Source organism: Pimephales promelas, chromosome 5, assembly GCF_988280905.1.
Source record: "Pimephales promelas chromosome 5, fPimPro1.hap1.1, whole genome shotgun sequence".
NCBI classification, from domain to species: domain Eukaryota; kingdom Metazoa; phylum Chordata; class Actinopteri; order Cypriniformes; family Leuciscidae; genus Pimephales; species Pimephales promelas.
Window position 1 is genome coordinate 16,867,786 of NC_142773.1, and position 243,793 is coordinate 17,111,578.

At 37.0% G+C, this 243,793-nt stretch overlaps 10 protein-coding genes and 2 long non-coding RNA genes across 18 annotated transcripts; 6 read left to right on the forward strand and 6 right to left on the reverse strand.

Moving 5' to 3' along the window:
* Nucleotides 1-17,203: 17,203 nt before the first annotated feature.
* On the reverse strand, nt 17,204-25,594 carry LOC120471456 (phospholipid scramblase 1). 4 transcript variants are annotated; one of them, XM_089131039.1, is made up of 11 exons: nt 25,380-25,594; nt 23,475-23,515; nt 23,259-23,297; nt 23,078-23,155; nt 22,912-22,982; nt 21,942-21,984; nt 20,621-20,841; nt 18,311-18,472; nt 18,050-18,211; nt 17,880-17,931; nt 17,204-17,788 (listed from the first exon to the last, which is right to left on the reverse strand). In XM_089131039.1, exons 3-10 carry the CDS (start codon nt 23,272-23,274, stop codon nt 17,902-17,904), a joined length of 783 nt encoding a protein of 260 aa, XP_088987165.1. In that variant the 5' UTR covers nt 23,275-23,297; nt 23,475-23,515; nt 25,380-25,594; the 3' UTR covers nt 17,204-17,788; nt 17,880-17,901. The 4 variants fall into 4 exon arrangements, with proteins under 4 accessions (XP_088987165.1, XP_088987164.1, XP_039517218.2 ...); XM_089131038.1 differs by having other exon boundaries at nt 23,072-23,155; XM_039661284.2 differs by lacking the exon at nt 23,475-23,515.
* Nucleotides 25,595-30,127: 4,533 nt separating this feature from the next.
* LOC120471396 (phospholipid scramblase 1) lies at nt 30,128-43,806 on the reverse strand. Of its 2 annotated transcripts, XM_039661208.2 has the most exons (10): nt 43,598-43,806; nt 41,665-41,697; nt 41,290-41,340; nt 37,482-37,538; nt 37,327-37,412; nt 32,142-32,184; nt 31,851-32,071; nt 31,515-31,676; nt 30,947-31,108; nt 30,128-30,656 (listed from the first exon to the last, which is right to left on the reverse strand). In XM_039661208.2, exons 2-10 carry the CDS (start codon nt 41,675-41,677, stop codon nt 30,618-30,620), a joined length of 834 nt encoding a protein of 277 aa, XP_039517142.2. In that variant the 5' UTR covers nt 41,678-41,697; nt 43,598-43,806; the 3' UTR covers nt 30,128-30,617. The 2 variants fall into 2 exon arrangements, with proteins under 2 accessions (XP_039517142.2, XP_088987166.1); XM_089131040.1 differs by lacking the exons at nt 41,290-41,340; nt 41,665-41,697; nt 43,598-43,806 and adding an exon at nt 39,577-39,716 and having other exon boundaries at nt 30,129-30,656.
* Nucleotides 43,807-49,558: 5,752 nt separating this feature from the next.
* scp2a (sterol carrier protein 2a) lies at nt 49,559-65,828 on the forward strand. Its single transcript, XM_039661237.2, has 16 exons — nt 49,559-49,706; nt 50,615-50,669; nt 50,745-50,816; nt 51,668-51,799; nt 52,235-52,299; nt 52,374-52,500; nt 52,598-52,661; nt 52,764-52,850; nt 54,102-54,252; nt 54,865-55,012; nt 55,101-55,208; nt 60,196-60,349; nt 61,732-61,828; nt 62,143-62,272; nt 62,502-62,581; nt 65,150-65,828. Exons 1-16 carry the CDS (start codon nt 49,656-49,658, stop codon nt 65,243-65,245), a joined length of 1,617 nt encoding a protein of 538 aa, XP_039517171.2. The 5' UTR covers nt 49,559-49,655; the 3' UTR covers nt 65,246-65,828.
* Nucleotides 65,829-67,985: 2,157 nt separating this feature from the next.
* Nucleotides 67,986-89,187, reverse strand: slc1a7a (solute carrier family 1 member 7a). Its single transcript, XM_089131041.1, has 11 exons — nt 89,005-89,187; nt 86,524-86,603; nt 79,342-79,557; nt 76,252-76,294; nt 75,462-75,693; nt 75,281-75,380; nt 73,717-73,950; nt 73,260-73,454; nt 71,789-71,923; nt 71,593-71,697; nt 67,986-68,531 (listed from the first exon to the last, which is right to left on the reverse strand). The coding sequence occupies exons 1-11, from the start codon at nt 89,137-89,139 to the stop codon at nt 68,261-68,263; spliced, it is 1,746 nt and encodes a 581-aa protein (XP_088987167.1). The 5' UTR covers nt 89,140-89,187; the 3' UTR covers nt 67,986-68,260.
* LOC120471389 (uncharacterized) lies at nt 70,233-79,437 on the forward strand. Its single transcript, XR_005620793.2, has 3 exons — nt 70,233-70,533; nt 71,791-71,928; nt 79,307-79,437. It is a non-coding gene; the product is annotated as an uncharacterized LOC120471389 (long non-coding RNA).
* Nucleotides 89,188-92,158: 2,971 nt separating the features above from the next.
* Nucleotides 92,159-94,082, forward strand: LOC120479263 (uncharacterized). Of its 2 annotated transcripts, none has more exons than XR_016168504.1 (3): nt 92,159-92,743; nt 92,808-92,891; nt 93,735-94,082. It is a non-coding gene; the product is annotated as an uncharacterized LOC120479263 (long non-coding RNA). The 2 variants fall into 2 exon arrangements; XR_005622889.2 differs by having other exon boundaries at nt 92,163-92,743; nt 92,823-92,891.
* A 7,086-nt stretch (nt 94,083-101,168) lies between these two features.
* LOC148981404 (uncharacterized) lies at nt 101,169-103,416 on the forward strand. Its single transcript, XM_089131042.1, has 3 exons — nt 101,169-101,274; nt 101,611-101,779; nt 102,894-103,416. Exons 2-3 carry the CDS (start codon nt 101,617-101,619, stop codon nt 103,277-103,279), a joined length of 549 nt encoding a protein of 182 aa, XP_088987168.1. The 5' UTR covers nt 101,169-101,274; nt 101,611-101,616; the 3' UTR covers nt 103,280-103,416.
* Nucleotides 103,417-108,098: 4,682 nt separating this feature from the next.
* On the reverse strand, nt 108,099-110,888 carry tmem125b (transmembrane protein 125b). The gene is made up of 2 exons (XM_039661301.2): nt 110,797-110,888; nt 108,099-108,890 (listed from the first exon to the last, which is right to left on the reverse strand). The coding sequence occupies exon 2, from the start codon at nt 108,865-108,867 to the stop codon at nt 108,214-108,216; it is 654 nt and encodes a 217-aa protein (XP_039517235.1). The 5' UTR covers nt 108,868-108,890; nt 110,797-110,888; the 3' UTR covers nt 108,099-108,213.
* Nucleotides 110,889-113,563: 2,675 nt separating this feature from the next.
* Nucleotides 113,564-134,618, reverse strand: cfap57 (cilia and flagella associated protein 57). Its single transcript, XM_039661177.2, has 22 exons — nt 134,370-134,618; nt 133,367-133,677; nt 131,785-132,035; nt 129,938-130,103; nt 129,690-129,842; nt 129,075-129,214; nt 128,394-128,559; nt 128,142-128,255; nt 125,816-126,028; nt 123,367-123,540; nt 123,107-123,268; nt 122,615-122,770; nt 122,143-122,236; nt 120,243-120,433; nt 118,855-119,028; nt 118,602-118,760; nt 117,791-117,934; nt 117,426-117,542; nt 115,230-115,364; nt 115,000-115,143; nt 113,939-114,062; nt 113,564-113,774 (listed from the first exon to the last, which is right to left on the reverse strand). Exons 1-22 carry the CDS (start codon nt 134,524-134,526, stop codon nt 113,614-113,616), a joined length of 3,606 nt encoding a protein of 1,201 aa, XP_039517111.2. The 5' UTR covers nt 134,527-134,618; the 3' UTR covers nt 113,564-113,613.
* Nucleotides 134,619-135,699: 1,081 nt separating this feature from the next.
* On the forward strand, nt 135,700-143,516 carry ebna1bp2 (EBNA1 binding protein 2). Its single transcript, XM_039661222.2, has 9 exons — nt 135,700-135,916; nt 136,061-136,144; nt 136,866-137,038; nt 137,438-137,561; nt 138,359-138,448; nt 138,540-138,615; nt 139,654-139,741; nt 140,327-140,492; nt 143,164-143,516. Exons 1-9 carry the CDS (start codon nt 135,842-135,844, stop codon nt 143,209-143,211), a joined length of 924 nt encoding a protein of 307 aa, XP_039517156.1. The 5' UTR covers nt 135,700-135,841; the 3' UTR covers nt 143,212-143,516.
* A 462-nt stretch (nt 143,517-143,978) lies between these two features.
* Nucleotides 143,979-149,354, reverse strand: LOC148981405 (uncharacterized). The gene is made up of 4 exons (XM_089131043.1): nt 148,785-149,354; nt 147,603-147,841; nt 145,432-145,549; nt 143,979-144,343 (listed from the first exon to the last, which is right to left on the reverse strand). The coding sequence occupies exons 1-4, from the start codon at nt 149,245-149,247 to the stop codon at nt 144,279-144,281; spliced, it is 885 nt and encodes a 294-aa protein (XP_088987169.1). The 5' UTR covers nt 149,248-149,354; the 3' UTR covers nt 143,979-144,278.
* A 2,974-nt stretch (nt 149,355-152,328) lies between these two features.
* LOC120471406 (low-density lipoprotein receptor-related protein 8) lies at nt 152,329-241,354 on the forward strand. Of its 2 annotated transcripts, none has more exons than XM_039661219.2 (18): nt 152,329-152,478; nt 152,985-153,116; nt 178,975-179,097; nt 193,551-193,673; nt 211,724-212,116; nt 216,587-216,709; nt 217,144-217,266; nt 222,288-222,407; nt 222,960-223,085; nt 225,257-225,428; nt 229,761-229,988; nt 231,318-231,436; nt 231,575-231,714; nt 234,937-235,078; nt 235,399-235,551; nt 236,254-236,502; nt 237,866-237,934; nt 238,981-241,354. In XM_039661219.2, the coding sequence occupies exons 1-18, from the start codon at nt 152,412-152,414 to the stop codon at nt 239,310-239,312; spliced, it is 2,934 nt and encodes a 977-aa protein (XP_039517153.1). In that variant the 5' UTR covers nt 152,329-152,411; the 3' UTR covers nt 239,313-241,354. The 2 variants fall into 2 exon arrangements, with proteins under 2 accessions (XP_039517153.1, XP_039517154.1); XM_039661220.2 differs by having other exon boundaries at nt 238,999-241,354.
* Nucleotides 241,355-243,793: the final 2,439 nt, after the last annotated feature.

Below are 243,793 nucleotides of genomic sequence, written 5' to 3' on the forward strand. Positions count from 1 at the left end.
GTAAACCCACAGAAATTAACATCTGTAACACATAAAGCAGAAGTTTATTCAAAATTTAGAGTTCAAAATTAACACATTTATTTACGGAGGAATTGATAAGCATTTCGATGTCACGCTCATTTTGTGCACGTCTTTTAGAAGAGCACGGAATTAAACCCTTTTTGGAAGTTCAGGTAGAGCTTTCACTGAATCTGCAATGGCATTAAACGCAAATCATTAATGATATTTACACTTTGATATTTCAAACATAGCATCTGCGGTTCTGTGCCTTTCATATTCTCCCTCTTGGATTCTCACACTCACTGGGATCAAACAGGCTGAAATATCTAGTGCGGAAGAGAACATCTGGTGAGCGCAGAGTCAGAAGAGTTTCCAGGAAAGTCTGGCCTTTTTTCCAAACGTGCTCGAAGGACACGAGCCCTTCTGATAATCGAGTTATTTTAGGTTAACGAGATACCATGTGCAACACCACAAAAGTAAAAGAAAAAAGTATCAACAGGCCTACGAAAGATGACATTGATAAATGGAGTTAGTCGGACTGCAGGGACCCTCATGGGGCATTGGATTGTTTATTCATGTTAAAACATGACTGTTTATGAAGCAGAAATATAAAAGATTTTATTAGCATCAACTGCACCAACTATAAACTGAAATAAGCTTTTAAGGCAATCAAGACTTTATTTCACCCTTACATCCCATCAGCAGAGGTAAGAAAATGACATGTACTAATGAAAAACTCACCTTATCTACGATATGAGTCATATGAATTCCTGTATAAATATACCATCTTAACTATACATTAGTACGTGCTTAATTAATGTATTAATTAACACTTTGGGGTAAACTAAATCAATAATGCTCTAAATCAGAAGAAAGATGTATTAAAAGGGCATAATGTAAAATTATTCATACATTTCTGTTCATAAAAACTGTCACAGACATCATTGAATGACACACTAGATGTCTTATTTAATATTTACATTTAACCTTACTCGTTGAACACATAATTATGCATTTATCATTAAAAACTATTTAATCTCATTCTGTCTGATTCCACTGCTGCCATCAAGAGTGAAATACCTACCATATCCATTAAACAGATGCAATTTTCAAAATTAAAATCAATGTTAGCACAGATGATGGTTATTTCTTTGGTTGTTTTGTGGATTGGTTTACTGTCTTTTTATCATAATGCATTCGGATGTTAGTATTGTTTTCTTGCTCTTCTTTGGGGCCATTATTGCCCCTTCAAAATGTGTCTACTTTCCTCCTACCGTTCAGTTCCTTCTCCATCCAAATTCGGGCACAACAGCTCTGCTCTACCACTTTACAAACCACCTGTTTAGAAGAGCTGAATATCTATAGAACATGTGTAATTGATAACTTTTTAAAGATGTACTCTTGGAGGGCCAAGACAAGAAATTACATAATGTTACGTTAATAAGTCATGAATTCTTGTTACTTTATAAGTAATTAATGATGAGTTAGTAATAATGTGCCCCCTCAAGTAAAGTCATGACACAGTCATGCATTAACAAGCTGTTACTTAATGTTAGTGTATGGTTAGTTAATCATGAGTTAGTAATGATGTTCCCCTAGTCTGGGTTTCCCCATACTGTCTTTGCGCAGCGTGATTTTATCTAGGCATTATGATTTGCTAGGCAGTCTGGATACCATGGGCCAGACTTCCACCTCAGCGAGGGAACCAATCACAGAACAGGGAGGAAGCAGCAAGACGATGACGACGTCTATGCAACACACCGAAGCAGTTGGCTTATACCTATGGATCAAACAGGCAGCAGACGCAAAGTGACCTTTCGATGCAGACTTATATACACCATCGTGTACACATAAATCTCTGACCCATCGTCTAATTTCTGTCGCTCTACATACTGTACTTCATCTGGTCAAATTGAAAGGATTAGCTATGAGCTACGTACAGGCACATTTGATAGACATTCGTAGCACCCAATAAACGGCTCTGGGCATTCATAAACCATGCCTCAAATACGAGAAAATGAACATGTGGTTCCCAGACCACGTCTCAATCTTAATGAGACATGGTCTGATGTTAGCCAGGCTAGATGTGTCCCCTCAAGTAGTTCTCTTATATTGTATTTATACAATTGTACATATATGGACTTAAAAGAAAGTCCAAACATACCCATTAAGACACGTTTACATGTAAAATAGGGAATAAGCTATAAGCTAATGCTAATTGACGCATTTATATTTAAACAACAAAAATACAGTTAATTATTGTACATAACCTCCTGAAACCCCCAAATACAACATACATGCAAACATGTCTTTAATTATTAATTCTGTTTAACAAAATAGTCAACTATTCTGACATTAAAAAGCCAGCATTACCATAGGAACACAACCAACGTGCCAGGCGAAAAATTATATGCTTAATTCAGATTTAGATTACTTATTTATTCTTATGGAGTCTGCTTCTTTTACAAAGTAGTTTACCCCTTAACGTTAATTAATGCATTAACTATCAAACGTGTACTAACATGTTTAAGGCTACTGTTATTCATGCATAAATCAGAAGGACTCTTCATTGGTTCATGATTAGTTCATATATTCACTAATCATGAGTTAATGTTAAAGTAACTATTAATTCAGGCAATAGTACATGATTATTCATGCCCTGTCATTGTAAAGTGTTGCCGCTATAGATACCATCTGGCCAATACGGCATGCATTGACTGACACGTCACGGAGCAATGTGGGTTTTCCAACGGGTTGGTCAAATGTGGTTAGAATTTCTACACACCTCTACTATAAAATGCAACGTATCATCAGAGCTCGGATTCACTTCCATGGTGCTGTCAAGTACAACTTGCAGTCTGTGAGTTAAACTAAATGTTATTGGCTATCTGAAAAAAGGAGGAGCCATTCAATAGCAAGGAAATTAGTCAACGCATCATAGAAAGCTACGCGTTCCAAGGCACTTCAGTGGGCCTTTAATTAATGTTACAGTGACTGGTAGGTTTAGGGATCAGTGTTTGGTTTAGATAATCAGAACTGTGATTAAAATGACCAATAAAATCTTAAGAATTGGCTGCAGGGTGAAGTTCCCGCTAAACTGGTTTGGATAAAAAAAATCATGCTCATGAGAATGTGATGTATTTGGACATGGGCGTGTCTTCTGATGTCCCACTTGGATGTGGGCTGTGTTGGATGTCCACTGCAGGCTGCAGTGAGAAGTTTCTGGAGCAAGGTAGCAGTGAAGTGTAAGTTAATATGGTGATGAACAAGGCTAAAATCTGAATCACTTTCATGGTGCCAATACCCAAAGTTGGTGCAAACTAAACTGAAACACCTGGCTACCTAAACCTGCCCCAGATGAGAAAAAGTAAGGCACAAGTTTGTAAAAAGGAAAAAAAAAAAAAAAAAAAAAAAAGGAAAATTGTAAAATTATCTCATGAGATTAGGTTGATTACATAAGAAATATTATTTAAAGGGCTGGGTGATTTTTTTATTTTTTTTTTACATTTCCCCTCTCATCACATTCATTTCATTTTCAATCTATTATATCTGTCTGTTTCTGTACTATAAATACTTTATAGGTTGTGGCAATACTGTAAATATCAAAAATCATGCCAAGTTCTCAGTTGGATTCAAAAATATCTTGTACTCATGCACAGTGTGTGATGCATTGTAGCCTATGATTTGTAAACATAATGTGTTACAGTAATGAGCTTTGTTGAAAATGCATTCACAGTGGTCAACATTTCCCGCAGATGTTATAAGCTTTTCAAGGTATAATGGAGCTGAATAATATTCATACATGAACACGCAAATCCATGAATGCATAAATAAAAGCAACGGCAAACAAGCTGTTTTAATTGGCTCTTCTCAGTTTACATAAGCTGAAGCTGTGACCCTGTCCATATGCCCCCTAGCATTTCTTCAAGCTCAGAGGAAACTGAGAGCCGTGGGTAACGTCCTCTTATTTACCTCTCCATTAGATAGGCTTCTAAATAAATTCACACATCCGTTCTTATTGGTCATCCCTCGCTCTGCATATTGATGTGGATTATGAGTCTACTGACCCGCTCGGCTGTTTTGACGGACAGCTGCGTGTGGGTGGTTGGTTTGTGGAAATAGACCCAGAGCTTGCTGGTAGACTGGCACTTTGACTGCTTATACATATTTTATATTTCTCAGATCCAACCATTGGCATGTCTACAGTGGACAGTGAACGGATGTCTGGCTGCTTTGTATTTGCACAATGTGATTAATAAATAAACGTAAAGCAACTTTCCCCTCTCTCGCACTTCACATTCCTCTTTACTCCGTGGTTACGTGAACAGCATAGGATGAGAGTCGTTGAGCACTGAGAGTAAAAGAAACAAAAGATATCTTGACTGATTGGAGCTTACAGCTAGAGCTAGAGAGAAAAACTTTAGGAATTTTAGCACAGGCTGAAGAAAAAAGAAGATATTTATCCTAGGTGTATTAATATAGTCTTTTCTATGATTTTTTCGAATCAGATCTTGGCACCAGAAAATTCTAGAGACTTGAGGGTGGGCTCTTTTTAATAGGGCCTGTAAGAAACCATCCAAAAGCACTGTAAACCTAAGTTGATTGACCATTGGTGGCAAATGGTAATGATCAACCAACACATCACACATACTGGAAACAAAGAGTGTCAGAGTGTCTTTCTTTTTTACATTACAAATATCAAAACATTCTTAAATAAAGATGCATTTACTTGAGAAGCAAAATGACCATGACGTAACCATGGCGACACACGTTGACAACTCCGTAGTGTGTAATGTTTAGCGGCATGCAGTTCTTGTTTCTTTCAAACATAGACCATGGCCAGCAGACTTTGGGACAAACAAGGAGAACTAAAATGAAGATCAATATCAGCGTGGCGTCTTTGAGATGCCGAGAGCTCCACGTCCGCGACTAACTTGGACTTGACAGAGCTTCACGAGTCACGACTTGACAGATTTATTAGACAGGTGAGCAAATGTGCACAAAACAAATCAATGTTACATAACGTTAGTTCAACATGATGAAATGTTCGAATATGGTCAGTATGTTTTTCTAATAGAGGGTTTTCACGACGCGTCATCAATCCGGAAGTCGGCCATTTTGGAGGCACTGAACAAAAACAATGCCACTGAACTGAACGGACTCGCAAATTTGACTGATTATTTCTGCTGAAAAATGGTTGAGTTTTGGTCTGTACTAATCGGTCGCATCAGGAAAAAAAACATTTTGAGTTCTATAGACTGCCAAAAGTTAAAGAGAAGAGTGCAAAAAAATTATGAAAAAGTGTTTGTGGTTGTAAATTAAGCGTTGACTATGGCTAAAATGTTGACATACTTAACTATGGCTAAAATCGAAATCCGATTATCTTTGTATCCAATTGGAATCTGATCTAAAATGATGTCCACACTGTGTATCGCAACTGTTCAGAATCAGATCCGAATTGTGAGTCCAAGCAGCTCTTAGGCAATAGCGCACAGGCATTGACGTTGATGGAGGGGTTTGCATTTGCAATAGGGATGATGTCTTATTTAAATTATCTTATCTGCCGTGCAGGATTACTGCGTCTTGAGCTGCAGAACTGTAGAAGGCTGTTATGTACAGCTTTTTCCGCACTCTGGTCTGCGCCGGTTTCAAAATATGTTTCAGAAATAATAATTGTCTGCTCGTCCGGCACTTTACAACAAAACAGCATTGTTTCGACAGCGACTTGCAGCACGTTTCCTCTAACAACCACTGAAGTTTACCTGGCGTGAGAGTCACATAACACCAGAAATACGATCGTTCAGACTGAAGCCGATGTCCTAATATGTGAATAGGATTTCAAACCACATATGAATGTAGCTTGAAACGGATTTCATGTGTTTTTTTTTTTTGTGTTTTTTTTCACTGACAATCTGAACCTATGTCGGGATAAGAAATAGAAGGAATAATTGCAATACAGGCTTGAGAAGCTAGCTCGTTCGGACTTTTACCAGATATTAACTTTAGTTTGTCAAAATGTTGCGCTCTCTCCTGCTTACTAAGTCCTTCTCTATATGATTTTGCACCTACCACGTGTTTTTTCTGTTTCTTTTTTATTGTAACAATAAAAAAGAAACTGGGTTACTGCCAAGAACGTGACGTCGGTGAAAACCCAGATGTTGATCTAGCATAGTGCTAGTTTTGTATAGCAAACAAACTAATATGTAGTATAACATTATAACTTTCAACACATATTTAAATGCCGTTTAGTGTGATAGTGTAACCTTAGACCAAGTGAAGCAGCGCTGTGTTACCTCACAAGTTTAATTCGTCTAATAAACTGACCTGTGTGAGTAATCCAGCACTTGCGGATAGTTCGGTAGAATTAAATGTCCTTATTCCTTTAGCCGTGGGACTCGCGTGTGATATCTGTCTCTTTAGCAATCGCGACCTGCCTCATACAACTGTAATGTTAAAAAAACATGAATGTTTGCACTTATGCATAAACATTATTAGATCAATCAACTTGACAGCAAGCCCCATAATTCAGCCCATCACTGCGTCATCAACCTACGACTTTATTGTTGGAAACTGTGCCCTATTGTGGCGAAAAAAATCGTACATATTGCTTCTTTAAAACAAGAATAAAATATCTGCAAATGGCGTCAGAAAGAAATCTTCATTGGAAGATATTCTTTTCTTTGTTTTGTATGCATTAACTATTTTGACACAAATCAAGACTTAATAAATTGTTATTTTGTTTCTCAAGTAAATGTGCCTGTATTTAAAAATGTTTTGTGCTGGAAAACAAGACAAAAATACTAAATATTGAAATCCTTTTATTTATTTACTTTTGCAGGCAAACCACCCAGAACACCTTTGTAGACCTCTGGTACAGAATACATATGTTTATTTACATGTGTTTATTATTCTTTAATTCAAAGATATGGCAATTCCTGTTGTGTTATTTTTTGCCATGGTGTAATCCTTTTAAATATTAATGTTTCCTCAGCCAGACCTTGCTGAAAATAGTTCTACTGCTCTCATGGCTCTTCAGTCCCTTTGCTTTGGCAATGAATGGCTATTAAAGCACCCCTATTATGCCATTTTAAAAGTTCCTGTTTTGTTTTGGGGGTCTCCTATGTTTACATGCATCCAAGGTAAAAAAAAAAAACACTTACATTTTTACACACACATATTTCTTAGAGAGTCTAAAAATGGTTTGTTCGAAGATTAAGTCTCTCAACCCATCCTGCTCTGATTGGTCAGACGGCCAAGTCTGTTGTTGTTGGTCTAACGCTTACACGTGTCGGAAACAAAAAAGTCTATTACAATATCTGAATTTCTACTCTGACTCGGTCAGCACTTGATACACAGACCTTTTACATTTACAAACAGCTATATTACTCATGAAATGTACTTTTCGAAAAAGCATAATAGAAGCTAATTTATCCTTGTGTACTGAAACTGTATTCAAGTTCAAATTTTTGCAAAGTCTGAAATCCTTTCCCCTCCTTTTCAGAGGTGGAATGGTGGAGGCTCTGGGCCTGCCAGAAAGCCATGATGGGGGGGCAGGACCATGAAGGGGATCAGGAACAGGGCGACGACTTAAGCATAATAAGTCCATCGAGTAACCAAGGCGAAGCAGACAACCCATTGGGCGGCCAGGGTGGAGAACTTCCCTCAGGCGGCCAGGGTGGATCCGGCTGTGCAGGCGGCCAGGACGGGGCAGGGCTTTTGGGCGGCCATGGCGTAGACCACCAGGGTGAAGACGACCACTTGGGCGGCCACGGCGGAGACGACCACGGTGGAGACCTTCCCTCAGGCGGCCAGGGTGGATCCAGCTGTGCAGGTGGCCGGGGCAGGGCAGGTCCTTCGGGAGGCTGTGGCGGAAACGACCAGGGCGAAGACGACCACTCGGGTGGCCACAGCGGAGAGGGCCACTCGGGCAGCCATTTTATTTGTCGATTCTCATTTTTACATTTTTATCTCAAGAATCGATTAGTCATCCTATTTCGATTTGATGAATGAATGGAACATTGTAGCGCGCATCCCATCCAATAAATCTCAATAATCTTTGTGCTCTGTTACTATACTAAATAAAGTCTCAAATTTCAAATTACATCCATTTTCTAACAAAAGTCAAAAACAAAATTTACCCCATTTTAAAAGGAGACCCCCAGCACTCGACCTAAACTGGCCTGGGTCTGTATGACCATATCTCACCCAAAATCAGACCAGCCCTTTTGATCCGTAATGTGGCCTAGCCAAATCTGGTAACCATTACTGGGCCCGAACTGACTCAATTTTGGCACTTTCCTGCTAGGACATGATCGAGTGAGCCGACACACAGCTGCAATTGACCCGATTGCATTTGTCTAGTATGTCGACACCAGCATTAATGTTTCAGAGCAAAATTTCAAGACACTGAAAAAAAAACCTTTAAAAAAGAAACTAATCAAGCATCATTCAACACTGGTTCCTGAATCTTTCCTGCAGAACCTAAAAGGGTCTTGGGTACAACGACCAGCTTAAACGGAATTCTGGACGCCCTGAGTGCAGTTATCCTGACATAGTGTGCTCAAACACACTTCCACTCTCAAATATTTATGCTCAAACCATATGAATTTTAAATAAAATGTCACTCATCGTGCATTAATCAAACACTCTTTAGCAAAAACCCCAAATGCTAACCCAGTGCTGAGAAGAGCATTTAAAGTGAATCTTTTGGAATCCTCTTTAGTGGATAGTTGAAGAAAGTTTTTATGTAGGCTAAGTATTAATTTGACATGTTTCCAACCCTATATAATGAGAGATTTTACCGGATAGCGATTTCCTATGAAATTGTACAATTTGATTTCTATGATAGCTAGTTCGTGGCTACACGACTCTGGGTTAGTTGTAACAACAATGAAACGTTACAACCTAACCCTAACACCTTACAAACACCACACACGTTCAATTTAAATTTGATTATAACTGAGAGTAACAAATGTGCTTACACCAACACAAGTGTTCGATTTCAATTTATTATGGCCAATACTATGACTGACAGTAACAAACAAGCTTACACACAAACAATGTTTTGTGCGCAAGTTAAATTTATAGTGGTCAATTACTATAACTAAGAGTGACACGCACACAGACACACACATCAGTTATATTGAAAAGTCAGGGTTGAATAAAAAAGCTTTCAAAATCCTTTTTGTTGTTGTTTTTTGTCAAAATGCCTTATTTCATTATGTTACATACCACATATCGGTGGATCTCAAAATGTTACATCTCACTAACCCAGACTAGTTGTAACATAGCCTACCCTGTTTGGAACTAAACCACCTATTTTCTCTTTGTGTTGCAAAGATAAAAGTTTTGTCATTTAATAGCAGATACGTGTAACTAGTTTGAATCACATTTTGAACACACTGGCTTTAAAGTACTCCAAGATATAAAAAGAGGTCAAAAATGTTACAATCATCCACGGTCTCCCCTTCTTTGGGATTTAAGTGGCTTTTAAAAAAAAAATCAAATTATTTCATCTGCAGTATACTGCAGATAGGCTATAGTTTGTTATAAATGATCATTTTAATATTTGAAGTACACCACAAGTGCACATTTAATACAATTAAGAGCACTTTTTTTCACAAGGACAATTTGGCCGAATGCATGTCAAATCAGCTGACTGAAACGTGAAATGCTGGAGTTAACCAGAACTGATGAAAAACATGTACAGATGTTGCTATAATTCAATAACTTGCATGGTAAGTCAAAAATTGGTATGGGTTTCCATAGGCTTCAGTTTTCACTCATTGGCCAAAGGCAGTATATTATATGCAATTGTTTGGCTAGCAGCCATGAGCCTGCAGCTCTCTTCTGTGTTTACCCAAGCTTAGCAGAGCTGAAGATATCCAGTACTTGGTTATTGGGGACACTATAAGGTTGCACTCTGGTCATTAAACGAGTAGGCAGTGTTGTAGTACTCGAGACTCGGACTCGGTCTCGAGACCATATTTTAATGGTCTTGGTCTTGTCATGGACTCGTGTCCATTTGGACTCGGAATTGACTCGTACTCGAACATTTTTTTTTTAGGACTCGGAATTATTCTCGAGTCCACTCGAGTTCAATTCAAAATATTTTTCATGATTATTAATGTATGTTAATAAAATATTTCTTTAAATTGATTGACACGCCCAGTGTTTGGTGATTTTCTAGTGTGCAACTGCGCATGACAAATTGTAATAAAATTACTTTTAACACCACCTACTATGTGGCCTTTTTACCCTAAACTGATCATATTTTTTAAACTCTAAGTAAATTCTGTAAAAAAAAAAAAAAGGATTTCTCTAAGTAAATAAAAGTAAATTAGGTAATCAACCCTCACTGGTCTCGGTCTCGACTCGGACTCGACCGTCTCTGGTCTTGGACTCGACTCTCTATGGACTCGGTCTTGACTCGGACTCGACTCTCTCTGGTCTCGGTGTCGACTCGGACTCGAGTGAGGTGGTCTCGACTACAACACTGCGAGTAGGCCTCTATCACTCATGGCCTCTCAACAAGCCGCGTTCTATGAACTGGCTGCATTGTTCTGTACCTCTCTACTGGCAGTTGTGTACTGCCATTGCATCATCCAGGTGGAAGCTGCACACCCACTCTCAATAAAATGTAGTAGTGTTAGGATGACAGGTAGGCTATGTCACTCCCCTGTGACTAATAATAGGACTGTGTCTGAGTATCACTTTTTATTTGACCATTTCAGACAGACTCCATATGTAGGGACTTTTCGGGGACTCTTTCTGGATGTTACATCATTTTGCCAGTAGGTGGTGATAAGTGGCATTGTACAAATTCATAAAAAAATTGAAATAGTTAGTAGAGATACACCGATACTGAATTTCTCAGCCGATTATCCACAGTGATATCGGCCAGTACCGATACTGATAGTTTGGTGACTCTGCCTTTTATGCCTTCTTTTATATAGTTTTATAGAATAGAATAGGGATTCATTCCACAATTCTGAAAGAAATTCAAATAAAAATGTTTTTCTCTCCATTTCAACAAGCTTCTAGCCTGGATGCCAGCCCGAACTCCGCCCACAACATTTTTTGGTCGGGAAGTTCGGTCTGGACTCGATCCATTGAGGAGTAATTATGATCTGGCAAAAAACGTTTGCGCCAATCAAATTGCCAGGGCGGGCTTTATACGATGATGGACAGGTGATCTGCAGGGACGTAATCATCACGTTATCAAAGAGCGCTTAACTGTCTTCCCTCAGAGATGACTGCAGCTGGAGAATTGAGATGTATAGATTCTGCTGTCGCATCTGTTGTAAAATAAATCGACAGCGCATTCATTGTATTAGACAAACAGAGAACTGCAATCAAGGCATTTGTCGATCGGAAAGATATTTTTGCCGTCCTTCCTACACGATTCGGCAAAAGTGTAACTTATCAGCTGGCTCTGATGGTCGCTAAGAAGATGGGACGTAATGAAAAGCCTGTGGTCGTTGTGGTTTCTCCTTTGGTCGCATTCATGGACGAGTAAGTAATAGCAGCAACACTCGCTATTTTACTTCTTAAATAAGTAAATTCTGTAGTTGACAACTGTATGCAAAGTAGTTCACTTATTGATTGGTTGTAGGTTTACCGACTATCCAATTGAGTGCAGAGTTGTTGTTTTTTTTCCTGGTTCGGTTAAAGGAACACTCCAACTTTTTGGGACTTTAGCCTATTCACCTTACCCCCCAGAGTTAGATAAGTCCATACATACCTTTCTCATCTCCGTGCGTGCTATAAGTCTGTTTGACGCATCCACCGCTAGCCTAGCTTAGCACAAAGACTGGATGTGAATGGTTGCAGCTTTCATACTAATCCAAATGAGTGACAAAATAACGCAAACGTTTTCCTATTTACATGTTGTGATTTGTATAGTCACAGAATGTACAAATAACAAAGTCAAATGAGACACAGACATCTTTTAACCGTATAAAACCTGGGAACTATTTTCTGAAGGCGAAGCACTGCTACTTTGACGGAGTGATTACCGGATCACCGGAGACACGCCGTGGTGAGGAGCGGAGAGTTCGCTCAGAGTTTGGGAGTCAGCAATTTATAAATAGTAAAAGCGTAGTTTACAGTCGTGTGTTTTTGCTCTATTGTAAATAGCTGCGACTGTAAACAGGGGAGGTAATACCATGTTTCACAGAATTCCAACTAAAAATGCTGACTGGATGAAGAAATGGCTATAACTTACTCTGGATATTTATCCAAACACACCTAAGATTATCAAGGGACATTATGTTTGCTCGGTACATTTCAATGAGGATGACTATTTTGAAAAAATGGAATTTGCCACACGGACCATAATGTGCTGAAGGATACGGCCATCCCATCGATAGCACAGACAGGACAAGTGGATCACCTGCGGCTGAGGTAAGTGTTCCGTTATGTTTTTAGATGACCTACTGTAACAGTGCCATTAGCCAGATCTAATGTAACGTTAGTGACACTATTATATGATTAGGGTATGAATATGTTTTTATCTTGATGCGGCGCGGACGCGCTTGGAAAAAAACGAGCGCTTTCACCGCGTTGAACTTGCACCCTGCGCGCGGCGCGCCTAGTAGCCTAAATTTGAAATAACCATGGAAATAACGAACTTGAGCGTACAAAAGGGTACGATAGGCTGTGAGTTCATTGTGCAAAAACAATTTGTGCTATTACTTTCCCCTTATTCTATCCTATAGTAATGCAATTATACTGTATATTATATACTGTTGAATACATTTGGTTCAGCTAATAAATTGCATTTAAAATATATTGATTCCTGTAATAATAATTATTTATTCATGTTCTGTGATATTTATAAATCTGGGTGCGTTTTTGGTTGAAAATCAATGAAACATGGTACTGTATTACCTGGTCTCCCCTGTTTATTGTCACAGCTCATACAATAAAGCAAACACCCATGATAAACTATGCTTTTCTATCTAACGTTAGTAATTGCTGACTCTTTACTCCAACACTGAGCGAACTCTCTGCTCCTCGTCACGGTGCGTCTCAGGTGATGGTTATCACTCTGCCCAAGTAGCAGTGCTTCGCCTTCAGAAAATATAGTAGCCTATTTATACGGTTAAAAGATGTCTGTGTCTCATATGGCCTTGATATTTGCACACTCTGTGACTATACAAATCACAACATGTAAATAGGAAAACGTTTGCGTTATTTTGTCACTCATTTGGATTAGTATGAAAGCTGCAACCATTCACATCCAATCAGTCACTATTCAATTCAGGGGACAAAAGCATAGTGTGGAGGTGGCTGAGTCAGCACCTTTGGCATCCACTGATTTTGGGAACCAATTGGCCGGGATTTCAAATTTTATTGGGACAGTTATGTGTGGGTGCTTCTGGGGTAAAATAAAAAGCGGGGGAAGAGGGTGGTCGCTCAGGTGCGAGAGGCTGTGCCGGGACCTTTGGAGCCAATTCCAGAGGAAAGAGGCACGATAGAGAGATGTGATCTTTCAGTACATGATGATTTCACTCTGGAGCATTTCCGAGATCAAACGCTTAAAAATGCCTTTAAACAAGTCCGGCCAACCCAAAAGCACCTTTGTGCTCTCTTCTTCTAGTGGTAGCCCCCTTGAAGAGAATTGGTATGGACCTCATTGGGCCATTAGAGCGATCAGCACAGGGGCATTGCTTTGCATTAGTCTTGGTGGATTATGCAACACGATACAAAGAAGCAGTGCCACTTCACATCATTTTCGAAAAGCGTGGCAATTATTTGAAATTTCAATCTCCCGGGTGGGTATCCCAAAGGAGATTCTCACCGACCAAGGCACAGCATTTATGTCACGTACGATTCGCAAGATTTATGAATTATTGGGCATTAAATCGACTCACACCAGCATCTATCACCCACAAACGGATGAGCTGGTGGAATGTTTTAATCGCACGTTGAAATCCATGATTCAGAAGTTCGTATACAAATTGAAGATCCTAATGATGAGACCCAGCATATTAAATGACTGCACCAACTCAGTGGTTTATTAATTAGCTTCAAGGGACTAAATGCTCTCAATGTACAGAGGTTGAGTAGGTGTTTAACACCACTGAACAACAGTGTGGCTGTACTGTATGTGAACAGTGGTGAGTTGTGGGTGGAGCTGCATGAGGTGAGGCCTTTGGCTGTTGTCATAGACACATCAGAGGACAACATCAATCAAGCCCTTTCATTAGAGGCTCTAGGTCTCTCTGCGCTTCCATCAGCAGATGAGTCCTCCATTATTGATCAAACCAAATACATCCAGCAGCCCAGCTACCACTATTTCTCCCAGCTTGGAAGTTTACAAGCATTCTCCAGAGCAAGAGGTTATGTAGGGGTTGGAAATACCTTTGAATGTACTGTTGAAACTGACTTGCATTTCAAGTGCATTAGTGCAAATGAATATTTAATTTATTTTTACAAACCGAGGGATGTGTTAACTGATAGAATTCCAGAGACGTGAGAAATTATCATTCACAAAACAAGAAATAAAGTCACCCTGTAAGATTTTTGCTGGATATAGTCACATTGTGACATAAAATCACAACTACAGATATGCAGCTGCAGTCAGAATTATTGGGACCCATGGAAAATATGATCAAAGATGGCTGTCAAAACAAATCTGCATTGTTTATCCTTTTGAGCTTTCTTTAAAAAAAAAATCTAACGTTTCATTGAAGTGAAATTATTGAAATTGGGGGTAAATCACAGCATTTCTCTGAAATACTTTTATTGGCACATTAATTATTGGCAACAATATATAGGGAAGTATATCCGAAGTATATTCCAATTAATATTTATATTTTTAGCACCATTTCCACCATCAGGACAATAATTCACAAGTTCCAATCAACTAAAGATGTTTTACGAATCTGCCTGGAGGAAGATGCGAGTCTTTATTGTGTACAGCGAGGAGGAAAGTTTGAGTGGCCTAAGACTCTTCAAGGATCACAGATGGACAATTGCAGAGATTAGTTGAGTCTTGCGGTCTGAAAGCCTAAAAAATTAAATCAATCAACCAACCCCTACATGTTGTTTGGGAGGGTTTCAAGAAAAAATCCTCCTCGCTCACCCAAAAACACTCCAGCACATCCAGTTCAGTTCAGTCTTCAAAAGGGACTGGATTCTTTGGTCAGATGAAAAATACCTTATTATGGTAGATACCCCGTGCCCACTAAACACAGAGATAAAAAGTACCCCATGTCCACGGTTAAATATACTGCTGGATCTTTAATGTTGTGGGTCATTTTTTTTTTTTTTTTTTTTGCTGGAGGTCCTGAATATCTTGTTCAGACATGATATTGTGGATTCTATCAAATACCAACAGATAACAAAAAAAAACTGAAAAAAAACAGACCAACAGAAAAAAAAAAAAAAAACTGACAGCCTGTGCTGTGGTTGGATCTTCCATAAGGACAACAATCCAAAACAAACAAAATCAAAAATCGGCACAAAAATTAGTCACTGAGCACTAAATGAAGCTTTGCCAGCTGTCCCAGTTCCTCACCTAAACCCTACAGAAAATGAGTGTGGTGAACAGAAGATGAGAAGCACCAACATGGATCTGGGAATGGTCATGAAGTCATGGTCTCTGATCTCTTTCCAGGTGTTCTCAAACGCATTAGGCATTATTGGAGAAAACTCAGAGCTATTATCTTAGCAAAAGGAGGTTGCAAAAATGATTTAATAAAAGGATGCCGTTAACGTGTGGCCAAAATGTTTTGGAGAAAAGCATTTATTTCATAATGTGATTTCCCGCCACTTTCAATTCTTTTACTTCAAAGAATGGTTCGATTTTTGCTTCTTTATGAAAGATCAAAGGGATAAACCAACCCGATCTCACGACCAAGTCGTACGAATTCGACGAATGATTAAAAAGTGGCTAATTCGTAACAATTCATACGACCTCACACGTACGAATTAATACGATTTTGCTAAATCGTACATATTTTACGAATTGGCCAATTCGTATGAATTCGTACGAATGACCTACCCCTGACCCCGCCCCTAAACCTAACCATCACGTGGGTTTAGACAAATCGTAGGAATTAGTACGAGTGAGGTCGTACTAATTAGACACTTTTTAATCATGCGTCAAATTCGTACGAATTGGTCGTGAGATAGTGTTGGATAAACAGATATTTTTACAGCCATCTTACATCATATTTACCATAGTCGCAAATAGTCACATCAGATAGAAATAGTCACATCACAAGATACAGTCACATTTTTAGATATAGAATAACACATTGTGAGATATAAAGTTGCAAATACAAGAAATAGTCACTTCTTATCTTGGCTATTTACACGTCTTAAGAACTGAATAATATTTTACAGTTTACTGCATACAGCACAGTGTGCACTGTAACTGATGATATTTGCAATAGTGTAGAGGAGAAAGTTTAGGATGACATGCTCCGGTCTTCAAAAGGTTTAGAGTAATGCAGGCAGACAGGAATAATGCATTTAACTTAGGCATATTTTATTGTCAATGAATTTCAGTCCTCTTAGTGTGTCTGTTTTGGGTCTTACAATAATATGTGAAATACAGTATAACACATTATGCAATGAAATACATTGCACACAGCAAAATGCTATGCTGTGGTATCCAGTTATTATTTCAGAAATAAATATGAGTAAAAAACAGGATTCAGGTTCATTCGCCACACTGGAAATAGAAAGTCATGTGCATTGCATTATGGGATACGATTTCCCACACAGTGTACTCTGGTTGTGTACTCACATTTTGACACATTTGGGGTTTTCTATGCATGTAGAAATTTTGCAAACAGTGAACAGCATATGCACTGCACAAACAGTACAATTGAAATGTACCATACTATTATGAACATAGTATAGTCTTCTTAAACTAAAAAGGTAATTTCTGAGGGGGCATTCTCATTTTTTATTTCAAAAGCTGTCTTTAGTTGCAACTCTGAAAATAATTTATTTTAGTGAAAAGGGAACATCTATTTACCAGGATAAGACTAAGGACTTTTTTTAAGGATCATTTGATTCCTCATGGAGTGTAAATGAGGTGTTGTTGCTGAGCAACATTAAAACGTGAATAACAGAAAAGAAAAGGTAAAAAAAAAAAAAGTGAAAGTGGTATTCATTATCTAATGCCTCCTTAACTTCTAAAAAGGCATAATGAGGAATTGAAGAGCACTTTGGGGAAAAGGCAGTAGGTGCTAAAAGAAATTTAATTTTGAATAATTACACAGTTACAGTATATTTATTACATGCTTATTTCAACATCTTTTTACAATATAAAATGCACTACCAGTGATCAGGAATGCATAGACTGTAAAATGTAGTAGCCTGCAATTACCTTAAATAGCTATTTCTCTACCTGATTAAATGATGTCAACTATAATTTTTGACATGATTAGTTAATTTAGACATTTTCCACTGTAGAATAGATTACATTTTGTCTTTAAAAAAAAAAGCAATGTCCAAAAAACTGACTAAATTTTTTTTAAAAAGGAGCAAAGATTGTCATTCCTTTTTTCTTGCTACAAGTGTGTTTATATTGTGTAAAAAAGCCTTAGTTTTAAAGGAAGTTAATTGTTTAGCAAAAGCTTCCATGTAGCAGGTACTTGATGCTGAAAACGTTATAGAAAAGGGAATTGCTGTCACCTAGTGGTGACTCAAGAACATTAATACAACACTATATAATATAACGTGCATAGTAATATGTAAAATATAATTGTAAGCCAAGTGATCCACCTGTGCATCCATGTTCAGAACAAGGAGTTCAAATTTCAATCTGAAATATTAATTGAAGCACAATAGTTACAATCACGTGTTGACAAATCATGCTGTGGACATTTTCAAAATACTCCCTGCAATATACTTACATGACATCCAGACAACAATCATTTATTTACTGTGTTCAAAGAACATGAAGTCCTACGAGAGAAGAACAATATCAGATTATTCACTCTGCTGAAGCACACAGAGCTATAGTGGAAGTTTAAAAAACTGGTCTAACAAGAAACATGTGCAATAATGCCTTATGTTTGCTTACTATGAGAAAACATGCTCCAAAAAGAACAGCTTTAATCTTCACGTCTAGATCCATAGGAAAGGAGATTCCAAAATTTTCTGCGTCAGTGAAAGCTTCTTTCACCAAACCGCTCCACTGTTTAGAGATTCTGCCCACCTTTGTTGACTCATCCATGGACAAAACCTGTTTAGATGCAAATAAATAACTATTTATGATCATGCAAAATGGTGCAAGAACATGTTAACTCAAAATATCAAACTATCAGTCTAATATGGTTCATACATCAAAGTTGACATCAGAGCAGCATCTGCAGGCGCAGAACGGCCCCACGATCTTCAGAACTGCTTCTCTTTTCTCATTCTGAATGGTAAACTTGGGAATAAAAGGATGCCAATTCTGGATCACATATCCAATGGGGTTGCCTGGTGGAGACTGGATTTCAAGCTATGAGGCAGACAAAAGACACATCAGAAGCGATTGGAGCAGTTTAGGTATAACTACTTAAAATATAGTAGACCTTTCATATTATTCACAACTAACAGGTAGCGTTTAACCTGTTAATTTAATCACAGACATGACAATTGATGGTGGCATCGCTGTGTACCCATCATGCAACACATCAGTCCTGCAATAGTCAAGGTGATTTCAAAATGTAACATAACTTCCTTGGTAAATATTACCACATGCTCAACCTAAAACTAACCTTTCCTAGTCATAAAAAGATTGATGTATCTGATATTTTGCAACTCAATCTGAACTAACCCTGCCTTGTCATAAAAAGGTTGAATTATCTAATATTTTATAAGACTTATTGACCTTGACAGAGTCTTCTGTATTGTTTTTCCACTATGATTTCCCGATTTTCCTTGTTTTTGTTTTTGCCTGCACATTGGTCTCACCAAATAACTTTGAAATATTGAACACAGTGTCCACCAAATCTATAATTGAATTCTTTTGATGAGGCGTATTATACATGATGAATGTGAAAATAGATTTTAATTATGAAATACAATAGACATTATTAAAAAAACAACAAAAGAAATCACAATTTCCAAGTGCATTGGTTTTCTAGATTTAATATTAAGCTAATACAGCAACATTTTAGTTAAGGACAGTCTGAGACATGCTCATTTGCTCATTTGACACACAAGCTTCCCATGCCCGAATGATGCAGCTCTACTGAGTATGCTAAAGGTATGATAAAATAGTTTTAGGTACGATAATGTGTTAATAAGACTAAATAATGGGTCATAGTTAGTTGATTATTTCATTGTTTTACTGGGGTTTTTTTTAACACTTGCAGTTTAGGCTGATCTAACTGACCATAAAATTGTGCATCAGTGAAATGGATCACGATGTTGTCACACTTTCACACTGTCTAACATTTACTGAGCACCATCCATCACAATGGTATAAATGTCATACCAACTGAAAGATACAATATATATATATATATATATATATATATATATAATAGAAAGTTATTTTCAATTCTAATAATATTTGACAATATTGCTGGTAACACATTTTTTTTATATAAATATAGCCTTGGTGAGCATAAGAGACTTAACTTACAAAATCTTGCCGACCCAAACTTTTGAACTGTAGATTGTATAAGGGTTTTGTCTAAAACATTTTTTTTTTCTACAGAAAATAGCACAATGATACTAGTCCATGAATCACTGCTTCTGTGGCTTGAACCTACATTTTTTCACCAACCATCTTTAAAGGGTTAGTTCACCCAAAAATGAAAATTCTGTCAGTATTCACTCACCCTCATGTTGTTCCAACCCCGTAAGACCTTCGTTCATCTTCGGAACACAAATTAAGATATCTAAGATATTAAGATCGCTCCTGCATACTAGTCCATAGGCTTCTTGAGGGAATGACTTGCTGGCCTCGAAAAGTCATTAAAGACATCGTTAAAATAGTCCAAGTGACTACAGGGGCTCAATATTAAGTTTATCAAACGACGAGAACACTTTTTGTGCACAAAAACAACAAAAATAACGTCTTTATTTCAACTATTCGTTTATTTCTCCCTCTGTGCGACTCAGGTTACTAGTTTAATAGCGTAAGCTTCTGTTATTGTACGTCACACGCATCACACACATGACCAGCGTCGGCCAATAGTGAGCCTACGTGTGACGTAGCTCTACGCAATCACACTACGTTAACTGACTACAGGCCCATAGAGAAGGAAGTGAATAGTTGAAATAAAGTCGTTATTTTTGTTTGTTTTTGCGCACAAAAGTGTTCTCGTCGTTTGATAAAGTTAAAATTGAGCCACTGTAGTCACTTGGACTAATTTAACGATGTCTTTAATGACTTTTCGATGCCAGCAAGTGTCATGCCCTCAAGAAGCCTATGGACTAGTATGCAGGAGCGATCTTAATATCTTAAATATCTTAATTTGTGTTCCGAAGATGAACGAAAGTCTTACGGGGTTGGAACAACATGAGGGTGAGTAAATACTGACAGAATTTTCATTTTTTGGGTGAACTAACCCTTTAACCACTAAACCCAACATTCAAATCAAAGGCTTTGAAACGTGAATAAACTAGTTACTTAAAGAACATAAATGTGTTTTACCTCTTGCAGGCAACAGGGGCAGCAGCAGCTAGCACACTTCAAAGGGCGTGTGAGGGTCATCACTTCCTGTCCCAAGTTATCCTGAACATGGATGACGAATGAGCGCAATGGCCCACAGAACTGTCTGTTACAGCAGTCGTTTTCCTCAGCCACATAGAACACCTGTTGCCCCATGCTGTTCTTCACCATGTACTTGTTATTGGTCTCCCAACCCAATATAGCTGTGACATGAATCAACAACACAATAAAAACAAAATTATAGAATAAAGACCTGTGTATGTCAAGTTGAGTTCACTGCATTAACTGACACATCTGTAAGCCCCGCCTTAAAAAGGTTACTACCAATCCTACCTCATATTATTAGGCAAACATTTTCTGAATAGAATTGTATGGAAGTCCTGTGTGTTTGGATAGATTAATATTACAGAATACTGTTGTAATAATAATACAGATTCATATTACATAAGTTTTATAAGTAAAACTAATTTAAAACATTGTGACTGGGCCTTTTATCACTGTTTTTAAAATAAAATGAATAAATACATTTAAATTATAAATAAAAAAATAGACATGTACATTTTCTGCAGAAAATGTGAGTGGTGCTTGCCATGGCAATACTCGGCACTGAGGTTGCAAGGAAGTAGCTAGGGTGTTGCTAGGGGATTCTGGTTGGTTGCTATAGGCATTGCTATGTTCCTGATAGGCAATTGCTAGGGTGTTCCTAGGCAGCTGATAAGGTGTTCTAGGTGATTTATATGGCATTTTTAAGCATTGCTTTGGTGTTCTGGGTTGTTGTCAGGGTGTTGCTAGGTACAGTAGTTGCTATTGTGTTTTGATGTGGTTGCAAAGATATGGCCATACGGTTGCTAGAGTGCAGATACTTGTTGATAGGGTGTGACAGGGAAATTATTTGGCATTCTGAACTACATGCCAGTCTGATTCCAAACATACCACCCCCTTATTTATATGATGCTCTAATTCAAAGATATCCCTCTCATCTTTTTAAGTGGAAGTCTATGGGATGGTTGCTCGGGTGATGTAACTGGTTGCTAGGGCATGGCTATAAAGTTGTCATGTCACTACTTCTTGGTTACTTGACAGGCCAAGTCAATACTCTCTGAAAAAAAAAATAATTTTACTGAAAATGATATTGTTCATATAAGTTTCCAGTTTATTCCTATGGGATGTTGTGTAAAGCTTATATGATAAAGCAAAAGTAATCAAAGGGGTAGGACTTATAGAAAGGTAAAATGCACAGTTTCATTTGAAAATATTCAAAGTATTATCATTGGAAAAACTACAAGAAATATCACAATATTACCTTCAACTAGCTCAACTTTCTGCTTTACAAGAAGTTGATCAATCTGTGTTGTAAAAAGGGAATAAAGGTTGAAAACGATCTTTTACATTTACATTAACATGTCAAAGCCACAAAACTAACACAAGCTTAGTCCCCACTTCCTGAGAAGCAGTGGCGGCTGGTGGGTTTTGAAATGGTGGGGCACACAATTTTAGCGGTAGTATTTTTAACTTCTTTAAATGGCTTTTTTTTTTTTTTTGGTCACTTACTGTACTGTATATACCTGAATATTTATAGAAAACGACACAGACATCAAGACAATATAAATATAATTCACTCACTAGTCCTAGCCTATCACTTGAAGCAAAAATCCATTTAAATGTCTGTGTTAAAAAAGCACTGTGTTTAGTGAATCTGATTGCTGCAGCCTATATCCAACTTAGGCATGGGGTCTTCTTTTATTTTTAATTTAGCTGTTGTTTCAATGTTAGTTTATTAAATTTGTTTGCAATCAAATATTCAATATCTCTACTCTCCAAATTTATATCAGCGGTACCAGTTCAAACTAATATCCCGTAATTTACGTCTTGTCGATGATTGGTTGATAAACCAAGGGAGGCTAGCCTCCTCTGCCATGTTACTTTTCTCAACACTCCTAATCACTGAAAGTGAAATACTCCATGGTGATTGGCTGAATTTTTTTTTTATACCAACAGAGCCTCCTCGTCCCTTTCTCTATCCCCTCAAACTTGCGTTTCACAGATTCGGCACATTCTTGGAAGAAGCGCGGCGGTTACACTTACAGAGGTGAAGTTACAAACAGAAAAAAAGAAATACACATTCCGAGACACAAGATTTTGGGTAGGCTGTGCCTTCCTTGTTTCCCCTGACGAGCCGCCACTGCTGAGAAGAGATCTCATGCAAGAAAAATAAAAACATCAGTGTCTTCAGTGTCATACAGAGCGGTTTATACACAGCAGTGAAGCTCTACCTGGATCAGGTACTCCAGTCCTGGTGGACAGCCTTCGGGTCTCATTGGAACCGGCATCATTGGCACTTGACCTTACAAAACAAAGAAAATTCCGTCTTTAACATCAGGATCTGAAAAAGTGAGATACAAATTTGAAAAATTTTATTTTCCATAGATTTACCGTGACCTGGTATGGCTGGTGCCTGGCAATAAGGAGGGGCGGAATTAATTGCATTTTTCTGTGGTTGGAGGTCAATCGGGTAACCTATTTTAAAGAGTATCAAAGAGCAGGATGTTTCTGTATAGCAGAAATTTAACACAATGCTGTCAGGATCAGGTCACTGATGATAAGGTTTTGACACACTTACCATTATTTGTAGCCATGGCAGGACGCTGCAAATTACTCTCTGGAAACCAGAAAAGCAAGTTATGCAAATATTTTTTTCCATGCATTTTGCATTGTAAGGAATTAAATTTCAGCAGCCTAACATATTTTTTAATAGCCAATAATTTTGCAAAACAGGAGGGCATTAATATACACTGTTCAGGCTGAGAACACCAGGAATTACCGGGAAGTTACTCACTTAATTGAATTTATAAAGCACTTCACAACTGCACCTGCAGACTAAAGTTCAGTACAATCAGTAGCATAAAAACAAACACTTAAAAACAACATGCAACTTACTAATCCAAATACAAGCCCAACCTCTCAAAAGCTAAAGACAAGACGAGATCGAGCCCAAAAAAGTGCATCAATCCATCATACAAATAATCAACACAGCTATTTATTTAGGTTTTTAAGGGGTTTCAGTTTTTTTTTTCTTACACAAACGCATCATTTCTCTTCTGAACGCATTTATTAACCCTCAGAGCCACGTGGATTACTTTTATGATTTTAGTGGGCAGTGCTTGGAAATGGAGACAACACACCTGTGTGACGACCTTTAACCATTCAAATGAAGTACCCAGTGTCACCACTCTATTTTTTATTTTATTTTTTTTTTTTATTAATGCAATGTTAAACCTGAACCACTCTGAGCCTGTTGCTTACTATCTTTGCTTACCAGAGTCATTCATCTGATCTGATGTGATCATCTTTACTTTAAATGCTAAATACAAAGTACTTCCCCAGGCGCTGTGGCGTAGTGAAAGTGCGCTGAGTGCAAATGAACATTCATTCAGAAAACACACAAACAGTTAATGTGGCAAGCAGGGCGATTGCTAATGCACGCCTCACCGCACTAATGTCTCTAATGGAGGAGCCACAGAAGGATAATAGGAGGAATGACGACAGTGAAGGCCGAGAGATGACCACGCCTGGACTTCATGTTGTGTTATGTTTGTTTACGCCACATTTTGCATGTGGAAACATAGCGGCAAATTATCAATATGCCTACAGTGAGCGCGCTATTGACATTAACTCATCAGATGGCAGTCGAGATGTGTGAGTCAAGACTGCATTTTGAGCCAGCGGCTGGAATTGATATATGACCCTATGCCCACAGACAATTCACCCTCCTCCACTTCAGGTGAAGGTGGGGGAGAAAAGTCCTCGACTTCAAATGACCGCTCTGTTAGCTACTTGCATCACTCCAGTCGCTCTCCATTTTAGAGTCTGACAGCATCTGTCACTGTGGGTCTAAGGTGCATGCCTCGGCTCGTTCCCTCTATCTTCGCTGGGGTCTGCCCATTTTTTCAGCATTTTTCAAATATTGCCAGTGGGTGGAGTCAGGCTCTGACCAGGGGTTTAGTTACCCTTTAACATTTATGCACACAAATTATTACCAAATAATACATCAGTTATTTGCATAATTAATAGGCCTAACTATATTGCTAAATGAGCCACATCGTCGAATCATTTTGAATAGCTTAATTTATATTGTTTTTATCGGGCTCATTATGTGATTAATAGAAACGATACATTAGCTAAGAGTGAACAATAATAGACTACTTCATTTTCAGCATTTATTAACCATAGTTAATGTTAATCTCAACATGAACTTAATTTTAAAATCAAATTAGTATCTGTTAGCAAGTAGCCTATGTATTGCGAACCAACATGAGGTTAATAAATGTTGTTAAAAAAAAAATAATGTATATTGCTCTTTGTTAATTTTTGTTAATGAATTACCTAATATTTAAACGAGACCTTAAAGCGTTACCATTTTTGCTATCATTTCTAGTCAGTGCTCTTTAATACCACTCAGTATTTTGGCTGAATATAGTTGAAGTGAAGAAAAGGCATAATTAGCGTAACAATGACATGATGGAAACTGTTGTTCCCACTAGCGCTACTGCAGATGTTTGCGTGCAGTTGTTACTTTAAGGATCTATATCTACCCCGTTACATGTGCTACATTTGTGTAGCCTATAAGTCTACGATTGATTCAAATGTATTGGATTAACCAGAATATACGACAAAACGTTTTTTTTTTTTTTCTTACACAGTGTAGCCTATGCTGCATCATGAATTTCATATGCCAACTTACCTGTTTATCAAAAATAAGTAGGCTGTGGATGATGATTTGTTTTATTCCTCAACTTTTTTTCCCGAAAACCCACTCTAAGAGAGGTAGTACATTTAAATTAATAATGATAAAAATAATGTTTTATGAGAGATAATCCCACTGTTTTCTCTTCGCTCTTTATCTTCCTCACAACACCGCCCATGAGTTTCCTTTCCAGGAAACTGTCTGCTGCTTGTGGTCGGTCGCGAACACACCCCTTACAAACAAACGAAATTACTGGCAAAAAAAAAAGAAAGAAAGAAAAAAGAAAAAAAATCTCTTCATGACCATTTTACCGTAACAAATCTTGCCATTTCTCGGATCCTGTTAGATTACCTCGAATTATTCGTCTGCCTTTATGACGAAAGTGTCTCCATAGAGTTTTTTTCAAATGTTTTTTAAAAGCATCTGATTCTTTTTCTTTCAACTACCATGTCAAATCCTGTCATGACTTGCAATCTCAGTCCATCAATTAACAGCAAACCCCTTATCAAAACACACAATGCAATGCACACAGTGCACAATGCAATTAAAAGTTAAATGAAACGTTTTATATTGTAAGAAGATAGAACTTTTTTTTTTATTCATTATTATTATTTATTTATTGTGGCCATTTATTACCTTGTATTCACGTTAAAGGGCTAATTCACCCAAAAATTAAAATTATGTAATTAATGACTCACTCTCATGTTGTTCCAAGCTCGTAAGACATCCATTCATCTTCGGAACACAGTTTAAAATAATTTAGATTTAGTCTGAGAACTTTCTGTCCCTCCATTGAAAATGTATGTATGATATACTGTCCTTGTCCAGAAAGGAAATAAAGACATCATCAAAGTAGTCCATGTGACACCAGTGAGTTAGAATGTTTTGAAGCATCGGAAATACATTTTGATCCAAAAATAACAAAAACTACGACTTTATTCAGCAGGATTGTTGTCAATCCTCGTTCAGTGATGCTGATGACTTAAAGGAGAACTCCGGCACAAAATTAACCTTTGTTCTAATGGGCTATATGCACGCATAAGTTAAGCATTTGACGTAAGGATGCTCGTCCATTTCCGGTTGTGGAGATTAAAGCGGAGGAAAACCGAGGAAAACGGGATTATGGCAGAGTCTTCTAAATTTAATGTCCTCCCGTCTTTGAAACGAAACGTACATACGTTTAGATGTAATTTTATATATAGTTATGTTTATTTAATATAATTTTAAAAAGAAGCATAAAGATCAAGCGTAGATCGACTGGTAGAGACTATTTTTCAAAAATGGCTTCTTCCTGTATTCGCGAAGTTGACTGTGTGTATAAAATATCTTCTTATTAAACTGTATGGACGGATGCACCAAATAACACGACAGCAGCGTCACTGAACGTGGATTGACAACAGACCCGGAAGAAAATATGCTGACGTAGTTTTTGTAATTTTTGGACCAAAATATATTTTCGATGCTTCAAAACATTCTTGCAGACAGAAAACTAAATCTAAAATATCTTTAAAAAAAATTCTGAAGATGAACCGAGGTCTTACGGGCTTGGAATCATCAATGACATAATTTTCATTTTTGGGTGAACTAACCCTTTAAGGCTTTATATATATATATACTGTATGTATATATATTATACTGCAGTTTATGAAGGCTTTACTGATGTTTTTGCAGTCTCCGTGCACTTATACAGCAAACATGTATGAATGTAGCCTATATATAATATATATATATATATATATATATATGCGCCTATATATTATATATTTGCATACATTTTGTCAGTTTGTATAATGTATTTATGTTTGTTTCTTGTAGTGGGGATTTTCACTATGGGGAGGTAATGTGAAACTACAACTCCCACCATTGGACTACAACTGGTCCTATCTGGCTTTTGCACTGTTGATTGTCCTGATGTGCTTGAACACAGTTAAATGGATTGCTACATTTATTGTCTGTATGCCCTGAGAATTGTCTTTTGTATTCAAGTATAGAGACAGTTTGTTTATTTATTTATTTTATTTTTTTGAGATATCTAGTCTTGTCTGTCTGGCACCTTGTGATGAGTGTGGTGAAACTCCTTCAATACAGAGCCTATATTTACACCTCATCAACTTCCTCTCATGAGAATAGGTAGGCTATGTATCACTTTACAACCGGTTCTTATTACCATATTTTATAGAAACTATTGTTCCACATCATAGAACAGTATTAAAAAATATAAAAATATAAGTGATCTAAAAGACTTGCTTTTTGTTTCAAGCTACCCTCAAAACAAATGTTGATGAATGAAGCAAAATGCAATCACATTAATACATTGACAGACACAAACTGGCAATGTTACATCATATTTACTATTTGCACTCTAATTTAGTTTCGAAGTACAAGCACTATTAAAAACAATTCACATCTTTAAACATTTTCTGTGCATCATATTTTGGGATGAATCTGTTGCAAAGCTAACTTCCCTTTGTAAGTCCAAATGTACAGGATACACACAACGACCATGACTTGATTAAGTTCTCGTATGCATCTTCTTGCACTTGAAATCAACGATAAAGAAATCACGTGTACCAATTAGGGACATACCGAAATTTTGGCTGCCGAAATGGTTTTGGGGGCCGAAATCAGTGACTGAAACATGGAATTAGCTTCTCCGCTCCCACGTTTTGACTGTGTGCAGCATCTATTTCCTGCAAACAATGTGGATAAACTACAACAGTTAAACATGTCAGCTGTGTGGCCTATAGATCTGGATTGACAATATAGATTTTAATCTGTAATGATATGTATTTTAAATCTAAAATCTTTGTGTGTTTTTCTGTCGATTTTATTATGAAATTCAGATAAATGTCAATAAATGTTGATATAAAATCCAGACAAATTACAATAAATGTCGTTTCCAAGCGCTCGACTTTAATCAGAAGGTATGTTGAAGATACATTACATAAAACAGGGTTCATTTTGGTATGGGGGGGGGGGGGGGGTGCTAAATTATGTTTAGCAGAGGCTTTATTTTACTCGTATGTTGAAAAACCCTTTAAAAAATCCCTAAAGAACTAGTGGCGGATTAGTCTTTCGTGTTTTTTGACATATCACAACACGCCCAAAAAACACTCATAAGGCTTTTTCTCAATTCCAAGTACTTCTGGAGACTGGTCTTGCCAGGCTACCATGAAACAATAAACTTGGAAGGATGCAAGGACACAGAATGCATTGTTGTGAGAGACTTGCTGCAATCTTGTTACTCAACTGACCGCTCCAGCATATTTAAGTAGTGGCCAATGCACAATAAATACAACATAACATCACAAACAAATGTCATATTAAAACATTACTTTCATATTATAGACATTATTTTCATATATATTATATTGTTTTTACTGTGTGTTTGTGAAAATTAAGTTTACTGTTGCTTGTGCTTTGTCAATGTTAAAGGGGTGGTTTACTGCTTTTCTTTGCATGATTGTGTTTATGGGGTGCAATATAACATATATTTGTGTTTTTTTCTTTTTTTTAAGTCTTATTTTTCATAAATTTCACCTTTATCGTAAGCCGCTTTCTCCTCTGTCATTTGAACGACCGGTTTACATCCTGATTCTATGAAACCACATCAATGTGTACTTACAGTACATTTACGAGTCATTAAATCATGTTTAATTTGGACTTCTCTGTGCATGCTCTTTGAAGTGAAGGGTGATCCCCATAAACTGCCATTATATGACTGACAGATAAGAACGGTTTGGCCTAAAAACATCAAAATTGAAAATACTGTGGAAACAAAGAGTCAAGACATCTTGGATGCCCTTGAGATAAGCTAAACATATAAATTAATTTAAAAGTAAACTATACCTTTAAAGCCCTGTTTCAAGATCATTTCTGATGAAATAGACATTTCTAGGCAACCACAGAAACTGAAATTTCTCGGGACAGCAGCATGTGTCCAAATTTTAATCTTAACTGTTCTATTTCAGTGCTGACAATCTTGAAACAGGGCTTTAAGTGTAAAATACCAAACTTTAAATGCAATAGAAAGCCTATAGAGGGGCAGGCGCTTGCGCTGGAGCTCTGTCAATATAAACCAAGCGAACCATGAGGTGAATGCTGTTTGCATAAGCACATAAGAAACAGGCAGCAAAAAGAGCCTACTCAAATCTTGCATGAAACTCCTGTTTAGGCATTAACAAACAGGTCTCTCAGCCATCCAATGGCAGCTCATTAATCTCAGCTCAAGTGGATGGCTTCCACTACCTTTTTACTACTTAGCTACTTCACTACACTTTCTTAGCACCCCCAAAGCAGCCCCGATAAGCCAAAGGAGCAAGTTCTGTCTGCATAAGCACACAGCGCACAAACGGGGTACAGTGGGCGTTTAGTCGACCCTCTCTCCGTGGCTAGGTCAGGACAGGAGGTAAAATGCTTGAAGTGTTGTAATCTGTGCTCAATGGGGTTGAGAGCAATTTGGGTAAGCTTCATACAGCTGTCTGTCCCAAACTCCATATTAGCACTGTGAACAGAGAGCTTAAATGTTTTTACTTGACTGACATTGAAACTTGGAATCAAAAAGAATTGGAATCAATAAGCAATATCAGAAATCCAAATAATACCTAACCCAATGAACTAGTCATTTAAAAAAAAAAAAAAAAACGATTGAAGAATTACCTAAATGAGAATACAAGGTTTAAGTCAACATTTACTGTAGATTAGTTAGACATTGACAAGTTCTAAGGGCTGACATGTTATATTTACAGCAGTTTTATGGTGGCACACCTTTCTTTATTTGACGAAATAAATAAAGGTGGTGTGACGTCAAGAGAAGTGTCTGAAAAAAGGATGTTAAAGCTCACACTTTACTGTTAATATATAAATAACCATGAAAAACACTTTGGTGTTGTAATCCGGGGAAAATTATGACCCACATAATCTTTAGTTAAAAATTCAAAGAGAAAACTACCACACCTGAGATTCAAAAGAAATACACAATGTAAACAAATGGGGAACATGTCACAACTTTACTTGGAAGGAAGACGAATGATGCAGGATCCAAATAGCATTCAAGTTCACTGGTAAGTAACTCATACAGCGTGACCACCACATTCAATAACTGACAATGGATGAACAGAACGGGGAGTGTAAATACACTGAGTGAGGAGGGAGCTAAACAGGCACAGGTAGAGGAAGGTAAGCTAATCAGGGACTGACGAGAACAACATGACATCATGGGGACACAGGATGGTTTCATTCTTGGTTTTGAGTGTGCTCAAAATACATGAAATCCTGTATGTTAAAAATAAGAAAAAGACAAATTAATTTACTGTGATTTATGCATTTATGTGAACATATAATGTTTACTGTATATCCAATTACAGCCTACTGTTTTATGCAGAAGTATGTTTGATTGCACCGTGACTAACAAAAAAACAATAAAATAACAAAATATTCATACAATTTGATGGGAAAGCTAATAATCATAGTTTAAAAATCTGAAGAAGAAAACAAAAAGGCCTGTTATGGCTCTCAGATTTAAAAGGTGTAATGGTTTGTATTAATGCAGTGTACATACTTACAATAAGAAAGCAGGCTGCTAATAGAACTGCTTTTATTTTCACATCCAAATCCATTGGAAATTGTAGGCCAAAGTTGTCTGCATCAGTAAAAGCTTCTGCCTCGAATCCCGTCCACTGTTTGCTAATTCGACCAATCGCTGAGGACTCATCCAGTGACACCACCTGGGATCACATAAGCATGTGACTGTTAGTTTGATAAGCATCAGTGTTGGATTCACAAACATAAACACTCACTAGACATGTGTCATATTATTTTATACAATATACTGTGCAATGCCCAGAGTTTGGGATCTCTTACGCTCATCAAGACAAAAACAGTACTATTGTGGGAAACATTTACAATTATAACAGTATTAAAATTATTTTTTTCTATTTTAATTTATAAAAATGTCATTTGTTCCTGCTGCTTACTCCAGTCTTTAGTGCCACCCTTAGAAATCATTATAGTATGTTGATTTGTCAAGAAAAATATTATATTATATTATGTGCTGGGCAACGAATAATTGCATCCAAAACTAATAAATAAACTAAAATAAACATTGCATTTGTTGTAATTTATACACCATACCTCAAAAATAACATCAGAACAACATTTGCAGTCGCAGAACGGCCCCACAATCTTCAGAACGGGTTCTTTCCTTTCATTCTGAACAGTGAACTTTGGCAGGAAAGGATGCCAGCTTTGCATAACATAACCAATAGGGCTGCCTGGAGGGCTCTGAACCTCCATCTGAAATATATAGCAGCACTGACATTAAGATAGCAACATAGGTAGGTATTTTCCAACGTTTAAAAATCATTGGTCCATTTATTAGCATACCAGAATGCAAATCACAATGCAAAACAATGTGATAATACTCATGGGACAGTATATGTGAAGTGGTAATGTTGTGGTATACTATACCTCTTGCAGACAGCAAGGGAAGCAACAACTACTGCAATTAGGGGGACGGGATAAAGTCATCACCTCCTGTCCCATGCTATTCTGGATGTGGAGCTGGAAGGAGCGCACCGATCCACACATCATACGAGTACAGAAATTACTCTCCTCAGCAGCAAAAAACACCTGTTGCCCTAAGCTATTTTTCACCACATATTGATTTTTGGTCTCCCATCCCATGAGAACTGTGAGAGAAAGAGAATATTTAATGGGTTTCAAAAAGTGCTTCTAGTCCAATCAATGGCTAAACATTACCTTCCATTAGTTCCACTTTCTGATGAACTAGAAGCTGGTCAACCTGTGATAAGAAGCATTTTAAAACTGTCACAAAAATAGGCATTGAATGCATTTTCACATAGTATATTTTTAAAAAGATAAAAGATACAAAACAGGTTGTATCCAGAATTGCTATATCATTTCATTTAAGAAAAAGAAAATAAAAAACTGATTTATCCACCAGGGTCATGAGGATTACTGTCACAATTGCTGTATGAGGCGCCACATAGGATTTAAATTCAAATTTAATAATTATAATTTAATAATTATAATTTACTTGGTGCAGTGGACACGACACATGCCTTTAGTGTGAGAGACCCGGGTTCAAATCCACTGTGAGACACCAATGTGTCCCTGAGCAAGAGACTTAACCCCTAGTTGCTGTAGCAACGTGCGACGTTTGACATATGTATAACAATTGTACATCGCTTTGGTTAAAACCTCAGCTAAATGTAAAAATGTAAATGTAAAAGGAAGTCATTTCAGTGTAAAAGGAAGTAATTTGTGCGTACATGGAAGTAGCCTGCCTATTTACCGCACAGAATAATTTACGACTTTAAACAAATACACATTTAAATGTTTAGGTTGTTTGCGTTGTAATACTGTGTTCAGGGAGACTTTAGATTTCAAAATGGTGTCTTGTTATCCAATGTTTTCTCAGTCAAATCATGCAATTTCCTATTGATTCAATAGAACGCTTGAGCTCACAAGGGAATACTTGGTAACACTTTACAAAACGGGTGCACTAATAAGTATTAATTCATGCTTAACTAATGCACAGATAATACTGAAATAATGTGTATATCTAATGATTATTTAAGCTATTCATTAATGATTACCACATTAGGAACTAATTAAGAGTATGTAGGGTTTAAATAGGGTTTATTTATTCATTAAATATGTAAACATGGATTAATTCCATAATAACTCATTTTTTTTAACTAATAGTTTTAATTAATATGTTAATTACCAGAATGAGCCAAAGCCTTGTATTTCAACTTCCAGATAATATGACAAGTACACTAATATGCATTAATATATAATTAATTACCTCATTGTTAATGCAAATTCATGTGCAAATTACTACAATTACTAAATGACTAGTTAATAATGATGTGCCTCAACAAGTAAAGTCATAACATAATGATACCTTTGCAAAATTAATTAAAGCAGACAACTGGAAGTTGAAGTGCATAGCTTTGACTAATTGTGGTATATTAACACATTTATTTACACCATTAGTTAATAAAATATGTTAAGGAATTAATACACAATGACACATTGAATTAATAGCAATTCATGTATTACTTAATCTATTAATCATATAGACTCTTTATTAGTTGCTGATGCAGTAATCATTAATTAATGGTTTAGTTCTTCATGAGTTAGGCTATATATTAACTCATGATTTCCTGTGCATTAGTTAAGTATGAATTAATGCATATTAGTGCACCCGTATTGCAAAGTGTTACCGAATACTGTTCATGATGTCATTAGCTGAGATATTATTGCAACTTGGACGCAGAGATATTATTGCAACACCTGAAATAAAGCTTGCCACAAAGAACCGGGGAAAGTAATGATTACGCATGAAACATTTGAATTGTTGATAAATTGATAAAGTTGACGATGCAGACAGAAACAGGCAGGGTATAAATAGCCAGGTGCAAATGATGTGAGTGGCAACAGCTGTGTGCAATGATCAGATGATGAGTACAGACAAAGGATTATAGGAATTGCAGTTCATTGGTGAACTGCAGGGAATTGCAGTTCACCAACATGAGTTGGTGACAATAAGGGACAGAGACCTCTAGTGGACACCCAGGGAACCCCAACCAGACACTGTGACAGTACATGTTTTTCATGTTTTATTTTGTAAATAAAAATGCACTTAGGTTCTTCAACTCGGGACTTGCGTGTATTACAAAAATGACGCAAGTCATTAAACCATTTGTGTAAATCCACCTTTAGTAAGAATTGTTTTAACCCTCTGTGGTCTAAGGTGTTTTTGGAGTCCTTGAGATGTTCTGACATGCCCTGACATTTGTGCTTTTTTTTCAGTTGCTTATAAACATATTAATGGCAAAGGTGTCATTACACTCTGTTTAGCACAAACAGGGCTACCATAATATGTGAGCAACATGTATGTATATGTTTATATTTTTGAGAGAATAATGTTTATGCATGTGTATTAAAAAAAAAAATAAAGTTTCTGAATAGGAAATGGTGCATACGTAGTTTCTGTTTGGAGCTCCGTCGAATTGATTCATATATCCTTGATTTTATTCTTTACCACTCATTTATAAACAAGCACTTTCTATTTTTGCAGCATGTAAGCTTAACTTCGATACTATTCCTTACAAAAAACAATCGGATTGCTTTGATATCACTACTTATATCCAACTTTCCAATTTTCCACCACTAGCCTTAAGCCCGCTAGCATTGTACGCGTGGTCTCTCGCCTATCGATCGTCTCATTTACACCCATTTAACTGAAAGGATACGGGTTCTATCCAGGATTTCAGTCCTAAATTAGTAGTGATATTGGCAGTATCACTACCAATTTACTGTTCATCTGTTGTAATGGCGAATATATCGGATGTGTGTCTAACGTTACCTCTGAGTGCAGGTGAGGACACATTCCATGGAGAAGCAGATCCGTGATCTACAAGAGAGGCAAGCCAAGCTGCGAAATCAGCGATCAGTGCTTGAAACATCATGCACCGATGCTCACAAGTCAGTGGTCAGTAACTTGTTGACTCCGACCTCGTCTACTCTGTGTTTCTCTGCACAGGACGCACGGAGATCCTGAACGTGACGAGCGCGTCGGAGCTGTTGTGCTGCACGTGGGAGTGAACGACATCAGGCTGCGGCAGACGGAGGTTCTGACGAAGGACTACAGGAGCCTGATCGAGACGGTATGCAGCGTATCGCCTGAAGCAACAATCATTGTGTCTGGACCGCTTCCCATGTACCGCCAAGGACAGGAAAGGTTCAGTAATTATTGGTATCATATGGAACCAATCCATATTATACCGCAAAGTGATGATGTCACTGATCATTACATGGTTTCTTCACTGAGAATATAGAAAGCATCCGAAACACAATTGTAAATGTACAATCTTTCATGGTGTCTTATGATTCAGCCTCAATTATCGCTCCTCAAGAACAACTACACCGCTTTACAACTAGAACAGTGTAGATCTAAAAAAAACTTCTTTTGCAGTGATTTTGCCAAGAGATCTCTCGAATTTATTTATAATATTTATAAGACATAGGAGGAAGAGAAACAGAGGTCTTCATTCTGCATCGTTACCATCTCTTCCTGCTTTTCAAACAAAGGGTTTTTAGTTTAAATACTACTGACCAAGAAAAAAACTGCATCACCATAGTAACACATGCATTACCACAAGAACATGTGGTTCCCATTAACAATGGAATGTATATCCAATCCCGATGGAAACTATACACTGCATGAACTTTCAGTCTCACTCCAACATACATTCACTCATACAGTTTAACTTATCACAAAGTCTCCTAAAGTCTCTCTCTCTCCCACATCTTATAATTACAAAATGCAAAGTTTACAAATGATAATGTGTGTGTAATAAAACAGATACATATTATGAATATTAATAAAAATAATAATAGTACTAAAAACAACATTAAATGAAGAGATTTTGAATCTTCAACAGGAAGAGCTAAATAAACTTATCATTGCATCTAAACCAACAACATGTTTACTAGATCAAATGCACTGAAAGACGTGTTACCAGTAGTGGAAAAGACTTCTCTCAGTATTATTAAGTAGGTCATGTTCCTAGAATATTCAAGCTGGCAGTAATAAAATTCGATTTATGTTTGAAATACTACAAAAAGTTGTGTCCACTCAATTTCTTGCAAGAAAATTATATCTATGAAAAATTTCTGTCAGGATTCAAACCGCATCATAGCAAAGAAACTGCGCTAGTTAAAATTTTTTACTTTTGGCTTCTGACCAAGGCTGTATCTCAATACTATTTCTACTCGATCTTAGTGCTGTGTTCGACACAGTATAGATCATAAAATACTCTTAGATCGACTACAAAACTACACTGGTGTTCAAGGACAGGGATTAAGCTGGTTTAGATCGTACTTATCAGACTGTTACCATATTGTCTGTTAAAATGGGGGAAAATGGAGTGCCACAAGGATCGGTGTTAGGCCCTCTTCTATTCTCAATATGCTGGTAATATTATAAGAAAACATGGAATTAATTTCCACTGTTATGCTGGTGACACTCAATTATATATTTCATCACGACCAGATGAAAACACTAACTCATCTAAATTGACATCTAAATTGTCTTAAAGATATAAAATGCTGGAGGATGTGTAATTTCCTGCTATTAAATTCAGATAAAACTTATTGGTCCAAAAAAGTACCCACAAAACCTCTTACAATACAACTTTAATTTGGAATAATGTCCTGTTACTTTATCCACTACAGTAAAAGACCTAGGCCACAACTTGTCTTTCGAAAATCTTATTTCATATGTTACACCACTCTAGCACCTGTGTATTTAATGGACATTCTATCGCCCTATAATCCATCACATTCTTTAAGATCACTAAATTCTAGGCTTCTGGTCTGGGCATTCTCACATTTAGCTCCTAAACTCTGGAATAGCCTTCCTGATAAGGCTGATACAAAACAATGGCACTGACATATTTTAAGATATGTCACTGTAAGTTGCTTTCAGTTAAAACAGCTCAAACATGCATTTTAGTTTGGGATTGGTTTATGCATTGTCTGTGAAACCGAGGGCATATCTTTTTTTTAGTACAACCCGGAAGTACCACCAACTTAGTTCCCACAACAAAACCACAATAGGATTTTTTCCATCGGTTATAGCACTACTGCAGAATGTGTATGATTCATACACATTGTATTCATCATTATATTCTTCACAAATAAAGAACTAACAAAGCTAAATCTAGACTATAAACCAACTAAACCCCGTCACATGACTTCAACGTCACACCAATAAGCTTCCGACCCTTTCAGTTTTTATTTTATTTTTATTTTGTCTGACCATTTGGGTTAGAATAATGTGAAAGAGCATGATTATTTTGAGAGTTGAAATGCTCACTTCATTGAAATCACAAGTTATGCTGTTATTCACCTGGATCAGGTACTCCAGACCTGGAGGACAGCCAAGGGGTCTGTTTGGGACTGGCATGACCATTGGGACTTGAGGTGGTAAATAACCTGCAGTAGAAAAGAAAATGTGAACTATATAAACACATTATTCATGAAGAAAAAAATAACTAATTTTACCTGCTGGTGGTGTAGGATAAACTTCATTTCTTCCTGGATGAGGGCCAATGGTATATACTATAGTAGAAACAGAAAATCTCATTAACTATCAGATGTACATGTTCAGACATGGAGTGAAAAGGAATGAAAACATTTCATAGGTAGAAATTTGCCTGCCATGTTGAAATAAGAACATTTACCCATACTGTACTGTATGTACCCTTGTAACAAAAATTGTGCATAATTGTATAGAATGTGCACTTGCAGCGACCTTAAAATCTTTAAAAGTATAATTTTTAAAAGCGGGTAATAATAGTGCAGTCAGACAGTTCATTGACAGTGATGATTATAGTTTTGTGCAACGAGGTATTTGCTGAGTTCCGTTGCAGATGGAAATGGTGTTTACGGAAGACCACATACCACAGGATGAGCATATGGTAAGTATCATCTGAGTATATCCACACAGGTGTCACTGGAGATATTACAGGGAATATTACCTAAGGAATCTCAGCGATCGATGGAGACATGCAAACCGAACTACTATGCTAAGTAGAGCAGACAAGGAGTCTGTGACCCTTGCGAAGCCAGACAAGGAGTGACCGAATGTGTGTTTTATACTGGTCTGAGTGTGGTGCTGATGAGGAATGTCTCAGGTTATAACACAGTCTCATCCCAAGTTGTCATATAACTGACATATTGGGACGTCTTTTGACCATGCGTCAACATCCGCCTTTTTAGGGTAACCTTAAACGTCGGTTAGTTGACGATCCCGGGCCGTCATACAACTGACGCTTTACCTTTAATGTCAGTTAGGTGACGGGGTAGGTTTAGGTCTGAGGTAGTGTTAGGATCCGATAACGTCATCTAACCGACGTTTAAGGGTACCCTAAAAAGGCGGATGTTGACGTATGGTCAAAAGACGTCCCACGACGTCAGTCAATACTGTGCTGCAGGTTACGACTGTAACCTTTGTTCCCTGAGAACAGGGAATGAGACACTGAGTTGATTGACGCATTGGGGAACGCCTTAGGTGTGACAGTTGTCTGAAACAACTATCAAATCACAGCAATCCTATTGACCGGCGACAGCCCATGACATTATCAATATGTGACCCGGAAGTATATAAGGGCACCCTGTAAACATAACATTGACCTGATCATCTGAAGGGACTGTTTGCAAGGCAGGCCCACACGCAGTGTCTCATTCCCTGTTCACAGGGAGCAAAGGATACAGTTGTAACCTGAGATGTTCCCACTCGAAGGAGAATTCGAAGATCTTCCCATTGACACATTTGGGAAGTATATATCCATTTCACCATGCTAAGGGGAGAGCATGCCCATTGGCCATGACAACTGTCAAAATTAGCAAAATTCAAATGAAATGCCAGAACCATTCACCCTCAGGTCACACTGGGCTGTCAGTGACAGCATTCCCTACGGTCATAGCCCAAACTATACGCTTCACAGAAAAAACTCCATAAACGTTGTTTAATGAAAAGGCCTACCTGGGCCTGCTCAAGGGCATAGGACCACAGCTTCAAATTAGAAGGGATCCCTTCTAGGGAATGTGGCTAGGGAACCTGAAGGAGCCCCAGCCAATCACAATTCAGGGGAACATGCTCACCCGAAATGCAACCAAGAAGGGCTGACCTGGCGTCACTTACATTGGACACTTCAGTCTGGTCATCTGCCTGTCTGTCCAAAGACAGAGCGTCTGGACACTTGTCTAACTGGGAGGCCTCACAAGAGGCCTACGACCGTCTGACCAGACTCAGGAGACAGAGTACTCATTGTGACTGGCCCAGATTTACTATATAGGGGCCCTTGTGCAGAGAGGAGCTCTCTGTGATAAGAGTTGGGTTTTTTTTCTTGTGCGACATAAAATAAGTATACACAAGGCTTGGCCTCGATCTTGATAATTATCCAATCAGAATTTTAAAAAGTGTATATTATATTATATGATCCCACTCTAATTCATGCAAATGCTTTTAAACCATTCATGTGCGACAAGACAAAAGTGTGACTGTGTGACACACAAAGAGAGAGAAAGACACATGCCAGTAACATGTGATCAGACAGCACTCCAGAATACAGTTCTCTTTCGTGCTTGAACTTACAATAACACACACAATTAAGCCAAAATGTCCATTTTGTCGAGTATCTTCAAAACATAAGAGCAGTCGTATGATGAACTTGAAGAGTTGTGAGAGAATAAGCCGCGTGTGAGGTCGCATCTCTGTCAGTAGTCTGGTCTTAAATAGACAGCAGCCAAGAAAGCTTTCTGTCAGTAAAGTTTATTTAAATAACAAAAAGAACAGAGAAAATTACTAACTGCTCTTGACTAAATAACTTTTTAGCTTTAATAAGGATTAGTCTATATTTCATTTATAATTTATGCAATGCAGACTGTTTAATTCAATTTCGGTATACAGTATATCAGGCCTACCTGTTAGACAGTAGGGCACTGGTAAATATGACATTAATTTTTTACTATTGTATTATTGAGACAAATAACAAGTTTGCAGTAATGCAAAAATGTCAATATTCAATTTCGTAAAAAAATATTTGACTTATGAAACCATTTGTTTATTATATCGCAATCACATATCGAAATTGCATTTGCAATATTGACCTCAATAATCACAATATGTCATTTTCAGCTTTGCAATAGATTACAGCTTTTGACCAATAGTGATTTGCCATGTCAAATCCCAGAACCTGGTGGGCCTTTAAGGAGAACTCTGGTGCAAAATGAACCTTTGGTCTAATAAAACATTGGTACTTGTTGACCATTCTCTGAGATTTGTTTTCATGATAATCTAATGTAAAGAGTTTTATCTCTAAAACTGTTTAGTATATAACGCTAGTATATGGGGGCATTTAATAAGTAAAAAGAAATCGCTAGTTAATACCACTAACAAGGCTCAAAATAGCCCCACACTAACACAGTAACATAATCAGGGTCCCTGCATGCATAATAAATGCTCCCATAAACCGTTTTTAGAGATTAAACTCTTTACATTTGATCATCTTGAAAACAAATCTCAGAGAACGGTTAACTAGGTACTGAAGTTTTATTAGACCAAAGGTTCATTTTGTGCCGGAGTTAGGCCAACTCGTTACTGGTGCATTGTGGGAATAAATGAGTGCATTCGGTAATGTCCACGATGGTTTCGCACACTACTTAAAATGGCTGTCCCTTCAAATAATACCCTTTCGGAGTCGGACACAGCCATAGGGTGTGCATTGAGTGCCGTGCTGATGCAGGTGCAGGTAATTAGTAATCGTGTGTGTGACTGAAGAGACTAGCTCAATTTACTATAGAATTCAGTAATGAGAACTCTTTTTAAAAGTGTGTGTGTGTGGTGAGAAGGACGAGGTCGAAGGCCGTGAGAGAACGGCGTGAGGCTGATGGCGTGATTGATAATGAGTGACACCTGTGCAACGTAAAGGTCTCGTATCTCTCACGGAAGAGCGGAAGCATACAGGATGAGAGACGACAGGGAAGATAGAGAGAGGAACAGCCCTGATCTTGTGTTTTGTTTATGATTAGTGTCTTTTACTTTCGTTTTGTATTTGTTTTATTTTGTTATTAAAGTCTGTCGACTGTTAGCCTGTTCCCACCTCCTTCTTCCTACAACATCTAACCTTGTTACAGTGTGCTTTGTAATAGTTTACTTTTCCTTCACAAGGGTAACCCCAATAAAATGTAATTTTTACTATGAAGACTTGTTCATTTTACAAGATTGTCAAATGCATGAGCAGATTGTCTTGATTTCATGTGTAATCTTTTTTTATGGCTGCTGTAGAAAAGGTAGCTGAATTCTCACCGGGTGCTACAGGTACATTGTCCGCAGGTACATTTGCTTCTCCTCTCTGGTCTACATTTAAAAAGAATGCAAATAAAAATATTATAAATTATTAAACAGATTAGATCATTAAGTTCTAAAACCAGAAAAGTGTCATGCCATTACAGTGACAATGCACTTCATTGGTTGCAATTTCTCATGACTGAACCTGTTTCCTGGTAATCTCCAAGATCATTAACTAGTGTCCCGCCATAAAAGTACTTATTAATATGTAATATGTACAAAATATATGTAAAACAGCTTAGTAATATGTAATATGTACACTTGACCGTTGCAATGTCACTTTTATGAATTCAGATGTTTTTGTTTTATTAAAATGGTTAAACTATCACTTACCTTGCAAAAACATGATGAGAAATTAATGTTTGTCTGTAATGAAACACAATAACAAGAAAACAATAGAATGTCATTGTGAGTTCCCATCTGTAAGTGTTTGAGCTGCCACTATCAAAGTAAGTCTATTCACATTCTTTTGATAAACTAAATCTCAAAAGTTGACGGTTAGGCCCATGCTAATTTAAACTACTTGCTGAGGTTTTACACAACAATAAAACATTGACCATAACTGTGAGTAACATTAATTATTCATGTATTCTTTCACTAAAGTTCCTGAGGGTGTCAATTGGCTGAAGGATTTTAGCTTATTATTGTGTTATAACACAAAGAGCAACTACCACTATCTCTACATTTTTTTTAAGAGAAAACTAGAGAGATCACACAGTCATGTGTGCATTGGAATATATTCGGAATATATATAGGCTATACAAACTGACTTTTTTTTATTTATTTTTTTACGTGTTTTAAGTGATCGGAAGGTTTGTCTCAGGGAATGTATGTCTTTGTTGACTACTTAAGTAACCTTTTAAGTTGACATCCACCAACCTCCCCACCTAACCCCTTATACATCCAGAATACCCATTGCATGACTAAAATCATAAATCATTTTAATGCATAAAATCTTACTCATTCACCTAAAATTGGAAAAGTATAAATATATTTGGTGTTTTATTTGTTTTATAATATTTCTAAGTATATATTTTTGTAATCTATAGCATTTGGAAAGAAAAACGAATTATTTTATCAAGGATAGTAACACGAGTTATGTTTGGGGTCAATCTCGCAAAAATTATGTTTTCCCCTCCAACCTGGCACAGGAAAGAATTATTAGTTCTCATGAGAATTATGTCACTTGTCAAGTGAACTACTGGAGGTTCTCACAATACTACAGAAATGGTTATGTTTGGTTAGAGCCCTAAAACATTTTTTAATATGATATTGAATATGTAAAATTACAATGAACATTATAAATTAAAATAACATGTTATATTGACCTCAATAAAACAACCAAAACAAATGTGTGTGAACTTTTGAAGATACAGAACTTTTAGCTGTATCTTCTGTTTTATACAGCTAAAAGAGCCTGGGAGCCAAGGAACACCGATGCTACAAAATGTGTACAGGACATTGAAAAAAATATCAGCAGATTAATTTTATGTTTATAGAGTTGTCCCCATTAAATTAGGAAAAGTCATTAAATCAGAAGCAAAAAAAAAAATAAATAAAAAAAATTTATTTAGAGACGTTAAACATTTAATGGGGTCAAATTGACCCCAAAGATAATTGGAGGGTTAATGTGTTTTTTTTTTTTTTTTTTTACCAAATTAAAAATAAAAATGAGATATTTCAGGATATTTTTTTACTTTATCCCAAACAAAAATAGGACTAGGTTGTCGAGGACATTAAACATTACCAGCCGAACAGGTAAACTAATCTAGTCCACTTTCAAAGCATTGTTGTGTTATCTTGCAAATTATTATAACTCAGACTTTTAAGGGAAAATGTTTTTATAGAAAGACTGAAGAAATTGTCAGCTTAATGATCGTGACTTTGAAGTCATGTGACCGTGGTGTATTTTTTACTTCTGCTAATTTATAAAAGTTGACTTCATTTGTGAAATTATCATGATGAACAAAATATTCAAAACATAAACGTTTGTTAATCGCAGAACTTTTTTTTTCTGCAATAACCAAGACCCATTGGAAAAATCCTATTGGGTTCTTGTCTAATGAGTTCTATGTCATCAGTGAATCAAAACTCAATTAAGTTTCAGTAAGTCTAGCATTCCTTCAACCAAACTATTACGCACTTCTATAACGTGAGACACTTCTATAACATGGTACACCTGAGCAGAACAAATGTGTTTCTCATTAAAAACCCAAAAATGGGTTTGTGAAAATGTCAAAGGTATCGCGTCTGTAAGCTTACTTACCAGATAAGATGATGATAGCAAGAGATCCTTAAAGGTTCCATCCTTTCATGTATGTTTGTCTGATGTGTAAATGTGCTATTCCTACACTCGTTGTTGTCTGTCAATATTCTCTTTTGCATTAATTGGAATTGCACCTCTGGACATAAAAAGGCAATGACTTTGCAAACCCCTTTGTCTGACATATTGTGAAGCATCAAGACACCTGATCCTCTACACTCCTGGTGAACACGAGGTTGCCAGGATACTGACTGTCAACAATATAGGCTACCCAATGCAAAAACATGGCTCTTTGTTGGTGCTTTAAAGGGATAGTTCAGCCATTATTTACTCACCCTAAAGGCCAATTTATACTTCTGCGTCGAGGGTACGCCGTAGTGTACGGCGTTGGCTACGCACGTAGGCGACGCCGTTGTGAGCATTTATACTTCTGCGTTCAGGTCTTGGTTGCTCTGCAGTACTGCTCCGAAACGCTAGTTGGCGGCGGAGAGTTTTAATGTTCCACTGTGTTTAGATTCCTCGCGGCTAGGTTACTACGAGTGAAAGAGAGCTGATCATGTTGGAATTGGAGCTTATTAAGGTGGAAAAACAGTTCACTTTAGTGAAATTACTAAAACTGAAAGGCAGAAATGAGAGAAGACTTCGGAGGAGATGAAACTTGTGGAAATCATAGACAGTGGTGGAAATGCGTGAGAAGGTACGTGCGGAAATGCGTAGGAGGAAATGCGATGCTACCAAGCCAACCAATCACCGATCTTGCGGTCCGCGTCGTCGCGACGTGTAGTTACATTTTTGAGGAGGTGCGCGTCAGGCGACGGCGAAGGGTACGCGGTAGGAGACGCGTCTGTGCGTATGCTACGCCGTACCTACTGCGCGCACCCTACGCAGAAGTATAAATTGGCCTTAAGGCCATCTTATGTGTAAATATCATTCTTCTTTCATGTCCTGGCTAATCCAAGCTTTATAAAGGCAGTGAAGGGGAGCCCAAAATGTGAAGCCCCAAAAAGTGCATCTCATTATAATAGTAATCCACATGGCTCCAAGGGGTTAATGAAGCGATTATCTCGCTGCCCCGAAGAAGACTTAGGCTTAATTAAACTCACTAAAACAACTTGAATAGATATACAAAACAGATTAGATTTTCTCACTAGGGTGTAATGGAGTAATACAAACATGAGCATACACCACAATGCAGTTATATCTTGATCTGAACAAGTTTTAACCTATAAAATAATGTCATCACATAACATTATAAACATTTGCACATGGCTAACAATAAGGTTGATGACAGGAACATCATATGTTAGTCCAACATTCTCTGTAGCCTAATTAGTGGAAAAATTCCCTTCAGATGCAACTTCTTTCACCGCTGCAAAGAGTATTTGTTGATATTACTTTTATTATATTTTATGAAAAATTTAATTTATTAAATGTATTAAAGTGATTTTTATTGAATCTGACACAGATATGACTATAAATGTCTTGAAAATACTCTTAATTTATTTATCGTTCAACGTGTTTGTTTTGACGTGTTCTTGGAAATGAGCATTTTCTGTAATATATTTTATTATAATGTATTTTTAATATTTCCTCCAAATTTTGACTGACAGTAACTGGTAACATTATGTCAAAAAATGTAAGTTACTCAATATTAACTTGATGCTTATTGAACCATCGTATGCAATAAAACAGTGGCAACATGACATCATTATGGGTGAAATTGAATTGAATTGTATATAAACAGACTTTGCTTTAAATTAATTTAGAACTGTACACAAACTGGCAATTATTGTTGTTATGTTAACTCTTGTTTATTACAGTTGTAAAACAAAACATTTTATTGAACTATTGTATAATAGCAACCATGATGTTGGTCTGAATCAGCATCCTCTCACTTTTTGTAATATTCCTAATATCTGACCACTAAACTGTACAATTGACCATTGCAATGTGTCATGCACTTTTCATGAATTCAGATTTTTTTTTTTTAACAAATTAGTTAAATTATGGGTAATCACTTACCTTTTAAAAACATGATGAGAAAAAAATGTTTGTCTGTAATGAAAGACAATAGCAAGAAAGCAATAGGATTTCATTGTGAAGATTATCTTGCTGCTCCAAAGAAGACTGAAGCCTCGCCCTCCTCACCTCTTCTAGCTGTTGAATGTGCCTCACAGCCATCAACCTATTTGAAACCAATGAAATGATATTTGCCACTCGACTAAGGGCATGGCAGGCCATCCCTGGAGTGTCAAGGTGGATTTGGGGGATAATAGACTGAAGTACCCACTCCAATTCGCTTGCAGACCATCTCCTCTTCTCATGCCAGGACCACCTTTGAGAATGTTAACTGTGAAACAAAACATGTTTAGCAGGATGCCTTCATTTTCCTTATTGAGATATTTTAGAATTTTAGATTTGAGTGATTTGATCAGGTCCTTTTCCTCTTCAGCCAGTACTGAGGTGTTCAGAAGATGCAGAACAGACTTCACCCAAGATCTACTCATATAACCTGACAGATCATCCCTAAAGTCCTGCAGTGGGCTGAGTGCCTTGTTCACAGATTAGGCCCTCCAGGTCTTGCCATATGAGAGCGGTGTCACACTTTGCGGTCTTTAGAGAGAACCCTGGACAACCCATTTTGCTGCTCCAGGATTCTTGCTATCATTTTCTGAGTGGAATCCCATCTTATCACCATGGCATGCTCTGGGCCACTCTTTTCTTCTAGCTATGGGAGAAGTGGCCAACAATTTTCCTGCATATCCCAGGAGCCCTGTTAATGTATTGTGCATTATCTTTCCGAGCATTTCCTGCTTACTAATGCTGTAAATAGCTGTGGCAGATGTGTACTTTACATACAACCATTTCTTCCAGAATTTCTTCTTTGAAAGTCCAATAGCACTCTGATTGTCTGTATGGATAATGTATCTGATGATACATTATCCATTCCATTGATTAGATTGGTCAGATACAAGCTTTCTTGTGTAGTAGCTGATAACGCCATGTATTCTGCTTCACATGATAAGGCAACAGTTTGTTGTTTCTTAGACTTCCAAAAGACAACAGGGCCATTTTTAGACAGGGCCATGTATCCCTGTCATTTAAGTCTGCTGCCCAGTCTGCATCGCTATAAGCCACAAGTTTCAGATACATCACTTTTCTTATAACATAATTCCAAGTCTGCTGTACCTTTAAAATACCTCAAAACATGTTTACCAGCCACCCAATGTTGTTCTTTTGGTTCCCTTTAGATATTGTGACAGTTTACTAACAATGAAGCTTAAATCTGGGCGAGTACCTGTCATCATATAGATTAAACTGTCAATCACTTCACGATATCTCTTTAAGTCAACAGGTTCTCCATCATTGTCAAATTTGACTTTGATTTCACACGGGGTTGATCTTGGTTTGCAGTGAGTCATATCAAATCTCTCCACAAATTTTAAAATGTATCTTTCCTGATTCATTTTTACTTTACCATAAAAATACTCATTTATTTCTACTTTTTTTACATTCCTTTGTATATTTATTTATATATTTTTGCTTTTTTTTGTATCTATTTATTTATTTTTAATTAATTCAGCTTTGGCATTCCATGGGCTACTACAAAGATTGTAATTAAGACAAGATTAGTTGTCATAAAATTGTTATTGGTGTCAGTAAAACCTTTATTTGAACAGCTCGATTCTCAGCCTTGATAACGTGCGCAAGCAAGTTAACGTTTGTCGTGATACACAACTATGCTGCACGATTAAGTCATTTTTGAAAAGAAAAGCTGCTGTTCAAACATCCAGTTTAATAGCAACGTTAATAAAGTAAGAAATCAAACCGTTTGTAAATCAGTCAAGATTTCAGCAAGACAAGAGTATTTGTGTTCGTGCAGATCACTCAAGTAAGTTCACAGAGTTTAGAGACAAGATGGCTGGCCGACGGGAGACAAGATGGCTGGCTGACGGTGATGACGATATAGAGACTTTATTATGGATATCTATGCTAAGGACTATGAGGCATGTACCCATCATTTACTCAGGAAACCAATTTGCAATAGATATTGCTTTTTAGTTGCATTTAGCTCTTGGGTGCATTTGGATTTTGAAACGAATGGAAATCTGTCGAAGAGTAAACAATGTCAGATAACGACAACCGTGCAACACATGAAACAGACATTTAGTACAAACTTCAGATTAAGATTGACAAAGACAACAAAGATTCAATCATACTCTCTTATCTTTGGGAGCGCTGGAGATTTCAGTCTCTAAATGACCCCATGTCAGGAAACAGAAAGATCTGTGGCATTTTAATTCAAAGAACTTAAGGAAGATCTTCGAACCCATATCAGGCTATATTTGGAGACCATGTTCCCACTCTGGTTACTGATTGAAGATTTACATAACTACACCACTGATTGGTGTTTGGTAGTTGAAGAACACGTTCTTTCTGCGTGAGATCGACTGTAGGCTATATTATTTGTGTAACAATAATAAAGTTTGGAATCTCTTTTCAGACCATTAGGATCTATGGCAGGTAAATTTGCAGTGCTGAACATTCTTTTAGTGTTAGTCAATCAACTAAAATTAAAACTGCAAATTAAATAAAAAATATAGGCCTACTGCTAATCTAGATCCTGCTATGAATAAAAGGAACTTTGGTAACACTTTATTTTACGACCCGCAAACAACTGTGTAAGTACACCGAAATTACAGTGTACGTTTCTGTAATTATAGTGTACTTCCGTCTAAGTATAAGGGAACAATATTTTAAGTTTGGGGTAATAAAGGGGTAACAAGCACCACTTTAATTTACAGCCCGCAGGAGTTACACTTGCCCTGTAACTGCAGAACAAGGGGGTAACAAACGCTACTTACTATGTAGCAAAACGAAACAACACTTTTTGCACTGTAATTAGAGAGAAAGGTACTGTTATCAAGAAAAGAAAAAAAAAGTATTAATTAGTATATTTGCCCTGACATTTAAGTGTCATTGCAATTCAATGGGATAAGGCAAGTACTAATTACCACATGGTACGGTCTAAATTAAAATCATAGCAGAAACAAATTATTTTGACTTTTCTAGTAATCTAGTAAGAAAAGCCAATACATATATATATATATATATATATATATATATATATATATATATATATATATATATAGCCTATATATATATATAGCCTATATATATATATATATATATATATATACAGTATATATATATATATATATATATATATATATATATATGTTTAATTTTCAACCCACAGATGTCAAAATTATCCTGAACATGTTTTGCCAGAAATGTGATACATTTTATAAAAAAACAGACGTACAAACTTTGCCTGGAATTAACAGAATAGGTACCTGTTATTTTTTAACTAATTAAATAATTTGCTTGTACATCTGCTTGTTACCCCCTTACCCCAAACTTAACATATTGTTCCCCAATTATACCAACACTGAAGTACACCATAATTACAGAAATATACACCGTAATTTCAGTGTAGCCTATACTTACGAAGTTATTTGCAGGTTGTATATCTGCTTGTTACCCCTTTATTACCCCAAACTTAACATATTGTTCCCGTATACTTACACGGAAGTACACTATAATTACAGAAACGTACACCGTAATTTCGGTGTAACACAGTTGTTTGCGGGTCGTAAAATAAAGTGTTACCGGAACTTTTAAGGAACTGCTGAAGAAACAAATAGCTAAAACCAGCCTAAATAGCTGGATGTAGTGGTTTAAGCTGGTCTCCCAGCCTGACCATGTAAAGTGGCCTAAACTCTTAGATCAGCCTAAGACCAACCATATTAGTCTGGTTCTGTTTTAAGCGGGGTTATGTTGCCAGTTGCCATCATACATCGTGTCCCTTTTCTCACTTTTTGTCGTAAATATGTTAATTTCGAGTTGACTGTCTGATCAGTGCTGAGGATAGATCGCCATCTGTGTGACACTCGCTGTACTGCACCCGGTCGGTGTGTTTATAACCAGCTGCTGCTGTGAGCAAGGCTACATGCTGTAGTGAAGTCCAGTTGAGCTGTCACACTACGCAGACCTGAAGATGGCTACAGCAAGAAACAGGGTGTTTGTTATCGGGGTGGGAATGACCAAGGTAAACACATCTGAGTGGCCTTATATACTAGTGATCTGTTATTGTCTGGTTTGTTGTTGTAGTAGCCTAGCCTGCTCTGATTGATCATCATACTGTGGTAGTAGTAACGTTACAGCTAATCCTGCTGGAGTTTTATAAAATAAAAAGTATAAAGGTATTTGACATCTGTTTTCGCCGAATATGTTTGATTAAACTATTACACATTTACAGTTAGCATGGTGTTTCGTTAATAGTTGTAGCAGTTACTAGTTGCTACAGTAACTAGCCTATTGCTAAAGGCATACATAATGTGGAGGTTTAGTGCTCAAAATTCGTGTTTTAACTCCATTAAAAAATAGTTAACGTTATGCAAAGTTTCTTATCAAAAATTCACTATGCGCGTGTGTGACTCTGATCTTTGTACACAGTGTCCTAGACTTTCACAGAAACGCAAAATGGATAATCTGTAAATATGACCCTGAATTATGTCATGGGTTGTACAATGAACGTGCTTGACGCAATCATGTGAAAGGTCCGAGCTCATTTCAACCTCAACGTTACATGACTGTCGTTGTATCAAGTAACTTAACACTGTTAGAATAAAATAAATATGATGATTATTATTATTGCGGCACACCATACGCGGAAGTATGATTTCAGGGGTGGTACTTTTTGTTGTTGTTGTTTTTCCAACTTTTTACATTGTATGTCATTCACATCCCTTCATAAATAATATAGGTTTAATATGATAATATATAGGCACAATAGGTTTTTAATAATAAGTAAGTAAGTTAATACGTTTTATTGGGTTTTATTTGTCCCAATAAATCCAATTAACAGAATATGCACTATTAAAATTCCAGGCAACTATTTAAACTACATAGCTTCAAAGTGTCATTTTTCAAAGATACTTTTGTCCTGTTTTTTAGTTTGAAAAGCCGGGTGGGAGAGACATCGATTACCCAGACATGGCCAAAGAAGCAGGTGCAGTTGCTAAAGCTCATCTGTTACTGTAGAAATATGAATGTTTGTTCTTGAATCATTTCTGTTGTGGCACAGGGGAGAGAGCGCTGATGGATGCTGGAATAAACTACACTGCCATCCAGCAAGCATGTGTAGGCTACGTGTACGGTACGTCATTCTTAAGTCAGCAAAGGATATTGTATATTTAACATGTCAACATGGTTTTAAAGGGATAGTTCACCCAAAAATGAAAATTCCGTCATTAATTACTCACCCTCATGTTGCTCCAAACCCCTAAGACTTTTGTTCATTTTCGGAAGACGAATGAATCTTTTTGATGAAATCTGAGAGGTTTCTGTCCCTCCATTGACAGCCACGCCACTTTGACACTTCACAAAGGTCATAAACAGATCGTAAAACGAATCCATATGAATTGAGTGGTTCAGTCCAAAAGTTTCTGAAGTGACTCAATCTCTTTATACGATGAAACGATTTAATTTAAGCTTTTATTTACATATAAACATTGATCAGTGAACATAAACAGAAGCTCAACCAAACCTGCGTAATGCACGAGAACAAACAACATTGGTTCAAACGTGCTGCGCAACACGAGAATGAACGTCATTGGTTCTTGCACATCAAGCAAAGATGCCTGCGCTTCTGTTTATCACAACTGATGAGTGTTATATGTATAAACGCTCAAATCAGTTCATTTTATAAAGTGATCATGTCTTGGACTAAATTTGGACTAAAACACTCAATTCATGTGGATTAATTTTGTGATTTCTTTATGATTTTTTTTTTTAAAGCGTCAAAGTTGTAGTTGTGTAGCTGTCAATACTACTTTGTGTTTCGAAGATGAACGCAAGTCTTATGGGTTTGAAATGAGATGAGATGAGGGTGCATAAATAATGACAGAATTTTCATTTTTGGGTGAACTAACTTTTGAATGCCTTAATTCAAATTCATAATCTGATATCTGTGTTGGATGAATGTGGGTTTTTTCTGTATTTCTGCAGGTGACTCGACATGTGGCCAAAGGGCTATTTATCACAGTCTGGGTCTGTCCGGGATCCCAATAATTAATGTCAATAATAACTGCTCTACCGGCTCCACAGCGCTGTTTATGGCTCGTCAGCTCGTTGAGGGAGGTGAGATGTTCATCATAAGCCTGCCTATACTGGACTGTACTATAAATTCAATCTTTTTTTTTTTTTTTTTTTTGATTAGAAATGAAATTTCATAGTTGATAATGTGATTTTTGATACCACAGCAAATGCTATGCTGTTAATTTTTTTTTTTTTTTTAATAGTGATATTTTTAAATGTTTAGTTGTTGTTTTTTTATTTGGGGTTTGATGCTTCAACAAAGCTGCATTTATTTGATGAAAAATACAGTGAAACATAATATTGTTGTAATATTGTGAAATATTGTTACAATTTAAAATCACTGTTTCTATTTCAATAGACTTCCAGTCAAAAGTTTGGAATATTAAACATGTTTTAAATGTTTTTGAAAGAAGTCTCTTATGCTCATCAAGACTGCATTTATCTGATCAATTGTTCAACAAAAACTATTGCATTTAGGTTTGGCTGATTGTGTTCTTGCCTTGGGCTTTGAAAAGATGGAAAGAGGTTCACTATCCTCAAAGGTACAGTACAGCTCACAGCTCTTTTATAATACCAGTGATGAAGCATCTAATATCATCTGCTCATGGGTTTGCAGTACATGGACAGAACCAACCCTCTGGACAAGCACTTGGAGGTGATGATCAACTGTTATGGGATGACGGCAGCGCCAATTGCATCTCAGATGTTCGGCAACGCTGGTAGAGAACACATGGAGAAGTACGGTAAGATGTGGGTGATACTCTATCATGTGGATTTTAGATTGATCCAGGAAACTGCAGTCTGGTTCCTTTTGTAACAGAAGCTGTCTGTCATCTCCAGGCACAAAACCAGAGCATTTTGCTAAAATTGCTTGGAAGAACCACAAGCATTCAACCAATAATCCGTGAGTTTGAGCGACAGTTTATTTCTATGAATTAATTCTTTACCTTATCCCAGATAACAAAAGACTTCCGTTCTCTTTCTTCTCCTCCACATTCACTGTCAGATACTCTCAGTTTCGGGATGGATATAGTCTGGAGCAGGTCATTAACTCCAGGAAGGTCTTTGAGTTCCTCACACTCTTACAGTGTTGGTAAGTTGAGAGCCGTGGCGATTGAGGTTGTTGCCATAGTTTGAATATCCACAGAAGCAAGGCGATAATCACTAGTCAAAGTTAATCTCAATAGATGACACTTTTAGTATTTAAGTATTTACCACAAACATCATTTCTACTGGCACAGGGGAGAGAGGAGGTTAGTTCCAATCCTTGATTCTGATTATTCATGATAAAACATGGCTGTGACCGCTTCACCCAACAGTTTTATTTATCACTGCGTAACACTGCAGTTTCTATGTTGTTTTAATTTGAGCTTTCATGCATATTATACATTGGAACGTTGTTGCTGTTCATGGTCAGGGACTATTTTTTTCTAGTGGAAGGAAGGCTTTTAGTGATTTTACTTAATGAAAGTTGCACTGATAATTATTTTTGTATTTTTTTACTTTAATATTTGTATTGTGTGGTAACCGTTTTATAAAAGCAATAAAGTACTTGAGGCAAGTGTTGTATCGTGAATAAGTTACGGCTGAAGGGGTATCTCCACTTCGCATCCTGCCTAACAATGCCCTTCTGCCGTTATTTATTCACGATACAGCACTTGCCTCGAGTACCTTATTGCTTACATAAAATTCCTGATGTATTTAGTTAGTTTGGTCTTTCCTACTGTTCAGTGACTGTCTATCATTTGGCACATGGGAGATGTGGTGGCCATTAAAATTGAGTTTGCTTCTCCAATTGGTTGATCGGTTTTGCATGTGGCATTTTGACGAGCATATTCTTTTTTAGAATACAATTTAAAATTTGCTTTTAAAATTCTATATTAAGGTACTGCATTATTGTTTTATATTTGAAATTTTGTTCCATTTATTTATTGCTTCTACATATTAAAATGACAAAAATTTAACTAAATATTTATATTTTTCAGTTTATAATGATTTAATTGATTATTTTATCATTTTATTTATCTACATTTTGAAATATGAATTGAATATATCTATTTTTTCCATTTTAAAAATGATTAATTAATTATTAAATGGATAACTTACTCCTTATACATTTCATTCAAGCATCCCTCCTCCATACAATTTTGCCTTTTTTTCTGTAGTGATCTATATAATGCCACAGATGCTGTTGGTTGAGCTTAACTGAACAATATGTTGTTGTTGTTTTTTTTTTTTAATGTCAGAAAATATTTTGATTGTATTGCTTACTTGTTACAAATAGTGGGTCCATCATCCTGTTCAACTGAAGCAGATGTTTATATCGTCTCTTATTTTCCCGTAGCCCGACGTCAGATGGAGCAGGAGCTGCTGTGGTGGCCAGTGAGAGGTTTGTGAGGAAGAACGGATTGGAGAAAAAGGCTGTAGAGATCCTCGCTCAGGAAATGATCACAGACCTCACCACTACCTTTGAGGAAAACAGCTGTATAAAAATAGTAAGAGTAGCTGATACTGGAATTATGTTGACGTCAGAAATAAACTGAAGAATTGGGATCTCACCTTAGAGCCCAGTGACTTTTGAGTGATGACAAAACACGATCGCTGCAAACCAATTTTGGGGTTCAACACATTCGAATATGCGTTTCCACGTACCCATCTCGAACGGGAGCTTGTGCAGTAGCCTTGCGTCATTCGCTTGTAGGACTGTTATCTCCACACGAAGGACAGGGATATCTTTGTCCATAACTGAGGTAAAGCGTACGCCAGTCTGATTGTTTCAGTGAGCCAGCGAAACCTGCTAAAGAGCTCTAGCCAGGCCCCGTGTATTAACCGAAGTAGGCAGAGAGACTAGATCGGGATATAGCAGAGGGGACTCCAGTCTCGGGTCAGCGCCACGATGGTCATTTTCCCACATTGGGTACATGACTCATCCAGGAACGCCACCTCAGCGCGCTTACGGCACAGACACGTGAGGCTGGTCTCACGCTGCAATGTTCATTGGCTTCTTTTGTTACCATTTAAAGGTGATTGGGGCTCTCTGACGTAACGTTGAACGTGAGACGACTATATCTCTAATGTAATGTGTTTTTCCCGTCTGTCCACTAAAGGTTGGCTATGACATGACCCAGCTTGCTGCTAAGAAGTGCTTTGAGACGTCCGGTCTGAAGGCGTCAGATGTTGATGTCATCGAGCTGCATGACTGCTTCTCTGCCAATGAGCTCATCACCTATGAAGCTCTGGGACTGTGTCCAGAGGGTGAGATGGGCGGCTTCACGAGCACACTTTTCTTGCACGTATTTTTGAAAACAGAAGTTTAGATTAGCAGCGTGTTTGTGATTTGCAGGTAAAGCTGGTGAGCTTATTGACCGGGGTGATAATACATACGGTGGCAAGTGGGTGATAAACCCCAGTGGAGGACTCCTCTCAAAAGGACATCCGCTTGGAGCTACAGGTAGGGTTTACCAAGCACACCTGATGCCATTAAAGGAATAGTTCACACAAAAATCTACAATTAGACATCATTTTAATTGCCATCATGTCACTCCAGATCTGTTTAAATTGGATTCTGCTGTGAAACAAAAAAAAATTGGAATTTTAGCAGTGTTCATGCTTGGGCTGCACAATTAATCGAATTTATAGTCGTGATTACAGAAGCCATGATTAATCGCTAAAACCCGCGATTACAACAAAAAAGTCCACTTTCATTATTCTGCGTGCTTAAGAGCTGTGTTTAGAACATGTTACATTGTTAGAGACGGATCACGACTACTTCAGAGAACCCAGCACTATAGGAACTACCATGCTGAAATAAAGTCTCTCACCTCAGGAAAAACTGACTTTCCTGTCCTGTCAGCCATTTTCTGCTCTTCAATTTCACACGAATATTCGGTTTTGGCCGAAACTGTTTTGGAGGTGCAATATCATTGACCAAAACACTGAGTGCTTCTCTGATGACGCATTTTGACTGTTGGTGTCTATTCCGTGCACATAACGTGAATATGCTACAACTGGTAAACATATATATAATATATTCGGTAACTATTTACAATAAGTTCTCATTTGTTAAAATTACTTAGTCAGTGTATTATTACCACTTTATTATACTACCATGAACTAACAATGAGCAATACATTTGTTACAGTATTCATTAAACTTTGTTAATGTTGGTTAATAAAATGAGTCGTTATTTTTTTTTAACTAATGTTAATAAATACAACTTTTGATTTTAATAATGTATGAGTAAATAAATGCTAGATGTATTGTTCATGCTTAGTAGATCCTCATGTTAACTAAAGTAGTTAACTAATTTAAACTTAAACTTTATTGTAAAGTATTACCATATATTTTACATTTTACTTGTTAATTATTTAAAAAATTGGAGTAGAAGCATAATTATATAATTAAAAAGTTAAAAATGCTCTTGTGTACGATTTCAATGTTTACAGCTTAGTTTTTATTTGAGTTGTGATTTATTAAATAAATGTGATTTATTAATTGATTGTTTTAAAAAAAAAATTATGGTCAGGTTTTGATTACCTAAAACACTTTAAATTTCGGTAAAACATTATTTTTAGGGCATCGCTATTTTCTGGAGCTTGACAGTGTCCATGACTAACAATGTGTTGGTGTCTGCATGTGGCATTGCACCAGCAGAGGGAGCCGCATCTCTTAACTAGTGAATCAATACTAGATTCAAGCTCCTAGTGCTTGTGTTCTTAACGTCATCTTTTAAACCATCCAACCATACATAATAATATTAATAATAATATGCGGATCACCCTAAGAAAAGTAATTTCCACCCTAGAATTATCCCAGCACTAAATATAAATGAAAGCAATGTTTCCTGTTCTGCTTTTCAGCAACAGCGCCTCGATGTGATGACATTAAAAAAGTGTACCGCAAAATAATGTCCTTGTCCTTGTAATAAGGTTGTCCTTGTGTACTGCACTTAGTGTAGTCAGCTTGATGAACAAATGACTCCTATGAACTAGTTGTTGGTGACTCATGAACACACAGCACAACAAGTGTAGCCCAGTTCATGAACAAATTGGCTGTTTCTCCATTTTCATTCAGAGGTGCTCTGAGAAAGATATGTCTGGGTTATTGTTTGGGGAGCCAATTCTCCAACTGCCCGCTCCACTGTCATCATGTATAATGGACCATTTTGCCATCCGACAAAAAAATAAAAATGAAATCAATAAGAAAATCCCGACCAGCAGATGATTGCTTTGTTGCAATGCAGCTGTTTCGCATATTCACGGAAACTAATTTGAATGTCAAGCCATAAATCCACAGAAACTATGCATGGACGCTTGCTTTTGTGTTGCCACCCCTCATAGTACTAATGCCACCCTATAAAATTATTTTATAATAATTCGTAGATCCGCCCCTGGTCCGGTTAACAGTAATTTGACAGTTTTTCCTGATCCTCTTGACTCGTGAGGACCTCCCTCCCTGATCCTTTTCAATGAGGAGTTGGGAATCACAGGCTGACTGAAAAGGTCTTATTCTAAGTCCCTTATCCTGTAGGGGATAATGAGCAAAAGTGCAAGCAGTTTAGCCCATCAGGATAAAATGCTCAGCCTGAGCGTTAACTCACGAATCAGGACTGGTGGATTAAGGTGAGGTGTCGTGTCATTGGCTGTCCAGCACGTCAGGGGGTCTTCCCCGCCTAACTTGACTGTGAGATCATGAGAGTTTAGAAGGTACCCATCACCATCCATCGGCATTATTATTTAACATTATCTACTTCCAAAAGAACTACACTGCAATCCACAGAGAGAGACATTGTTACTACGTTAAGCTTTTTGGCTTCTTAGTTAAAGTGTCCCCTATTATGTTCCTAATTTTGTTTTGGAGGTCTCCTATAATTGATTTACATGCGTCCTAAGGGGGAAAAAATAAACTCTTGAATTTTTTCACAATACACATTGCACATCACCTCATTACTCAAAGAGTCTGAAATGGTGCTTTCGAAGATTCAGTCCTAAATGAGAGCTTACTCTACTTTGATTGGTCTGTTGGCCCTGTCTGTTGTGATTAGTCTACTCCTTACAGCGCGAGTCTGAAATGAAATAGCCATTACCATATCTGAATTTTAGCTATGGAGCTTCCTCAGAGCTTGGAAACAGTAACGATGGTTTCGGTTTTACCAATCAATTTGAGCCGATTTCTCATCCTTTGGAAATGCATGCAAAATTTATTTGCTTAGCGTGTGTATGACATGCCAATTCGTATTTCCATTTTTGGCGTGGTATCAACACGCATAATCGCTTTTCAGCGTGTTTATGAACGCCGTTGACTTAACGTTATTACTGTACATATAAATATATGACTTACCTCAACCCCGTCCCTAAACCTACCCGTCACTGGGGTTAATGGCATTTATGATTGTTCCCTTACCATCCTAGGAAAAAAAAGATCGCTCCCCAGATGTAGATCTACATTTTGCTTCGTTTCGCGCGGACATTTGACGGCATGTACAGACACGCGGAATCACTCGGACGTTAATGGCGTATAATAACACGCATACACGCGGATAGCTCAAAATGCGTAGAGATAACACGCCACTTGACTCGAAAGTGGCGTTTATGTTTACGCAAAAGTCATGATGTCATGTTGTGCTTTCGCAGCATGACGATAACACGAACCAAACTTCCACGCCTTAGTATAACCGGTCCGTAACACTAGATGTTGCTTTGGGGTTTTAAGCATGCGTCAAAACCACCGCCATCTTAGAACAGGCGTCTTGTCATAGGAAGTAGCTAGGTAACACTGCTATCTCCGCCTGTACTTCGAAATATATGGATTTTCTGACTTTGTGCTGCAAATGGATGTTCACGCAAACGAAATCTGAACTAGGAAAATTATTTTTATTTTCTCTGGACTAAATAAAATGTCTGACCATTGGAACGAACAAAAAAAAAAAACCCTAGAAAATCGCATTTGTGACGATTTATGGTGATTTTATTTCTGTTAGACCTTACATTTACACTTATGCTTTAAAGAGGAGGGGCTTCCCTGTACCATGATGGCGGCTGACAATCCAATGAACTGCCAAGGTGACATCGAGTGTATATATCTATGAATGCTAACAAGGACGCTAAAGACCACAACGCCTCTTGAGGCCAGGGGTGTGAAGCTTGGTTTATAATCGTTGCGACCCCGTTTCGGGTGGCAACTTTACGCACGGCTCTGCTTCTGAAGATGCACGACTTCGAGGTGAATCTAGCCGAGCATGTACGTCTCGTCACACCGCCACCCAGTTTGCTTACGTTGAGCCTATACTAGCAGAAATAATCGTTAATGTACTTGTATACATGTTCTCATAGCCATATATTTTGTTCTAATGTCACAAGTAGTAATCTCAAGGTTTACTGTGTTTTTTTGGGAGGAGCGTGCGCAGTCAGAGGAGTTAGGCGAAAGTATAAACAAGGCCTGAGGTTACATCAGCCACAACTTTAGTGTTTGAGGGCGGGACAAAGTAGACGTTGTTCGCAGGCAGCCAATGAAGACGATAGACTGGAATACACTGGAATTGCTGACGACTCGTTTCGGGCAGTTCAGAATCGATTCTTTCTTTTAGGAGACAATAAGTTTATTTGTAATGCACTTTGAGCTTTGCAGACCTTTTACATTCTTAAAAAGCCGTATTACACACGTGAAAGGTAATATTCAAAAAAGCATAATGGGGCACTTAAAAGTAATCACTTAACATTACTTACAGAAACAAAGTATTAACTGGTTAAAAAAACATTTTCACTCTGCAACAATAGACCTTAGTCAGAGTAGCTGCATTGTTCATTTTTTTAGGAATGAAAACGAGATGGTGAGAGAAAGAAATACAGTGTTTTCAATTGAATGTACTGTTTGTAACAAAATGCCTATTGGTCATCTTTAATCTCAGTAGACAAAAATAAAACAGACATTTTAAATAGCATGTGATCTAGGATCTTTCATGCCATTATAAAAACATCTATCCCTTAGCGGTTTGAAATTCAGCATGGTGTCTAACCAAGATCAGTGCAAACATTTTTATGTAGCATTCTGCAAATATATACTCTACAGATTTTGTTTTTTATTTCTTCACCTGTTCTAATCCCTGATTTTAGGTCATTGCATTTAAAGAATATTTACATGTATAGTTACATGTACAAGAAGCCGTATACCTCTGTAAGGTGACAGATCTTCAGAGTTATTTATTACATTTTTATTTATTAGATTTGATTAAATTACACTTTGGTCAAAGACCTTTAGGAAAGTTTCTGGTCCACTTTATCCCATTTTTGCATATTTTTTTTTTTTATATATTTATTTAATGAATTATTAGAGGACAGAAAATCAACAGGTCACAGAATAAAGGAGCAATGAAGGCAGATGGCTGTGACATTCAGAGCGAGTGTGCGGTGGATGAACTCTGGCCTGTTTTTACGGCTCAGGTCTGGCTCAGTGTGCGGAGCTGTGCTGGCAGCTGAGGGGGGAGGCGGGGCCTCGGCAGGTCCCCGGGGCAAAGGTTGCCCTGCAGCACAACATCGGTCTTGGTGGAGCGGTGGTGGTCACTCTCTACAGGATGGGCTTCCCTCAAGAAACTAGGTATGTTTAAAACTAATACGTCTAAAAGGGATACTCCTTTTTTTTGAAAGAGGCTCATTTTACCACTCCCCCAGAGTTAAACGGTTGAGTTTTATCGTTTTTGAATCCATTCAGCCAATTTTCTGATATTTAGATGAATATCAGTAACCAGACAGAGACAGTTTCTGGTCTCATTGACTTCCATAGTATATATTTTTTTCCTACTATGGAAGTCATTGAGACCAGAAACTGTCTGGTTCCTGATATTCTTCTAAATATCAGAAAATCGGCTGAGTGCATTTGAAAATGGTGAAACTCAACTGTTAAACTCTGGGGGAGTTGTAAAATGAGCCTATTTCCAAAAAAAGTGGAGTATCCCTTTAACAAGCATTGAGTATCTGGCCCAGATACAGCCAGCTCACCCAAATGATATATGTATATATTCAAAATTCTGTTTTTCTAATTACTTTCCAAAATCACAAATTATATTTGTATTTATGGCCCACTATTTAAAAATGTTGTGTTTGATAAGATTTTAAATGTTTTTGAATGAAGTCTCAAGGCTACATTTATTGTATCAAAAAAAGGTCAAATATTATTACAATTAAAAATAATTGTTTTATTTAAAATGTAATTTATTCCTGTGAGCCGTTACTCCAGTCTTCTGTGTCTTCGCTTCAATAGACTTGTTTGATGTTCAAGTAACATTTATTTTTATTATTAATATTGAAATCTGTTCAAAAATGATACATTTGTTTTAGAATGCTTAATGAATACAAAAATATAATTGAATGAAAACAGCATTTTTTGGAAACAGAAATATTTTGTAATTGTCTTTACTGTCACTTTTGATCAATTTAATGCATCCTTGCTGAATAAAAGTATTAATTTCTTTCCTTCTTTATTGTAAACAGTCTTACTAACCCATGGTACTGTACATTTTATTTAGGTATATATATATATATATATATTTGATTTATACAAACCTTTGGTTGCAAAATATCAATGTTTGTTGAAGTTTATCCATTATCATGTATTCATGGTCTTTAATTATATAGGAAAATGTACAGCAAAAAAAAAACAAAAAAACAGTTCAGGGTCTAGGCTTGTACGATTCAGCTCTATTACATGTTTGTTTAAGTATACAGAAGGTGGGTACAAAATCCAAAGTACAAAAGATTATATTTCCCTTACATGAGTGCATATCAGTCTATATGAGTATATATGTGAAATGTTCAGTTATTAGAGTATTCAAGAAGTGATTTTACTCTCTCCATGTAATATTGTCAAATATTACAATTTGTTAAATGCTGTAGTTCTATTAACTACATTAGAACTAGACTTTTGGACTTGGTGCACACCATGTACCAGCAGTGGTGAACTTGCAATCTAAACTTTCCCAGGTCTCGGATCGCTGCAGTACCCACCAGCGCGTCCAGTGACCTCAAAGGCTTCAAAGCTCACACGGTCTTTCAGGAGATCGAGAAGAAGCTACAGGAGGTAATTCATCAGGAATGAAGATCTCACCAATTATACCATGCAAATAAGACTTTTAAATGAAATTGTTGTAGAAATAATTTGTACCAGTGTAAGATTAAAAATAGTACAGTAACTTAAGTTATTCTTTCCAGAAAGAGAGCCACAAGGCATTGTTCATTCTTGTCTATCTGCGTGTTTCAAGCAATTTCAGTTATTTTTGTGACATCACCATGTTATTTAGCTTGATTCATGAGTAGTTTGTTAACAGACAATTTGCTTTAGAAAATAATCCAATTTGCTACAGAATTATTAAATTATGTCATTGTTTTTAACAGGAGGGTGAGGCGTTTGTAAAGAAAATTGGAGCTGTTTTTGCTTTCAAAGTGAAGGATGGTCCAGGTGGAAGTGAAGCATTATGGGTTGTGGACGTAAAAAATGGCAAAGGCTCGGTGACCAACGATGCAGGTGTGTTCAGATTTTTTTGTCCACCTCATTGTGTATCAGTGCACCTCATTAGTTGGGACATGCAGATTCTAATAAAAAATACCAGAAGCAGCTAAAAAAAAAAAATTGTAAATAGACTTTGTCTTTACAAACCAAGCAGTCATTTGACAGATTGAACTCTAAATTGAGTGTCTCCAAGAGCTCTACTTTTACAAACATTCTGATGATTCTCTGTTCACTTTCCACTCAGGTAAGAAGGCTGACTGCACCATCTCTATGGCCGACTCAGATATGCTTGCTTTGATGACGGGGCAAATGAATCCACAAACGGTACGTTTTAATGATGGTTTATTCTTAGGGGTCTGTTGAAATCTTGAAGAAAAAGAAAAAGAACATCGTCAGTTGGGATGTAGTTTAATGTTTATGAGTGTCTTGGGACAGAGCCAGCATTTCCAGGATTAGTCCCTTTTAAACCTTGTCCCATGACCCACAGACACACTGACCATTCGCCTGGCCTGCTAATTCAGCCTTCTCAATGCAAGTTTCTTACAAAATACGGCCAACACAACATTTATAATCTGTTAGGCCTACATCAATATTGACAATTTACGTCTAAATGATCTGACTTGTGTCTAAATTATCCAAAATCCAAATAAATCCCATAGACCTACATTTAAGGGTGAACTCGAACCATATCTATTGATCAGAACGCCATATCATGGGGGTGTTTTTCTTCTTCGTTCACTTAGATTCCGATTCACAAGCTCTCGATTCAATTTTATTCAGATTCATTTGGTCGTTATGTCCATTTTGCTTCAATTTAAAAGATATTCTCTGTCAACTAATGCTGTAAAGTATAGTTAAACCTTGGAACATTTTGAAAGTATTTTTTTTTATATAATAATTTGCTCGTGAATCAGACTACTTTGATTGCGCTGTATGTTTTTGATTCATTAAACCAACCGATTCATAAGAGTCATTTGTTCATGAATCAGGCTACTCAATGTGTGTTTTTGATTTGTTAAAAATAACTGATTTATAAGAGTCATTTAATTGTAAATCAGACTACACGGGTCACTTTTTTTTTGATTTGTTAAAAAGAACTGGAATCATAAGACTCCAGTAAGACTTTTTAGACATAAGACTTTTTTTTTTTTTTTGTGAATCAGATTGCGCTGTTTGTTATTATATGCAGCCCAAAAGATATTTTCTTGCCAATCATTTTGTGGTGTGTGTTTTTTTTTTTAAAAAGCTTATGTTCAATTTGGCCTGCAAACTTAAAAAATGAATTAAAATTTGCCCGTGGGGTTGTGAATTCAGCATCCACTGCTAAGAAGTGGTGCAAGAAACACTGGCATATATAGAGTGAAATATCATTGAAAAAAAAAAGTCTAAAAAATCTAGTTTTAAAACCTGTCCAATGTTCATTTTTAATCAAAAGTTGTGTCTTTGCACTATAATGTGGCCTTTCTGATTAGTCGGAGGTCAGAAATGACCTTTAAACTGAAATGTGCAGTCCATAAAAGTTAACTAATATCTAAGTAAAAAGAACATGGAGTCCTTTGAAATGGTTGTACCCTGTGATTCACACCCATCTGTGTTGACCCAACCTCTATCATTTCAAATTGGTTTCTTGAACATGACGATGAATTCACTGTACTAAAATGGCCCCCACAGTCACCAGAGCTCAACCCAATAGAGCATCTTTGGGATGTGGTGGAATGGGAGCTTCGTGCCCTGGATGTTCATCCCATAAATCTCCATCAACTGCAAGATGCTATCCTATCAATATGGGCCAACATTTCTAAAGAATGCTTTCAGCACCTTGTTGAATCAATGCCATGTAGATTTAAGGCAGTTCTGAAGGCTAAAGGAGGTCAAATACATTATTAGTATGGTGTTCATAATAATCCTTTAGGGCAGTGTATAGTGTATATGAATGAAACATTGGATAGTGTTACTGTTTGTTTGTTTTTCTTTCTTTTTAATGTCTATAGTTTTTATTTTATTTAAATTTTAGTTTTAGTTGACAAATGAAAATGCCAAATGTTGCACTGAGCACTAGTAGACTTACTATGGCTCTTTTTACACCTGGTTTTAAGATGCGTTTTGATCGATCGGATCACAAGTAAACGGCAGGTGTAAACGGGGTCTAAAACGCTTTGAGCTTGTCCACTTCGACCACTTCCAGAGGTAGTTGAAAACACATTCGACCGGATTGCTTTCATAGTGTTGATGCTAATGTGGACGAATGGGTTCGAACAGCCACAAAAGTTCATCTACCCTCCGTCTGTTGACTTATTGCGTTTGCGTACGCATTATGTGAAGCGCGCCAAACAAACGGGATGTACAATTTGACCCAATTTTGGTTTGAAGATGAAAAACGTACCAAGCACCATGTTCTCTTGCTATTTCTGATTACTAACATGCACTCTGTATGTTTTTACATTGCCTCCGTTCGTGTTTATTCGTCCATTAGATCAGAAGATCTGGTAAAAAAAAATCCATACATTTTCACATTGAATCAGGACAGAAGTGGTTGAAAGTGAACAGAGACTGATTAAAACATCAGGTGTAAATGTGAACGTGTCTCCCTCGTCTGTGAATTAACCAATCAACTAAAATATATCAAAATACCAGGTGTAAACTGGGTCTATAAGTAACTTTGCAACTACTTGTCAATTTATTCTACTAACCCGAACCCTAGCAGTCTTAATACTCTAATGAGAGTCAGTTGACATGGAAAAGTGGGCAATCGAAATTAAGTGTAACCTTTTTTTAAGTTAACGTTTATTTCATGTAACAAAAATATTTTGGCTGTAATGGTTTTAGTTTTAGTGGTACAGTAACCCTTATTTGTAAAGCTCTAATTTGTTAATCTTGTTCTCTTATTTAAAGGCATTTTTTCAAGGAAAACTAAAGATAACTGGAAATATGGGAATGGCCATGAAACTTCAAAACCTTCAGCTGACACCTGGAAAAGCCAAACTGTGAAATCACGTCTCTTGAAAAGGAAAGTGGCACAAAATCATCCGTGTGGAGAGGTGCTAGAATAGTTAATTTCTAAAAAAAATAATGTTTGCTAAAATTGTTTTGGTTTTTTTTTTTTTTTGTAATGTTCCACTATAACAATGAGTTTGTTGGTCATTGCATACATGTAACTGCAATGTTAGTAACATCTGAAAGACACAAGGATGAAGACTGATAATGTTGCTGTTGTAAATCATAATAATCTTTGGAAACTACAAGAATGATAAAAGGGGTAGAACTAAAAAGAACTATTTGATTCTTGCAGATTTTTTTCCCTTGGATTTTATAGCATCGCTGGCTTGGTAATGTCCGTCTAATTGACTAAAATCAGTTTAATAGGTGGAATTCTGCAAAGACTTATTTGGGACCTTCATATCTACTTTGTAGTGTCAATCCAGTTAACATGCAAGTAGAGAGTAACAGACCTTGATGCTTGCTTCAACGGTATATTGGATATGTTATCAATTTTAAAGTATTTTGTATAATTGTAAATTAATCAAGTTTGTAAAAAGACACATTTCTAATAAATATTCAATTTTCTTCAAAACATGCTGTCATTTTCCTAATATTTTTATAATATAGTACAATAATGTAATGCAATACAGGTCCTCCCTCCACCTTCTGCTCATCTCTAATATCTGGATCTTACAACCAGTTAATTAACCTCCTGTTGGGCTACTACTTTCTATTCTGAACAATTTTCATACAGGAAAGTATTGGCGGATTTTAGTTACTTTTATGCTCCATTTCCTGAAATGTAACCCACTGGATGTGTGCATCTTTGAACACCATGGAATGAGAAGACATGCATTGCTTTCATCAGGCGTACCGAGTGAGTCATAATTTTATAGAATTTCATTTAAATCACAATTAATACATTTGACATTTTCCATATAAACAATCTATACAAGTTCTGTAAGGCTTTGGGAATGTGTGGCATGTATGTGTCAGTCCATAAATCCCACTTCTGACAAATTTCAGAGAGGTTTGCAAAGGAAGTCCTTCCCTCATGTTCCTCTCTGGGTTTCATTGTATTATATTTATAAATGATTTTTTTTCCTGTGATGGCTAAGCTACATTTTCAGTGTCAGATGATTTGCTGCTCAAGAAACATTTCTTAACAACTTTTCTTACCATTATCAATTTTTGAGGAAATGGTAAGTTACACATATTTTTCAGGTTTCTTGATGATGAAATAGAAATATTTTGGAACATTATAAATGCACTGCCACTTTAATGTATCAATTTAATGAATCCTTGCTGAATGAAAGTATTAAAGGGATAGTTCACTTTGAAATTTATTTTTGGTTTGTTTTAGTTTACCTCAAGGGCATCCAAGATGTAGGTGTGTTTTTTTTTTTTTTTTTTCACAGTATTTTCAATTTTGATATTTTTAGGTTAAACTGTTCGTGTCTGTCAGTCATATAATGGAGGTCTATGGTCACCACCTCAAAGAGCATGCACAGAGAAGTCCAAATTAATCTCTCTGCGCAAGCGCCGGACCTGCAATCTCTCACAGCCACGTCCAAGTGGCTGATATAAACATATTGTAGATATACAGTAAATTGCAAAGGAAGACAGTTTCGATATATCAACAGACAATGCTGATTTTTTAAAAAAAAAAATATTTTTTTTTCACAACTGCGCAAGAGATCACTTCCGGCGCTTGCGCAGACTGATGCGCCCTCAGATCACTTGGACGTGGCTGTGATTACATGAGGTAAAAACGATATAAATACTGTTCGTTTTCACACACAAACCACTCGTTTCCTGTCTTACGCCATGCCATCAATGTGTACTTACATTTAGGAGTCATTAAATCATGTTTAATTTGGACTTCTCTGTGCATGCTCTTTGAGGTGGTGACTATAGACCTGCATTATATGACTGACAGACAAGAACGGTTTAACCTAAAAATATCAAAATTGAAAATACTGTGGAAACAAAGACACCTACATCTTGGATGCACTTGAGGTAAGCTAAAACATATCCAAAAATAATTTCAAAGTGAAATATCCCTTTATTTTACCTTTTATATCTTACTGACTTTTTGAAAAAGTGGTGGTTATTGCAAACCTCGCTCATTTGCAGTATCCCCAAAAATATTTGGACACTTAATTCACATGTAAATTGTATAATCAATGAATCTCATCGCAGTAGATAACAAAATATCAAACCAAATTATACTATTGCATTCTTACTAGCTTATAAACATCTTCACTTAACTAACTTTTAACCAACTGTTTTTTTTTGTGTTGTTGTTTTTTTTGATGATGATGATTTTTAGTCATTTGTAAATGTATTTCGAAATACATTCAATTAAGTTTAAGCCCTATATAAGATAATAATGTTTAGTTTGTAAACTTTTTTTTTTCCAGGGTTTCTGGGTTGGCTGTAGGTCTGGGTGGAGTTAACGGCTAAAAAACCTCTGATCTGATGCATTGACATTCTGACGTTTAAATTAAATCAAATACTTTTAGCTAATACAAGTGTCCAAAAACTTCTTGGGGCCACTTTACGTATATGTGATCACTGGTGGTTAAATCTTCAGGGGACAGTTTCTTTCGCTCCCTGTTAGTGAAAGAAGTTTTAAACAGAGAAATATATATATATATATATACTATATTTAAAAAGAATTTAAAAAATGATGAAAACCAATCTCAGCAGCATATGGTGAATAATATAAACGACACATAAATCCAAGCTGTCCATGAAGAGTGTTGTTCTTCTCTCCTCACATGTAAAGAACACAATAACAACAGCGCTCATACGTACACCGATCCTTCTCCACGCGCTTCAACGAGGAGCTCAGCCATCTGGGAGTCAACAGGGTTTAGAAAATCCCCTAAGCAGGTCCAAAGATTCACAGCCCTGATCGCATCAGCTTCCCTACAGTCATTTGCACACATACTCAAAATCCAAAGGTAGAGAAAGAGAACGGCTGGCGTCTTGCAGCTCTGTTTTGGTCTCTGACGGAGTCTAGACATTGGTCTCCAGACCGTTCATGTCAATGGTACAGTGTTCTTTGTCTTTATGGTCTCTTTTAGAATGGTGTGGAGACAGGTGAGGGGAGCTCTTGTCGGCTGGCCTGATGCCCTCCTCCAGCAGCATTAGACGGGCCACGTCAGGCGACAGGTGCTCGGGTTTCCTCGTGGGGCCAATAGGAGGGGGCTGGAAGCAGCCGTTTTTCTGATAGGACATCATCTGCTGGATGCTGATCATAGGCTTGGTCTCACAGATGAGAGGAATCTGTAAAGAGAAGACAAAAGTCGTCATTTTATTGCTGCTGCTGAGTGAAACTGGCATCAGATGCATTGGGAGGCCCCAGAACATCATGAAGAACAAAACCAAATTTATTTGGATTTTGTTTTTGGTAATTAGAAACTGTTTGTCAAAGTTTGCTCCAGCTGGTAAACCGCGGTATCATTTGGTCCGTCACGATTCCGTAATAGATAATGTGGCTGTTTTCCTGTACGCTTCGTCGAGGTCAGATGAGTGAAATCATGAATACACTGGAGAGCTGCTCTATTAAGCTTCGTTATTAAAACTTAGTTTTAAGTTGCCAGTCAGCGCCAGCACTTTCATGGCTCCCAGAATATATTGTTATATTTGAAATTAAATAGGCCAATATGTCAAAAAAGAAAGCCTCTGCTTTTTAACAACAACAACCGACATTTTATAGCTCCTTCATTCATTATCAACACTTAAAGCTACACTGTGTAACTCTTTTAATTATTCTTAGCTAAAAACACTTAGTTCTTTCAAAAATATATGTGCTCATTAATGTATATTTACTTCGTTCAAGTAATAAAGTATTCTTGTGAGTGTATAATATGCCATTGAAAATACAAACGGATAAGGGGTTCTATCACTCGCCATGTTGCCCCTCCATCTTGAAAGTACATTAGCCAAAGAGGGACATACCCGTTAATTCAAGCTTCGCCTTTCGCATTTACGTTTGAGTTAACACTCATGGACGAGGTCGAACTGGAAGCCATGTTAATCTTGGACTACATTGGCCACCGTAAGAGTTAAAACGAAATCGGAATTGAGAGGAACAGAAACTAATATTCACTGGATGGTCATATACCTTTTCACCGCTAGATGGGGGTAAAAATCACACAGTGTAGCTTTAAATGTGCATAAGTTTCACAAAAAAACAAACATTTCGAACAAACTTTGTTTCAAACAAAACATAGATCGAGTGAACACATTAGCTTATTTGTGCATAAGTGATTTCTATAAGCTCCTTCTGGGCTGCATCGGAAATCACATACTTCCCTACTACAGCATATATATATATATATATATATATAGGCAAAAAAAAAAGTTTGTGACAAAAGAAGTACGTCCACATTCACAGAACTCAAAGCAGGCAAAAAGTCCCCGGATGGGCCTACTACTTCCAGCTAGATTCTTAAGTGTGCATACAATGGACACTTTATTATCTCATGAAGCCACTGGAGAGGATTTATGAATGACAGTGAAGAGACGTAACAGATGCTGGTAGGTCACATGATTCACATTCATACCATTCATACTATATAGAACGTATAGCGCCGATGATATATTGTATTTAACACTTGAGGATTTTTCTCCGCCACATTCTCCTGCACCAACGGATTTAGTAGAATCTACCGATGATGAGGACGAAAATGAACCAGCCGTCTTTGGAGTAAGATCCTATCAGTTTGAGCCAAGTAACGTTACAGAGCGGGATGCTTTAGATTCTAGCATTTGATTGGACAGATGAGAAGCTGAAGTCCAAGGGGATGTCATAAAAATTTTAGCGGAAGTCAGAGGCTATAAGTTTTGAATGCTTATATCTCCTAAATGTGAATTTTTCAATTCATAACTTTAAAGGTGGCATATGTAATAATTGAGGTAACAATATACGAAAAATGAGCTACACGCATCAAAAGAATGAGAAGAAATAAGTGCAAGATGTCATTAAAAAACTGACAAGTTATAGTGCTGCCGAGATATTAACCTGAATTAGCATGCTAAATTACTAGCCCCGGCCCGGCAGGTATCGTAATACCAGTTCCGGCCATGGGAGGCGGTATGCGGACGGGCAACGTTAGCACCAGCCAAACTGCAATAGACGAGTGAGTCGCGCTGGCGCCGGCTTGTGTGTGTGTGTACTTGAACCTGATGTCAGTCGTGTGGAAATACAGCCAATTACTACATTTCAGTTCAGGGAAGAGTTCAAAAAATGATTGGTCGACATTATGCATGAGGAATACATTTTGGTAAGTTGTAGCATACTGTATCTTTCACCAGAGTTCATGTTCTTTTTCCAGCTAGTAGAGACGATCGGTTCACGTGCGCTAGGGATCTGTAGTGTAACATGTACAAGCGCCAAAACGGTATTTATTCTTTGAATTGCGTAATATAATTGACAGAATCTGAGAGCTTAACTAACCTGCTTGCTAAGTGTCAATTGCGTGTGTCTCACAGTGAATTCACGGCGCTAGCTTGATCAACATCAGCGAATGCTGTCTGTCAAATTAATTCACTAACAATAAAAGTGTAATATGAACAAAACGAATACCATAAACTTCAAATAATTGCCCAAGCTTTTATTTTCCCATACCGTCGAAATGCACCAGCTTGTTTTTGAGATCTATGAGGCGGTCTTCATCATTTAGTGTTGAGATTCATATGTTTAGTTTAGTTCACTCTAGTGTTTAGTTCATTGAGTCTCTGATCTCTAAAAATCTCCAAATGTTCCACGTGAAACTGCGGTCTTCCAACCTTTTACTATCATGTCAAATGATTTGAATAACATGCGCGATGGTAGGAGCACAAGTCATTTTTTGGAGGTATACTGCCCCCATCTGTTATGAAATATGGAGTAGGATTTGATTTATGATGTTAGATGGCACCTTTAAGCCAGACATATTGTATTAATACTATATTAAAACACACCAGAACCAGATAATCAATTTTTTCAGGGTTACTTGAAACTTTCTGGCAGGTGTTGAAGCACTGAAGTCTTCAGTAAGGAGTCTTTTCAGGAGCAGGGTTGGAGACCACTGATGGTGTAAAGTGGTATATAAATAGACATGACGTGACTGGAGTGATTAATTAGAGAGCTGGTGCAAACAAATCCACATTGCTATTTTCAGATGCTTTCTTAAGTGCTGTTTTCCACCTGAGTCATTTTCGTTGTTTTGTCATTGAAAGGAAAGCATGCAGTACATATTCATCTAAACCGCGTCTCAGTGTTGTGAGATGTTCACTTGAAAAATAACTTTGCCGTGAGTTATGAGGGCATTTAATGTTATAAAATCCTATCTAAATCTGTTCTCACCTCCTCGCCCTCCTTCACAAAGTCTTTTCTGCATATGTGTGCCATGATTCCTGTGGCCAGAGCATCACCCATCACGTTCACCATCGTCCTGAACCGATCCCTAACAGATACACAAGATTGTGAGGAAAACTCTGCATTTATAGTGGAAATGTATGAGAGAGAGAGAAATTCATGTGTCTCTGATTTCTTACAGGGCCCAATCCACAGCGATGATTAGAGTGATGTCATCTGTAGGAAGTCCCACTGAGGTTAACACTATCACCATGGTTACCAGGCCGGCCTGTGGGATGCCGGCAGCACCGATACTGGCTGCTGTAGCCGTGATGCTGAAGTAAGAAGCAGAGAAAATATTATCCTTAAAGAAAACTTAGTGATATCTGATCTTTGAATTAACTTGGTATCAAAGGTAATTTCACTATACCGGGGAATTATAGCGTTATCTGATTTTTGCTGGATAAATAGAATTGTTTAAAATACTAAATAGAATAGAATAGATTTTTGATTCCTCATAATGATTTTTCATTCTCTATCAAATTTTCCTTAAATGTTTTTTTTTTTTTTTTTCAAATGGAATAAGTACACTGAACAAAATTATAAACGCAACACTTTTGTTTTTGCCCCCATTTTTCATGAGCTGAACTCGATCTAAGACTTTATCTAGGTTAAAAGGCCTACTCTCAAAAATCTGTGTTAGTGAGCACTTCTCCTTTGCCAAGATAATCCATCTGCCTCACACGTGTGGCATATCAAGATGCTGATCAGACAGCATGATTATTAATTAGATCTAACTTAGATCAGTCACGTGATCTAACTTAATTAGCCACCATCACATGATCCCTCAGAAATCTAATAGGATGTTTATGCTGCTTAATATGACTATTTTCTGGATTTTTTTCTCGAGATTCTTTGATAAATAAAAGAACAGTTTTTATTTGAAGTAGAAATAATTATACGTAAACGTCTATCACTTTATGCATTTTTGCAGGGTAAAAGTATTCATTTATTTTCCCTTGTTAAATAATATCATACTTTCCCCAAAACTTTGAGTTATGTATCATGATTTATATAAAAAAAATATTAAGCAAGCACAACTATTTTTACCATTGATAATTATGAATAAATTATAATAGTTACTTGAGCTGCAAATCAGCATATTGTAATGATCATGTGACATTGAAGACTGGAGTAATGATGCAGAATATTCAGCTTTACACACAAATAGAAAACTGTTCTTTGAAATTGTAATAATATTTCACATTATTACTTTTTTACTATATTTTTTTTTAGCAAATAAATTGGTGATTATAAAAGACTTTTATTCAAGACTTCTTAATTATTCAAAACTAGCTGGTAGTGTATAATAAATAATATATTTAGCACATGAATAAATACAATTAAATAATATACATTCATATTTTAATTAATTAATTTATACTTATTATATAAATTAAATAAGTGACATAATATTAATTTATGAATAAACAGGCCTTATAGATTATGAATTTGGTTTGAATTATGGAATTATTCATGTCTAAATAAGGAAAACTGCTCAGGTGGAATAACTCAGAATAGACATTCAGATGAAAAGTCAGGATTAATAGGAGTGTTGTCTAAAGGAAAATGAAGGGAGAATCTACCTCATGTTAGCCCATCGTACCCTACCTGATTGTGATGATCTGGCCAAAGTCCAGCTCATAGTTGTTGACTTGAGCGATAAAGATGGCCGCCACGGCCTCATATAGGGCAGTGCCGTCCATGTTGATCGTAGCACCCACAGGAAGTACGAAGCGAATGATGCGTCGGTCGATGTGGTTGTTCTCCAGCAGGCACTTAAAGGTGATAGGCAGTGTGGCAGAGCTATAGTAGAAAGCAAGAGCATCATTTTTTCTTTGCCATGTGTCTCCTCACAATGTGGCGCATGTTTCAGCATGAGTTTGTTGGCACTTGAAAGTCTGGTAGTGTGTGATTCTCAGTCATTAGTGTATGATGCTGTCTTTCACTATCTATTAACAAAGCTGACAAGTGATGCGTGTTTTACAATCTGTTCAAATACGGTTTCGTTTATTATAATCTAGCAGGGCCTAGCTAAAAATATGAATATGCATATAAGTACCCTTACCTGGATGAAGTAGCTAATGAGATGAGAAGGGCCTGTAAAATCCCTCGGATGTAGACGATGGGGCTCTTTTTCGTAATGAAGAAATACATGGAAGGCAGGATGAATAGGCCATGAAGCACAAGCCCCATGACCACAGTGATGGCGTAGAAGCCCAGTTTCTTCCCCATAGCTGAGGGGTCGTCCATTTCCAAGATCTTTCCGGCCACCAGAAACACAATCCCAAACGGGAAATACCTGTGGTGTTGCATCAGAAACACTGCATTATTTGGGGGGAGTTCATTAAATTCAATCACAACACACTGGTCCAGCCAACCAATCAGAGCACATTGTGCTTTTCAGAAGGAGGGGCTTCATAGAGGAACTAAACAGAGTGTTACTGACAGACTGGGAAGAGAGGTGCTGCAAAAATGTCAAATATGTGAAAAATTATGTGTTTTGAACATTTAAAAACGAAAACATGCTCTAGTAGACCTAAACAACAAAATCAAGCGTCTTTAAATGAAGTCATTGGTATTCCCATAGATATCTATATAAAGGCTAGATATCTCGTCCGCGCTGCTGGCCAATGGAGGTCCACGTCTGCACCTGGCGGCCATCTTGTCACAGGCAGCTCGCGCACTCGTAACATTGTTTTAATGGTGCATGTACTTTTAAATAACCGTAACTTGCTCAATTTTCTACCGATTTTCAAACGGTCTGGTTTTTGTTATAAGCGTCAGAGATGTAGTTATGACACTGCATACTTATGAATAATAAGTGTATAAATAAATAATCATCCAGAATTATAGCCACGTTGATAACATTTGTAAGAAACCAAACCGTTTGTAAATCCATCAAGATTTCAACGAGATAAGAGTATTTGTGTTTGTGCTGATCACTCATCTTACATCAGATACCACAGAGTCCGCCAGAAAGCCTGCCTGTGACAAGATGGCCGCCCGCCGGTGATGGCGATAAGACAGCTAGCCTTTATATAGATATCTATGGGTATTCCTTTTTGACAAACATGCCTCCATTCTATGTAATTAACTCATTATATTTTGTGTTTCATTCACAAAAATTGCCCGGTGCATTTTGCATCACGCTTTTACCGCCAAATGAATGTAGTCTAGGTTACGTTAAAGAGATGCTTCAGTTGGTCTCGTGATCATGGCAACAGCCTAGTTTCAAAGAAAGGATATTTTGAACAAGAATGTCATAGTTTCAGTTAAATGAGACTGAAATTATTCCATTTATGTGTACATAACATTTCCTGTTGTGAATCAGGCACTAAACGAGTGCAGTTAATGCATGTGAAAAAGTGCAATTAGGCACAATATTCATTCATAGTGGATCTGCACTTTATAGTGTTTACAATAGGGAGCCTCAAAATTGTGTCAAATTATCTTTTTGACATGTTTTGTGGTCTTGTATAAATATTCAAATGCCCAACTTAAACAAATAAATAATAATTTTCAGGCACAATTTGGTAAGCAAGAACCAAACATGCATAACTCTCTATGCAGCGGCTATAGTTATTTGGTTAATTGTCATGCATAGGTTTTAAGATCATGCTTGTCATTACCATATAACAATGGCCACAATTTTCAGCACAGCTTCATTCAGACTCTGGCAGAAGTTGACGAGAGCGCTGCCATTTGGTCCCATTCTTCCAAGCATGATACCTAAATGACAAGAATACTTGAGTATTTATTAAATAGACTGAATTAAGCTGTGAAATTCCAGATGTTGATGCTACAACTTACCCATAGTAGATGAGAAGATCACGATACCGAGGACATTCATGCCTTCACTGGTGCCAGGAAGCGTTCGGAAGACCACATCAGGAGGTGGCGTCAGGTCAAGGGAAAAGTTCTGGATGTCTGTGCTATTGTCATCCTGGATTCCATAAATGAAGTTCCGTCTGGTGGCGGTCTCTTGTGTGTCCTGACTGACGGTGGCTCTTGGCTTCATGATAGGGATGCTTTTTGTGCGATACTGCAATTCAAATATAATTCATATTAAGATGGCATGTAAAACAAATTTACAGCAAAAGTCAGAGTATACAATACCAAAAGTGTTGGGTTATTTTAAACATTACGCATGCACCTTTAATAAAATCATGCGATGATAATTGTTTCCATGTTATGGGCGATAACGATAAATAGCTGAAATTACAATTCTTAACTAATTTGGTAGGATTAAATAAAACGCTTATTTTCAAAAGTAAATTCAGTCATCACAGCATTATAATTTACAGTATGAAAAAGGGATATTCATTTTACGAACAATAAATATTATATTCGAGTGTTCTTAAATTATTAGAGTAACTTTAATTGAGCAGTAGATATAGTCTAAATGGGCAAAATGAGCTGCACGCTACTGACTTATAAGAACACAGATTTTACATCAGTCAATAAACAATACACATGAAATGAGTACCCAAAAATAGTTGTGAATAATATTTTGGAGGCAAAAATACAGACGTTTGGTGTCATGCTCATGTGCACAAGCGTTTCAGGAACAGGCCATAAAACTAATAACATAAAAACTCACTTGTTGGAAAGTTGCTTGGACCAAGTTGGCTGGGAACATGTTGCTGATGGAGGAAACAAAGTTTTTTTTATGAATATAGTAATGAATACTAATGTTTGTTACACTCGGTAACACTTTACAATACGGGTGCACTAATGTGCATTAATTCATCCTTAACTAATGCACAGATAATCATGAGTTAATGTATAACTAATGAAGAACTAAACCATTAATTGATGATTACTGCATCAGCAACTAATAAAGTGTCTATATGATTAATAGATTAAGTAATACATGAATTGCTATTAATTCAATGTGTCATGTATTAATTCCTTAACATATTTTATTAACTAATAGTGTAAATTAATGTGTTAATTATCGCAATTAGTCAAAGCTATGCTCTTCAACTTTAAGTTGTCTGCTTTAATTAATCATTAGCTAATGATTTGCAAAGGTATCATTATGCTATGACTTTACTTGATGGGGCACATCATTATTAACCAGTCATTTAGTAATTGTAGTAATTTGCACATGAATTTGCACTAACAATGAAGTAATTAATCATGTATTAATGCATATTAGTGTACCTGTCATATTACCTGGAAGTTGAAATACAAGGCTTTGGCTCATTCTGGTAATTAACACTATTAGTTAAAAAAAATGAGTTATTATGGAATTAATCCACAATTACATATTTAATTAATAACAATTCATGTATGAACTAATACATTAACCTTACAGACTCTTAATTAGTTCCTAATGTGGTAATAATTAATGAATAGCTTAAATAATCATTAGTTACACATTATTTCAGTATTATCTGTGCATTAGTTAAGCATGTATTAATGCGTATTAGTGCATTCGTATTGTACACAATTGTTCTGCTGATTAAGCTAATTAAGTTAGCCATGGGACAACATCCAAAACATAACATTGCTATTGACCAGTCATGGTATTTTTTAGCACATTGCACAACAGAAATAGAAGAAGAGTAAATCTTCTCAAAAACAAAGTTCAACATTGTCATTGCAATTAAAATGTCTAAAATGTTAAATGCTAAAATGAAGGTAAATGCAAACAAGCCCAATTAGAAGTGTGTAAGCGCATGTTCTTCCCATCACCAACAAAACGCATTATAAGCGTTGCAAACGAGTGCACATTGTGACAGACACAGTCAACTAATCCTAATCCAAGTTTTACCAGCACACAGTCTAGTAGTTACAGTAGCACAGAGGGACCCAGAAAACTGCAATCCAAATAGCCTCCCAGTGGAGGTCACAAACATCACACGCTAATTTGGAACTAATTTGGCCCGTCGTGAAATGTGCCGTTAATAAACTGAGCTAATCGTGTGGCTGTATGCAAGTTTCCTCCTCTTTTATCACCCCAATAAGGGCCATATGGTCTTAGGCTCAGATCAGTAATCAGTTTAGGCTTCAGTCTTTAACACACACTTCAATGACACGGGGTCATGCTCTGTCACGCAGCACAGGTGACAGGTGGGGCAGAAATTCTCCATTCCTTAGTCCTCGGCCAACCCTAAACTGAGCCATGTCTAAGCTCTCCTGATCCCTCAACATCACAGCCACTAACATCTCCACAGACATTCAGGCTGAAAGAAATTCATTGTGCCTGGAACATGTGAAGGTGCAATTGCCTTTATGTGTAGCTAAGTTTATGTGTAACTAACTAACAGTCAAGCATGGCGATAGGAATGTTAAAATCTAGGGCTGTCTTTCCACTGAATAGGGACTAACTAGCGAATGTGGTTAAAATTTGTGATGGAGAATGAAATGAGCGAATAATGAATGTGTTTTAGTTGGACATGGAAATCGGTCACCTTTTATTTTACAGTGTCATTGTTACTTAATGTTACATTATAATAGTAGTATTAAATTGTCCATAATTACATCCAACTCACCCTGAACCAAACGCTAACCTTAGGACTAACCTCAAGCATGGTGGAAAGAATGTCAAGGTATGCGGCTCTTTCTCCCTTTGAGGACTACATATGAATTAACTAACTGACTGACTACCCCCCAAACAACAAACTAACTAACTAGCCTATCTGGTGGAAGGAATGCCAGGATCTGGAGCTGACTTTCCCCTATTGAGAACTCCATACTAAATAAATTAAGTTTTATAAACTACTGTAAGTTCGGGAGGAGCGCGTTCAGATAATTAACACAAATGGACAGCACTCAGCAATCCATCCAGCAAGTCTTACCTGATCCACTGACAGTTTGCAGCATCCCCCCACTCCCTCTTCTCCACACTCCTAGTTCTAAAACACTTACATATGGGGGGAGTACTCTGGGTTCGGCTGAACTCCGAGCTCGGAGCCCTCCCTCCGGACACAGTACGCCAAATACGCATTAAATGTAAGTGTGAACTCATGAAACTAACCATCCAACAAACAAACAAGCCAACTAACTATGAAAGTCAAGCATAGTAGAAGGAATATCAATCAATTTGGTGGAAGGAATGTCAAGATCTTGGGCTGCCTTTACCTTCCTGACCTTTGAGGACTACGTACGTTATGACTCTCAGGAAGCGTCCTCACTCCTCGACCCTTGCCTTGAGAAAAGCGAGGAGGGATATTGAGAAGCACCCCGTATCTATAGTTTTCTATAGACCTTTTTGACACAGTACCTGTTTGTGAAAAGTTCCTGGCTAACTGTTCCACTGACTAATTGGAACAGTGACATAATTTCACTGGGGCAATCTTCATGCTCATTTACTCAAGCAAACACTACTGTAACTGGCTTATCATGAGCTTTACTCATAAGGTTTAACCGACAGAGGTGAGAATGCATCTGGACCCTTTATATTCGATCACTTAAAACATAACAGCATATTTCTCTACATAGTTAACTAAAGCCTATGCAATAATTACCTTAGCATATTCAGCAAAAATACAATAGGCTGATGTGATGTATGGATGTTTCTAATACCTGATTAGGTAAAGGTAATTTGACTCATATGAAAGCTTGGAAAAATAAACTTCTCAAACTGGTTTTTCTACTTGATCAGATTTTATGGAAAATACCATAATGTTGTTGTTGTTGTCTTTTAGTGTTGATACACAGACACACAATAGCACAGGTTTACCGGATAAGGTCCAGTAGCGCATCAGCAGAGCTCATGATGGGCTTCCCGCTGTCCTCCGAGTCCTCCTTCTGGGCAGCTCCACCCGGGTGGATGATGATGACCATGACGATGCCCACCACCACAGCCACAAAGGTCGTCCACAGATAATAAGAAATTGTCATGATGCCCAGTCGACTGGAACATTTGGCATCCAGTGCTGCCAAGCCAGACATCAAACTGAGGAGAGAAAAACATTTTTTTAAGGAATACATCAAATTACTCTAAGTTGAATGCAGAGATGATTTTTAAAAAAAAAAATCTTTGAAATGCCATACATCTAAAATACCCACACCCAAAATATTGCAGTCGCTAATTGATGTCAGTCTGTCATTGAGTAAAATAATTAACATGAAGAAAAGAAAGAAGTGTGACCAAAAAGACCATTCTTTAAATATTTTTTGAATATTTGTGTTAAAATTAAATATATTTATTTACATTATTTTATTTTCTGTTATACATTTATTTGTTTGTAACACCAACATTACTGTCTCTTAATGACAATCTTAGTTTTCAGAAAGTTCAGAAAACAGCCCAACTTAACCAGGGCTCAGTCTTTCAGGTTTTGGGGAACAGTCATTGTTCAAAAATCAAGTGCAAAGATGACACAAATAAGATAATATATTGTATCATGTACCTCCATAGCTGAAAGAAACAGGCAAAGCTTAAAATCGATGTTGCCATCACTGATTCTATTAATCTTTTAGGGGTTTTTGCCATTCCTGAATTTTTTTGTCTATCATTACGGTCTCTCCCTCCCATCCAAGTCGATTCTGCACAGCTTTGATGGGCCTTTCACGGCAGTCTAGAAGGCGTTGTAGGTAATGCCCCATTTCCTACAGCAGCAGCGTAGCAGATCTATTACGCCAACACCAAACATGTCAACATTGTGATATCCATTACCACGCCAAACACTCCAAGAGCTGTCATGAAATATAGTTTTTAATTTTTTATCATGATTTTTAATGATTTTTTTTTTTAAATCTGCAAATAATCATGAGATTGATGTGCAAATCACTAATCACTGAAGCAAATGTCTCATGAAATAATTCTCATTGCCCACAAATGATTCAAAATTAACTTGAAAAAAACTGAATTAAACATTTGTCAGGAAGTACATAAAAGCAGCACCTAACTGTCACTAACCGTAACGATGGATGTAATGATCAATAAACTATTAAAATGCATGGCCAAGCAACAATTTATGCTAAAAATTAAAGATAAACAAAATATTCTAGTGTTATTATTATTGTAGATATAATTTTTTAAGCCTAAATGGCAATTGAAACATAAAAAAGTATTCATCAAATTCAATTCAGATTTAATCATCAAATATTGCTGGAACGTGGCTTAACATTGGACATAAAAAAAAAAAACAAACACAAAGGGAGCATTTCGTCTCCTCGCCACCATATGCCACTGAAGAGAATGCATTTTAAAATTAAAAGAAAAAGGACAAAAAATAAAAAAATGCACATTTCAGCTTTTAGGAGCACAATTCTAAAAAATCTCATCAATCTGCCACCATGTGAGATTCAGCTGAGCTGAAAAAAAGACATGCCGTAATCTTGCAAAAGGTCAATTGATTTTCACCATATGCAATCATTGCGCAATGACATCAGCATCCAACATGAAAATTGAAAAGATGTCTTAAAGCAGACTTTTTTTTTGTTTAAGAGGATTATCTGTCCTGCATTAAGTCTATGTATTTAAATGTAAACTCTGAATGACAGGAAACTGATTGGGACTCAAAAAGTGCCATGTTATCAACGGCAATAGTGCAACATTTAAAGCATCTATCCTGCAGTTGCCTATAGAGCTATAAACTTCATTCAGAACAACGTGCATGCCATATGGTGACCTTTTGAAACTGTCCTGCGGCCCTACGGTTGCATAGCCATTGATCAAAGATCAGATTCGTACTGAAATGCACACAGGGATAATGAGAAACTGCACGGTTGCCTTTGATTGTAGTGCGCTCATCAGATAATCTGGTTTCCGCATCTTGCCTGTAGGCAGATGGCGTTGAAACGAGGACAGTACACAGACCGTGCTTTGGGCCTAAGCCCTAGAATACCATTTGATAAATATGTCAGTTTCGTTCATTTTAAACCAACCATGACATTGGAAGACCCCTTGAACTGCATCTTGAATCTGCAATGTTGTAAGTGAAGAGAACCAGTTTCTAACAAATATGTCATTCTGCTTTTCATTCTTAATTCGGTTTGCCGCTTACTACAGTTCAAGCTCTAGCATTTAGGTCAACGTTAACTTGTTTATAAATAGCCATTGGCCATTTTGCATTTGGAAGTGCCTGGGTCTTGGCTACTGTGCATGTGCAGTTGGTCCTTAGCTTCCTCAGATTAGAGGTAATTAACAAACCTGATCCATAATGACTCCCTGGAGTGTGTGTATGTTCACTGGTCATCTGGAACACTGACCCAGACAGAAGTGTGTGTGTGTGTGTGTGTGTGTGTGTGTGTGTGTGTGTGTGTGTGTGTGTGTGTGTGTGTGTGTGTGTGTGTGTGTGTGTGTGGGTGTGTGTGTGTGTGTGTGTGTGTGTGGAATAAGGATCAACTTCCTCTCAAGACTTTGTTTCACCGGAAGTTCACGTTCAGCATGTGATCATTTGGTTTGAATAGTTTTATTCCATCTTTGGGGTTGCAAGTTATAAATCTTTCACAGGCAGCATGTGAATTGTGGTTGTTAAATCCTTACCTATACTGGCAGTTGACCCACCGTTCACTTAATTTATGTTTTATTGGGTTAGTTGGGACCAATATCCCAACTAAATTCAACACCCTTGCGTAGAATTGAGTCACATGGACCACTTTATGTTAATTAACTTATTTTGACAGTATAAATTACTTTCATTGTCACCTCGGACATTCTGAAAAAAATATGTTGTGTTCCATAGAAGAATGAAATTCATAGAGTTTTGAATAACATGAGAGAGTTAATGATGACTGAAAGTAATTTTTTAGGGGTGTAAGGTGGTCAACTTTATAATGCAAATGGACTGTGCACATTTGTTTTAAACACTTACCTAATGTTCTTACTCCATGCATTAAATGCACATGCTTGAAAGAGAGCAGTTTTCTAGCATATTTGCTTTAACTTCTCAGGTAATGTGTTCAGATGCAGCCAAAATTACAACAATGGTTACATATAAATATACAATTATTTGATCAAAACAATCCTAGTGACAATTCAGTTGCCAATAGATATTGAACTTAAAAAAATGATATGTTGGCTTTAATTCCCTTTTTTATGTCAATGGGTTCCACATAACTGGGTTACGTTAAACAAACATAATTTGTTCATGTAACTTCAACATCATGGAATTAAGTCATTTTAAGCGACCCTCTGAGCAGAGTGTTAAATGAACCCTAAAGCAGTGTTGAAGTTAATGAGATAATTAAGTGAACAATTGAGTGATGATTGAGCATTATTGAAGACACCTGATGTTAACAAGCAGAATCACTGAAGGACAAAACCAGAATTTTAAGTCACCAGTTTGTTTTAGTTGGACTCTTGACCATTAAATCATTATCTTTAGGTTTTGTTTGGCTGCTGTCCATGAGTTATAACAGCCAGATGAACAAATAGTAAAGGTGATCTGATGGTGTTAGTTGTGTTTTAACATAATCGTTATTTTACATTTATTTGGCCTAAATTGCTGAACTCATTTAGAGCCAAATTTCATATAGAGTTAAATTTACCTTATGGATTATAGCAGCACTCATACCTTTTTTAGCCTTTTTTTTTTGTAACATGATATGGAAGCACACACAGACATCACAATTTAGTGAATGAGTCTCAGCAATGGTGGCAAACAGATCACCTCTGAACATAACCTCATTATTTATTCATGCAGCAATACATGATGGGATCCATGAATGAGTTTTTATTGGTGGCACCCATGCACTGCAACATGCTTTGTAATTGTCACTATTGTTGAGATTCACAGGCTGATTCTTGATGTCTTTGTGTGCCTACATAAAATAAATATTTTTAAGATGTTTCTTCTTTTAATTGAATTTATCATTTGGATTTCTTTGAGAATGCTAAAAATTGTATGCTCTACAATGACAGTGCTGCTATAATCCATAAGATAAACTTAACTCAGAAATTGGGTGCTATATGAGTTTTTCTCCTTCAGTGATTCTACTTGTTAACATCAGGTGTGTTCAATAATCACTTAATTATTCACTTAATTATCTCCTTACTTCAACACTGCTTTAGTGTTCATTTAACACTCTGCTCAGAGGGTCACTTAAAATGACTTAATTCCATGATGTGAAGTTACATGAACAAATTATGTTTGTTTAACGTAACAAAGTTATGTGGAACCCGTTGACATAAAAAAGTTATTTAAAGCCAAGATATCATTTTTTTGAGTTTCAACACTGAAATAAGAGCATTTTAATATTAAAATTCAGCCTCTACATACATTGTAAATGTATTCCGATGCTGATGTATGAAAGATGTGGACAATTGCACCATGGACAGGGTAAAGTTAAAGGGATAGTGAAAATTCTGTCATCATTTACTCATCATCATGTCATTGACGTAAGATTTTCATTCATCTCTGGGAAAACACAAATGAAGATCTTTTTGATTAAATCCGAGAGAATTCTGTCTCTCCATTGACAGCTATGCAACTGACTCTTTGATGCTTCAAAAAGTTCACTAATCCATTTAGTCCCAGGAATAGAAAGCTCTCAGATTTCATCAAAAATATCACACAAAGAAAAAATAGTTATTTCAAGAATTGTTCACTGAATGGTTCTTTGGGGAACCAAAAATGGTTCTTCTGTGGCATTGCATCGAAAACCCCCTTTTGGAACCTTTACTTCTAGAAGTGCATATTTGAAAGGGCATATGTGCATAATCATTTATATTTTGCTCTGTATCCACCAATCCTGTTTGGATTCAGGGGAATTGGAATATACCGTATGCGTAGTGCACAAGGTACTTTATGGTGCTGTTTCATTGTATGGAACAAATCAGACGCTCTGCAAAAATAGCTTTTTTTTGTGTGTTCCACATAAGAACAATATGGTTAACATTTGGAAAAATTCCTACAGTTTAAACAGTAGAGCATAGCACTTGCAACGTAAAGGTCAAATTCCTAGGGAATATATGGAATATCTTGAATGCAATGTCCTTTTGCAAAGTTATTTCGGATAAGTGTCTGCCATATATAAATTTACAATGGGAAGATTGATTCTGATTTGATACTTTTTATAATAATGTATATATTTATCTTCATATAGATCCTAAGTGTAAGTGAATATCGCTAGTGTTTTTTTATAAAAAAAATTTGCATTCAAATTAATATGCATCAGAAGCTCTAAACAATGAACATTCATTATTATGGATCTGTATTATGGATTGAAATTATTATTTGTTAGTGTGACAAGTGCCTATTTAAGCATATTAAATGTTAAAATTATGGCTTTTAACTATGGCTATAAATTGTCCATTTCATCCTTAGAAATGTTCCATTTATTTAAGGTGGGGGGGGGGGGGATTGCCATTTCACTTTTTTCATTTTAAATAGTGTGTAATGTTGCTGTTGGTGCATGAACAGTATCTGCAAAGTTGCAGCGCTGAAAGTTCAGTGTAAGCAGAGATATCGTCTTTTAAAAATCAGGAAGTTTAATGGCTACAAAAACGACTCAATTGGGACTACAGCTGGGTTTTAGACGTCACTAACCCACACATACATCAACCCTCCCTCCGGAATATGCAGGAAAGGGCATGTGCATATTTCTGCGGCTCGTCGAGTGTGTTGTGTTCACCCAGCTGTCAGGTCGTCTGTGTTCGAGCTTCCCACGGACACTGTACTTCGTCAACAATGGATACAATTTATGTTTTATTATGTTCCTGAAAATGACGATCGTAATTTAGCTCTCTGTGCTGCGCATTTTACGGAAGACAGCTTCCAGAATCTCCACGAGTTCAATGCCGGATTCAACAAGAAACTGTTACTAAAACATGAAGCAGATCCGACTTTAAAACCAGAGGCAGCAGTTGTTGGGCCACAACCTGTAAGTACGCTGAGACTTAATCATTTTAAATGAATTTTCATGTTTAATTCCAGACGTAGCCTTGTGTTTTATTTTTTTCAAATGACAGCGCTGGCTTTATAGCCACTAGGCTACTAGCTATGCTATTTTGTGTCTACGACAAACGTGTACAAACATTATGGACCTGAATTTTGTATAAGTACTAATGTTTTAAATGTATTTTTCATGCTTTATGACGTTATTTTCGATTTGGTCAAGAACGTAAACTAATGCCAACGCTGTTTGCGTATAACATTAGTAGCCAGTCAGTTGCTATTGTTGCCAGTCAGATGCTATTGTGTTAAACAAACGTGTGTAAAGTTAAAAAATTGAGCAAATTATCATTCAGAAACGTTTAGCAAGAGCCGTGTGTGGCGAGGTTCTGTTTGACTCTCTTTATCGCCGCTTTCTCGCCGTTTTCTCGGTTTGATTCTGCTTCAAACTGATACTGTAGTATCGACATGAATGGACCGGAGCGCAGGCACATTTCGCCCGTAAAGGTAATGGGCGTTAACCTTCTGGACAACGTGAGCGACAGTTTAGCCAATCACAACACACCGGCCCAAACTAACCAATCTGAGCTCACTGCCTGTTTCTGAGGGGGTGGTTTCATAGACTCAGGAAGTTAACCGCTCGTTCGAGGACATAGGAGAACGCGGCTGACAATAAAGGTGAAGTTTATGAAAAATAAGACTTTTAAAAAAAGAAAAACCATGAATACATGTTATATTGCACCCCATAAACACAATCATGCTAAGAAAAAAAGCAGTCAACCCCCCCTTTAATAGAAGTATCGGTGTTGGTATTATTCTTATTGACAACACTGGTAACTTTATTGGCTTTTGACACTTGGTAAATATGGTTGTTGACATGTGACATGGTTATGGGATTGGGTTTGGCATATGTGTTATCTTTGACAAAAGTTTACCATTATAAACTAATTCTAAACACAAACTTCATGCTATATCATTTCAGAAACAGGAGATGCTTATCTCACTTGATTGTATCAGATTTGTAGTGACTGACAGCTAAGTTATTCATGTAAAAAAATGTTGGAAAAGGGAACTCTTACCTAGAAACCACTAGTGGCAGGATGAGCATCTTTAACATCCGCATCAGCAACTCCCCAGGGAACTGGAAGTACTTCACCTCCTTTGGAAAAAACACAGAACATCTGCTTTGATGCACTGTTCAGATGTGCTTTGATACTGAGTTGAGTCCCACAAAGTGGAGCGAGAAATATTCTCCAATCCTTGACTTTAAACTGTCTTATGCAGATTGAAAATAATCTTTACTCCGGTTCTAAGTCAAACAATTCAGCAATTTAATTTATTTTTAGATCTGAGGGGAAGGGTGTGAATTTACACAGACACACTGAGTCATTTATTTTCAAATATGCCCAAAAATAAGTGCTGAATGCAATTTACCCTATACTTTACTGGGACCGACGTGCTCTTATTGCTGTACTCCACACATCTTGACATGTACAATCATTTCACTCCACCAAGACATTTGCAAATAAATCACTGTCATGTTATCTTGCATTCAGATGCTGTTGTTTGGGGACGCAATCATGTGAGAAACTTCTGAAAGGTCATTCCAACCATTGAGCTCAAGCATTTCATAAAGATCAAACCAACATTTCAGATGCTGTGCAATCATATCCAATCCTGGGACATGGTGATGGAAAAAAAATATGAGATGGGAAGAAAAATTAAATTTAAATGCTTTTGTGTTCTCTCACAAAAGTTTTGCCTTTCCCAGAGAAACTGCGTTTGCCTGTTTAGTAGTCTTAAATTTAGTTCATGAAAATACATTGCTCTTATAATATTAATGTATTTATTGTCCAATAATTGTTATGTCTTTGAGACAGCACTATTAAAAAAACAACAACAACTACTGCCCAAGGAAATTAAGTTGCTTAAGAAGAGCCCTTAAGCAAGAGCAAGACTTATTGAAGACCACATTTTGTTGAAGGAAGCTGAGAGACATGATGCTGGTGTTAAAGCGCTTAAAGGCCTGCATTAAGGAGGGGGCAGGGACATGTGAAGCTTAGATCAGGGCTGTTGTCCAAGCAGCATCAGGATCAATGCTGACAAATGGCTGTGAATCTCTGGCATTCCTTTGCTACTTGCTAATGCTAACCTAAAAACAGCTGGCATGGAGCCGTTACATCTGCCATTGGCATTCCTGACTTGGACCATGAAAAGTCTGAAAAAGCTTCCATGTGGCGTAATCTAAACAGGGCTAATTGCTAAACATTGGTGTAATGGCTGATCGAAAATAGTGAAACACTGCAACTATTAAACAATCAGTTGCTAAAATCATTTTATTACTGTGGATAATGGGTTGGTTAAGTTAAGTGGTTGTTAAAGCAGTCACTCATCTCAACCTAAAGCTAGCTTGTTCAACGTCTGTAATTGTTTAGGAAGATACTGGATGCAATAGCTTGAATGTACCGTAAGTGACTCAATTTAACATACTGCAAATGTACCCTCAATCTGGAATCAGTTTATATTCCTTCATTAAAAGTAACGCTAGCTAAAGCTAAAACAGCTCCACCTTTTTCAAGAAGACTGCATATTCTATTGATCATGAGGTAACCTAACTTCATTATAGGACTAGCGAGAAATGTTCAACTCGAGATGAATGAGAAGATGTGATGAGATTTTCAACTTCAAATCCTCAATGCAATAACAGTTCAGTTGATTGACTGGTAATCCCTCAGCAGAACTAGATGTTTGGTCATAATGACAGAGCTTTGAGGGAACACATCTCACTTAACCAATGAATCAACTAACGATATGAAAAGACAATACTAGACAGAATATTGTACAGTTGTATAGAAAATGTATCATTTTTTTTAGGTCAAGTTAAAGATCTCTTAGAGGTCTCAAATTGATCAAATATTAAGATGTTACTTCTCACAGGTATATTATGCAAGGATTGAGACGGTGATCAATGCCAATAGTGAGTGTCTGTTTTAAAATATATTTTAAAACACTTTGCCAAGTTTTTGAAATGCGCTTTTTGTATTTATGTTGGTTTTATTTGGTTGTGAAAAACTTTTATGGCATTTTCAACAAAAGTTTCCATTTATGGTGTAGGCTCAAGTAAAAGAAAAAAAAAGCATGTAGGCTATAACTTGAATACAACTGATTTTTTTAACCAAAGTTTTTAAATTTATACTGGATATATATTTACAACTGGAACCGGAAAAGGTATTATATGATTTTTGAGAGGTATTGACCTTGACACACAGTAATGATATTATTTACTATTTTTTTTAGCATGTTGGTTGCCCCACATGACTGATTTGGTGGACAAAAGTAATAAAAGAAATAATAATAATTATAAGAAGTGAAGCAATTTTGGAGAATATATATATTTAATGATATTTATTTAATGTAATGAATATATTTAATGATGCCAATAAAGAATCTTTATTTTTTCAGAGTGTGTGTCAGATGGCAGGACAGTTGGGTCATTTCAGGGAAGACAGGGAAACTGTTCTTGGTAAGGGTTACACCAGGTATGGGAAACCAAAACTAACCTGCTCAGAGAGGTGTTTGGCGCGCAGGAAGAATCCCAGCAGGCATCCGATGACCACGGCCAAGACCGACAAGATGAGTAGGCCGTTCTGTTGGCACACATTTTTAACGCGGCTCCACACCGCACCCAACGCCATGGTGACCTGTCCACTTCCCACTCAATCAGCCATACAAACACCCTTTTATACCCGAATGCACAAACCTTCCGAGGGGGAAAAGAAACATGCAGAGAAAGAAGCAGTAGGAAGGTAGAGCAGCTTGTAGAAAAGGTGATAATGAAGGTCCTTCTAAGAAAAAGCACTTGTCAATCCACCGTTGGTCACTACTAAAGCCCATCACCCTTTCCGGTCACTAACACACTCTCCTTCTGTCTCTCTCTCTCTCTCTCTCTCTCTCTCTCTCTCTCTCTCTCTCTTCGTTCTGCCCCACCACACCCTCTTACCCTGTACTTCAGCATGGCCAATAGGGGGCTCTGGGACAGCTGGCGGTATTGTCCCAGAGGTTAATACCAGCGATCCTATTAGAGCCGCACTGCATTAAGCCGATCTGAAGATGGATTAAAGATCTCTGAACAATTGGAATGGGGATTTCTTCATGTATGTGTGAAAGAAGAAAAATAACACAGGACAAAAACATAAAGATGAAGCATCTGACATGACCCAGTGTAGATGTCAAACAGTGGGGGGTTTAGACAGAGATGGCCAACGTGGACACGGTTTGCTGTGGCTCTGCTAGTGTTAGCTGGTGTGTGTTTGTCAGTGTGCTTTTTCACCCTTCAGTGGATGATGGAATATCTAACGCCTTTATCTCAGTCTGCATTATCTCATATGCTAGGGTCATTTTTAATGCCAATCTCACCACCTGATCTTGGTTCAGGGGAAATACATGGAAGGGTTATTAATAAATGCCTCAAATTAATAGTAGTAAGGTAGGCTTATAAATTCTACAATTCTGTAAAAAATGGTACTGTCCAATATGATATATGGATTTTATTAAATATGGACTATTCTGTATAATTCTGTAACAAGTATACAATTATTTAATCAAAATATTTTTTTTCATTTATGTTTAATTGTCATTAAAATAAATAATTTTAACAACCCCAAAAGTTGGTTATAGCGTAACCTCAGTTCTCTCTAGAAGAGGGAACGAGTTCTGTATAATATCTTAAAGGGTTAGTTCACCCAAAAATGAAAATTAAGTCATTAATTACTCACCCCCATGCTGTACCAACCCCGTAAGACCTTCGTTCATCTTCGGAACACAAATAAAGATATTTTTGATTGAATCTGAGGGCTGGATCACTCTTCCATAGACAGCCTGAGGGACTGCCTCTTGACGGCCCAGAAAGTCATTAAACGAAAAGGTTTAAATATTCCATGTGCCTACAGTGGCTCAACTATAACTTTATCAAGTGACGAGACTACTTTTTGTGCGAAAAAAAAACGTAAATAACGACTTTATTCGACTTTCCATTACTTCCTTATGGGCGCATGCGCGAGAACTGAGACGATACCGTTCTTCTTCGACTACTTTTTGTTACCGGCTGCTCACCGCTTAGGAGTTTTACGTTTTTTTCGCACAAAAAGTAGTCTCGTCGCTTGATAAAGTTATAGTTGAGCCACTGTAGGCACATGGAATATTTAAACCTTTTCTTTTAATGACTTTCTGGGCCGTCAAGAGGCAGTCCCTCATGCTGTCTATGGAAGAGTGATCCAGCCCTCAGATTCAATCAAAAATATCTTTATTTGTGTTCCGAAGATGAACGAAGGTCTTATGGGGTTGGTACAGCATGGGGGTGAGTAATTAATGACTTAATTTTCATTTTTGGGTGAACTAACCCTTTAAGCTAGGGGAAAACCTCTTTTCCACAAGATATTGAAGCTAAAAATTATCCTTAATTTTGAAGTAATGTAAAACGCGTTGCGGCAGCATGCAGACATAGGTAATGCGGTTTGTGTCCTCATCCTATTGGCTGTCCTGCGGCAACGGCAGCAGCCTATTGAGAGAGGCCCTTGATGTCGTCAGATCCAAAGCTGGCATGGCCTAGGCCAATAAATATAGCTCAATGGGCTGATATAATCTGTTTTTTTCATCGCTGAAGTGAACCAGAGCGTGTTGCAGGCACAGCAAAGATACATAGTACTCGTTCCCTCTTCTAGAGAGAACTGAGGTTATGTTAGTAACCAAGTACGTTCTCTTACGAGAGGTTCTCTCGTAATGCGTAATATCTTATGCTAGGGGAACACAGTGTAAAATGCCAAGTGTGCTGGGATCCAACACCAAAGTCCTAAGGGCAGGTGCCCGGGGCTCATATAGTGCATAATCACCAGGGACTCACAAAGAGTCTGAGAAGAGAGGCTAGAAACGTCATTCCCAATAAGTTAGCAATCTAAGGGAGCTAATCACATCAACAGTGTTCCACACAGTCAGCGTGAAATTGTTCGGTAGCTATTGTAACGGTAGCTATGGGTCTTACTTTTGCTCATGGAGTAATTTTATCGATCAGCGAGCAGTGCTCAAGCGATTGTAGTATATTGAGCCGATGCAAAGGTGCAGGCAATACTGATTTTAGACCGAAAGTAGTTTAGCCTGTAAGGCGGGAACCTCTACGTCATAAAACCTTATAAATGTAGACAAGGAGGCCCAGCCGGCTGCCATACAGATATCCTGCAAGGTAATGCCATTAGACCAAGCCCACGACGAGCTCATGCCTCTTGTGGAGTGCGCTCTAACACCTAAAGGACACTTCAAGCCTTTAGAAGTGCATGCCAGCACTATGGCATCAACTATTCATCTGGATAGGCTCTGTTTCGATGTGGCTTGTCCCTTATCACGACCGCTGAACAAAACGAAGAGCTGCTCAGTCTCTCTGTAAGCAGAATGAGTGAGACACATAAACTCTTAATGCCTTGAATGGAAAAAGGAAGCTTGTGTCTTTCTCCTCATTCTAAACAGGTAGGGCAGCCAGGAAAATAACCTGGGCCCTGAACGGTGTGTTGAGGGGTGTAGGCAAGAGTCATTAGAAACACTGTCTTGAATGACAGATGTTTTATGTCTGACAAATGGATTGGCTTGAACTTTCCAAAACTGTGGAAAGGTCCCACATGGGGACTGAGGGGGGTCTGGGAGGATTCAGCCTCTTAGCTCCTTTAAGGAAGTGGATAACTATCGAATTAATTTTGAGCCAATAAAAATGAACGTAACTTTTCAAGAAACGAATGAAAATATAAATTGAAACTGAATAAAATATCTTTGAAACTGAAAAAGAATGAACCGCAAGCAATTTTTTTGACTTTGTTTTTAATACACTACATGTTTTGCTAACTATTCCTCATATTTCGTTTACTGATCTACACTTACAAATGCGCTTCCAGAGTTTTCATTTACGCTTCTGAAGTTTTCGTTTACACTCCCTGAGTTTGCGTTCGCTGTTCTGACACAAATCTCTCGTGGGGGCGGGGCTAGTAGCAGTCTATTCTCATTGGCTACTGAGTTTTTGATTGACAGCTTCTTGACCTGGAAGTGAAGACGTCAGTGAGTGTTGTGATTACACGTTTGGATGTGAGCGTCTGTAAGCGTAGCTTTCTATTTCATTTAGGTGATATTAAGTTTATTTCTTTATTTATTTACTGCTACACTATATTGTTGATATGATTTCTTATAGAAGGAATAGTACAGACAAATGATATAATTTGTCATCGTCGATATCAGAATACTGGATAGCATAGGCTACTCGTGGTAAGTCTGATTGTTTTTATTATTTTTATTAATTAATACTAAACTAATACTAATTATAATACAGTTCTTGCTTTTTCAGGTGGAGAGGCATATTAGAGCTCAGTGAGAGCCCATAACATTATACAGCAGTGTTGTCTTGATTTAATTGGTAAGTTGTTAGCCCAATCATTACATGTCTTGTTTATCTAACGTTACATACGGTTACAGTCTTCGATTAGATCATATTTGCTTCAATTAGATCATATTTCCCCTCTGCCACCCCAAACAACATTGTGCTAGAGTACTGTACAGTATCTGTAGTGTAGCCTACAGTACAAAATGTACTGTATCAGACAATGACCGATGCCATTGGACCAGAGCCCTGTCAATCACTGCCCAGTTCAACTTTGGCAATGTAAAGCCAATTGCTGATTAATTTGTGATGCAGAGTTTTTAAAAGAAGAGAGAGAGTACTTGACCATTTTCCACGTCTCCATTCATAATATGTAAACACTCATTTGTTTTGAACTATAACTCTGGGCGCAATATTTATTCTGCAAAAGGCAACAAAATGCTTTTTCTGTATCCATATTTTAGTAATAATTATGTTAAAAAAACCAACATTTTTGAGAAAAATGTTGAATTTTTAATAGTCTTTAATAATTTATATATATATATATATATATATATATATATATATATATATCCAAATTCAAAACCTAATACATGCAAGTAATTATGACTGAAAAAATCCAGCAACTAGGGAGTAGACGCTACACCGCCATGGATAAATGTTTATTGGGCTATAGAGCCATCTACTGGTTATACAATAGTATTACAGATGATAAATGGTGTGTGAGTCAGGTAAACATTTGGTACTGTAAAATCCCTTAAAACATTTATATAATTTGTTTGAAATAATTATTTTAAGTCTGCAAATGGTTACTGCATGTGGGAGTTCAAAGCAGTTTGTATTGTTAGATTATAATATATTTCCTTTCTCATTTTCCAGGGATTTGAGCAACTTTTCCACAAACAAAATTCTGATGCTGACACAGAGGATGGAGTGATAATACCAGAGATCAGCGTCTCCATCAGACAATAATGTTACTTTGTTCAGACATATCACCTTTGAATGACTGGGATCCTTATCTTCAGACACCTGTTGTATTTTATTTTAATATTATAAAATAGCAAATATTTTAATTTCTTTGGAGCTCTAGATTAAAACAAACACAGTACACAAGAGGTTGCAGTTTATTCTTATTAGTCTCTGCTGATCATGGATTAGCATACCAACAGCATATGAATGGAATAGTTCATCCAAAAATAAAATTCTCACTTATTTTACTCACCCTCATGCTGTCCCAGATGCATTTTACTTTCTTTCTACAGATAAATACGAATTAAGATTTTAAGGAAAGTAATCCATCTCTGCAAGCCCTAAAGATGCTTTAAAAACCACACACAGTGACCGTGATGTCCATGTGACCTCAGTGGATGAATCAATACTGAAGTGAAACAATAGAATAAAAAAAAAAAATACTAATAATGTAAACTGTTTTAACTATTAAAAATAATTTCCGACCAACTGCCATACATGGGTACAATCCACGTGTGTTATGTGGACTCACAGAGATGTATTATTTCATTAAAAATCTTTGTGATTATACATTTTATTATCTATATTATGAGAATACTGTGCATTACATGTATAGTATGCAGTTAATGTTTTGTGGATTCTGGTCTTTCCTGTCATAACTGCATCCAAGACTTTCACTTGGATACTTGTGTATATGCTGTAGTGACAATAAAGAATGAATAAATTTATTAGATTTTTTATTTAAATTCATTTAACTGATTTTATAAGTCATAATTGAACCTGTTGATGATTGTTCAAATATATTTACCATTTTAAATGTTAGAAAATAATATTAACAAAATGAAATAAATAAAATGATCAGCATGATTAAAAAAATACCAACAAAAATATTCTTTGTGTGAAATATGTAATGAAATGCCCTTTGAGGTCTGTATCATCTGCCATGCAGCAACCCACGATTGTAATTTTCATATAGTTTAAATTCCTCTTATTTAAGTGATCATACATGATCATTTGATGGTGTAAATGCATATGGTAACAATGAGAAATTTGATGGCCATGGTTGCCAACCTTGATTACCTGGTTGAAGTGAAACTTTCTTGACTGCTGAATATATCACACACGTATACTAGTAGGCTATTCTCTTGTAATAGCACAACCTATTCAGAGCCTAACATGCAAACGAATCATCAAGAATAAACAAATATTCCTCCTAAAACATTGGACAAAATATTTTAAGTAGTCATATACAGTGGGCCTACTTTGATGTACAATTACACCTGAATAGACTGATCTCTTGTGAACCTAAAAGCTTCTGTTGACAAAGTAATCGCAGCAGAAGGTAAATACAGATAAAATTAAAAAACAACCATAACTTAATATCACTAAAATTAAATAGAAAGCTGCGCTTACAGACGCTCACATCCACACGTGTAAACACAACTCTGACGTCTTCACTTCCAGGTCAAGAAGCTGTCAATCAAAAACTCAGTAGCCAATGAGAATAGACTGCTACTAGCCCCGCCCCCACGAGAGATTTGTGTCAGAACAGCGAACGCAAACTCAGGGAGTGTAAACGAAAACTTCAGAAGCGTAAATGAAAACTCTGGAAGCGCATTTGTAAGTGTAGATCAGTAAACGAAATATGAGGAATAGTTAGCAAAACATGTAGTGTATTAAAAACAAAGTCAAAAAAATTGCTTGCGGTTCATTCTTTTTCAGTTTCAAAGATATTTTATTCAGTTTCAATTTATATTTTCATTCGTTTCTTGAAAAGTTACGTTCATTTTTATTGGCTCAATATTAATTCCATAGATAACCAGATAGTTCTTCCCCAGTGACTGGCCAGTCGCTGGTTTTGTAAACACTGCTATGGCCGCCACATAAACTTTGAGCGTGGATGGGGTTCTGTCCTTATACAGTATCTCTGGAAGGAAGGAGAGGACTTCCGTAACCCCGCAGTCTAGGGGTGAAAAGACTTTCCATCAGCCAGAAAACCTAGACCATTTTGAGGAGTAGAGTCATCTAGTAGACGGCGCTCTAGGCTACGTGATCATGTTTAACACTCCCTCCGGGAGAATTGCGGGTACCTATTAATGACCCATGTGTGCAGGGTCTACAGCTCCGGACGAGAATGCCAAATCGAGCCCTTGGCCTGAGAGAGGAGGTCTTTCCTCGTGTGGACAACCACAAGTATCACAGAGCATCCATTTTCCGTTATTAGTCCCAATACTTGAGGCAGGAGCGAGCTGGGGGTAAAAGCATAGTTTGGGTAGCGGGCCAGACGTGGGCCAGCACATCCCTGCTCTTGAAGAAAAATTGCATACAGTGAGCATTTTCTTGGGACGCAAACAGGTCTACCCGCATTCTGCTGAATGTCTCCCACAGCAGTAGGACCGCCTGCGGGTGCAGACACCATTCTCCTGCTGGAACATTGTTTCTGGACAGTCTGTCTGGTCCCAAATTCAGGTGACCAGGCACATGTTCTGCTCTCAATGAGCGCCGATTGTGCTGAGCCCAGACCAGTGGTGACACGCGAGTGAGACCGTGGTCTCTGGCCCCGCGAGACAGGGGTTGCTGCAATTGCTGGGGGTTGCTGCAATTGCCGGGGGTGCTGCGGCCAGCAGAGCGAGAGCATGGTCTCTGGTCCCGGGCTTGACGGTGCTGTGAAGCATCGGCGGGCAGAGGCCACGGCTTGGAGCTTGGAGAAGACGGCTGTTTTGGGCGCTCTGCTGCAAAGCTAGAGGGCTTTAAGAAGTGCTTCATCTCTCAGCAACTGTGAGAGAAGCCATGTTCCGTCCAATGGCCTGTGGGCGCCACCCACTCAAGGCCGAAGCTCACCACAGCCTGTGAGAGTAGACGCATCAGTTGGGATTTGATGCTAGACTGTTTCCCTGACGACTTGCGGGCAGAATGGGGGAGGTCCACAGAGCTCACCCAATCCTCACTGTCCGGCACCAGGATAGAGCAGCTGGCCTTCTCTACAGATGCAGCTATCTCGTCGACATTAATAGCGGAAGCGGTAGCGAACGGCGGCCATTGTCCGTCAGTGAGCGACTCGAGTGAATCTGGTGAAGCTGGCGGGCGAACCGGCGAGCTTTCACGGACTGTAGAAGGCTTGCGACCCGTGGAGTATGGCGCTTTTACGGCGCGGCACTGTAGCGGGCGGAAGTGCAGACTCAAAAAATGCCAGGCGAGTAAAAATTGCCAAATGCCACCGTCAGTGAGTGCGAAAGCTGCATGATCCTTACATAGGCAGGAAACATAGATGAAATTGCGGTCCCCGTTGTAGTCTTGCTTTGTTTAGTAAACGAAAACCAACATACACAGGAAGAGTTGTTCTCGAACTTGCGGTTTATTCTTTGTTTCCGCTTTTTCTTTTTTTTATCACGTGATCATAAACGTTCTTACATCACAGTCTGATGTTAAACAGAAAACATGGATCAGAAGTTGCACGTAAACACTACATTCCTCCCTTATTCTTTAAGATTAAGGTCCCAAGAACAGTTAGCAAAATAAAATGAATACTTGTGGACCATTGTTTGAATCATGTTGAAAACAACATTTTACATTTTCTCAATCAAAAATCTTGGTGCCCTGCGATATGGTCTCGGGTCGTAATGTGGTGTTAATCTTTCTTCCGAACAGTAGTTCTGCTGGAGGCTTTTGGGTGGTCCCATGTCGTGTTGCTCTGTAATTTCTTAGGAAACTATGCAGGCACTGCTTCCAAGGTTTACCTTCTGCATTGCTGGTCATGACTGTCTTTTTAGGTGTTCTCATGAATCTTTCTACTATTCTGTTTTCTTTAGGCCAGTATGGGGTTATCCTTCTGTGTTTGAAACCAAGATATGAACTGAAATCCGCAAAACAGTGACGATTGAATGGTGGGCCATTGTCAGTTTTGATTGTCCTGGGTATGCCAAAAGTCGAAAATATCTTGTCCAGTTTGGGAATCACAGCAGTTGCTGCCGTAGACTTGACTATCTCCACTTCTGGATACCTGAAATGATCATTAACTACTACCAGCAAATAGCACGAAATGGAAACGGACCAGAAAAATCCACAGAGACCTCCGACCATGGTTCTATTGGCAGATCAGACATGTTGAGGGGTTCCGAGTGATGCTGGAGCGCGGCTGCTTGACATTGAACGCATCCTTGCACAGCTTTTTCCACTTCTGCATCGATACCAGGGAACCATACCTTTTCTCTGACCACTGAAACGGAGCTACACTCTTCTCAAAACTTGATCTGAATGCTGCATATACAATATTCACGACTCATGCAGGTTTTGGGATTGGGAGTTTTGGGATTATTTCAGCAGCTGAGGTGTTTCAAAACACGATTCAACAGGTCCTTCATGGCATCCCATCCTCGTCGCCAAAATGTAGTGTCTTGCTTTGTTTAGTGAACGAAACCCAACATACACAGGAGGAGTTCTTCTCAAACTTGCGGTTTATTCTCTGTTTCCGCTTTTTCTTTTTTTATCACGTGATCATACACGTTCTTACATCACAGTCTGACGTTAAACAGAAAACATGGATCAGGAGTTGCATGTAAACAGTACACCCGTCGCTGAGTTATTCACACCTCTAAAGTACAGTATCAATGGGGGCGTTTCGCGCCCCCATTGATACTGTACTTTAGAGGTGTGAATAAATTCTTGCCATTTCATTCTAAAAAAGGTGTAAAACTCGAGCGTTTGAGCAACCGAACGCGTCTCCAACCCAAATATTTTGATATTGATGAAAATCAATTTCTTTATTTTATATTAAAAAATGTTCATCCACAAGCAAGTGTTTTCCTTGTTAAATTTAACTTTTGTTTCATTCCTTATAGGTAAATAATGCAACAAAAAAAATTAACTATTAGACTACATTATGACAAATTACTCAGAGATATTTAACCTTGTCATTGTGGGGGTTTTTTTTTTCTTTACTCACTCATACTGATGTGCGCAAAACCATGATATTTATGTTTTCTGGGGTTTTTTTGTTTGTTTTTTTTTTCCCATTATGATTGTTTGGGATGGGATGGGATTGTTTGGGATTCATTATGATTGTTTGGGATTATGATCTTGCCCTGACCTTATATGTAATAAGTTCTGCAATAAAAAAAAAGACATGAACGACAGTTGCACTAACACCTCATAGCATTAGCAAGTCGACAACCCTAGCCCTTAATCAACACATCGGGCTGGTTTGGCCACATGACCCCACTGGACTTTTCCTTGATTTTTTAAAAATGTTCCCTTTATCTCAGGGCCATGAAACTCAGCGACTTTTTCTTAATAATCTATCTAAACATGCACAAAAAAACTGGGTTCGATTCGGTTATTTTAAAGGTGTGTAAAAAAAAAAAAAAAAATACCATTTAAGGGGTTTGGAGTCAAAATGACCCCAATTGAAAATTAATGGAAAAATGAAAAAAAAATGACTTTTTTATTTTGTTTGTCAAAAAAATAAAAGTAAATCCATTATAAATCTGAAATGTTCCACATATAAACCAAGGTCTGGTCCTAAAGCATAAATAAAAAGTAGAACAAACTTTCTATCTCATACACACACACACACACACACACACACACACACACACACACACACACACACACACACACACACACACACACACACACACACACACACACACATGTATGCATCCTGTTCATAACAGTTTATTAGTGCTGTTGTTTTGTATTATATTATATTTATTAAATTTATTTTGTTCTAAAATCTCTTGTTCTAAAAAAAATAATAATTGTTGATAAATAATTTTCTGAAATGAATACTGTGTGATTATAGTCATGTCATAATGCTGACTTGCAATGTTTATGCAAATGTATGTAAAATAATTTGCAAAAACAAATAATTCAAAATCTATCAGACAACAACAACAACAAACTCTAATTTTGACAAAAATATGTTGTGCATCATATATATCAAGTTGTGAGGAGAATTTGAAGCATCAAGAAAAATGAAGTGAAAATGAATGAGTCTCTATGGACCCCTATTGGATAGATGTGGTCATTGCACTTTAATTCCTTAACTATAAGAAAAACTGTTTTTCGACTAACCACCAGATGGTAGTATTCTATCCCTAACACATAGAGCAATGTCCAAAAACTGTTTAGATTTAATTATCATCATAATTTAATTGTTTTTTTTTTCTTTAAAAAATCATTTTAATGTGCCAATTTATGGCCTAGTTATGTAATTGTGCAGTAAATAGGTAGAAAACTTCCAAAAAATCACAGCATAAATGATTAGTTGAGAAGTGATTTTAAAAAATGATATATAATTTTCCACATAAAAAATGTATATTTCCTTATGCAATCACTCTTTAAAAGTCTGGGGTCAAAATGACCCCAAACACCTTAAGTGTTGTCCTTTTTTTGACAGTGATTAAGGTTTCCTCAGCGTATCTGCAATGTCTGCACAAAGAAGAAATCGGGCTGCTCGAAGATCTCGCTTTTGGAGAAGATACTCTACTTAAATTAAACTTTACCCCCAGAACGAAACGAACTAATTGACTCGGAAAAAGATTCGTTCATTTTGACGAACAGGAGAGTCACGAACGTGCATCACAGTACAGAGCAAGGTGAGTGACCATTTGAGCTTATAAAACTTCAAATTTGTTATTTATTTATTTATTAAATGAGCGATCGTTTCACTTGATAAGACTCTTATTCATCGTCTGGAATCGTTTAAACCCCAGTTTGGACTGAAACTGTCATTTGGACCTTGAACCGTTTGGTTACCAATAAAGTGCATTATATGAAGAAAAATCCTGGAATGTTTTCATCAAAAACTTTAATTTTTGACTGAAGAAAGAAAGGCATGGATATCTTGGATGACATAGGGGTGAGTAAATTATCAGCAAACGTTTTATTTTAATAGTAAACTACTCCTTTAAGGACAATTCATTAGCATATATCTCCAATATTATATAGGAACATTGGAACTTGTAGCGCCCCCTTCTGATCTCATTAACACTTACTCTAGCAGCAATATAGGTTCTCCTACTGTAGTTTGGAAGGCAGTTTCTGTAGATTAAAACATTACATGCAGTTCACTCTTAAGTATATTCTTTTCAACGTATATTATTTTGCATAATAAGTACTCTTTATAAAAGTAAACTGTACTCCTTTTTCACAAGGGAAAACTTTTTTTTTTTTTTTTTAACTTTTTACAAACTATAAGAGTCTATAACAGACTATGTTTTAAGCCAGAACTGTATTTAAATGTCAAGTGTAGATCATATGACAGCAGCAAATACACAAGGAAATAGAAATGGGTCAACAGATAATAAACATTACCCATTAACTTCGCTGAACAGTTACACCTCTTTCAACCTTTGCTCAAGATGCTTCCGCTGTGATTCACTCCGCACTTTTCCAACATGATGCAAAAATAATCAATTACACTGAATTATTGGATTGCAACAAGTACCAGGTATGTATAAAACATTTCTATTTATTTTACTGTTACTTCAATATGTTTTTGACTACCAGTGTATGATAATATATTTTTCTTTTCAATTGATCACATGATGGCCATACGACTATTGTTCACATTCTTGTATTTAAGGCAGCATTAATGCCATTCATGTGACAGCGTATTATCAAGTAAGGCCTTGTCTATGTGCCTCAAAATTAGTTAGTATTTCTAATTTAGACAAAATGTAATGATTTGACTGTTATCAGGAATTTGATATGACAGACTAAGGGTTATTTATGGAAATAACAAAAATGATCATGATATCACAATTATTTTGTTTCTTCTAAATAGGGCATTATGGGAAATATCATTCACCACCGAGTTAATATGGTTCTAATTACATATTTGGTTATGGCAATGTCTGCACATGAATGTCTGACTTCTGAAGAAAAACAAGTAAATTGTTCATCAGAATTTCATCAACTGGAAAGTTCTTCAGAAACCCAGCAAAAGCACAATGGTTAGTGCATCCATTTAATGTCCTTCGTTTATTGCAACGCATTCTCACCCCAAGGCGTCACCTTTGACCATGCTTCAATATTTGACGTTTTAGGCACCCTTTAGCGTCACTTACATGACGCGATCCTACGGCGTCATCTAACTGACGCTAAAGGAAAGCGTCAGTTAGAGGACGCGGTTAGGTTTAGGTGTGGGGTGGGGGTAGGGTACACGCGATCCTAGGGCGTCATCTAACTGACGCTAAAGGGCGCCTAAAGCGTCAGATATTGAAGCATGTCCAAATGCTTCCCAAGGCGTCAGTTAAGTGACGCCTTGGGGGTGAGAATGGGCTGTTTATTGGTATTAAACGGTAACAAACATTATCTACTGAATCACTGTTTAACCCTGTCAAACATAAAACATGCATATAGCTATATGAAGAGTTCCATGAGTTCCAAGACTTCCATTTCACAAGTGCCATGTGAAATTTTCTTCTAGAATTATTAAAATTTTATATTAAAATACAAAAATGCAAATCAACCTCTTATTGAAGTTGATGACAGTACCAAAATCGAGCATTAGTATTTATTTTTTAAATAAAGCATACACATTACACCTCTTGAAATCAGCACCGTAATAATTAAACAATAATGTTCTGGGTTCAAAACATTGTGATTTTTATAGACAATAACTTATTTGGTCCATATGGAATACTAGCTTAATTCTTTGGTTACACATCAATGTAATTCAAGTCGAATCCTCTAGGTTAATGGCTTTGATGACAGGAACTGAAAAGACAATATTAAACAAATATATCACACTGGGACTTGCGGCTATATTAATGTTCAACATCATGCAATGCATTGGACCTTAAACTTCCACTGAATGTGAATTATGTTTGTACAGTATAAAAAACATTATGTCTGAGGAAAGTCCTCATTAAAAATGGAAACTCAATGTGTGTGACTGTGTGTGGGTAAGGATTCTTTTATTTGACTGACACTTGACGTGAACCAAGCTCTGAAATAAGAAGTATTCCAATATGTTTCAATGAAAGGTTTTGTGAATTCATATAGACACAAGCCACTCCCATCAAAAACTGTGTATTCCTAATGTACTGTAAACTCTTTGGTCAGACACAACAGCAGTCCCTGAAGGGAACTCCACCTGGCCTTCTGTGCTCGGTGCTTTGACTGCTGTGCTTTCCGTCGGATGCCTCATAGCAATGGCCGTGAGATATCGTTTCTTCCGATGGTGCCTGGCCGGAAACCGTCACGCTTTATTACTGGACCAAGAAACAGCCAGCCAGTTCAACCAAGACGGAGCGCTGGAGGGAGACATGCCAGTGCGTGGCATGAGGGGTAGAATGGTTCATACTGGAGAAAGTTCAGATGATGATGATGGCTTCATCGAGGACAACTACATCCAGGCAAGTGTGAGAGAGATAGAACAGGTAGAGGAGAACCAACTGGAAGATTCTGAAGACAGTGATGATGAACTTGTCATTCCAGAAATTATATAAACTGGTTTTGTACTTGCTATGTCCCCATAATGTTTTGAATTACTATGGCCTTTTTTTAAATGTATTTTTTTAACCCAGACAGTAAAGATGTCATATTGTTACACATTTCTATTTCAAATAAATTGTCCTTCAAAGAATATGCATTCTCCATATTTTGACACACACACACACACACATGTATATATATATACTGTATATATACAACGGTTGATCAAACAAACAAATTTAGGGTGGGACGTGATTTTGTCCATGGTGAATTGATTGGATGGTTGTTATTGCTGTGATGTCATGTGCTTGACAGGTTGCCCCGCCCTCACACCAGTAAACATCATCAGAGAAGAGAAGAGAATGAGCTGCAAGAGGGAGCAGAAGTTATTTTGATTAATTGATGTTTTATTAACAAGGTTCGGGAGGAACACGTTCTAATGCTCAAACAATCAAGTCAGCCAGCTGTCAGCAATCAGTAATCAACAGGTCCACTCAATCAGCACAAGTAAAGCCTATAAATACACACAGTCGACCCATATTCCTCGACAGTTTTCAGCATCCCTCCACCACGCCATCTCCTCACACATTTCAAATGATACCAAACATGTATAGTATTGCATGATAATTGTTCACAATTAATTTCATATGAATTTCATATGGTTTCAGCATGTGGATAGAAGAGATGGGGGAAGGGAAAGGAATGTAAATTTAGACAACACTGATTGACTTAACTGTGTTTTCGTCTTGGATGGGGATGTTAATTAATTTCTCAAGAGAGAGTTCAAATTTTAACACTAGAAGTGCCAGAATTCCAAAACTACTAGAACGGCCACAAACGGTCATTTTGACCGTTAGATTCAAAACAGTGTTTATTTTTTTGACGAATAATTTTCGTAATTATTTTCGTCAACCACATTTTTTCAAAGACGGAAACGAGACGATAACTAAATAAAAACTAGGTTTGAATGACAAAAACTATGACGAAAATGTTAGATAGTGACGATATGCGAAGCGGTCAATAGGCTAATAATAATAACAGCACTAGCAGAACTAGTGAACAGCCCATGCAGCAAAACAAACAGCGCAGGACAGGGCAGCAGAGCTCACCAGGGTCATCCGACATGAATTGAACATCTGGATCCGCCGTGTCTGATGATAGCAGCCGTCTCTTTTTCCTTGATGTGAACTCTGACTCTGAATCACTCTCTGATGATATATAGCCTATAACGCAAGTATTGATAACTGTAGTCTGGTTTTGTTTGCTTATTTCTGATCAACAACTAATGTAGAAATTATTATAAAGCAAACACCACTACAGAGGTGACCGGACGGACCTTTCTGTTGACAGTTGAGAGAGAGACCACGATCAACCGCGGGATATTTAAAAAAAAAAATATCGCGAAATTCAGTGCGGTCAATATGACCGTCTATGGCCGAAATAGGTAAATATGTTCATTTGTTTTGTTTTGCCTTACGTTTACGTAACTTAATTTATATGAAAATCATTTTAAATGAAAATACAGACAATTTTAGGAAAAGTCAGGTACCAGCAGGATTCTATTATTTTTTTCAACAAAGTTATTGTAGATATAAAATTCAAAACGGTCAAAATGACCGTTGTGGCCGTTCTAGTGTTAAATGAGACGACTCGATATCTTCCAGTTTGTCCAGCCTTACAACAGAGAGAATGTACTAAAAAAGGAAGAAGTTGAGGATCAATGAGGATAGAAGCAGAGATAAAGAATATAAGTTATAGATTATTGTGGAAATAACTTGCATTTTGTTACATATGCCAGATTGGAAGTTGTGATCCAATATTGGCCTCTCTTCAGTGACAAGCAAATAATCCAAAACATTTGCTGATGATATTTCCTATTCTTTTGTTTTCTGCCTGTGGGAACTATGTCACTCCATCATCATGTATCGTACATTGCCACCTTTGGAATAAAGGTGAATTGGACTTATTCAGTCATTGAAGATTCAATTATTGTTGAGCAGAAAAAAATATGCTGTTACACCTTGGGTCATTAGTGACATACCATTTTTTATAAAAAATGTTTGGGAAAACAGGTATTCTTTTACATTTTTTTTTCTTGTTGTATTGTTCATAATGAATTGATTGAGGAATACTAAGACAGTTGATGTCTAACTTTAAAAAAAAATAATTGAAGAGGAAAGTGAATGACGTCCCGGGTCACTAAAGACCCGAGGTAGGCGTTTAAGAGCTAATGCTTTTTGAAACTCTAAGATATGGTTTTATACTTTACAAGGCACTGAATTTGTGTCAAGTTTTTGACATTTTCACATGTGAGATCTGAATTAAATATTGTAGCACAAGAATATCAATAAAGCTTTTTTTTAAAAATTTTATTATTTATTTTTTTTTTAACTAAGGCCTTTTCACTACTTTTTAGATTGTGAAAATGCATTTGAATGTGTGTAAAGTTCCAGACAATTTACCTAGAATAATTTATCCCATTGGACAAAGTCAGTAATAAATGACGGCACCTAAAAAAATTTTAAAAAAAGTTAATGGACAGAAAACTAATTTTGGAAAATGATTTTAGCCTTTAATATAAAGTCTTTTATTTTTTTCTAGCTGTGATTTCATAATTAGTTCAATAGAGAGTTAAGTTATCTCATGAGACCGGTGGTCATCATTGCAACACATAACACATGAAACCCTGAAAATGACTGTAAACATGATGGTTTACACAGCTTCATATAATACACAGGTTTTAACAGAAGAATAAACATGTGCTTTTATAAAAGCATAAGCTTCCCATTTCTAAAAAAAAATGTCTACATCCACTTCCATTGTAAGTACCTCATTTAAAAAAATAATAATAATTATAATAAATATATGTTTAGTGGAAATTAACATTAAGTTTTGCCACAAATTCTGTTGAATAATCTTAACTTTTCATATTCAAGTGAATACCCAATGATTTGTTTTGTTAAGATCACACACGGTTCAAACAACAGCTCAACACCTCAAACTTATCTAATTAATCCACACATAATAATTGTTTACCTTACAATTATTTAGCTCATTCTTCACTGTTTGTTTTATTTTCAAGATGTTCCTTTAAAAATCTCTTGTTTAAAAAGAAGAAGTAGAAGAAAGGTAGCTAACTTGTTTTCAATTCATCAAATGAAAAAATAAATAGATACTGTCATTCCCACACTTAATGGAAAAAAAGATGCTTACAATGCTTTATATGTACATATATTTCACAATAAAGGCAGTTCTAAATTAGGCCTAATATAACATAAAATTTGTGTAATTAGTCGTAACATTAGTCATTTAACAATTGTGAGTTGGTTCAATGAACAGCTAGTCTGGAAAAGAAATATAAATACAGACTATGTAAATAGACTTAAGTTTAGACTTTTAGCTTTTTGCACCATCTGTAGGCAACTGTGTGAAATGACAGACGCAGATAGACAGTAGAAATTACAGCATCACTTCAAGTCAAGACAGAGGATGAATTCAGAATAGGACAGGCATTTTGCCACATAAATAGTATGAGTAGTGTGCCAGTACATTCATCAGATTGGAAATGGAAGGGAAATCCAAACACATTGCATTCTGGGATATTCCAATGAGTGTGCTCTGCACGTTTGGTCAGATGTTATATTATCCAGTTATTCCAATCCTGCCTTCCATTCAGTCTTTTTATTTCGTTCTATCTTTTTTGCAGCACTTATATTTGTTTTCTTATAATCACAAAAATCACATGACAGCACACACTTCCAATTTATGCAATTGACCCATCCATAATAACTGTTTACCATTCGATCTTTATTTGCCAATGTGGCAAATACATTTTTTTTCAATGAAGTATGCAATAGGCACTTCAGACATGAAAAAAGACACTGGTTGCATCCGAAATCAATACTTCTGGGGGAAAACAGAATGTGACCAAAGTGTCTGAATTCACAGTATTCACAGTATAAAAGTGTAGGCAAAAAATACCCAGAGCAGAGGACATGCTACGGCGAGATTCTGATGGACACTTTATTATCCCATGAGGACAAGGGAGAGGATTTATGAATGACGGTGAATAAGTGACGTATGTAACGATAGGTCACATGATAATGACAACATGGCGAATACGTCCAGATTACACTACACACAAACATACTTTTTTAGCGGTCTTGAAGTAATTGCTTATTTAAAATAAGTAGGATGCAACCTCTGTCGTTTCCATACTTAGAACAAAGATGCTTATGTAGCCTACATAGATTTTACAATAACTGCGTAGCATAAAATTTGATTAGAATGTAGCTATTTAGTTCATGTGAATTAACATAATTATGAAGAGTGCATCACAATTTACTTTACAGCTAAACTACATCACATGTCGGCTACCTGTGTATCGATTTCATAGATTTATTCAGCAAAGTGTGCATACTGTTTCATTTCTACTCTCGAACGTGTGAAGAAATAGCTGATGATTTTTGGTGTTATTTGGACTGAGACAGCTGTGTAGAATGACACAATTCATGTGAACAACAACATACACTTACTTTTTTGCCACCGAATAGTGCAAGAAGTAGGCGAGAATTAATCAGATGGACGGTGAAGTTGAATGCATTGCATTTTGGGATACAGTATTCAAAGGCGTCTGCTTTATTGTAATACTGCACATACTGCTTTCCATAAAGAATTCTTCCATATGGATATGGGATATTCCGACTTGTCTTTGACTTCCAACTAAGAGCGCTCCATTGCCTGGCGCTCAGAAAATACACATTAAGCAAGAAATGGCAATGCTATTATTTGCTTTGGAGGTGTTTGATTGTCAACGATGTTTTCTAGACAAACTGCAGGGACTACATGATGCCATTTATTTTGCAGGAGTAATTAACAGAACAATATGTGCAAATACGTTTTATCATCACATAGGAACCAGGGGCAGAAGGAATTCCCAATTTATCTCTCATAACAAATTAGTGTGACTAGATGTTGAATCCCTCCATGGATGGTTCCTTTGTCCCGTCACTGTATACACTCTCCGCCTCCGTCGTCTTCGCCTTCTCGCATTTCTCTTTCCCTGCACATAAACTATCACCCCATATGCCATCACACCTAGCACCACAGCGCCCCCACTGGCCAGGAGGGTCACACCAGAAAGCAGCATGTCTGACTTAGTGAGACTGAGAAGCGTAGTCCCACAGACCACCAGCGCCAGGCCAGTGAAGAGCAACAGCACGGGATCTGCCGTTCCTCCACTCCGCAGCTGCTCGATGCGTCTGCGGCTGTGTATGCAGCCCATGTCTTGCACAGCAGAGCTGAGCAGCTGCTTCATGAGGACCACCAGAGCCAGGAGACAGAGAGTAGATCCTACGCCCAAGCGCCACAGCACCGAGGCCCCAACAGCAGAAGAGGCGGTCGAGAGGAGCCCCACGCCAGCCGAGCCCAGGCTCAGAACCATGGCCACTGAAAAGCAGTAGCACACAAGAGAGACGTGCGGCTTTTTGAACCACCACAGCTCCACCTGGTCCTCCACGGCTTGGCGCTGGAGCCATGAAGGGTCCGCTTGTAGATGAAGGTGAGCTCCAGGACTCATCACACTTAGAGGGAGAAGCTCCATCTCAAGGGTCGTCTGACGGTTTGCTGTTTGGTCAGACATATGAACACTTTACAAAAAGGTTCAATGCATTAACGTAAGTTAAGTTTAAGGCATTTATGTATCTAGGTTGTCATTAATCTATAAGTATATTCATTATATTATTATTATTAGTTGTAAGTAGATTTACCAAAAAATCACATTTAACTTAAAATGTATTTAAAAAAAAGTTGTAAATATTTAATGTGTGTATATATAGGCCACACACACACACACACACACACACACACCTTGACTTAGTTTTGATCTTATTTTACAGGTCGTACTCAATTTGTAAAAGCAGTTTAGACCAAAGCCTTCATACATTAAACCTGGTGTTCCACAGGGCTCAGTTTTGGGTCCTCTTTTATTTGTATTTATCTTCTACCCCTTGGTAATATTTTTAGGAAATTTGGTATTTAATTCTACTGTTATGTCAATGACACCCAACTTTGACTGTCCTCCAAAACATTCCCCCCATTTATCCTCTCAGATTGTTTAGCTAAGATTAAAGAGTGGTTCACATCAAATCTTCTTAAACTTAATACTGAAAAACTTGTTGGTTCAAAAACCAATCTGGCCAAATATAAATGTTCCTCTGTGAATATTGATAATTTTCCAGTGTTTGTTTGTAAACAGGTTAAAAGTTTAGGGTGTCATCTTTGACATTACTTTATCATTTGAAGGTGAAGCCCATATAAACAGTGTCATTCGTTTGTAGTATTTCCACATATGTAATATTAATCAACTTCGTCCGGCTCTCTCGGTAAAGAGCACTGTGATTCTTGTTGTTTAGTCAATTCCTGTATTGATTACTGTAATGTTCTTTTATGGCCTGCCATCAAAGTTTCTCTCCAAACATAACACATTGCTCCCATACTACACTTGCATTGGCTCAGGGTTAAAAATTTTATTGATTCTAATTTCTTTCTTCTAACAAGGCACTACAATAAATTTGCCCCTTCATACTTATCTGACCTTCTGCACATCTCACTCCTACTCATACTTTAACATCATCTTCTGTGCTCACTCTTGTTCTCCATCAAACTTCTATCGGGAATCGAGCCTTTAGTCATGCAGCTTGTTATTTATGGAACTTGTTGCAAAACAGTGTGCAAAACAATGAAAGTCTTCTTTTTTATAATTTATATATGAAGAGTTCAGATGCAAAACCTCTAAGTGCCATTTGAAATTTTCTTCTAGAATGATCATTTTTATCAAGCTTGTATATTTAAGTTCAGTGATTTCACTTAAATGACAATGATAATTACCTATTAATTGTTATTTAAGTGAAATTACTGAACTTAAATATACAAGTTTGATAAAAATCTTCATTAAAGAAGCAATTTTCAAATGGCATTTAGAGGCTTTTGCATCTGAACTCTTCATATATATATATATATATATATATATATATATATATATATATATATATATGTATAATTGAATAAATAAATATATATATATATATATATATATATATATAATTGATTTAAAAAGCATCATTTGCTATTTATTTGTAATTAATTCAGTAGACAGATTTCAGTAAACACTCTAATTCAGTTAATTCCTTCAAAGCTCATGAGTTTGTGAGTATATATGATTAATTATAGGAACAATTGCAATCTGAAATGATAAAGGTTCAATTGCGACACAACCGTAAAAAGCATTAAGAAAACTTGTGAAGAGACACTGCCAGTTTACAATGTCTCTATAACAACTCAATCTACCTTTTTACTTTAGTAAAACAAGTGTCTTAAAACAGTTAAATGCTAAATAAATGGTAAACAAGGTAAACAACTTTACCTATGCCTCCATTACATAAATAAAGTCTATACTATTGAAACGTGAAATGATAAAATCCATCATTATAAACCACAGAGATAATGGAAAACTAATGGAGATTTTCCTCACCTTTCCTCAGTGCATGCTTCCAATCCTTGATTCAAACTTTTAAATCAACATCATCAAATTTCCAAACGTGATCCTCTTGTATCCTGAACAGCAGACTTTCATTCATCTTTCAGCTTTAGAAAGTGAAATTTTAGCAAGCTTAATTCTGAAACACACACACACCATCCTCATTTGCTTTGGCTGCAGTGCAGGACTGGTAACCGTCACATCTCTCTTTCTTTGTCATTTTGTTTACCTGTCTCTCTCATTCTGTGTTGTGTCACAGCGCAAGCTGACTGGACATTGGTGCCAAGCACTCGGGGCGATGACATACTTTCCCCGTTGTTTTCTGCCACATTCCACCAAGACAATAAGAGGTTTCTCATTGTCTTCTTTACGACACACTAAACAGCATGTCCGCAAATGGAGAACACACACAAGCGCTCACACTCACGCATGTGTGCACTTAGCAGGCAGACTGACTGACACTGAAAAGCAAGGATGTCTTTCAAGGCATTGTGGGAAAGACAATAGGCCGACTGGAGGGACATCCCACAAAGTGAATCTCTGATGTCACGCTTGCAGCATAATGGATGTTTTGTGACTATAAGGATGGTGTCACTCACATGACATAAGTTTACTTCGCCTCAGCAACAATAGAGCCACTCTTCTCAGTGTTTATATGTGCTGATTGTCCAGAAAAGCATGTGTGGCATCATTCTTCATAAACCTCATTTGTATCGAATCTAGGAAATTCATACGCTGTGGAGCCGTGCCATAAATTTTAATATATCCTGCTCACTTAACTACTTAAAGTAGAATCTAACTAGTATTTAAGAATGTTGAACATAATTTACAATTTATTATAGATTCAGTTTACATAGAAGTCTATGTTTTGGATGAATATTTTATGTACAGATGAGCGGCGGCTGCCCTTCTGTTTCAAGAGTTAAATTTTGTGCCATCTCACCAAGTTTGAGATCTCTACAACTTACAATCTCTAATGTCCAGACATTTGTTGGGCAGCAGTGTTGTAGTACTCGAGACTCGGACTCGTCTCGGACTAGGTCTCGAGACCATATTTTAATGGTCTTGGTCTTGTCATGGACTCGTGTGCATTTGGACATTTTTTTTTTTAGGACTCGGACTTATTCCCGAGTCCACTCGAGTTCAATTAAAAATATTTTTCATGATTATTAATGTATGTTAATAAAATATTTCTTTAAATTGATTGACACGCCCAGTGATTGGTGATTTTCTAGTGCGCAACTGCGCATGACAAATTGTAATAAAATTACTTTTAACACCACCTACTATGTGGCCTTTTTACCCTAAACTGATCATATTTTTTAAACTCCAAGTAAATTCAGTAAAAAAACTCGACTCGGACTCGACCGTCTCTGGTCTCGGACTCGACTCTCTATGGACTCGGTCTTGACTCGGACTCGACTCTCTCTGGTCTCGGTGTCGACTCGGACTCGAGTGAGGTGGTCTCGACTACAACACTGTTGGGCAGAAAAAGAATAATTGGAAAAAAACAGGACAGAAAGCCTTTTCTGCTTGGACCTTCTGTGTCGGGTCAGAGGTTGACTCGGGTATAGGAATTACCGGAAGCCGGTGGTTATTGTTTATAAAGTAATAAATATGATTATTTTTTCTTACAAAAAAGAATCACTTTGCTTCAGGAGACCTTTATTAACCCCCTGGAGCCGTATTACTTTTATGATGAATAGGTGTGCTTTTTGGGCTTCAAAATCACAGTTCACTATTCACTCCCATTATAAAGCTTGGAAAAGCCAGGATATTTTTAATATAGGGCTAAATCCAATTATGTTTGGCTGAAAGAACAAAGTCATATATGCACCTAGGATGGCTTGAGGCGAGGGTGAATAAATTGTGGAATAATTTTCATTTTTTTGGTGAACTAGCCCTTTAAATAGAATTTATTTATATAAAGTGTAAGGACAATGAAATACAATGACAAAGTCTTCAGTCTGATGAGGAAAGCTACTGGTAGCTAGTAATTTTCTGATGTATTAAAAATGAAACATGTTCTGGCTTTATTGTAATAAAAAAACTGGGTTGCGGTTGCTTAATTTACCATGTTAATGTTGTCATGTCCCTCTTTTACCATTGTGCAAGGAAACGTGGGGGCAAAATGACATAATAATTTATCAGAATACCTAGCAAAAGTTTCTCCTGCTCCTAGCTCATGGACAGCTCCATGAATGATTCAGATTTCTCATGCCACAGCCACTAGAAGACAGACCGGTTGCTCACGTCACATCTACGTCGTCAAGCTCGGCAGAGTCGGGCGCGTCAGGAATGGAAGTCCTAAAAAAAATCGCTAAAAATGGGCTTCGCTTGTCTCAATTGAGTTCCAATGAGATGGCTCTGTCCAATTCTTATACTGTCTATGAGATTTCCTTGCATCACAAAACAGAATCAACGAATTTCTGTCACTTTCCAAGTCATTTTATTACATTTCAAGCTCATCATATAAAAAATATTCAGGCTGAACGTTTGGATCGTTTATCACTGAAAAATAAAAGACCCCTAAACTCCAAAAAAAATTTAATAATAACAAACGAGTTTCTATGGATTTTTAAATTACACGTGAAGCTATTCGATTGATGGGTGATCATTTAGAAATTGCTCTGCGTTCAAATTCTTCATAACCCTCATTCATACACAAAATTCATTCAAACCCCAAGTTGAAAATATCTGGAACAGTTATTTGAATCTGTTTTTGTCGTGTTCTCCGTCGTTTCATAAAATAACACCCATATGACATATATTTGATACACTTTATTGAGGCATGGAGAGCAAGAAGTACATTCAGTTGGCAAGCGGTGGTAGTTTTGTACTGGATGTGGGTGTCTGACCGAGAATCTCCAGCTTGAGTCTATGGATCTCCCGTCGCTGAAACTGGATGATCTTCTCAGTTTCTTCAAAACTCTGCTCCGTCACCAAGCCAGCCCTCCCCGCTGAAGCTGTACCTGAAGCATGACAGAAAAAAATCAGCTGAGAACTTCCAACATGAACATCTGAGTTGGTCCATTATTATCCAGTGGCATTTTGTTTCAATCCTGAAAGGTTAACATTTGTAAAGATGTACAAAACGCAAAACCAAAACCATCAGTTTCAAGTCAACATGGGTCACCTCTTGTGTTAGCAGAGCCCTTGGTGTTCTTGTTGGTTTGACTCTCGTAGATGTGCAGCTGCGTTCGGAGTGTGCCCAGTTCCTGACGCAGGTCATTGATCTCTTTTATAAGAACTCCGTTGTGCTGGACACAGATGGCACATGTGAGAACTTGCACACAAACACCAACAGTGACTTAAAGGAGTAGTTCACTTTCTTCGGTCGAAAAGATGAACAAATCTTTTTTCGTGCCATTTGGTTCATTCAATGAACGAAATGAACGAATTGACTCTGAAAAAGAGACGTTCATTTAGATGAACGAGTTCGAACAGGAGAGTCACGAACGCGCATCACAGAACAGAGCAAGGCGACCATTTGTGTCACGTGTTTAGTTCTGTGTTTCTTTGGGTTCATTTGGTCATGTGTTTAGTCTTGTGGTTTTGTAATGTTCTTGGTAAATTGTTCTTTGCGTGTTAATACTTTTCCCAGGTGTTTTTGACCACACCCTCTCGTTATCACGTTGTGTGATTCGTGTAGTCTTTGTGAGTGCTTAATGTTTGTGAGCTGGTTGTTCTGACCTGATCTAGTTTCTTGTGCCTGAGTTCACGTTTCTGAAGTTAGAGTTTGTATTTTTAATAAATACTGCAAATGGATCCTACTCTCTTGTTCACTTCAACCGGCCGTGACAATTTGAGCTTATAAAACGTAAACTTTTTTTTTTTTAAATGAGCGATCGTTTCGCTTGATAAGACCCTTATTCATCGTCTGGAATCGTTTAAAGCCCTTTGAACAGTGTGCACTGAAACTCTCATTTGGACCTTGAACTGTCTGGTTACCAGTAAATGTGGAATGTTTTCATCAAAAACCTTAATTTCTTTTCGACAGCAGAAAGAAAGACGTGGACATCTTGGATGACATGGGGGTGAGTAAATTATCAGCAAAAGTTTTTTTAAAGTGAACTACTCCTTTAAGGAAAATCCGGCCCACAAGAAATCCACACGCTACGCTTGATTTCTACATGCATGTGTCCTATTTAGACTGAAGAAACTAATTTCCACACGGTCATATTTTGTTCCTCTCACCTTCATGAGCTTCGTATTGTTGGCCTCGGACACGTTTGCATCTCTGTCAATCTGTTTTTTCATTGTACTGATGATCTTCTCATAGTGCTCCCTCTGTCTGTTGTTTTCCCACTGCATATCTGTGTGCACTGCCACTTTCTCCAACTACAGACAAACACCACACAAGCTGGCTTCAGTGGAGGTCAAAACAGACCGAAATATGAATAACAACCCCAATGTCTTGAGCTTACCACATCTGATGGCTGAACGTAACATTTATAGAGCTCTCGAACGTTGTTCTTCAGTCTTTTTGGGTCCTGAATGCATTCCACACATGTGTGTAGGTCAGCTTTAAATCTCTGTACCAGAACCTCAAAGTCCTGCACCTGCAGAAGACAGCAGGACAGTCACTCATATATTTATATATTTATTTGTCAACTAATGAACTAAAAACAATTTACAAAAAATAATGCATAATGAATAATACTGGTAAAAGTAATCTTTAGCAAACATCAAAATGAATATTTTCAAATTTTCTGTACTGTATATCATAAGGTAAAAGTAACATAATTTGTGGCCTAAATTCACTTTTTAGTTTTAGTTTATAGTATTTTATTTTTGAGATAAATCTGTATAGAATATTCAAAACAGCCATTTATTGGTTATTGGCAATAGCATGAAAATCATTTCTGGCAGGGGTGTCAAAATAAAGTACATAAAAATGAATCTAAAAGGAACATTTCTGACAAACGCCGTTGAATGTGAATAGAGCAGCAGAGCACAGTTGTAGCCAATCAGCAGCAGGGGGCGTGTCCACTCATGATGGGGAGGAGAGAGAGAATGAGCAAGAGACAGATTTCAGGTAAGACTGTAGAAAGAGAGATGGCTGAGAGACATTACAAAAAAGAGAGAAGGAAAAAGAAGGGTTATGATCAGGCAAGAGCTTTAGCACCCGCGTTATTATTAAACAAACTTTCCAGCGCTTTCTTGTTTCTGCTTCATATGTGAGTGACTTTGCTATTGATTGGATTTGCTAAGTTTCACAGAACCAAGATATTCAGTTTATCTCCAGTAACGGGACAGGATTGAGTCCCATTGTTTGTCTGGAGCTGCTGTGCTGCTGGCGACTAACAAACCCTTGCTTGTAATGTATATACTCTTGTGTGCTGTATCTTCTGCCTTGTCATTCATTCATTCACTTCAGCTATAATAAAGAGACATCCACTCTTGCATTGCGTGTTTGTGCATTTTGGGGGCGGAGAAATTAAGGGAGCGGTGAGTAGGGTTGGGTATCGTTTGAATTTGAACGATTCTGATTCCGATTCCGATTCCTTGTTTCGATTCCGGTTCCTAACGATTCTCGATTCCGATTCTTTTAAGAGGCAGGGTCAAAAAAGTTTAGCTAACCTTGCTAACCAACGGTCTTTCGGAAGGAAATAATCCTTTCTGAAGGAAATACTCCTTCTGTCACAAATACTCCTTTTGTCACAAATTTTGCATTTTGCCGCGATTTCGTTATTTTTAGAAAAGTGAAGCCACACTTTGGACCGCCGACGTAAGCTACTCATGTTCGACTCGCGCGGTTATGCCAACACTTCCGGTAGACGCTTCTTCGTTGGTGTTGTTCAGCGGTTTCTTCTTCCGCTCGGCGGACTGTGAATATCGAAACTAGGAATCGAAATTTTAACTTTTGAACGATTCCGGGAAAAACGAAAAGTTAGTCCCGGTTCCAATCGATACTCGATTCTCGATACCCAACCCTAGCGGTGAGTTTGTTTGGGTTTATTTAATTCAACCGTGTTTCTCAGAAACTGCTTACTGCACCTTAGATTAAAAGTATCTGGTTAAAAACATACTTGAGTAAAAGAAAAGAAAAATACATTTTAAATTGTACGTGAGTATAAGAAGAGTCTCTTGTTTAAAAGTTTCGAATCACATTTATTTACTTTAATATAATTACAATACTTTATCAACTCCCTGGTAAAAATGTCAATACATATTCACAAATAATTTAACATTTTATAATGTTAATTTAAGTGTTAATTGTTTTCAAGGTTTAAAACATCTAATAAAAAACATTTAATAGTGGCCAATATGAATTTTAGGTAACACTCTAGTTACAATTTGTGGTCCATTTCTCACTATTAACTAGTTGTTTATTAGCAAGCATATTACTTGGATATTGGCTGTTTTATAGTACTTATAAAGCACATATTAATGCCTTATTCTGTAAGATAATATTCTATATCCCTTAATCCTACGATTCCCACCCAATACCTAAACTTAACAACTACCTTAATAACTAGGGCCTACTAATAAGGAGTTTATTAAGTCTGTAAAAATTCTCAATGACCAATTTTATAATTCTTTTAAAATTATTAACTTATTAAAGGAAATATTAAATAGTGGGTTCTAAATTTAAGGAACAGTTAGTTCACAGTTCTGACCTTCTTCATTTCTTTGTGCATTTCTTTGTGGTTGGTTTTCAATTTTAAGTTCAGTTCTTTCAATTTCAGTTCCAGTTCTGTGTTGGTTTTATGGAACTCCTTCAACTCTCCCTCCATCTGGAACACACACAAACACACACACACACATGTTTTATCACTGTGTTCATATCAATAACCTGGCTTATATAAAATTTACATCTGACAATGTATTCTGGATAGCACTTTTTTTCGATAGTCCTCTTTGGACATTCTACTGACTATGTTCCAACATGTAGTTGCAAAGTCACTTGTTGTGGCTCAGGCAGAAAGAGCTGAATAAATCATGACTGGTTGAAGGGATGAGACATATTTATGCAGTAAAACACCTCCAGGATCTGCTCCTTCAGCACTTCAATTTGATTCCCTTTTGGAGCGATCTCCTCCACCATGAATTCAAACCTGTGCTTCATCACTTCGAGACCTTTGTTAAGTGTGCTATTCTTCTTATTAAGTTCAGAGATGCTCTTTTCCTGTTGAGACAAAGCAGATATTCCTATCATATACAGTCCCTTGGACTTAATATTAATTAAACTAATTGAAGCTCTGATATATTCTCTTAATACATTTATTTATCAACCATGTGAACTTCAAATGCACATCTTTCACTCATTCATGAAAAAAATGTTTCTTTTTATTGACATTGTGTGAATTTGTATTCCCTAATATTTGTTTGTATGCTTGTGAAGCACTTTGAGTTGCATTCCATGTATGAAAAGTGCTATACAAATTAATGTCTGTATTAAAAATAAAGATGATAGATGGATTACTTGGAGGGGTTTCTATGACTTTGGAGGGTGCGAAATTAGCAATTTGTAATCCGTCTACAACTGCTTAGACAACGGATAGAAAGTGACAAGAGAGTTAATGTGAATTTTAGTTCTAATCAGACTCGACCGTTAGTCACGTCTGATAGCCGTGCCCACACTGAAATATCACTGGAACAAAGTGCCTCTTGAATATTAATCATTAAATATGGACGAGGAGAGACGTATGATTTGTTATTGTTATCATTCAGAATGATCAACGATAGCATAGATAAGAAAGACAAATTGTTTATTACAATATGAAAAGAGTTATGTAAATAAAACTGACTTGCTTTTCCTCATGTCATTATGAACAGGGTTCATGTGTGCTCACCTTGTCGAGCATAATTCCATCTTTACGCCGAATTGTGGCCTTAAGCACAGTGATGTCATTCTCCAGTGATTTGATCACCGACTCTAGCTTCTGCACTTCCTGCTTCAGCTTCTCGATCTCCAGGTTCCTTTTATGAATTTCCATCTGCAGGTCATTAAACTATACGACACAATCCAACCTACGTAAGATTCAGCTCACTGCATATACAGTATGTCGTCTTTTATACACTGTACACCGAATTAGAGTCACTCACCGACTTTGCTGCGATATCTAATTCCACTTTGAGCTTAGAGTTGGCCCTTTTTTGTTCCTGAAGATTTTGCTCGTATTTCATGCGGATACCATGGATTTCGATATCTGTGTCCACCTCCTCTTGCTTTATGTATTCCTCAAATTCCCGAACCCGCTGCTGGGATTTATCCTCAAACTGCAAGGTGGAAAGAGAAGGGCAAGATATTATTCTGTTTCAATATCCTTACACAATTATAGGACTTCACAAGACTTATAGAACAAAGATCACATATGGGTCATAAAGTGGTCTTTTTATTTGGAGGTTGACAGCCAAAGACTGAATAATTAAACTATTAAACATACAGTAGTTGTCAGAAGTGATGTCCAGAGGGGATTTTTTTGTTTTATGGGGGGAATTAAAGTTTCATTAAACGGTGTATGAATGAGTGAGTGAATGGGTGAATGTGAGGCAATATGAAAAGCAGTTCATTTACCATTAAACCAACAAAATATGGGGAATATATATATATATATATATATATATATATATATATATATATATATATAAATATATATAGAATAAATGATTTGGCAAAAAGGCAAACTACAGCAACAGGTTTTATTTTACTGTAAAAAAAAATCAAGATTTGTTATCACAACATATTTTCTTTTGTCAAATCAACTTTATAATAATTTATTAAGTTGGGATAACTTATTATTTTGAGATTCTGATGGTTAAATTAATCTACTTCATTGTATTAACTCACTTTTTCCAGTTCAATCAACTTAAATTTTTAAGGCAACCTAGGTTACTTACTTTTTTTAAGTTAAAACAACAATATTTTTTTACAGTGTAGTAATCACACATTTTTTCTTTTGTCAAATCAACTTAAATAATTTATTTAGTTCAGATAACTTATAATTTTGAGTTTCAGATGGTTAAATTAATCTCCTTCATTGTATTAACTCACTTTTTCCAGTTCAATGAACTTAAAATTTTAAGGCAACCAAGTTACTTACTTTTTTAAGTTAAACCATCAATATTTTTTTACAGTGTATGCATACAAAAATGCATAGAAAAACACAAAGCTCACAGAACAAAGAATACATTGACTACAACATATCATTGGTTCTCTGTTGTATTTGCATGAATTCATAATTTCTTTGTATGACAGCCTGGGCAAAAAATATGTGCATGTTTCATTGCGTTATGAAAAATACGGAAAACAACACATTTTTTACAATATTTGAATAAAGGCTGAAGATGTCAATTTTTTTTGCTTGAGGACAAAATGAGTATGTTGGTCCACCAGCAAGACCAGCACTATAATAGCTCTAACCAGCATAAACCAGCCAGGACCAACATGTAATTCATCCTGGAGTTTATTAAGTGTTCGTAGTTGCCTTTACCTGCTTCAACAGCATCATCTTCTCCTCCAGCTGGGCCTCATAAGACTGCATCATCTCCTCCAGGGCTCGGGTCTTGCTCTCCTCCATGCTGTGCAGCTGCTGCTCACATTCCTGCTGAACGTTATGAAGCTTCAGTTGTAGCTCCAGGTATTTCTCATATTCCAGCATGAGCCTCTGGTTACTGGTTGACTCTGAGAAAAACACCTTCAGTTAGCCTGGGTAACTCTGAGAGGGGAACGGGCTGCTTCTGAAGATTGTAAACTGGTTTACATTAAAATCACAATAATAGCATTATTATTTTAATTCAGTCTTGATTTAAGTTGTCATGAGCTTGTCGATAAAACATTGTACAGTGGAATCTTCCAAAAAGTTTTAGACCTACATATACTAACATAAATACTATCAAAAAAAGAAGAAATTAATAATAAACAATTAATAGAAGAGTAGAAGCCTTAAAAAAGGCAGAAAATATATACTCTTAATACATGTTCTGCAAGGAAGAGCAAAGAAAATGCCTTGATTATTCATTCATTCTATCAGTTCAGAAAGCTCTTGGATTCTTTAGTATCACTATTTTTCAAAGAACAGTGAAGTCATTAAAACTATCAAAAAAAATGCAAATAGAAAAAAATAACAAAAGAAAAGTATCTTATATCAGCCTCAAGATGGCTTAAAATGATTTAAACTAAGACAACCCACTCTTAAAATCTATACAAAAAAAATGTATAAAAAAAAAACGAAAAAAGAATATCAGTAAGTATAGCAAAATGTTCTCCTCTCTGAATATTAGGTTGCTTTCAGTTTAAGAGCCAATGCATGGATCCAATATACTGTTACATATCTGTAGATTACAGGAACGTCTTTCTGTGTGTGTGTGTGTGTGTGTGTGTGTGTGTTTATGTGTTGTTCAAACTTGTCTTGCTAAGGGCACGAGAAAGTGCATTGTAAAGTTTGACGTTGTTTGGATTAGAAATGCAAAAGATATTGTTAAAAATATCAATAAAAGAAGCACAGCAGTGGCCACCCCCCGTCTCACACTGAGTGGCCACTCCCCCAACACACTGCACACTGAGTGGCCACTCCCCCTCTCACAATGCACACTTAGTGAGCATAGAGACGGTCGAATAAAGCAGCGGACTATGATGACAGCTTGCTCAGGGCGAAGATGTGTTGAAACGCTGCTATCAATCAACAATCGTGGGAGGGGCATCCGACCGTGTGACGTCACACGGTCAGATGGCTCGATTTGAGACTGGGAAAAATATATAAAGGAGATTAAAACAAAAACACTGGATAGATTTTGATCATTATATGATGGTTGTGTACAGGCACTGCCAACACACATTTCAATACAATCAACTTGAAAAAAAGTGCATGTACCATTATATGACCCCTTTAAGTAGCTTTTTCTTCACTGTGTGGTCTGCTCCCTGAATTGTGTGGTTCAATTTTCCATATTTATTGTATGTCATTATGTCAGTATCAGTATCAGGCACAAATAAAAATGTCATTGAACTTTTACTGTGTAATTGTAACAATGAGCACTCAAATACACCAAACAAACAATAATAGACCAAACAAACAATAACTAAGAACGCACACACAAACTGATTTTGCACGGGCACTTTGCACTAGTTCGTTTTATTTCTCAACTGTTTTCACTCATTTAAGGCATTACTGACTATGTTTACAAGAATACTTGCCAAGACGGGCATTTTAACAATTTTGTTTGAATATGTCTGCTCAAACGCAAGAAGACATGAAAGCGACCTCAATTCAGTATTATCACGCTGTCTGAACCTACCTTCGACTACGTCTTGAACAGTGTTGAGATCCACTGCTGTATCTGGTAGTGTAAACGTTTATCATTAAGATTGTAAAAATGAATGAAATATGTTACCCTTGTCCTGCAGCTCTTTATCATGTTTCTCTAAGATGTCTGACAGAGCTTTAACGTGGGCTGCTTTCTCTTTCTCTTTTTCTGTCTTCAGGACCTGTAATAGAAAATGAACTATAAAAAGGATTGTCATCATTTACTCACCCTCATGTTGTTCCAAACCTGTATGAGTTTCTTTGTTCGGATGAACACAAAAGGAGATATTTGAAAGCATATTGGTAACCGGACATTTGACGACATCCACTGACTTCCATATAGTATTTTTTTTTTTTCTAATATGGAAGTAAATCAGTGCCAACAACTGTTTGGTTATCAACATTTTTTTTTAAAATAACTTTTGTTTGTGTTCAACAGAAAAAAGAAACTAATTCAGGTTTGGAAAAATATGAAGGTGAGAACATTTTTAGAACTATTCCTTTAATAAGCCATTTGTGTTATGAAATAGAAATATAATTTTGGGTCTCCTGAAACTGACCTCTTTCTCAGCATTTAGTGAACTGCTCTGTTGGAGATATTTTTCAGTGAGTTCATTGATCTTCTCCTTGTAGGCCATGTCCTTGAGGCTGATCTGGTGCTTGATATCCTCCTGGAGCTCATCCACTTTTGTGTTCAGATCGAAAATCATTTTATTCTGCAAGATGGTCCAACATGTTCATATTGCCATTTACCTTCACCATATCAATGACATTACACAATATTTTCTAAAATATCTCTTAAATGCACGTTTTATGCAGCATTGAGATGAATTCAAGACCAAAATTACTAATTTGAAAACCTCAAAACCTGAGCTTAATGTTTTTTTTTTTCATTTAAGCATAATCAATGCTACTTTACAACATCAACAAAGTATTACAGATTTTGCAGATTTTTTTTTTGCAAAAAATTACAAATGACCAACACAAAGGAAAATAATGACTAACATAAAAATTAAATGATCAACACAGGGGAAAATATTTCCTCAGATTACCTTTTCTTCAAGTTCTGATTTGGTGACGAGGATCTCTTCTGTGTATTTTAATTCCTTCTCTCTTTTCAGCCCTTGTCCCTCTTTATCAATGATTTTCCAGATGAAAAGACAACCATCTTCTGAGACTGTTAGGAGGAACTGGTCATCAAAAGTGATAATCATCTATAGACAAAAGATAAAGGCATTAATGAAAAACATGCTTGACCTCTGACTAGGAGCTCAAAGGAAACTTAATTCCAATGATTTTTAGCAGTGCAAACCTTAGTGACAGGTCCAGCATGGGCCTGGTACTCTAGCCAGGCATTCTGGATGGGTAGAGGGTATTTGATGGCCCTCACCGTCCCAGTGGAGGTTCCAATGAAAAGCGCTCGTCCTGAACGAGACATAGCAACAGTGGTGCAAACCACATCGCCTGATGGCACTTCCCTAAGGATCTGCAGCAAAAATATCATCATACAGTTTTATTTGCTGTTTTATTATCATTGATGGTTTCCATTTAATCCAAAAGACTCAAATTTGCAGCGCCACATACAGTATGTTCACAAGAAATGCGACAACCATTTGACTCCACTGATGTCAAACCTGGTGCAATGAGCTGTGAGGTGCTATATTTAAAGGGATTTTCACAAATAACGAAGTATTGAAAAATAATGCCTCTCAATCATTAGGTCTACTAGAAGTGTGCGGTAACTGAAAATCAAAGTGCATCTTTAAATATGCAATTTCTGGTTAATTTTTAGCTTTTTCCTCACATAAAGCTATTCTAAGGCAATTGGTCAACCCTCCCCAATTAATTGGACGAATTTGAGCTAAAAATATCTATATTGGTGTTGAGCTTGACAGTTAAGAATCTGTCACACTCCCCAATTCGTTGATTGAGAGATTGCAGTAAATCTCTATAAGTACAGAGCTAGACATGGGAAACTGACATATTTAAGTTGCAAAAGCTAAAAACCTGGCCTACTCTCCCCTATTATCCTCCTCAAATTTTCAGATTAAGGTGTAATGTAGGTTTACATGCTCCCCTCTCAAGGGTTGGTTGTAGTGTACTCTATTTCATTGTAGAGGTTGGCAGATGAGAACTCAGATGGGTCAAAGTCAAAAGAATTGGGCCACTTTCTCATCTTTCACCATGCCCAATTTATTCCATTGGGGATTAAAGCAAGTTCATGCTAATTTGTCAAAATGTTCATGAGTGTAGAGGTTGATAGATGAATGCGGGTGTGGATTAAACTGCAGTGAGCAGTCAGCACTCTCTCATCTATCTTATAAGTATTGACCTGCTTCAACCTTGGACTATGTCGCATCCTCCCCATTCATCAGACGGTGCTTTAAAGCAGAACCATATGCTCCCCTCTGAAGGTTTGAATATTGTATACTCTATGGTTAAGTTGCAAGAAACGCTCAGTCTCTCATCTGTCACCCTTCCCAATTTATCAGATTGGGGTTAAGCAGGGTTAGGGCTGGTGGAAACAGAAGGTCAGTGGAACGGAAAAAAGAGTGCAAGGTCTAGAAATGTGTGTGTTTTTTTTTTAAAATTGGACTTAAAAGAGTAGTTCACTTTTTAAAAAAAAAACTTTTGCTGATAATTTACTCACCCCCATGTCATCCAAGATGTCCACGTCTTTCTTTCTTCAGTTAAAAAGAAATGGAGGTTTTTGATGAAAACATTCCAGGATTTCCTCCATATAATGGACTTCATTGGTCTTCAAGGTCCAAATGAGAGTTTCAGTGCAGCTTCAAAGGGCTTTAAACGACACCAGACGATGAATAAGGGTCTTATCTAGGACCCTTCGAGTCATGACTCGAAAAAAGATTTGTTCATTTTGATGAACGAGTTTGAACAGGAGAGTCACGAACGCTCATCACAGAACAGAGCAAGGCGAGCATTTGTGCTTATAAAACTTAAACTTTTTTATTTATTTTTGAAATGACCGATCGTTTCGCTAGATAAGATCCTTATTCATCGTCTGGCGTCGTTTAAAGCCCTTTGAAGCTGCACTGAAACTCTCATTTGGACCTTGAAGACCAATGAAGTCCATTATATGGAGGAAATCCTGGAATGTTTTCATCAAAAACCTTCATTTGTTTTCGACTGAAGAAAGAAAGGCATGGACATCTTGGATGACATGGGGTTGAGTAAATTATCAGCAAAAGTTTTTTTTTAAGTGAACGACTCCTTTAACTTGAGTGGTGCATTTTGCAAAAGTTCCCATTTCAGAAACAATTGAGCAAGCTTTTCCTAGTGCCTATTACACTGAGGCTAACCCTTGGTAGCAAGGCTAGAAAGTCACAGGAATGCGTCCTATTGGGTACTAATGCTTAGTTTAACTCTTGGTCAAGGCCAATTAAGTTCTTTGGTGATTGGCCTGACAAGATTGTGCTTGGTAACTTCACAGCTTACAGGAAGGCATTGGTCAGCATAATGTAGTGAGTATTAACATACCCATAGGGACAACAACTGATGCAGCATGAGTTCCCTCGAAAGTAAACATGTAAGGGTTACTTAGATGGGACGAGAAGCCATGCATCAAGCATGCCTGCACATCTTTCTTCAGACAATTCATATCTTGTTCCCTTCATATAATAAATAAATTCTGATATACTGAAAACCGTTTGAAAACTGTGGATTTAAAGGACTAAATTATACTGAATCAAGATCTGCAGTGAAAAAACAGTTGTCTTTCGAGACTGCATTCATGTCCCCACCTGACAGTCTTGGATTTCCTTCAAAGTGCAGTCTGTCCCAACAGCAAAGAATGTCTTGGCATCAGGGGAGATGGTGACCCCTGTGTAGCTGCAGGTCTTGAGCACGCTGTCAGACTCTCGGGTACCAGTGAGAGTATTCCACTCGTACACCGCCCCGTCCATGCCACACGACACAAGACGACTGTCATCAGGACTGAACACTACGGCTCGCACCTAAGGCACCATAATATGGAATGTAACACTGTTTAAAGAGTCAAGTTTTAACAAGGCAACACAACATCTGTGGATTTCTTCCTTCAAAATATCATATGTCACATCAAAAAGAAATATACAATTATGATTGGGACAACATGAGGAATAGTAAACTGCCCTAGTAAAAAAATAAATGTACCAAAATGTATTTATGAAAAACATTTATTTTATACTAAGTATACTACAAATAAAATGACATATTGATGAACTTAATATAAATACCCTGCGATAGTACTTTTATAACTGATATACTTGAAGTCCGCTAAATTGGAACAACTAATTTTAATCGGAAGTTATCCGGAAATAGTGCTGAGGTATATCTAAAGCTATATTTAAGTTTATTTGATTGTGCTAAAGTGGAACTAATGCAAGTATAATTTAGGTACATTTTAAAGACTTGCCATTAAAGACTGACATTATAGGCCTACAGTGTATAATATCATTATATATTATCTAAATCGACTTAGAATATCTAAATCGACTGCTGGAGGGAGATCCTTTTCCTATTTAGCATCAAAGCATTTCCTCTAGAACAATTTTCCTAACATTGTCCGGGAAGCAGACACACTCTGTCAGTTCAAATCTAGACTAAAAACACATCTTTTTGGCCTAGCATACACATAACACACTATAGACTTCCTAAATTCAAATTAGGCTGCATAGTTTAGATCAGCCGGAACCGGGAACACGTCCCGTAAATCCTGATGTACTTGGTACATCAAAAGAAGGATGGCGTCTACGCTAATATTAGTTTCTCTGTTTATCCCGAGGGACCCTCTCTGGTGGACCTGCGCCTGGACCCATCCCCGGCCTCATCGACACGACAGCCATCGGCACTGATCCTCAACATCTCGTCTCCAAACCGGCATGATTACTTCGACTTCCAAACAGATGGAAATGGACAAATTCTCTTAATTTTTCGATCCAATTTGTTTTGTAATCACTGTTCTTTCATTGGCCAGAGGAGAACTGGCCCCCGACTGAGCCTGGGTTCTCCCAAGGTTTTTTTCTCCATTCAATCACCTGATGGAGTTTTGGTTACTTGCTACTGTTGACTTGCTTTTGGCTTGCTTAGTTGAGGACATTTAATATTCAACAATATTATTGATCTGTGTTGTATTATTTTCATGTTATCACTGTGAAACAGCTTGGATACAATCTGTATTGTAAAAAGCACTGGTCCCACTTTATATTAAGTGGCTTTAAGTACTATGCACTTACATTGAAATTAATAATTTGATACAATGGAATTATTGTGTACATACATGTTATTACATTGTACTTACATTTTAAAATTCCAGCACGTAATTACAGCTATAATTAATTTATGTAACTACATTTGTAATTACACAGTTGACCCTCCCCTCACACCTTAACCTACCCTTAAACCGACCTCAATAGCAGCAAAAGTGTTTTACAATACAACAGGAACACAATAATACATTGTACTTATTGTTCAATGTAAGTACATAGTACTTAAAGCCACTTAATATATTGTGCAATAAAGAAGCACTCAAAATAAGTATTAATAAGAATATTTATATCAGTTAGTCTTGTAGTATTTCAAATTCATTAAATGTTTAGTTAGATTCCAATACAATAGTATTTATACTATACACAGTATTTTAAGATTAAGTCAAGCAATCCTGCTTGCTGATATTAACCTTTTGTCACTTCTAAAAAGTACAAGATGGGCCTTTGTCTCTATGATAATGCTAAGGTTTGAGTGATCTAATCATCATTTACACGCCCCCTTTATGTAATTGATCCCACCCAGTTGAAATGTATATAAACTACAATGTATGATATGTTGAATTAACTTTTTTTTATGTAAACAGGATCCACTTAACTGGGTTACGTTAAACAAACATAATTTGTTCATGTAACTTTAACAATGGAATTAAGTAATTTTAAGCGACCCAATTCAACTCTGAGCTGAGTGTTAAATGACACTTAACAATGAAATAAATGTATTTTAAATACATTTTAGTACAGCTTTTTTTTTTTCACCGGAGTGATTTTCCCAGGGATAGATTTTCAAATCTAGGTGAACTATTTATTTCAGAAAACATACTTTTTCATTGTGTCCCTTCAGATTTAGGACGTCCTCAAACGTAGTGGTGGAGTAGATGTTGATCACATTTCCATTGACAGCAGCAAACAAGTGGCCCCCATTGCTGAACACACACTGGGAACAAATGTATGGAAAATTAGCCACCAGTCAATCAACAAGGTGTAAAGGAATATGATGAATGAGAAGAATCCTTACTTTCTATGCATGAATGAATAGATAATAGCAAATTTGAACAGACATGCAGAGACGCACCTCACGGCAACTGCGTACAGTGAACTCCTTCAAAGTCCTGATGTCATCGATGAGCAGAGTCATGAAACGAAGTTTGTCCGAGAATCCAACCAGGATGAAAAGTCCAGTGGGATGAAGAGCTACGCTGTAGGATTCCTCCTGGAACTCCTTGAACATCTCTAAATCACTGGACAACAAACATTAACTCTATTGGATATATCCAACAGTATCCCTGCTAATAAAGACCTGACGGCTTAGACCTGGGGCTTGTTGCAATAAACTGCTAAGACGGGGACACACTTAACGACTGTAAGGCTGATTAAGAATGTAATTTGATACTTATGACTTTTGGCTTCATTTATTTGATCAAAAATACAGTCAAATTGTTAAAAAAAAATATTAGAATTTAAAATGACTGTTTATAAGATGTGTAACACTAACCAAGACACAATTTGAAATGCATAGATGTGGATATTTTCGCAAAGTGACCATTATTAATCATCATATTTTATTATGATAAATATGCTAAAAATATGATAATTTGTAAATATCGCTTTTACAGACTCTTACAAGAGCATAAAGAGCCAAAATGAAAACAATGTCTCTATGAGACATGAGACAAACAATGCTTTAAAGCTTACTGTGAGAGATGATAAAGCAGAAGGAAACAACACTATGTCTCTCTAACAAAGCTAAACATACTTGGTCTCAAAGTTCCAGATGCGCACTGAGCGGTCCAGGGAACAGGTAGCAATGAGCGGTTTGCGAATGCAGGTGGACAAACCGGTGACAGTGCTGGAATGGAACGATTGAGACAGGTACTCAAAATGAGCACGATCACCCTGATAAAACAATAGGAAAAAGAGCAGAATTAGTCATGACAGGTATAATGGATAAATACAGAACTATGTGTAGATCATATCTTAGATCGGCTGCTATTACGGGAAGATGTGAGATTTTGGTCTTGCTCCTCACAATAGCTCTCACACAGTTATAAAAAGAGCAGAAACTGATTGAAGTTTTGTTGGACACAATGCTACAGCAAAGACGGCCAAGGCAGACCAGGGTAATCATTGTGAACTAAAACTATTAAAAACAAGTTTGTTCATTAAAATATACCTGAAATAATATAAAATATTAAATTATTTATTTATTTTATTATTAAAGATAAAATAAGTTGAATTTAAAGCTTAACTAAAACTAAAATGGAAATAACATGATTAACTAATTGTGCGCAATACCTGCAATCCTACACCAAATGTAGCCATGATAGTATATAAATGAAAATAAAATACCACTAAGACGAACAAACGGCACCTTTTCTAACTCAACGATGGAGAGCTGGATGGTGTAGAGCTGCCCGCGGTCTGTACTGGCGGTTAGGGTCTCTTCTGATGGACTGATGCACAGAGTACTGATTTCCTGATGCTCTGCAGAACTGGAATCATTACCGAACACCTCTGGAGGAATCTGAGATGACAAGACGAGGAAACAGTGTGAGGATCTACTGGCCCCGAAACACTATCGTGATCATTTGAATATGGAAATATGTCATGGCACTGCACCTTTATGTCTTTGGTCTTCTTGTACTGGTCCTCCTCCTCGATTTTCTCAAACAAACACACCGTTCCAGGGCCAGCGGAACAAACGAATCCACTAGAATAACTTACAATGGCTGTCACCCGGGGCAGGGCAGAGGATGGCTCGTTTGAGTCCTGCTTTTCTGACTGACTGCGAGATAATTCAAGAATAGACATACAAAAAGTAATCCCCATTCATAGTATGATGTATGTTAGAGTTTAAAAAATATTGCTAATAAGCCTACTGTTTTGCCAAAACAATGTCATCATAAGGAGACCTGGTTATAGATCATAATTAAATGTACCAGAAAGATAAAACACTGATAATAATCAAAACAATCAGGGCTTTGTTTCTCTAAACTGGTCACATGACATATTAGTACTCAATAAACTTATATACTACACTGTTGCAATTATAACACTTTTTTTTTTTTTTTTTTACTTTGTGACACTTTTATGTGCCAGGGTGTGATTTTTATATAACATATTTTGATTGCATTCTTTGGAAATTTGAACGTCACATTAAAAAATGCTTTTACAAACGTTTTAAATATTTCCAACACTATCTCACGACCAATTCGTACGAATTTGACGCATGATTAAAAAGTGGCTAATTCGTACTAATTCGTACGACCTCACTCGTACTAATTCCTACGATTTGTCTAAACCCACGTGATGGTTAGGTTTAGGGGCGGGGTCAGGGGTAGGTAATTCGGACGAATTCATACGAATTGGCCAATTCGTAAAATATGTACGATTTAGCAAAATCGTACTAATTCGTACGTGTGAGGTCGTATGAATTGTTACGAATTAGCCACTTTTTAATCATTCGTCGAATTCGTACGACTTGGTCGTGAGATCGGGTTGATATTTCACATGTTTCTAATGCCTTTTATGTATAGATTTTATTGCTTTCAATCCTAAAATAATATTTCATATTAATATTTTCAATATTTCCAAATTATAGCATGTTTAAACACAATAAAAACAACATTTACTGTTTTGAAATGATTTACTGTACATGTTTTAAAAGAAAAAAATCCTTTCGCGTGGGTCATTCCCACTACAACTTTCCCCATAATATTCACAAAAACTCACGTAACGAAACTTTGCATGCTTTCTAACCATGTTGGGACACATCAATTTTTATGAAGTTCTGACTTTTCCTTTGGTATTTATTGGTTTTTGATTGTATTTTGCCACGGACCACTTTCTAAATGACCCTGTTGTAGCCAGTCAAATGCAAAATATCAACTTTTTTTCGATAATTATTGATCTAGAGAGTCCAGAGAAGAGAGAATTGTACTAGACTGGTCTAGTTCCGATAAGGTGAAAAACCAGGGACTAGTTTGCAAAAGTAGGTTTTGGACAAAATTCGACAGGCTAACTCAAGCTAACTCAAGCGGTCTAGTAGTATTACTCTGAAATGTTTTCTAACAAAATATATTCATTTTATTTCCATAAACCTTTACTTTTTTGATAAATAAATGATCCATTTTTCATGCTGCAAATGTTCACCGCTAAACAGAAACAGATTGAAATGTGAATTTTTTCATTTTCAAACTTTTTTATTTTCAAATGCTAAAAATAATTTTAAAAGATCTGAAAAAATAAAACAACTGAAATGTATTTTGTATGATATGTATTTATTTGAATGTACTATTTCAGGTTAAAAAAAAATCTTAATCTCTAATAACCTAGATGTGTTATAAGGTTTAAGAAATCGTGAGATGAGTGACAGGATGTCTGAGTGCGAAAAGTATGTTTTAAGAGAAGAGTGTGTGACCCTGCTGATGTCATCAGCACATGACCTCACAGCTCATTCCACTCACCTCTTCGCCTTTTGCACAGACGCCAGGTTAATCTCCCAGCGAAGGCGACTTGATTCAAACATCATCAGCTGACCTGTCTCTGTTCCGGCCACCACCTTCTCTGTGGATATCCAAGTGTGGCACAGGAAGTTGTGGGTGTCTGTTTTAAATGTGCTGGACTGTTTCAGGGTTTCTCCAGCATAGCGGAAGATCTTAAACACCCCGTTTCCGCTCACACAGATCTGTGTGTTGTCCTGAGGGTTGAAGCTGACCTGTGAATGGGAATGGATAGATTGTGTTAGGAAAGCTTGAACAATGCAGTATTTCTGACCTGTCTTCAAAATAACAGATTACTTCATTAAATAATTCTGCATTACGGTAATGAGGATATGAAAAACAGGATGTATTTTGTTTTATATGGCATAAGGGTGGTGTGCTTAAACTTTATAATAATTTGTTATTTGTTGATGTACGAACGATCATATTGTGGAAATGCCAGAAGTTTATTCCAGGGACTACAGACCAACATTTTATTATAGTAAGCATTCATCTTTATACAATTCATATATATAGCAGTTGTTTTTTCATGTATATAGCAGTCAGGTTTTATATACAGTATATATTAATTTTAAATTAACTTTTATGTTTATATTTCCATTTCTCATTTAGTTTATTTATGTAATTTTGCTTCTTTCACAATCACATTAGTTTGGAATATTATGTTTCTGCCTTTGTCCCTCATTTGTTGTCATGGACACTAAATCAAATTATCAAAATCTCATTTCAATTTTAGTTTTAAAATTCCCATTAATTTTATTTAATTTCCTGTTAGTCATTTTAGAGCTTCAATTTAGCATTTCTAATTTTTTTCATCTAATAATTATATGATTTATAATATATTATTTCAGCTTAAAAAAAAGGGGTTCAATATTTTTACTTAATGGCGATATCCCTGATTCTAATATACCATGTGCTAAGATTTAGAAATCATAATTCATTTTACTCATAATTCATGACTCAGACCCATCAAGAACACATGTGGGTCATATATTTCTTCCCTAAAATCGAAATAAATAAGAAATCATATTTTGCTTGAAGAACATGACCATATTATCTCTTTTTATTTTCATTATTTTCAAGAAAATTAACCATAATTCTCATGTAATGCAAAATATTAAATACTTTAAATAGCATTGATAAGTAATGGTAAATATTCTACTACCTTTAATTTAAGGTGATTTTAAAAAATAGTTTAGTAGTTAATTATATTATATACAAAATCTATATTTGTTTTACATAATCACAAATGACAGAATTATTAATTACATAAGCAAACACCCTCTGAAGTAAAATGCCCAGCATTACGGTAATGATAATTTTGGTTGCTTAGGGTTATGTTCAATCATTAAAATAATGACAAGGTGGGAAAATGCTGGGTTGTTTTACCCCAATTTTGGATAAAATATGGACATTGGGTTAAATGTGTAAGTTAAAACAACCCAGCATTTTAGAGTGTATTATCATTTCTTTATGAAAAATGTGTCTTGTGTTTCTCATTTGATTTCGGAGTGAAATGTGATCATTTAAAGTCAACTGTGTTTACCTGGTTTATGGGGCCGCTGGTGGCCATCTTCACAGTGGCCATCAGCTTCTTCTTTTCCCACATCCAGAGGAAGAGAGTCCAGTCTGGTCCTCCTGCCTGACCGATCAGATACTTGGAGTCGGGAGAAAAGGCCATGCAGACAAACTCATCCGCTGGGATCTCTCCTCCAGTCAACACCTTCCTCTTCCTGTTCTGCTCGTGCTGCAGGTCAAACACAGTGATGGTGGCTTTCTCTCCACATTCAGACACTGCCAGATAACGCCTGTTTGTGCTGATGGCCAAAGCCTTCATGCCCTGGCTTCTCTCGGTACCTGTGCCGACACAGACAAGACAGTAGAACACAGGAAACAGATGTTGGTCACCAATACAGTTAAAGACAGTCTGATGATGGGTCATTCTTGCAAAACATGTCCAGGTCAAATTGAATCATAAAATAAATGCAAATAGCAAGGCAAACAAACTTTGCGTTGTGACCACATTACATTACCACCTCTGGTGTGCATTATTTTCCAAATAATTCTACGGCCTGAAGTCAATTATTCCTTACTTGTTTATTTGTCTTAGTATACTATTTGCATGACAGTTAAACACAGATGGGAAGAAAAAAAAACTATCCTGTAACACATTTTTTTTCTTTTGATTAAAATAATTATAAATTAAAATAGTAGATTACATTTACCATAATGTATAGGCAATATTTATATTTATAATATTTAACATAATTAAACATTTTATTTATTTGTATTATAGTAAAATATAACTTCTTATTTCTTTCATTTGATATTGAGAGAAATATGACCCATATGAGTGTATGAGTCAGATATTCACAATAAATACAGTTAATAACCAGTAATATTTATATTAAGACTAGTGAGACAAGTGATAATGACATAATTTTATCATATGATATAGTGTATGGGCTACTAGACAAGTCTATTTTATATCACATAAGATATAACGTAGAATACGTGTGAAGTATGTAACGTTAAAGATTAATGTTTACCTGGAATAAACTTCTGGCATTTTTGGTTGATGTTATAGCGCACACAGTTGTTTCCGCACGGAAATATGATGGTTTGCTCGTCAAAATACAACAAATTATTCCTCACTCCTGTCCGCAATCCAAATATATAATGAGACTGTGCCACTACTGTAGCCATCTGACAAAATTATTTGCTAACAGTTGTAGAAAAGTAAGATTTAAGCGCGTTGTCTGCTTCGTTTGCTTCTGTATAACGCTGCAGTGTTGATTAGTTACTAGGGTAACAACTAACGGAAAGGGACAGAGAGGCATTATAATTAAAAGTTAAAGGTTCACGCGTCCTAGGGGGATCTGACGACGTTGGTGTGGTTTGTAGTGAGACTCTGTAACGAGATTTTTTTAAACGAATATTTATAACCAATTTACTATTTCGAAGTAAGAATGGTTTTGTCATGTTTTAAGATGATCAAAACGCAGCTGCAGTTCTCAATTAAGACCACATGATGGCACCCATACAACGCACGAAAGCACCAGAAATCATGACGTGAAAAGGAATCAGAAGAATTTATAATTTAAATGGCCTTTAGCATGAAAGCTTTATATGGACAGAGTTACAGTTAATTTAAAGTGTTAGAGATAACAGAAATATTTTTTTTAGAGTATTGTTATTTTAATAACACATTATATGAACTGAATTCAATTAAAATATCAAAGCGGGAGCTTAAAGTTTACAAAAGTAGCCTAATAAAGACAAGTATAAATTACATGTTTAGCATCAAGTGGCTCATTTTACTTGAATTCGCCCTATTGAAAGTAGAGCAACTGCGTTCATAAGCAACTTTCAAGATGGATTTATTTTATCACTTAAAATGCTTACACACATGCATTTTATACATGTATTATGATTCTATGATTCCATTCTTTATATATATATATATATATATATATATATATATATATATATATAACATATATATTAAATATATCTGTAATATTATATTATAATATAATATAAATATATATGTTATATTATATTTAATATATATATATTAAATATAACATTTGGCTATTTGTTCACATAATGATGGTTTTGCACATGGGGTTTGGAGTAGACGTCCCCTGACCTATTTGACCTGAACACTGAGGGGGCTCCTGACATTTTGTCATTTATATTATATATACATATTAATATAAACATATATCACATATAGTCATTATAAACTTATACATATATTAATATAAACTTATAAAAACGTACAAATATTAATATAAACTTAAAAATGATGCACGTGTGCCATAAACTTACCATAAATACGAAAAAAGTAAGTACCCCAGCAGCGGAACCATTCTTTTTCGTTTTCTGTTTCCGTCAGGATTATAATATTCCGCACACCAACAAGAAGCAGCAGTGTCCACACGTGAAGCGTTTGGATGCTGTGAAGTCCTCTGTTGTTTTATTTATTTGTCTAATTTCATTTCTATATTATTTGATAATGGTAGAAATAGATGAGGATCCCCAGTTGGGGCTTGATTCTGACGAAGACGATGAGGAGTTATCAGACGACGAGGTGAGAATATAGTGCATTAGGCAGTTTTACTTCAGAACACGATTTCATGCGACGAATTAACAACACAACCAGTCGTGAAGAATTAAAGTGTATACATGTACGTATTTTAATACACATTTTTGTCATCTAATTTTCTTTGATCAGCTGCAAGAAGCTTTCGCCAAGGGTTTGCTTAAACCTGGAATGAATATTCCTCTGGATGAGCCAAAGAAAGCCGTTAACAATGTGGTGAGTTGACCATAGCTGCTTTTACACATCCACATCCCTTATTTATGACCAACACTTAATAACTCACATAATTTGTATGATGATACCATGTAAAATATTTAAATGGAACTGTTTACCAAATCTTTAGATTGTAGAAAGAATATAAACAAGTAATTTTTTTTTAGGTTTTGTATCATATTTGATAAATCGGGCTTTTATTGCTCATACAGTATGATGGCTCTTAATCATACATGTGCTATATAGGCTGCATAAAATTATGAGAACGTTATAATTGTGTGCTTTGGACATGGCTTTTAATTGTGAGACTTTTGTTTTTGTAATCAAGCTCTCAAGAATCATATAAAAAATATATTTAGATTTATTGGACAATATATCGTTTATTGGCTTTGACATATAAATAATTCCCATACCGGTATTGGCCAAAATTTTCATATTGGTGCATCCCTACCGAAGTTGAATTAGTCCAGTGAATCTTAATATTGAAGTATGACAGTAACAAGACATGTTTTTTCTTGTTTACTTTATAAAAATCTTTAAATATTTCACAGCTAAAAGATACGTTTTCTATGACCTGCAGGTGGACATTTTTAGAATGATACTAAAAGGCCTTTTACTTGCTAAAAATGTTAGTCTATCAAATATGACATTATCGTGCAGATAGGCTTAGTATATGAATTTTGATTTGTTGAAATCTAATCCATAATCATTGTTTTTCATTTAGGAGGGTTTGAAGAAATGCCTCGCTGAGTTTAAGAAGAGCTTGCCCTGGCCTGAAAGACTTGACCTCACCAACCTCCCAGCTGTTGACCTCATAGCAAAAGCAGAGGGCAAAGCACACCCAGAAGGTGGTGAAGAGATCAATGCAGAGGATGACTTTCAGAGGGAGATGTATTTGTAAGTGTAACTTGGTCATGTAGAACAAGGACGCTGCACGTTTGAACCAATGTGGTTTGTTCTAGTGTGTCAATCAGTTTCATTAGAGCTTTTGTTCATGTTCACAGATCAATTTATATATGTGAATAAAAGCCTAAATTAAATCTGTTCATCATATAAAGTGATCCTGTTTCTTTAGGAAAATAAGAAACTAAACTGCTCAATTCATGTGGATTAGTTTTTAAACGTTTTGAAGCATCAGTGTCAGTTGTGTAGCTGTCAATGGAGGGACAGAAAGCTCTCAGATTTCATTAAAAATATCTTCATTTGTTGTCGAATATTAATGAAAGTCTTTGGAACTATATGAGGGTGCATTTTTTTACTTTTGGGTGAACTCTCCTTATAACTGTTGCGTTACAGCTACAGACAGGCCCAAGCAACTGTTTTATTGGCGCTGCCAAAGCTGCATAAGTTCAAGATTCCTACCAAGCGACCAGATGATTACTTTGCAGAGATGGCCAAGAGCGATCAGCACATGCAGAAGGTAAGAGCATGAGCACAACTGTTGCTCTGTTGACTTGACTTGGCACCTCTGCTTTATAGAAATGTTTTGTCCACTGCACAATGGGAGTAGGAGAGCCCACAGTCTCTCAATCCTATAGACAAGCTTTAAAAAAACAAATGATATGCTACCATTCGTGGGTCAGTAAGAATTTTTTTTGTTGTTGATAGAAATTAATCCATTTTTTCAACAAGGATGCATTAAATTGACATGATAGTAGACATAATGTTGCAAAATATATCTATTTCAAATCAATTAGCCTTCTATTCATCAAAGAACCCTGAAAGAAATGTATCAGTAGCCATATTTCCATCCACCTTTTTATGCTTATTTTGGAAATGCTTGATGGAAACTGCAATCCATTTTTTAATAAGTGTTTTTGTGATAATTTTGTTCTCTTGAACACAGGATGGAAACAGAACTTTATTTGCGAATGAGCTAAATTCCAATTAGCAACTTTGCATGGAAGCATAGCTACTGTTTCCACAAAACTATTAAGTTTTCAACATTGACGATAAGAAACAAGCATCAAATCATCATATGGATAGATAGAAAAATGATTGGAAAATGTATTATTTCAGTTTTACTGTATTTTTGATCAAATAAATGCAGCCTAGATGAGCAACAGACACCTTTAAAGCATTAATCATTTAAAAACATTTTAAAAATCTTAGACCCCCAACATTGAGTAGATAATAATGGCAACATGGGACACAAATCTTCATCCAAGACGGATGAATTAAAATTCACTTTTTTATGTTCTTGTTTGTTTGTTACAGGTTAGGAAAACGCTGCTCATTAAGCAAGCTGCGATGGAGAAGTCAGAAAAGGCCAAGAAGCTCAGAGAACAGAGGAAATATGGCAAAAAGGTCAGGTTTTTCTCCCTAAATTGTTTTTAGGGTTTATTACTGGGTGCTGAACAGATATATCATATTTTCTTTAAATCTCTGGCTCTAACAGGTTCAAACACAGGTGATTCAGAACAGGCAGAAACAGAAGAAAGCAATGCTGACAGCTGTGAAGAAATATCAGAAAGGTACATTTTCATCACAGCAACATGTTTTCACTTTAGCACATATCATTACCAAGTAGGGCTGGGTGATGTGGCCAAAAAATTATATCTTTTGGTTAAATGGTGATATACAATATATAAAATGTATATCTTTGTCTATTTGGATAAAGAAAATCTGCATTTATTTAAAACAAAATGTTTTTTTTTTTCACATTCTGCCCAATGATATCTTACAAACAATGTTGATATTGAAGGATATGGAAAATAATATAGTGAATTTAGGCTATGCAATATGTGTGCAAAAAGATTTTAATTTGACCTAAAATGAAAATAAAAACCAAAAGCACAATCGAATTATAATAGCATGTATTTGATTTCCCTATTATAATGGTCAATTTCATAAAAATATACTTGTTAGGTTTAAAATTCCATATATGGCACATTTATTGACTCCAACAAATATTTTAGCAATATGTTTATTTTAGTCAGTTATTGCGTATTATAGTACATAGTACTATTCTATTGTGCTCCGTCTATTTGACGCGCATGCACGCGGTGGCGCTCGTTTATGAAAGCTTGAATTTTAGCAGAGATTCACTTGCAGAAGCTCGTCCTCTCCTGACAGTGAAATGGACATTTGTTTCACTTTCTAACATTTACAGATGGAGAATATACCTGTGAAATGTAAGTTGAGCACTGAGGAAAGCACCACATCTCGAACGTATTAATTAAACAGCGCAAGTATTTATCTGTCAGTCAGTAGTCAGAGCATCTGACTGGACAAGCTGCTTCAAATTTGTTAACTATATCTTACCAGTTATTTTGAAGCCCTTAAATTAAGCTTGTCGTGTTTAGGATAAATTGTACTATGTAGCTACTTTCACTGCAAACTACTGTAGGCTATCGATATAAACAGTATTGCCTCATTCCGTATCAAAAAAAATATCGATATATCATATAATACTCGATATATCGCGCAGCTCTATTACCAAGGTTATCTGAGCAAGGTTTTATATTCCTTATTGTAGTAGAGAAAAATGTCCCTCATTGTTTGTCTTACAGGAATGACTGATAAACTGGAATTCCTGGAAGGAGATCAAGATCCGAAACCGAAAGGGCCAGCAGCAAAAAAGCAAATAAACAAAAAAAAGTAAGCAATGACTCTATGTTTGCTGTTTTTAATAGTATTATAATTCAGCTGTAATTATAAAACTCTATATTGAGGTTGTTTTTCAACAGGTTGCAGATAACTGATTTAAAGACCTGAGAGGCATTACCGTAAAACGTCAAATAATAGCCCAGGCTTTTATTTTCCCGAATCGTCAAACTGCACCGGCTTGTATTTGAGACAGGCCTTTATAATTTAGTGAACTAACTTTGAAGCACTTGAAAGTGTTTGAGTTTCCCTTAATGTATAGTGTAAAAGCATTTGACTACTTCTGTATCTTTTTAGTTTATGGCACATTGTTTCTCCTGGTTTCCACGTCAGCACTGTTAGATTTGATATGGTTTGTAGCGGAGTTCTGCACTGAATTTGAATGCTACTCCCTAGAAGTAGAATTCTCTGCGCTTCTCAAATGGTGTTTGTTGTTTCTCATATGCAACAGAAATGGTAGCTCTCATCAGTTGGGAAACATAGTGCTGGCAACCAGTGTGACCTCAAACTAAATATAGTCAGTCTTGAGCCCTATTATTTATTTTTCTTGATATTAAATGTTTGTCCTGCTGTTTTTAGTCCTAATGCTAAGAAGAAATACAAGGATCAGAGGTTTGGCTTTGGGGGCAAGAAGAAGGGCACCAAATGGAACACCAAAGACAGCCATGACGACGTTTCAGGATTCAAGGCCAAAATGGCTCATGGGAAAGGTGGGAAAAGAAGCGGCAAAGGAGGCAAGAAGAATGTAAGTGTTTTTTTTTTTTTGTTGTTGTTGTTCTTTTTAAGTCTGAATCTGTTAATCCAGATACTTTTGAAAATCCCTTTAAGAACTAGTCCGACCCACTAGCAGTTAAACAAGTAAACATCTCAGTTATCTTTCTTTTCCTACACTGTAAAATCCAATTAGTACAGCTTACTTGAAAAAAGCATGCAAACAGAATGCACTCAAAAAACTGATTAAAGTGAAATAGGAATAATATGTAGTAATATTAACACTTACAAGAGAGTTCATATAACTTTAAATAATTTGTATACCATACTTGATCTTTTACTTTAGATGTACTCATTTATGCTAGTTGTGTATTAAAATTAAACCAATCTACCTTTGTATGTAACAGACTTTAAAAATGTTAAGACCAGTTTCGAAAACAAAAATGAATGATGGTTTTTCTCAGAATATCACACAGTTCTGACTTTACAATTTGGAGTTGTGAGTCGCAAATCTGAGAAAAAAAGTCAGAATTGTAAGATAAAAAGTCGCAATTAAATTTTTTCTTTTTTTTTTTCTGTGGCGGAAACTAGCTTCCATAAAAAGCTCCTTTTTCGCAGGACAAAAACACGTCTCTGTGTGGATGAAAAAACAAAAGAAAAATAAGTAGGGATGTCCCGATACCACTTTTTCACTTCCGATACCGATGCCGCACCTTTGGCTTTTGCCGATACCGATATTAGTCCGATATTTTTTTTTTCGTGGTCCGACGTGCCGTATACGGCCCACAGGGTGGTTTATTGGTTTAACTTTGTGAAAGACAAAACAAAACAAACACAAAAGTAAACATAATACATATCTTTGGAAAGCTGAGAAACTCGTGATTCGAACGACGTAAACCATTTTAAGATACAATCAACACAGCGGGCACAATCTGTCTCTTTGTCAGACCACCAACAGCCAAAACAAACCAACACAAACTGGAAGAAACTCACCAATTAGCCATCTGTTAGTCCACATTCCAACAAAAATGGTTTGGTTTCACTGTAAAGCGTCCATACAATCCAATTTGAAGAAATTTTTAGTCCAAAACAATTGTATATATGAATAAACATCCATGGAATGTAAATAGTAGCATTTCGCGTTAGCCGACAGCGCTATCACAACTTCGACGCACTAATGCTACGTTCACACCGGACGCGAATAGGGCGTCAGGCGCGAATGATTTCAATGTTAAGTCAATGCAAGAAAAATTCCTGCGGCGCGAATGAGGCGTGGAGCGCGCCGCGGAAGACGCGAATACGCCTCATTCGCGCGTCAAGTTGGCGCGAATGGTGCGAATTGAGCGTTGTGCATTCACGCGTTTGACGCGAATTCGCGTCTGCCGCCCGAGTTGAAAAATCTGAACTTTGGCGTGAATTCGCGCCGCGTTAACCAATCAGGAGCCTAGCTGCTTGCTCACGTGGTGAAGTGTCTGGATGCTTCAATAAATTTATTTTGTTAATATGACTAAATGCATGGTGGGATTATGCACAACAAAGCAAATGTTTCATCACTTAAAACATTATTTCTATATGGAGACATGTTCATTTTGTATTGAATGTTATTCATTCCATATCTAGAAATAGTATTATGTTGTAAAGACAGACATCCCAAGTCTCCCGGAAGTTCCGGGAGTCTCCCGCATATTGATAGCGTCTCCCTGATGCCCGCAAATTAGTTCAAATCTCCCGGAATCTAGAGCGAGACATACTGCGCGCATAACATACATAGCGCGCTATATATATATATATCAACATATGTGCATAAATTCGTGTCTGGACGTGAGAGAGAGAAAAAAATCACAGGACAGGTTAATAACTTTTGAAGGCTGGCTCTATTTATTATCAAAACAAAAATAAATGACAGCTAGATTAGATGGATGAGGGGCCGGGCGGGGGTGATCCTCGCTCAGATGCGGGACAACAGCTCATCAAACTGGGCGCGTGACAGGCGGAAGTACCGCTGACAGCGGCCGTCATCCAGCGCAGCTCCTAGAGCGAGCAAATGGTGAAACTCGCCAAACGGTTCGGCTCCGAAGGGTCCGGTGGACACAAATATACGGCGACGATGATCCCCACGCCGCTGTTCTGCTATCCAGAGTAAATACAGAGCGGTAACTCTCTTGATGAATGCTCGGTCGACATAAAAACAATGACCGCCAACGGATTTTGATTCTGACGCGCGTCACGCGTGTAAATTTCGCTTCAAACTTTACGCGCGCCAGTTTCGCTCTCTCTTTGAGTGAGTTTATCTATCCAGTTGCAATAGAGAATGAAATGAGGCTATTTTCTGATAGCCAATGAATTTCTGAAAAGACTGAAATGCAGCTTTTGTGGGTGGAATCATCCGATTACATTAGAATCCGTGCGCAAAAGCGAGAGTTATTCTCTGCGCGCGTGTGCTTAAACACAACAATCATCACGTGACAGGCTGCGCCGCTAAACTGGATATCGCTCATATTTTTTTCTCCCCTCCGATCTCCGATCTAGCGTTCTGGGCCGGTATCGGCGCGATACCGATGCCGTGGATCGGATCGGGACATCCCTAAAAATAAGTTTTCAAATGTATCCAGATTTAGTGTAGATGTAGCCTAATTACTATAGTTTTGTTGTAACATTTTTTTAAAGACTCCACGTTTTCATCTTTCTGTTCTTTTCTTATATAGAAACGACCAGGGAAGGAGACAAGGAGAAAAATGAAGGCACGCAAATGAGCTGTATCTTCCCATCCGTAGCTCTCACTGAAATGGATTGCGCCATTAAGGACTTTTTTTAATCTCCTTTATTTTTATTACTTGGGTGAAGTCAGGGCTCTGTTCTTTCTTTACCCGTCAAACACCTTTGTATATTTCAAAAGACTTCGTTACCTGATAGGAATCGTTTCTGAAGATTTTTTTTTTTTTATGTTTATATTTAGCAGACTAATGTTAACACCACAAATAAAACCTTTCAGGATGGAGCCACTGGAAAACATTTATGATCATAATAAATCTGAAAAGTATACCATAGATTTACATTATTTTGCCCTTGTAATGTTTTTTTCTTTGCTTGTAGAGACAAACAGTGACTGTAAAGTACTCTCTTTTCGAACTAATGTTTGTATTCGCAATGGGAGTAAACATACTGCTTACTTTACATTCTGAACAAAGTTGAATCTGGCACTCGCTGGATCTGAGTTTCACATTCAGCAATGCTCTGTGCCAGAAGAGCACATTAATATTCATGAGATTGTAATTAGTTTATCTGCCCACTGGTCCTGGTTGTATTCTGACAGTGTCGTTCCAGTGCCGTCTGGGTTGAGATAAGCAAATGAAGCGAGATGTTCCTCCCGGGAATCTTAATGTCTCTCTTTTTTTTTTTAAGACAACGAACAGGATCTCTGAGATGCAGAGTAGAAAATACTGATTTAAGAGTCGAAAGCTGCTTTGGTTGAGTTTTACAAAATCAGAAAGACAGTGAATCTTCAGAACGGAACAGTTTATTCATTAAATATTTTTTTAAGATTTAGGGAAAAACATCCTAAATGTCATTACTGCATCATAAGGCCTAAACAACAGGCCAACAGATAAAAAATACTAAGCATAACTGCTTTTAACATTCAACTTTCCAATCTAATAAATTGGAATTATAGGTGTCAAGTAAGTGTCAAAAACTGCAACAACACAAGACTGATACAATAATGGACTAAAAATGTGTGTAAAAACAAATGTAATACTGTTGCCTTTACTGGAACAAAGACAGCAGTGGTTTCAGCTGTATCTTATGAACTTCACTCATCTTTTCAGGGTGTGTTCCTTGGGGAAAGACTTTCAACAGGTACGGCATCTGTTTTCTGGTTACCACTTTCTGTATTGAGCAAGCAGAATGGACATCGGTATGAAACAAAACTAGAGGAAAGTTTTGATCTTTTTTTGTTGTTTTTTGCCACTGGCACTAAATAAACTCTTTCGTAATAAAAAACGACACCAGCTGAATGTATTACAACATGTAGGCTATGTATTTTTTAATCTGTAAATTATGTAGTGTATTTCTTTATCTATCTGAACAATTTTTAATCTGATTAGACTATCATATTTGAGAAAAAAAAATGCTTTTAAAATCAGTACATCTACCAAGACACTGAAATACAGCTGAACAATCATTTCAGGTTATGCTAGGTATCATACTGTCATCAAAATAATCCATAATATTTTAGCCACCAAATATTAGTGATATTTAAGTTTGTTGTAATACATGCAGCCAACAACTGGTCATATATTGATATGGAAGAAAATATTGGGCCACATGATGCTATTATAAAAGTTCATTATTTTGTTTATTGGGTGTGGAATAATAGGTTAACATGCTTTAATGCCATTCTGAACATTATTGCTGCACCTCGATTTCCAGTCTGTCTGAAACGCTGTGATTATATCCAAGTTTCTACAAAGCTCTTTTAGAAAAGCTTAGAGTGCTTTGATTGGCCAGCTGACCTTGGGTGTGTGATTGGTCAAACACCTCAGGTGTATGTTGGAAAAGTAACAACCCTTGTAATTGCAGGTTTCAGGGTTAATAGCCATTTCAGAAGCCCAAACAAAGGGTTTGCTTTCGCATCTAAACACAGCGTCTCCATGACATGATGACGACAATTCAATTCACAGAAGTCTTGTCTTCTCTGTCTCTTTGCGTATGTCTTTGGGTGAGTTTTATGCTAATATTTCACATTGTGACATAGACGTTTGAGGAAGTAATATATGAATATGCCTTTTAGGGAGGTCTGTGGGACACTATGAGATTTGTAACTGCAGATCTTATACGTGCACAGATACATTACACGCTAAAAGGAAATGGTAAACATTTAAATGCATCATATGGCCTCTTTAAGTTTGAATGTTTTTCCTTTCTCTTAGTATCAGAATAATCAACAATGTAATACATGTTTTAATTTTTAATACCTGAGACACTTGCAGCTTGAGGAGGAACCTCAGGTTTTCCTTGTTCTCCATTCATGTGACACTGTGAATGGTGGTAGCGTTCGTCTCTCAGCCCTGGATGCGGGAGGTACGGACTATACTGCGGAACATGGAAAAAAAAGGACAGGACAGTCAGACTTAGCATAAATACAACAGCAGGGTTTGGTGAAACGTTAAAGGAATGTTCATAAACATGGTCTTCCTCTTGATTTACACTCTTCCCAAATGTTCAATTAATTCAGCTGTAGCCTGACGCTGCAGGACTGCCTTCTGCAGATAATGGAAAATGAAGTTAGTAGAAAAAGGACATCAAATGAGTTAAACTAGCTTTCGGGTTTCAAGGTTGTTGTTTCTTTTTTTTTTTTTTTTACCTCTCGCGTAAGTCGACTGTAGATAACGGGGAATAAGAAATAGACACAATTTCTCTTTTTTCTTAGAAGCGAGAGCAGGCCAAAGTATTCTTGTGACAGTAAAGCCCTTTGATCAAAAGTTTGAGTGAAGAGATTAAAAAGTTATATGTAAGTAAATCATATTTTTTCATATTACACTATGATTCAAACTTAGTGGTTGGTAATGTTTTTGAAAGAAGTCTCTTACCAATGCTGTATTCAGTCAGTAATGTCAGGCCTATATAGCTCGATGGCAATTTTTTTTTAAGCTTTTTTTTTTCAATAATAAAAGGTAACGTTAGTGTGTCGATTCAATTAAAAATCAATATATCACATTTTAAAATATTACATCATTCATTGCAGTCTGTTTGTCATGTATAATACACCGACCAATCTTCATGTTGGCATAAGTTCAAATTTCATTGGACAATGTGAAGTGGAGTGTTTTTTTTTTGTTGTTGTTGTTGTTGTTGTTGTTTTTTCAGGTCATTTATAAATCATTTGAAAATAACATGGACAGACGAATTTACATTAATGAAGCGATCTGAATCTGCGTCATTGACTCAAAGGATGTTAATTCACTACAAAGCACTGCACAAAACCAGCACCAAAAGTAGCATTAATGGTAAGTAGGCTATTCAAGTCACTTGTAAATTGATACACCGTGTATTGTGCAGTGAACATAATTATGCTAGCATAGATAATTATGCTGAAATAGTATAATAGTACAGTACTACTGTATTTCTATTTGAATGTTTTTTTTTACATATTTTTTTTTCAGGATTCATTGATGAATAAAAAGTTAAATAGAACAAAATTAAATCTTTACTGTCACTTTTTTAAAATCAAATTAGCACATCCTTGCTAAATAAAAGTATTAATTTCTTTAAAAGAAAGAAAGAAAATTACTGACCTGAAACTTTTGAACGGTAGTATATATTGGTTCAAAATATTTATATTTTTAAATAGATGCTGTTCTATTTTTTAACTAAGAATCCTGAAAAAAGTATCAAAGGTTTATAAGTATATTATAACAGAAAACAATAATTTCTAATATAATTTCAAATAATTATTATTTCACAATATTACTGTTTTTTTCTGTATTTTAGATCAAATAAATGCTTAAAATTTTAGTGTCTAAACTTTTGGTCGGTTGGCTATTTATATACTGGATTTATATATACGGTATATGAAGAGTTTAGATGCAAAAGCCTCTAAATGCCATTTGAAATTTTCTTCTTTAATGATGATTTTTATCAAACTTGTATGTTTAAGTTCAGTAATTTCACTTAAATAACAATTAATAGGTAATTATCATTGCAATTTAAGTGAAATCACTGAACTTAAATATACAAGCTTGATAAATGATCATTCTAGAAGAAAATTTCAAATGGCATTTAGAGGCTTTTGCATCTGAACTCTTCATATATATATATATATATATATATATATATATATATATTTATACAGTATATATGCCCCTTTTTACATTTGAGCCCCTGCCCCCAAGGAACTCTCTGCATTATTTGATCAAAAATACATTAAAACAGTGTGAAATATTACAATTTAAAATATCATTTTTTCATTGGATATAGTCACATGATCATTCAGAAATGTTATAGTGTATCCAAAAAACTTAAGTCGCATCACAAATTTTCACAAATAACTCTCACATTGTGATTATGATGGACAAAGTTGCCTTTCTCCAAGTAACAGGCATTTTCATGAGCACCATTGCAGAACAATCATGCCTGTGAAACTTACCTGCAATTCCCGACTCTCTGGTGGATAAGACAGCGCTCCTGGTGGATATGGAACATATCCAACATGTTCCCTGAAGGCTCCTGGTGCAGGGGGTCTCAGGCTCACCAGCACTGCCGGGAACATGTATCGGTCCGTGTACTGCGGGTGCATGGGAAGAGGGATTGCGAACATCTCTGCTGGATACATTTGCCCAGGGTATGCCTCTTTAATTATGTACTCTCCAGGAAAAGGTGGTGAATCTGTGGATGTATGCAGTAGTAGGCTAAACAACATTCGGTTATGCTTTCAAATAACTTTTAAACATTTGCACACATCATTCAATGCTTAAAAGATGTATTCTAAAAATGTTTTGGCATGTAACAAAAAATAGTTAATTTTAACTATATTATGCAAATAAAAGTTAAATGGTGAGACTAAACAGCCAATAGACTGGAAGTCCTGCCTTACAGTTAAAAGAGTCAGCCAATCATCTTTTCTTAATAGAGACAATGCCTGTTTGTTTAAAAAATATAATTGTCTTTTCTGACCATAAATGTGATCAAACTGAATATAGCCTAAGACATACACTTTACGAACACGCATGAACCCTGAGTAGGTTACAAACCATCTCTTTTTTTTAAGTAAATAATGCCTATTTATGAATTTATTTTCAAAAATACAAGTGGATTTGCAATGCATGAAAGGTTCATTAGATTTTGATTTATTTGATTTCTATTTGATTTCTATTATGTGAATTGTACATGGAATGTAAACTATACTGATCCCTTTTTAATCATATTCTTAATGTTCCCTACAATTATTCAGGTCTATTATATAATGTTTTACTTGTGTACATAACAGATTAGAAACACGCTGTAGTCTGTACCCAAGAGTCATTGGCCGGTGTAGCCTAGTGGTTAAATAGAGTGCTGGTGTAACGTTAGGTATAACATTACTTTGTATTGTAGGCCAAAATGCAGAAACGAGTAAGCATTTTGGGTAGCTTGATGTAATGTCAATTGTATGCTTGATAAAAACAAAACATGATTTGTCGAAGGAACCAGTGTGGTGCGAGCTGGCGGTTGGCCTGCGAAGTGACGTCATACCTGCACTAGGCTATTTAAACATGAAGGTTAAAAAAATGGTAAGAGTTGAAATAAAATAATTACTAATTAGAAATTAAGGTTTTAAAACGGCACAAACCTCCAATGACGCCGCTCGGTCCTGCGGGTGTCTTCAGATCACCATAAACCGCGCCCGAGATAACGGGACCGCGGAGGTCAGTGTACGTTGTATCACTAGTGCCGTATCGAGTAACAGGCGCATTGATAGCATTAATCTTTCTAGCGCTGACGTCGGTTTCGCCGTTCACTCCTTTAGTTGAAGTATTACCCGTTTTTCTGTCAGACAGAGCGGTCTTCTCGGGACGGTCGATAGCCGGTGACTCGTGTCCCTGAACGGATTTGATCCGTCTCTGAGATGCCAGGATTTTTGTCCGTTCGTTGATGAGAGCACACTTCCAGCACACGCACTGCCTGAACTGACATTTTCCCGAATGGCCTTTTAGCAGCACTACGAAGCCGTGGTTACGGCATCTCGCGCACTTCGGACTGCGCGCGGCTTTTCCGGCAGTTATTCGATCATTCGGTGCTGAAATATTTGCCATAGCCAAACACCACGAATTTCAGTATCACTGAAATATGAAATAAATGTGTCACATTTGAAATAAATTTCGTTTGCAAGGGGTGTGTCCTCCAAACTCTTGAATTTGGCTCAAACGATTCACGTGATGCTGAGTGGCTACACTTTCTCACGCTCGGTTGTCTAGACTCGGGGGAATTCCCCTAAAGCCAGGTGCGACTGTTACTTTTGACTTGCATTTTTTTACCAAAAGAAGCACATTTATGACAAACTGGCAAAAATGAAAGCTTTTCATTTTATATTCAACAAAAATCACTGAAATATGATTAATGTGGATTATTCAATTGGGCACGTGTAACCTATTACTTGAAAATATCTGACGGTTCAAGCAGGGTATGTGATAAAGACAAAAATGTGATAAAGGCATCTTCAAAAGTTCAAAGACATTGCAGTTTTGTTTGCATGTGTTGTGAGAACATTATAACGTTTTTTTTTTTTAGATTCATGTCTATTGTAGTAAATCTGCATGCAGACACCCAACTTTGCACATTTATCCCTGGCCTGGAGGATCATGTTCTGAGTTCAGCTCCGATCAATTCCAACACATTTTCCTGGACATCTAGATATTCTGAAGATCTTGCTTAGCTGGTTTAGGTGTGTTTAACTACCCTAGCTAAACTTTGCAGGACATTTGCCCTGACATTGGCTTGTTAGGCTACATTAGCTAAATGAAAGTGATTTATCAACAGCTAGTACATCTTAAATATAGAGCTCATGACAAATACTTTGTAAAAGTTCCAGATGGACAAACATTAAAATCAAAAACCAGTGTGAATAACAATATCTTTAAATGAACTAGAGTGGCAAATTTTGAAGTAGGGTTCAAGTTTTAACTGTACAGCTTGTGTAAAACTTATTCTCATCCGGCCTATTTATGAATGAAATTCATGCATTTAAACTGATGCGAATAAGGAAAGAGAGTAAAGATTTATTATCCTGTCGTCCCCTCTAGTGGGCAGCATTAAGTATTACGGCCTTCATTGCTCAGATAATGCAAGTCAATGGGATTTTTTTGGGATAGGACATTTCCTGTCAGATGTCAAATAGACGTTTAGAAGATGTCTTTAAGATGTAATGATTTAGAATGCATGTTAAACTGACATCTTCTAAACATCTATTTGACATCTGACAGGAAACGTCCTATAGACGTATTGCAGATGAGCAAACACTCTTAAAAATACGTTTTCCAGATGTAAAAATCACATCAAATAGACTTGTGCTATCTGGGAAATTACCTAAAAAGCCAGAATGCCAGATCAGTATAATTTAAGTAAGACTGATTGCTGGTTAAAGGGATAATTCACCCCAAAATGTAAATGTTGTCATCACTCACTCTCATGTTGTTCCAAACCTGAATGTGTTTCTTTCTTCTGTTGAGCACAAAAGATGCTATTTTAAATAATGTTGGTAACCAGATGGGCAACCCTGAATAGTCAAATTCTGACATCTTCATCTATTTCTCTGCTACACAGAGCTTTAAAAAGACATCCAGTCTTTTGGTTTCAGTTTGGTTCACTTATAGTTCACACAATGCAGCATCTAATTGTTCCTCATTAGTTTACAAAATACCACATTGATTCATTTGAATACATGTGTATTCTGATCTAGGTGCAATTAGGTAAAACTTTTTTTCAAAGCATCTGCTCAAATTTTATTTTTAAACTTGTTCCGTATATTTTCTTTCAGTGGCATTTTGTGTGTATCCCTAAAGTGGATTGGCTGCCAGTTTACATAATCTGGTTACATGACAATAGGGTCTTTGACCCTGTACATTTACTTCGCTGTGGTTGGCTACATTCACAGTTAAGCAGTCGGGGGAGGGGGTTGAGTTCAGCCCCATCTTACTATTAAAATGACTGATTATCCTGTCAGGGTCGCTCATGGCCTAGTTTTGACTGACAGAATTGTTCATGCTGGCACAGTGCCACAGATGCAGTCTATATTACTGTAACTCTTTTACAAGGTCACCTAACCCCATTATCCTAAAAAGGGTTATAATTAATGCAATTTAAAAACTGATCATCTCATAGGCTACTTCTTCTGCCTTGCTTCCTTTCTGTATATTGCTTCAGGGTGATTCGCTTTTTGAGGATATGCACGTGAACATACCGGAAGGGTGGTGCTGTTTCATGAGATTTTTAGGCTAAGGGGGCGGGGCGTTTACACGACACCATTTTCAACTAAAAACTTTTTATGCGTTTTGGACGTTCATTTACGCGGCAAGCGTTTTGGAAGCCTGAAAACGCAAACTACAATAACACGAATTTGTGAAAACGGTGATGTCATGTACATGCGTGTTACGTGTTCAGTCTACAGGCGCGTAGCGTATCTTTACCAAGTGACATCGCCAACTACTGGCCTGGCAGCAGAATACAGCGTTTAGTTGTTTCGGGATCTGTGAACGGGATCGTTTTGACATCATTGTTATCAGTACACAAAACGCAAAGGAAAAATGTTCCTGTTTTTAGTGCATCGTTGTCATGTAAATGTACCCTTATTTGTTCATGCGCTCAATGTCTGTTTTCAAAGTTTGGAAATTCACAGGAAAAAATATATAATATATAGATTAAATGAACTGTACTGTTAGTCACTTTAGCATCAGTGAAATTAATAAATATAATGAAATTTATTCTTGTTATTATTCTTGCCAAAAATCTCTACCATTCATTCATTCATTCATTCATAACAGTTAGCCTACATGTTACTCTTTTTATGTATATAAAAAAATTAAACAATAACGTTATATATAACAGACGTAAATGTAAACACTATTTTAAATAAAAAGAAAATATTTATTTTATATAAAATAAACTGGCTGGCTGGCTAAATAAATAAATAAATGAAATTGGGGAACTTGTAAACTAAGGTTTTAAATGATGACAAAAAAAAAATCTCTACATAATAATAATACCATAATTGTTATTGCATTGACTCCATCATGCCTCATATTCTGATTCTATCTAGCATGTTTGATGGCACACTATCCTTCAGTGCAGTTATTCATACTCGCTTACGTTTGATGTCGTCATTGATTCAAATTGCCAGTGAATCTATTGGAGATTCAGTGAAGGAGCGACGCCATCCGGACACGCTTTTGTTTGTGGATGAACACACCAACCCGTTTCGGAAATGTGGACAGAAATTGGGAAATTATTATTTTTTCATTTCTTACTTTCGGAATTATACTTAGCCAAAGGTTTGTTGTATTCTCTTTTTTTTCGGACGTGAAATAATCAGAAGCCCATTTAATAGACTGTGAATAATGCTGTGTTGGTTATTTAGGGGATGCGCGAGACGAAACACTTGTTCTACGCGGGCAGCCTTGTTTCCACATTTCTATAAACAAACACAGCACTTGATTAAATAATCTAGTTTGCACGAGTAAAATATTAAAGGTTGATGATGCCGCAGCATGAATTTATTGTTTCATATTCGTACCCATCCTAACAGAAACATTTTTGTCTGAAATAGGAATGAAAGAAAGGTTTGAGTGTGTGTTTTTCGTTTTCTTTGTCATGGCTTCATTGAAGTGCGCGTGTAGTAATTGCTGGTCAAAGCACATTGTGTTTGGATTTGCTCGGTTCAGTCATGTGTTATTGTGCAGTAGTAGATATATTGCGCTCCTTTCATGTAGCTAATGGTTGCAGGTTTTAGTGGTTTGAGTGGAAGAGCAAATGTAATTCTCTTCACTGTTGTTCTCAGGTACCGAAACTGGCACTGAGACGGAGTGCGAGGATGGACAGTTTCAGTGTAACAACATGAGATGTATTCCCACCATATGGAGATGCGATGATGATGATGACTGCTCTGACAACAGCGATGAGGAAAACTGCCGTGAGTAGCGTTTACTCTCACTGACATAGTGTGCGTGCGTGTGTGTGTGTGTGTGGGAACAGCAGCCGTGCAGAACGAGATGTCAAAATCAGTCCAAAGCATTACTTCTTTGTTTGAGTGACTTTCAAATAATAACTGATTAGCACCAAAAGCTATAATCAATTATTTCAAAAGCCTTTTTGAATTAGTTTCATGTTAGTGAATGAGTAGCTAATAGATGTTGTTGTCACACTCTTCACTCCAGTTATTCTTCACAGAATATTTGTTAAATGTCGATTTTTGTAATATAGAGACCTTTTACAGTCTATGGTAGAGACATGTATCTACAATATACACCACTTTGCAAATGCTGGGGTCAGTAAGATTCGTTTATATTTTTGAAATAAGTCACCAAGGCTGTATTTTTGATAATACATTTAAAACAATAATATTGTGAAATATCACAATTTAAAATAACCGATTTCTAATTGAATACATATTTTTTAAAAATGTAATTTATTCCTGTGATGGTAAAGCTGTAATTTCAGCATCATTACTCCAGTCTTCAGTGTCACATGATCCTTCAGAAATCATTTAATGCTCAAGCAAACAAACAATTCTTATTATTATTAAGGTTGGAAACAAACAGTTGTGCTGCTTAATGTGAAAATTGCTTTTAAGGATCCTTTAATGTATAGAAAGTTCCAAAGAACAGCATTAATTTGAAATAGAAAACCTTTGTAACATTATAAATGTCTTTACTGTCACTTTAGATCAATTTAATGCTTCCTTACTGGAATAAAGTTTTAATTTCTAATTAATATATATATATATATACTGACCCCAAACTTTTGAACAGTAGTGTATATAACAGTATCCATTTGCATGTTCACATACCTGAAGAGTACCCAAATTTTAAACTTATTGCACCTGATTTTACTGTTTACCGAGCATAAATATGCAAACAAAAAATGGTGAAATTCATCCAGCAAGGCATTCCATGCATCGTTTTTTTATTAGGTGGTTAATTGCAGTACAAGAACAGGCCATGTATATGTGTTCAGTACCGTAACTTTTCCCTTATTTGTCAAGTGCGTCTTGCCTCGTTGCGTCAGGTTTTTTCCAGTGGCTCTAAGCTAAAACAGGCCAAAAGGAGCGCTTGTTTTCCTAAGCAGTTTATGTGTCACCACACCATGGGCCTGTTGAGTTTACTGTTTTGACTGATCCTTCAATTGCTCTCAACAAAGCGCAGTCATGCAGTCTGAAGTTATTGTATCCAAGCTATGTAACACGTCCATGTGGGATCCTATCTGCCAGAACAGGAAATGTTCTCCACTTTATTAACCTGTAATACAAAATTAGGTATATCAAAAGTTTTTTTTTGTCTGGACAACAAAACAGTTTAATTTGTGTATAAGGTATTAATAAAAATATGTATTTATTATGGTATATTTATAGGTTTTTTATATATATTTATTTTATAGAACAGAATTTAAATGAAGCTATTTAAAACTGAGCTTGGTTTTGGCGTTACAACTACATAAATATATTCTTGTATATAAATACACACCTTGTTTAAACAACTATTGGCACAGACACAGCTGACCTCTGCCCTAACGGATTCCCCTGATGCTCTTTCGTCCTCCCCCCCCATGTCCCTTTTATCCTCCCCCTACACAACCATCCCAACCCCCATGTCAAATCCAACAGATACATCTGCACACTGTCTATACATCCGCCTCTAATGCATGACAAGGCCATGCGTACACGTAAAATCGTGTGCCGTGTTCATGATTAAAATGATTCGTGACCTGCCCTCATGCAGCCGTTTGATCATTTGTCATAAGGATGAGTCATATTTGCCAGGCTTATTGAGTGCTGAACTATCTTTCTGCAGTATGAAATTATTAATAATATAAAACTAAGAGTGTAAATTGCATCAGAAGTGATAATTGTGAAAAGCAGCGCATTAAGTATAGAAGCGGCTTTGTTTTAGGACTCAGATTTTACTTTGGGTATCGTTGAGTGTACACAAAATAAACAAAAATGTCTTAGTCAAAAATCCAACATAGAAATGCATTACTGTACATTACTCTTCATTACATTACTTTTGGCCCAACCGAAGCACCATACAGTAATAGATTTTTTAGTTAGTAATTCAGTAACTTTTAAGTTATTTAGTTAGAATATTTGGTAATTTGAATATATATATATATATATATATATATATATATATATAAATTCTTTCATTCAACACTAGATGGCGCAGGCTTCTTTTCTTAATCTGCTTACAATCACACCATTATCTATTGGGCACAGCTGATTGGTTCTTGCTGTATCAGTTCGCTGTTCAACCTTCAAATACTTAGTTAGCATTGCCTTAGCAGTTGCAGCACACTTTTAGAAACCCTCCATCTTCCCCAGCTCTGTCTGCTATGGGTAATTGACTATGTGCACGAGAAAAATGCTAACTTCCGCCTTGAGGGCGGATGTTGGGTACTTCGGTTCCGGTTGCCGTTGTTTACATCCTACATCAGTGGACCGGCTATCTAAAGCTTAGCTATCTAAATATATTTGTCTAAAACTATGTTCGTTTGTTCATTGTCAAGTCAACCAACACAGTTTTCACTCATATTTGGGTGGAGCCAGGCGCTGCTGCATTGTGAAAAGTAAACGATATTTCACATTTTGTCACCGCACCCAAGCATTCGCTTCACAGAGTGGAGCGTTGCGTATCCATGACAACTAGAAGGAAGTTTTTAGGCTACTAATTATTTATTATATTATACCCTTTAACCAGGAGAAGCCCCTGGGTTTAGAACCTATTTTGAAAGGGAGACCTGTTTAGAAATATGTGTGAACAGCCTAATATGTGTTAAACAGCCTAACTTGATAACGAACGAACCAACGTCGGATACCTTTACTCCCTGTATGACATGTATAACGTTAGTGGTTGTCAACACTGATCTATATGACGATAGTGGTTGTCAACAACATAGCCTCTGAACATCATAAACAAAACAATGGCCAACACAAACTGTTCTGGAAAATGCACTTTCTAACGCATGATTTCGCTTTTTATAATGTATAGAGAGAACAGTTACCAAATCGCATAGCTTGAGCACGTAGCATGGCAACATTAATGTCCGAGTGATTCCACGTGTACCGCGTATGTACACGCCGTCAAATGTCCGAGCGAAACAAAACAAAATGTAGATCTACATCTGGGGAGCGATATTTATTTTTTCCTAGGATGGTAGGAGTGACGGGTAGGTTGGGGTTGAGGTAGGTCATATGCTATATATATATATACACTGTGTATATATATATATATATATATATATATATATATATATACAATAATAACGTTAAGTCAACGGTATTCATAAACACGCTGAAAAGAGATTATGCGTGTTGATAGCATGCCAAAAATACGTGATACGTGTCATACATACGCAATTTCATGAGATCAGTCTGAGCATGGATGTTGTTGTGACTTAACGTTCCCTTCAAAATGATGCAAATACTGAGAAATGTAATATTTAAACCCCTTCTCTCTTGCTCTGGGGAGCTGGAGGAAAATCATTAGCCAGTCGATGAACATAATCGACTGTAATATTCGGCAAATGTTCAAGACATCTGGAGAAACATACATCCTCTACGTCGTCCATCAGGCTACCGGAAACTAGACACCCCATATCGGTTTCGCAGCCGGAACTAGCATATGCTAACGTGCACATAGTCCATTCAAGTATATGCTAATTTGTACAACAGCAGCATTTCCTACTCGCTCACAGCAGCAGCAATAATAACAACAGCAGCAGCATAGCAGATCTGTTCTGCCAAGACCAAACATGTCAGTAACATTGTCCATTACCATGACAAACACTCCGAGAGTTGTCATTTCAGAAATACATATGCACTACTGTTAAATGTCCCATGACATGGGGTTATTTGATTATTTTATAATGTTTCCTGGGTTGCCCTTTTAATGTTAGTATGTTTTTTTTAGATCAAAAATAGTCATCATTAAATAAAATAAATGGCATTTTTCCTAGCCTGATTTTAGCCTCTGATTTGACACTCTGTTTGAAGGGGCGTGTCTGCTGTGGGATTCAGTGCAACTGGCCACTGCTGTGATTGGCTGACATGGTTGCATATGAAATAGCTATATATTACATGTGAAACTCTCTCGAATACTTTTACTACAGCTATTACTTTTACGTCTATCGAGATTAACAAATCGTGAGAAGTTTTTCAAGTATTTAGATCTATTCCCATCACATACATTTTGCCGTGATGAGCATTAAGCAAGCAGATGACAGTTTGTTGATCGCGAGAATGAAGATCTTATGTTTGTAACGGAGTCTCTGCACTCTCTCTAATGCTTTCACCAATGCAAACATGATGATACAGTACAGCTTCGTTGTGCATTGTAACGTGCATCATTGATTTCATAAAGAGTTGTCCAGATAAACTCGCGCTCTGTGGAAAGCTGTGTGTTCGCTTTCTGTATAATTTGTTCACAATTTAAATAAGATTATTTTCATCCTACTAAAAGAAACGATGTGAAGTTGATATTTTAGTCACTGGCTTGACTAACTGGTGCATAAACCGTATTGAACGATTTTGATAGAAAGATTAACTTACCTGTCTGGACTTGAACAATTCGGCTACACATCAGAAATTGTTGCGATTTATTTTCAGACATTCATCGAGGCCAGCTCTGTATTGGCCCAAGTTAATGAACCAGTCATCGGTGAAATGTTTGTACCATACAAAACTTTGGGAAGAAAAAATAAACATTTCCATTTCCAGAGAAAATAAAATTAACCCATTGTTTCTTCAGAGGCTTAGATGAAGGAACTAAAAAATACTTTTGTGTTCATTTGTACAGCCGAAGACTGATCAACTGCCATGCTTCGCTCGTTTGCAAGCCATGATATCTCGAGGAAAAAATCAAATCTCAAAGCTCATTTTCTCATGGGTGAGCCACATTCTCTGGGCGGGCAAAGCAGAGAAAGGGGAGGTTACCTTTCCTCTGAGTGATGTCATATGGAGGATATTCAAGATCGTCAGAGCTTTCATTTTCTCAAAGGCAGAGAAAGATAGCCAAAACTCGGTTTACACCGATTGAAATTTCTAGCCACTGGGGGACCATATACAGGCTAGGGGAACTCATATTAATGTTAAAAAACCTCAGAAAGTGAAAAATTCATGTCATGGGACCTTTAAAAGTTTGGGGCCAGTACGATTTTTTGTTTAAGGATGTTAATTCTTTTATTAAGAGGGATGCTTTAAACTGATCAAAAGTGATAGTAAAGACATTGTGTGTGATAAGAAATAATGGTAACACTTTACAATAAGGTTCATTAGTTAACATTAGTTAACTACATTAGTTAACATGTACAATATGTGAACAATACTTCTTCAGCATTTATTAATCTTAGTTAATATTAATTCCAACATTTACTAATACGTTATTAAAATCAAAGGTTGTATTAGTTAACATTAGTTAATGGACTGTGAACTAACATGAACGCACAATGAATAGCTGTATTTGTATTAACTAACATTAACAAAGATTAATAAACACTGTAACTAATGCATTGCTCATCGTTAGTTCATGTTAGTTAATGCATTTACTAATGTTAACTAATGAACCTTATTGTAAAGTGTTACCGAAATATTTCTGCTGAAAATTCAGCCTTGCCATCACGGTAATAATTTTTTATTTATTTATTTTTTTTAATTCATTTTGGAAAAACAAATAAATGCAGACTTGGCAAGGAGCGGGAATGACCCATAGTTGTTTAGCATACAAAAACATGGTCATTTATTACTATTACTTTTGGCACATTTTTGGTTCCTGAAGCACCATATGGTTAGACTAGTAATTTCTTCAGTAATCTACTTCTCAAGTGTATTCTTATCATATTTTTGGGCGATATGACTGGACACATGCATTTGATTGTGATCCAAATATCAACACCTTGTTCCACTAAAAACTGGCACAGAAACAAAGTGTTGAGCTTTGCCAATATTGTTGATCCCCTTTTTATTTAATTCCCACAAAATGCTCTCCCATATTTTCCTCATTTTCATCCAAGGGGAAGAAAACCAGTCAGAATTATTCATAAGACAATACTTATTCATTATTCATCACACCATACGTGTTGCGTATGCGGAAATGAGCATTCTCTTTTTGTCAAGAGCAAAGCGTTTTAATGTATTTCAAAGCTGTGGCAATTTTGGGAGGTGATTTAGTATATACAATAACGACAGAGGAGGCAGGAAGGTTTCCTTCGTCTCAGACTCAGTGGCAATCATAATGTGAACGTTCATATGCGTTTCTGTGTTTCATGCTGCGCAGAAAAACAGCATTTCCAAACGATCCTGAATATTAAATTTAACGGCACTGATTGGCTGTTTCAAACAGGTTCACAGGAATGCTTACACAGAAGTAATGCTTTCCAATGATACACTGTAACTAATAGTGGATGACAAGTGATACTGAAATACAGCCCTTTTACAATCACTATTGCACCGCAACCCTACACGGCCTCGGCGCAGCTGTAGCCCCCATCTGTGGGCACCTCAAGAGGCTTTTCCCTCCATCTACCAAAAAAAAAAAAACTTTTGTATTTGGCTTGAGTGCGAGCCCTGTTTGTGTGCAGACTCCCACTCATAGAATGGTGGAAAGCCACTCAAAAAAGCCACTCACAGCAAAACCAGAGAAGAGTAAGATGTAAGATTTGACATTTTGAGGAGAATGAAAGGGAATAAGAAAACAGGAGTAATTCAAAACAGATTGGACTAAAAAAAAAGATAATTTTATTGAAAAGAAACGTCTCTGAAGGATTTCTGTAGAAGATGAAGAGCAAAGATCCTAATAATGATAAAAGTCTCATGGGATGTCTGCATTCTTATTATAGAGTTAGAAGACATTCCCCATAATTTTGACTTTACCGAAAAGACTAACACAGTCTCATCCCAAAAAGTCATATAACTGACGTTTTGGGACGTATTTTGACCATACGTCAATATCCGCCTTTTTAGGGCCCCCTTAAACGTCGGTAGATGGCGATCCCGGGCCGTCATACAACTGACGCTTTACCTTTAACGTCAGTTAGGTGACGGGTTAGGTTTAGGGTTAAGTTTAGGTCTGGGGTAGAGTTAGGATTCCATAACCTCATCTACCGACGTTTAAGGGGGCCCTAAAAAGGCGAATATTGACGTATGGTCAAAAGACGTGCCAAAACGTCAGTTATATGACGTCTTGGGATGAGACCGGGTTGAAAAGACAATTACCAAGTTCCAACCCTTTCGCCTCTAGAGCATTTGATATACCTTCCTAACAAAATATTACAAGTCAGTCTAAATTATAGCATATGAATTATAAAGTTATAAACACAGGTGAGACCACCTGCAAGGCATTTCACAACAAGTGCGGCTTGCGTCACTTTTTGAGTTCCTACTGGCGGTGCGAATGCTACCCGTTGCGAAAGCCCCTAATGGCCATCAAAATGGTTTGGCTGTCAACATTCTTCAAAATATATATTTTTTGTGTTCTGCAGAAGAAAGAAAATCATAGGGTGACATAAGCGTGAAAAAACAATGACAACATTTCCGTTGTTGGGTGTGAACTATCACTTTAAACTGCCATAGTAGACTGAGGCTCTGCATTTTGAACTTTTAGTTTCAATGCATTGTCTTTTAAATGAGAAAGGAAAATCCATGATATGTCCTTTACCCACAAGTGTCAGGCCTCTGTGGAGTTAGTGTTTTGAGCTAACCAAGTCTCCTTATCCCTACGGCAGATTATCCGTCTGAGAGGTGTCTTCCCCTCCTGTGTCATCTGGGTTCATGAGCCAGCGCCCCGATGTTGCCATTAGGAACTCAGTGGTTCAAATCCACACATTATCTGTGATTAGTCAGGGTGATGCTGCGGGAAGATTAGTGGATGCTGAGCAGGAGAGCTTAACGTTGACATCAAGGAATAGGATGGAATCAGCTCATACCAATTTACCCAATGCATACAAACCAGGCTCTTTGGAAAAACGTGCCTGTTGCGACATTTCTGCACAATGAAATTACGACAGTCTCAAAGTGAAATGTCCAGTGAATGGCGCTAAAAGCTTGTTCAGTTTGATCTGAAACGTTGGCAGTGTTTGATTATTTATGTTGGTTGTTGTTGCGTGTACGGCAACTCGGGAATTAAATGTAACGCTGAAAAGTGAATGCTCTATCGCGTTTGCAAATAACACCTACACTAAACCCAGAAGATACCCGATAGTGTTAATTAAAGCAAATGTGAGATAAAAATGCATTTGCTGAAGCAATCATGTCATTTTAGTTTGCTCTTTTTACCTTCGCACCACAAGTGCAATTCTGTTCCAACTGAGTAAGTTTACCGCGTTAGTAAAGCCATGTATATGGAGCTGGTTATGTGATGCAAACATCAATATAAAAGTATTCTGAGGTTATAACATAGTATTATACAAGAAACCGTGCGCAAATATGTCTTGATTAATTGCTAACCTATCTCTGGAATCATAATTTTGTGTGAAAAGCAATACTTGGAAATATGTTGGTGTTTTACTGCCTCTATTGTTCCTTTCATCTGGAAACTGCAGTGGTTTGTATACTGCATTGGTACGCCTTTGGAGTTGCAGTAAAACCTGGCAATCACGCTATATATCTGGCTCATTACCCTGCAATTGTGATAATGCTCGCCTATCATGTTCATAAAGGTTCCAAAAATCTGGGTCAGACTGTTGAAATGGACAGAATCATTGGAAAGTAAACTGCCCATCCACTCATATATCATCATCACTTTCGGTCACATCAAAATGAATCAAAACGATCTTGAAATAATGATCTGTGAGAGAGCTGACTTTTAGAGTATTTTTATTCAGCTCTGTTAAATGAAAAGCTGCACCTCTTTGCCCGTGACCATGGTTGTGTTTACAGAGGCGTTATTGACTAATAGATAAATAGCATTGCTTTTTCTGTTATTATATGTATATTGTACCATATTATTATTAATTTAGAATCAATATGAACATGTTTACAATACATAAACTATCTATCTATCTATCTATCTATCTATCTATCTATCTATCTATCTGTCTGTCTGTCTGTCTGTCTGTCTGTCTGTCTGTCTGTCTGTCTGTCTGTCTGTCTGTCTGTCTGTCTGTCTGTCTAATATATTGTAAACATGTTCATATTGATGCTAAATTAATAATAATATGGTACAATATATAATATGGTACAATATGGTACAATATATATATATATATATATATATATATATATATATATATACACACACAGTATATTCAGTGCATCATAATATGGAAATTAATATGAATTTACATTGAACTAGTTAAAGTTAAAACCACACACACACACACACACACACACAGTGGGGACCACCACACACCACTGCTTGAATGCCCACTAAGTCGCTTTGGATTATAGTGTCTGCCAAATGCATAAATGTAAATGATGCTGTTTATACTGTTGGAGAAAATCTTTCAGACAGTAGGCGTCTGTTTACATTTAGGATTTTAGTCTTGTGAGAGACCTTTTAATTCAAATATATGTAATGTTTTCTATAAATCAGCTTGTAGATGTTGGTGCAGAAAAAACAATGCATTTTGTGTGTCTGGCGACTGGTGCTCCGGTCAGGTCCATATGATGTGTTTGAGGGTGAATGTCATGAAAACGTGTGTAATTATCCAGCTCTTAAATGTAAGAGAAAGAAAATTTAGAATGAAACCTATTTTTAGGACCATCAATATTTTTTACACTGTGACATTATTGTCTTTACATTAAGGCCATTTAAATTCCCAAATTCTCATTAGTGTACGTATCTGGATATTTTATTTGTATTGTTTTGTAATTGACATTAATCTTAATGATGTTTCTTATTATTATGAAGTAATTTTTCTACCGTATTACGGTTAAATGACTAATACAATGTTTTTTTATTATTAAATCAGCATATCTAAGGCACTATTAACATGATATCTAAACTTGTGTCTTTTTTTTCTCATTAAAGTATTGATACTTCTATTTTTTCACATTACAACAATGGGAATTTGAGGGGGAAATGTGCTTCATTGTCTTGAAAATAAAGTCACAGTACAAATATAGGCTTTATTTTGATATTGGGTTGAAATATGCTTTCATTTTCAATTTCAATTTCATTGAGATGGAGTGTGTTTTGAGGTAAATCAGGTTATGATTATAGCGTTTGTGCCATTTTGCTGCTCACATGTAATTGCAAAGAATTTGCAGTGATTATTCTCTGATCCATGTTATTAGCTTTAGCCATTCAAAATCAATAAAACTAAGAGCTTCATAACGCACAGATCAGTGTAGCTATTCTGAAAGGTTGTGTTTTTAGCACCACTGACTACCATCTGTGTTATCTCTCCGATTTTATACAATACGGGACATTTATCTCAAAATACCACAATTATCTTCTTACATAGATTGTCCCTCTTGAAATCCTTTGTTTCATTACTGATATGAATTGAAATGAAACGATAGAGATAAAACTGCCGAAAGACTAGAGAAAATGTAATATCTCAATGATGACAGAATTTTTCATTTCTTTTGAGATAAAGAAAATAATAACTATTCTCCACAACCCAGCAGACATCAAAGACTGACTGACTACAGTACACTCTAAAAAAAAAAGGTTCTTCTGCGGTTCTTCAGGGGTTGTTTGCAGTGGTCATGGTGCTATACGCAGCACGAGAACCTGTTGATCCCAATTTGGTTCTTCTGTGGTTCTCTGGGGTGGTTAAGGTGCTCTATTGCACCTCTTATGGTTCTACATAACACCATTTGACAAAGAAAAGTGCTATATGGCACTTAAAGTGGTTCCCCTGTAAGATTACAAGCCAATGAACCACTTTTAGTGCTCTTTAGCACCATTTTTTATTAGAGTGTACTACAGTCTTTTTTATGAGAACACAATATCCTGATGGCTCAGTCTGTCCACTCACTATTTGTTAACTATTGCGCTTAATAGGAATCTATAATATTGTTCTGCTTAAATGCTTTTTTCTGTCACATTATTGAAGAGATGTAACAGGTTTTCTGGCTATGAATTAATACACGCCTCTTATTGACATTTTTGCTTTTAGTGTAGAAAGGTAAATTACTTCTCACTGAAATTGTACATGTCCCATCAGGAATATTTAGAAAAGAGTTTCATCATTGTAATGCCTTGTCTGATTTTTGTGTGTGTGTGTGTGTGTGGCACAGCAGCACACTGGAAAGCAATCTAACTACTTATTGTCTTTTTATTTCCACAATATTGACTTATTGGGCATATGCTAATGAGGGCCAGCCGGAAAACTACATTGCTTTGCACATCTGACTTATTGTGACTCAGCAGAACATAGCCATATAAATGGCCTAATCATGACTGACCCATTTAGTATTAATGCTAAATGAACGGTATGTCTGCGACTGTGGCACATTGTTGCTAGCGGGCTTAATTATGTAAGTGAAAAAAAGCTTCTTTGGTTTGCCAACATTCTCTGATGCTTATTCAGCCATGCTCATTCTAATAGTAGTGCTGTCTAAGTGCACTTTTAATGATCTGAATGCTATTCAAAGGTTTGTTAAAGCTGTAAATGTATATTCCATCTACAACATGTGGAAGGAATTCAGAACTCCAGGCACTGGATTCAGAAAGAACATCTTAAGCAATAAATTCTTCTTAACTGCTATATTTTCTAACTTAAGAATAAAGGGTATTATGTGGGTATCAAAGGGTCAAACACATTCAAGAATATTCTTATCTTTTTACTATAAGTCCCACTGTTAATGATTGTATCCCTTTAAACTCATCTTTTATCACCCAAATGACTTTTTTGTTGTTGAAAATATTTGATCATGTTTTAAAATAGCTTGAATTTAACTCTACACCCTTGCCTCATTTAGTATACATGGTTCTATGATTATACAAATGAGCCCTGCCTCCACTCACTCACACCAGCTCAGAGGCTGCATTTACACTATGGGCTCTATTTTAACACTCTGAAACGCAAGTATCAAATGTGAAACGCAAGTAATTTTGTAGGTGGATCTCGCAAATCTAAAATGGGTTGGTCTGAAGTAGCTACATTACTCATAGGTGTGGTTTCGGCGTAATGTGCAATTAACCCCCTGGGGACCAAAAATGCGTCCCCGTGTTTTGATCGTTTTTTTTTTTTTTTTTTTTTTTTCACATAGCTGCAACAAAGACTTAAAATACTCTGTCATTAATGGTCATATAAATAAAATCAATACATGGTTATAAACTATAGAGGGTCTTCTTTTTTAAGTCTAATTAACATAACTCTTAAACATCAAAACCTTTTGTTTTCGTAAAATAAATCTGAAACGCGTCCGAAAAATTAACTGTAACTCATTAAATACTTGTCACAAAGACACGAAAGATTTCTCTTTATGAAGCTGAAATTCTCTTCTTTTAAATGAAGTAATTTATATAAAAAAGCAACTATTCTCAGTTGATGTATAATCTGTATGAAAAGAGAGAGATGTCAGTCTTTTTCCTTTCACCTAATTATAGCGTATGACATGTTAATGTGACCCCGCCCACTAGCGCGCGCTATTCAAACGCTAATGTTGAGGCAAGCCATGAAAACGCCCACATCAGCTGGATAAAACATCCAGTTTCACAAATCTAACCTTTAGCTCGTGTTGCTGCGCTGTGAGGAATAATACTGTCATAATAATCCTGGAAAAGTTACCTCAGTTACCTGTTTCATTTCGAGGAGCACAGCTGATGTAAGTCATTTTTTCTTAAGTGCTTTGTTCTAATCGTGTTATTGAATAGTGTCTGTAAACTGCACAAAGACTGTTTAAATATTAAATGTGCGCACAGACAGACGACTACTGAGATTTGTTCTATAATGATCTGTAAAACTAAAAAGACTGTTTAAATATGAATCGGGTGTGTGAACGAACACACAGATGCATAGTCTGCTGGCAGACGAAATAAATTATAAAGTTTTTACTATAAAATAGATATCAAATAAGCCTTAGTTAGACAGTTTCTGCTCATATGTTAAATATATAGTATGTTTTGTCAAAAATAAACTAATCAACTGTTATCCAATGCAAGCTAATGCAATGCACATATCAAAATAATGAATCCTTAACTTTGAAATATGTATGATAAACCGTATTGGCCTACTTTAAAAAGAATACTTTATATGGAAAAATAATTTGTTTTCAAGATGTTTCCAACTCTTAACTTTGAACCAATTCTACACAATAGCCCATATGTATGTATGTTGTCCTTTCAATTTTTTCCTGTCTGACTCACCTGAAGGAAAGGCTCATTATTATGCATGTCTTTGTCTCTCTCGGGTGAGAATCACCTAATTATAATTGATGAGGGCTGGCCTGTTCACGACCATTCGCATATTGCCTTGGCAAACAAAAAAAATGTTTTTGACAATTACAGTTTTATGTGAAAGATAAGGCAGGATGATTTTCAGATCACTGTGAAGAAAAAACTCTAGGCAACAACATCCATTAGTCAAAACTCTTGTGGACACATATTTCGTATGTGTGTTATGGCCTTATTTCAGAAACTTTCATTTTTAGTTTTTTCAATAACCACGCATAAACAATATTCTCTCAAAAATACAAACATGTACATACATGTTGCTCACATATTATGGTAGCCCTGTTTGTGCTAAATACAGTGTAATTTCACCTGTGCTATTAATATGTTTATAAGCAACTTAAAAAAGCACAAATGTCAGGGCATGTCAGAATATCTCAAGGACCCCAAATACACCTTGGTCCCCAGGGTGTTAAACAGGCGTATAATATTTATGCCTATTTTTTCACATCTTCATGGACACCACAATGATTATCCCTCGTGTTATAAGGCACGTCTGCCTCATAATACAACAATCTTTGTGAATAAACGTGTCGTCTTCTTCGCCTTGTGGTAGCATAGAATTCGAAGCTGAATTGGATATGCATGTTTAGACATAGGTCGGATGTCCAGATATCCGATTTAAAACCACATTTGGAAGTGGCACAGATCGGATGCGGAAAAATCGGTTCTCAAGCGGATTTTTGTGTTTATACGCGTGCAACAAATTCCGGTCTGTGTCAGGTGTGAGTAAAACATCAGATTGTTTGTGCCAGTATAAATGCAGCCAGAGATCCACTCGTTGACGATCACACAATGGCGTGATTGGTTACAAGGTAGTTTCTGACGTCAGAAACACCAGCAATTTCAAACCGTGTTTTTGAGTCTTTGGTTCATTGAAGTTTTAGGGAGAAAATACTCAGCAATGGTCTTGACTTTGTATTGAATTTGCACATGGTTTGTCTTAAAGCCTATTAAAAACACCTCATAGACATATAAACAACATTAAAAGCTTGATTTTCACCAACGGGGGACTTTAAGATAAAACTTAAGAAGAACAAATATCCTAAATTGATTCAAAAATGTATCTTAAAGTTAGGGATAACCTCCAACTTGTCTTAAATCCCAAAAGCGAAAGCTGTTTAATTATTTTAACACAGTCTCATCCCAAAAAGTCATATAACTGACGTCTTGGGGCGTATTTGGACCATACGTCAATATCCGCCTTTTTAGGGCCCCCTTAAACGTCGGTAGATGGCGATCCCGGGCCGTCATACAACTGACGCTTTACCTTTAACGTCAGTTAGGTGAAGGGTTAGGGTTTAGGGTTAGGTTTAGGTATGGGGTAGAGTTAGGATCCCATAACCTCATCTACCGACGTTTAAGGGGGCCCTAAAAAGGCGAATATTGACGTATGGTCAAAAGACGTCCCAAAACGTCAGTTATATGACGTCTTGGGATGAGACCGGGTTGATTATTTTATTAGGTTGTTTTAGATATTAAGCATTACAACATAATACTAGCTACCAACACAGACTCATTAGAAATATGACTACATATCTGCAAAACCTGAAATACGTTGCTCAGTGTACATTTTGCTTTGTTTTTGCAGATCAAATGAACACAAGACAAACACTAACAACTTTTGTCCCTTTGCACATAGGTGCAGATTATCAAAGAACTTATTTTCACACATTTTCTTGCACAATTCCACATTATATGACCTCAAAACGCTTGTACCATAACTCATGATTTGTAAACTAATACATGTTGATGTTTGCATCATAACTAGCTCCTTATATACAGCTTTTCTAATGTGGAAAACTTGTTCAGTAGCGCAGCTGGTACAGCATTGCACTTGCAATGTGGAGGTTAGATTGCTGTGAAACATGAGTCACGATAAAAAAAAAAATCTGAAATAGAAACAGTAAAAATGGCTTCTTCAGAAAATGTGTTTTCAACTCATGTTTGCGTTTGCAAACACTATCCGTTAGGTTTAGTGTAGGTGCTACATTATTTTCAAGCATGGTCGAGCATTAACCTTTTTAGCCCCAATCACCAGACATTTCAATTCCCTCCTGCTGGGAATGTGCATTAAACCAACATATTAAAATGTTACCTCTGTCACATTCAAATGTTTTAGACCTTTATACAAAGCGTCTTACAAATGAGGAGAGAAATAGAAGCAATCAAACTAACAATACGGCAACAATATGCAAGTGCTGTGACTAGTCCCAGTTAGACCAGCATATATATAGAATAGTACTACTACTTTTCTTGAAGACCAATCTTAATTTAAACTGTACTAAATTGTCCCAAACCCAATCCATCAAGTGATGGCAAGTTCCTATAAAGGAGAGCCTTATTAGAAACCAAGGCTAGAAGGTGAGTCGCTCCCTCCTCCACCTGGAAAACTATCCTTAATCCAGTTACAGGTGAAATCTAGCCTTGAGGAGCAGAACAAACATCAGTACTGACTTCTGAAGGTTCACTCTAGTGCATCTCTAATGTTTGAGCTCTAATACCAGATGGCAGCGTGCCCCCTGCCAAGCACCGCCCGACCCCCATGAGGCTTGTGCTCGGTGATCAAAGCTGCACTGAGCTCTGCCTCCAGGAGACAGAGTCCAAATGCATCATTGTTGAGGAAAACAGGGCTGTAACCTGCCCAGAGAAGAAAAGGTGTTAAAAGCTGTTAAAATCCATCTAATGTCACCCTCAGACTCCACAGAGTAGCTGTGGCAGAAGAAATGCTGTTCTTCATCATTCATCGCAAACATATTGAGAGGATGAAAGACAGGAGAACGCAGATTAACAATTACCACCAATTTGTCAACAGTGAAGTATTACACTGTCTCGAAATCTAGCGTTGACCGAGAGACAAATTTGCTATTACGAATAGGGAGGGATCTTTGTCAGTTGTGAAGGAGGTGCTCTGCTTTTTGAGAAGAAGGCTGAAGGCTTTGCACACGGCTGTTTAAATCATGTCTGTTGGAAATAGCCCACACAGTTGTGTGTACTTTACTAATCAAATGTGCACACACCGTACATCCACACACTCAGACTCTTTATTCTGAGGTTAAACTAGCATTATGTGTTTGATCAAAAACGTGTAGGCTGGAGGTCTCCAACCTTATTGTGAGTGAGAGCTACTGCTGTTTCTTTATCTTATGCTTGCTAATATCTTTTGTTTCATATCCTATTTCCAATGAATAATAATGAAATCTATTTTTATTATTACAATATTGAAAATATTGTGAATGATTTCTAGCTGATCTTGATTCTTCTGATTCCTTAGTTCCACAATTTTTTTACCCCATTCATATTTCCTTTAGAGATTTGAAAATCTTTGTTAAAGAGTTATAAGCAAAGATCCTCACCAACCTATGAAGTGAATCAGGGGGACATATGTATAAAACTTCTCAAAGATTCTCTTAAGAGCAGAGATTGGTTATGGTGCAGTAGATAAGACACATGTCTTTGGTGTGAGAGACCTGGGTTCGAATCCACTGTGAGACGCCAATGTGTCCCTGAGCAAGACACTTAACCCCTAGTTGCTCCAGAGGCGTGTGATCTCTGACATATATAGCAATTGTAAGTCGCTTCGGATGAAAGCGTCAGCTAAATGTAAATGTAAGAGCAGTCTGAAGCTTTGACACGACTGTCAAAAAATTAATGACTTGTTTAAGAATAGGATCTTTTTTTTATAAAGAAGTTTAGTAAAGTATAAGACTGAGTCTTAGGTGCTAACTGAGCTGGTGTGAGTGAGTGGAGGCAGGGCTGATTTGCATGTTCATATGAACCGCGTATACTAAATGAGGCAATGGTGTAGAGTTACATTCAAGCTATTATAAGGTATATGAAATGTTTTTCAATCATTTAAAACACTTAGTTAAAAACACTTAGTTCTTTCAAAAATATATGTGCTCATTAATGTATATTTACTTCGTTCAAGTAATAAAGTATTCTTGTGAGTGTATAATATGCCATTGAAAATACATACGGGTAAGGGGTTCTAATGTCGCTCGCCATGTTGCCCCTCCATCTTGAAAGTACATTAGCCAAAGAGGGACATACCTGTTAATTCAAGCTTCGCCTTTTGCGTTTACGTTTGAGTTCACACTCATGGACGAGGTCGAACTGGAAGCCATGTTAATCTTGGACTACATTGGCCACCGTAGGAGTTAAAACGAAATTGCAATTGAGAGGAACAGAAACTAATATTCACTGGATGGTCATATACCTTTTCACCGCTAGATGGGGGTAAAAATCACACAGTGTAACTTTAAATATGTAATTTTGGTGATCAAAGATGAGTTTTAACTCGTTTTACAATTATTGACTACGGGGGGGACTTTGTCAAGCAAGTATTATGAAATGAGGTTTTGAGTTTATTTATGGAATGTGCTTTGGTTGACTCACACGCTCCAGCCGATCACCAGGTGCCCGTGGGCACTGCATTGGAGACCGCTGTTGTAGTCTATGTTTGACTCTCCATCCACAGAAATCTAATCAAACTGAGTTGGTGTCATTCAGTGATCTCATAATTGTCTGCTAATGTCTCGTCTGACAAATTTAATTCATACTGCATGTAAATGTACATGAATTGTTACTATTGCCAAAATTGATCAAGTCAATCATTAGAGCCAAAACAATTTATAATTCATAATAAAAATGTGTTGGTGACCAGTTTTGCTATTTGGCTTGAATACTTATCATAGTTGTTTTATTTTCCACTGATGTCACTACAGTTACAGACAGTAATAAATCAATTTAATGACTAGATGTAGCTTTTGTGCAGATAAAGTTTTAAGTTCAGTAATACTGAGGCTGGAAATTGATTGTTCAGTGAAGTGTAATGAAATTGGACCCTTGCCAGTGCAGTTATAGCACTTCCTTCGACCTACTACTGCACCAGCTCCCATACAACCGAAATAAAGTGTCTGAAGCCTTAAAAAAGCCTAATTATACCACACTTCCTCTACACCAACTGGTCATTTAGAGAACCCACTGACTAGTTGATTATGAAATTGTGTAGTTTTACACATTCCTATAGTTCAATAAACATTAGAATATATATATATATATATATATATATATATATATATATATATATATATATATATATCAGTAGAATAAATGGTTTGATGGCAGTATACTCATCTTTGTGAAGCTCTACAAAAAATGTGAATTTTATTACAACCTCCCTTGAGAGACCATTAGACAGCAGCAGAAAACTACCACTGAGAGTATTAAAGTACACTCATTATCAAATCCTTATAGTGCTATAATAGAAGATATATCCCTCCAACACAGTTTTACTAGTGGCTTTAAACTCAAATACACAATAGTAAATAGTAAAGTAAAATAAAAATGTTATCAGCATCTGTGATAATGAACTATAATTTTTAATTTCTAGCCGTCTACCAAATATTGATTTTTTCATTTGTTGATACGAGAATAAAATTAATAGTGAATCTGGATTAGATGTGAAGGCATGCGTTTATATTCTGATATATGAAGCATGTCCAATCGTTTGATAGAGACATTTATTTGAGGATTACACACATAAACATGATTGGGGACAGGCTGTTCTCTGTTGCGCGAGTGTTCAAAGCTCCAGGTATTTCAATTTGTCCCTAAGCCCTAATTCTGGATCAGACTCCTGTTGAAATCCTTTTCGTATTACATGAAAGGGAGAGGAGAGGAAATGAATGAGAGAGAGAGAGAAAGTTGTGGAAAAGTTAAATGTAGCCTAGATCAGTCAAAGGAAGCTTTTGGACTGCTTTTTCTTAATCCTGACTTGTCCTGATTGACATTCATAAAGGTTTTAAAATGACCCCTTTTAACTGCTACTATCTAATGCTAAAATTGTAAGATGCCTTGCAGTGTTTCCTCTAGGATTTTTCCAAGCTGTGGGGGCAGGCCCATTTCCCCCGGCGGGGGTGGGGGGGGGGGGGGGGGGGGGGGGGGGGGGGGGGGGGGTGGGGGCTGATATTTTCACTTAGGCCACGCCCCCTTGTCTCTATTATAATCGATCATGCGCATCCCGTGTGCAGAATGATGCACTTGAAGCAACACCAAGTCACAGCACGCAACGCTTCACATTGAAAAGAACATAGCGAAGGGATTAGATCTATAATATGCTTAGTAGCGCTGGACGATTTGGGGAAAATGTCATATTGCCATTACTGAGGTCAATATTGCAATTGTGATATGCGATAACTCTTTTCGTCCATAAGACTTTTCTTACGTTATGAAGATACTCGACAAAACGACATTTTGGCATAATTGTGTGTGCTATTGTTCGTTCAAGCTCGAAAGTGAACTGTATTCTGGCACGCGTCAGTGCATGCGCATTATGGCGCGCGTCTTTCTGCGAGTCTCATTTAGGGCATTCACAGGCAGCTTTTCACTTCTTGTCGTGCAAAATGCGAAAAGGCATTTGCACGAATAAGAGCGGGATCGTGTAACACTAGTCAAAGGATGACAAAAATGAAGAGATGCTGCGTTAATAGCCCTAATTTGTTTATTTCATATAAAATCGCGGCATTTTGCATATAATTGCATAGGTTTGAGATCGCTATTACGATTGCGATTTGATTAATCGTGCAGCACTAATGCTTAGTGTATTCTATATGCAACAGTTTTTTAAGCCTTTTCTTTTAACAGTTTTAAATTTCAGTGCGCATGAAGAACAATAGCACTCTCTCGACTCTATGCTGTAATCTCACATACACCCGGGAGAAGGGAATGTGAAAGGGCAATAAACTCCACTCCAGCAAGATAAAGTCATTTTATGAAAACCATCTACTTTATGCTTTATCTACAAATAAAGTATAATAATGGGAATATTGACCTTGAAGAGAGTGTCGTCGTGTCGCAAACGAACGCGACGCGCTGAATTCTGAATGAAGAATGACTGAGGCGAGATGACTTTCCGTTAACTTTAACTTAGCGACTAAAATTACACATTATACAATGACTTTAGAAGTCTTGGAATATAGGGTGAAAACTTGATTGTGCTTTACAAAGTTTTTATGCCTTTAGTGGGGCTTAACAAAATAACATAATACTATGCAGAATATCGGACGTCACTGAGAAGCTGCAGCCGTGGCGGGAGGATTTTAAGTGTGGCGGCCCGCCACGGGAGAATGAATGTAGAGGAAACACTGGCCTTGTTTGCATTGCTGACAAATATTTTTTAGGTGTGATGGAAAGTTGAGATAAACATTGGATAAAAAAGAAAATGTTTGTTTTTTGTGTGATTTGAGCATTTCCTCTCATTTAAGACTCATGATTACTCAATTAAATGAGTACTTGATTTAAAAAAAAATAATCTTGTATTACAATTTATATTACTCTCAATTAATTGGTAATATAGAGGGTCAATCCATAGACAAGGGTCTGAGCAATAATACTGTAGGAAAAAATGTAAAAAATGTACTTGATTAATCAAGAATGTTGTTGGCAGATTACTCAATTACCAAGATGTGCAACAAACAGTTACTCGATTTATTATCAAAAAACTTGGCAGATTACTTTTTGTCACATATTTCTTTGTGGATTACTCAAAATTGTCGTTTGATTAGTAGATTTGCAAGATGTACAAACATACTTTCTTACCTGACTGTTATGTCATCAAAAGAATCATCAGCTTACTCGATTATCAGCTCTTCCCTGAACCAGGATCTGTGGTTTGCCATAAAATTAGCCATCTACTGTCTGATGCGCCTGTATTCTCCGAAAGTCCTTTTGAATTTCGAGATTTTAGCATCAGAAGAGATGCGGGATTTTTGAACTGCAGAAGCTCTTCTCACCCCATTTCTCACTAACGCCCAGACACACTTCTGCAAATCCTGCCTAATGGGATTTCATTTCCCAAATGCACACTATATAATTTCAAGGATGATATTTACCAATGAAAAGCGAATCTTCCATTTGCTTGAATGGGGGAGCTCAGAAATAAACTATTTCTTAACAAAACTATTGCATAGTGTTTTGTGGGTGTAAGTTTATGTGCATATGGCCACTGTCCTTCCTTTCTGTGGTAGTAAAATATTTATATTTCCATCATGTCTCATTCCTGTTTTCAGGTATTGCTCCAGCTTTATTTTGTGCTTGGTTAGATAATCTTTTGTCACTGAGGCGTGTTTTTGTGCCTGTGTTGGTCAACCTTTGACTTTTAAATCACACTAGAACACAGTGATGGAAGACTGCAACACAAGATGTAGAGATGGGTAGAAGTACGCTTGTCTGCCCTGTTCTGACAGAAAGGAGAAGATATCTGGTTTATACTGGACAGGCCTCGGGTGATTACAGTGTCCAGATTGAGCCGCTCGGGCTGAGCTCTATTTCTTATCTGGAGGTGAAACTCAAAGGACTGGAGCACATATAAACTATCTTGTTATTGGGTTATGATGTGCAGTACTATTACATATCTGATCCAAAACCTACCAAGCTGCCTTTCTATCTAGTGCCTATATACAGTATATAGCTCTCTTCTAGGTAGCGTCCTAACCAAAATGGGACCGTTTTGAAACATCTTATGCAAATAACGATGAATCTTAGTTTGGGTAGATGTCACATGGTGTCACATTTGTCATGATTAAACTAAAAAGTCAAACTTTTAATCTGACTTAATCTAATTTCACTGTGCACTTTAAAGTGTGTTAAGAAACGCCATGGAAGTGTACACTTAAGTGATATCTGCATACAGCTTTTTTGGTAAAATATACTTTGATGATTTGTAGTTTATTATACCATGGTCTGGGTGAATACTCGATTCTGATTGGCTGCAGGGTGTCCGTTAGAAAGTGATAGAGGACACCTAGTAAAGTAGTTCTGGTGAAACTGCCTGTTTACCATTCGAAATTTCTAAATGCATGCGCTGCCTACAACAGCTGTGAGTAACCATAGCAACAGGCAGTCAAACGCTCTATCAAAACAAACATCTAACGTTAGATAGCCTAATACAGCAATGAGCAACTTCGTTATTTCTTTTAACATTTATGGAGAATATGGCAACTTTGACGACTGGTATGCTGTAGGTCGACTCTCCGATGCTGGACTGGAGAGCCGTCAAATAATGTCGGTGACAGGCCATCGATGCGAGAGCAGTCTGCGGGCTTACTGGGCTCCGTCTCTCCGTGAGAGACGAAGCTGGAGCAACGTACTGTCTGCATCAAGTGCTCATCATGGGCAGCAGTAACGTTACCCAGCTTTTGTGGATCCTCCTGACTGGCCGACTTTTTCAAATTGCACTATTTGGAAAAGTTGAAAATAATTGTAAATAAAAAAGCTAGCAATAGCATGTAGGCAAATGAGCCTCTCTTTGATCTGATTAATTCATTGCCCTCTATAAGCGCAAATCGCCGGTGCTCAGAACTAATTGTTTGTTTGTTTTTTGTGTGTGTTTTTTTTTTTTTTAAATTTGTTTGATTAATTGTTTAACTCCGCTGCGCGTCGGCCGGTTTACGCCTCGCCGTCGTCCATTAAAACCTGACAATGGACACCTCGTCGTGCATTAACCCTTACTTAGTGCACGTTCAATATAATTAAGAGCAATTCTTTTCCACAAGGTTATAGGCTTGTTTTCATTTGCACCAAATTAAATATGGCATAGCATGTTGCTAAGCTAATTAAGGAGTATTTTTAATGGGGGAAAACACACTCCATTCTTAATTCAAATTGTTATCAATACTTCAGTATTGAAAGGAAAAATAAATGTAATTAACACTGTCCTCTCGAGCTCATTGCAGTGCACTCTTGGATTGCCTTGTTCTGTGAGGGATTGGAGGTGTTGCCGGCTAAAGAAGCCTGCATGTATGTAGTGATTCTTTCACAGAATTTGGCTTTGTATTGCCTTGGGAAAGGTAAGATAGGATTATGCATTGGAGTAGCTGTCCGTATAAATACAACTTTCTCATTCTTACACTATAGTTAGAATGGTTGGAACCCGTACAGAGATGTCGTAATGGACATTGTTTCCCCTCAAAGGTCTGAAACTTGCTTATGATGCTGAAATTTTAAAAATTTGTATCAGTGACTCTGCATTTGATGTTATACAATTATGCAGAGGGATATTTTAAAGGGTTAGTTCACCCAAAAATGACCAACCCCGTAAGACATTCGTTCATCATCGAAACACAACTTAAGTTATTTTTGATGAAATCTGAGAGCTGGATCACTCCTGCATACTAGTCCATAGGCTTCCTGAGGGATTGAAACTTGCCGTCCTCGAAAAGTTATTAAAGACATTGTTAAAATAGTCCAAGTGACTTCAGTGGCTCAATCTTAACTTCATCAAGCGACGAGAATACTTTTTGTGCGCAAAAACAAACATAAATAATGACTTTATTTCAACTATTCACTTCCTTCCCTATGTGATAGTGTAGAGCTAAGTCACACGTAGGCTCACTATTGGCCGACGCTGGTCATGTGTGTGATGTTTTTAGCGCACAAAAAGTTTAGTTGTTGTTTGATAAACTTAAGATTCAGCCACTGAAGTCACTTGGACTATTTTAACGATGTCTTTAATAACTTTTCGAGGCCAGCAAGTTTCAGTCCCTCAAGAAGCCTATGGACTAGTATGCATGTGATTCAGCTCTCAGATTTCATCAAAAATATCTCAATTTGTGTTCCGAAGATGAACGAAGGTCTTACGGGGTTGGAACAACATGAGAGTGAGTAAATACTGACAGAATTTTCATTTTTGGGTGAACTAACCTTTAAACCAATGAGGTTTCACTGTGGGTGGAGCTTCGCATTAGAAACCGGCCACCCATCACAGCTATATGAGTGGTTAGGATCATTTATTGGTTATTGCCTTATCGCATCACATCTTACGACACATAGTTGCTTAACTAGATTTCAGATACATTTTTACATGCCTCTCTTTTTCCACCTCTTTCTATCCCTGATTTTTTCTGTCTCTGAAAGTACCATTCTGTCTTAATTAAAAACAAAACAGCAGTGCCCCTCTAACAGATGGCACTAATTGGTGAAAACAGTTAGTGAGTAAACAACTTTACAGTGTATTACTGAATCTCAATGCAGATGTCCTCATTGTCCTTGAATACAAATAAAATGTTATTGAAGGAGACGTCCAAGCCATATCAAGGAAAAAATGCATCAATGTGCAAAAAACATACAGAACACCTTGGCAACAAAGAAACATCCTGACAAACACCTAATACTATAGTCAACCCAAGTCACATTTATTTATATAGCGTTTTTTACAATAAAGAGTGTTTTAAAGCATCTCACAGTAATAAACAGGAAAATAACAGTTAATGCAGAATTCTTTCCTTGTTTGCAGTTCCGACTCAGTCAAGCGTTAAAATGGAGTTTTCAGTGCACAGTGTGATTTTTTTTTTTTAAATATACCAATTTAATTCATCTAAATGTATTATTTTTTATGTGGACTGGAAGGAATTTTTGGCATGATATTTTTTCTTTTAAAAAATATAAAATTATTGTAACATGGACAAAAAAGGCAGACTAAAACATTTTTTTTTTATTTAATTTTAAACTGTTTACACTCCTCAGACTTGCATTTAAAAAGAGCACCCGGCAACAGTTGCTAAGGTAGGATTGGTCAGCAGCAAAGTGGGGCTTAGCGAAGGGTCTATCATGATTACAATCTGCTCAATAAACGGGTGTTTACTGTTGTGAAGGCGAAGCGAGAGCTGCTCTGATGTAATGTTCCTGTTAAAAACATTCTCAGATGAGTCAGATGCACAGCTTGACGACTCGGGGAGGGCTGCGGGTGCATTCCGTTTGATTAGACGCGTCCCTGTTGGTTGGTTACTGGCCCACACCACACATTGCCTTTACCAGAGTCCAAGGACAATAGGAGGCCTTACAGAGCTGTGGGGAAAGAATGTGATGCAGCATTGCCGCAGTGGATCCTTAAGGTTTGTCGACAGGTCTTGTGGAGTTGTGTTAGGGTATTGTGATTGCCGCCCACTGAAGGTCTGTGAGAGTTTGTAAGTAACTCGGCGGGTGGAAAGCAGTGCCTCTGCATATAATAGCTGCTGCTCCAGACTGTTGTCCATGCTCTATTGCATACAGCTCCATCTGCTCTGATCAGTGAGTGCAGCAGTATTACAAAAGCTGTAAATCTGTTTTCTATGCATACTGTACCTCTCATTTTCCTCCCTCCATTTTATTAAAAAATTCACAACTTGATTTTTAAGGGAAATAGACTATAAAAAAAGACAATTGGCAATGTGTATTTGCTTTCTAGCGTTAATATTAGGTATCGCAACATTTTTGTTAAAAGTATAAATGAAAATCCTTTCCTAAGTTACTTATTCTTATGTCATTACAAAACCTATAAGATCTTCATTCATATTCAAAACACAAACGAAGATATTCATGATGAAATTGGAGAGAATTCTGTGTTGGAATTCCATTTTCTACAAGCATTTAACTGTCTCTTTCTTTCTCCATGTGCAGTGAAGAACACATGCGCACCCTTAGAGTTTGCGTGTGCGAACGGTCAGTGTGTTCCTGGGCGTTGGCGATGTGACGGAGAACCTGAGTGTCCAGATGGATCAGATGAGGCTGATGCCACTTGCAGTAAGTCACATCACATCATAAAACTCCAGCCCGTTCTCATCCTTTAACGTCATATAGAACGCTATATGCAAAAACGGCGCTATACCACACACATGGCACCCTTTATCGTTAATATAACACGCGAACCCAAGACGTTATAAATCCTTTAGCGTGAATATGACACGCACACCCTACCCCACACCTAAACTTAGCCCTCACAACATCATGTCTGTGTATCTATTAGTTGTAGCAAATCCGTAATTACTCTGAAGCAGCTGCATGCATAGCAAATATAGTTCGCCAAGAACAAATACCTTAGCATTGCAATGTTCTTATGTTCTGACATGATGTTTTAAGCTTCACATCGACTAGTCTTCGAAGTCCACTTTTACGTTCCATTTCAAACAGTTAAAATGACAATTGACAAATAAATGTAAACTACACGATCGCTCTACAATATATGTTTGATTATACCATATGGATGCTCAAAATTAATCAGGTAAATGCATGTTCTAAACGAATGCACTGCTGCATTGTAACACACACATACAGACAATAGCGCGCAAAAAAAAAAAAGCTATTATGTAGGAGCAATAGCCTTGTGGGCAGCGCTGTGTGTCATATGCCATAGCTGTGCACAAGGCAACCCGCATTCGAGTCTCAGCTCAAGATTTAGGCTTATTTGTTCATTAATGACGTCATCAGCGACTAGTTAACGCCAACTCAACTTTAATCACATAAATGTTAACTTCAGCTGAAATCTGAAATCGTTCAACCCTCCATCATAAACATGGCAAAACTACTCTGTGAGTTGTTGTGATTTAACTAATTTTAAATAATACATATTGGAGAAGTTTGCCGAGGCCCCTGGTTGAGAACTTATGATTTAAATGATTGTTACAATTTCAAATTAAGTTAAACACTAGAGAATAAGAAAATAATAAGAAAACTGCAAAAGAAAATAATTTGGACTCAGTTTATAAAAACAGGCACATTTGTTTTTACAGTATAGCTCTAATGGAAGTCAACAGGGCAAATTTATCCACTTAAGAAATCTCAGCATTAAAGGGATCACATGGATAACTTTCAACAGCTCTAGTTACATATATTTTTGTACAGAAGAGTTAATATACATGCTGTCATTTTAATACAAGCTTCACATTTCAGTTGTTTAACCCCCAGAAGGCCTTATTCATTATGAATCATCCATAATGCTTTACTGTGAAATGTGGGACAAGTCTTTTTTTTTTTTTTTGGTAAGCCGAGTGATATAACTTGCATTGAACCCAGAACATTCCTTTAGGCTACTAATTTTAAACAAACTCCTGTAAGCTGCACCTGAAGTCAAGTTAGCCTCTCAGTTTAAACACAGTCACTGATTGGCCACCCTGTGTGTTTGCTTAGCAGAAACATGATTGTGTTGTCTGATGTTTGGTCTGATTGATTTGTACAGGAAATGTTCTTTCCTCTCTGTGTGAAAATTAAAGGTGACATGTTGTACAGTTCATGTAGATAGCATCACATAAACTCTACTGTATGTACTCACGACTTTGTGATCTATTCAAGTCTGAAATTCTGAATTTTGGATTTAGTGACTTGAGAAGCAACAATCCTCCTTTTCAATATATTTTGTACCCATGGATCAAATTATAGAGGTGTTATTTTATTCAGTGGAAGTTATTTCAAAGCTCATCAGAGAATCTCATCTGGTATTTAATTACATTTTTACTTTCTGCCATCGCGTGTGCACTTTTATAATGAATGATTCAGTCCCCATCCCCAGCCAGTTCAGAAAATGTTAGTTCAGGGATGATGTTCAGTGGGAATACATGAGAGACATCTACAGAATGGGCTGTTTGTGCTAGAGTTCCCATTAAAGATGAATGAGTCCACAGTTCAATTCTTCCCCAAGACAAAACTTCACCACTGCACTGTACTAACTGATATCACAGAGAAACTAGAATGACTTGTAGCTTTTGTCCTGTGGATTGTTCCATCTTTTGGTATGTTTGTCCATTTTTCATTTTTAGTATGTAAATATGAAATAATAAAGAATCCAACAGGTCTGAAGCATAGGCTATTCTAAACATGATATTGGACCAGTTTCTACTGGCATACCACAGGGCTCGATTTTAGGACCGTTACTTTTTAGTCTCTATTTATTCCCGCTTGGCTTTTCTCAGCATTGCCTGTTGGCTGTCCATCAAACACAGTTATTTTCCATGGGTGAAAGAGGTTTTTCTATAGCTGCTCTCAGGTTGTGGAACCAACTTTCTGTCAGTGGTGGAGGAAGTACTGAATCTCAGTACTTAAGTAAAAGTACAAATACCCAGATAAATATTTACTTTAGTAAAAGTAGAAGTAACACAATGACAACCATACTTAAGTAAAAAGTAAAAAGTACTTTATTTTAAATGTACTTTAAGTATTAAAAGTAAAAGTACTTGCATAACAATTTATTATCTTAATGTCTATTTTCTAATGATTAATAAAACATTTAATTCTAACTCATTCAACCTAATAGCCTACTCCTATAATGATGTTCAATAATGATGGAAAAAAATGTCACCATTTCTGAAACAAGCTTGCAATTAGGCAATATCATGCTTATCCTTACTATATGTTAACATGTTTGGCAGTAAACGTGATTCATTTATGGTGTAATTCTGAACCTCTTGGCTTGCCATAATCCTAACCAAACCAAACATATATTACACACGGTGTGTTTCCTATGCACGTAAAAACAAATTTTCGCTTATGAGTTGCACGATAAACACACTGCGTGTGAGACGCATTTAGTGTGACCGGGTTGATATACTGTATCTATGGCAACCAAACGTCACTGGTGAGACAAACGTGCAACGAACGGACGGTCAGATTACGTTTTGGCAGGGGAAAAACTGATCAGAAAATGTAACGAAAATGTAACAGAAGTTGTAGAAATGTAGTGGAGTAGAAAGTATAATAATTGCTGCAAAATGTAACGAAGTAAAAGTAAAAAGTAGGCACTATTTATTGTACTTAAGTAAAGTAAAGATACGTGAAAAATGTACTTAAGTAAAGTAACGAAGTATTTGTACTTCGTTACATTCCACCACTGCTTTCTGTTGATATTCAGGAAACACAGTCTCTTGGAATTTAATTTATTTGATTTTAAACTAGTTTACTGTTAATCGCAGTAACATTGTTGATTTCTTATTGTTTTGAGAAAAGGTTATTATAGTTCCAACTCTAAATTCGGAATATATCAGCTCAAAGTTATTGTGAACGCACACCTGTGACCGCACATCAGCCGGATTCAATATTAATGTGCCGAGTTGCTGCATGGCTTGCCAGCAAGTATAATGAATTAATGAAGCAGGCAGGCAAACTACAGTCTTTACGCTAAACATCTGGGACTCAAAATCTATTTCAACACTGAAGAAAACAAATGTTTCAGGAATAAAAAAGTACAACAAAGGACTGTTATGACTAAATTAAATACTTACGCATAAACTATTTATATTGTTAATATGGCAGTAGTACCAACATCAATATGACAAAAGAGAGTAAGACACCATGTCCAATAAATAGTTACATTTATTATTAGCATTAATAATAATGTTAATGAATGTGGAGTCTTGGTGTTTTTCTATGATTTTTATATTGGTGCCTTTAAAAAAAAACACTTATTCTCTTAGCCATATTACTTTCTCCAGTTGTTTCACTGTGATCAGCTAAGCACATGGGTACTCAGTAAATTAAAGCTAACGTGTTTAATCTGTCCAGCAGGCCTCTTGTTGCTGTTTTGACAAGTGGAAAAATAGACACTGATTATATTGATTTCATGTGGCCAGTATGAGCATTTTGTGAGTTTCACAATAAAACCATGGCTCTGTTTCCATGACTACAGTACACCGGCATCTGTAGGTGAGGAGCACAGCTGGGACGAAACGTCATATTAGATTGACTGCAGCTCAAATATGAGAGCTCCCTGAGAGCTTTCTGCTCTTTCCGAGCAGATTTGCCAGTAATGTGGATTTAAAAAAAAAATAAGTCATTTTCTTCCAGCTAATGCATGTGCATTTTATTGTATTTATTTATTTCATCAGTATAGGCGACTCATTTCACGAGTTTGCATGCTAATAGGATTTCATAATCTTTAAGAAGCATCTTTAACAGAAATGCCGAACAAAAGAGTTATCTAATGCATATAAATGTAATAAATACTCAAGGCACATTTCAACAACTGCTCTCATAATGAATTCACAAAGATACTCTATGTAAAAACCATTAGCTGATAGGCAAGATATAAGAACCAATTAGATGCTGTTTATTTGGTGGTCTATTCATTTGCATAAATAGTTGTTATCTAGGATTGTATTTTTTTAGTTATACAGGGTTAGTTCCCGGTTAAAAAATGGTCTTCGGTGGTGGCGGACAAGCACCTTCAACAACAAAGTACCTTACCCAGCCCAGTATACTCATAATAAATCCAAAATAAATGCAAAGAAACAGTTTTTAATATTAACTTATCTTATTATACATGAAAAAAAAAAACACCTAGGTAATTTATACTATAGTCACTGAGGGACTCAAAGTGAACAACAAAGTAACGCATTCATGGAAAAGTGACATGTCTTTTGCATTTACACTCCAAGATTAAATGCACAGGGCATTTTTTTATAGTATCAGATTGTTTTGTTCCTTTATTGATATTGTCACATTAAATGATCAAAATAGATCAAAATAAATCTTTGGCGGGACAAAGATTATTTTTTGCAGCAGCCAAAATATTTTCAAAGCAGGAAAAACCCTGGTTATTACTTAGACTTAAAAGATGAGATGAACAGATAAGCAATTTGTCATCAGTGGACACTTTAGTCCACTGGTTTCTAGTCCAACTTTTTGGTGATTGTTTTAATAAACCTTTACAGTCTTACCAAAATATAAAAGGAGATACATATATTTTAATATATAATGACCAATTTTTACAGTGAGAAAAACATCCACCAGTACGATTTAAACGTCACGCTGTTTTGACATTTTTATTTTATTTTTATTTTTATTTTTAAATGGACCAGTTGGTAGTATGCCACCATTAAAGAGAAGCCAGACAGCCTCAGTAAAATGGAAAAAGAGTTATGCGATCGTGATCTATAGATGTACAGCTTGATTTGAGGGATTTCTTACAAAGAATGAAGACCTTTTCTACTAACAACTGAATAATTGGACCTTGTAAATTGTCCCCAAAAGCACTATGACTGCGCTGAGCCTGTGTAGCATAACAAAAACTCATTCATGTTTAAATTGTATTGCTGCCATAAACAGTGAAGCATGTACTTTATCCAGCAATATCTCAAAGGCTTTGTTTAGCGTTTTGCCTCAGACTACTTAGTTCAGCATTCAGGTTTTGTCAGAAAAGTATTATGAGATGGCAACCCTGAGATTGTGCCTATAGCTGTTCAATATCCTCAGAGTTTCACCATGTCCAAACCAGGCTTGCTGCAATCTGTCTGTCCACACTAAATGCAAAACGCATTACATTATTTGCTCTAAGTTTTGAATCTGCTGTCATTTTGCTTTTTTTTTGTTTACTGTGTAAAGTGTAAAAAATGTAATGGAATTATTTGGGCTGTCTGTCTATTACAAATAAATCATATTAATACACTACCAATCAAAAAGATTGGATTTTTTAAAATGTTTTACATTTTTTGAAAAATGTTGTCATTACAGAAATTATTCTAATATGCTGATTTGCTGCTCAAGAAACATTTATAAATATTATCCGTGTCAAAAAACAGATGTGCTGCTTAAAATTTTTCTGGAAACTGCGATATACTATCATTCAAAAGTTTAGTGTAAGTACGATGAAATAAGGATGCAATAATCTGATAAAATGTGATACTTTTCTTTTAATCCAAGAATCCTGACATTTTTTTGTCACGGTTTCAACAAAATTATTAAGCAGCAAAAATGTTGTTTTTAACATTGATATTATTATAAATAATTGAGCATAATTATTATCATATTAGAATGATTTCTGAAGGATCGTGTGACACTGAAGACTGAAGTAATGATGCAAAAATTTGAAAAATTCAAAATTCAAAATTCAAAAATTACATTTTAATACATTAGATCAAATAAATGCAGCCTTGTTGAGCACAATACATACATTCATACATTCACCAAACTTTGATTGATAGTGTACATAATATTTTTCAATGCAAGAATGTATCCTCGGTCTTCACTTATTCTGTACTTGTATGAATTGTGCTGATGGCAAGACAGTTGTTTTATGAAATGTACACAGGGGTCAGGGGACATTATTAATAATTATATCAATTCATCACATTACTTTTACACTAAATTAATGTTAAATTGACAGCCCGGCTTTGGGTTGGAATCTTGTAATGAATTCCTTATTTTTTAAATAAATTTCATTGCTTATCTGCATTTTTTTCTAAGCTGTCCTAAGTATCACTGATGCTCACCTTCTATTATGTTGGCTATATAAGCCAAGCTTTACACACATGCACATATACCTAAAGGTACAGCATGAGTACATTCTTACACCTTTGCTGTCTGTCACGCACAGATTTCATGCTGGAGTAACCTCGTGCTCTCACATTAGTGAACACTATTATGGATGTCTTATTTAAAAATGAATGATGCCTCCATGTTCAGCACTTTGAACCTTTTCCTATCGCAGAAAAACACACAGGAATGATAAAAGCTGATTTGACGGCTTTTAAAAAAGAAAGGCTAAACATTCATAAGGAAAGCATTAGTGTCTGAAAGCTGAGAATGTTTGTGATCTCTACTGTCAAAATACAGCAACAACCAGGGCTTTGCTGCCCCACTTTATGTAACTGACTGCCATATGCTGTCCAATATGTTTAAATCACTGCTGGACTAGTGCATCTTTTTCTTCAGTATATCGAAGCCTGTCTGGCTGTAACATTACCCAGTTATAATCAAAGGATTATTACTAGTTTCGCTGATCTGTCTATAGTGAATTATAATGCCAGCTGAACTAAAACAGTGCTTTAATAATTTATATTTTTTAGCTTTCTGTCTCTTTAATTTGGCCCAGATCTAGAAATGACCTAGTTTGTTAACTATGTAGCTAACAAGAGTCAAGCTTTTTACTAGTGCTCTGTAAATGTTTAATACAAGTACAATTGAATTGTGTTACTGTAATGGAATAGTTCATCCAAAAATGTGAGTTACTCAGTGTATATTTTCATGCTCAGTGTGTTTTTGTACATACACTACCATTCAAAAGTTTGAGGTCAGTAGATGACGTATTTTATTTGATCAAAAATACTGTAAAAACAACAATAGTGCGAAAAATTATTGCAATTTAAAATACCTGTTTTCTATGTTAATATATTTTAAAATGTAATGACAAAACTGAATTTTCAGTCACACGATCCTTCAGAAATCATCACAATGCTGATATCCTGCTCATGATGCATTTATTATTATAACTCGTAATTCTGACTTTTCTAGAATTGTGAGTTCTAAGAATGCAACTGCAAGTTATAAAGTCAGAATAGTGGGATATAAACGCGCAATTGTGAGATACAAAGTCGAAATGACCTTTTTTGTTACATTTTTTTAATTCCTTGGCAGAAACCAGCTTCTATAGTATAGACAAATTTTAAAAGTGTTGTTGTTATTGTTCAGAAAACACATATTCAGCTCCAAAACTCAGTTCATAGTTTGAGCCAATAGAGTACCCTTCCGCGTTGCCTGATGCGCACCTCTTCAAAAATGTAACTACACGTCGCGACGACGCGGACCGCAAGATCGGTGATTGGTCGTCTTGGTAGCATCGTATTTCCTCATACGCATTTCCGCACGTCTCTTCTCACGCATTTACACACGTACTATCTTCTCCGACGTCTTCTCTCATTTCTGCCTTTCAGTTTTAGTAATTTCACTAAAATGAACTGTTTTTCCACCCCAATAAGCTCCAACTCCAACATGATCCACTCTCTTTCAGTCGCTATTGCTTGTAGTAACCTAGCCGCGAGGAACCTAAACACAGTGGAACATTAAAACCCTCCGCCGCCTCCTAGCGTTTCGGAGCAGTACTGCAGAGCAACCAATACCTGAACGCAGAAGTATAAATGCTCACAACGGCGTCGCCTACGTGCAAAGCCAACGCCGTATACTACGGCGTACCCTCGACGCAGAAGTATAAATTGGCCTTAAGTCCCTCCCCTCTGCTCCCGGCTCTCGGGACCTTATTTCGGAAAAAAAATATGTATGGTAGTCAATGGCGAGAGACAACTTGTCTTTTTATTGACTACCATACAATATTTTTTCGAAATAAGGTCCAATGACCTTGAAGCGGAGGGAGGGACTTAGGCTCTCTATAGGGGCTTTCACACCCGAGGAACCTTTTCATAGTTCCTATTGGTGGAAGTACCCGGATGTCATGTTTTTTGCACCGCAGGAACTTATTTAGCTCATACTTTTGAGTAGGGTCTAAACCAGCACTATAGGAACTATCCGTGACGGAAGTAAACTCCGATTGGCCGAATGCACGTGAAACACCAGCACCAGCACCCGCCATTTTTGTTAAGTCTGTGTAAACACAAAGATTATGGCCTGTATATTTACTCCAGAAACTAACTACGAACATGGAAAACAGTGAAAGAAGGGCCTCTTAACCTTTACATTGAGGAGAAAATCCAACTGAACTTTTGAGTAGACCAAGTGAAACATGATTATGTATTTCTGCTCAGCTAGCAACACTGGACATTAACCACACGACATACGTAAAAAACTTCATCACTGCCTACTTTCCATGCATAATAGTTCTATCTAACTACGTATTAGACAGGACTGTTAGACAGATCATAAACTAATGAACACAGAGAATGCATGAACACAGGCTGTGGCTGGCGTTCTCAGTGCTGTCAAAATAAAAGTCTGGTGGTTAGTTCCTTAAAGTTCTGGTGCGGACGCCCCTATAATGTAAATTGCTAATCTATTTGGTATCGCTTGTAGCTTAGAAATGACACACTGCAGCGTTAAAGTTAAAGGTGACTACATTAATGTTCTTGCACATGATATTCCTGTACTCTATTTCCATATGACGGCTCTCCTGACAGAATTGACTATGAAGTGGGGATCAATTTAATGTGTTTAGAGACTAGCGGCGATATTTGACTCTGCTGATTTGATGAAGTGGATTTAAGAAGCCCTTCATCAAATAGCCATCAGCAAAGCCCAGTGTCTCCGCTGAGTCCACCGTGACCTTTTCACGACACCGCACACTCTTACCTCACACCTCACTGCAGACAACACAAGTGTGAGATCACATGGGGCTGAAGAAAGCTCTTCTGACCTTGTTGTCATTTGTTCGACACGTTTTCTCTGACTCACTCTCCTTCTCTTCCCTTTTCCTGCTTTTTAGCAGATATGGCAGACCGTACCTCTTAAAACCAAATCCTTTTAGGGGGCTTTCACACTGGCAGTTTACTTCGAAACAGATTTGCACGAAGAACTGGTAATGTGAAAGTTGTCATGCGGACCTGGGAGCAGTCAAAATATATGTCAAAATATCCTTGTAAAGTAACTGAACTTGTGTTACTTAAAGGATCTATCTATCTATCTATCTATCTATCTATCTATCTATCTATCTATCTATCTATCTATCTATCTATCTATCTATCTATCTATCTATCTATCTATCTATCTATCTATCTATCTATCTATCTATCTATCTATCTATCTATCTATCTATCTATCTATCTATCTATCTATCTATCTATCTATCTATCTATCTATCTATCTATCTATCTATCTATCTATCTATCTATCTATCTATCTATCTATCTATACTCGCAATGTTCCTTGTGAAAGGGTTTTTGAGGAAGCAGATTTTTTTTGTGCTATTTAGTGTAAAAAAAATGTTTTGCAAAAAGACAGTATAAATACGTTTGATATTTAAATGTTTGGTTTATTTATTTACTTACTTTTATGTATACCTTATTGGAGTCAAAACTAGAAAAAGGAATACATTTTTTCTCATACAATGGAGTCCATTGTTGTTTTGATATTTTGACAGAAAGAACGTTTGGGATGACATGAGGATGAGTAAAGGATGAAGATCATTTTGCTGCATTGCATATGTTCTTCACAGATTAGGCAATCCCAGAATTCTCTCTGATTATTAAAAAAAACCAAAAAAAAAAAAAACAATGTAAAACCTGGTCAATAATAAACATACATGTTATTTTACTATTTTTAAAAACAATTATAGCATTTCTATTTTTTAACTAGTTGTTATTTTTGTTTTCATTTTAATTTCATTTATTTTTTTATTAGTGATTGACCGATATTGATTTTTTTTAACAGATACCGATTATTTGCATGTTTATGTGTCTGATAACCGATATACACAACCGATATTTATTTACTGTTATGCTTCTTACACTTATTTTTATATTGTTATATAAATTCATATTTAGTTATATTATTATATAAATTCATATTTAGCTTTAATAAGGCTTTGAATTTTATTTCGGTTTTAATTTTTAGTATTTTTAGCACTCTAATTTTCATTTCGATTTTTTTATTTTTTTTATTTAATTAGAGAGAGAGAGAGGGAGAATTTCAGCTTCATTTCAATTAACACATTTATTTATTTATTTATTTATCACCAGTTTTAGTTATATTTTCAAAGAAGAATAATAGCACTTGTACTTGAGTTAGAACATAAAATTATTAGTTGATAGTTCCATTTGGTAATTAAATGGAATTAGCAAATATTTGAGTGCTCTGTGCTGAATATTTTATGCCTATTCTTGTGCCTTTAGCTTAGCGACATTCTACCATTTGACAATAGGAATCAATCAATTGTGTACCAAGTCTCCTGTGTGTTTCACATGATTGGTGCTACTTTGTGTGGCACACACGCTGTGAAGAACGTTCCAAATCTGTCACTTATAGTTCCCTGTCAGATAGAGGCTGTCAGCTGATGTAGCCTGTAGACAGCAAGACAGCTCACTCGGTTTTGGAACAAAGCTCCAGATTGAATGTGTCCTGTTGATGTTTTCAGAATTAGTCTATCCTCTCTTGGTGGCTAATGAATCTCTGAAACATTGCGATTGTTTCAGTTAAAACTGAACACTGACACACTCCCTCCTGCACACTAAAACAATGCATTACTGCATTGCAGATCCTTTGTATGTCATGAAGTGTTATGACATGACACTGTTCACACTATTTCAAGGCTGGCTTGCATTAAATATAAGCATATTTGAATAAAGTCAGGGAGATTAATGACAGCCATCTTGCTTGATGAATGATACTGTAGGGTTGGACAAGTCCTGCAATAATGCAGAAATCACTCCCCATTTGATATGTATCACTTATTTAAATGATGGAACAGATCCAGTGACGGATAATAAATTCACTCAAGTCAAAACTGACTGCTTCAATGGAGCTGTCATTTCAGTGTATACAACATATCATTGGCCAGGCTAATTGGTACAACTTGTTGGGCCCCTCTGAATTCTTTGATGATATAAGAGCAGCTGAATGGCCCCGGCAGACTCACTGACTGTGGCGGCTCTCCAGGCCTCTGCAGCCAGAGATGATTTATTGATGCCTACAGTTCTCATACCTTTCAAACCGCAATCTAATATCAACAGAGATTCTGCCAAATGGAGCAGATTGACCGTGACTGTGAAGGAGAGATCTGCTAAAACGAGGGCCACGGGTCCTTTGATCTGCCTCCTGACCGTGTTTACTATCACTTAAAGGGATAGTTCACCCAAACATTACAATTCTGCCATCATTTACTCACCCTCTGATATTTTCTTTTGTGTCATACAGGTTTGGAACGACACGAGGGTGAGAAAATTCAACCCGATCTCACGACCAAGTCGTACGAATTCGACGAATGATTAAAAAGTGGCTAATTCGTAACAATTCATACGACCTCACTCGTACGAATTAATACGATTTTGCTAAATCGTACATATTTTACGAATTGGCCAATTCGTATGAATTCGTACGAATGACCTACCCCTAACCCCGCCCCTAAACCTAACCATCACGTGGGTTTAGACAAATCGTACGAATTAGTACGAGTGAGGTCGTACGAATTAGTACGAATTAGCCACTTTTTAATCATGCGTCGAATTCGTACGAATTGGTCGTGAGATAGTGTTGGAAAATTCTGTTCTTTTTTTGGGTGAAATATTATTTTGAAGGATAACAGGAGACAAAAGATGACCCGACATTTGTCCCGGTATCAATCCCGGGTCATGTTTGCGTTCACACAGAAGGCATTCTGGTAATTTCCCGGCAATTTCCCGGGATCAACGCGCTGTGTGAAAGGGGCTTAAGAGACCCTGTTTACAATGGTCATTAACATTTTCATAGTCATATTTATGACCATTTATTGTTACTGTCACTTTAGTTTTAGTTTTAGTGTAGTTTTCATGGACAACCTCATTTCAAAAATTCAACCTCAGATTTTTCTGTTCTTTGTTTGGCGTTGCTTGTGTTTAAGAGCACACTGTTACATTTAATTAGTATTAATACTTGTTTGTTTCTTTGCTTTATTTATTTGTTTAAGTACACAGCTGCATTTAGATCCACTTGCCTTATCTCATCCTCATTGCCTGATCATAACTTTACAGTTACAGTAAGAGTTTATCTGGGACTAAAATAATTAGGATCTCAGTTTGGATGACATTAAAATTGAAATTGGTACATTTACTCAAAATGCAACTAGTAAAAAGGAAACACCCTAATTTATATATTTCAAACATATAAAGCACAACAATTAACTATATATTTTGGTTCAAAAAGGACATTTCTGCAGTGACTCATAAAATGAATCATTTACTCTTTGAACTAATGAACTGGTCAAATGAATGAACTAAGTGAATGAACTGATTCACCAATTCAAATTAATTGATTCACTAATGGATTACCTGCCCCGTACATATTCTACGATAAGCACACAGATATATTTGATCATAGACAACTTTTAAACTGGCTATCTTCACACTATATGCTGCTTTAAAAATGTACAGTGGTTCAGCCCAAAACAAAAGTCTGTCTTCATTCTGCGATCATTCTGTTGTTCCAAATTTAATGTTGTTTTGATATTCTTTGGAACGACTTAGGGTGAGTAAATGGTGACAGAATTTTGGTAAATGGTGACAGGACATGGACAAGACAATCCCAGAATGCACTGTGATGTGAAAAAGACCTGATCAATATAATACAGAATTCTTTCAATACTGAAAAGTATTGATTAAAAATAGAATTCCAACTAATGACTTTTACCAAATATTTGTGGTGTGTACTTTCTTGTGCTTGTGTCATTAGCTTAGCAACATGCAAATATTCAACAGTTGGAGTCAATTATGAATCAAACCTGCGTCCCAACAAACCTACTTCCATACTATACAGTTGTCGAAAAACAATATGTGAGCTGAGTAGTATGTCCAAATTCACAGTATTCATAAAACATTACCCAGAGATTCTGAAGTGTGCATCCTATGCACTGTAAAAAATATTTTCAAGATTTGTTATCACAACATAATTTCTTTTGTCAAATCAACTTTATAATAATTTATTTAGCTGAAATAACTTATTATTTTGAGTTTCTGATGGTTAAATTAATCTACTTCATTGTATTAACTCACTTTTTCCAGTTCAATCAACTTAAAATTTTAAGACAACCCAGGTTACTTACTTTTTTAAGTTAAACCAACAATATTTTTACAGTGTAGTGATCGCAACATTTTTTCTTTTGTCAAATCAACTTAAATAATTTATTTAGTTCAGATAACATAATTTTGAGTTTCTGATGGTTAAATTAATCTCCTTCATTGCATTAACTCACTTTTTTCAGTTCAATGAACTTAAAATTTTAAGGCAGCCAGGTTACTTACTTTTTTAAAGTTAAACCTTCAATATTTGTTTACAGTGTGGGCACTTTACTATCTCATGAGGCCACGGGAGAGGAGTTGGCCTTATGGGATAGTAAAGTGACGCAACTGACGCTGTTGGTCACATGATAGTTACAACATGGCAAATATAGAACATCCAAATTCCATTCATACACACATTCATACTGTATAAAACATACTTTTTGAATGATTATGCTGTAAGTTTCTAACCAAATGTAGTGCTTACTATACTATACAGTATGCCATTTTGGACGCAGCTCAAGTCTCCTGTGTGCTCTGTGATAAAGCTGTGTGCAGCAGAATATGATATTAAAACCATGATGTTTGTGATGCTATAATGATGTGAACCCTGCCTTATGTGACACTCCTGAAAAGTTTAATAAATACTTGCTAAAAATTACATTCAGAAGTTCTGTTCAGAGGGTGTCCCGTGTGTTTTCATCACATTTGTGATGAGCAGATCCAGGGAACACGGTGAGATCAACAGAAGGATTTGACGTCGTAGGTGAACCTGTTCAAAGATCTGCTTCTGTTCCACAGCTGTCAAAACGACGTGTCCTCCAGAGAAGTTTGACTGTGGGGGAAAGTGCGTGTCGCTGTCCTGGCGGTGTGACGGGGAAAGAGACTGTGAAAACGGCGAAGATGAAGCGGACTGTGCAGCAGGTGAGTCTGCTCTCTTTCTCTCCGACTGTGTGTTTGATTCTCCGCAGGGAGTTTTGTTCAAGGCTGAGGTGATACTTTGAATGGGGCTTTCAACCAGTTCTGTGGATCTGCTTCATTCGTGTCTCTGAGAGTGAGACCTAGTCAATAGTTTATATTCAGAGCACTCTTTTTTTCTTGTTAAGTCTATGTTCTCTTTTTTATTGAAACTCTAGTACTGGACAATTACATGTTGTTTGGACAATTGTAGTTCTAGACAGTTACAACTGAGAGTCAATTATAGCTATTCATTTAGGTCTGCGTCTCTTGTGTAATTATTATATTTACAAAGTGTTTGCAGAGGTGGAGCATTGTAACCAATTACATATATGATATTGTGCGCTTGAATGTAATAATGAGACATTTATCTGAGTCTACAGATCAATTAGTGACAGTATTTTTGAGTTTTAAACAGTCTGATCCACAAGCGTGTGCTGTATGTTTTATTTAAACTCCCTCTATAGTCAATACTTCACTAAAAATTACTTCGTGCCTTAATTGCCTCATTCCTCATATATGCCCCATTCATTGCATTTCAATGCAACCCATGCCTCATTTAATATACATGGTTCAATGAATATGCAAATTAGCCCTGCCTCCATTCACTCACACCAGCCAGAGATCCACTCGTTGACGATCACATGATGACTTGATTGGTTACAAGGTAGTTTGTGATGTCAGAAACACCAGCGATTTCAACCCGTGTTTTTGAGACTGCGTGAGCTTAGAATTATAAGGTTCTATCTCCACTTTTGGTCGAAATTGAGTTTTTGACATAATCTGATCCATTAGGTGTTTCTTAATGCCTGTGTGGTGGTATTTTTGTAAAAGATTAATAAATAAAGCTATAATAGAAGATTATACTACATAACAGTTTTGCCAGCTGGGATGTAAAAACTTTGATGCTCAATATCTCAGAACTACTTTAAACTGCAAAGCGCACGACTGCCTTTGGTTCACTGCAGTTTTAGGGAGAAAATACTCAGCAATGGTGTTGCCTTTGTGTTCAATTTGTACATGGTTTGTCTGAAAGCATATTAAAAACGCCTCATAGACATATAAACAACACTTTTCTGGATTTTCACCACAGGGGGACTTTAACCCTCTGGCTCTGTTTGGTAATTAAATTGCACATTTTGATATTTTTTTTTTAACTTGTTGACTTTACTTGCTATGTGAACACACACACATTTATATACTTTATTTGATTCAGCATTACAAGTCATATTTCAGTTGGAATTAAATTTTTGTAATAATCCAACAGATTAAAGCAAATCAGCATATTGTTATGGATTAAACTTTCCGTTTCAGAAATCCCCCCAATGCAAAGTCCACGGACCGCCAGCTTGTGTACATGACCTAGACTACCAAACACTAGAAGCTGACATTTGTACCCAAGGTTCTCAGTGGTCGATATCAATGACTGATATTTTAGAATCTTTGAGCAGTAAGAGTCATCCATAAACAGATCAAATGCACACAACATCTCAAATAGTGTAACTTTTTTGCCATTCTGAGAGATGTTAACAATATCGGGTGTATAGCAGTTCCTAAATGGGAGGAGGGAAACCACAGTCATAAGTTGTATTTTGAAGGAAGAACCTGCAGACGTGCTTTGACACCGAAAGTGAGGATCTTCTCACTGATGGTGGCATTGCTGTAGATGGTGTGTGATCTAGCGGTGGGCAGTTTGCCAACTTTCCCTGGAGTTTCAGACTGGACCAAGACTCCATATTTTGGGCTCTATGAATAAATATGAGAGTCTGCCTTGATGTTCTAGGCTGGAGCAGGTGAACAGTGTTGTTATGGTGTAGCCTGGCTTCCACGATGACAGATGGGTTCTCTACGACTTCCAGCATAGGTCGTTTAAGTCTGGCCAGTCTTAAACCAGACACTACCTGGTAGATTGTGTTGGTCATTATGGAAATTATCTGGCTGCGTCTGTTCTTTAATTTGGACGTCATCAGTAGATCACACACAGAACTTTCCACTCCCATCTGTGCTTTTTTGTAATTGCACTCTCATGCTATGTTACTTCCAAATATTATTGAACTAAAATGCAGTACATTAATTTAAAAAAAAAAAAACTGTTATGCTTATTGTCTTGAGTCTTTTTAAACGACAAACAGTACAAGTGTGTCCCCCCCAACAGAACAAGTTCTATAACTGAAGTGAAAAAAAAAACAAAAAACTTTTGGAATTTGCTAAATGTTGTCTGCATATACACCACAAGTCAGCGATGTGACAAAACCGCAACTTCCTCATAAATCAAGGCACAGACAGTGTAAATAAGAGTTCATTCTGCAGTGTGGACAGCTTCATTTATTGTAGGAGTGTTTGTGAGGGTTCAGGCAGTGAACTCTTTCTGAACTGCTGCTAGCTATCGTGTGAAACTGTGAACGGCTTCAGTAATGTTTATGGGATGCGACCATTACTCACAGTCTGCATAATTTATTCAGCATTAACAGTTTTCCTTGTCAAGCTGCTGAAAGTCTTAATGTGAATTGTCTTGATTGAATGTTTCGCTACATTATAGAGCTACATACTGTACATTATAAATTCCATTGATTTAAATAGGCTAATTGTTAATACAGTATCAATGGAAGTAACATTTGTGATTTTTGCCATAATCATGCTGCCCTAGTTTTTTTGTGTTGGTCAGACTTCAATTGACTGTTTATCTTGTATTTATGTTTAAAGTCATTGCATTATATAGAAGTATATCAAAGCAAGTGACATTTATTTGAAAGAAAGCACACTTTTGGTTTTCAGGGTGCATTGTGGGACTTTTTTTGTGAGCAAACGTTTCAGTGCACTGGCAGGATTTCACGTTTGTGGCCCCTGACCAGTGCCCTGACTTCAGCACTAGGGAGCTAATTGAGACGCATCCATAGGTACTGTTCAAAATGAATGAAAAAACTCTGGTTAGTGGGTCATGTTAGTTAATGTGATGAACTACACCTGTGGTTTCTCCTGTGTAACTTGAGGAGCCAATGGCTCCAAATGCCAAAACCATTCAAAAAGTCAAGCTATTCTAAGAAATAATGAAATATTATTTGTTTGCAGATGCAATTTAATTAATCTAATGCATTCATTATTTAAGTGTGGCTTAGACTGTATAGCTTAAACTAAAAATGAATGCTATAGGCTGTGGTACCAAATAAGTATTCTTAAGGAGAAGCAGATCCGGAAAAAATATGTCCTTGACATCCTCGCCCAAGGTTGTCTTGATAAATTGTCTGGATTCTTGGGCATTGACGTTAGTGGCAGGGCTCATACTCATGTGTCGTGCTCAATGAATGTTTCAACACCTTTGGTAGGAGGTGCTTGAGCTCTGCTTATTAAACATGGTTGTTTTACCTCAGCCAATCAGGTGTCTTCACAAACCCCCACTGTGAATCTCACTGCCCTACTTTTGAGAAACTGTGAAAATTGACTCTTTCGCTAGCTTCCCTTTCCCCTGCTCTTCATAATAATATTTCTCCACTCTCTGTCTCTCATTAATGGCTTCTCACACTGCCTCATTTTCCACAATCTCTCTTTCTCGTCTTCCAATTCTGCCTGTTAAAATAAAGTCTTGTAGTCTTGCAGGTGATAAAATATCATAATCTTGAGCTACATATTTTATATACCACATACAAATCACATTATAAACTTATGATAATAATAATATACAATTAATACAATGACTAAGTAAAGTTATATTACTATACAAAATAGTTTACAATAAGGTTCCATTTCTTATTTATCCCTCAGACGGTCTTCGGTCCGACCGGAACCGGAAAATTTTCTGTTTTGAATTTCTAAAAATCACAGCTTCATCGGAATATTATGAAACTTGGTGACTTTTATGGCATTAGGTATGTGAATACAAAAAAAAAATGAGGTCATGATCCGAGCGTGCTAAGTGGTCGTAAAAAAAAAAAATACTAATAAAAAATGGTCACACTTGTGGTCTTCGGTCAAAAATGACCGATTTTTTACATTTTTTTAATAAGAAATCGTTTTTGAGATTGTTTCAACTATATATTCAAATCCACCAAAAAAAAAAAAATGTGTTCATAAACAGCTGGGGAATTCAAATGCCTCTCCATAGAGAGCTGTACGTGGCATCTAGTGGTTATACCATGATTCTATGCTTTTTCTCTATACTGTAACCAGATGGTGCTAATTATCTTCAAAAATATATATATATATACTGTATATATATTTTTCTGAAGGCCTAGACTCTATATTAAACTAAAATACTGCATTAATAATTTTTTTTAATTATATATATATTTTTTTTCCCATGGCAAAAATAGACCATAAATATTGCATAAATATTAATAAATTCAATCAAATTGTCTCAAAATACTAAATTAAAAAGAATAAATTTTATAGAACAAAAATAAATTGCATTGGTTTTACTGGGATGGAGAAAATTTCATTTTTAGGTGTCCGGTCACTTCTGACATCCGAAACGAAGACCATCTGAGGGTTAATTTCAACATTCACTAATACATTATTAAAATCAAATGTTGCATCTGTTATTATTATCATTGAAAATGAGCAATGAACAGTTGTATTTTTAACTAACATTAACAAAGATGAATAAATTATATAACAACTGTAACACTAAATTATGCATAATTACAAGTAACTAACCCTAAACCAAACCCTAACCGTAATAAGTACATGTAATTAATTAATATTACACAGTACTTATTTGTGTAAGTACAATATATCTACATCACCTTAAAATAAAGTGTAACATCATATTATTATGAAAAAACGTATTCGCTTTATTATATTATTATTGAAAAAATACGAAATTGTAGAAAGTCTGTCTGACTGTCTACATTCGTGATTGTGTCCCTGAGTTATTTAAATTATGATTACAGCCCAGCTATTTTATTTAAACAGTTTCTAGGGTTATCTTTAGTTAACTTTACATAATTTATTATTTCATATCTGTCTGTGTTTTGAATAATTTGTTGTCTATCACGTTTCTGATTATGATCTGGTCCCTTTACTAGCCTACGCCTGTAAATTGTAATTAACCTGGAGGTCATCTCTGTGGACACACTCTGAGGAAGCATTAGTGTGTCAACATTTGTAACGCCATTTTAAAATCCTTTACTGAAAGGCCATTTAAATAAAGGTGTTTTTTTTTTAATTAAACACAAGACGTGATATAGTTTAAATAATACAGAAAATTGAAAACCAACCTGCTTCTGATCCTCCTTTGTTGCAAGTCAATTCCATCTGAAACATAAAAGACTCTTGCAATGTCACAAGATATAAATCAGAATGTTAATTGCCCTATTAAGAGCAAACGAAAGAGCCTCCAGTCATTTTTTCACTCTAGGGGGTGGGAGATGATAATTCATATGTGTTAAAAAACCTGGCGAAACACAAAGGCTAATTAATCACTATGCATCTTCAATAGCAGCCATAAAGACATTTTGGATGGATGGGCTAGCATGGTTGTATGTTTTCCAGATTCTTTTTTTGTTATCAATCAGTGTTTTATTCAGCCGTCCTCATCAGAGGCTCAAGTCTTGGCAGCCCTGAGCCATTCTTTCCTCCTGTAGAGGTAATCATGATTCTATTTTCATCAAGCTATAAACCATGAGCCCAGGCATTCTCTGACTGCTCAGACTCCTGATCAGTTCATCCGTGCCAATGTCAGAGTATCGAGCCAGGAGAACGGGAGTCCTGACTCAAAATGATATTTCACCTGGGTCTAATGATAATTGATTTCCTGTCTTCCTTTGTGAGGTCTGCACAGTATAATACACCTCTAATTATCCACTGTTGAAAGCCTCATAACTCGAATCTACTTCAGTGATGCTCTGACGGCATGTCTCAATGCATTGCATTCACACAAAGTGCTTGTTTCTCAGTATTGCATCATTTCTTTTCCTGTTGTTTTGACCTATAGTACCATAGGGTAAGGCTAAACAATCATTTCCTAGCTTTTTTTTTTGTGTTGCTTCTATATTATATATGCTATTTATTTATTTATCTCTTTGTCTATGTTCGATATGAGGAATGATTTGAATGATTTGCGCTTTCTCATAAAGAGGCTTTTGTTTGTTTTCAAATTTTGAGTTCATGCACTATGGAGTATCTGTGTGTTTGGAAAGTTTTACGGAATTTATTCAATTACACAATTTTACAGAAATTATCAAAACAAGATTAAACTTCAAAAACATAAAATATCAATTTTTTTCTGGTTGTGAGGGGAAACCTATTTAATGCATTTAAATGTGGTACAACATGGATCCCTAAAGAAATGGATTTATGAGTGAGAGAGAGAGAGAGAGAGAGAGAGAGAGAGAGAGAGAGAGAGAGAGAGAGAGAGAGAGAGAGAGAGAGAGAGAGAGAGAGAGAGAGAGTTCAGTGAGTGAGTGAAAATGAGAGTTCAGTGAGTGAGAAAGAGAGAGTTCAGTGAGTGAGTGAGAGTTGAGTGAGTGAGTTAGTTAGTTGAGTGAGTTAGTGATATAAGTGAGTGAGTTGAGTTGAGTGAGTGATATGAGTGAGTGAGTGAGTGAGTGATTGATATAAATGAGTGAGTGAGTGTGTGAGTGAGGGAGTGAGTGAGTGAAAATGAGAGTTCAGTGAGTGAGAGAGAGAAAGAGTTCAGTGAGTGAGTGAGTGAGAGTTCAGTGAGTGAGAAAGAGAGAGAGTTCAGTGAGTGAGTGAGTGAGTGAGTGAGTGAGAGTTCAGTGAGTGAGTGTGAGTGAGTGAGTGTGTGAGTTAGTTTGTTGAGCGAGTTAGTGATATAAGTGAGTGAGTGAGTGAGTGATATAAGTGAGTGAGTGAGTGAGTGAGAGATAGTCCAGTGAGTGAGTGAGTGATATACGTGAGTGAATGAGTGAGAGAGAGTTCTGTGAGTGAGTGAGAGATATAAGTGAGTGAGTTAGTTAGTGATATAATTGAGTGAGTGAGTTGAGTTGAGTTGAGTGAGTGTGAGAGAGAGAGTCCAGTGAGTGTGTGAGTGAGTTCAGTGAATGGTGTTACAAAAGAAGTCCAGATCTCACTCAGAGACACAAACACCATGCAGTTCACGTATGAAGAGCAGGTCCTGCAGCACATCACTAGCTACAGTTGTCTGGGCATCAAAATCTGTGCTTCGGGATGCTTCGGTCTGGTGGTCAACACACTAAGCGAGAAGGCTCTGAGGGCTTTTTATGCTATAAAGTCTCGATGCAAATTGTAGAAAAAAACTATTGGAATTTGACAAAAACATTTTAGGGGTTCACAGTAGCATGTCAAGGGCTGAATTAGGCTTGTACCCGCTAAATATTGAGATCCAGAAGAGATGTGTTCAGTTCTGGCATCACCCCCATCAGTCCGATCCAGATTCACTCCAATATAAAGCCCCCCTCGCCAATGAAAACTCAGAATATCATCCTCTAAACACACTTGCTCTTCAACTCATCCATCAAACTCAACTCCCCGTTGACTACAGCTACAACCCCAAAACTATTATAAAGAAATCGACACAAATCTAAAAGACACTCATGATGAATCATTAAAAGCATATTTTAACCAATGTTGACCAAACTCCATGTTATAATCTACCCTAAAAAGAACCACTAAATTGGCCAATTATCTATTAATTAAACAATTTAAAGAAAGACAAATCCTCTCCAAATACAGATTAACCCTTGTGCATTGTTCAAATTCACTACCCTTTCGTTATGTTCGTGGCTGAAAAAAGCCACTACTTTAAACTGCTGTAAAAATGTATCAGATAAATATTTTTTTCAATTTTTTTTGCATACATCTATTAACAGACCTCAGTCCTGATCAAAACTACTAAATTTTTTTAAAAAATTCAGGATTTTAACTCTTAAATTGCCAAATTCATAAATGATGTCACTGATTTGGGGGGGGAAAAAAACACAAAATGACTTATTTTCAATATAAAATATGATTGTGGACTGGATTTTTTTTTACCTTTTATCACAGTCTTGGACATGTCAAAGATTAGAAACAACATTGGTTTTGATGCTTTGTTAGTTTTTGTGTAGCATCAGATTTTAACTTTTTCTCCCTCATTTACTGTTCGTGGCTGTTTTTGCCCCATTGACTTCCATTATAACCACATTTTTTGATTGCAAAGCCATGACACCATAAAATCATGCATTTTTGATTGTTGATGGTTTTCCCTGTTGGGAAGAGGTAAAATTTGTAATTTTTACTGTTGATAACCAGGTGGAACCATTAACCCTTTAGACAGGCCTGTGCAAAAAAAAAGCTTAGTTTCTGGCTTTTACATGCAGTTATATGGAGTATAATAGCATATTACAGTGTGTATATGTGTGTGTGGGTGTGCGTGAGTGTGTGAGAGAGTGTGAGAACTCACCTTGATGCGTCTGAGAAAATAAAAATATACACTTCAGCTCTCAAAACTACATGGAGTAAACAAAAACAAAGTAAGTGTATTTATGCATCTGCTGCCTTTTGATGGTGAGAAATGCAGACTAAACAAAAACAAAGCAAGTGGATATAAACGCTTGTCATTTGATGGTGAGAAGAGCAGCAAGCAACATGAGAGAGGGCTTGACTTGTAGTGAAGTTTTAGAGATGATTATGCAGTCTGACCCCTCCAGCGAGCTGCAGGAGGTATTGTCTTCTCACTCTGACCGCAGACTCAGGACAGTCAGATCCTGGTGTGGATGTGGCACCCTCATCATCATCTCAAGCTTCCACTGAAGGCGAGGAGGATTCAGATGATCCTGGATCTGGATGGACTGGGAGAATCTTGAGAGGGACATGGTGGCTCTGAAAATCACATGACCACTGCGATCATCCCACAGGCAACGTGTGGACTCCCCTCTGGATCTGTAGACGCTGGCCAAAATCAGTAGCCCCATGCACAGAGATCTGTGGAGTCCACAGATCCAGGATCCTCTGAATCCTCCTCGCCTTCAGTGGAGCTCTAGCTTCCACTGAAAGCAGGAGGATTCTGTGGATCCTGGATCTGGGTGGATTGGAAGAAATTGTGAAGTATGGTTTTCCACCAATGCGGAGACAATTCCCTTTCTTCAGCCTGCAAGAGGCGTGAGTCGAGGGCCGACACGCAATGCTATCGCAATGGTTCAGAACATGGATTCTGTGTTCAATCTGTTTTTTACGGAGGAGACGACTGACCTCATTGTCAGCATGACCAACCTCCATGGGCACCGCACAATGAGAAACTGGACTGGGGTGGACTCCACAGATCTCTGTGCCAACATGGGGCTACTGATTTTGGCCAGCGTCTACAGATCCAGAGGGGAGTCCACACGTTGCCTGTGGGATGATCGCAGTGGTCATGTGATTTTCAGAGCCACCATGTCCCTCTCAAGATTCTCCCAGTCCATCCAGATCCAGGATCATCTGAATCCTCCTCGCCTTCAGTGGAAGCTTGAGATGATGATGAGGGTGCCACATCCAAACCAGGATCTTACTGTCCTGAGTCTGCGGTCAGAGTGAGAAGACAATACCTCCTGCAGCTCGCTGGAGGGGTCAGACTGCATAATCATCTCTAAAACTTCACTACAAGTCAAGCCCTCTCTCATGTTGCTTGCTGCTCTTCTCACCATCAAATGACAAGCGTTTATATCCACTTGCTTTGTTTTTGTTTAGTCTGCATTTCTCACCATCAAAAGGCAGCAGATGCATAAATACACTTACTTTGTTTTTGTTTACTCCATGTAGTTTTGAGAGCTGAAGTGTATATTTTTATTTTCTCAGACGCATCAAGGTGAGTTCTCACACTCTCTCACACACTCACGCACACCCACACACACATATACACACTGTAATATGCTATTATACTCCATATAACTGCATGTAAAAGCCAGAAACTAAGCTTTTTTTTTTGCACAGGCCTGTCTAAAGGGTTAATGGTTCCACCTGGTTATCAACAGTAAAAATTACAAATTTTACCTCTTCCCAACAGGGAAAACCATCAACAATCAAAAATGCATGATTTTATGGTGTCATGGCTTTGCAATCAAAAAATGTGGTTATAATGGAAGTCAATGGGGCAAAAACAGCCACGAACAGTAAATGAGGGAGAAAAAGTTAAAATCTGATGCTACACAAAAACTAACAATGCATCAAAACCAATGTTGTTTCTAATCTTTGACATGTCCAAGACTGTGATAAAAGGTGAAAAAAAATCCAGTCCACAATCATATTTTATATTGAAAATAAGTCATTTTCTGTGTTTTTTTTCCCAAATCAGTGACATCATTTATGAATTTGGCAATTAAAGAGTTAAAATCCTGAATTTTTTTTAAACATTTAGTAGTTTTGATCAGGACTGAGGTCGGTTAATAGATTTATGCAAAAAAATTTGAAAAAAATATTTATCTGATACATTTTTACAGCAGTTTAAAGTAGTGGCTTTTTTCAGCCACGAACATAACGAAAGGGTAGTGAATTTGCCCAGAGTGTACTGTTGAGTTTTTGAAAAATTTCAAAGCATTTTCCCAAAATATGTGTCAAAATAAGATTTGTCACCAAAAATCATTCCATTTGCTGAAACAAAGAAAAAGTTACGGCCAAATTAAGACTAAAAAATACCCCTTAGTGGCTGAAAAAAGCCACAACAGCACATAAGGGTTAAGACCATGATCTAGAAATAGAGAGAGGAAGACATAGACACATTGGACACAGAGAGAGAGCAGAGAATCTGACACTGTGATCTTTCTACTCATCTGTACTAAATATATCAATGTAAGAGAAACTTTTCTGCCCACATTTGAAAAAAATTAATTCCATCATTGATTGATGAATGATACTGAGAAAATGCCATTCATACTTGGAGAAGATGATAACACAGCTGCACTAGCTGCTACAGTAATGTGTTAGCCATCCACAATGTCAGAGACAGTTGACAACACTCTAGAGAAACCCGCTTTATTTATTCATTTATTAAGATGGATTGTATTTATTTATTTGCTACATATGACATGATCTATACATATATGTTTTGTCTGTTTGTTTGTTTGTTTGTTTCATATACAATATGTTAATGCGTTGGCAAAATTGTGAATGAGTGAGAGAGAAAGTTCAGTGAATGAGTGAGTGAGTGAGTGAGTGAGGAGTGAGGATTTGACTTGGCTTTTAATTATTGTTCCAAAAGACATAAACCTTGTACAGTGTTCTAGGTATTGGTTATTAGAGGAGAAAATGCGAAAAAACCCAAAAGTGCAAAACAAATTACAGCAAATTACCAAAACAATGGCATATCAAAAAACCAAATTTTATATAAGATTGGAAAGGAAGCTATGGTTTGAATGCTAATTGGCATCTGGCTTTTCAGACTGCAAACTGAACAGCTCTGTACGTTATGCTATGTTACGTGTGACACACACATTGTGTAGGAGGAGGAATTATTTCTGTGTGTAACTCTTTTGTCATCATTCATCCCTCGCTGTACATAAATTAGGGATCATATCCCTCGCTGACTTACATGCGCTGTAACAGTTGATCAAAAACACACAATAGGTACCATGCTTCACTTCCTCCTCAGATCCTTCCTAATCACCAGCGTTAGCAAGCAGTGGGTAACATATTAAAGTCAATCTCTTTTTGGCGTTTGGTTAATTGAGTCTTTCATGTATTGAATTATGGATGATTCTCCTGAGCAGGTTTGATTATCAGCCCCTCTAGAAGCTCAAATTGCTCATTGTGTTAAATCACAAGCAACAACCCTCTCAGCATCAGATCTAGTCACAAGCAGTGCGGTACTCTAATTACTGTTTACTGACAAACGTCACAGTTCAACTCCTGTACCTGATCGATTACCTGTTCAACACACAAAAAGATATCTTAGTATGTTCAGAGTACTAGTCACTGCATACTGTGCAGTGTATACTAAATACTGCTTATTGCTCAAAAGTTTGGGAGAGGTAAAGTCTATTCTGCTCACTAAAGCTGCATATATTTTATAAATACAAAAAAAAACTTGATTTAAAATAACTGTTTTTATTTTAATATATTATAAAATCTAATTTTATTCCTGTGATCAAAGCTGAATTTATCATCATTACTCCATTTTCAGTCACACGATCCTTCAGAAATCATTCGAATATGATGATTGCAGATGCAAACCGATCCCTACATTTTAAATGATGTGTATTATTAAAAATAATATGCAAAAATAAACATTTCTACATTCAACACTAATATGCTACATTATTGTCACATAACCTATACATCTGACACAATACCTTTTTACATGCATGTTTAATTCTGTGTGTGGCATCCAGTTGTAGGTTTAAAAAATACAATTAATTTGCATTTCAAGTCCAGTTTAGTATAAAAATGTCTTTATTTTTGACAGTAAATTAAAATGAGTTAGAAATAAGAAAAAAAAAATAGGTGATGGTACTTTTTGTGGTTGTATACTGAATAATTGGTTTAATTTAGTCATAATTATAGGTCTTACCATATATATCTTGTCACAATATATCGCAATACAAAAATGCAACTGGTCCCACTTTTGAGTACACTTGTGCCCAAGAGCATAAACGGTTGTCCATCTTCTGGTATATATATATATATATATATATATATATATATATAACCACAAAAAAAAAAAACAAAAAAAAAACGTTCACTGTGGTGAATTATATGTTCTTTCATTGGGCACTATTAGACACTAATGTGGGTGGATTAGTCCACCATACCTCTCTCCCCTCGGGCTGGACACGGCCCACAGCTTCACCTCCACTAATCAGAACCTCTCATCATCACGGGCACGGCAGTGTAGTTTCCAGGGAACTGGGTCAAACTGGCTCCGCTCCAACATTCACCACTCCCGGGTCTCCTTAGAAGCACTGCTGACTGGGCTCAAGCTTAAATCTATAGAAAAATAAATGCAGACCGATCGTTTACTCAGATGCCAAAACCCTGCCAAGCATATTCATCATTTCCCCATGCCTTTTTACCCTAAATACCTATATACTAAGAACAGATTTTTTCTTTGTTAATCTGTAATCAAAATCTGACTCTTATTATTCCTGGTTGTATTGTTCAAAATTCATTGAGGCATGTCAATCAAAAGAAAATGTAATATTTTGGTTCCGTTCTGGGTTAACTTTCTTTCCTGAGGTCACTTTTTGTTAGGTTACCTTTATTTTATTTTATTTTTATTTTAATATTATTGTTACTCCAATTGTTATTTTTATGTAATGGGTCAGATTACAATTTCTTGTGTATTAGTCATATTTATAATAATTATTATATAATAAAATGTAATAAAAGCAAAAAAGAAAAAACTTAATAGAAAGTAAATATTTTACAGGTAGTACCATACACGTTTCAAATTTTATTTTTATTTTTGGGGTCAGATTGTTATCCAGCAAGGATACATTAAATTGATAAAAAAATAAAGACTTAAAATGTTACAAAAGTGTTATTTTCAAATACATTTTTTTTTTTTACTTCCTATTAATCAAAGAATCCTTAGATTTGTTTTCTTCCATTTCTTATTATTATCAACAACATTGATGCTAATGATAAAATATGTTTCTTGAGCAGTAAATAGAGTGATATCTGAAGGATCATGTGGCACTGAAGACTGGAGTAATGATGCTGAAAGTTCAGCTTTGCATCACATGAATAAACTAAACTATATCGTACACTATTTTGAAAAGCATTTTAAAATACAAAGAATACTTTTTTATATAATAATAATTTAATAATTTATAATATAATAATAATTTATAATATCATTTTTTTTTTCTGTTTATATATATATATATATATATGAATGAATCTTCATTCCATGATGTTTTCCGGCGGTGTTTCAGGAGAGCAATAGTCCAGTTCACTACAGTGGGTGTCCCATTCCAGACTGGCGTCAGGTCTAAATGCAATTATGCAGTGTACATCAGTGGTTTTCAATCCTGTTTTTTTTTTTTCATGTCTCTCTTTTCTGAGACACTCAGTTCAGTTCATGAAGCTCTCTCGTTCACTGCGCAGTCCACTTACGGTCGAATGGAACGCATCTCAAATGAGCTGATGATCTAAATCAGGTGTGTTAAGGGGGAAACACAAAATGTGCAGAGTGTTGCACAAGATTAACTTGGCCTGCATGTTTATTCTCAATAAAAATGATGTTTCACTGAGACTTGCGTTGTTTTACTTTGACGTTAATGGGTGACTGCAAATCAAATGTAATGTATGTTTAGAAATAAGCAAAGGTTAAATTTGGACCTTTCTGCCAAGGAAAAATCTGGCAAATTCTGATCTGAAACAGGGTCAGACCATGAGGAATATATATATATCACTGTTTGTTGTACTATATGTCCAAGAGCTGTAGGGATTTAGCTTCCTGGAATAAATGAATCATCTAAATGAAGGGAGTTTTGGCAGAGTGAGGATAATTGCCTGTTCCCACACATTAATCTACACTTAATCTAGGCTAATCTCAAGCCAGAGGCCTTTATACTGGAGCTGCTCACATGATTCACAAATCTCTTGTACATACATTAAATAAAGGACTGAGAGATAGGATCCAGTTGGAGCCTATAGAAAAATTATTAGTTGGATTGCATAGATGGAATAGAATAATAGAGATTTGTTTACATCTTTAAACCTATAAGTATGAGCTATTATAGTTGATGCATACCTTAGTAAATGTCACATGCCTGTCCTGTATTGTGTTGCACATGGGTGTTTTGTCATTTTAGGCCATGTGCTCTCGTCATTGTCTGATCCCTCCCCCTCGTTACCTGATTAGCGTTTGAGTTCTCCCACCTTTCCCCTCTTGATTTGTTCCCTTTTTAAGTCTCCTCTTGTTTGCAGTCTTTGTCGGATCGTTGTCTTGTCTAATGTCTCCCGTTACCTGTGATGTTACATGTTCAGGTTTTGTTGCGTTTCATTTGTATTCTTAGTGTTTTTCGCCCCTTGTGGGTTTTTGCTTTGTGTTTGTTTTGTTTTTGTAATAAATTATAATTTTTCTGCACTTGAGTCCTCACTCCCCTTTTTTGTAACCGCGCCGTGACAAGTGAACTAACACAGTCTCATCCCAAAAAGTCATATAACTGACGTTTTGGGACGTCTTTTGACCATATGTCAATATCCGCCTTTTTAGGGCCCCTTAAACGTCGGTAGATGGCGATCCCGGGCCGTCATACAACTGACGCTTTACCTTTAACATCAGTTAGGTGACGGGTTAGGGTTTAGGGTTAGGTTTAGGTCTGGGGTATAGAGTTAGGATCCCATAACCTCATCTACCGACGTTTAAGGGGGCCCTAAAAAGGCGAATATTGACGTATGGTCAAAAGACGTCCCAAAACGTCAGTTATATGACGTCTTGGGATGAGACCGGGTTGAGTAAACCTGTAACTGTTATAAAACAATCTGTCAATTAAACTTATATGTTTTTTAAATGGATTTTTCGCTTTGCTGAATATGATCACATTAACTAGCTACAAGCAAAATGCTTCCTTGTCTTTCTTAATTTCATGTATCCCTTCCTATTATGATCCCTCTGTGTTCCACTCATCTCATCAAGCCGTTTTCACAGAGATCCCATTTAAATCTTGCCTTTGATCTGCAGGTCCTTCACTCTGTTTTTATGTGATCTCTTAAGACCCCTTTATTTAAAAAAAAAAATCTATACTGATCTCTATTTGAATTCTGTGTGTTTATCTTAAATATCCCTTTAAGAATTTAAATGGATATTCACCCAAAAATGTAAATTTGTAAAAGTCATCATTTACTCACCCACATGTTGGTCCACACCTGTATGACTTGATTTCTTTTGTGGAACACAAAAGAAAATTATTTGTAAAGTGTCTTTTTTTTTTCATTCCATACAATAAAAGTCATTGGGTCTACTAGAAAAGGTTTTCATGTTTGAATATTTTTTTCCCCCCATAAATTCATATATTTAATATTGGTTAGGGTTAGGATTAGGTTAGCATAGAACTACGGTAGTTCTAGCATAGAACTACGGTTTCGGGAAACACAGACTTGTTGAACTATTCTGATAACGACGGAACTTGTGAATATACGCCTTATTCACGGCAGCGCCATCTTTGATTTTTAATGAGAATGAAGGCGAGGCTGTGAGGGATAGACTTGCATCTCTTCAATGGGCTGTACTGTTATTCAATGTGTTTTCAGATTATTCTGCTAATGAAAGAAATGTCAGTTGACAAAAAACTCCCGACAATGTAAGCTGTGGAAATTTGTAAGTAATCTAGCAGCTTTATTCAGCTTTTTACAGCGGATACCATTGGAAACACGGTAAGTCTATCCCTCACAGCCTCACTTTCATACCTGTCATGGCGCTGCTCTGAATAAGGTCTATAGTTGGCTAATGATGCTTTTGGGAAACACACCGCCGTCTAGTTCCTGTCTCTATGAAGCCCCTCCTTCTGAAAACGGAATGTGCTCCGATTGGTCGGCTGGATCAGTGTGTTGCGATTGGTCAACCTCTTTGAACGTGTTTGGGTAATGTCAAAACCCCTTGCCATGACCGTGATTTTCAACACACGAGTAACGCAAGTCAACCAGGCCTCTCCCCTTTATTTTGCGTGTGTCTTGGGGAGGAATTATTTAAATGAAGAATATTGTGACGTGCACGTTCTCTGAAGAAAACTCAAGACTACAATAGAGGAGTTTCGGGGAGTTCAGAAACAGTGTGCACTGATACAGAGAATAACTCCTTTGGAGTGGCTCTGTGTTTTGCAACTTTGCAGACACACTAAAGTTAGTTGAAAATGTCAAAAAGCATTATAGGCCTTCTTTAAATTTAACAGGCACAATATGTGAGTCCATCATATAATGAACACATCTGTAATGTGTCTCTGTTTGCTTTGAGTTTGAGCATTGCCAGATCCTTGCAAATATTGAGATGTGCCCCCTGCTTCTGCAGATATATGACGTGTGCTCGATATTTATGGGATCGCTCTCCCTTTCTCTTGCCCCTCTCATTCCTAGCGGGTAAACGTCTGTGAGCCCTGTGCTTTACTTTTCCGCCCCCCTCTCACTTCAGCTGCTATCTGTCTGCTCCACAGACACAGGAGAAATGTGTGCCGTTGAAAAGTCTTTAAACCTGTTAGAAGCAAAACATATGGGTGGGATGATAATAACATCTGTACAAGTGAAGTTAATTTAATTCTCAAAATAAATGTAAAATATAAGTTTTTCTAACATACAGTTACTGCTACCATTTCATCCAGTGTTGCGGTTCACCCTGTTTGTCTTTTGTATTTGTAGTTTTGAATTTATTATATAGTACTGTTTTTTTTTTATATTTATTGTTTATGTTATATATTTTACATTCTAGCGAGGTCGTGTCAAAGTATATTTAGATTAGAATTAACTCTAAAAAAATCAGTGAAAACAGTAATTTTGTGAAATATTTTTTACAATTTTAAAATATTTGAATATCTTTAATATCTTTTTGAATTTTAAAAAAATGTAATTTATTTCTGTGATGCAAAGCTGAATTTTCTCCAGTCTTCAGTGTCACATGATCAGAAATCATTCTAATATGATGATTTGATGCTCAAGAAACGTTTATTATTATAATCAATGTTGAAAACAGTTGTGCTGCTTAATATCTCTGTGGAAACCGTGATACATTTTTCAGGATTGTTGGATGAATAGAAAGTTCAACATTAATTTGAAATATAAATCTTTTGGAACATAATAAAGGTCTTTACTGACACTTTTGATCAAATTAATGCATCCTTGCTGAGTAAAAGTATTCATTTATATAAAATATAAAAATCTCACAACCCCAAACTTTTGGACGTGGGATAAAGAGGATTTTAAATAGTAAATTATTATTTTAGTACCATTAATAATAACACTGTTATTAGATTTTTAATAACACTGGAGTTGGATGGTGAGTGTAAAAATGTCCTTTGTGCTTTCATGTGAATAACATGACACTAAGCAGGACATGTAGTTGATGGCCACGCATGTCAGTTAGATTTATATCATCTATATTCTTCATCTTCATTGATATATCTTCTTCATTTCTTTTTTCGTGTCCCCAGACGCCAGGTCCTGCACAGCAGGGGAGTTCCAGTGTCGTAACCGTAAATGTTTAGCGCCGGTCTATGTGTGTGACGGTGACGACGACTGTGGAGACGGCAGCGATGAGGAGAAGTGCTCTCCGCCCACCTGTGGGCCGCACGAGTTTCGCTGCAACAGCTCCGAGTGTGTTCCTCAGCCTTGGACCTGCGACGGAGACCCCGACTGCTCTGACGGGTCTGACGAGTGGGCGGTGCGATGCGGGGCTGGGTCCGGTCGACCGGTTCCTCCACCCGCCCGGAGACTGCAATGCAGTGCTGGAGAGTTTCGTTGCGGCAGTGGGGAGTGTGTGAGACTGACCTGGAGGTGCGACAGGGACCCTGACTGCAAGGACAAGTCGGATGAGGTGGACTGCCGTGAGTGTGCACCATCACTTCTCACTGTACAACATAGTAGCTCCCTTAATTTGACAATAATTTGGCAGTTTGTCAACTTGTGTTTTAGTTGGGATTCATTTTAGCAAATCGATTGGTACAGACAGGGAATTGGTTCATTCAAATATGTAGTTGTGCATCGCAGTTGACGCATTTTTCACCTACTGAACTTGTTGGATGCGGCATTGATATACAAAAAAAAAACAACAAAAAAAACACTTGGCATCACCACCACATTTATGGAAGAATATCAGCAGCAGTTCTCCTTATAAGGGCCACACGACCCCAACAATGTTTCTGAAGGGCACGTCACACTGACATGCTCCGATGGGAATTCAATTTCCTCAGATATTGTAAGGTTTCACCAAAGATGGAAAGCGACAGTTCTAGGCAGATCATTTTTTCTGACTCTCTGCCATTTATTATTAATTCCACCCACACAAAGACAATTCTTATTGTGGAAGCCATTATTGCCACGTGAGTCAAAGCATTTGGTGGGAAGATGGACTTTAATCCAGTTCGAAAGTGATGGAAGGCAGCACACACATTTTCATGCACGTTTGCAGTATGTCAGCCAAGTGTTTGTGCATTTGTGTAGAGTACAGTATGTTTCTGAGCTTACAGTGCATTTAATACATAGAAAGCCCCCTAAAACATCCTAAGGTTAAATGCTGTTCAAGGGTGATGCTCGAGGATGTACAGTAGCAACTACCCAGCACAACCAATTTTTTTACAAATTTGTAAAAAAGGATTTGGCATACAACTACAGAGGAGGCATGTATAGTAGCCTTTGATATTACGCAGTTTGGGTAAATAAAATGTAATTTTTTTATTCAAATAATGGGATATTTGAAAAACCTAAGTTTCTCACGCATCAGGCAAGTGTGATTGAGCTTCTGCTTACCATAAATTGAATCTGTTCATCATACAACATAATTGCGTCTCATCAGAAGGCTTGGATTAAACCACTTGATTCATATGGTTTTCTAAATATCTTTGAAGATGAAATAAGTCTTATGGGTTTAGAAGAATAGCCCTTGAAATAACCCTTCACTAAATTCCATAATTAATGTTTTCAAATAATAATTCAGTTTCTACCGAGACATCAGATATTAGGCTAATAAAATATTTGCTTAGTTATCACTAAAGTTGGCTAACTTGTTGACATGAACCAGGACCTTTGTAGTAACCTTCATAGAAATCAAAAACCAAATATAGTTTATAACCAAATTTATATACATAGTATATAAAACAATGTTTTTTTTTTTTTGCCAAACATATGTTGCATAAACAGTCATTCACATATTTTTTTGATAAACCAATGAATTGTTTTGTTTTTTCTTTTGGATATTTTATTTTTTCTTTGGATTTTATGTATACTGATTTAGCGTTCACAAACCAAAAGGTTGTGATTAATCATAGCAAATGAAGTATGGCATATACAGAAACAGCTGCATCACATTAATTTCTGAGACTTAAACAAGTGAGTTGGACAAGTCACATCTGAAGCCATTTTAAAAAGCTGATACATGTAAATCTGAATTTCTAAATTAATGCATTTCTACTGCCTGGCACTAGTTATTGCACAATTTATTTTCATGCCAGCAATGACTTTGATGTGCATCAGAAATCAGATTTGTCAAAATTCTGTCACATCATCTCCGCATCACATCATTCCCTCAAAGCTTGGAAAATTCACATGTCACATCTCCGCTGTCGTGCTCGTTCCCCAGGCACCTCTGACAGAATAGAGCCTCCACAAGGTGTTCGTTATCTAACATAGCAGAAGAGCGTCTTTGGTAAACAAACAAGATCCCAGGAGTGTAAACCGACCTCAAGATCCCAAGAGTCATTGGAGAGAGACAAGGTGCCCAGGAGAGGCCCTGTTTTTAATTACGAGGCATTTTCATTCTCTGAGGTTGACTTCATGGGCCGGATAAGTTCACAGAGTGCTTGTTTTAAACCTGCCTCCTCTTTCTTCATTCCCACTGTCAAGTAACATCCAGGTCAATTACGATGTCACTTTGCCCAGGCCGGAGGGAAAACGGGCATGCAGAGGTTGCTAGGCAACTTGAGCACATGTCCTTGAGCATCTTGAAGCCCTTGAAACATAGGAAGGGTACATCTACCACAGACGCCTCTATAATCACATTAATCCCTTGTTCTTATGCAGTTTCAGGGGGCTTTACTCTGAACTTCATAATGGACAATATTGTTTGTGTTCTCAGATGTGTTTGCATAATTAAGCCTCTCTAATTCAAAAGCAGCTCTCCAGAAACACTCACTAAAGAGGTACAATTTAGTATTAGATCACGATTATGTTTTTAAAGGTTTTCTTGGACTTTGAAAGTGCCTTTAAACTGTCATGACCACCATGCAAACATTTAAATCAGGCCGGATTTGTCTCAAATCTAACTGCAAACAGCTTCATGTTGCCAATTGAAAATGTTCTGTGGAGTGTTGTGCCTGTGTGTTTGGGCTTCATATAAATGTACTCACACACACACACACACGTTGGGTTTCCATGATTTATGGGGACTTTCTATAGACATAATGATTTAATACTGTACAAAACTGTCTGTATGTTCTATCCCTCAACCAACCCTAACATGACAGTACCAGGAGTCGTTCAGTTGAATCATCTTAACTCCACAACAACTACATTTATCCAACCGTTCAGAAACGTTCAGTTGCATTCTAAAAGTATCTCAACCAGTGTCTGACTCCTGTTCGAACATACAAGGCTGTCTCTTTCTGGCATTTTGGCTGCGTGCGATTCTACAGTTTTGTTGTGGCCAAAGCTCAAGCTGTAAAGGCTCCGCCCTCTTCTGGAAAGGGGTCCGGGAGCAGCAGCTCATTTGCATTTAAAGGGGCACACTTACAATACAATTTTTTTTATTGCTCACCCCCAAATAGGGGGGACACATTCTGGGGAGCGACTTATATTACATCTTGTATTAGGTCCCCTTTAAACCCACTCTTAAAAACAAACCTATCTCAGAAAACTTTCTGAATTTTTTTACATATTCAAAAACATAAAGTATTTAGTATGATTTTTAAGCTGTTTTCCATTTTTGGGGACCAAAAATGTCCCCCAGAAGATCAAACATTTCTGGTGTTACTATCCTTGAGGGCAAATGTCCCCATTCCTGAATCACTGGTTGATATATCAATATACTGTAGATGTGTAAGAATTAGTGAACTATCAGTATTTTGTGAAAAGACTTTAAATGATGATTCTGGAGGTTTTCAGAGGGAGAAGTGTGACTATGATGTGACATGCATGTACTTTAAAGAGCACCTATTATGGCATTTAAAATGTTCCTAATATTGTTCTGGGAGTCCCCAACAACAGTTTTACATGAATGCAATGACAAAAAATATGCATTATAAATATGCATTTATTTTTACCTGATTTGCTCACCGACTCGCAAATGATTCGTACAACGACTCATTTTTCCAAACCACTCCTTTGCGTGACGCTAATCGGATGATTGGTCAGATGACCCAGTCAGTTATTGCTTGTTAGCATAACGCATGATAAACATATTGATAAAGCACTGCAGTACAACAAGACGCTCTATTCTTTATGACAACTCCAATGACAGCGACAAACATTCCACATTTTTATTTAAAAAAAAATGACATTGGGGACCTAGAGACTGCGTTGAGCGTAACTTGATGCCACAAAACCCATAAAAGCAACAATTATTAATAATACTTACAGGTTGTGATTCGGAGGAGGAAGCTGATCCATATACACTGTGGGGGTACTGAGCCCTCCTTCAGGAACAACCGGCTTGCTAATCCACATTTGAATTCGTTTATGTTTTTGAGTGATTCCTCATTAAAATGATGAGAACACAATCGGGCTATACTGTTGTGGTATCGTTGCAAATATGAACTCTAACCACCGATTCTTCACATGCTCAAGTGGCTGAACTGTGTTTGCATTGTAGAACAGAGCATCTTCTCGACATGATGCTATTCAGCTGAAGTATTTGAATGTATTCTAGACTTCAAGTTTACTTCAAGTTTTAACTGGGCGCGGCCAATATGCTCATGTTTCGTATCTACTGCACTACGAAACAGCTAATGACTCGTTTGAAAAACAATTCATTTCATAGACTCAGAGTCGACTCTCACTTTTGAAAGACAATACGGTGCACTTTCAGATATAAATCTTTGCAGGATGTTTTCATTCCCTTAGAGCTATATTCCACACCTCATGAACAGTCATTTTCAAAAATCCATAGTATTAAATATAAAATGGATTGGATGTGTATATAAAATGTTTTATAAATTTTTTATTGAGTCACAGACTACATTTGTATTCATAAGGGTGTTACCAATTATGGAGCTCCAATGCATGTCCCCTAAAGATAAAACCTCATGAAGGTGTGTTTGGAGTCTTTGTGTCAGCGTTTGGCTGATGTTTGTGCTCATCTGCAGCTCTGCTCACATGCCGACCTGATGAGTTCCAGTGCGGAGACGGATCCTGCATCCACGGCATTAAACAATGCAACAAAATACACGACTGCCTGGACAAAAGCGATGAGGCTGGCTGTGTCAATGGTACGTCTTGCTGTGTGTGTCCTTTCCAAAGATTTTTGTGCTGCTTATTCAGCTAGCTGAAATGTTTCCCAGAGTTCAAATTGGTTCCGCCCTTTAATACGACACCCTTCAAAGTTTAATGAGTTCAGACCTGTCTCCCCATAGTAGAAGCGTGTCCTGCTCAAAGAGGGCTGTGTCTAAGCGGTAATACGCTTTCATGTGTGGAAATAAATTGGCCAATCCTTTTGATAATGGCTTTTATTCAGAAGACGTGCAGAGACTTCACCTAAATGACCCATGTCTGTTAAAACGCTAGTCTATATCTGTGCACTGAGGATTTCTGAGTTTTTTGTTATGCTAATGTGAGAAGAAATTAAACAAAATTGAAATCAACTTAACAAATTACCTGCCATCTGTAAGCATCTGTTGTCTTTTTTCCTCCCATCATGCTATAGCCACAAAGTGTGAAGGACCTCTGAAGTTCCTCTGCAGGAATGGGGAATGCATTGATGGCAGCAAGGTGTGTGACAACGTGAAGGACTGCAAGGATCGGTCGGACGAACCCAAGAAGGAGTGCAGTAAGATTTTTTTTTTGTTGTTGTTGTTGACTTGCAGAGCAAAGAATTGTAAAATGAATGTGGATTTGTGGGTTTGGTTCAGATTATTTGGTCTTGAAAGAATTTGATTAAAAATATTTGAGTTCATACTGAAACCTTCATACTGACTTTTGATTGTAGATCTGAGACACTTTTTAAGTTTTACAATCGTTCTTAAGGTTTGTGTGTCAAGTGTTGAGGGCTATATCCAACATTCTAAAATTAATTCCCAGATATCTTTGATCAACGCTTAAAAAGGTCACATATCAAGGTCTAAGTAGATTAGATGGGAAGCAAACAATCAGTTCTCGTAATCAACATGTTGGATGCAGGATAAATGGGCAGGAATAGAGATCAGAATGACTTTGACAAGGGCCAAATTGTTATGGCCAAGCAACTGGGTCAGAGTATCTCTGAAATGGCAAGGCTTTTGTGTTGCTCCCAGTCAGCAGTTGTGAGAAACCAAAAACCAGCGACAGGGTGTTGGGCGCCCAAGGCTCATCGATGCATGAGGGAAACAAAGGTTATCTGGTCAAAGCCAACAGAAGGTCAACCGTGGCAGAAGTCACACAAAATTTTAATGATGTTAATAGGAGTGTGTCCTAACACCCAGTAGCCGCAGACCATGATGCCTATGATTATAACTGTCCACCACCAAAAGTGCCTTCAATGGACATGCAAGTGTTGGAACTGGATTTTAGAGCAGTGGAAGATGAATGCCTGGTCCTATTAGTCCCTTTTTCTTTTACATCACGTGGACGGCCATGTGGACTGTGGAATGACGACAAGCCGGTGGAGGGAGTGTGACGCTCCGGGCAATGTTCTGCTGGGACGGGCCATTCATGTGGACGTAAATTTGACACGTGCCACCTACCTAAACATTGTTGCAGACCAGTTACAGATACAGTTACAGACTTGATAATGGTGTTCCCTGGTGGAAGTGGCCTCTTTTGGAAGGATAATGCAGCCTGACACACTGCACACATTGTTCAGGAATGCTTTGAGGAACTTGATGAAGAGTTCAAGGTGATTCCTCAGATCTCAATCCAACTGAGCATCTGTTAACCAAGAAGTTTGATCAACTAACAAGACTTGAGGGATCTGCTGCTAACTTATTGGTCCCAGATACTACAGGACACCTTCAGGGCTCTTATAGAGTCCTCGGCGAGTCAGTCCTGTTTTGGCAGCAAGCGGAGATCTAACAGCACACTCATGAGTACACACTTACTAATAATACGTCACAATCTGGGCTTGAACAGGTGTGGAGAGTTGAGTGTTCTACCACTTAGCCACAGAGGAAGTAATGTTGGAGGTTTTCCTGGAGTATTGCCTTGAGTGTTTCTTTTGGGTCCAACATTACCTCCTCTTTGCCTGTAGGCAAAGTAGATTTATAGTTTCTTTTAAAAAGGTACTTTGCAAGTTCTTATCAGAAAGAGTTTCTTATCAGTTTCTTATCAGAAAGAGGTATTACTAAGTAGAGACAATAACAGGAGAGAAATAAAATAGCTCCACAAGGGGAGAAAAACAAAATCAAGTAACTAAGAACAGCTTGGGATAGGTTGGATAACTTGGAAGGACTCAGTGGGACACAGCAGGAGACACATAGCTAAGACTCAAAAACCGAGTGAGGAACAAGGGGAAAAACACAGCTGAAATACTCTACGGGAAACCATGGACAGTAAAAGAAATGGACACAGCGATCCCATAGACTATAATGGAGAAAAGTGAATTCAATTAGAAGCACTCACTTCCTGATGGCCAAGCGTACTGCGCAGGCTCAAACTGAGCTTCGCGGTGTAGATGTGACGTGTGAGCAACCTGTCTGACAGTTGTCTTCTAGTAGCTGTGCCAAGAGGAATCTGAATCATTCCCTTTTGAATCTTGAAGAGACGGAGAGCGTGAGTATTAGCTGTCCATTAGCTAGCAGCAACTTTATGACTCTCTATGGGCTTCTCCCTTGACTTTATGCCTCATCCTGTCTATACACAATCTTTAGCCTATACAAAACACGGCTTCTTCGGGGCCATAATGTAAGATACAAGGTAACAGATTCTTTCATACATTGCTAGCCAATGGCTGCCCCCATGGAAGGCACGCTTTCCGGTTGCTGGATTACCCCCTTGGGGGAAACAAGGCACAGGTGACCTGGATAATGCTAAAAAGGACACACAAGGAAGAGAACATGAGGAACACTGGTGACCTCTATAGGCCCGGAGACAAACAACAGGAGGCAGGATGCTAACACAGATAGAATAAAAGGTATGCGTATTTTTTTGCTGTCCGAGGGGAGAGCTCAGGGATTTTGGCCCGGACCCAGAGCACTCCCCCAATATCTCTGGTTAGGATAGTAACCAGGCGAGTGTGAAGAGACAGGGTGGTGGTGGGATGTACTGTAGAAAACAGTCAATGAACATTGGTGAGTCGGCTCTGTATATATGTAGGCCTCATCTCTTGCTGATTGGTTTGGCAATTTGAACATGATCCTCCTGAACTTTGTTAATAAAGCATAATTTAGTCAGATGGTAATAATGTTTTGGCTCATTACATGGCAAATGATAGATCAGTTTACTGTGTTACCAAGTTAAAAGTAGTTGCCTTAAATTGGCTGAATGAGGCATTTGGTGAACAAACAAATTCGAACTGAAAAAAACAAAGTAAGGTTAGTTAGCACAATTTTCAAGACAAATATTTGTCAGAAACTAAAAATCTGAATGTATCAGGTTGCATTGCATTTTTAAGCTGTTTTTTTGAGGTGAAATAAGAAGATCATTCTGTTTATTTGCAACTTCACAGCAACATGCTAAAAAAGCCCAAAATCAAATGGGTTACCCAGGATGCTGCTGAAGAAATGTTGAAAGTGTTTCGTAATTTATACAGTTGTTCAAAGAAGGAAGAGAAAACAGGATTTTTTTTCACACTCATACATCCCCAGCACTATCTGGGGCAGAGCTGATGTATCACCATCTTCCTCTGATGAATAGAAGAAAAGCTTTCCATAGTCTCAAAGAATGCATTAGCATCAAAGAGGAATGATGGCCTGTTGTGGCTGTTCTAGCGACAGGTGTGTGTGTACTGTATGTGTGTCTCCTCACCAAACCTGCACCCTTATCCTCTTCCCGTAAATGCCACCTTCACCCGTGTGCCACAATAATCGCAGTCTCCAGAGAAAGAGCTCATAACTCTGTCTTAATGGCCTCTTTGTCTTCTTTAATCCAGGCGCCTCTGCTGCTCATTTGGCATACGGCTGGCTCCAAGCGACATTGCCTTGCCCTAAATTGTTCACTTCCATGTATTTTGTCAGGATGCCAGCACCTCCTAATAAACTCAGAGAGCTAGAAAGAACACCTGGTCAAAGAAAGCGAAAGCACACTCTTTCTCGTTTCTGGCCCACATAGCCGTCTCCATTTTGCCTCATTAAATTTTTGTCCACAGAGTACTCAATATGTTCATTCAAGCTCTCAGACACAATATGTTCCTGGGATTCAACTGCAAATAGTGCAACACTAGCTTCCACAGACTGAGTCATGAGATGATTCAGAGCCTGAAAGTTTCAACGCTGTCTTAATGCTCTCTCTGTTATGTCACTAGCACTCGTGTGTGTTTTTAAAACGGACCCTTGAGAATGTTGATGAGGCATGAAGCTGGTAGTTGTGCTGGATGTATTTACTTTTATACTGCCTCTCTCAGTCAAACACAGATTGCTGGATGAAAAGAATAAAACTTATGAGTAATATTATGTGTGATTTTAGATCATGTTTCTTGAACCAGCATTCCAGGTTTTCCGATAGCCTAATGAAGCCCCAATGGTATTAAACAAGTGGAACAAATTGAAGTGCTAGACAAATTATTTCTGGCAATATGGAAATGTGTTTATTATATTACTATATTTCTATATACTTAGCTCTAGTTATTATTGCTAACTACATTGCCTTAATTCTATTACTTGTATTATTACTAATTATTGCCTGTTACAGCACAAACGACGAGTGAAATTTGTTTTAAAATGGCTTGTGTTTTTTTTGCATTCATTTAAATTAAATCATGTGGTAAATCACCTCTTGCATGTGAACAAGAAGTACACTTGATCAAACTTTTAAAAAGGGCGCTTAATACCAAAATATTATACTTTAACAATGTACTTAAGTGTGAACTACGTTTTATGTTTTCTGACACTGACTAATTGCATGTTATTTGCAATTAAATTTTAAAAAATAAATTTTTAAATGTAAATTTTTATTAAATGCAATTAACTGAACTTTAGAGTGTTTTTTTTTCTACCCACTTAAGTAGGATTAAATTACCTCTTTATATGGGAATTGATTGTTAAAAGTATACTCTCAAATTTATGGGAAACTGATATATACTTTGATGTCATTTGTTGAACCTTGTATGTTATGTATTTAAAATGATCTGTAATTACACATGTGTAATACTAATGATGAAGTTGCAATTTAGTACATGTAAAATATACTAACTATAAATGTTATATCGAATGACAGTTAAAACTATTAGTCAAGCACTTTACATGTGCTTTAGAATAGTCGACACATAAAAATAAGTGTAAAAAAGCATGATAAGTGTAAAAAAGCAATAAGTGTAAAAAAAGCATGACAGATTATTAAAACATAATGACTTAAAGTGTACTTTAAATAAAACTTTCAATTTGACATAAATACAAATTGCACTTTTCAGAAGTGTTGAGAAAATTAATGAAAAGTGTACTCTTTTTAAGTAGACTTAAGTAGCATTTTATTTAATATTGTATTATCTGCAAGTACATTTTTTTAAAAATCTTTTTTTAAGTAGCCTACACTACACTTGCTCATTCAGTACAATTAAGCATACTTCATTTCTTCATCCATTATCCATTCTTATGCTTTAATACAAGGGAAATCTGTTTTTGTTTTTTATTGTGCATTAAATTGATATTTGCGTTGTCCAAAATGTCACTTTATCTAGGGTTTTTACAAACTTACATTTTAAACCATCCCTCTGTTTCTTAGGTCTGAATGAATGTTTGCTAAACAATGGAGGCTGCTCACACATCTGTGTGGATCGTCCCATTGGATACGAGTGCCAGTGTCCTGCTGGCTATAAGCTGCTGGACAAGAGGACATGTGGAGGTCAGGCCTGACTCAATGATGAGATGACTTTGACAGTAAAAGTAAAGCTGATATAATAGACTACTGCACTAATATTTTTCAAATATTACAACTCCAGGCTTATAGTGCCAAGTTATGTATATTTCAGTGTGCTGAGCAACTTAAAATAAGTTTCCACACGATGATTTAAAAATCTGCTTTCCGAGACAGTAGAAGAGATATTCTGATGTTTACTGTGTACAGAATTTTTCAAACTCAAAAGTACTTGAAGTTTTAATCTAAGCAGTTTTAATCCCATCTTGAAGTTTTAATCCGATCCCGGACGAGCCCCCAATTCTGTTACGAACCGCCCTTGTCTGGGATTGAGGAGAAAAAACAGAAATAAATAAAAATAATAATCGTGTTCAGAGCCCCGATCTCCCGTCCCAGTACTGATCCAACACCATATTAAATGTCTATTCACTATTCTGTGTATTCTGTGTATAACAGCCTCCTTTTGAGCATACAATGTAGCTATGATATTCAGCTGTCTTGAGTGAGTGATCATCTGCAGTGTATCCATTTACTCTGCAGATATTGATGAGTGTGAGAACCCTGATGCCTGCAGTCAGATCTGCATCAACCTGAAAGGGGATTTCAAGTGTGAATGTCACCCGGGGTATGAGATGGACCCCGTAAGCAAGACCTGTAAAGCTGAGGGTAAGATAAAAACAGATGTTTATGATGGTTTAAAAAAAAAGCCTAAATTAAATCTGTTAATCATATAAAGCGATCGTGTCTCTTCAGAAATTTTGGACTAAACCACTTAATTATGGATTAGTTTTACTATCTCTTTATGAACTTTTTGAAGCGTTAAAGTGGTGGTTGCGTAGACTGTCAATGGAGGGACAGAAATCTCTCAGAATTTATTAAAAATATGAAGATGAACAAGTCTCAAGGGTTTGGAACGACATGAGGGTGAGTCATTTTGGGTGCACGTCCCCTTTAATACAAATGTGACAGTAAAGACATTTATAATATTACAAAAATATATCATTTTTTAAAAAAAAAATGCTGTTCTTCCTATTCATCAAAGTCACGGTTTCTACAAAAATATTAAGCTTCACAAGTGATTTCTGAGGGTGTGTCATGTGACACTGAAGACTGGATTAATGATGCTGAAATGATTTAGCTTTGAATAAATTATATAATATTTCAGTTTTCACTCTATTTCACTCTATCTAATATTTCACTCTAAAAAATGCTGGGTTGTTTTAACTCAATTTTGGGTAAAATATGGACAAACAAAAACGGCTGGGTTAAAAATGTACTTTAAGATGCCAACCCAATTACTGGGTTTGTCAATATTTGACCCAAATTTGGGTTGAAATAACCCAGCATTTTTTAGAGTGTGTATTTCTTGATAAAATAAATGCAGTCTTGGTGAGCTATAGTATGTGTAATACACAGTATGTCGGATAAATAAATATATTCAAATGCATGATATATTACATATTATGTATACATAATGTATTTAATTTTTAAAAATAAACTTTGAATTGCCATCAATAGAGAAAGAAGCTCTTTGCAGCCCAACATTGACGCTTTACACTGACCCATTTCAGCTGGTCATCTTACATTAGATGAATCACAATGTATGCTTTCTTTAAATTTTTTTTTTTTTACATTTGCCAGCACGTTTCATTCAGCTACTGTAGACAGTCCAATTAGATCTAATCACATATCTGCTACTTCCTGTGCCCTCTATGGCTCATCAGCCTTCAAGAAGAAGACACAGTCCCGGGGCGCTCATAGTGCGTGTGTGTGTGATGTAGAGATCTAGCTGAAGAAATGCAATGCTTAACAATTTTTAAGAAGGATAAAGATAAGTGAATCCCACAGTGGGCAAGTGCTTCTCTTTCTGTGAATGGATTTATTGTGATCTTTATGTATGCTCTCAATCTACAGTAATGTAAATGTAAATGGAGAACTCCGGCACAAAATGAACCTTTGGTCTAATTACACATTGGTATAGTCGACCGTTCTCTGAGATTTGTTTTCATGATAATCGAAATCGAATGTAAAGAGTTTTATCTCTAAAAACTGTTTAGCGCATACGCTATATGCTGGCATTTAATAAGTAAAAAGAAATCGCTAGTTACTCTTTACTTAGATACAATTAACAAGGCTCAAAATAGCCTCACACTAACACAGTAACATAGGTTCATTTTGCACCGGAGTTCTCCTTTAAAGATGCCATTCTCTCTCTAAATGGCTTTGTGTATTTGTTATCATTAGCAGACACTGCTTATGCTGACTGTCACTTATGAATCATTGTGTTAATTTAACGTAGTTCTACAGGAATATTCTGGGTTACATGCAGGTTAAATTATATCAGCAGTATCTGCGACATGCTCCTGATTGCCTCTATAACAGTTTTGAATTTATTTGAGTTGTGAATATGAGTTTATAGTTGAAATTAAATGAGATGAGATGGAAAGACAGTGTGAATAATTGCAAGATACATCTTTCCAGTTTCAAGTTGCCTTTAAAGATCATTAAATGTTGTTACCTTAATTTGTATCCAAATGATTGTGACAACTATTTGACAAGTGGCAAGACAGATTACATACATGTGTGTGAGTACACATTTTGTAATAAATTATTTTATTTATAAAAATAAATCCTTAAATAAATCCTTATGTCTTTAAATAAATATTATTTATAAAGTAATATTAAAGTATAAATTTAAAAAAATATATTTTAAGATAAAGTAAAGATCATTTGCAAATTTCTGAAGATATCATCTCTCTGTTTCAAACCTAAATCATCTGTTACTCTCTGTGATCATCTGTCCTTGCATTTTTATTTATTTATTTTTTTTTTTTTAGGAAAAAGCCCTTACCTGATGTTCACGAACAGGCACGAGATCAGGCGTATTGACCTGGTGAAGAGGGACTACACACAGGTGGTTCCTACTCAGAAGAATGCTGTGGCCATTGATATAGACGTCGCTGCCAACCGCATGTTCTGGTGTGATCGTTTTCAACGCAAAATATACAGGTGACCTCATATTGACCTTTCAGTTGTGCTATAAATATGAAAACTGTTTGGCTGTGCACTTAAAAGGGAGCCGTGGCCATTACTATGAGAGCCTGGCTTTATTTAACAGTAAATTGCTGCTTCACATGCTTGTGATGTGTTAATTATTTTGAACTCAGGAGATACGGCTCCATTTATTTACATATCTCTCCCTCACAGTTACTCTCTAGACAGCACACCATTGAAATCATTCTAATGAGATGCAGAGAGGCAGAAAAACAGCACTTAAGAAACATTTCAACCGCCATATTACATAAACAAAGATTATGTGGGTGTTCCATTCAAAAGCTTGTGTTCTTTGAGAATATGTATGCACACTGTAATCTGCAAAAGTCCAAGGTCTTATACTCACCAAAGCTACTTTTATTTGATTATTGTCTATTTTAATAAATATTATTGTAATTTACAATAAAATGTCTTCAGTCACATGATCCTTATGCTGAAACATCCATATGCTGAAAACAGTTGTGCTGTTTAATATTGTTGTGTAAACTATTATAAAAAAATCAGGACTGTTTGATTAATAGAAAGTTGTTTTTTTTTTTTTTAATAATAATGATACATTACATATTATTGTTTTTATTTACAGTGGGGCCAAAAAGTATTTGGTCAGCCACTGATTTAGCAAGTTAAGTAGTTCTCCTACTTAATAATGAGAGAGGTCTGTAATTTTCATCATAGGTACACTTTAACGATGAGAGACGATAATAACGATAATAAAATAAAAAAATCCAGGAAATCACATTGTAGGATTTTTAAAGAATTAATTTTTAAATTATGGTGGGAAATAAGAATTTGGTCAATAACAAAAGTTCAACTCAATACTTTGTAACATAACCTTTGTTGGCAATGACAGAGGTCAAACGTTTCCTGTAAGTCTTCACCAGGTTTGCACGCACTGTATCTGGTATTTTGGCCCATTCCTCCATGCAGATCTCCTCTAGAGCAGTGATGTTTTGGGGCTGTCGCTGGACTTTCAACTCCCTCCACAAATTTTCAATGGGGTTGAGGTCTGGAGACTGGCTAGGCCACTCCAGGACCTTGAAATGCTTTTTACGGAGCCACTCCTTCGTTGCCCGGGAAAGTCTGTTTGGGATCATTGTCATGCTGGAAGATCCAGCCACGTTTCATCCTCAAGGCTCTCACTGATGGAAGGAGGTTTCGGCTTGAAATCTCACGATACATGGCCCCGTTCATTCTTCCCTCAACACGGATCAGTTTCCTCCCCCATGCTTCACAGTAGGTATGGTGTTCTTGGGATACAACTCTGCATTCTTCTTTCTCCAAACACGACGAGTTGAGTGTTTACCAAAAAGTTCTATTTTGGTTTCATCTGACCACATGAAATTCTCCCAATCCTCTCCTGGATCATCCATATGCTCTCTGGCAAACTTCAGACGTGCCTGGACATGTACTGGCTTAAGCAGGGGGATGTGTCCGGCACTGCAGGATTAGAGTCCCTCTCGGTGTAGTGTGTTACTTATGGTAGCCTTTGCTACTTTGGTCCCAGCTCTCTGCTGGTCATTCATCAGGTCCCTCCGTGTAGTTCTGGGATTTTTGCTCACCGTGCTCATGATCATTTTGACCCCACGGGATAAGATCTTGCGTGGAGCCTCAGATCGAGGGAGATTATCAGTGGTCTTGTATATCTTCCATTTTCTTACAATTGCTCCCACAGTTGATTTTTTTCACATCAATATGCTTGGCTATTGTAGATTCACTCTTCCCAGCCTGGCGCAGATCTACAATTTTCTTCCTGGTGTCCTTCGACAGCTCTTTAGTCTTGGCGATGGTTGAATTTGGAGTGTGACTGAGGCTGTGGACAGGTGTCTTTTATACAGATAACGGGTTCAAACAGGCACCAATAATACAAGTAACGAGTGGAGGACAGAAGAGCTTCTTAAAGGGTCACTTCACCCATTTGCATTAAGCTTTGTATCTTTAGAAACCCAGTCATATTTTTGAATGGTCATGGTTTATTCCCTTATTTTCTCCTGATTTAAGTGTATTATTTCCTGCTTATCGTGACGTAAAAATCATCATTTTGCGTCACGATCAGCAGGAAGTCATATTTAATTAAAATCTTTTAGACTACAAACATTAGCTCATTATTATTCCAGGGCGTGGGACCCACTCAGCCTACAGGCCTATAACAGATCAGTGGGTGGGACTTCACTTGCAGAAACTGAAATCAATATCTGCCATCTTGTTTGGAAGCTAAGCTAACAAGCTCTGTGGAGATAGTAAGTTATGACAATGACAGAAGAAACTAAACATGATATGGAAGAAGAGGATTTTGAAGTTCTGCTGCTCAGATCCGATGTTCGTGGCTATCTTTACGAGTCGCAGTATAGTTTAGAGCAGCAGAGGCTGATGGAGGAACAGGAGGCGGCTGCCTGTCGGTCGAGGAGCCGGAACTGGGTCGAGCTCGGCGGCCTGCTGTTGCTTGTACTCTAGCTACGTGCTACGGGGAGACGCGAGACCGAAGTTACAGGTCTGTGAGAGCCAGAAATCTTGCTGGTTTGTCGGTGACCTAATACTTCTTTATTTTCCACCATAATTTACAAATAAATTCTTTAAAAATTCTACAATCTGATTTCCTGATTTTTTTTTCCCATGTTGTCTCTCATAGTTAAAGTGTACCTGTGATGAAAATTACAGACCTCGCTCATTATTCTAAGTAGGAGAACTTGCACAATCAGTGGCTGACTAAATACTTTTTGGCCCCACTGTAAATATGTGTGCTTTTAACACTTTCATCAGAAAAACTTTGAGTCTCTGATGTATCACACAGAATCTTGGGAATAAGGCCATGTGTCCACCAAAGCGTTTTTCCACGCGCCTGGCATACGTTTTCAATTGTTTTCAATGGGAGCGCCGCGTTTTTTAAACGCCCAAAGCACGGCGTCTTCAGCAGAGCGTCTAGCGTTTTCAGCTGGATAAAAGATTTTTTTAAGATTTTTGTTGGACACATGGCCTAAAGTGTCCATCATTTGATCCCTTTAAAAAAGTTTTTGGCTTCGAAAAAGTTTTTTTTGCAACATGACTGCCATTACCATGCTTGTTCTCCCTTCAAAGTGCCCCGTGTAGGCATAAGGTCAAATGTAATACAGGATATATTTTGACTCTCACCATTTAGCCCTGTGTCAAATTCATTTGAAACTCCCAAAGAAACTCTTGACAAATTTTTTTACAGTCCATCTCTTTCCTCCTAATTGCACATTCCATTTGATCTGGCTAATTGGGGACATTCACTTTCCTAATAATAGACACCTCTGCGGCTGCACAAAATTATATGGTATCTTATTAAATGGCAGTACTCTGCCCCTGCCCTCTCTCTCTCTGTCTGTCTTCTGTCTCTTTTGGACTTATAACTGAGGATAAAGTGCAAAGTCATTAGCCGTAGCTGCTCCGCTGTGAGCTTGAACTAGTTTGGGATGATATGGAAGCTGATAATTGAAGGCTATGAGGGTGAGTTGGGGCATTACTTCATTGAGACACCTATGAACATGTCAGATGGTGTGAAGATCATGTGATCTGTGAAGTTTAGTTTGTGTATTAGAAAGCGATTTTAGACAATCATAACATATTTGATTGAGAGTTTTTTTGAACCAATGAGATTCTCATCAAGTGTCAAAATTATTATGTTTATGGTTATTGCTGATTACGGCATACTGCAAATTACAGTATATACTATTTTTTTGTGGATGGAAAAAATTATGCAACATGCAAAAATAAACTTTTCCAACTGTAGTGAAAAAAAACGTAGCGTAAAAAAAAAAATGTAGAGACCCCAACATTCGATTGGGAGTATTTTTACATTAATTTTGGAATAAATGCTGGATTGTAATGAAAAAAAAAAAAAACAGAAGTAAATACAATTTCTAAAATGTATAGTCACTGATGTTACATTGACAGTGCAAAAAAGTCATGTTACAGTCACTTATAGCTTTTGTGTGCTTTTGTACAAACACTGTTAAAAATAAAAGTTCCATTTGCGGGTTTTCATAGCAGTGCCATAGAAGAACCTTTTTTCCACTTAAAGGTTCTTCATGGAACCAGCATATATTAAAGTGTCAGTTCTGAGTCATTTTCAGGGCAGTTCTGAAGAATTCTAGGATGTATGTGAACACAAATGTTCATTTCTGCTGTGATCCAGGTTAGATCTTTGTCGACAGAGGATTTTTCCTCATTCTGTCATGATATATATATATAAAACAATCACAACTGAAGTTATTTGATTTGACTAGTGGACCCAGTGTGTCTAATAGCAGAACCTCTAATTGTCTGCAGCGCTTATATCCACGAGGCGAGCGACCCATCTCGACACGTTACTCTGATCGACTCGGATCTGCATTCCCCTGAAGGGCTGGCGCAGGACTGGGTTCAGCACAACCTCTACTGGACCGACTCGGGCGACAGAACCATCTCTGTGGCTTCAGCGGATGGCAGCAGGAGACGCGTGCTAATCAACACCGATCTGAGCGAACCACGGGCCATCGCTGTGGATCCAGAGAGAGGGTGAGCACGTACTGTATCAGACTCTACACTGCCAGTCTAAAAAACAAAACCTCAAAAGGCCAGACGGCCTTTAAAGGTCACTGAGTTGATAAGAGAAGCTTTCAGTGACATACACATGGAGGCTGTGGAGTATAACAGAGGAAATGTTATTGAATTCTACTTATCAGTAGAGATAACCTGACCACTCATATGAATAGCTGCAAACATGCTGTTGTTTAATCACAATAGTGAATGGCACAAAATAGACAAACCTAGTTTAATAAGTCATTTAAGACTCTTCTGCGATTACCTTCACCTCTGACAAAAAAAAGAGTGTCGACAGTGAAGAGAAAAATCGTTTAATCATCTAGTGTCAAATAAATTTGATCTTTGTGTTAATGTTGGTTTAAATTTGGTTTTGAAATACCATTTTCAAGAAAAGTTTAAATGTAATGACTAAAAATGTTATGTAAAATGAACACTCGCCAAGCACCAGTATTGACAAGTAAATGAAACGGTGCTAATCGCCAGTTGGCTGGTAACAATTTTATGAATTCTAACAATGTCATGTTGTGAGAACATGAACGTGAACAAACATGAACAGTTGGCGGGCCAGCGCTGCATCATCATGGGACAGTTGTCACAGGACAGTTGACGGGCGAAAGTCACGAAAGTTTAAGCTCTGCCAATTGCAATATTTAAGCAAGGGGATGCGAAAGGGAACTCATTTCGTCACTCACTGTCTCGGAAGTTTTCTGTTAATTGAATTTAAGCTCAAATAAAACATATAAATATAAATATTATACGAATAACTTAAACTTAAAAATCCTAAGAGAAAATTAGCAATTGGCAACTAAATAAAATAAAAAAAGTTTAAATTGAAGTACTAAAGTTACTAAAACTGAAATACTGAAAAATAAATTCTAAATTAACTAGAAACATAAAACATGTATATGACAAAAGCACAAACTTTAATAAAAATGGAAAACATAAAAAATATATTAGAATTCAAATCATTAGTATTTACTAATAAAGCAAATAAAGAATACTAATTAATAAGGTTGTCTTTTCAACCATTACATTGTTTTAATGATGCATTTCTATTCATTTTGGCATCGAAACAGTTGTACCCTGACATTTTCAACCCTTCCAAAAAATATATCAAAATCAATTTGTATTCAAGTCACTGTATTATGAGAATCACATACATTTTTAATTACTGTCAACATGCAACTCAAAGCATTTTTACTGTTATCATGCCTTGTTGGATTTATGGAGGTTCAAACAAAGCAGCAGTAATGATTTTTAATTTTATTTCATTTTTTTCTGGTGAACACTTTGTCGTCACAGGTTCATGTATTGGTCTGACTGGGGCATCAGGGCCAAGATTGAAAAGGCTGGCATGAATGGTGTTGATCGGCAGGTGTTGGTGTCTGAGGACATTGAGTGGCCCAATGGAATCACACTCGGTAGGAATTATGGACGTCCTTCCTTACTGTTATTTGCTCTCTAAATCTAAACCATTTGAGCTTAATGCACTCTGATGAATCAAGGGTGATCTCTAGTGTCCAGGATCTTTGACAGTAGTGTTGTGTCTCTGAATGCAGATGTGGTTGGAAAGCGCTTGTACTGGGTGGACTCAAAACTACACCTGATCTCCAGTGTGGATTTAAATGGGTCCCATCGTAGAGTCATCCTGTTCTCCAGCGAGAGACTCGGCCACCCTTATGCCCTCGCTGTGTTCGAGGTGAGTGAGCCTCCTAAATACCTGTCTTTGTATTCCTCTATGTTTGTTTACATGTGATCAGCTAGTCGGTAAATGTGCGTTTGGTCAGTAACTTATAGCCGAGTTGGCATAAAAGCCTTTCTTATTTTCTACTTTGATATTTATTTATATGGCAGCATTTTCAGAGCTGCAGGACTTGATTTCTTCAGAATGGTAAATGATAAATGGACTGCATTTAAAGAATATAATTAGGGAATATTCAAATTAATTAACCAATCAGTAATGCCCTTGATCAGCTCTACCAAACGTGGGTGTTTTTCCACTAAGAAACGGACATTGTTATTATGTTTTGATTGATACTGTGAAGCTGCTTTGATGCAATCTATATTGTGAAAAGCGCTGTATAAATATACTTGACTTGACTTGACATTTATATAGCGCTTTCACAGACCCAATGGCCACCAAAGCGCTTTACATTTTGCCTCACTTTCACCCAATCACTCACTCATTCATACACCGATGGCGGTGTCAGCCATGCAAGGCGCCATCCAGCTGGAAATCAAGAATTTCAGTTTTAAAGACCAGATCAGATCAGACTTTCCTGGGCAATATATCATCTATAACTAAAACATCGATAGAGGTGGCATGTGTAGGTGAGTGGCTACTATGGGCTGTGAAATGCTGTGGTAATTGATTGAAGCCGTGTCTGAAGCCACTTTAAATGTAAAACTGAATCACTGAATCATGCTCAGAATAATTCATGTACAACATCCTATTTCAGTGATGTATTGTATTTTAATATGGCACAATTCCCTTTATTGTTTTGCTGCTTAAGCTCAGTGGTCTCCATGGTAACATGGGGATGGGTTCTGGGTGGGGGATATGATAGGAAGAAAGGGGATTATAGTATTTTCACACAAGCATGGCTCAAGTAGTGTTGAGCACACTAATCTAAGATTGACTTGATCTCACAGCAGAGGCGGACTGAATGCTGAAGGGCTGTTATCTTATACACCTACACATCAGCCGCAGAATTAATGGTCTTGTTGTGGCAGCTGTTAGTTCGGACAGAGGATCCTGCTGTGGATTTCACCCCAGTAACAGAGCTCCCACACAAAAGAATGTGTGACTTTTTAATGCAGAACTTTTTCTTGGCAGCCTTATTGCTTGTGAGAGACTAAGCACTAGGTAGTTATTTGTTTTATCCAATTTGCCCTTTTTGAATTGATTTTCATTGTCTGAAGCAAACTTCAATATCTGTGATGCAAGCATGGTGAAAAGGTGCTTTGCCTGGTTCCTCTTAATTTTTTAAGTGGCATTTGCTATTTTCTGAGTACTACAGTATATTTGCTGACTCCATCTATTCATACTTTGCAGTCATGTGACTATCATCCATACCTGGCGGACAACAATCTTGTCAACAATCCTGTTAGGAATCTGTTAGGCTGTAATATAGTATAGTAGTAATTATACAATTATAGTATGCATGCAAAGTAACTGTAAATAAGTAAGTAGACGCAGTACAACAGTAACGTGTCATTCATCTTCTCATATCATATCAAATTAAATCACGTACAGATGAACGCGTTCTCACTACCTACTGGTGAACATGTAAGCACAATTATGTTAAAATTACACGATTGACATAGAGCATCCAATCGCACAACAATTATCTGGTATGTCAACATGACATCATGACTTTTGCGTAAACATATACGCCACTTTCGAGTCAGGTGGCGTGTTATCTCTACGCATTTTGAGCTATCTGCGTGTATCCGCGTGTATGCGTATATGTCTACGCCATTAACGTCCGCGTCATTCCGCGTGTCCGTACACGCAGTCAAATCTCCAGTCATAAATGCCATTAACCCCAGTGACGGTTAGGTTTAGGGATGGGGTTGAGGTAAGTCATATATTTATATAACGTTAAGTCAACGGCGTTCATAAACACGCTGAAAGGCGATTATGCGTCTTGATAGCACGCCAAAAATGGAAATACGAATTGGCGTGTCATACACACGCTACTTCATGAGATCAGCCTGGGTATGTCGTTTGTTTACACCTCAAAACACCAACTTTTGTATATTAAAACTGGCGACATCCTGGCAAGATCCTTGATTAATTTACTAGGTTTCGTAGCTAGAGAATGACGTTCTTGCCCGCCAGCCAGTACTTGTGACGTCACATGCAAAGTATGAATTGCTGACTGTATCACAAGCCATCATGCATGTTGTGTTAGAGGGAAGACCCAATGTTTTTGAGGACTCCTGCCCAAAAACCACTCAGAACACCTTAGCAACACCATAGAAACCACTGAGGACACCCTACCAACACTCTATAAACCCTCTAAGAACACATTGCAACCACCTAGCTATGCTCTAGCAACCACCCACAACACCCTAGCAATGCCTTAAAAAACGAAACACTAGCAACACTTTAAAGATTTTGTTTGAGGGTTTTAAGTTTAAACCATCCACGGACCCTCTAGCAACCACCCACAACACCCTAGCAATCTCCCAACAAAGCCCTAAAACCACCCAGAACACCCTAGTAACGCCTTAGAAAACACCTAAGACACCCTAGCAACCACATAGAACCAAGCAGTACTATTTAAAGCCTCCAATAACACTCTAGCAACCTCCCCCAAAATTCTAGTTACCACCTAGCAAGGCCTCAAACCACACAGAACACCTTAGCAACACCTTAGAAACCACCTAATACACCATAGCAGCACTCTAAACCCACCAAGCTCTAGCAATCAACCAACAATGCTCTCACAACCACCCACAACCCCCTAGCTACCACATAGAAGTACCCTAAAACTACCCACAACACCATAGAAATGTCTTGGAAACCACACAAGAATCCCTAGCAACCACCTAGCAACACTCTGAAACCTCCCAGAATACTCTAGCAATGCTCTAGCAACCGTCCAAAACACCCCAGCTACCAACTAACTATGGCCTAAATGCCACCCACAACACCTTAGAAACCACCTGAGATTCCACAGAAACCAGACAGAATACCCTAGCAACACTATAAACACTCAAAGAACGTTCTAGCAACCAACTAGCAATGATCTGCTCTAGCAACCACCTAGCATTGCCCTAAAACCACCCAGGAAACCCTAGCAACCCCTTAGCCATGCTCTAAAACCTCCCAGAACCCCCTAGCAACCAACTAGTTTCCCTTTCTTTTCCTGAGGACATGTACAAGTCTTGTGTTGACTCTTGTGTCTCTCAGGATCGGGTGTACTGGACGGACCGTGAGAAGGAGGCCGTTTACAGCGCAAACAGACTCACAGGACAGGATGTGACCAGCCTTGCCGAGCACCTCAATGACCCTCATGATATTGTGGTTTTCCATGAGCTGAGCCAACCTGGCGGTGTGTGGACTTCAGATCAGCTATATTTATTCATTTGTCATCCTTTAATTTGACATTTCTGACTAATGGCGTACTAAATTCAGTTTTTAATACACCTTATGAAATCCACCCACAATCTGATTTCTCCCTTTTGTGATCCATCTCGCCTGCCATTTCTGTTTTAATAAGCTTGTAAGTCATTTTGACATCAGAATCTGGAAACAAAAGCAAGTTTTTAAGTCTCCACAGACTGAAGATGAAGTATGTTTGACCCATATGGCTCAGAGGCGATGGTTGTGTCGTCTCTGATGGATGATTAATCATTGTGTGTGTGTGCGCAGCTCCTGACAGCTGTAACCTGGGCGGCGTGACTAACGGAGGCTGTGACTTCCTTTGTCTGCGAGCTCCTCAGATCAGCGAACACTCACCCAAATACACCTGCGCTTGCCCTGACGGCGAGGAGCTCAGCCCTGACACACGCCAATGTGTACCCGGTGAGCTCATCACATTGTGCCTTGTGTCCTGCTAGGTGGGACATGATCAGGTCCTGTTTTAGTTTTAGTTCTTCAGGAGTTTTGTCCTAACCACAGAATGATTTGTTGATTACTTGATTTCTCACTTTAAACATCAATTGTCTTCTGATTGACTGTGATTTAGTCACAATATGCAAGTTCTAGCCTTTATTGAATTATTGAATCCTGCCTTAGCTCCTCCCTCTTTTCAAATCCCAGCGCTGATATTGTACGTTGGATTCAATAGTTAAGTAGAGGTGTGAATAAATTATAGCCATTTCATTCTTAACCAACGTTCAGTTGTAAAACAGAATAAAACTTGAGTGTTTGAGCAACCGAACACACGTCTCCAACCCATATTGCTCCGTGACGTGTCAATAGTCGCTTTGGCCAGGTGGTATTTATAGCACACTTGGTGGGACGCTTTAGATTCTAGAGATTCTAGAAGCTTATTCATAACTTTAAGGCTAACAAATTCTTACTAAAAGCTAAAAATCTGACATTTTGATTTCAGGGGGCCTTTATGTGCTCGCTGCCCCGCCCCCCCCCCCCCCCCCCCCCCCCACACACACACACACACACTTTATTTAGGACAGCATGTTAGAGCTGAGCAAAGCTTTATTAACTTGACAACATATTTGTATTTACTTTTGACTAACCAATAACCTTTCATTGTCGCACCAGTCCAAAACGACACTGCCGTAACATCTACTGTCCCCTTCAACAACACCGCGGAGACAGGAGCTGGCTGGGCCCCAGAGTCCCCTGGAGCAGTGACTTCTCAGTCCGATAGTGTGGCTGAAACCACTCTCTCATCACTCCTCACTTCTAGCCCAGAGGATGCGGCCATCTCCTCTAATACTACAGCAGAGCGCAGGCCAACACAGGCATCCATCACCACACCAGGAGACCTGAGCAACCTGTCCCATCACTGTAAGTGTGTGTCTGTGTGATTTCACGCATAGGAGAAACCTTGGTCAGTTGAGCCTTCGCTAACCCATCCTAGTTACTGCTGATGGGTCAGGAGAGTTTACGGATTGTTTCAGAGGACTGATTTCCCTGAATGATTTTTATTAAAACATGCGCGCTAATTAAGGGGAAGTTTGTGTTATGTGGGTTGGCGTGAAACACTTTGACTGCAAAAAAAATGCAAATCAGCTGACAGCTTACACAGTGAGAAAATGCCATCAACGTGATTTGGTTACTGTTGTAAAACAGCAAATGAAGTTTCATTGAGGAAGTTTTCAACCTCCTCTATCTATCTATCTTGTCTGTCTATCTATCTACTTATCTATCTATCTATACCATATATGGTAACAGTTTACTTGAAGGGGTGTGCATAAGAGTGGCATGACACCTTCATAATCATGACATGACATATGTCATGAATATGAAGGAGGGTTTATGCATGTTTATGACAACTGTCATTAAGTGTCTTTTGCTCAAAAATGACATTTTGAATGCAAAATATGACATTGTTTAAGATGTCTTTGTTATGACATCTTGACATAAACCAATACATCATAACCTGCAGTGTGTTTGTCATGACAACTTGACATTAAATGAAGTTAAACTGTCATGTGGTTGGTTTTGACATTGGCCATCATGAGGCATTATAACTGTGTCATGATGAATATTTGTTGTGACCTCAACTACAGTGGTACACATTGAATTTGTCATTAAAAAGTTATAATGGCTTCATGACAGACCAACCACCTGACAGTTTAATGTAATGTTAACCAATAAAGCTAGGTGGTTTCTTAAGTTTGATAATTAATCTGCTATGTTTTGTTCATGACTGGTTGTGTTGTCTTACTAATGTCAAGTTGTCATGACAAAGACCCTGACAGGTTATGATGTATTGGACATCTCAAACAATGTCATATTTGCATTAAAAATGTAATAACGGAGCTAATGACAGTTGTCATAAACATGCATAAAACTTCAGTCATATTCATAATATATGTCATGTCATGTCATGGTTATGAAGTCTTATGCACACCCCTTCAAGTAAATATATATATATATATACAGTGCCACTCTTCACTCTAAAATACACAATGTAACAGACTATATACTTCTTTAATTTGATCAAATCTTTTTATTTCATAATTTAAAAAAAATTGCTATATCTATTTTATTTCAATTAAATGCGTTGTCCCATTTGTTTAATGTTACTTTGTTTGTGGATACTGAAAGCCTGAAAGCTAATGGGTCAATCAGCCACATGATCTTGTTTAAATAAATAGGTTAAACAAACGTGTAAGTGACGCTCCTCTCTTTAATTTTCTTCTAGCTGGCAATGAGTTGTTTCTCCTTGGCCGTAATCTGACAGTGGCAGTGCTTGGTGTCGTAATTCCCATAGGTATGTACATCTTCAACCTCTCTGACTCCCAGGGGCCGCTAGGGTCCTGCTCTGTGCTATTTTGGGCACATTATGACACCAGTGTTTCTCACCGATGCTCTAACTGCAAGGTGAGTGAGCCCAGGGCAGCAGACTCAGCTGTATGGAGATGCTTGTGTGTGTGTGTGATGTCTGCATGAATTTAGATTTATTCTACTTTATTGTCTTTGTGAACCAAGAAAGTAATCCCCCTGGTAATATTATGACAAATCTGACTAACATCAAGTGTGCTGCATTGCAGATGGAGCAGATGTTAAGATTTCATTTGATTTATATTTGGTTACATTTCTAAGAGCCATGTGAGAACGTTCTCAATTTGCTTCTCTGATGAACATGAAATGTTTGAGTTTTTGCCTATTCTTCATTCCCTATCAACCCTCTTTCCTCGGTTTTAGTTGTCTTCTGCTCTTCACATTTTCTTTTGCTATCATTGGTTTCAATCCAGCCAATTTAAAGGAACTGTTCACCCATAAATAACAATTCTGTCATCATTTACTTTACTTTTTGATCCGTTTTGACTGACTGACTTCTGTTGAACACAAAAGGTGATGTTAGGAAGATTGTTGATGCTGCTCTTTTCCACACATAAAGTCTACAGGGGCTGTCAGTCTTAAAAAAATGACAAAAGCACCACAAGAGTGATCCTTCTGACCCATGAACAGCGCATTCAAGTATAAGGCTGAATAAATAAAGCTGAATAAATGCCAGAATTGTTATTTTTGTTTGAACTATTCCTTTAATTTTATATTTTTCATCTATCTATCTATCTATCTATCTATCTATCTATCTATCTATCTATCTATCTATCTATCTATCTATCTATCTATCTATCTATCTATCTATCTATCTGTGTCTTGTCTGACTGTCTCTCTGTCTATTTTATTTACGTCTGTCTATCTATCTTATAGCATATTCTGTTTGTCTCTCTGGCTGTCTTGTCAGTCATTCCACCGCCAGTCAAACGTGTGTTAACATGTCCCCTCACGCTGTATGTCAAACACATGCAGTTCCTATTGTTGCCACAGTGGTCTTCGGGGTGCTGTGTACCGGCGTTTATCTCATTTACCGCAACTGGAGGAGGAACAGCACCAAAAGCATGAACTTCGACAACCCAGTCTACCGCAAAACCACAGGAGAGACGGAAGAGGACGAGATTCATATTGGTCGGACTGACGGGCTGGCTGGGCATCACCACCCTTACCCTGGGCCCGTGGTCGGCATGACGCCAGTCGGCACCGGGACGTGCCCGCCATTCATCGCTCTGCCTCTGGGGACCGGTTTACCAGACCCTTCCACACACTGGTACACAGAGCAACCCACCATCTCTAGTAATAAGTGAAAAGGAGACGACTTTAGAAATACTGTGACCGCAGGGAGCAGGACCGACATGTGGCTGCCAAGCTATGCTGGAATAGCATTTTATCGAGCTGAATCATTCTTAACATGGCCAGGTTTTAAAGCGAGCTGCAGAATGCCGGAGTGCAAATACTGGATGATTACTAAAGGAAAGTGTTATCATTTCAGTCCCATAATCATCTGGTCCATTTTATCATCATTTATTGCTGGTTGGAATCACCAGGCCAATCCGTTTCAAACCTCCATTATTTATATTTATCTTATAATAATAATAATTTGTTACATTAATATAACGCTTTTCTCGGTACTTAAAGTGCTTTACATAAAAGGGGCGAATCTCTTTAACCACCATCTTATAATCCTAGAGAAATTTAACACGGTAACTGGTATTAAATTTGCTATTGTAACTAGTCTATTTGACTATCAATGTCCAGCACTTTAGCTAAAGCTGTAGAGAGAGAAAAATGGATCCTTATTTTTAACAGTGCTTTGTTTGATTAAGGCATGTTTTCTAAATGAATCAACCACATCATTAAAATTAATTAATCCATTTATTAAAATTTAAATTCCAATCAATTCCCAATGGATAAAATCCTGCCCTTTATTCCTCATGAAATACTCGAATTCCACTCAGAAATATGTCACATTATGAAAGTAAAATGGGCTGCAAATGTTGACTTTAAAGTGCCCCTATTATGCCATTTTAAAGCTTCCCAATTTTGTTTTGGAGGTCTCCTACAATTGGTTTACACCATCCAAGGTCAAAAAAACGTTCCTTTTCTCATAATATAAATTACACATCACCTCATTTCTCAAAGAGTCTGAAATCAGTTATTTCGAAGAGTCAGTCTCGCTAAACCCCTCTTTACTAAGAGCTTACTCTGCTCTGATTGGTCAGACAGCCCAGTCTGTTGTGATTGGTCTACAGCTTACACTGTAAAAGCTAATTAGTTCAGTTTACTTAATTTTATTATGCAAACTCGTTGCCTTCATTTCTTAATTGCATCAAGTTATTCTTACTTAATCCATTTAAGTTTTGTCAACTTAATTCTGTCCATGATCTGAGAAAGTGTACTCCTAATAAATTAATTGCTTTGTTTTTTTTCTATTTTTGGCTTTATTTTACCATTACAATTTTATTTGCTATCGTTATTGGTGGTACTCAAACCAGTTAAGTAATGTTTACAAGGTTTTTCTGAATAACGAAGGCGTGCCATGCAAACACTACAGATTACCAAGAAATAAGAAAGTACGTTCAACAAATTATTGGACATTAAGTAAAGTTAACAAAAAAATTCTTAGTAAGAACAATGTTAGATTTTACAGTGTACAGCGCATGTCAGAAACAAAACGCCTATTACCATAACTGAATTTCGTATCAATTCCAGCACAAGTCTTTCTGAAGTGCATGTAAAGTGTATTCGCAGTGCCTGAAAACAGCTTCTTCTCGGCATGTCAAGCATGTATACACAAACCAAACTCTACCAGACCTCAGCTAAAACTACAGTGTTTGTGGACGGGTCAAAGAAGACGTCATTTGCAGGTATTATGCAAATGCGTTATATTGTTACATATATGTAACAGTAAGTGAGACTGGAATTACTAGTTTCAGCAGTTCAGAATCTACTCTATTTCTAGGAGACGATAACTTTATTTGTCGTCCACTTTGATCTTTAACACTTTGCAGACTTTTTACATTCACAAACAGCTATATTGCATGCATAAAAGGGAATGTTCAAAATATGCATAATAGGAGCACTTTAATACCAATTTGTAATAAAATAGGCCCCCACCGCACTGCAGCTACAACTTGGCAAGACACTGAAACTGGCAGAGCATAGCAAGGCTATTTGATGTGATATTTACATCTGGAAGACGTATTTTTAACACTAGAAGTGCCAGAATTCCAAAACTACTAGAACGGCCACAAACGGTCATTTTGACCGTTAGATTCAAAACAGTGTTGACGAATAACTTTTGTAATTATTTTCGTAAACCACATTTTTTCAAAGACGAAAACGAGACGATAACTAAATAAAAACTAGGTTTGAATGACAAAAACTATGACGAAAATGTTAGATAGTGACGATTTGCGAAGCGGTCAATAGGCTAATAAAAATAATAGGACTAGCAGAACTAGTGAACAGCCCATGAAGCAAAACAAACAGCGCAGGACAGGGCAGCAGAGCTCACCCGACATGAACGGAACATCTGGATCCGCCGTGTCTGATGATAGCTGCCGTCTCTTTTTCCTTGATGTGGACTCTAACTCTGAATCACTCTCTGATGAGGAGGAAATGATAACTTGCACCCAGGAAACGTCGCTGTCACTTTCCACCTCCGATTGTTCCCCTGCATCCGAATCATCACTCGTCAAGTTCTGAAGCATCTCCAGGGCCATGGACATGGTTCGAGTCATGTTCCTCTTCATTCGCTCATTCATTTTAGACATTTTAGCCTTGCAATATATAGGCTATATAGCCTATAGATAACGTTAGATAACTGTAGTCCGGTTTTATTTGCTTATTTCTGATCAACAACTAATGTAGAAATTATTATAGCAAACACTGCTACAGAGGTGACCGGACGGACCTTTCTGTTGACAGTTGAGAGAGAACACGATCAACCGCGTGATATTTAACGAAAAAATACCGCAAAATTCAGTGCGGTCAATATGACTGTCTATGGCCGAAATAGGTAAATATGTTCATTTTTTTTGTTTTGCCTTACGTTTACGTAACTTAATTTAAATGAAAAGCATTTTAAATGAAAATACAGACAATTTTAGGAAAAGTCAGGTACCAGCAGGATTTTATTATTTTTTTCAACAAAGTTATTGTAGATATAAAATTCAAAACGGTCAAAATGACCGTTGTGGCCGTTCTAGTGTTAAGAGTGTATGCTCATCTGCAAGACATCTTTTGGACGTTTCTTGATGTCAGATGTCAAATAGACGTTTAGAAGATGTCCCAGATAGCACAAGTCTATTTGATGTTATATTTACATCTGGAAGACGTATTTTAAAGACTGTCTGCTCATTTGCAATATGTCTATAGGACATCCCTGTCAGATGTCAAATAGACGTTTAGAAGATGTCTTTAAGATGTAATGATTTGTTAAATCTTCTAAACATCTATTTGACATCTGAAAGGAAACGTCCTATAGACGTATTGCAGATGAGCAAACACTCTTAAAAATACGTTTTCCCGATGTAAATATTACATCAAATAGACTTGTGCTATCTGGGGTCAGTTTATCATGCGTTCTAAATCATTACATCTTAGAGACATCTCCTAAACGTCTACTTGACATCTGACAGGAAACGTCCTATAGACGTCTTGCAGATGAGCAAACACTCTTAAAAATACGTCTTCCAGATGTAATTATCACATCAAATAGCCTTGTGCTATCTGGGAACCCTATTGTAATCACACAGAGTCCTAATAGATGCTGTGCGGGTCAGAGCGAGTGCGTTACACAGTGAGTTCACACCGAACTGCATTTTGCTACACATACACCAGCTGTCATTTCTGAAATTTCACACGTCTGTTTCTGTTATTGGGATTGTTGCATGCGGAACAGGTTTGCCGTCCCGCCCACGTGCATTCATCTTTCATGTTGTTGTTTATCTCCGAGTGGAGAAACGGGGAGAACATAAGCTGATAGTCGCCCCAAGGGTCTAGCAAAGCTATAGGCGCTGAGCTAAAGGTTACGTAAGCACTATGTTAACGTCTAAACACATTAGAATCACGTTAACGTCAGAAAAAAAAAAGTATGCCAGACTGGCGTATGTGCAGACAGCCTTCTCAGCAGATCTAGTGCTCATGCCTCACTGTAAGAGACGTAGCGACCTTTAACGACGCTCTGAAAGGCCATACATTCCAAATGCTGGACATTTATTCATGCGGTTGTTTTTTACACAGGGGTTCCTCTGCATTCTCCTGTCGTGTGCTGTGGGAATGTTTCGTTTTGTCTCAGGGAGATGGTATAGAGACGGATCGGATTTCAGTTGATAAATTCATCTTGCTTGCCTTGCGGTGGCATTATGTACAGTGGGTTGAAGCAGGATGTGATGCATAAAGAGTGGCTTGGGAAAGAGAGATTGCTTAGAGGGCTACATTGTCAATAAATATTGAAATAGAAGCTGAAATGAATCGGATTGGGTTCTAGTATTGTTGTCTAGGTCACATTTCAACCTAAAATGAAAAGAAAGATCATTTGAAGAGTTCAGATGCAAAAGCCTCTAAATGCCATTTGAAATTTTCTTCTAAAATGACCATTTTTATCAAGCTTGTATATTTAAGTTCAGTAATTTCACTTAAATGACAAATAACAGGTAATCTTCATTGCCATTTAAGTGAAATTACTGAACTTAAATATACAAGCTTGATAAAAATGATCATTTTAGAAGAAAATTTCAAATGGCACTTAGAGGCTTTTGCATCTGAACTCTTCATTTGCATA

What these genes read in the sequence shown, in the direction of transcription:
- LOC120471456 (XM_039661283.2), bottom strand. An exon ending in GCCCCTGTTGCCTGCAAGAG is followed by an intron (nt 18,473 to 20,620) that starts GTAAAACACATT and finishes TCTGCCTCATAG; the next exon opens with CTTGAAATCCAGTCTCCACC. An exon ending in TTGGAGCATGTTTTCTCATA is followed by an intron (nt 17,932 to 18,049) that starts GTAAGCAAACAT and finishes CTTCTCTCGTAG; the next exon opens with GACTTCATGTTCTTTGAACA.
- LOC120471396 (XM_039661208.2), bottom strand. An exon ending in CAATGTACCTGTAGCACCCG is followed by an intron (nt 37,539 to 41,289) that starts GTGAGAATTCAG and finishes TTTCTACTATAG; the next exon opens with TATATACCATTGGCCCTCAT. An exon ending in GTTCTGATGTTATTTTTGAG is followed by an intron (nt 31,109 to 31,514) that starts GTATGGTGTATA and finishes ATGTGATCCCAG; the next exon opens with GTGGTGTCACTGGATGAGTC.
- scp2a (XM_039661237.2), top strand. Translation starts at nt 49,656, where the DNA reads ATGGCTACAGCAAGAAACAGGGTGTTTGTTATCGGGGTGGGAATGACC. An exon ending in AGAACACATGGAGAAGTACG is followed by an intron (nt 52,501 to 52,597) that starts GTAAGATGTGGG and finishes TGTCATCTCCAG; the next exon opens with GCACAAAACCAGAGCATTTT. An exon ending in AAGCATTCAACCAATAATCC is followed by an intron (nt 52,662 to 52,763) that starts GTGAGTTTGAGC and finishes ATTCACTGTCAG; the next exon opens with ATACTCTCAGTTTCGGGATG.
- slc1a7a (XM_089131041.1), bottom strand. Translation starts at nt 89,139, where the DNA reads ATGGCGTTGGGTGCGGTGTGGAGCCGCGTTAAAAATGTGTGCCAACAG. An exon ending in TCATTAGCTACTTCATCCAG is followed by an intron (nt 73,455 to 73,716) that starts GTAAGGGTACTT and finishes TTTCTACTATAG; the next exon opens with CTCTGCCACACTGCCTATCA. An exon ending in GGCCAGATCATCACAATCAG is followed by an intron (nt 71,924 to 73,259) that starts GTAGGGTACGAT and finishes TTCTTACTTCAG; the next exon opens with CATCACGGCTACAGCAGCCA.
- LOC148981404 (XM_089131042.1), top strand. Translation starts at nt 101,617, where the DNA reads ATGGGAAATATCATTCACCACCGAGTTAATATGGTTCTAATTACATAT. An exon ending in AACCCAGCAAAAGCACAATG is followed by an intron (nt 101,780 to 102,893) that starts GTTAGTGCATCC and finishes CTCTTTGGTCAG; the next exon opens with ACACAACAGCAGTCCCTGAA.
- tmem125b (XM_039661301.2), bottom strand. Translation starts at nt 108,867, where the DNA reads ATGGAGCTTCTCCCTCTAAGTGTGATGAGTCCTGGAGCTCACCTTCAT.
- cfap57 (XM_039661177.2), bottom strand. Translation starts at nt 134,526, where the DNA reads ATGGCTACAGTAGTGGCACAGTCTCATTATATATTTGGATTGCGGACA. An exon ending in CCATCGTTGAGTTAGAAAAG is followed by an intron (nt 129,215 to 129,689) that starts GTGCCGTTTGTT and finishes TTGTTTTATCAG; the next exon opens with GGTGATCGTGCTCATTTTGA. An exon ending in ATGGAATTATGCTCGACAAG is followed by an intron (nt 117,935 to 118,601) that starts GTGAGCACACAT and finishes TTGTCTCAACAG; the next exon opens with GAAAAGAGCATCTCTGAACT.
- ebna1bp2 (XM_039661222.2), top strand. Translation starts at nt 135,842, where the DNA reads ATGGTAGAAATAGATGAGGATCCCCAGTTGGGGCTTGATTCTGACGAA. An exon ending in TGTGAAGAAATATCAGAAAG is followed by an intron (nt 138,616 to 139,653) that starts GTACATTTTCAT and finishes TTTGTCTTACAG; the next exon opens with GAATGACTGATAAACTGGAA. An exon ending in AAGCAAATAAACAAAAAAAA is followed by an intron (nt 139,742 to 140,326) that starts GTAAGCAATGAC and finishes TGCTGTTTTTAG; the next exon opens with TCCTAATGCTAAGAAGAAAT.
- LOC148981405 (XM_089131043.1), bottom strand. Translation starts at nt 149,247, where the DNA reads ATGGCAAATATTTCAGCACCGAATGATCGAATAACTGCCGGAAAAGCC. An exon ending in CAGAGAGTCGGGAATTGCAG is followed by an intron (nt 145,550 to 147,602) that starts GTAAGTTTCACA and finishes CATGTTCCGCAG; the next exon opens with TATAGTCCGTACCTCCCGCA. An exon ending in TCAAGCTGCAAGTGTCTCAG is followed by an intron (nt 144,344 to 145,431) that starts GTATTAAAAATT and finishes TGCTCAATACAG; the next exon opens with AAAGTGGTAACCAGAAAACA.
- LOC120471406 (XM_039661219.2), top strand. Translation starts at nt 152,412, where the DNA reads ATGTGGACAGAAATTGGGAAATTATTATTTTTTCATTTCTTACTTTCG. An exon ending in GGAATTATACTTAGCCAAAG is followed by an intron (nt 152,479 to 152,984) that starts GTTTGTTGTATT and finishes TGTTGTTCTCAG; the next exon opens with GTACCGAAACTGGCACTGAG. An exon ending in TGGTGTCGTAATTCCCATAG is followed by an intron (nt 237,935 to 238,980) that starts GTATGTACATCT and finishes AAACACATGCAG; the next exon opens with TTCCTATTGTTGCCACAGTG.